This window comes from Corythoichthys intestinalis, chromosome 21 (assembly GCF_030265065.1).
Source record: "Corythoichthys intestinalis isolate RoL2023-P3 chromosome 21, ASM3026506v1, whole genome shotgun sequence".
NCBI lineage: Eukaryota > Metazoa > Chordata > Actinopteri > Syngnathiformes > Syngnathidae > Corythoichthys > Corythoichthys intestinalis.
The window spans coordinates 19,301,398-19,537,570 of NC_080415.1; the positions used below are offsets into that span (position 1 = coordinate 19,301,398).

At 39.2% G+C, this 236,173-nt stretch overlaps 11 protein-coding genes and 1 non-coding gene across 20 annotated transcripts; 6 read left to right on the forward strand and 6 right to left on the reverse strand.

Annotated features, from left to right (window-relative positions):
• Window positions 1-10,780: 10,780 nt before the first annotated feature.
• On the reverse strand, window positions 10,781-29,013 carry LOC130909705 (5-hydroxytryptamine receptor 3A-like). 2 transcript variants are annotated; one of them, XM_057826471.1, is made up of 10 exons: window positions 28,608-29,013; window positions 27,620-27,786; window positions 27,513-27,557; window positions 27,340-27,449; window positions 23,169-23,338; window positions 21,505-21,665; window positions 21,235-21,445; window positions 14,752-14,901; window positions 14,602-14,681; window positions 10,781-11,741 (listed from the first exon to the last, which is right to left on the reverse strand). In XM_057826471.1, exons 1-10 carry the CDS (start codon window positions 28,639-28,641, stop codon window positions 11,523-11,525), a joined length of 1,347 nt encoding a protein of 448 aa, XP_057682454.1. In that variant the 5' UTR covers window positions 28,642-29,013; the 3' UTR covers window positions 10,781-11,522. The 2 variants fall into 2 exon arrangements, with proteins under 2 accessions (XP_057682454.1, XP_057682455.1); XM_057826472.1 differs by having other exon boundaries at window positions 11,541-11,741; window positions 14,602-14,677; window positions 28,608-29,012.
• Window positions 29,014-30,959: 1,946 nt separating this feature from the next.
• rnf157 (ring finger protein 157) lies at window positions 30,960-62,660 on the reverse strand. 4 transcript variants are annotated; one of them, XM_057826468.1, is made up of 20 exons: window positions 62,122-62,659; window positions 59,906-60,024; window positions 53,698-53,786; window positions 50,435-50,584; window positions 50,222-50,339; window positions 50,063-50,129; window positions 49,935-49,978; window positions 47,495-47,542; window positions 47,320-47,391; window positions 47,094-47,253; window positions 46,904-47,016; window positions 45,720-45,949; window positions 45,517-45,619; window positions 45,334-45,442; window positions 42,593-42,810; window positions 42,453-42,503; window positions 42,330-42,378; window positions 36,656-36,766; window positions 35,087-35,121; window positions 32,566-32,709 (listed from the first exon to the last, which is right to left on the reverse strand). In XM_057826468.1, the coding sequence occupies exons 1-19, from the start codon at window positions 62,207-62,209 to the stop codon at window positions 35,087-35,089; spliced, it is 1,974 nt and encodes a 657-aa protein (XP_057682451.1). In that variant the 5' UTR covers window positions 62,210-62,659; the 3' UTR covers window positions 32,566-32,709. The 4 variants fall into 4 exon arrangements, with proteins under 4 accessions (XP_057682453.1, XP_057682452.1, XP_057682450.1 ...); XM_057826469.1 differs by lacking the exon at window positions 35,087-35,121 and having other exon boundaries at window positions 30,962-32,709; window positions 42,593-42,711; XM_057826467.1 differs by lacking the exon at window positions 35,087-35,121 and having other exon boundaries at window positions 30,965-32,709; window positions 62,122-62,658.
• A 2,777-nt stretch (window positions 62,661-65,437) lies between these two features.
• On the forward strand, window positions 65,438-68,869 carry srsf2a (serine and arginine rich splicing factor 2a). Its single transcript, XM_057826835.1, has 3 exons — window positions 65,438-65,966; window positions 66,726-67,041; window positions 67,893-68,869. The coding sequence occupies exons 1-2, from the start codon at window positions 65,641-65,643 to the stop codon at window positions 67,015-67,017; spliced, it is 618 nt and encodes a 205-aa protein (XP_057682818.1). The 5' UTR covers window positions 65,438-65,640; the 3' UTR covers window positions 67,018-67,041; window positions 67,893-68,869.
• Window positions 68,870-69,739: 870 nt separating this feature from the next.
• On the forward strand, window positions 69,740-80,680 carry LOC130909894 (matrix-remodeling-associated protein 7-like). Its single transcript, XM_057826834.1, has 4 exons — window positions 69,740-70,312; window positions 74,141-74,411; window positions 75,192-75,300; window positions 80,534-80,680. The coding sequence occupies exons 1-4, from the start codon at window positions 70,034-70,036 to the stop codon at window positions 80,646-80,648; spliced, it is 774 nt and encodes a 257-aa protein (XP_057682817.1). The 5' UTR covers window positions 69,740-70,033; the 3' UTR covers window positions 80,649-80,680.
• Window positions 80,673-90,259, forward strand: LOC130909893 (alpha-N-acetylgalactosaminide alpha-2,6-sialyltransferase 2-like). Of its 2 annotated transcripts, XM_057826832.1 has the most exons (10): window positions 80,673-80,818; window positions 80,959-81,093; window positions 86,441-86,699; window positions 86,801-86,963; window positions 87,095-87,257; window positions 87,326-87,464; window positions 89,129-89,232; window positions 89,433-89,516; window positions 89,628-89,727; window positions 90,025-90,259. In XM_057826832.1, the coding sequence occupies exons 2-10, from the start codon at window positions 80,993-80,995 to the stop codon at window positions 90,247-90,249; spliced, it is 1,338 nt and encodes a 445-aa protein (XP_057682815.1). In that variant the 5' UTR covers window positions 80,673-80,818; window positions 80,959-80,992; the 3' UTR covers window positions 90,250-90,259. The 2 variants fall into 2 exon arrangements, with proteins under 2 accessions (XP_057682815.1, XP_057682816.1); XM_057826833.1 differs by lacking the exon at window positions 89,433-89,516.
• Window positions 90,260-92,447: 2,188 nt separating this feature from the next.
• LOC130910069 (U5 spliceosomal RNA) lies at window positions 92,448-92,561 on the forward strand. The gene has a single exon (XR_009061821.1). It is a non-coding gene; the product is annotated as a U5 spliceosomal RNA (small nuclear RNA).
• An 8,583-nt stretch (window positions 92,562-101,144) lies between these two features.
• Window positions 101,145-124,658, forward strand: trim8b (tripartite motif containing 8b). Its single transcript, XM_057826057.1, has 5 exons — window positions 101,145-103,361; window positions 112,997-113,092; window positions 114,052-114,317; window positions 114,408-114,523; window positions 118,015-124,658. Exons 1-5 carry the CDS (start codon window positions 102,753-102,755, stop codon window positions 118,650-118,652), a joined length of 1,725 nt encoding a protein of 574 aa, XP_057682040.1. The 5' UTR covers window positions 101,145-102,752; the 3' UTR covers window positions 118,653-124,658.
• Window positions 124,659-128,877: 4,219 nt separating this feature from the next.
• Window positions 128,878-137,740, reverse strand: LOC130909976 (ADP-ribosylation factor-like protein 3). 2 transcript variants are annotated; one of them, XM_057826954.1, is made up of 6 exons: window positions 137,330-137,516; window positions 136,830-136,973; window positions 136,649-136,765; window positions 136,518-136,568; window positions 129,730-129,915; window positions 128,878-129,648 (listed from the first exon to the last, which is right to left on the reverse strand). In XM_057826954.1, exons 3-6 carry the CDS (start codon window positions 136,652-136,654, stop codon window positions 129,601-129,603), a joined length of 291 nt encoding a protein of 96 aa, XP_057682937.1. In that variant the 5' UTR covers window positions 136,655-136,765; window positions 136,830-136,973; window positions 137,330-137,516; the 3' UTR covers window positions 128,878-129,600. The 2 variants fall into 2 exon arrangements, with proteins under 2 accessions (XP_057682937.1, XP_057682936.1); XM_057826953.1 differs by lacking the exon at window positions 137,330-137,516 and adding an exon at window positions 137,572-137,740 and having other exon boundaries at window positions 128,880-129,648.
• Window positions 137,741-141,305: 3,565 nt separating this feature from the next.
• sfxn2 (sideroflexin 2) lies at window positions 141,306-158,403 on the forward strand. Its single transcript, XM_057825188.1, has 12 exons — window positions 141,306-141,639; window positions 146,513-146,736; window positions 148,569-148,739; window positions 150,912-151,010; window positions 151,080-151,155; window positions 151,221-151,306; window positions 153,569-153,629; window positions 153,691-153,757; window positions 153,838-153,887; window positions 153,956-154,005; window positions 154,085-154,132; window positions 157,705-158,403. The coding sequence occupies exons 2-12, from the start codon at window positions 146,579-146,581 to the stop codon at window positions 157,802-157,804; spliced, it is 966 nt and encodes a 321-aa protein (XP_057681171.1). The 5' UTR covers window positions 141,306-141,639; window positions 146,513-146,578; the 3' UTR covers window positions 157,805-158,403.
• A 1,422-nt stretch (window positions 158,404-159,825) lies between these two features.
• LOC130909156 (7-methylguanosine phosphate-specific 5'-nucleotidase-like) lies at window positions 159,826-167,396 on the reverse strand. The gene is made up of 9 exons (XM_057825299.1): window positions 167,240-167,396; window positions 167,053-167,127; window positions 165,245-165,346; window positions 165,082-165,151; window positions 164,897-164,943; window positions 163,750-163,835; window positions 163,517-163,615; window positions 163,292-163,454; window positions 159,826-163,230 (listed from the first exon to the last, which is right to left on the reverse strand). The coding sequence occupies exons 1-9, from the start codon at window positions 167,300-167,302 to the stop codon at window positions 162,901-162,903; spliced, it is 1,035 nt and encodes a 344-aa protein (XP_057681282.1). The 5' UTR covers window positions 167,303-167,396; the 3' UTR covers window positions 159,826-162,900.
• Window positions 167,397-170,264: 2,868 nt separating this feature from the next.
• On the reverse strand, window positions 170,265-206,660 carry LOC130909624 (ATP-citrate synthase). 3 transcript variants are annotated; one of them, XM_057826315.1, is made up of 30 exons: window positions 206,499-206,660; window positions 203,746-203,921; window positions 197,580-197,702; window positions 197,100-197,162; window positions 193,718-193,908; window positions 193,533-193,612; window positions 192,756-192,886; window positions 192,459-192,577; window positions 192,247-192,383; window positions 192,080-192,141; window positions 189,641-189,758; window positions 189,383-189,537; window positions 189,200-189,293; window positions 188,995-189,048; window positions 185,592-185,621; window positions 183,242-183,383; window positions 182,993-183,161; window positions 182,820-182,924; window positions 178,282-178,478; window positions 178,128-178,209; window positions 177,927-178,037; window positions 177,730-177,857; window positions 177,560-177,653; window positions 177,340-177,494; window positions 174,848-174,998; window positions 174,634-174,777; window positions 173,186-173,299; window positions 173,017-173,099; window positions 172,861-172,937; window positions 170,265-171,377 (listed from the first exon to the last, which is right to left on the reverse strand). In XM_057826315.1, the coding sequence occupies exons 2-30, from the start codon at window positions 203,902-203,904 to the stop codon at window positions 171,283-171,285; spliced, it is 3,363 nt and encodes a 1,120-aa protein (XP_057682298.1). In that variant the 5' UTR covers window positions 203,905-203,921; window positions 206,499-206,660; the 3' UTR covers window positions 170,265-171,282. The 3 variants fall into 3 exon arrangements, with proteins under 3 accessions (XP_057682298.1, XP_057682299.1, XP_057682300.1); XM_057826316.1 differs by lacking the exon at window positions 188,995-189,048; XM_057826317.1 differs by lacking the exons at window positions 185,592-185,621; window positions 188,995-189,048.
• A 761-nt stretch (window positions 206,661-207,421) lies between these two features.
• Window positions 207,422-230,175, reverse strand: LOC130910000 (dnaJ homolog subfamily C member 7-like). The gene is made up of 14 exons (XM_057827001.1): window positions 230,049-230,175; window positions 226,912-227,000; window positions 226,706-226,830; window positions 224,206-224,319; window positions 224,060-224,134; window positions 222,531-222,649; window positions 222,301-222,454; window positions 222,064-222,228; window positions 220,772-220,863; window positions 214,423-214,496; window positions 214,208-214,354; window positions 213,984-214,139; window positions 213,766-213,840; window positions 207,422-208,209 (listed from the first exon to the last, which is right to left on the reverse strand). Exons 1-14 carry the CDS (start codon window positions 230,117-230,119, stop codon window positions 208,172-208,174), a joined length of 1,494 nt encoding a protein of 497 aa, XP_057682984.1. The 5' UTR covers window positions 230,120-230,175; the 3' UTR covers window positions 207,422-208,171.
• Between the last annotated feature and the right edge of the window lie 5,998 nt (window positions 230,176-236,173).

The window sequence follows — 236,173 nt, forward strand, 5'->3', positions numbered from 1 at the left end:
ATCATTCTTTTTGTAAATTCTGCATTCATGTAGCCCGAGAACACAATATTCTGTGGCAAAAGATGGGGATAGTGAATGAGTTTTAATGTCTATCACATTCAATGAATGTACTGAAACAGGCATCAATATGTAGCCCACTTTTTCTCAGTTCAGAGTGCAAAATTCTAAAGTGAGTGACAATGCTGCCACTTAGGCAGACAATTGCAGGAGTCACGATGATTTGAGTCACAAGTCAGTCCTAAGTCTTACCTGTTGTGGGCAAGTCAAGTCAGGAGTATGAGCCCAGTATGAGAAAGCTGGGTCTCCCTCAGAGGTCATGGATCTTACAGCAGGACAATGACCCAAAACAGACTTCAAAAAGCACTAGAAAATAGTTTGAGAGAAAGCACTGGTGACTTCTAAAGTGGCCAGCATTGAGTCCAGACCTGAATTCCATAGAACACCCATGAAGAGAGCAGTTGGCCAAAGAAGAATGGTCTAAAATTCCAGCAGAGCATTGTAAGAAACTCAATGATGGATACCAGAAACGGTTGTTCGCATTTATTTTGTCTAAAGGTTGCGCTACCAACATAGGCGGAGCTACTTTTCAGGCGAAGTAGGCGATCGCCTTAGGCCCCAACCAGTAGGGGGCCCCCAACCAGCTGCCCTTGCCCCAACGAGCAAGAGCTTGGGCCACCGGAGCCAGCAGCACCCCCAACTATTCGACATATATAATTATCTCAGCATACCAAACAGACAAATAACAAAACAAAAAAGAAAGCTATTTGAATGCTGCATTTATATTATCTCTCCCCACACACGTGCACTACAATGGAATGTTTCACGACGACGGACTGAGTACCAGTCGCTTAGTTTCATTTAGCACCGTTTAGCTTCACTTAGCTCCGTTTAGCATTGCTTAGCTCCGCTTAGCTGTTCGTTAGCTTCACTTAGCTCTCCCGCGTTTTTCACGCCATTAAGCTCGCTATTTTTACAGCTCACTTGCTACTTTGCACGTCGGCTATCGTTTATTTCGAACATATGAGCGAACGTGCTCTGCATGAGAGCCAAAGTGCAGTGAGTGCCTCGTTTAACTTTCTTCTTCTTCACACCGAACATAAAATACACGACAGCACACCCTGTGGCGAAACAATGCAGTACAGTTCCAATCAGTCATACAATAACACTTAACAGCTGGTTAACAGCATTTGCTAACGAAAAAAATGTAAATCTATTAGTGAAACCACCAGCAATGACGAAGAATGTTTTTTTACGGAGTGTTTTTAGCGAACGTACCTCTGGTGAACATTCAAAATAAAAGCACGTCATGTTCATCATATAAATAAGGATTTCTGGAGTTAATCCCACATACTTCAGAATTAATATTATAATATGTTGAGTAAATACTACAGAATACAGATTTTACACTAAGAATAGCTTTCAAATGACACTCTTTATGACAAATATGATTGGCAATGAATATTATAATTATTATACTACTATTATATATAGTAGCATACGATAACAATAATGCTAGAATTTTTTAAAATAATTGTTTTGAATAATGTTGGAAAGGCACAGTCAGTGTTCTGAATCTGTTTCCATTATCTTGCACTAATAAATGGTATGAGCATTTAACCTCATTGTTTATTGTGATTAATTATTGTTATTTACATGATTATTTGTACTTTAATAAAGAATGTAAGTGTTCCAAAATGGTTTTGTGAATTAATAAGCATCAACAAAAAAATTCATTGCTAAATTAGTATAAAAAAGAAAATTATTAGATTAGTCGACTAATTGTAAAACTAGTCGGCTGACTAATCAGGAGAAAATTTGTTGTTTCGGACAGCCCTAGTGTACCGGAACATATTTCCTCCACACCCTTCTCACCTTTTTAGCCCCTGACCCATGAAGAGGGCCCCTGGATATGTTCGCCTTAGGCCTCAAAATTGCCAAGTCCGCCACTGGCTACCAAGTATTAGGCTGAGGGTGCCAATACTTTTGTCCGGCCCATTTCTAGAGTTTTGTGTAAAATGATAATGATTTAATTTTTTTTCATTCTCTTTTGTGTTTTGTTTTTCAATGCAATCAAAATAAATGAAGATATTACTACCAATGAATTTGTAATTGTGTTGGGTGTAAAACACCTTCTTCAATTTAGCTGTTGACCCAGAGTGAAGTGACAAAGGCAGAACACAAGGAGGCAGGAGACAGAGAGTACACTTTTACCAAACTGCAGTTTTGGGGAGAGTCGGAGAGCGCAACGTGCCAAATCGGAATCTCACCGAGGTCTCTCTCCGGACTCCCCGCGCTGCTGACTTTTATTGAGGGCTTGTTGCTGGGCGGAATATAGTTACAACACTGTTGTCCAACGTGGCAGTTTCGATCGGACAAGTTCCTTATTCTAGTCATTGATTTAACAGTCACACTCTTGATTGAATTAATAGTCACACTCTTGATTAAATTAACAGTCACACTCTTGAGCGGGCAAGATAACTTTGTTTTGAATACACATTTGCACTCAAAGTACTGTAGCTTGGTGGAAAAGTACTGAGACGTTGTGTGATGAATCAACATATGTGTGTGTATCTACAGTGCCTTGCAAAAGTATTCGGCCCCCTTGAATCTTGCAACCTTTCGCCACATTTCAGGCTTCAAACATAAAGATATGAAATTTAATTTTTTTGTCAAGAATCAACAACAAGTGGGACATAATCGTGAAGTGGAACAACATTTATTGGATAATTTAAACTTTTTTAACAAATAAAAATTGAAAAGTGGGGCGTGCAATATTATTTGGCCCCTTTATTTTCAGTGCAGCAAACTCACTCCAGAAGTTCAGTGAGGATCTCTGAATGATCCAATGTTGTCCTAAATGACCGATGATGATAAATAGAATCCACCTGTGTGTAATCAAGTCTCCGTATAAATGCACCTGCTCTGTGATAGTCTCAGGGTTCTGTTTAAAGTGCAGAGAGCATTATGAAAACCGAGGAACACACCAGGCAGGTCCGAGATACTGTTGTGGAGAAGTTTAAAGCCGGATTTGGATACAAAAAGATTTCCCAAGCTTTAAACATCTCAAGGAGCACTGTGCAAGCCATCATATTGAAATGGAAGGAGCATCAGACCACTGCAAATCTACCAAGACCCGGCCGTCCTTCCAAACTTTCTTCTCAAACAAGGAGAAAACTGATCAGAGATGCAGCCAAGAGGCCCATGATCACTCTGGATTAACTGCAGAGATCTACAGCTGAGGTGGGAGAGTCTGTCCATAGGACAACAATCAGTCGTACACTGCACAAATCTGGCCTTTATGGAAGAGTTGCAAAAAGAAAGCCATTTCTCAAAGATATCCATAAAAAGTCTCGTTTAAAGTTTGCCACAAGCCACCTGGGAGACACACCAAACATGTGGAAGAAGGTGCTCTGGTCAGATGAAACCAAAATTGAACTTTTTGGCCACAATGCAAAACGATATGTTTGGCGTAAAAGCAACACAGCTCATCACCCTGAACACACCATCCCCACTGTCAAACATGGTGGTGGCAGCATCATGGTTTGGGCCTGCTTTTCCTCAGCAGGGACAGGGAAGATGGTTAAAATTGACGGGAAGATGGATGCAGCCAAATACAGGAACATTCTGGAAGAAAACCTGTTGGTATCTGCACAAGACCTGAGACTGGGACGGAGATTTATCTTCCAACAGGACAATGATCCAAAACATAAAGCCAAATCTACAATGGAATGGTTCAAAAATAAATGTATCCAGGTGTTAGAATGGCCAAGTCAAAGTCCAGACCTGAATCCAATCGAGAATCTGTGGAAAGAGCTGAAGACTGCTGTTCACAAACACTCTCCATCCAATCTCACTAAGCTCGAGCTGTTTTGCAAGGAAGAATGGGCAAGAATGTCAGTCTCTCGATGTGCAAAACTGATAGAAACATACCCCAAGCGACTTGCAGCTGTAATTGGAGCAAAAGGTGGCGCTACAAAGTGTTAACGCAAGGGGGCCGAATAATATTGCACGCCCCACTTTTCAGTTTTTTATTTGTTAAAAAAGTTTAAATTATCCAATAAATTTTGTTCCACTTCACCATTGTGTCCCACTTGTTGTTGATTCTTGACAAAAAATTAAAATTTTATATCTTTATGTTTGAAGCCTGAAATGTGGCGAAAGGTTGCAAGGTTCAAGGGGGCCGAATACTTTTGCAAGGCATTGTATTTATCAGCAGAATGTGAGCAATTGCCGTTAATAAAAATGTAAGCATATGATTATGGGCTAAAACTGTATTCTTCATAATAGCTTGGGAGTGTGCGTAAAATAGCTGTGGGAGAGCAATCTTGTATGACCCGCAGAGTATAATGGTCATAAAATTAAGCATATCTTACAAATTGCAATCATTTTCTGGGAGAAATTGAGCATTATCTGACAGAATTGCAGGGGTGTCAATACTTTTGACCAGCAGTGTATGGTAAAAGTTTTTTACAAGGAGAGATGCTAACTCAGAACTGGACAAAATTCATTGAATAGCGGTCAAAAGGAAGTAAAGTCTATTTCCTTTCGCAGAGTCACTGCTGTAAGGCAATAAGCAAAAGGTTCAGTATCTTTTGTTGGGATTTACGCTAGAATGTAAAGAAGAACTGAACATAATGTGATGAACTTTTAACAGGGAACCAGTGATACCTACTCCAATACGAGCACACGTTTCACTCTAAGTGAGTAAAAATATAATTATAAAATGTGTCTGTCTTTGTTTGCTTGATTCCTATTCAATACACGACCTTATTTTGTTAATGTAGTCTCCAGAAAGGATTTTTTGCCCGTGGCGTGCCCTGGGATTTTTTGAATGAAAAAAGTGGAACCCTCCCTGCTCAAGTGAGTCAAGTCCGAGTCTGCATTTTTTTTCTTCAAGTTCCAGTCGAGTTGCGAGTCATCAAATTTGCGACTCGAATCGACTCGATTTCGAGTCCCTGCGACTTGAGTCCAATTGTCTGTTCTTAGGTGAAGAACATTTTAACCAGCCTGACAATTCTGCAAAATTTCCATCAGAAACGAACTGTCACAGACCTCCAAACTCAAAGTTTGGCATTTTGTAACAATACATTGCATGAGTGTTGCAATCTGTGTTGCAGTTATCCAGTAAAGAGAAATGAAAGCAGTAAGCGACAATCAAAAAAGGCTTACCAGAGAAGATTAGGAGGGCGACGAGGGCTGCTAACATGATGAAGCACTGTCATAAGTGCTCCTTTTCCCTGCTGCTTTTTATGCAGGAGAAGGGAGGGCTGGGGTTCTTCTATGGAAAGATTTCCTCTTCTCATCATTGGTGATTATGATGTTTTTTTCCCTATAGACATTACACTTATTGAGTTAAATAGAAACACAGATATACACAAGCAACCATTGTCTACATATTTTCTTTATGGTCAATTTTAGTAGCCCTTTTTAACCTTCTTGCACTATTTCACTCCTTTTACCACATATGTGTTCACACACCATTCTTTTAAAACTGCATTCCACAGGTTTTTTTTTGCCACCCCTGCACACACAAACGCATGAAACGCTACTAATAACTAGAAAATCAAATTTCCAGAGAAATGACGTGATAATGATTTGCTCCCATAAGTCACTTCCTGTGGATTTTCGGTCATTTCCAATAAATTTGGTGGCATTGACCAGGCTAGACGTCCAATCCTTTTTAAATGAATGAATATTATATGAGTGGAGTTTCGCTTTGCAAAGCATCCCCACAATTGTGATGGGGTGTATACGTTAAAAGCTTTTTAGGATGATGATGATGATTAACGCATTAAGATGCATTAGACATCAATATAAACGCACCATCCCATTAGTTCTTTTGAATCTCAATTTGAATCAACTTGTAAATTAAAGGCCCCAAGCAGCTAAATAATAAATTAATTATCTTTTTTTTTTTTTTTTTTTTTTTTAATAATAATAAACAAAATCATTAGTGTTTATCACAAAGAACAGAAAAACAGTGTTTAAATTGTTTTTAATCATCATAATACATTAAAATGATCCATTAACATATTATGAGTAGGGCTGTCAAACGATTAAAAATTTTAATCGAGTTAATTACAGCTTAAAAATTAATTAATCGTAGTTAATCGCAATTAATCGCAATTCAAACCATCTATAAAATATGCCATATATTTCTGTAAATTATTTTTGGAATGGTAAGATAAGACACAAGATGGATATATACATTCAACATACGGTACATAAGGACTGTATTTGTTTATTATAACAAAAAATCAACAAGATGGCATTAACAAGCGATCCATGGATAGAAAGGCTTGTAGTTCTTAAAAGATAAATTTTAGTACAAGTTATAGAAATTTTATATTAAAACCCCTCTTAATGTTTTCGTTTTAATAAAATTTGTTAAATTTTCAATCAAAAAATAAACTACTAGCCCGCCATTGTTGATGTCAATAATTACTTACACTATGCTCATGGGTGCTGAAGCCTATAAAATCAGTCGCACCCAAGCGCCAGCAGAGGGCGGCAAAACTCCATAAAACACAATTAACAAGTAGGCATTTCACTGTACTGTCATTTAAATCTGTCTGAGCGGGGCATGTGCGTTAATTGCGTCAAATATTTTAATGTGATTAATTTAAAAAATTAATTACCGCCCGATAATGGGATAATTTTGACAGCCCTAATTATGAGTTAAGTTTAGAATGAAAAGGTACATTTAAGAACAGTTATTAGTATTATTATATAGTTTTTTTTTTTTTGGGGGGGGGGGGGGGGGGTTGTAACCTGTCCTGTTCAGCTGCTTAGACAAACAGAACGTGAATCTGAGTGTCCTTATAGGCTGAGCAGTTTTAATGTGCCACGTGGGAGTTCAGTGTACTCCCATTATTGTTGTTGCTGTTTATAATAAAATTGTTTTAAGATCCTAATACATTAAAATGGGCTAGTAAATCTTTGCTTGGAATTTAAATCCATCATTAATATTTTCATATACTACTCTAAACTTTTTTTTTTTTAATCAAAAAATGCTTTAATTCTTGTGGATCAAAACAAAATCTTGATCAGATATATACAACCCCAAGCAACAATTACGGAATCACCAGTCTTGGACGAGCACTCCCTCTGACATTTTATTATGTAGCACAAACACAGATAAAAAGCTTGAAAAAAATAATCAATTAGTTCAAAAGTGCAACTCCTTGGCATTCAGAAACACTAAAAGAAATGAATAAAAAACATTGTAGTGGTGAGTAAATGTTACTTTTATAGAGCAAATGCAGGAAAATAAATATAGACTCACTCCATTCTGAAGAAAATACAGACACACCCGGTCAATTTCCTTTCCTTAATTGGGCCCCTACCTCAGATTAGATCTGCTCGTTAGTCAGCAGTTAAAAACAGTGCAGTTATCACACCTTGGAGGGCTGCTGGACCAAGTGGATTCACAAGAATCATGGCTTCAACAAGAGCGATGTCTCTTGAGACCAAGGAGAGGATTATCAAACTTCTTGAAGAAGGTAACGCTACACGTATGGTTGCCAAAGACGTGGGCTGTTCACAGTCAGCTGTATCAAAAATCTGGACCTAGTACAAACAGCATGGCAAGGTTGTTAAAGTTAAGCATACTGGTAGAACGAGGAAGACATCCAAACATCATAGAGTTAATTTATTTTCCCCTCAAAATAACTCAAAATATAGCCATTAATATCTAAACCCCTGGCAACAAAAGCGAGTACACTGCATGGGAACTACGTACATCCCTAAATGTCCAAATTGAGTACTGCTTGTCATTTTCCCTCCAATATGCCATGTGACTCGTTGCAGGAGTGCTGTCAGCATTACTGCAGAGATTGAAGAGGTGGGGGGGGGGGGGTCATTCCCACCACCATGCTTGACTTTAGGCATGACACACTTATCTTTGTACTCCTCACCTGGTTGCCGCCACACATGCTTGAGCCCATCGGAACCAAACAAATTAATCTTCGTCTCATTAGACCATAGGACATGGTTCCAGTAATCCATGTGCTTTATTAACATATCTTTAGCAAACTGTTTGCGGGCTTTCTTGTGTACCGTCTTCAGAAGAGGCTTCCTCCTGGGGTGACAGCCATGCACACCAATTTGATGTGGAGTACGGCGTATGGTCTGAGCACTAACAGGCTGACCCCCACCTCTTCGATCTCTGCAGCAATGCTGCCAGCACTCCTGTAACGAGTCACATGACATTTTGGAGGGAAAATGAAAGCAGTACTCAATTTGGACATTTAGAGATGAACGTATTTACTAAGGGGTGTACTCACTTTTGTTGCCAGGGGCTTAGATATTAATGGCTATATTTTGAGTTATTTTGAGGGGAAAATAAATTAACTCTATTATATAAGATGCACACAGACTACTTTTCATTATGTCAAAGTATCATTTTGTCAGTGTTGTCCCGTGAAAAGATACATAAATATCTGCAGAAATGCGAGGGGTGTACTCACTTTTGTGGTACACTGTAAATGCTACCTGCACGGATTTTTTGCTTTTAACCAAGAATCGAGACTCTTTTACATCCATATTTATAAAAAATTCAGGTATTTAAGCATTTATCCACAAGAATTTTCAACGGAAAAAGCTCTTTGTTTACATATAGCGGCCACTAATTTCCTTAGTGACTAGCCTCATAGTTCGCAATATTTACGTAAAATAAATTCTACCTGCACGTTTTTTTGCTCTTAACCAAGAATCGAGACTATTTTACATCCATATCTATAAAGAATTCAGAGATTTAAGCGTTTATTCACAAGAATTTTCAACTGAAAAAGTTATTTGTTTACATATGACGGCCGCTAATTTCCTTACTGACTAGCCTCATAATTCGCAACATTTACGTAAAATAAATGCTACCTGCACGATTTTTTTTGCTTTAAACCAAGAATCGAAACGCTTTTACGTCCATATCTATAAAGAATTCAGGGATTTAAGCATTTATTCACAATAATTTTCAACAGAAAAAGCTCTTTGTTTCCACTCGGTCAGCTTTGACCGAGATAGGCCCCCTATGACCTATGAATCGCCCCCACGCCCTGTGTCCCGTCAATACATTATGAAGTCTATGAAAACGCATAAATGTTCTTATGATCATAATGAACCAAGATAATTTAGTTTATTTGCTTATTATCTTTTTTTGTAAGCAAAATATAAATAAATTATAGAGCAGAATGTCCTAAAATAAGGACAATATTCAGAATATAACACAGAGCATGTTGCCCAAACTTTATTAGCACATGCATATTACAGATAAAATCAAATATAGAGTATAAGTACAGTGTACTGAAATAATTATATTTCAATTTATCAACCGGCCGGCCGCAACACACGTCCTCGGTAGCCCTGCAAGGGCCCCGCAAGAAGATGTGCCCCGAACCTCCAACAGCATACAGTTTATATTAGTCTATTTCTCCAGCCGTAGCCTAGTGCCAACTCATTTGATAAAAAAAAAAAAAAAAAAAAGTGGAAAGCCTTGTCAGACTAACCTAGCGAGAGGAGAACTCTCTGCTCACGTCCTTGAGCAAGAGTTCTTGTTCTGATTACCAGACGTTCAGATAAACACACAGTTATGAGAACAAAATAATGATTATGTGCATCCACGATGTGAAATGAACAGATATACAGTGCTGGCCAAAAGTATTGGCACCCCTGCAATTCTGTCAGAAAATGCTCAATTTTCTGGTTGCAATTACAAATGCTTTTGGTGGTAATATCTTCATTTATTTTGATTGCAATGAATAAACACAAAAGAGAATGAAAAATAAATTAAATCATTATCATTTTACACAAATCTCCAAAATGGGCCGGACAAAAGTATTGGCACCCCTTAGCCTAATACTTCGTAACACAAACTTTAGACAAAATAACTGCGAACAACCGCTTCCGGTATCCATCAATGAGTTTCTTACAATGCTCTGCTGGAATTTTAGACCATTCTTCTTTGGCCAACTGCTCCAGGTCTCTAAAATTTGAAGGGTGCCTTCTCCAAACTGCCATTTTCAGATCTCTCAACAGGTGTTTTATGGGATTCAGGTCTGGACTCATTGCTGGCCACTTTAGAAATCTCCAATGCTTTCTCTCAAACCATTTTTTAGTGCTTTTTGAAGTGTGTTTAGGGTCATTGTCCGGCTGGAAGACCCATGACCTCTGAGGGAGACCCAACCCAGATTTCTCACACAGGGCCCTACATTATGCTGCAAAATTTGTTGGTAGTCTTCAGACTTCATAATGGACATGCACACTGTCAAGCAGTCCAGTGCCAGAGGAAGCAAAGCAACCCCAAAACATCAGGGATCCTCTGCCATGTGGACTGTGGGGACCATGTTGCTTCTCAAGTCCTCAGACACATCTTTGGTCTTCTTTCTTTTCTCTATGCTCAATGTGGTACACACACGGACACAGGACAGAGGTTGAGTCAACTTTAATCCATTACACCTGGCTGTAAGTGTGTTTTAGTTATTGCCACCACCTCTTATGTGCCACAGGTAAGTAACAAGTGCAGTTAATTACACAAATCAGAGAAACATCACATAATTTTTCAAAGGGTGCCAATACTTTTGTCCGGCCCATTTTTTTGAGTTATGTGTAAAATGATAATGATTTTTTTTCGCCATTCTCTTTTGTGTTTTTCATTGCAAGCAAAATAAATGAAGATATTACAACCAAAGCATTTGTAATTGCAATCATTTTCTGGGAGAAAGTGAGCATTATCTGACAGAATTGCAGGGGTGCCAATACTTTCGGCCACCACTGTATGTTTACGTAAACAAAAGGAAATATATATATCTGCAAGGTACCACTGTATATATATATCATATTAGCCCGAATATAAGATGGCCCTGATTATAAGACGACCACCTCTTTTTCAAGACTCGTTTGAAAAAAAGACTTTTTGAACACCAAATTATTTTTTATACAGAAAATAATTACAGCACATCTGAAACAAATGATTATTACAATATATTTGAGAGAAAAAGCATGTTATTTTGCCTCATTCAAATCTTAACATGTGAACATTTAAATATGTAAATTAAAGTGCAATCAGATTCGTAAATGAATGGCTTCTGGTTTTTCAAATGTAAATAAACCAATCTATTGTGACAACAAAATTGCAATAACTGCATTAACCATGAAAGTGAGGTCTAACTGTAACTGTAGTCTTGAAACAAATCTGAATAAGGAAAAACACTGCAATATAATAACGCAAACTGGTTAAACTTGAGAGTAGCTGAGATCTATCATGACAGAACATTACTCCTCAAACTCAGCATTCGGCTTAATTGATATCTGGCGCCATCTAGCGTCGTGAATGGGTATAATGTCTAGACCCCCGAATATAAGACACTTTTTCAGTCTTATTTCAATGCAAAAAATACCGCCTTATATTCGGGCCAATACGGTATAAAAAGTTATCTATGAGGTAATTTGAGAAAAAAAATGGTAGTTCTTGACATACACTATGTTTATACCCTTCTAATTGCTACATTTATTTAAAATGGAGACATCTATGTGGACCAGGCCAGAAAGAGAATTGACAGAAAGAGGGTGGCGGTGGAGAGGTAGAACCAGAAAAAAATGTTGTTGATTTTCCTGCCCAAGTGTGAACATTTGCTGCCGTCTTTCTTGCTGCTCAGGTGCACATTTAGCGTCCGCTGCAACTGCTTTAGTTCGTCCACAATCAACAGCAGCAGTCGAGATTCCGTCCCCAGCGCGCTGTTGTTGATCTGCGCACATGAAGCAAAAACTCATGTGACACATGGATAAATCTTTATGAGCTCAAAGATTTCACGGATCTCCCAAAACTCAAGTCTTTCAATTTAAAAAAAGCCTCGATCATTTCCAGTGGGACATTCATTCAACCTCAAATGTACAGTGGGGCAAATAAGTATTTAGTCCAGCGGTCTCAAACCGACTCCACAAAGGGCCGCAGTGGGTCCTGGTTTTTGTTCCAACAGATCCAGCACAAACAGTTCAACCAATGAGGTTTCTACTAACATAAGCAGCACCTGATTGCAATCAACTGATTACACTTGTAAGAAACCAGATTGGTGAAAAGGTATTTGTCTCGTTTGGTTGGAATGAAATCCAGTACCCCCTGCGGCCCTTTGAGGACCGGTTTGAGACCACTGATTTAGTCGACCACTAATTGTGCAAGTTCTCCCACTTGAACATATTAGAGAGGCCTGTAATTGTCAACATGGGTAAACCTCAACCATGAGAGACAGAAAGTGGGGGAAAAAAAAAGAAAAGAAAATCACAGTGTTTGATTTTTAAAGAACTTATTTGCAAAACATGGTGAAAAATAAGTATTTGGTCAATACCAAAACTTCATCTCAATACTTTGTTATGTACCCCTTGTTGACAATAACGGAGGCCAAACATTTTCTGTAATTCTTCACAAGCTTTTCACACACTGTTGCTGGTATTTTGGCCCATTCCTCCATGCAGATATCCTCTAGAGCAGGGATGTTTTGGGCCTGTCGTTGGGCAACACGGACTTTCAACTCCCTCCACAGATTTTCTATGGGCTTGAGATTTGGAGACTGGCTAGGCCACTCCAGGACATTGAAATGCTTCTTACGAAGCTACTCCTTTGTTGCCCTGGCTGTGTGTTTGGGATCATTGTCATACTGAAAGACCCAGCCACGTCTCATCTTCAATGCCCTTGCTAACGGAAGGAGATTTTAACTAAAAATCCCTCGATACATGGTCCCATTCATTCTTTCCTTTACACAGATCAGTCGTCCTGGTACCTTTGCAGAAAAACAGCCCCAAAGCATGATGTTTCCACCCCCATGCTTCAAAGTGGGTATGCTGTTCTTCGGATGCAATTCAGTATTCTTTCTCCTCCAAACACGAGAATCTGTGTTTCTACCAAAAAGTTCTATTTTGGTGTCATCTGACCATAACACATTCTCCCAGTCCTCTTCTGGATCATCCAAATGCTCTCTAGTGAACCGTAGACGGGCCTGGACGTGTACTGGCTTCAGCAGGGGGACACGTCTGGCAGTGCAGGATTTGAGTCCCTGGCGGCGCATTGTGTTACTGATAGTAGCCTTTGTTACTGTGGTCCCAGCTCTCTGTAGGTCATTCACTAGGTCCCCCCGTGTGGTTCTGGGATTTTTGCTCACTGTTCTTGTTATCATTTTGACACCACGGGGTGAGATCTTGCATGGAGCCCCAGATCGAGGGAGATTATCAGTGGTCTTGTATGTGTGTATGTGTTCCATTTTCTAATAATTGCTCCCACAGTTGATTTCTTTACACCTAGCGTTTTATCTATTGCAGATTCAGTCAAGTTCATTATTTGCCCCACTGTATATTGTTCATTCAATTCTTTTTGTCAGCAATTAACCATTCGCTCCTACTGACTTTCAACTCAGACCCACAACAATTCTCTAGTGGTTGTCACTATTCTTTCCCAAAAATATTAACAAGTACTGTAATTTTCGGACTATAAGCTGCTACTTTTTTTTCTTCAGTTTGAATCCTGCGGCTTATAGTCCATTTGTTGATTTGTGTTAATAAGTAACACTTTGACAGCGGAATCATAAGGCTGTCATAATTATGACATGAAACAATGATGGGTATACTGAATGCTTATGACAGATGTCATGAAGTGTCATCCAGCAAATTATGTCACTAACTCCATTTATGTCCAGCTCTGATCTTTTACATCCATTCAAAAGTGAGATACTTTGCCAGATAACACTAAATGACATCTGTTATAAGCATTCATTAATGCTCATGACAGTGTCATCTAATAATTATAATTGTCTAATGACAGTTTTATGGTGCCACTGTCAAATAAAGTGTTACCAAATACCATAACTAGCAATTAATGAAACAACCGGAACAGTAACTGAAGACATAATTAGCACAGAACATGAATTGTGATTCATATTTACATCTGTAGCGCTGCAATGCATACTAGGAGGCATGTTGGACAACAACAGTGTTGACAGAAGGCAGGAGCAGAGGTTGACTGTCTCCCCCAAGGGAGAAATGATGACCAAATGAAGCTTCTTGAAGCAATGAAACGTTGCAGCAAATTGGTTCAAAGCTTCATTGTGGTTCATTTGGTTTTATGACAGTCGTATGATGCCGCTGTTAAATGAAGTGTTACCGGTTAATATCTTTTGGTGTAAATATCCCTTAATACAGTGAGGACAGCTGCGGCTTATAGTACAGTGCAGTTTATGTATGAACAAATGCCATTTTCATGTCAAATTTGGTGGGTGGCGTCTTATGTGGCAAAAATTACGGTAGTGACAAGGAAATGTCACAAAATTAACAGGAAGTGACAAGGAATTGCCGCAAATACAACTGGAAGTGACCCGTAATAATCCAAAATCAACAGGATGTAAAACAGAAATGGCCCAAAATCAGGAAATGACCCCAAATCAACAGGAAGTGATCTGAATTGCCTCAAAATCAACAAGGAATAACTGAAAATCCACAGGAGTTCATCGGACACCATGAAAGCATTCCAATGCAATTTCTACAGAAATGGTGTTTTCTAGTTATGTCATCGCGATGTGTCCCGATACTTCAGTCCACACATTTCAAAGAATGCTACTTTACCTCCTCCACTTCAGGCAGAAGCTCATCTCGTTTCTCTCCACCCGACACGAATGTACATGAAGATCCCACTTGTCGGCTTTCTATTGAACACTTGCAGGAGTTAAAGTGACACATCAACAGTAGTTTCATCAAATTCCGACTGAGACATACCCATGTCGGATTTATCTGTTGACCCGTTCTCTTCGCTCCTGAGGCACCTCATCGGCTTATCCGGCGAGTCTCCATCCATCAGGTAGGCCACAAAAATGGTCTCCAGCAAGCTGAGCAGCATCAAGGCGAAGATGACGATGCAGTAGGTGGCTGTTAAAGTGTCAAAGTCCCTGTATTTATAGAGCTGACAGTAATCAGAACAAATTTGCTGCCTTTTTGCATGTATCGTGCGCAAAGGCATAGGTTTGCATAGGGACGGTAGGGACATAACACTACCAACTTTTTCAGGATGCTCAAACTGTCCTCATTAACTTTTAAGCAAGCTTATATTTATTATATATTGGGTTCAGTTATATAAGTAATTTAGATTATCTTCCCATATGTTGTAAGGGTAGAATTGACGTAACATTATTACGTGAATTATTTGCCTTATGTTCGGACCTACATTTACCCATTTTCCCTTGCTTAATGCGCCGGTCCATTTTTTTCCCCTCAAACGCCCGTTTGCTTGGCTGATGACTTGACCCAGGGGCGGACTGGTAGGTAATCTGTGGGTTCTGGAGGATCACAGAACGGCCGGTGGCCGCCATTCATTATACATCACTGTTTTTATCCCCCCTAGCCTCGGATTATCTACAGTTCGCATCCAATCCGACAGGTGGCAGCAATGCGCCAGCTGTTCATCGCCAGTCTGATAGAAGAACGAAGAAAGCACAAAGTAGCCTTCATTGGTTCTTTGTGGAAGCAAACTAGCGACGTGCGTCAATGCACAATATGGATGGCGGTGGCAAAAAAAGAAAAGAAGAAAGAAGGGTGGCGCGGAGAAGGTTAGGGAGAAAAAAAATAAAGAAACTGGAGAGTGAAGCATTAAAATGTCATAAGTTGACAAATATTTTCGCAAGCAGCAGTCCATACAACGGCCACGTTGGGTAACAGCAGCTCAGCCCCTGGCGATTAGTGTTGTATCAGTCACGAACAATTCGTTCAAAAAGAACGAATTGTTTGGGTGAACGAGACCGAACTAATCACCATCTGCACTGATTCGTTCTAGGAAGTTAGTGCTTATTCGCTGCGTGGGAGGGCGCTGAGCAAGCGGCAGCGTCGTCTGACATCGCACACGACCAATCAGACGCCAGCCTCATCGCGGGCAGGGGAGGGAGCGGAAACAGAATCAGGGCGTCTGTCACTCACTTCCACGTGTGGCCAGGGGCGGACTGGTAATCTGTGGGTTCTGGAGGATCACAGAACGGCCGGTGCCCTGGACGGCCGGCGGCCGCCATTCATTATACATCACTGTTTTTATCCTCCCTATCCTCTGATTAACTACAGTTCGCATCCAATCCGACAGGTGGCAGCAATGCGCCTGGCACTGCCAATCTGATAGAAGAACGAAGAAAGCACAGAGTAGCCTTCATTGGATCCTTGTGGAAGCAAAATAGCAACATGCGTCAATACGAATGGTGGTGGCAAAAAAAGAAAAGAGAAGGGTGGCGCTGAGAAGGTTAGGGAGAAAAAATTAAAGAAACTGGAGAGCGAAGCATTAAAATGTCATAAATTGACAAATATTTTCGCAAGCTGCAACGGCCACGTCGGGTAACAAGTCAACAGCCCAGCCCCCGGCGATGCTGAGTGTGGGAGCGGCAGCCGCTCTGACGTGCAACCGGTGCAGGGAGAGAGAAAAGAAGAGGGAGGGGGGTAACGATATGGAACTTCCCCAGACAAACGCAGGGAAAGTAAGTAGTGATGAAGAGGGTTACTTGCTCGGTATACTGGCAGTTATCCACCAGGTAGCTACATTTTAAATGAAATAAATGACAATTAAAGGGTTAGTGCCAGCTAGCCCATGTACCCGTTTGCAATCGTGTCAAGTTACAGTATGCTAGTCCTACTAGCACTCTCCTAAGAAAAATATTTTAGCTGTAAAACAACGTATGCACACGCAGCAGCAATATTAATTCAGAAGAAATATAACAAAATATTAATAAACTTTACTTTAAAGTTTAGGTAGTTAAATTGATGTTATATATATTAATCATTTATATATCGTTTTGTTTTAAGGTTAATACTTTCCAATGAAGGTTATGTATACAGGATTTGTCTTGAAATGTTTATTGTATTTTCATTGAAATGTATTATTTGTATGGCAAGATTAATTATGGCAAGGCAAATTTATTTATATAGCACAATTCAACACAAGGCAATTCAAAGTGCTTTACATCACATGAAGACCATAAAAATCACATTTAAATCAACACAACAGGGGTCTCTAAACCGGTCCTCAAGGGACGCTGTGGGGCCTGGTTTTTGTTTCAACCGATCGAGTACCGACAGTTTAACCAAACAAGTTTCTGCTAAAACAAGCAGCACCTGACTGCAATCAACTGATTACACTTGTAAGACACCAGATTGGTGGATACGTGTTGTCTTGTTTTGTTGGAAAGAAATCCAGCACCCGCTGCGGCCCTATGTGTAATAGTTTGGAGACCACTGAATTATGGCATAAACAATGAAGTCATTTTATAGACAGAGATATATAGAGATATATTATAATCAATTGGATACATAAAACTTGCTTTGAAAAATAAATTCTTTCATTTGTTTATTCAGGTTGATCATAGAGCTAGTACAGAAAATGAATCAAACTCCAGTTCAGCCTTGCAGTACTTTGAGCGCCTCAAGTCAGACAGTCACAGTCTAGACACATTTTCTTCATTTTTTCTCAAAGTGCACGAAATTGATGCATTTTACAATAAAATGTGTAAAAAAAAAATTTTTTTTTTTAATCCCCGGGGGGGCATGCCCCCGAACCCCCTAGGGGGTCGGTGTTTCCCTTCTTATAGCAATTCTTGTGGGCTGGGCTGAGTCAAAGTCCAGGGCTGCTTTTTAGTCCCAGTCCGCCCCTGCGTGTGGCCAATAAGCAGCCAGCGTGCAGGCAGGGGGGAAAGACTGAGTTTTGTCACTTCCCGTTCAGTGATTCGGTCCTCCGGTTCCTGACCTAGCTTGCTGCTAACTTGACTTTCCAGTAATGACTATGCGGTGAACGAGTCATAAAATGAAAGGAAATGACTTTGTCACATATTTGTTAAGTGGAGCCTATCAAATGCTGCTCAAACAGACAAAAACACCACACAAATCTAGCGAGCATGGTTTAGTGTACTACTTTTCTCAACAGACTCGGGACTACCCATGACGACATACTATCAAATTCACAGTAATTTAAAACACGGGTAGCTACGAAGCAAGCAAAAGCTGAGCTGCGGTCGCGTGACGGCAGTGAAGGGGGCAGAAAACTCACTATATGGAGGCTTCATGGCAGCGATAATGACCTCATATGTGCACAGAAAAAAAAGAATATTTAGTATGATCACCATAATACTGATTTGCAATGAAACTGTAAATACATGCCAATTTTTTCCGAGTGTTTTATTTTTTTTTCGTGTCAGAGCGTGTCGGGGGTTGGTTGGTTTGACAAATTATGTCAATCCGTCCATCATGTGCTACTCAAGCGCCCAAAAACAATGCACGCGGACACGGGAGATGTCGCAATATGTCTACATTTTTCTTAACAGACTAATGAGAGTAGAAAGGCAACATCGTAAAGAGCAAACAATTATTTCTCGTCAGCATTTGACGATCTGAGATGCGGGGACGACAGGGGAGCTGACCGGATTATTTTATTTATTAATACCAGTGCAAAAATTCAATATGATCATCTTAATACTGATTTGCAATTAAACTGGCAAATATCAAAATGTAGTATTGTTTTTATTTCAGAGCAGCATATTTGACAACTAGCTATTTACACTTTAGTTTTAACAATAGTGACCAAAAATAATAGTAATGAGCATAAAAACAAAAATACAACAGAGCGAGAGGTAAATATGATGTGTTGGTCGTTCCATATTTAGAAATTAAACTTTTGATTTATTTTTATTTTCGTGACAGCAAGCATGCTGCGTTGGCTGGTAGCAGCAGCATTGTATATGTGATCAAGAACATGCTAAAGAAAGTCCATGCGCCCCCGACCCCAAACCCCCACTACTCCCACAAAAGGAAAATGTTTAACCGTGTCCTAAATCGAAATGCAAGCACAAGCCATGACTTTGAGCCCATAGAACTAGGACAGACGACGCGGAAGTTCTCTCTCGCTTTTGCAGCAGTGGGAGGGAGACGAGGCTGTCTGTGAAAGCAGAATGATATCGCCTGTCACTCATTTCCGAAACTACGCGGTCAATGAGGAGCCTGTGTGCAATCGAGGGAGGGACCAACCAATGTCAATTCCCGTTCAGTTATACTGCGAAGCGGGCTTTGGTGATTCGTTCGGCAACGTCACTTCCCGTTCACTTACCGAACGATTCATTTGGGCGGGGAGGGAGATGAGGGGGGCGAACGATTCGTTGAACGATTTGTTTGAACGAATCTTTTTACTGAACGAACCGGAATGGATTCGTTTACTCAAGTGAACGACAGATCCCGTCACTACTGGCGATGGTGAGAGGGGGAGCGGGTGCCGCTCTGACGTGCAGCCGGTGCAGGGAGAGAGAAAAGAAGAGGGAGGGTGTAATGATAAGCTGGTGGAAGTTCCCCAGACAAGCGCAGGGCAAGTAAAAAGGGATGAAGAGGGTCACTTGCTCGGTATACTGGCAATTGTTATCCACCAGGTAGCTACATTTTAAATGAAATAAATGACAAAGGGTTAGTGCCAGCTAGTCCGTTTGCAATCGTGTCAAGTTACAGTATGCTAGTCCTACTATCACTCTCCTAAGGAAAAATATTTTAGCTGTAAAACAACGTATGCACACGCAGCCGCAATATTAATTCAAAAGAAATATAACAATATTAATAAAATGAATGGTTTTACTTTAAAGTTTAGTTAGTTAAATTGATATGATATATATTTTTAATCATGCATGTATCGTTTTGTTTTCTGGTTAATATTTTCCAATGAAGGTTATGTATCCAGGATTTGTCTTGAAATGTTTATTGCATGTTCATTGAAATTTATTATTTGTATGGCAAAATTAATTATGGCAGGGGTCTCCAAACCGGTCCTCAAGGGCCGCTGTGGGGCCTGGTATTTTTTTCAACCGATCGAGTACCGACAGTTTAACCAATGAAGTTTCTGCTAAAACAAGCGGCACCTGACTGCAATCAACTGATTACACTTGTAAGACACCAGATTGGTGCATAGGTGTTGTCTTGTTTTGTTGGAATGAAATCCTGCGCCCGATGCGGCCCTATGTGGAATGGTTTGGAGACCACTGAATTATGGCATAAACAATGAAATCATTTTATAGACAGAGATATATAGAGATATATTATAATCAATTGGATACATAAAACTTGCTTTGAAAAATAAATTCTTTCATTTGTTTTTTTAGGTTGATCATAGAGCTAGTACAGAAAATGAACCCAACTCCAGTTCAGCCTTGCAATACTTTGAGCGCCCCAAGTCAGACAGTCACAGTCTAGACACATTTTCTTCATTTTCTCTCGAAGTGCACGAAATTGATGCATTTTACAATAAAATGTAAAAAAAAAAAAAAAATTGCCAACAAAGGGTACATAACAAAGTATTGAGATGAACTTTTGGTATTGACCAAATACTTATTTTCCACCATGATTTGCAAATAAATTCTTGAAAAATCAAACAATGTGATTTTCTGTTTTTTTTTTTTCACATTCTGTCTCTCATGGTTGAGGTTTACCTATGTTGACAATTACAGGCCTCTCTAATATTTTCAAGTGGGAGAACTTGCACAATTAGTGGTTGACTAAATACTTATTTGCCCCACTGTACATTTTGACAACATGCCGCCTCCTCCGCCCCCTTCAAAGAGGCTATTAGAAGTTTTTTTGCCAGCAGCAGCCACAGGAAGTAATATAAAAAGACGTCAATGTTATGGACGAGGGAAACACACCACTAATTTTGCTACTGAAAGTACAACCTGCATCAGAGTTAACATAACATTAAACTGTGTGAATTTGCTAACCTGCAAAATTTGTGTAGGAGGCTGCTTAGAGAGAAGTGTCCTTCTTTTTGTGTTTTCTATTGTAACATTAATAAACTGTGAGAAATGTAGTGAACTCTGCCGGAAACTATAGAACCAGAAAAACAGAGAGAGAGGTCCTATTCTGTGTTTCACAGGAAGGTGTTGACAGTCAAAAAACACACATTCTGCTGGTTTTTTTCTGTTTTTTGTTGTTGTTTTTTTTAATGCTGCAAGCTACCCACACTAGTGTTGTGATCGACGTAATGAGCACCCCTGATTTAGCCTATCAATTAATTAGATTCATATTTGTGAGAAATGTAGCCCTGACCCATGTTCACCCAATCTGTTTGGTCTTATTAATGTCCCGTCCCGAGCAAAAAGTGAACATGTGGGTTATGCTGTTATATCGTCCCAGCTAATGTTGAGACCAGACCTACGCCCTTGATGGAGTTTTAAATGAGCAATAAATAGGTGAAATTATGTACTGTACCAATAAGCGGTGTCTTGTTGGACATGGAAGGTAAGATGTCGTTGAGGATGAGCAACAACACAGAAATGGCGAGCATCACGGTGACTTTGAACCCCAGCTTCTCGCCGTGGTGGTCTGGAATAAAGAAGGAGGCCAGGTCCAGTACCAGGAAGAAGAGGATGGGCAGCAGGAAGTTGATGACGTGCAACAAGGGTCGCCTTCTGATGACAAACTACAAGCGCGGGAGTTAGTTTGGAGCACTTTTATTGGAATTTTGGAAAACTGCAGTACCGTGTACACCAACTGCGCCCAGTCTTTTTCATCCATGGTGATGTTGCTGCTGCTTACGGACAAATGGAGGAACTCCCACTCTCCCTGAGAATGCATCCAAGCTTTGCTGAACTCGGTAGCCCGCGATGAGTTCGCCACCGGGATGACTTGCAGGTCTTTATCTGCGTGGCCGAAAAATACAGGTGAAAATAGGTGCATTTAAGCAGAAAGAATTGTGTTTAATACAATGAAAATATATTTTTCCCCGATGAGTTCAGGGGAGAAAAACATAAATAAAAGCCAAAATTTCCCACAAGTAGTTAAAATAACCGTCATCAGACAATTTTAAATGCCAGTACTATTTTAGCCAATCAACTGCGAGGGTCTCACATTGTTCTGCCTACTCTTCATTTGTCAGTAATAGATGTCCAATTTGAAGTGGGAGTGTGACAGGTACAGTGGTATGAAAAAGTATCTGAACCTTTTGGAATTTCTCATATTTCTGCATAAAATCAGCATCAAATGTGATCTGATCTTTGTCAAAATCACACAGATGTAAAACCAATGTCTGCTTTAACTAAAACCACCCAAACATTTATAGGTTTTCATATTTTAATGAGGATAGCATGCAAACAAAGACAGAAAGGGGAAAATAAGTAAGTGAACCCTCTGCCTAAGGAGACCTAAAGAGCAATTGAAACCAATATTTACCGAACAATTTGAGTGAGGTATGTGCCAAATCATTGATGAGTGAGCTGCCCTGCCCATTATAAAACACACACCTGGTAAGAATTGTCTAGATGAGAAGCATTGTCTGATGTGCATGATGGCTCGGTCAAAAGAGCTGTCTGAAGACCTGTGATCAAGGATTGTTGATTTGTATAAAGCTGGGAAAGGACACAAAACCACCTCTAAAAGTCTTGATGTTCATCAATCAACAGTCAGGGGGGGCACAAAATAATAAATGTAATGGTTCACTTACTTATTTTCCCCCTTCTGTCATTCTTTGCATACTATCCTCATTAAAATATAAAAACCTATAAATGTTTGGGTGGTTTTAGTTAAAGCAGCCATTTTTTTCATCTGTGTGATTTTGACAAAGATCAGATCACATTTGATGGAGATTTTTGGCAGAAATGTGAGAAACTCGTTATGATACTTTTTCATAACACTGTAATTAATTTTCGTTCATTCGCCGCTGGCCCTCCATCTTCAAATGGATTGGACGTCTAGCAGCGTCAGTGGCAGACAAAGAATTCATAAACATACGTTAAGCATTGCAGAACTACATAAGTGAGTAAAAAAATAGTAATGATGATAAAAAATTTTAAAAAACTAAATAGAGGAAATATTACTGAAAAATTAAGAAGATTATAATTAAAGTTAATAATTAAAAATCTGAAAATCCTAAAGTAAAGCGAAATCAAAGAGATAAAAAAAAGAAAAGTAAATTTTGAAAATTAATTAAATAATGAAATGGATACGTTTAATAAATAATGGAAAATAAAAGTACGAATTTATTCAGGAATTCGTACTCCTACCAGTTTTTCCTTATGTATTCTATATTTTATTCTATATAATTAAAAGCAATTAAATGGTAATTCTGAAGTATTATTAGCTCCCTCTTTATAATAAAATATGATTGGGGGAAAAATATGAATATTTTTCTGAATTAAGTTGCTTACACTCTGAAGCGGCAGAAGTCAGCGATATGTTGCAGCGCTGCGTGTCAAAGGGGAACTTGTGCACGTCCATCATGCACATGCTCACCGCTCGTACGTCCTGATCCATCCAGATGGTCCCGTCGTGCTTCACTTGCATGTAAAAGTTTGGCTGCGAGTTGTCTTTCTCCACCCTGACATAACAGACACGATAAAGGGATGGTTGCTGTACGCTTCGTGGTCTTTTCAACCAGTGTTTACTTACTCATAATGGAGGCATCATTATTATTATTACTGTCAATTACTTTCAAAAACACAATAACCGGTCAGCAAACAGCATGTTATTATTAACGACCATCCTTTTGCTGTGAATTTAAATGAGTTTATCACTAGTAGACATCCAATCCACTTCAACAGGGATGGTGGCAGCGAATGAACGCTCATTCATGAACGTAATGGGGAACGCTCATTCATTCGCTGCCACCCCTCCCACTTCAAATGAATTGGATGTCTGTCACTGTCAATGGCAGCGAATGAGTTAAAAGAAATAAACTTTCACTAGTCGAACTATTCTATTTATTGTTTGTTTGCTACTTAGCTAGCATGCTACATCCTGGTTAGTGGAGGAAGACTCAATAGGGTCAATGGTCAATCGACTCAAAAAGTAAATTACGTTTTACTGTGTATAATATATGATGTATGCTTCATAACCAAATCGGTTGAGATTTAATTTTTTAAATGTACAGTATTACTCGGACTCTAGGTTGCACCTGAGTATAAATCACAACAACGAAGGACTGCACTAGTGATGGGCGATACCAATGATTTTGGATTCGATCCGATACCAAGTAATACTAAGGCCAAATATTGCGATCCCGATCCGATATCGATACCGGAAGTTCATATATATATACGTATATATACATATATACATACAGTGCCTTGCAAAAGTATTCGGCCCCCTTGAATCTTGCAACCTTTCGCCACATTTCAGGCTTCAAACATAAAGATATGAAATTTAATTTTTTTGTCAAGAATCAACAACAAGTGGGACACAATCGTGAAGTGGAACAACATTTATTGGATAATTTAAATTTTTTTAACAAATAAAAAACTGTAAAGTGGGGCGTGCAATATTATTCGGCCCCTTTACTTTCAGTGCAGCAAACTCACTCCAGAAGTTCAGTGAGGATCTCTGAATGATCCAATGTTGTCCTAAATGACCGATGATGATAAATAGAATCCACCTGTGTGTAATCAAGTCTCCGTATAAATGCACCTGCTCTGTGATAGTCTCAGGGTTCTGTTTAAAGTGCAGAGAGCATTATGAAAACCAAGGAACACACCAGGCAGGTCCGAGATACTGTTGTGGAGAAGTTTAAAGCCGGATTTGGATACAAAAAGATTTCCCAAGCTTTAAACATCTCAAGGAGCACTGTGCAAGCCATCATATTGAAATGGAAGGAGCATCAGACCACTGCAAATCTACCAAGACCCGGCCGTCCTTCCAAACTTTCTTCTCAAACAAGGAGAAAACTGATCAGAGATGCAGCCAAGAGGCCCATGATCACTCTGGATGAACTGCAGAGATCTACAGCTGAGGTGGGAGAGTCTGTCCATAGGACAACAATCAGTCGTACACTGCACAAATCTGGCCTTTATGGAAGAGTGGCAAGAAGAAAGCCATTTCTCAAAGATATCCATAAAAAGTCTCGTTTAAAGTTTGCCACAAGCCACCTGGGAGACACACCAAACATGTGGAAGAAGGTGCTCTGGTCAGATGAAACCAAAATTGAACTTTTTGGCCACAATGCAAAACGATATGTTTGGCGTAAAAGCAACACAGCTCATCACCCTGAACACACCATCCCCACTGTCAAACATGGTGGAGGCAGCATCATGGTTTGGGCCTGTTTTTCTTCAGCAGGGACAGGGAAGATGGTTAAGATTGACGGGAAGATGGATGCAGCCAAATACAGGAACATTCTGGAAGAAAACCTGTTGGTATCTGCACAAGACCTGAGACTGGGACGGAGATTTATCTTCCAACAGGACAATGATCCAAAACATAAAGCCAAATCTACAATGGATAGGTTCAAAAATAAACGTATCCAGGTGTTAGAATGGCCAAGTCAAAGTCCAGACCTGAATCCACTCGAGAATCTGTGGAAAGAGCTGAAGACTGCTGTTCACAAACACTCTCCATCCAACCTCACTGAGCTGGAGCTGTTTTGCAAGGACGAATGGGCAAGAATGTCAGTCTCTTGATGTGCAAAACTGATAGAAACATACCCCAAGCGACTTGCAGCTGTAATTGGAGCAAAAGGTGGCGCTACAAAGTATTAACGCAAGGGGGCCGAATAATATTGCACGCCCCACTTTTCAGTTTTTTATTTGTTAAAAAAGTTTAAATTATCCAATAAATTTTGTTCCACTTCACGATTGTGTCCCACTTGTTGTTGATTCTTGACAAAAAATTAAAATTTTATATCTTTATGTTTGAAGCCTGAAATGTGGCGAAAGGTTGCAAGGTTCAAGGGGGCCGAATACTTTTGCAAGGCACTGTATATATATATATATATATATATATATATATATATATATATATTATACACACACACAACCCTGCAGAGTTCTCAGCCATTCTGATATCTAAGGTACAACAACAGCAATCACTCAAAAACTAATAAAAGTCTCTTTGTGTCAAATATACATTGCAATGGAAAAACTGCTGCTTTTAATAACTAGCAAAGCAGTTTCCCTACAAACTCACAAATTAGTCAGTCTCACTCTTTAAACATGACCCTTGAATTCATATGCACAGAACATTTCCCTGCTACACGTTGTATTTGATCAAATTTTAATCTACCTAAGTTAAATATTTTGAATCTAATTAAAGAAGGAATTAATACTAGCATGTTACCACCTGTAATGATAGATCATTAAAAACAAATCCAATAAACAATAGTCACTTGCAATTTAAAAAAAAAAAAAAAGGAATAATAGCTAATGTTAGGAATACAGTAAGGGGAGATGTGTGTATTTAAAATGTTAAGTAATAATTCATAATTTTTTTATACACAACTTGCTTGCTAGTAGTTCACTTGACTATCCTTTGGAATGTGATGTGGGCTGATTTGTCCTCATTGTATCAAAAATTAATAAAATGGAGACTCACATTTAGGTTACAGGAATACTTCACTATTCAATATGTCACTATGGTCATTTTACTTTTCTTATATAATGCGGTATGAACTTTGCTTTTCACAAACAAGATGTAGCTATAACTTTTCATTACAATGCATATTCAATAGTGCTGCAAAGTTCTTTTTATGTGAGATGACAAAAACGCCATATTTATCGTTTCATATTGCACATCAGCCACTAATGCTTATATCGTCTCTGATTATCTATTAGCACCTACGTTACCTGGATAAGTCCTGCCTTTCGCAATCGGCCCTTCTAAAGTACTTTGCTTTGCTTCGGCGGCGTGCTCTTGTCTTTTCTCGTGTCCTCCTCGGCTTGAGCGGCATGTTTTTCATTTAATTCGTCGTGTGCTTCGGGATGCACGTTTCTTAAGTGTTTCGTGAGGCTTTTGGTATAACCAGAATATCTGACAGTTTCGGCACAAACTGTGCAATTAGCCTCGTTGCTATTTATTAGAAAGAAAAATGTCCAAACCAGAATTCTTTTACGATCCGTCGTCGATGCCGCAGCCATGCTACCACTAGCTTCCAAATGTTTGTTTGTTGTGACTGTGTTGGTGCCTCGTGAGAGGTGCGGAGGAAAAGCATGCTGATCAACATATGATAGGGGCGTAAATGGGGGCGTGAGCAGACACCGGTGCTCTGCTTATGTGCGTGCACTGCTTACGTGCATGTAGAACGCGAAAGGCAAAAGTCGTACAAAAAGTGCACAAAAATATCGACACTTTTGCTTGGGGATCGATACCTAAAACTTAATGCACTGGATCGAAATATCGATATTTTGGTATCGATCCTTAGAATGCACAACGAAGAGGAATAAAGCGTGTATAAGTTGCACTGGAGAATAAATCTCATTTTTTTAACCCTCCCACTTCAAATAGACTGGACATCTACCGCTGTCAATGATAGCCAATAAGTTAACTGATTGTGGTTCTCATTCTGTTGTTTTTTTATTCAACATGGGCATTGTCCATGTACCATCGACTCACATCTCGAGGATCATAATGTCAGGCTTCCAGAGCATCTCGACTGGAAGGGATAGTTCCGTGATGCCACAAAACTTGTCCGGATCCCAAAAGATGCGCTCGTCTGTCCAACACTGTGGATTTCACACCAATTACCAGCTGAAAATCAATCTTCGACAACGTCAACTACTACTCACCATTGTCAACCAGAGGAACGGAATGAAGGTTTGTGTTTTCTCGATCTGCGAGAACACAGATGAAATCATCAGCGTTTAGCGTAAACTCCGCAACTTTAACAACGTACCACGCCCAGGATGGCATAGAGGATAATGTTGAGCTCCACAACGGTGGGATGCGTGTGGTCCAGGACGGGCCGCGTCAACTGATAGGCCCTGTTGTTAGAGGTCAGGTTCAAATGGTCTACAACTTCCTGAAAGCTACATACCTTGCCTTGGGAGGCAACTCCCAAACCTAAAGACACAGTTATACTCATTAATTAGCTGCCACTTATGGAGATGGGCATCCAATATTGAAGATCTACCCATGAGTTAATAAAGATTTAACATCAAACTACATTTGAAGAACTTTCACATAAGAATTAATATTTTAAAGCAGAGAACCCATAATGGAATTGACAAAAAAATATCATTTCACTTCTGAATCAACAAGCAAAACTGGCGAACTGACTTCTGGGCCAACAACGCCGTCTATTTCTCTTTTAACGCATTAAACCTTCTACACGCCCAGCACTTCTTCCAATTGCAATAGCTCAGTAGTTAGCGCGTTTGACTGCCTGACTAGAGAGATGGACTGTGAGTCAAGGTGCGACATGACACCACCATAAAGACTACTTGCATATCAGTTACAGTATAAAATGTAACTATTAAATTTTACCACCATGATATGCAGCCATAAGAAAAATCTAGCGTAAAATTTACAGTCATAATTTTTACGTGTATTTTGCAGCACAAATGAAGTCATTATTAAATCATCTACATTGACATAACAGGCTGAAAAATGTTCGATATATATACGTAACCTTTTCAAGACATGCTTAAGTAAATTTGTCGGATATTGACGGAATATTTATCTACCAATAACTACATACAAATAATCAAAGTTCCTTAAGTTAGGGTTCATGTAACATATAACAAAACAATTTACATGATCTACATTTTTGGAAAATATTTTTAGTACAATTTTCCATCAACAAAACTAAAAATTACTAAAATTATAATAAGCTGGTAATGTATGTACGATGGTTGTTAAAATAGACAACTTTATGCTCGTACCTGAAAGGATGAGGACAGTAACCAGCACTTTCATCGTCGCTGTGATGTGGCCCTCAGTAAGATAAGAGCCTTTTCAAAGATGCGAATCCCCTCCCACTGGCTTTGTGAAAACATTGCATACTATTGGGTACATAATTCAGGCTAGGCGTGGCTGTTGGAAATAGGATGCGATGGGCTGCTTTAATGCATTGCAGCGAGATGAGGTTTTGAGGTGGGACTGCCGTAATGGGGGAGGTTTTTAGAAGTGATCAGAAGAAATGGGAGACGGCAAAACTTAGTATGCACAAAAGTCAATTACAGTGACACACGATCACGAAATGGCATTGTAATAAAATTACTCACAAAACCACAGATTTTGAGTTCCGTCTTGCTAATCACTGTTATTTGATGAGAGTGTTACAACAGGAAGTTTAACACTTCAAATCACAAAGAAAACGGCATTTTTCAAGGCTTTTATGGCTCAATTAGAGTATGTACAATAAAAGCATGCATTCAGTAGATTTTCAGTCATTGCACAGTACTTATAGGGGAAATTAAACGATTCACATTTTTCCAAGAGCTTTCTAATTTTACCAGTTCATCTTGTCTTGTCACACCACACACATCTACTATCTACAGTGGTATGAAAAAATATCTGAACATTTTGGAGTTTCTCACATTTCTGTATAAAATCACCATCAAATGTGATCTTTGTCAAAATCACACAGATGAAAAAACTGCTTTAACTAAAATCACCCAAACATCTATAGGTTTTCATATATTAATGAGGATAGCATACAAACAATGAAAGCAGGGGGAAAAATAAGTAAGTGAACCCTCTGCCTAAGGAGACTTAAAGAGCAATTGAAACCCATTTTTACCAAACAATTTAAGTCAGGTGTGTGCCCAAGTGGTTTAAAGCTGCCCTGCCCACTATAAAGCACACACCTGGTAAGAATTGTCTTGATGAGAAGCATTGTCTGATGTGCATGATGGCTCGATCAGAAGAGCTGTCTGAAGACCTGCATCAAGGATCGATGATTTGTATAAAGCAGGGAAAGGATACAAAACCATCTCTAAATGTCTGGATGTTCATCAATCGACAGTCAGAGAAGTTGTCTACAAATGGAAAGAGTTTGGCGCTGTTGCTTCTCTCCCAAGGAGTGGCCGTCCACCAAAGATGACGCCAAGAGTTCAGCGCAGAATACTCAGAGAGGTAAAATAGAACCTTAAAGTGTCCGCTAAAGACTTATAGAAATCACTGGCTCATTCCAATATCTCCGTGCACACATCAACTATATGTAAAACTATGGCCAAGAATGGTGTTCATGGGAGGACTGCATGGAGGAAGCCACTGCTGTCTAAAAAAAAAAAAAAACATTGTTGCTCTTTTAATGTTCACAAAAATGCACTTAGACACTCCACAGAAGTTTTGGCAAAATATTTTGTGGACTGATGAAACCAAAGTAGAATTGTTTGGGCGTTACACTCAATGTCATGTGTGGACGAAAAATGGAACAGCTCACCAACATCAACAGCTCCTCCCCACCTTGAAGCATGGTGGAGAGAGCATCATGATTTGGGTCCGTTTTGCTCCCTCAGGGCCTGGACAACTTGCAATCATTAATGGAAGAATGAATTCAAAGGTTATCAGGATGTTTTGCAGGAAAACCTGAAGCCGTCTGTCAGACTGTTGATGCTAAAATGAGGATGGATGCTGCAACAAGACAATGATCCAAAACACAGAACTAAATCAACTTCAGAATGGTTTCAGAAGAACAAAATAGACGTTTTGGAGTGGCCAAGTCAAGTCCAGACTTGAACCCCATTGAGATCCTGTGGCATGACCTAAAGACAGTGATTCATGCCAGACTTCCCAGGAATCTGATTGAACTACAACAGTTTTGTAGAGAAGAATGGGCCAAGATTTGTCCTGATCAATGTGCCAGACGATCTGCAGTTACAGGAAGTGACTGCATACTATCCTCATTAAAATATGAAAAGCTGCAAATGTTTGGGTGGTTTTAGTTAAAGCAGACATTTTTTTTCATCTGTGTGATTTTGACAAAGATCAGATCGTATTTGATGGTGATTTTATGCAAAAATGTGAGAAAGTCCAAAAGGTTCAGATACTTTTTTATACCACTGTAGTTAACCTTTGTTCTCAATACCCAAAATGTAATCATCTCATTTCCTTCATATTACAAACATATCCTGCAAGTTTGATAATAATCCCTTTATTAGTTCTTGACTTATTACAAATTGCCTTCATGACCTCTAATCTTTGACCTCATGACCCCAAAATGTAATGACCTCTTCTGTTTCATTATAACGTACAAACATATCCTGTTTCATTATAACGTACAAACATATCCTGCAAATTTGATAAGTATCCCTTTATTCGTTCTTGGTTTATCCTGAACACAAGCATACAGACAAACAAACGGACAGACATACAGGTAGGTTCGAGTGGATGTAATAATACTTCCGTACTCAAGTGTAGTTGCAAATAAACAAAACTTTATTGTCCGTCTCACTTTCACGCCTACAATCCTACAAAAGTGGGTTGATCTTACAGATTCTGATTCACCACCTACGACACATTCAGACTGTGATCATGTGACTGTGATCATGTGACAGCCCGGTATAAGGAGGGTCACCCGACAGGACACATACTAAAAAGACGCAGAGCTCTTCCACCCGGACTTATCATGCTTCGTCTTCAGCCTCATGCACCGCAAAATGATGTCGCCTCGGAAACGGCTAATAGTGCATCAATGTCCCTTTATGATCAGCTACAGTACGGTGTTAAGTGTTTGTGTGTATGTAAAATTTTACAAATGTTTCACAAAGTTTCATCCACATTCTAATCAACAACACAGTGCTTTGCAATGGATAAAAACACAAAACAACATCAAATTTAACAAAAAAACAGATCCTTAGAATGTGAATGTCTCTTACTAAAAGTCCCTTTACAATAGCAAAAACAAAAAAGTGTCTAAAAGTAGCCGACCAGTGCAAACTGAGGAGAAAATAACGCCATTTTTATTGCTGGGTGGTGGATTCAAGAGTTGCACTGCAACAATACTGACATGCTAACATGGCTAGGTGGTCAAGGGGTCCATTTCAGTTCAAAGAGCGGATTTAGTGTACCCAGGCATAGACATATAAATTACTGATTATTGATCATCTATATTCCAAATGGAAAATATTTGATAAATGATAAAGAGGACTTTTCAAATACCAGTTGACTCACTTATTAACTTGTCTATTTATGAATTTGTAGAGTGTCAGCAAAAAGCACTGAAACATCTAAAAGTTGGATATTGGAACAAAATTTCAGAGAACGTCAAACCAACTTCACCAGTATTGGTTATATCGCATTTTAGGTTGATACCAATATCCCTTAGCTTTTGGCAGCAGTCTTTTAATGACTCGGTTAATTGAGTGCATATTTTCTATGTAATTCAGGAAAACAAGTCATATGCCCATCCTACCTTGAACTGGTGCCTCCATCCGGGAGGTCTTCTTCTACATTCGTTACATGTTCAGGACTGAGTCTGCTTTCATTTCACATTCAGTCGCAGCCATCCAGAGAGGAGCTGGATTTTTTTTATTTTTTTTAAGTATTTAGCAGGCTAAGGTAGCCCACCTGACATGGTGATTGCAGATCACAGTAGCCCCTGACTGATTTGCTGGTCACGTCGATGATGAAAAGGAGGAGCAGCAGCATTTTCTAACCATAAAGTCACAACATGAAACTGTCACAAGTTAGAACTACGGGTAATAAATAAAATCAGACCAAGAAATAAAATAGATATATAAAAGTGCTCGGATAACACCTCACTGGAGAAGAAGGATGTGGTGATGTTGGATGTGGTGGTGAGGGTTCCCTGTTCAGCCATTATCCAGCAACGAAGCACTGAGTAGGAAGTGCTAGTAGTAGTAGTAGTAGTAGTAGTAGAGTAGTAATGTTTAACTATGTGTGTGTCAGTGCGCTACACAATGAGGGGTCCACGGTGGGGGTGTTTGGGATTTTGACCCTCCCGGTTCTCTAATCCCTGCTCCTCCCGGTTGCTGGTGGAGTCTAAAACGGGCCTGTAGTCGCCGAGGTACATCAGATCTGAACAAGAGATGGAAACAGAAAAAATGTTGGTGTTTAATTTGTTTAAAAAAAAAAAAAAAAAAAAGACATACAGAAGTGATTTTGTCAATGAATGTTACTGGGGGGGATTATTGGAGATCAATGACAATAGAAGGATTAAAGCACAGCAGGGTATCAAACTCATTTTTCTTAACAGGCCATATTATACCGATAGTTTCCCCTCGAACGACCGTAATGACTGAGAACCGATATATGTACTGTATGATGGCCTCATGATGTTGAACATGTATGACAAATGAAATACCTGTTTTTTTAACTAAGAAGCAAATAAAAGGGAGACATAGTAAAATGCTTGTAATATCTCAATGTTTTTACTGTTTTTTCTCAATTGCTTTAGTACATTTCTCTGCGCAGACTTGCAATTCTCAAAACTACTTGTTCAATCCTCACAACATTGCATCACTAGTGCACATCAAAAAATCAGTTTCTCATTGCTTTGAACAAGTTGCAGATGTTTTCGTTCAACTTTGCAAATGATTTGTACAATCCTCTGCTGTTTCCTACATTATCAGCTGCATCTGTCGTGATGGTCGAAATGGATTATCATGGGTCGCTATTGAATAGTCTCGCCACCCACAACATTTAGTCATTAGTTCATTGCATAAGTCTTTACTTGAAAAATGTGTTAACATGTTGTAAGAATATGTCAACATGTACACACATTTTTTCTAAGCATTTTCGTTACTTATTTTACATAACTAATTTTAACCTGCCAAAATTTGTAACAGTTTGGGACAATGTGAGTTTCCACCACGCCAACATAATCAGGGAGTGGTTTGCAACCCACAACAGAAATAAAATGAAGTTCCTACCACCATATTCCCCATTCCTCAATCCCATAGAAGAATTTTTCTTCACATGGGAATGACAATTGTTTGATCGCCAGCCTCACACTGAGATGACTCTCCTGGATGCTATGAATGCAGCATGCAGTGACATCACGGTAGATGCCTGCAGAGGCTGGGTCAGGCATTCAAGATTCTCTCCACGCTGTATAGCAAGAGAGGACATCCGTTGAGACGTGAATGAAAATTTGTGGCTCAACAGACAGGAACGTCAAGATGTGCCAAAAGAATAGGGAAAAAAGTTATGCCGATTGTCTTATGTCCACATTTCTAATTTTGCTTTTATGTTTTTTTCTATGTGATACTAAGCGCTGTCTTTTGCTCTTTGTATCGAAACGACATGGTCTGTCAAGACATTGTAAAAACAGTAGAAGTGTCACATGAATCTTGTCCAGTCCACACACAAAGGTGTAACTTACAAACAATTTTCATCAAAACTTACGTAACCATCTTCAGCATCAGAGCCTTCCACCAGAGTAACTGTTAAACTGAGAGCATGACAAAGCAATTTAACTGTCTTGTCTGCACACAATGAAAGAAGGACTTGTCATTCTAACAGCACTGACATGTTAACTGACACAGAAATTTAATTTTGAGCGAAAGACTAAGAATTTTGCACACAAAAAAATGTTCTTTTGCAGGTAATCCATGCTGTTTGCTACTTGTGTGACATGTTTTGAGAAATGCACAAACTGTTGAGAGAATTTGAACTTTGATCTGAGAAACATACGAAAGCAATTGAGAAAAACTTTAAGAGTGACAACCAGCAATTTTGGCATTTATGCAAGAAATATGAAATCAACAACACGCATCATCTGATTTTGCTGGCCACACAAAATAATATGGCAGGCTAAATCTGGCCCCAAGGCCTTCAATTTGACATTTTTGAATCCTAGGGAAAAATGGGTTCATTGATGATGAAAACATGATTTGAGCGCGTTTAAGGTATGGGTGTTACGTTACATTGGTTTGGCGCGATACATCGATTGAAGACCCTTATATTGTATGGAATAGTAGCAGACTGTGATATCAGCAAATATTGTATTGTCGAAAGAATTGATATCGTATCGTATCATTATGAAATTGGTGATTTACACCATATTTTAAAACCAGGGGTAGCATCAAACATCTATCTGGATCAATACATGTATCGATAAAAGAACAACCCAATCAAACAGATTGAAACGCAGAAAATCGATCAATATCATCATCTTTTAGAAATATTAGGTTTTGTTTTAAAGGAATGGTTTTCAATATTTCAACTACAAAATTCTAGGTAAAATGTAAATATTTCTGCCAAATGTGTACATAAAACCGTATCGAGTCCATTGAATCGAATTGAAACCAAATATTGGTGGAATTTGTCATATGGCAAGTATCGCAACGATGTGCAAAGAATCGATATTGTATTGTATCCCTATAGAAGGAAGTATAAGTGTTTAAGTAATAACTCTTCAGTCACAGCTCGCGTCTCAGCCAACATTGCATACCTAGTCATCAATATGTACCGGGCACGATTCCTCATCTTTCCATCCAAAAGGAGGCAAGGAAGGGGAAAAAAGGGGGGGAGGAAGGGGAGAATACGGGATGGGAGGATTTCACAGGAAGAAAGGAGAGATAATAGAACACATTTTACGACACACACACAGAGAAAAAGACGCCACGTTGGTGCTATAAACGCAACATGTAGAGAAGGGAACAACCTGGATGGTTTCAAGGCCATTAAGTCACAGTTGGGTAAATAAACATTGATAGATGTCTAATCCATTTGAATTGGATATGTGTTGCGTTAGTTTGACTGGGAGAAGCCATCACACCCAGTCAAAATGGATTGGACTTCTATCACCATGGCAGAGAATGAGTTAGAATGTTCATACAAATGACATAAACACATTTAGTTGTGTAAAGGAATATTTTTTACTCAAAATAGGCCATTCAAGTTGTGCTGAAGCCAATTTGAAAACTAAATTTCATAAAATTGAAATATTAGGGCTTTCAAAATTATCGCGATAACGGGCGGTAATTAATTTTTTAAATTAATCACGTTAAACTATTTGACGCATTTAACGCACATGCCCCGCGCAAACAGATTAAAATGACAGCACAGTGTAATGTCCACTTGTTACTTTTGTTTTTCGGTGTTTTGTCGCCCTCTGCTGGCGCTTGGGTGCGACCGATTTTATGGGTGTCAGTACCACATGAGCATTGTGTAATTATTGACATCAACAATGGCAAGCTACTAGTTTATTTTTTGATTGAAAATTTTACAAATTTTATTAAAATGAAAACATTAAGAGAGGTTTTAATATAAAATTTCTATAACTTGTACTAACATTTATCTTTTAAGAACTACAAGTCTTTCTATCCATGGATCGCTTTAACACAATGTTAATAATGTTAATGCCATCTTGTTAATTTATTGTTATAATAAACAAATACAGTACTTATGTACCGTATGTTAAATGTATATATCTGTCTTGTGTCTTATCTTTCCCTTCCAACAATAATTTACAGAAAAATATGGCATATTTTATAGATGGTTTGAATTGTGATTAATTACAATTAATTAACTTTGAAGCTGTAATTAACGCGATTTAAAAAATAATGTCGTTTGACAGCCCTATGAAATATGTATTTAAAAATGAAAAATATGCACATTAGAAATTACAGTAAATGAATACCCATTTCATGAATTTGTAACCACTAATGCCACCCTGGACAATAGAAAATGACCAAATGGCCTACTGTGAGTTGGCCCTGTGCTTGGTGAGAAGGAGAGGAAAGGATCATGTAGGACTGTGAGACTTGTCTGACAGAGAACATGCACTTATGAAACACACAGAAGGATATGAACACACACACATCGGGGGGAAGAGCACAACAGTGTACTAACAAGCAATGAAGCAGCAAAGGGGACAAATGAAAGAGAGGAGCTGCTGGGAAGTCCAAGTTAGCTTCTGACGCCATTGGTTCTTCCTTGTGTTAGCCTAGTGAGCTAACATCAGATGCCTCATGCCCCACTCCCTCCCTTTCTTCACTTCTAGTCGGCGTCCACTCACCGGCGAATCGGCCGTCGGGAGCCTGTTCATTGTCCAAGCCCAAAGAGGGCGTGTCACACAGGGCCACGCCCTGATTGTTATTGGCCAACTCGGGACACCTGCTCCGCCCACCTGCAAGCGAGGGCATAGGTCAAACAAGAGCAGCCAGGCGCAGCAGGATTATGGGTGACAGGCAGGAAAGGAGGTGCTCAGCCATGCTAGAATGAAGCGTTACTTCGGGATGTTTGTTTTTGGTTGGCAGTTGACAATCACGCTGCAATACACAATACCACCACCTAAAGCACAGGAGTGGAACAGCGCCAAATTTACCTTGACGAATACAAGTTGATTTTGCCAAAACTAATTTTTTTCCTGTTACAACTTATTTTTTTCTCAATTAAACGGATTAGTGTAAAAACTGATAAGTACAGTGTATCACAAAAGTGAGTACACCCCTCGCATTTCTGCAGATATTTAAGTATATCTTCATGGGACAACAATGACAAAATGACGCTTTGACACAATGAATAGTCTTTGTGCAGCTTATATAATAGGATTAATTTATTTTCCCCTCAAAATAACTCAAAATATAGCCATTAATATCTAAACCCCTGGCAACAAAAGCGAGTACACCCTTTGAAAAAACGTACATCCCTAAATGTCCAAATTGAGTACTGCTTGTCATTTTCCCTCCAAAATGTCATGTGACTCGTTACAGGAGTGCTGGCAGCATTGCTGCAGAGATTGAAGGGATGGGGGGGGGGAGGTCAGCCTGTTATTGCTCAGACCATACGCCGCACTCTACATCAAATTGGTGTGCATGGCTGTCACCCCAGGAGGAAGCCTCTTCTGAAGACGGAACACAAGAAAGCCCGCCCGTCTCATCAGACCATAGGACATGGTTCCAGTAATCCATGTGCTTTGTTGTCTTCAGCAAACTTTTTGCGGGCTTTCTTGTGTACCGTCTTCAGAAGAGGCTTCCTCCTGAGGTGACAGCCATGCACACCAATTTCCTGTAGAGTGCGGCGTATGGTCTGAGCACTAACAGGCTGACCCCCACCGCTTCAATCTCTGCAGCAATGCTGACAGCACTCCTGTAACAAGTCACATGACATTTTGGAGGGAAAATGACAAGCAGTACTCAATTTGGACATTTAGGGATGTACATTTTTTCAAAGGGGTGTACTCACTTTTGTTGCCAGGGGTGTAGATATTAATGCCTATATTTTGAGTTATTTTGAGGCAGCACACGGACTACTTTTCATTGTGTCAAAGTGTCATTTCGTCAGGGTTGTCCCATGAAAAGATATACTTAAATATCTGCAGAAATGCGAGGCGTGTACTCACTGTTTGTGTTTGCTGCTATTTATCAAGAAATAAAACATACAAACTTACGCATTCTGACAAGCGTAATGCGTGACAGGTGTGTGCACATGTTGGCACTAATGAGGACAAAAAAGGCAAGGATGGCTACATGATTGGCAGCGCAACACAACAACAGACACACACACACAAGCCATCTGGCGGTGGTAGAGTAGTGAAATGCGGCCACACACACGCGAATCCTGGAGTGTACATGAGCATTCTCAGCCTGTCAGGCAGAACTATCTCCCGAAAGAACAGAATGATTATTCAGGGAATTCACAAGTGTCACGCACACACAAATGCACTGATCCACTCATACTAATTACATGTCACAGACTGGCTAATGAAAAGTGACCTTGTTGTTGTTTGCGTCAAGCCCGCGGCTGTGTGTGCGTAGGCTAACCGTATACATTGTACAAGTCCATAATGGAGCAAATCATCTTGCACTCTATTTAATATGTATGGCATGAAGGCATAGTATGTTACATGCAAAACGCAAGCTTGGACAGCTAGCCATACAACCTCACGATGCGCAAATCCATTGAAATGTGACCGACCAGTCCAGATATTATATGTATATGCCAGTGCACTGCGGAACATTAATACAGTGGTATGAAAAAGTATCTGAACCTTTTGGAATTTCTCACATTTCTGCATAAAATTAGATTCAGATTCAGATTATTTATTGTCATTGTTACAAAAAGCACAACGAAACTTTGTTTGGAGCAGCCATACAGCTAAGTTGGTAAAGTGCGAAAGATCACAGAGATGAAAAAACAGTTTCTGCTTTGTCTAAAACCACCCAAACATTTATAGGGTTTCATTTTTTAATGAGGATAGTATGCAAACAATGACGGGGTTGGAGGGTAAGTAAGTGGACCATCACATTTCATATTTTGTGCCCCCTCCCCCTTTGGCAGCAATACCTTCAACCAGGCGCTTCCTTTAGAACTCCTTCTGCTAATACCCATCATCAGTCCTGGTGCATCTATAGCCTGTCCGTCCTGGGAGTGGATCTCTCCTGACTGTGGTTCTCCCCAAGGTTTCTTTTCCCACTGGGTTTTTGGAGTTTTTCCTTGCCGCCATGGAGGGTGTAATGATGGGGGAGGCCCAGGACATTAACTTAAATCATTCATCTACTGTATCTGACCGTGTATAAAACTGACTCTGTAAAGCCCTCTGAGACAACCTTGTTGTGATATAGGTTTATTGAATTGTAGCTGCAGAGATCAGTCTGGCAAATCGCTCAGGACTAATCTTGGCCCATTCTTCTCGAGAAAACTGCTGTAGTTCAGTCAGATTCGTGGAATGTCTGACATGAATCGCTGTCTTTAGGTCATGCCACAGCATCTCAATGGGGTTCAAGTATGGACTTTTACTTTGACAGAATGAGTATTTCTTTCTTCTGAAACCATTCTGAAGTTGATTTACTTCTGTGTTTTGGATTATTGTCTTGTTTCGCAGCATCCATCCTCTTTTTATTTTTAACTTTCTGACAGACTGCCTCAGGTTTTCTTACAAAACATCCTGGTAAACTTTTGAATTCATTCTTCCATTATGATTGCCAGTTCTCCAGGCCCTGAGGGAGCAAAACAGCCCCAAATCATGATGCTCCCTCCACGATGCTTCAAGGTACGGATGAGGTGTTGATGTTGGTGAGCTGTTCAATTTTTCCTCCACACATGACGTTTTGTGTTACTCCCTAACAATTCAACTTTGGTTTCATCTGTCCACAAAATATTTTGCCAAAACTTGTGTGGAGTGTCCAAGTCACTTTTTGCAAACATTAAATGAGAAACTTTTTTTTTCTCTAGACAGCAGTAGCTTCCTCCATGGAGTCCTCCCATGAACATGCTTGGCCATAGTTTTATATCTAGTTCATGTGTGCACCAGGGGTCGCGTTAACCGGATATTTTCCGTCGTTGACTGGTTTTTTAAAACGGTGACGGAAAAAACTGAAATCCGTCCGTCATTTTGACAGGTTGCAATTCACACCCCAGACCACAGGGTGGCGAGTCAGCATATTAGCTATTGTCTCTCTTAATGCATGACGTCGTTGGCTCTTCTGTCAGAATATTGTAGCGTCACCGGGGTCTGGCGGCGGCACCGTGATTGACACATCAACGCGAGGTTCTTATTGGTGCACCCGGTGTGCCAGCGCATCATCCAATCACCCAATCACATGACGTCACAACTCCGCCCCCCTGACCGGAGCCGCCATATTGTGTGTCAGCTCGTCATATTTACACATTACCGCTACGTACATGCCTCCTATTACGGCGTGTTTTTCTGCTCGTTAATATTAATAATCAAAATGGTGAAGATGAGAGCGAGATGGACTGCTGTAATTCGACAAGAAGTCGTTGCCTCTTTTTCTTTGGGGGCGGAGTTGTTGGCGGTAAGCAGAGTAAAAAGGGAGAAAAATACCACGACTTCCGTGTCTAATTTTTCGCCGCCAAGCAAGTGTTACAATATTAATTAAAAATGAATGAAAACTAAATACTATTGAATATGTCATCATTATCATTTTAAAAAATTAAGTGACGGGTAAAAATAGACTATGACCGGATTTTTATGACCCTGTCAGTCAAAATGACAGACAACGAAAATGTCTAGCGCAACCTCTGGTGTGCACATAGATATTGGACTGTGCCAGTGATTTCTGTAAGTATTTACCAGACACTCTAGGTTTTTTTTTTTATCTCTCGGAGTATTCTGCGCTGAACTCTTGGCGTCATCTTGGGTGGACGGCCACTCCTTGGGAGAGAAGCAACAGCGCCAAACTCTCACCGTTTGTAGACAACTTCTCTGACTGTCAATTGATGAACATCCAGACATTTAGAGCTGGTTAGGTATCCTTTCCCAGCTTTATACAAATCAACAATCCTTGATCGAAGGTCTTCAGACAGCTCTTTTGACTGAGCCATGATGCACATCAGACAATGCTTCTCATCAAGACAATTCTTAACAGGTGTAATGGACAGTGCAGCTTGAAAGCAATTGGGCACACACCTGACTTAAACTGTTTGTTAAAAATGGTTTCAATTGCTCTTTAAGTCTCCTTAGGCAGTGGGTTCACTTACTTATTTTCCCCTCTTCTGTCATTGTTTGCATGCTATGCTCATTAAAATATCAAAACCTATCAATGTTTGGGTGGTTTTAGTTAAGGCAGACACAGTTTTTTCACCTGTGTGATTCTGACAAAGATGATGGCGATTTTATGCAAAAATGTGAAAAATTCCAAAAGGTTCAGATACTTTTTCATATCACTGTATGTACATAAGAAATAATCAGCTGTTTAGCTGGAAATGATTGAAATTCACAAAATTGGTCCACAAACTATTATTTTTTTCATGCCAATGCATCTTTAAAAAAAAAAAAAAAAAAAAATTATGTACCTGTCCTAGTGAGGTACTGTTTTGTGACTACCAGAATAAATATATGCTTTTCCACTAGATGGCAGAAGGTTTATGAGACTGGGGAGAACAGTACTTATTAACATACTGTATGTGCTTGTTTTATTAAAAAATAATATTATTGACATACAAATGAATTATGAAAGAAACAACAATAACTACAATTATTTTATATATATATTATATTTTCAAAAATTGTATCTCTACTGTAATTATAATTGTGAGCAAGTAGTAACTACAAAGAACGCAGGCATGTTGTGAAGGAGAAAAAAAAAAACTGACTGGACATTTGGAATGGCATGCAAATTTTAGTACCGTATTTTTCGGACTATCAGTCGCACCTGAGTATAAGTCGCACCAGCCGTAAAATGTCCAACGAAGAGGGAAAAAAACATATATAAGTCGCAACGCAGTATAAGTCGCATTTTTGGGGGAAATTTACTTAATCCAACACATAGAACAGAAATGTCATACAATAGAGAACAACATGCTGGATAAGTGTACAGTATGATAAAGTTACATGATGCATGAACAACGAAATGTGAACGTGGCCGGTATGTTAACGTAACATAGCTGTTAAGAGTTATTCAGACAACTATAGCTTAAAGAACATGCTAAAGGTTTACCAAACTATCAGTGTCACTCCAAAACACCAAAATAGCATGTGAAATGATATAATAATGTGTTAATAATTTCACACATAAGTCGCTCCAAAGTATAAGTCGCACCACCAGCCAAACTATGAAAAAAACTGCAACTTATAGGCCGAAAAATACAGTATTTATCAACAGAAAAATCTAACTCAACTGATTTTTTTTTTCTCAAATTGTTCCCTAGTATTATTATAACTGTGGCATCAGTTCACGCACAAAACGTATCAATAATACAAGTGAGAGGTGATCACTTTTAGTTACCTTTGCCATTCGATGGCGAGGAGCGGTCTTCTTCTGTGACATCGTTCCCCTACAAAAAAAAGATAGGAGCTCAAATAAAGATTATACATTGAGTTTTAATGAGAGTCATCATATGTGAGTCACCTCTGAGTCCTGCTCCTCGACAGCAACAGAGTAGTTTAGTTCTATTGACTCCTTGAGAAAGAATGACAAATCCATCAAAAATCAATCAATTACAAACCCTCTGAAAATGAATTTGATCACACACCACCACTAATATTTACCCCTTCAATCTGGCTAGGTCCTCGACTCTCCATGGGGGCGTCCCGGGTCTCCTCTCCCTGCGCGTCAACCCCATCTTGGCCCCCCCCGGGCTCGCCGTCCGCCCCAGCCAGGTAGGACCCTGACATGGAGGACATGGTGTCAGTGCTGATGTGGGAGTGCTGCGAGTGGGACGAGGCCATGGACATCACTGACTGGGCCAGGCTGCTGCTCACTGGGTCTGACAGACACACGGAGACACACATCAAGGTCCGACGCCATTTTGAAAGAGTCGCGAGATTGATACGGGGCCAGTTTTTCTTCCCAGCAGTCTTCCTCCACTGCCAGTTTAATGCCAAAAATCCACCCACTAGAGCAACCGAATGCTGAGATGGCACCAGCTAATAATTTATTCATGTTAAAACGCTCCATAAATAAAAACGCTGCACTGAGGGTTTTGCTTTCCACATTTCGTCTAGATTTCAGAATCACTGTATGCAAGTTGCCCTCTAGATGGACGGTATTTATAGATATCTCAAATGTAATTAGTCAATACTACTTATAATGTAAATGGAAACCACAGTATGTTCGACCCTGGAATCTTCCCGACAGCTTCTGCTTTCAGTATGCGGTAAATACTGGTAGGTTTTTCTTCGGCATACATTGAAATAACAGTATTTCAGTGATACTCCATGACATTTAACTCATTGGCTGCAATTGACGGCAATAGACGTCCAATCGGTTTTGACTGGTTAGTCAAAAAAGCCTTATTCACAGTAATGTCACTCAACTTCTAGATTGCATCCACATTAGCGATAGAGTATCTCCTCATTGGTGTTTGTGTGCACTGCTCTAGAATCCAACAAAAGTTATTTCAAATTCGAAAGGTACCAGTTAGCATTAATATTTTTTTTCATTTGTCATGACAGTGTTATCTTCTTTTTTGGTTTACCATTCGGAAATTCTCCTATATTCACCTGGGAATTTATAAGATAAACCAATACTAGTGATGTTGTTGTCTGCCCGTGTGGATCACACCCTTTTTTGGTTTTTATTATTATTATTTTAGAATAATGATAGTAGAATAGTGATAGAATCACCCAATGTAAACGTAACAAAGCATTTTTTGTGTTATAATTTTAGCTTAAATGTGTGACTGCACGTCATGCTGTATACATTTCTGTCCGTGGCATTGAACCTTGTTCTTATTAAGACCCATTATTTATCTGACATTTGATTAGATGCATGGTGATTAATCATACTTTGATATTAAAAAGAAATATATAACTAAATGAGGCCTTCATACAGGTAGGTTGCTAGCATTATTAGCGTTACTTAGCTTCCATTCCCGCCTAATCCAGAAATGTTCATTATAGTTATATTCGAAATACGTATACTATAGCGGCTGTTATTGTCTGTTCCACCCGCAATGGTTGATGGATAGTTGTTGCAACCATGACTGGCAGTGGTGGTTGCCGTTGATATGTTCTGTGTGATAAAGTGCGTTGGTTCCTGGGGCCTTGCACCGTATGGGGCACAAGAGCAGCAAGTGTGAAATATAAGAACTGTGTCGAACATTTTACCTTGTTATAAATATTGTTAATCTTCATAACACCTTTTAAAAATGAATGTTATTCCATTGTATGTCCTGGTATTCCATATAAACTCAATGGAGTTTAACAGAAGGATACGCTCCAATCGGCAAACCCGGAAGAGGGTATAGCCCTTTTCACAGACATATCCAGGGAAATTCCCGCGTAAGGTGACGCCGGATTGACTTGAGTCATTGCTTTCACGCATGTAGAGATGTCCCGAGAATGACGCGGGTTGGACACTTTCACACACTTGTTCCGTGTTTCCCACTGGCGTGCTCTGTGCAGGAGGGCTCCTGGCGCGATTTTACAAACCGGACATTACGTCATTTTTGGTCGGCATCAGCTGTCACAATGTTGGTCAAATTGTGCTTTGTTCCAGAGTGAGCGTTCCCGACGTCGTAACTGCAGCCAATTCAAGCTCATCAAGATATTTATGTATTTAAGCCCAGTTGATCCAAGAGAAGGGTGTCGAGATATCCCGGACCCATTGTTGTTTTTCCCTCTTTTCCGCGATCTTGTGTATTTTTGTTTGTATTTAATAAACCCTTGAACGCGTTCCTTCGTTGTTTTCTGTTTTGAAGTACAACCTTGTTTCCGCAGCGGCGCATCCGAACATCGGCAACAAAATAAACCCCACATTTCCAAAGATAGATGATGGACTCTCATGCTTGGCTCTATTGTCATGGACCCATTGTGTTATTCCCCCTTTTCCGCGATTGGGTGTATTTTTTTTTGTACCTAATAAACCCTTGAAAGCATCCCTCCGTTGTTTTCTGCTTTTGATAATTGCGATGTTTGTTGACCACTTTTCGTCTTACTGTGAAGAGAGAGGAAGTGACGATCGGCCCGCCATAATATTTTTAGGTCATCAGCCATCGTGCTGTGACCTGGTAATTTAACACCTGGTTTCACGCACACCGCTTCCCGGGAAAGTCCTGGACATTATACTAAGACGCGACCCGTGAAATGTCCGCATAATCTCCGTGTCAGTCGACCCGGGAAATTGTTTTCACATACAACTGCTGCACGGTTAAATCCCACGATATTCCTGGTTTTTCTGAGTGTTTTAAAGGGTCTTAAGACATTATGTGAATAAGGTCTGTTGGATTTGACGTCTATTGCTGTCAATGGCAGTGAATGAGTTAATCAATTGCAATGTTTAGCATTACCTTCAGGGGAAGTTATAGTGGAAGAGAGTGGCGTTCCAGTGCACGGCGACTGGTCGATAGCCCCGGAAGAGGAGAGAGTTAGGTTTTCACTATCTGGCGTGACTCCACACTGCAAAAACAAAGAGGAACAGCGTCATGAGCGGAGTTCACAAACTGACAAAATATCTTTAAAAATAGACACACCTCCTGCGGCTCCACCGCGAGTTTGTGGCGACGGGCCTCTAATTCACTGCAAGACTTCTCATCTTCCTCCTCGGGAAGCACTGAGGAATTCTGGGAAAGAGACCTAAAATATGCAGACGTGTGGTTTGAAATGGCTTTGGAGAAGTTTTAAAACAATCAAAAGCAGAAAAGATTATAAATACACCATGAGCAAATTCACTTACTTTGAACCACTTTTCTTGAGTTTAAGCCCCTGACTTGAGTTGGAATGATCGAGTGGGGAGAGGGAGCGAGCCGCCGCCGGGTGGGCTTCACTTCCATATGGCGGCAGAGCACCAGTTACGTGACTGGGACCGGAGTGGAGAGGAGGTGTTACGGAGGATGTGGCCAGGGGGCCGTTGAGTGCTTCAAGTAGGGACACAGCCTCGTAACCTGGGGGGATGTGTTCGGACGCCTGAAAAAAAAAAAATCACACCAGGTGTTATTCAAGGATATAAGAGTTATGGTTAAAGTTATGTTATATTTCATTACAGTTTAGTTTCATTTAGTTTTGTCCTATAACTCAGTTCGTTTTATTAGTTTTTTTTTAAGGATTTTCCTGTTTGCATCGCATATTTGTTAGTGTTAGTTTTAGTTTTTCATTTGCATGCATATTTGCCAGGTGCAGGATTAAAAAAATAATAAAATAAAACTTTAAAGATAACCTTTAAAAAACTGCATTTAGTCATTTTTATTTGTTTCATTTCAAAATGTGTGAATATTGCTTTTGGGGATAAAATGCGAAAATTCCAACTCAGTGGCCTTAATTTCCATTTAAAAAAATTTTGGGGGGGTTTTGCGAACACCACACCGTTTCAGTTAGTGATGTTTTTTCTTTTATTTTATTTATTTCAATTGATAAAAACTTCTTTCACTTCTAGTCTTATTCTCGTCTTTATCATTTTGTTAGTTTTTGTCGCCGCTATTGAACATGAAGTGCCAAAACCAGCACAGAGGCATCATTCCCTGCCAAACCCCTCCTATTTGGAATAAATTGGACATCTATCACCGTCAATGGGAGCTAATAAGTTAATACATTCCGCTCATTGAGCCTGTCTGTACTTCGTCAACAATAACATGTCAAACTTCTACTGAGCAAACCTGTTTCTCCTTCCATTTGGCAGAAGACAAGATGCATCTAACAAATGCGCCGCTATTAAAGAACTGTAAAGATGGCTGCTTGTTGGTGAGGCAGAATCGGTGGTGTTCACCAAAATGACCAAGACAAGGCCTAAAATTGTCATTAACATGACGCAGAGTTGTGTTGGTCTAAATTTAGATAGCGTACAATATTTTATTTATTTCTTTTGGCTTCAGATTGAAGAAATATGACAAATTTAGCGTGAACTCTTTATTTCCACAACAGTACCGAGTGTTCCTCCGAGTCCGACGTCTGCGAAGTGATTACAGGGTTAAAGCTGGTTGGCGTCAAAGGACTGAGTTTCTTCCTCATAGCACGGATCTGCAGCAGAGCTCTAAAAGCTAAAACAAAGGAGGAGAAACAATTTTTAAATGTTTGGCAAAAAAGCACCTCCTCGCATTTGTGTGCTTGGACTCACGCAGTCTGCAGATGGGGCAGCAGTTGGCTTGATAGCGTAGCGTGTCGGCACAGGCGTTGCACAGACACAGGTGTCTGCACGGCAGGATAAGTGTGTCGCGCACGTCCGAAAGACACACCACGCACTCGGCGCTATTGTCACTGATTTCGTCATCGGCAACCTGTAGATCAAAGATGCGCGTGCTTGAAAGGAGAAGATAGGAAGAGCTTCTTGCTGGCGTGTTTACCTTTGATTCTTGGCTGTTATACTTGTTCTCTATTCCGTAGATCTCTTGCAGTAGATAACTTACTCCATCCACCTGGGAAATGAAAGATGAAAAGGTGTCACATCTCCATGAGACATTAAAGCTTTGTTTCACAAAGCAATGTGGGAAAAAAATGATAAAAGGAACGCGTACTCACCACTTGTTTCTGCTTCAGAGGCTTCACACAGTAACTGCCGTCCATGTGCTGCCAAGGGAAAAGGAAGCATTAGAAATCTGACATCTTATGCATAGATTGTGCATTAATAACTCATTGCCAATGACAGAGGTTGGATGTCAAATCCATTTGAACTGGGATGCTAAACAGTGAATGATCATGTTTCAGTGCCAGTGACAGCAATAGGTGTCCAATCCATTTTGACTGGGAGAGGCTGGCAGTTTCCAGTCAAAGTGTATTGGACGTCTATTGCTATCATCTGAAGCCAGTGATTTAAATATTTTTTTCCAATAGTACTAGGGAAAATAGCTTTTTATTTAAGGACGTCTGAGAGCTGTTTTCAACAAATTATTGGATGTGGAATCTAAAGCTGGTCTCAATTTTCCTTTAAAAAAAATAAAAAGAAAGAAAACTATTGTACTTAAGTCGTTCGCCACCATTGATGGCATCAGCATCAAATCCACTTTAACTGAACTTTCATTTTTTAGTTTCAAATAATTTTTTAAAGAAATTATGGGCTTTTTCCATTTTTTTAATAATTAAATTCAATGTAACAAAAATGTATGGTTTTATTTTTAAGTTTAAAAAATGTGGGGGAAAATGAACAAATCAGTAAATGACAGGGGTGAAAATGGGCCTGAACGGGCCAGAACTCTGTTCTGGCTAGAAGTTCGGCACCGGAACGGAGTGAAACGGTGCTTTGATCACGAAAATATAACGGCAACTGTCAAAACCCCATGCTATTAACAACCTGCCTGGCTGCCACACAGGCATCTCCAAGAGGAAAACAATTTACTAACGTCAGGTTTACATACACAAGTGTTAACAACAAGCATAATAAAGTGCTAATGTAGCGTCATCCGTTTCCACCGAAATGTATTATTTATTTATTCGAAAGACAGCATGGAGTTCTCCCAGCGTGTGTCTGATGTGTCATGTCGATGTCTGCATGCGCTCAGCTAACCACCCTCCCTGGCTGGGACTCAAGTTGTCGGTTCAATTGTCTGACATACTGACATGTGATCAGCATGGATAGTTAGCTCTGATTGGTTCAAATGCATATGTTTTCTGTGACAAAAAGAACAAGCTTGTTGAATTAATGTGATTTTAAAAAAAAGGGCAATGCGATGAAAAATTGATAACGAAGAGAAAAGAAAGTTGAAGAGGCTTGTTTTTTTTTTTATTTTCTATGATGGGGAGATTCAGAACATCATGTTAACCCTATAATGTCTGACCCCAGAAATACTGAAAAGAAAATTAAGATTTTTGCAAATTGAAAGCTTTATGTGGTCCTTAAACGTAATTTAAAAAATTGAAAAAAATTCTATTTGTGTATATGTTCTCTAATGTGTATTATAAATGATACATTAAGCATTACATGCAGTTCTCGTGGCAAAACAAATATAACTAAAGTGAGATCGAACACAATAAGGTTTTATTTTTAATTTTTTAACCTGTCCTGTTCAGCTGTTTGACACGGAGAATTGAAGTCTAAGTCTGAACAGTTTTAATGTTTCACGTTGAGAGTATGGCATACTCCTATTGTGATCATTCAACATACTTAGTTTATTATGACAAAGCAGCAAAGCGGAAGGGGCGATGCGGGAACAGAAGAAAAGAAAAGAAACACAAGTAAAGAAAGAAAAGAAACACAAACAACAACAAGAAATACATTGAACGCCTACACTAACTATGAATATGTTGGTGCTATCGTCAGCTAGATGTATTTCCGGTTGACACCATGTGGGGGGCCTGTTGACCAGGGAAAGAAGGGGAGGGGGGTGTGGGAGTCTATAGGATAAATGATAGGCAGGGGTGGAGTGTACACAAATCAGCTCTGTGATCTAGAAACCAGTAATCGTGTGAATCTCTTGTGAGTGTAGGCTCGTCGGCAACCGACCCTACGCCGCCCCATCGCCAATACCGGCACCGGAGCCCCCCACCCGAGGGCGCCCAATCACATACAGCCGCGCGCAAGCCCCACCAAACACACAACAGCCACGCAGACAGGCGGAGACGCCGCGGGGGCGCCACTCCAAGGCCACGCCCCCCACCCAGCCAGCCTGGGGGGCAGCACGGCCCATCCCTCCTCCCACAGCCCCGCAAAGGAGCCATCGTCACCTCCCCTTGATCCCGGGGGGGGTGACAATATAATATAATAATATAAATAACTTGGTCTATGTATTTGTTATCTTCAAAATATATTCCATTTCACTATGCATAATGTAAGTCATTTGTAATTATTTTGTTCATGTATGTTACTTTAAAATACCATTTTGAATGAAAATCAGTTTGTCATGCATGCCTTGATAAGTGTAATGCAATAGCCTAATGCATGAGTAAAACCTAGTCTAGATCTAGTTTGTCCATCACCATCATTTCCATCCAATAAGTTAAAATACATTTTAGCAATCAAATTTACCTTTTCAAACGTGGCTAGCAGTATGTGAGAGTGGCCCAGATGTTCTGTAGATTAAAAACAGAATAAAATAATATTATTTTAAGCTCAAAATACCACACCACTGCCTCGGCTGACAAAGCGAAACTCACCGTCACCTTCGTCGACCACGGCCTGCACAACCATTGGGAAGATCTCCCTGTCCGCGTCAAATAGCAGCTAGGATGCATAAACAGCAGGTGATTTTGTGCAATACAAAAATTGCCGACATAAGTCATCGCTCCCACAAAAATATGTTCAGAAGTACTTACCTCCTCATCCGCCCACTCGCTAAGGTTGACAGTGTGCGATGGCAAACAGAACTGTTGGCTCACTCCTCTCTTGAAGTGCACCGTCTCTGACTGCAGAGAGCTGTCCTGGGGCAGGTAGCTACATGAAAACAACGCGTTAATGTCAACCAATGTGCTCACATAAATGCAGGAAAGCTATCTATAGTTACTGTTGTATCGCTTTATAGAACCTACACTGGCACGCCGTTGTGAAACTCCTCAATAGCCTGGTAGTAAATGGTGATGGCAACCGGCGTGTCGGCGTCGAAGGTGAACTCAACATTGTAGCAGGCCCGCTGCTTGCCCGCCTCGTCATCGCCTGGCAACTTTAGGTCCTCGCTACACCTGCATGAAATTGTTTTGTCATTTTCATCCATCTGTTGTGAATTTAAATGATTTATCGCTAGTTCAACCCTAGTAGACGTCCAATCCATTTAAACGGCGAGCGTGGCAGCGAATGAACGTTCGTTTATCCCTCCCCGTTCAATGGATTGGACGTCTATTGCTGTCATTGGCTGCCAATGTGTTCAAGACATAGTTTCACTAGTCGAACTATTCTTATTCATTCTCCGTTTGCTAGTTAGCTAGCATGCTACATCCTGGTTAGTGGAGGATGAAGGTGCAAATACAGTGCCTTGCAAAAGTATTCGGCCCCCTTGAACCTTGCAACCTTTCGCCACATTTCAGGCTTCAAACATAAAGATGTAAAATTTTAATTTTTTTGTCAAGAATCAACAACAAGTGGGACACAATCGTGAAGTGGAACAAAATTTATTGGATAATTTAAACTTTTTTAACAAATAAAAAACTGAAAAGTGGGGCGTGCAATATTATTCGGCCCCCTTGCGTTAATACTTTGTAGCACCACCTTTTGCTCCAATTACAGCTGCAAGTCGCTTGGGGTATTTTTCTATCAGTTTTGCACATCGAGAGACTGACATTCTTGCCCATTCTTCCTTGCAAAACAGCTCGAGCTCAGGGAGGTTGGATGTCGAGTGTTTGTGAACAGCAGTCTTCAGCTCTTTCCACAGATTCTCGATTGGATTCAGGTCTGGACTTTGACTTGGCCATTCTAACACCTGGATACGTTTATTTTTGAACCATTCCATTGTAGATTTGGCTTTATGTTTTGGATCATTGTCCTGTTGGAAGATAAATCTCCGTCCCAGTCTCAGGTCTTGTGCAGATACCAACAGGTTTTCTTCCAGAATGTTCCTGTATTTGGCTGCATCCATCTTCCCGTCAATTTTAACCATCTTCCCTGTCCCTGCTGAAGAAAAGCAGGCCCAAACCATGATGCTGCCACCACCATGTTTGACAGTGGGGATGGTGTGTTCAGGGTGATGAGCTGTGTTGCTTTTACGCCAAACATATCGTTTTGCATTGTGGCCAAAAAGTTCAATTTTGGTTTCATCTGACCAGAGCACCTTCTTCCACATGTTTGGTGTGTCTCCCAGGTGGCTTGTGGCAAACTTTAAACGAGCCTTTTTATGGATATCTTTGAGAAATGGCTTTCTTCTTGCCACTCTTCCATAAAGGCCAGATTTGTGCAGTGTACGACTGATTGTTGTCCTATGGACAGACTCTCCCACCTCAGCTGTAGATCTCTGCAGTTCATCCAGAGTGATCATGGGCCTCTTGGCTGCATCCCTGATCAGTTTTCTCCTTGTTTGAGAAGAAAGTTTGGAAGGACGGCCGGGTCTTGGTAGATTTGCAGTGGTCTGATGCTCCTTCCATTTCAATATGATGGCTTGCACAGTGCTCCTTGAGATGTTTAAAGCTTGGGAAATCTTTTTGTATCCAAATCCGGCTTTAAACTTCTCCACAATAGTATCTCGGACCTGCCTGGTGTTTCTTGGTTTTCATAATGCTCTCTGCACTTTAAACAGAACCCTGAGACTATCACAGAGCAAGTGCATTTATACGGAGACTTGATTACACACAGGTGGATTCTATTTATCATCATCGGTCATTTAGGACAACATTGGATCATTCAGAGATCCTCACTGAACTTCTGGAGTGAGTTTGCTGCACTGAAAGTAAAGGGGCCGAATAATATTGCATGCCCCACTTTTCAGTTTTTTATTTGTTAAAAAAGTTTAAATTATCCAATAAATGTTGTTCCACTTCACGATTGTGTCCCACTTGTTGTTGATTCTTGATAAAAAAATTAAATTTCATATCTTTATGTTTGAAGCCTGAAATGTGGCGAAAGGTTGCAAGATTCAAGGGGGCCAAATACTTTTGCAAGGCACTGTATTTGTGAAGGGATCATAAACAATATTAACAGTTGGCGTACTTATTATACAAGAGTCTAAGATTGGCTGATAACCTACATGCTGATTAACAGAAACACTATAAATCACACTGACGAACAAACCGAAATCCAGAGGTGGGTAATAACGCATTACATGTACTTTTGAGAAAAATGTACTTCTAAGAGTAGTTTTACTAAGCCATACTTTTTACTTTTACTTGAGTAGATTTGTAAAGAAAAAAAACGCTACTCTTACTCCGCTACTTTGGGCTACACAAGAGTCGTTACATTTTTGCTCTTTATTTTACATATTAGATTTATTTTTTGTTTTTTGCTAGCGATGCTATTGCCAAGAGTAGCGCTACTAATTTCACCAATGAGACGTCACAACAATAATCACATGACTCCATTACACCAATCAGACGCAAGCTTGCCGTTTTATGATCACGCAAACACGCGTCTTTAAAGTATCGTAACAGATGAAGTATTTGACATAGACCGCTGCCCTCAACATGAATCGAAATCACGGATTTAAAACTCTCTCAGTGTGCTGTTGGCACCGATTGGCCGCAGAAAACCTGGAGATATGATCATTTTAATTTCATAATAGCAATAATAACTATGAAGGAACTACAGTACAGTATTCACTACTCAAACTAGGACCTATTTTCTCCACTAGAGAGCAGGGCATTCATGCTCTTTGGACGAATAATGCTTCATTACTTTTTTTTTCTCTTTAATGTAATGATTTTTCAAAATTATTACTTTGGCTTAATGTAGTTATGTAATGGGTTATTGTCCAGTATCATTATAACAACAGCTCAAATAGATAAGTTTGTGTTGAGAGAAAAAAAATACCATTGTTTAAAAAAAAAAAAAAAAAAACTAAACTAAGATAAGCAGTTACTCAAAATGTTACTCATTACTTGAGTATTCTTTTCACGGAATACTTTTTTTTTTTTTTTTTTACATTTTTGGATGACTACTTTTACTCTTACTTAAGTAATATTATTTTGAAGTAACGCTACTCTTACTTGAGTAAAATTTTTGGCTACTCTACAAACCTCTGCCGAAATGCAACATTTTAGAAATTTCACATCAGACAACAGCTGAGTCTTTGCAACTGAATTCCAAAACCTTGAATTGGTGGCCGCTGCTCGAAGTCAGCACTTTAGCGAGGAGGAATTGTATTACAGCGTACCGTACAAGCCGCAGTGTGTCCTTGCGGATGTTTATAAGGCTGCGTAGCGTCTTCACCGGTTCCTGAGGTGGGGGGGCTGCGTATGGGAACTGAAAGCAAGAAAAATAACATTCCTTTCAGTAAGGTAAATAACACTGAATGTAAAAACTCGCCATGACACCATAAGGAGTGGCCGCATCATTCCTTTCGTACCCACCGTGGCTGCTCCTGATTTAACTTTAACATTAAAGGAATGCAGAAATGAAAGAAATTTATCTTGCTTTCCATACCGACACTTAGCAGCCAGTGATTAATATCTGCTTTTTCGGCTTTCAGTCAAACATACCTCGGCTAGACACTTTCTCTTTTGACAAAATGGTTGTTGGTTATTTTGCTAATCCATTCTTTTTTGTTTGTTTGTTTGGATTAATTTTGCCAGTCCTAGTTTGCAGAAATAAAGGCCCTCTGAATTAGTTTGACACCACTGCCTCAATCAAAGACACTATACAAGCTGCTGACAGTGCAAAAAAGGTCCAATTTGGGTGTGAGAAACATGCAGGATGTGGTGGGATGACTCCACATACTCCGTGTGTTTACACGGCTGTGAATGGCAAGTAGCATTGCACATCTGGGGCTCAGCAGGAGTTGTTCCTTTAAAACACACAGACGCTGATGCTGAAAACAGCCTTTCATTAGACAACAGTGGAGGTCTTATTTGAAATGTCACAGTGGCCATTCACGTTTGTGTATATTAAACACCAGATGAAAACATTCAATTCCTTATGGGATTGCAAGTGGCGGGGGTTGGGGGTAGCAAACTCTAAAAATAGCCTGTACGTGATCATATTTGTAGAGAGCCAGAGCGCAATAACTCAAGCTGGGTTTATGAATTTACTGCACCATCTGCTCACAAGCCACCGAGCATTATATAATGCCGCTTTGAGCATCTAATTCAAAGCAAAATGAAAAGTGGGAATTTTTTTTTCTAAATTCTCAGCCGGCGGGAGGATTTAAACAGCAATATAATCTGGGAGGGAAAAGGCTACTGCTAAATTTAGCCTTGGTCTAGACATAAACGGCAGCAAGACCACACGCTTTACTTCAAAATTCACTGCTCGCGAGCTTAACATTCTGGTTACATGATTGAAGGCCCGCAGGAAAACGACCTATCGCTTGGCAGCATCTCCCCTTTCATTTTTAATCACTCTGACAGGATGACACATTTATGTAAATTGCAATCGGGCAAAATGTGGAAGTGCTGCTAAACGCTGCAGCAGGATGCCGTCAGCTGCGGATGAACGAGATTGTGTACGGCACGTCAACACAAAACAAAGGCCAGATGACGGAGCTGTCTGTCAAGTATAAGAGGAATTGACAAAAGTGTGGAAATCACAAAAGAAAGTCAGTAAATGTTTTTAATCACTATTTTAGATACTTAATTGTAATCTTTGTAATCTATTGAAATCCTATTATTTAGGTTTTTTTAATTGATCTTATCAATTTAACTCTTTGGCTTCCATTGCCATTTCCATCAATAAGTTTAAATTCTAAAATATACTAACTACCACAATGCATAATATATGAGTATCTATATCTATACTTATATATAAATGGAAATGTGTGTGTGTTGGATGGCGTGTGCGTGTGTGTGTTCATTCCCTTTGGACTCTGAAACGACTGGGTGGATTTTAACGAAATTTTACACAGTTGTACTTTATGTTTCTGGGGGTGTTCTTGAATGGGTTTGACCTCTGTATGCCTCAATTTAGTGCAGAAAATTAATTCGAAACTCCAAAATATTACCATAGAAAATACTGTGGGGCAAATAAGAATTTAGTCAACCACTAATTGTGCAAGTTCTCCAACTTGAAAAGATTAGAGAGGCCTGTAATTGTCAACATGGGAAAACGTCAACCATGAGAGACAGAATGAAAAAAAAAACAGAAAATCACACTGTTTGATATTTAAATAATTTATTTCCAAACTAGAGTGGAAAATAAGTATTTGGTCACCTTCAAACAAGCAAGATTTCTGGCTGTCAAAGAGGTCTAACTTCTTCTAACGAGGTCTAACAAGGCTCCACTCGTTACCTGTATTAATGGCACCTGTTTTAACTCATTATCGGTATAAAAGACACCTGTCCACAACCTCAGTCAGTCACACTCCAAACTACACTATGGCCAAGACCAAAGAGCTGTCAAAGGAAACGAGAGACAAAATTGTAGACCTGCACCAGGCTGAGAAGAGTGAATCTGAAATAGGTAAAACGCTTGGTGTAAAGAAATCAACTGTGGGAGCAATTATTAGAAAATGGAAGACATACAAGACCACTGATAATCTCCCTCGATCTGGGGCTCCATGCAAGATCCCACCCTGTGGCGTCAAAATGATAACAAGAATGGTGAGCAAAAATCCCAGAATCACAAGCGGGGACCAAGTGAATGACTTACAGAGAGCTGGGACCACAGTAACAATGGCTACTATCAGTAACACAATGCGCCGCCAGGGACTCAAATCTTGCACTACCAGACGTGTCCCCCTGCTGAAGCCAGTACACGTCCAGGCCCGTCTGTGGTTCGCTAGAGAGCATTTGGATGATCCAGAAGAGGACTGGGAGAATGTGTTATGGTCAGATGAAACCAAAATAGAACTTTTTAGTAGAAACACAGGTTCTCGTGTTTGGAGGAGAAAGAATACTGAATTGCATCCGAAGAACACCATACCCACTGTGACGCATGGGGGTGGAAAACATCATGCTTTGGGGCTATTTTTCTGCAAAGGGACCAGAGATTTTGAGTGAAAATCTCCTTCCATTAGCAAGGGCATTGAAGATGAGACGTGGCTGGGTCTTTCAGCATGACAATGATCCCAAACACACAGCCAGGGCAACAAAGGAGTGGCTTCGTAAGAAGCATTTCAAGGTCCTGGAGTGGCCTAGACAGTCTCCAGATCTCAACCCCATAGAAAATGTGTGGAGGGAGTTGAAAGTCCGAGTTGCCCAATGACAGCCCCAAAACATCACTGCTCTAGAAGAGATCTGCATGGAGGAATGGGCCAAAATACCAGCAACAGTGTGTGGAAAAGCTTGTGAAAAGTTACGGAAAACATTTGGCCTCCGTTATTGCCAACAAAGGGTACATAACAAAGTATTGAGATGAACTTTTGGTATTGACCAAATACTTGTTTTCCACCATGATTTGCAAATAAATTCTTTAAAAATCAAATAATGTGATTTTCTGGGGGGGTTTTCCTCACATTCTGTCTCTCATGGTTGAGGTTTACCCATGTTGACAATTACAGGCCTCTCTAATATTTTCAAGTGGGAGAACTTGTACAATTAGTGGTTGACTAAGTACTTATTTGCCCCACCGTATCTGATTGTGGAGGGTACAGACGGGTCTCTTGGGATTGCAATATCACAGTTGGCTTTCAAACTTTACGGTTTCATGTCCAAATTTAAATGTGCTGTGATGATACGTTGTGGCTTTGAGTACTCCACAACAAGACGCTGAAAAAAAATGTACAATTTCCCAAAATATTACTAAGGGAATCATTTCAGGATATTCATACAGAGTGACTGTTATTTATTGTGTGTTACGCCCGCAATGGTTCTTGGGTAGTTGTGGCATCCGTGCCCGAGAGTGGTGGTTGCCATTGATATGTTCTGGTGTTTTCTGTTCAATAATTGTGCTGTCTCTTGGAGTCATGCGGCGTATGGGTACAAGAGCTGCAAGTGTGAAATATAAAAACAGTCTCTCTCATTTTTCTCCACGTCGCCCACCACAAAACTGTACACAATGATGGAAAAGCGATAGCGCATTAACCCCTTTATGCTTTCCTTTTACTATTACTACATTACAGCTGCATCTTGCAAAGAAATTATGTTTTATCTGCCATTCGGTTGTATTGTGTTCATGTTAAACAAACCCGAGCAACACCTGGCTATACTGCTAGTGATACATATCCATGGGCTGGCAGTGAATTAGTACATTTTACTAGAAAATTCAATCTAATGTTAAAAACAAAATGTAAATCACAGTAGTAATGACAAAAAATATATACAGGCATGAAAATGGGTCAGGGGTTAAAAAGGTGAGAAGGGTGAGGAGAAAATATGTTCGTCACATTGTACAACTAGGCAGGGCCGGCCCAGCCTATACGCAGACTATGCAGCTGCTTAGGGCCCCTGACCACTAGGGGGGCCCCCAATCTGGCAATTGTTTAATTTATATTCTATTTTGTTTACTGCAGTTTGCTTTATTTGACTTTTGTGAGTTTTGATACTTGATTAGAAGCTTAAAAAAAAATAAAAGTTCTTCCTTAACTTCTTTCTTTCCTCTTTTAGAAAAAGGTTTGGCGCTATCTACTGTAAGTACTGACAATCATTTGGGGTGAGAAGTTTGAAGTATGCAGTGCAACAAAATCTGATTAATATACAAAATATGGACGTATGGGTTGGATTGCATGTATGGGTTTCACAGTACACTGTGACGAAATGGTGGGCCAAAAATATGGGCCCTTTTGCATTTTTTTTTGCTTAGGGCCCCCAAATGGCCTGGGCCGGCCCTGCAACTAGGGCTGTCCCAAGCAACTAATTTTCTCTCGATTAGTCAGCCGACTATTTTTACGATTAGTCGAATAATCTAATGAAAAAAAAATCCCCCCCCCCTTTTTTTTTTTTTTTTTAACTAATTTAGCAATGGAATTTTTGATGACGCTTATTACTTCACAAAAACATTTTGGAACACTTAAATTCTTTATTAAAGTACAAATAAACACATAAATTACAACAATAAATCACAAATTAACAATGAGGTCAAACGCTGATAGCATTAACTAGTGCAAAAGAATGGAATGTAAACAGATTCGGAACATGTCGGATTGACTCCAGAAATCGTTACTTATATGACGAATATGGCGTGCTTTTATTTTGAAATGTTCACCAGAAGTACGTTCGCTAAACCGCTGACTGTAAGCTTTACACTCCGCAAAAAAAACTCTTTATTTCAATGCATATGGTATCAGTGATCAAAAAAATTTTCGTTGTTTTTCGTTTGCAAATGCTGTGAAAAAGCGATTTTTTATTTTTGAAGTGTCACCTTTTAACAGCAAGTTTGTGTTTTGAAGAAGACTGCCAATGTTTTATAGCAGGCTAAAGTAGGTTGTCTTTTTCCCCATTAGCCTCAATGTAGCAATGCTAACGTTTACACTGTTTAATATACTGTAGATGTGTTCCCTTATTTTGTATGTCTGAACTTTAATTCTACGGCGTGTTGATGACCAACAAACATCTATGAAAAGAACTGTTGTCTCATATGCCATCAGCACGCACGCACAAATGTATGGCAGCGATACAACGCAGCCGTGAAAATTACTGCACTAATTTTTATTTACCGTACGATAAATGGACTCATTGCATATCGCGACAGGCTTGGTTAGCAAATTCAATAAAACATGTCGTTAGTTAGTTAGATGGACTTACGATCTGCCAGCTTGTAATTGTCTCCTGTCGTCTTCTAAAATTACACCTCGGTGACGGCGCTTTAGGTGTTCTTTCACGGTCGACGTGCAGCCAAGCTTGGCATTGAAGAGACAGGACACAACAGTGTACCCTCCTTTGTTTTGTTGAAATAAGTCAATGTTTTGGCCACTCTGGTGTACTTTTTTGGCTTTGTGCCACTTTCCCCACTTGCATACCAAGCGTCCGACATTAAAAGAAATCTCCCGATCCACCCCCTTGAAAATTTTCTACCCGGAGCTACACAATTCACATAGGTCAACTTTTTTGACATCAAAACGGCAAATTTTGCTGAAAGATGAGTTTTTCATGCCTGCATATATCTAATATCAACTTATTTCATTTAGTGTTATTCATCTAATTAATACGTTTTATAATTTATTAATTTTATCATTTTTATTAATATTTTTAACTATTTTATAAACTTGTATTTGTCAGTGAATCTTATCAGTGGGATATTTTGATGATTTAGGGTTATAAATAAATTTTACTTGACTTGATGGATGGACTAACCTTTTAGAAAAAAAAATTAAGAACGAAAACATTTGAGTTTAAACTTCAATTTTTCATTACACAATACATTACTTTATGCAATATCAAGCTATACCTGGCGGTGTTGCAGAAATTTGTGTTCTTCTGTATTCAGCGAAAATTTTACTGTAATATAAATTTGGTAGAATGCATGTGTGCAATTACATAGAGAATACTTACCGCTACTGGTCTGGTCCCAAGGAAGTTAAGGTCAGTATTTTCTCCGAACAGGTAACCTTCTGGGTGAGTTGAGTCAAACTTCTCTCCACCCATGATGAAGTGGCTGGCGAAGTAACTTCCTGCAGACCGAAAGAATAGATCGCTAAATCAATTAAAATTGCAGCATAGACCTCAAAATTTGGGATTTCAATATACCGCATTGGCCGGAATATAAGCCGGTGTTTTTTGCATTGAAATAAGACTGAAAAAGCGGGGGTCGTCTTATATTCGCGGTCTAGACATTATACCCATTCACGACGCTAGATGGCGCCAGATATCATTGGCGATGATCTGTCATGACAGATCTCAACTACTCTCCAGTTTAACCAGTTTGCATTACTTTATTCAGTTTATTGCAATGTTTTTCCTTATTCAGATTTGTTTCAAGACTACAGTTACAGTTAGACTTCACTTTGATGGTTAATGCGGTGATTGCAATTTTGTTGTTTTATCACAATCGATTGGTTTATTTACATTTCAAAAACCAGAAGCCATTCATTTACGAATGTGATTGCACTTTAGTTTACATATTTAAATGTTCAGATATTAAGATTTGAATGAAGCAAAATAACAAGATGTATTGTAATTATTTTCTGTATAAAAATTAATTCGGTGTTCAAAAAGTCTTTTGAGGGCCGTCTTATATTCGGGCCAATACGGTATGTTTTCAGTGATTTCTCCTTGTCTTCATCCCTCTAGAATTTTTTTTAATTGTTTTCTATTGCAGCAGATTGATAGGCTTACAAGGGTCAACTGTCATTTGCTCACCATTGTCAAGTTCTGACTAATTCAACCACATCGCTTGGTGCGCGGTTGACTTTAATCACCTCTTGTGCCTTTTAATCACAGGGATGGATGACACGACTGCGTAATAGTAGGCCTTCAGGATACATACTTGACAGGATGTGGGAGGTGTGGATCGAGTCTGGCAACTTCAAGACTTGTTTCACACGCCTGCATACTAAAAGAAGACCCAACGACAGCTCTTGAAGCAGGTTGGCGGCTTTTGTCACCAGATCCCACTGACAAACTGGGGCTGACAGATCAGTTTCATCTGCAACCTTGCTTGTTCCCTTAACCCTGACAGGATTTTGGGAAGCAATCATATTCAAATGCCATAAAAATATGTTCAATATTTTTGGGTGTGTGTGTCTGTGTTATGGTTTTTTTTTGCACAGGACGCCATACATGCCAGGACCGCCACTGATCGCATTTAACAGCAGGGGAGATACCAAAATAGCAGACCAACATTGAATAATTGTTGATTTTCCATCAAAATCATCATCAGTATGGTTGACATAGAAAATTTTGACATCAAATGACGTTGAAACAACGTTGTTCTATGGTATGTCAGGCGATGGTTTGGTTACCATTGTTTTATAGTTGATGAACTAATGTTGACAAATAGTTGATTTATGATTGACCGGGAAATATTATTGAAAAGTAATTGAATTCTGGATGAGGGGGCATTTTGGTCGAAAACATAACATTGATTCAGCGTTGTTTCAATAATATTAATAACAGAAATGACGTTTAGGTTTTAAAATGATTTCGACGTTGAAACATTAATTGAGGGTGCAAAAGTGACGTTGATTCAATGATATAATATCGACACCGGAATGTTGATCCAACATCTTTTCAACGTCAGTCTGCTATCTGGGTAGTTGTTTTTACAGTAATATTTCAACTTGAAATGGAACTATGTGGCATTTTGGTATCTGTGCTTTTTGAATACTTCTACAGACACACAAGATATTTAAAATATTGGTAACGGGTCCCAAAGTCATGCAGTGCATTGAGCAATCCTCAATCATATGTTGTTGCTAAATAAATCAAAACTGGCAAATTTGTAAAATAAGGATTTTTTTTTTGTAATCAGCATTTGTAGCATTGGTACGCACTGTATGAATAAAATATACCGAATCATCAATTCAGTCGCATAGAGTAGTGCACTGTCATATTGCATTATGATCACTATAAAACTATATAATGTAGTCCTGGGGACCTTTCTGCCATAATAAATCCGTCCTGTCAGCAGCCTCTGGGATCATGTGGCCACTACTTTTTCACGATTTCACCTGCAATACGCTCTGCAGCGTGAAACCATTCCACACGCACACTCGCATACATACATTCACATACACATCCATTCAGTTGACCTGTTGTTAGCGACTTACCGGATTTCGGTGGGTAACGGTACACCGAATTGGACGGAATATCCACTTCTTCCACGCCTATGTTTTGTCTGCTCGCAAAAGCCCCCATCTCCAGTCAAATGAAAATAATAAAGACCAAATGGACATTCAGCTTCGCTTTGTTAACCCCCCTCGATGGTGATTACTTCGATTCATTTAATCCACTTGGTGGTCGCCCCAGTCCATTTCTCGTAAAAGGGGACAGAGTCTCCCCTTCCACACCGTGGATGCGACCGTCCCGGGGATTAGTGACTGGTCCGTTTGTTGTTTGTCCTCGCCGGTCAGCGGTGGAGCTCTCTTGGCTGGTAGGTTGAGTAGGAAGAAGGGGGTGGGAAGCAGCAGTCGTGGGGATTCCCTTTAAAAACAAACAGGGCTAAATTGGACTTTTAAAGCACCGAATAGCAACGATGTGCCACCAAGTGACGACAGGACGCTGGTTTAAAGTCAACTCCTCATCTCGGTCCTGTCAAGGAGGTCTGTAGATCCCTGTGACGTCACAAATCCGGACCTTGGTTTTGGTGCAGTGTCTCTCTCTCTCTCTCTCTCTCTCTCTCTCTCTCTCTCTCTCTCTCTCTCTCCCTCTCTCCCCACCCCCCAGTTAGCAGCTAAGTTAGCCACCTCCTATGTAGCATGACCCCCCTAGCGAAGACTGCAATGCAGGGACGACTACTAGCACGTAGCAGTAATACACTGTCAAGGCTAATTTAAAGAGCTAACCATAAAAAACATGGCAGTTTATGTACGGCCGTGGGGGGCGTAGTGAGCTGTAAATGAACAAGAATCAGCCAAGCATCTCAGAGACCATCCATGTACTTGTGAATGAAGGAAATAGTACCTTTTCTCGTAGGCACAGTAACTGTTTGCATTTTTCTAATATAGTTAATGTAATTTATCAGGGAATAGTATCTTTTCTCGTATTTACCGATTGACTATTTGTATTACTCTAACACACTTAATTAATAAATCAGGGAATAGTATTGTTTCTCGTCTTTACCGTTTGACTGTTTGTATTACTCTAACACACCCAATATAAAATAAATAGCACTTATACCATAGTTTAAGGAAAACAAACAGAATATAGGGCATAAGAGATACATGACGCCTTCTTATCACAGAAGCCCAACGTGTGCGTCATGCAACTGACTGAGCAAGATTGACACTGACAAGCCCACGTCTGCACCACCAACTCTCGAAATCAATTCTGCCGGACAGTCCAGAACAAATGGCGGGACGCCCTGTCCCAACACAAGGAACACCGGAGAGAGCCCGATATCCAACTGTTAACACAACTGATAAGACTCCAAGAGCCCCTTTGACGCTGAAGTGGTAAAATCCGCAACCTTCGTTGCCCTGACAACAATAACTCCCAAAACCTCCTGTCCAATCCACAAACAGACAATAATCCTAAACAACCCCCAAACACACCGTTCTTCTGCCCACAGCCCACCCCATGAGAGCCTTCAAAAAAACTGAATGTTAAACTAATCGTTGTCATTTTTTCTCAGGAGCATTTTTTTGACTTGTGATATGGTAACCTTGGATCCTCGCCTGGGTCCCTCTGTGCTGTATGATTGCTGTCGACTCAGAATAAATTGTCAACTTGTATTCCGAAGCCTTTTTCCAGCTTTCAAAATGGAGTCAGTACAAGGGGTTAAGACTAAGGTGAATGCGCAGTTTGGCCTTTTGGCCGGGTTGGAGCTGCGCCAGCGTGGGTCCGGCGGTTCGGCTGGTGTGATTCCGGCAGTCTGGCTAAAAGGTCAGATTCTTTCATGAGGTAGCTGGTGAAACAATTGAGATAGACTAAACAGAACAAAGGTGGAGTAATTGGCCAGTGTTCCAAGTTCATTATCACGGGATGATGCTAAAAATGTTTTTAGGGGGAGGTTTCTTCTAAAGCCGGGGTTATCTGCTGCCATATGACGTGGTCGTCGGAGATTATGTCATTGCATTAATTGGGTAGAGCAGGGTTACAGTGTTGTTAATCTTACTTTAAGAAAAATAATTGATTACAGTTACAAATTACTTCTCCCAAAAAGTAATTCAGTTAGTAACTCAGTTACCTAAACGTAAGAGTAATTTGTTACTCGGCAAAGTAACTGAAGTTACTTTTCATGTTCTACACGTTATAGACAAGTTTCCCAGGTACTTCCGCTTTACTTCCGCATGTCTGCTAGCAACTTCCGTTTTACAATTTCTACATCCAAAACAACAGTGGAGCTGGAGTAACATTACTCACAAAAATCCCTTACAAAGACGATTTTGAAATACCGTATCCATCTGCCATCATCACGACAGGAGAGGACAATATCTTCATGAAGGCAAATGTGGAACCAAGCTCGTGCCACCACAAAGACCGGGTGTTTTTGTAGCCATGTTGCCGCTGTGTTATGGAAGGTATGTTCTTCCCATCCCTGCATTTTCATGTGTCCAGTGCTCAAAAAATACTAAAGCTTAAATGTTGCGAATGAAACGACTTGTTGCCTTTGATATTACGATGATGATTTTAATTATGATGATCTTTGATATTATTTACTATAACTACTGTACTTATATAACATGTTAAAGTGTGAACTATTCATTTAAAACCTGAAATGTATCATGTTATAATGTGACAATGTATACAAACACAAGAGCGCCAGTCTTTTCGGGTACAGAGTCCGCAGTTCATTTGCATCTAAATAAGAAGGTAGAAAATTGTTGGCTTGGAGTTAAAAGAGGGAAATGTCTATGTTTTAGGAAGTCATTTATGTACACTTCAAAAGTTGATTGATAAATGCTTAAAACAAGGTGAAAAAGTAATGAATTGATACTTAAGGATTGGGTTGTGAAAGGAGTAGAAAGATTTAGAAAGTCATTTCGAAGGAAACATTTGCTTTTATAATTTGAATAAACATTCAAAAGGTAAACGTTGGTATAATGCCAAATTGTGCTCATAAAGAGGGATAAAATAATGATTTGAGGCACAACCTTCTTGTTTAAAGACTTAATTTAAACCATAGACTACCAAAAATAAATAAAAAACCTTTAGGTAAACGTATGAAACTAATTGTTTTAAAAGAAAATTTGTATGCCGTAGCGTTTGAGTCGCTTTCGAATGGCTCGAAAATTTGTTGATAGGTATCTTTTTAACTTTCTGGGAGAGTCTGAAATTTCTGGATAGTTGCTAAATTTAGTCAAAGTGCTAATTTGAACTATCGGTTCAACTTTGACAGCCATAATATCTCCCAATCGACAGGGGGCAATGTAGCCCAGCTATGACGGACAAAGCGCGCGAGCCTTCAACCAATCAGAGAAGGCTACCGCCTGTGGAGAGGAAAAAAGGAAGCTTCGTTGCCGCCATTTCGTGTAGGAGAAGCTCGTTAAATACACGTAAGTGAGTGTTTCAGAACTGATTTGATTTGTTTCGAGTTGCTGGGGTTTCAGGCCCAGCGTTTTGTTGTTTAACGAACAGGAAGAGCTAATATTATTTTGTAAGTGGCTAACGCTCAGTTAGGTGGAAAAATGAGTTACGGTAGGCCGCCGCCAGACGTGGAGGGGATGACCTCCCTCAAAGTGGACAACCTAACTTACCGGACCTCGCCGGAGACGCTACGCCGCGTGTTCGAGAAGTACGGCCGCGTGGGCGATGTGTATATCCCGCGGGACAGGTACACCAAGGAAAGCCGCGGCTTCGCATTTGTACGCTTCCTCGACAAGCGCGACGCCGAGGACGCGATGGACGCCATGGACGGAGCGTTGCTCGACGGCCGTGAGCTCCGCGTGCAGATGGCCCGCTACGGACGGCCGCCTGATTCCATGTACAGCCGGAGAGGACCTCCACCTCGAAGGTACAAATAGTGGATAAAGGAATAATAAACACGTGCTCACATGTTCAGCTTCCAATCCCCAATTTCCGTTACTGCTTTTGCTTTGAAGGATTTCTCTAACGTTTAATAACGTGAAGTACAGCCATTTCAGAACATGTGACGAAACGAACTATAACTAAAAAATTTTTTTGCTTCCTCCGTTTTTGTGTAGGTAATGCATTTATTTTTTGTCTTTGTTTTCTGAATCCACATTGGGTTGGTTTATTAAGGCAATTTTGGTAAAAGAGAGTGTGCGGTTATCCCGAAATATGAATGAACTGACCAGTGGTTAATGTTTAAACTTAACCAAATAAATAGTTAATCAGTATCCATTGAAAGCAAGGGCTGTACTTCCCATCAGTTGTGAAAATGATCTACTAATTGGTTACTGATTAATACTAGTGTTACACAGTTTGCAAATTACTGTGATTTTTATAGTTACCCCCCCCCCCCCCCCCAAACTATAATAAACGAGTTTGTCCGAAATATGTGGTCATATTAAAGGAATCATTGTACAACAGAAGAATCGTTTGCACACAAACATTCAAAAATGAACTTTACCCTGTTGTTTAGTTACACTTGGTAGGTTTTCAGGCGCATCAGGCAGAGATGAATTGAGAAATCATGTCACAATTAAATGAGGAAAAAAGACAATTTTGAATTTTATTTTGGTCTTTGCATGGGTTCCCCTAAAAACTTGCAATGTCCGGTTAAAATAAACAATATAATTTGCTTTCACAGCAGACGTTCGGCGAGCCCTCGCCGACGCAGACGGAGCCGTTCCAGGAGCAGGAGCCGCTCCCGATCCAGGAGTCGCCGTCGTTACTCCCGCTCCAGGTCCCGCTCCGACTCCCGGTCCAGGTCCCGGTCCAAGTCTAAATCCAGGACCCCGAGGCGGAGCAAATCCAAGTCCCCTTCTCGGTCCAGGTCGAGAAGCCGGACCCCCGCCTCCAACCATGGCTCCAGATCCAGGTCTAAGTCCAAGAGCAAGAGCCGACCCAAGTCTCCAGAGGACAACGGAACAGAGCCTTAATTCAAAGTTGGACGCAACATGACGGTATTTAATGGGAGGGGGGGTATTGTCTTTAAGGCATATGTGATCACATGTTTAACTCATTTATTGCCAGGTCAAGTATAGGTATAGTTATCAGAGTTTGTGTAATTGACTAAAAACAAAATTTAAATTGGAACCTATTGGCTTTCATTGACGTCTCTTGTCAATGGCTGCCAATGAAGTAATATTCTGCTGTCTTGAGGTTGCTTTTTAAATCTCACACAAGCAACCAAGTCTGCAGAATCCTAACTATTTTAGGACTATAATAGCCAAGATTTGGTTCTAAATTAGGCGCGCAAAAGGGTTTCAATTGGCCTGATGTGAATATTTTCGGGTGTGCTTCACTCCAAACCTTCACCTAAATGTGGAATTCTTTCCTCCAAGCTGCTGAGTCCTGTTTGCAAAGAGAGGAGGAGTTGGAGGAGATGGGGGTGTGGCAGTTTGAGAGCAGTTAGTGTGTGATCCGCCCATGTGACCTGCCTGTTGCCGGGGGGGCGATGGCAGTTGCTCGGGAGCAGGTCGCCCAGGCAACGCTTGTTTGCGCAGGAGCGGGTCATCATGACGGCAGTTGCGGGGCTGTCACTTGGTGTTTGAAGTGGTGTGGCGAGGTACGTTCACGGGGATCATGGGCGGATGCGCCCGCTCGAGGGGCTTCCCCACCGCCAGTGCTTTGCCCTCCAAAGGTTTGTTTTATAATCGCGCCCAAGTGCCAGGAGTGTCGTGCATTTGTGCGGAAGGTGGTGAAACGTGAACAAGAAGTGTCCTCGCACAAGATATATTTACCATTCGGGTTAGAAGTTAAACTGACGTGTTTTTCAATGTGCTCTTCCTGACTCTGTTTTCTTTTCTTGCAGATCTGTCAGATGATTGCTTCTTCCTGAGGACATCAGGATCACCATGTTCAAGGGGACTCCACTATTGCCACAGAAAGCAGACTGAAAGGTTATTTGGAACTTGGTCTAAACATTCTCTAAATAGTTCATTTATACATTGCTACCTAAGCAGACGTCATGTTGGATGTTCAGAGTTGGGCGTCATTAACATAAATTTGTTTTGTTTTTTGTTTTCCCTTTTAAATTCCCAGTTGGATTTGTGCTTTTCAATAAAACCAAGTTATTTTCTTTTAAAAGAATAACTTGTTATACTTTTTCTTGAGCAGGAGGGTGTACATTTTGAATATTGGTTTGTAGCACCACTCAAGTGGGGGGAAAAATATGGCTCTATATTAGCCAGTCTTGTCAATGTGGCTTCATTTGTCTTGATGACAAAGTAGGGTTTTTTTTTTTTTTTTGTTTGTTTGTTTTCCTTCCCCTTTTTCTGTCAACTCTTTCTGTCCGGTTAAAGTTGCTTCCTATGACTCTAACCCTCTTTCTTGTGTATCTTTTGTGCACTAGGCGCAGTTGTGTAGCAGTTGAGTAATGCTGGTTAGCTGTTAAGATGCAGTGCTGTGGTGACATGGTGTGGCGTGTTGCGGTGCTGAGTGCCCGGTCACTGTTCCGGGGCGCTCGACCCTCCGCTGCTGTTTACCGGTTTGTAAGCTCACAGGTGTTGCAGATCATCCATCCCCCTCCCCTTCCTCCGTGCCCTTTTTTGATTCCCCTCCTGTATGCTATACAGCTCTCTCTCCTCTTTTCTTTCCTCGTCCGGTTCATCACTCGCTTTTTGGGTAAGTGGGCCCAGTCTGGCTCACAGTCGAAGGGTTGACATTTAAAGAAAAAAATGCAGTTCAAGCTGCTTCATCACTCCTTTTTTGTGCAACACATTCCCCGTTGACCTCTATTCTCGCATTTTATTCAGGTGAATGCTAATAAACTTCTTTGTTGAAAATGGATTGATGTGATGTGTACTTATTTCGATACGACGCTGTAAATGTCTTGATGTTACTGTGTTTCATATCAATTAACCAGAATAGTATAAAACCACAACAACTATGACCCTTAGAAAATCTCAGTTCGCTGAAACTTGAGGGGTGGGGTGACTGCAAATGATGAAACTGATGAGAACCAAATAATGGATGACGTCCAATCCCTTAGCCTGGGAGTCCAATTGGATTGGATGTCTATAACTCTCAATGGCAGTGAAACGTGATACTCAACGCAAGCCTTCTCAGATGAATTTAATGTCAGGAACCGTTAATGGCAGTGAAGGAGTTAAGGTAGATGGAAATTATTCAAAAAATTGCCCAGCAAAAATCACAAATATAGCTCAATTTGACACTGGGTAGTTGTATATTTTTAAATAAGTTTGTCAAAATTACACTGATTTGATCCTTGAGGTAATGAAGAGGTACTGATTAAGGGACTAGCTCCATCTAGAGTTGAAGCTGAGAAGTGCAACAGAACGTAGGACGCACTCCAGCTTCTTGTGCGAACCACATTCAATGATAAATTATCATTTGCTTGGGGCCATTAAAAACAACTGGTCAGCAGGATGTAGTTTGAACACTAAATCCACATTAGAAACCACATCTTGCAGCAGCTAAATTTTTGTATCTTACAAAGAAAAATGCCGATAAAATGTCATGCATATTATTCATCTTCTGAGCCACTTATCCTTATAAATGACTACGTAATTCAATTTAAGTCCCTTGTATTGCAGGCCAATTTGTTACATTTTGATGTCTATTGTTCTTCTGAGTGTCGTCATGGAAACGTGTCGCACCTCCCTCGGGTCAGGGAGAGCGTCTTCCGCTGACCTATGTTCGACTTATTTTTTCAAAGTCACCCTGCGCCTACACGGGTGCTGTCACAAGCTATCCATCCACCGTACATCTGGACACTTGGCCGCTGATGCGATTAACACCGGGATGACGGGCCGAGCACGTTGCCGGCGCGCCTGATCGCTAACGGAGGATGTGACGTCATACTCCGACAGCCTCCTTCCTGATCTAGTAAACACCGCTCGTTAAGGTCGCTCGTCTGGGGGAGATTATCCTTAAAGCGTCGCTATGGCTGACGGTCGATCCACGCGGGCAAATTAAAAACTAATATAAAGTATGGATTGGACTTTTATTTTGCCAGCCATCATTTTCACGCTGCTCGCACTAGTGGTCGCGACGTCGCTGCTGGACGGCTCCACCTGGACGTCTTGGACAGAACGTCATCCGGCGGGTCCCAGCGCGGACACCGGCAAAGGAGACGAGTCGGCGGTCAAGCAGAACGGCCACATACCGGACACCAAGCAAGGGGAAAAGGCGGCATCGGCGGGGGACGACTGGTGCCAGCTGAGCGGCAGCTCCCACGACCACTGGGACGTGGTCAAATCTGTGCAATCAGTGAGTGTCCTACACATACTTTGTTGTGTTAAAGCTCTGACAGATTGTCACTTTCTTAAGATGCTTACCTGACAGGAGACTCAATAGACATTAATTCATTTGTTGTGTCACACATAACAAACATGGGAGCAAATAGAAATCACTTTTATTTTTTTCTAACCTGTGCCAAAAGAAAGAAAACATTGGTGTATATTAGAAATAACTGTATGCCAAAAAAAGTTAGTCACATTAGAAATCCTCCGACACGCACACACACACACACCTGTACGTCCATTTCTTGTAGATAGAATAAAATTTCATTTGTACTGCAAAGTGATTTTTTTTTTTTTTCATAACAGCGTTATGGTCACAAAATAAAATCAAAGATTTATTGTACATTAGAGAGCAATTTTTTTTTACCTTAGTATACAAGCTGATTACACTGGTCAACAGAAGATTTGTTGCATTAATATATAATAACCCTACCCTAATTTTACGTAATTGTAAGATGCTGAATCTGAATGTCTTTTTTGCAAATCAATTTTGATGTGCAATGCAAAATTATTGCAAATTAATATTTTTAGCAAAGTGGATATATTGATGGCACTATATAAATGACCCAAAAAGTAACATTATGTAGCAAAATAAACCTGTTATGCAATGTTTTAGACAACCGTAAACTAGGCATGTGCCGGTATAATATTCTGACGGTATGATAACCTTAGCCAAAATATCACGGTTTTATGATATTGCAATTACGCCTCTAAAATGTGTTACTTTTTCTAGGTTTAAAAACCAAAAACAAACAACAATTCTTTTTTTCCCATTGAACAGGATTTTTATTTTTCAAAACATATTAGCAAATGTGAAAACAAGTAGTATACTGTTAAGTTAAAACAAATTTTAAAAAATAAGAAAATATTCCAATTAAAATAAATGTCCTTTAAGTGAACTAAACCCACACCTCAACATTATTACCATCAAAACAAAAATAATTGAATTATTTTCCTCAACGTGAAGGTCGCCGCGGAGCCAGAATGTTTTTTTATTTTTTCATTTTTTGTGTGTGTGTGTGGGGGGGGGGCGGTCAAAACTAATGAGATGCAAAGAAAGCTGTTTTGGTCAGTTAGTTATTTCTATAACACATACAAAATCTGATTTTCATTCAAAATTGCATTTTTACAATGATTTGCAAAATAAAAGTTAACAAAAACAGCTATAACCACAACTTCCATTTCCTATTTTTTTATCTTCCCTCATGTCTTCACATACTAAATGCCAAATCTCAATTTTAACTACTTAAAAACAAAGGAGGTATATTAAAATTTTGCAGAGTGAAATGGAATATATTTTGAAGATTGCGCAAACATTGACTTTTTTAAATGATAAGGAAATGAATAAGTAGCCTAACATAAATGAACAAATATAAGTCCAAAGTGCACATTGACAGCTAAGATGCTCTGAACCTCTCCATCAGAGCAAATAAAACTAAATGTGATAAGTAAGCCACCATAACTCTTTCCTTGCTCTTAAAGATTTGATCTATTTTCTGTTGCAATGCACTTTTTTTTTTTTTTTTTGCTGTTTCAGAACTCATGCACATTTGAACCAATCAGAGCTAACTATTTCTGGTGATCACATGTTAGTGTTTCAGCCAATTGAACGGATAAATGAGTCCAGGCGTTTTGCTTTGGTGCGTGCATTCGCACATTGACGTGACTCGTCATCGTCAGACTCAGATAACTGCAGCAGCTGGGGAAAGCTCCATGCCGTCCGTGGAATAAAATAAATAATATGTGGAAACGGATTACGCTACACAAGCACTTTATTATGCTTGTTGTTAACACTTGAGTATGTAGATCTGATGTTCGTAGATTGTTTTCTTTTTGGAGATGAAATGCATGTGTGGCAGCTTTGTATTCTTTTTTTTTTATTTTATTTTTTTTTTTACATAGCGTTTTGACAGTTGCAGTCATATTTTCGGAATCAAAGCACAGCATACCGGAACAGCGTTCCGGGGCTGAATCTTATCCCGGAACTGCGTTCCGGCCCTGAACTTTATACCGGAACAGCGTTCCCGCGCACTTTCACCCGTGTTTACATTATACACACTCTCTCCTTCTCAACACAGACAGTTGCCAGAGAGACAAAAAAACACGTTTTACCACCGCTAGACAGACTAAACACACTGGACTTAACTCTCGTAGCTGGTGGGAAACGTTCATGACAGATGACAGTGTTTACTAACCTTTAATTTTGTATAAATGCGAAATCATATTGGAGGTATTGCCTTCTCGGTAGCCACCCTCCGCGAACATGTTTTACATGTTGGTTGGCCCTCCTCTACGCCGCGGCAGTCGGTAACTTTTCTGTAACCGAAGTATTCCCATACCAGCGATTTCGTTTTCTTTGATGGGAAAAAAAAGTTCAGGAGTTACACCTCCTCCAGCTCTGGTGTAGCACAGCTGACTCACTGACACTGAGCAACAACCGGTGGGGGAGAGTTGAGCCTTACAGCTGCAAGCGAGGGATTTATCCATGCATTTTTGGGACATAAAAAAATAGCTAATACATTTAAGTATGTAAAGGACTAAAACGTTAAACTGCTTTTGGGTGAAATTGTATGAACAATTGGTATAAACCTTCAATATTGCATATTAGAAACTAAAGCATATAGACATAAAAACCGATGGCAGATTTGAAATCAGTAACCAAAACCTGTACAGAATCAGTTTGTTGGCCAGTTTTATCAATGGAAAAAAAGGTTTACTGCTCATTAGAAATCACATTTTTTCTTTGTCTCGATTTCCTGTACATAACAAATGTGGCTGTAGTGTCAATAGAAAAAAATCCACATTAGAAATTACTTCAGGTGGCAAATACCCGATGATGCCCGTTATAAATTACTAGGGCTGTCAAACGATTAAAATTTTTAATCGAGTTAATCGCAGCTTAAAAATTAATTATCCGTAATTAATCGCAATTCAAACCATCTATAAAATATGCCATATTTTTTTGTAAATTATTGTTGGAATGGAAAGACTGATATATACATTCAACATACTGTACATAAGTACTGTATTTGTTTATTATAACAATAAATCAACGAGATGGCATTAACATTATTAACATTCTGTTAAAGCGATCCATGGATAGAAAGATAACTGTTAGTACAAGTTATAGAAATTTTATATTAAAACCCCTCTTAATGTTTTCGTTTTATTAAAATCTGTAAAATTTTCAATCAAAAAATAAACTAGTAGCACGCCATTGTTGATATCAATAATTACACAATGCTCATGGTGCTGAAACCCATAAAATCAGTCGCACCCACGCGCCAGCAGAAGGCGACAAAACACCAAAAAACACAAATAACAAGTGGACATGACACTGTGCTGTCATTTTAATCTGTTTGGATGGGGCATTTGCGTTAAATGCGGCAAATATTTTACGTGATTAATTTAAAAAATGAATTACCGCCCGTTAACGCGATAATTTTTACAGCCCTATAAATTACAGTACTTTCTTACCATAAATTAATTTGTCGTACTTAACTCATTGGTTGCCACTGACGGCAATAGACATCCAATGCATTTGGAAGTGTATATTTTTCAAGTTTTTTGAGCCGAATGTTTATGTGTACCAAGAAGAAATTAAATGCACTGCAAATTCGCAAAGTTAAGTTCCAGAGTCAAATGTACCTGCAAAAAACAAAGGCCCAAAGCAATTATCACTCTACACAATTATTAAGGAGTGAGCTGTATATCATCCCCAGAGGGATGCCGAGTGACCACATCAGCATCCGTCCGTGGTGACACCTTTGTCTTGCCGCCTTATTCTCCCACACAGGAGGAAGCGCAACCCCATCCCGCCAATGAGGAGCCGGACCCCGAGTCCGTGGCCATCGTGGCGGCCCCGGCCGAGCGCTCCTCCTCTTCGTCCACGTCCAGCCTGTCGGTACCGCGGCCCGACTCCAGGCACACTAGTTTCGACTCGTCATCCGAGGCGTCATCGGGCCGCGGGCGGCGCTCCTTCATCGGGCTCTCTGATCAGGAGCTCCTAAAGTGTGCTTTCTCTTACCCCCAGACCGACGGAGACACAGAGAGCCCGGAGGTCAACGGTGAGGACCAAATAAGACTTCAAATGACAGTTTATTAGGTAGTACAAAGGAGTCGACTGTCTTTGTCAAGGCCCTCCATGTCTCCACCTCTGCTGCCTCGATTATACCACTAAGAGAAAAGGACTCGATTGCTATTTTAAATCATTTAACAACATTGGTGACCTAAAAAAAAAAGAATGGGCGAGTTAACTCAGAGTTAATTTATTAATTATCAGTGAATTTATATAAATACATTTATCTTAGCATTAACTCGGTCTCAATGTGAGTTAATATAGATTTATATTTCATTAATATGACTGTACATTTGAAATAAAAGTTGCTAAATGCTATTTTTGAATTCATTATCATACAGAATGCAATTATTCGCAATTAAGATGAGTTAATTATTTTAACTGCACATTAACTCATTGTCTTCCATTCAATGATCGCTTTTTTTGTCACTAGTAGACGTCCAATCCATTTAAAGTTGAATGGTTTGGACGTCCATCCGTGTCAATGGCAGCCAAAGATTAAATCTTGAATAAGATTACATTAATATGGCAGTACATTTAAAATAAAAGTGTGCTAATTACTACTTTTGAATTCATTACTATACAATGCGATTAATCCCAATTAATCTCATACGATTAATCACGATTAAAATTAGTAGCCATTGCCTGGCCCTATTATTAACATATTTTTCTTAATCCATCAAATTAAATGTAATTGAATGACACATCTTCCTGGGAGTATTCATTTAACGTGTATGTCTCTTTCTTGTTTTTTTCCCATTTTTCCCAGACAAATCAGAATTCCTCGCAAATGATTCCCTGAAGTACCTCCCCGGAAAGTCGCGCTCCCATCACATGGAGATGATGATGTCCAAAGAGGAGCTAGAGGAAGAGCAAAGGTCAGTTCAAAACGTGCCGTGACACTCTAGTCCTGTGCTGGCCGCCTTTCACTTACAGCTTTCCACTGTTAAGCTGCCGTGCCATGCGGGCTAGACTGACTTAAGGCCAGATTGAGTCTCTGCCAGCCCAGAGCACGTTTGACCCGAGGACATGACAGAGACAATATAGCCGGCAAAGGAAGAGCCTGCTGCATGGCACTTGAGACCGTGTTCGTCAGTGCTTTTGATAAATTAACTCTTTCGCTGCCATCAATGGCAGTGAATGCGTTAATTAGCTCGTGTGGTTGTTTGTCAAAGTATAACACCAATTATATCAATGTTAACGCTAGAAAAGACATGCTGCACAAAAAATACCACTAGAGGGTGCTAGAGAAGCTTTTTTTTTTTTATTTTTTTTTTATTTTTGAACCATTTCAAAGATTTGCCTCTTTTTATGGAAGTAATTCTGTGCCACTGAATTTGAATGTATGGGCTGTTTACATGGTGATGCTGCAGCTGCGACACAAAGACGAAACGATTGTGTTGCGGGACGGCGAAAATAGAAAACGAAGACGCGAACTTTTGATTCCTGTCTCCAAAGCGGAAAGATTCCGTTGCGGGGCTTGCTCCGCAACCATATAAATTGAAAGTTCTCGCTCCGATGACGTCTTCACTCACACATATCACTTTAGGCATCCGCAACGCTGCTAGTAAACATTCAAAACAGCAAACATGGTGGAATGTTGGCTTCAATTTACTGTTTTTATAATCTTTTGAATTGAAATATATTTAAAGAGCATATGACATGAGAAAAAAAGTCTTAAATGGCATTATTATGTGAATTTGAATCATATTTTGAGACGATTCGACTATATACAACAATTTAGAAAAGCACAGATGACGAGAAATTAGTCTTTTAATCTGCCGGTTAGCCACGCCTACCATTATAGGGCTTTAGCGTCCCCAACAGGTGGATGACGTCAGCGGTAGACTGGGCTCATCGGTTTTACTATTCAGCCCATTGAGGGGGAATTATTCAGAACGAGGAAAACGCGACGAAGAGAGCCGCAAAATGTCATTGTTTCAGTCTCTCTACTCCAATATTTTTACAGGATAAGGATATTCTTTTTATCCAAGTATTTTTCCCCAATAGCTAAATAAATGGCTTGAGAAGGACCAGTCAGCCCGTCGAGGGGGAACTATTCACAACGAGGAAAACGCGACGAAGAGAGCGGCAAAATGTCATTGTTTCTGTCTCTTCAATATTTTTACAGGATATTCTTTTTATCCAAGTATTTTCCCCAATAGCTATATAAATGGCTTGAGAAGGACCAGTCAGCCCGTCGAGGGGGAACTATTCACAACGAGGAAAACACGACGAAGAGAGCGGCAAAATGTCATTGTTTCTGTCTCTTTACTTCAATATTTTTACAGGATATTCTTTTTATCCAAGTATTTTCCCCAATTGCTAAATAAATGGCATGTTCATGACAAATAACAGTATTGTGCTGAATGGAATATGAAATAATAAAAATGCATTTATTCAGGACGACATGGCAAAATTACTCCATAATGGTAAAAAATGTCGACTTCACCTTTACTGTCGCACCTCCCGAACGATATTTTATGACACCTAAATCGGACATATGTCATTTCCCTTCCCCGGCTTCGGAGAATGTAAACAAACCAGAAGCCGTGACAGCTAGCCGACATGCTAACCCAAACCGAGTGATGTTTCAAAGTCTTCGAAGTGGAAAATCACACATAACTATCCTGGATTATTTGACAAGACGACCCGGTTGTCAATGGTCTTAGTGGATCGGCAAACCGCCCGTCGGAGAGCAATTTACAGTTCGTTCCCCGGAGGAGGGTGGCTGGATTTGTTGTGCAGCTAACGTGGTGCTGCTAATGACCATTAGGAGAGCTTTTTACATGCCTATCAATGATCAAACGTAAGTAGTCCTTCATTTAAAGGAAGTTTGTAGTGTTTACTTTGTAATCGCTGTATTCGTTTTTGACATAATACAAAACAAGATGTTTACTCACTTCCTCATAAGTCCAATGGTCCCACAGTAAATATCCACGGTGAATGGGAACCTTTTGAAACTCCAAAAAGGCGCATACGCCTCTCCCTCATACAGAATGATTTTTCTGCAGCCGTTTGGCTGGCGTGATGCGAAAAATAAACGTATTAATCCGCAAAATCAGCTGAATCCTTCGTCCTCATACACAACAGTACACTGTAGCGTGAAGAGGACGTCTTCTACCGTACACGTCACAGCGCCCTCCTCCTCAATGCAAGACCGAAGCCGGAAGTCACTCATTTTCATGGCGCGGGATTCAAAAAACTAAATAAAAATAGCAATCGCTTCCACACACATCCAAGCGGCCCATATCATTCAGGGGCATAAAATACCGCGTGTATTATGAAATAAACATGCTTTTTCGTGTCACAGGCACTTTAATGTTCGCATTTTTGTACCTTTTGGAGCAACCCCCCCCAAAAAAAAAAAACAAGGACTCAACTGCTTGGAGTTGGTGGGTATGTTGTCTTCCGGGCTGAGGAGGTTGTTGTCAAAGAAGTGCATCATTGGCTGTTGCCTTGTAAAACTGCACTGCCCCCCAGGGCCTGGGATGATTACTACATCGTTTTCACGCGGAATTGGAACATCGTTCAAATAGGGATAGAACCAAGACGGAACCATATCAATGCAAACGTGAAATTTGTCTTATTCTTGGAGCATCAACATGTACACGGACCCTAAAATACAAAATTCCGCTGCAAAAAAATATGTCACAACATCCGGGTAACCAGTGAGAAGCAATCGATCCTCATCTTAACATGCTGTGACCAACTTTTAATGTACTGTAGTTTGTCATCCTCACTGCTTCCTCTCCTTAATGGATTCCATGTTACTTGTGCTCTGTGGGACGACATTACACCAGTTACCTTGAATCTGTGTCACATGACCAAGTGGCGCGAGCATAACCCAATATATTGCCTGGGCATCAGATAAAATGAGATGGGGATCAATTTTCTATCCTGGGTTACTCGGAGTTGCAAAAAAAAAAAAAATTTTTTTTTTTAATAAGTTATGGTTTGCAACGGAATTTTCCGTGTCGGAATTATTGCCTATGAATTTTTTGCAACTGTGCTTTTGCGACTGAATTTTTGCCACTATTTTTTTCTCACTGAATTTTTGCGACCGATTTCTTTGCAACTGAATTTTATGTGACTGCATTGTGATGCAGAAAAAATATCACTGTTAGAAATTCCGGTTCCAGTGGGACAGATTTACTTCCGTACTTTATATATACACAGTGGTACCTCGACATACAGTATGATCGCTTTGACACACGATCTTCTCGACATCCGATGTAAAATTTGACTTGCCATTTGTTTCTACATCCAACAACATGCTCGAAATGCGATGATTTATGACAGCTCTGCGGTTTCTTTGTTTTGTCGGAAGACAGATGCACGGCGGATTATTTTGTTAGAGAAAACACAGGTTCCAACTTCCAAGGTTAATGCAGGTGGTGAAAAGGCAAAAAGGTGACGCTTACCATTGAAATGAAGATGGAAATGATAGAAAAATATGAGCGTGGTGTGCGCATCCGTGAACTGGCTTGGCAAGACGGCCGTAGAATGTCTACGATCTCGACGGTCCTCCTCCGACCTCCGTTCACCAGTCTTTATAAGCTAAGGTGACAATTATTGTAGTTGTAACATCGCCAAAGGAATCGCCAGCTTAGTCAGGTTTCTAATCATTTATTCCATCAACTACTATTAATATTATTCCGATTTTTATTTGTAATTTATTTTCTTTGCTATGTGTAATTGCCATTTATAATAGTACCAGCAGTATTTATTAAGGATTTAGAGTAGGTTTTTGGGCTGTGGAACAAATTAATGGAATTATAATGTATTCTTATGGGAAAATCCTGCTCGACATACGACCATTTCAACTTACAAACAAGGTCCTGGAACGAATATACTTCTTATGTAAAGGTACCACTGTACTGCATACTAGTATATAATGTCTTATCAAATTGTGGGTTGACTGGTGTGGCTTTTTAAATCAACTTCTTAAATGAAGAGAAACAAAGAAGTGATTGATAAAGAGAGATGGTTTCAAGATAGAAAATCTAATTGAGTCTGAATAAAAACGAAATGAAAGGGGGAAAACGATGTATGAAAAAAAGCTTGGATGGTTGAAATATTGGAATACAAGGTGTATTGGATAAAAGTCGATGGAAGAAAGCGATGGAGGACCAAAAGTGCAAAAATTAAATACATGAACACACAAATAAATAATTAAATGTGTCGTTAAAATGCTTCTATTTCAATATTTATTTATTTCAACATTTATTTATTTCAATATTTATTTCAATTTATATTCATTTATATAAATTTGTATTTATATTTTTCTCTTTTTATTTATTCATTCCAATTTAAATGTATTTATTTCAATTTATATTATTTATTTATTTCATTATTTCAACATTTACAGTATTTATTTCACTTTTTATTCATTTCATTCTTGCAAGATTGTTCCCAATGTGTAGCTAGACATGTTCAACTCAAACCCCGGCTAGTTCATGCCTGCGAAATAAATAAATAAATGTTAAAATAAATAATGAAATAAATAAAAATTGAAATAAATATATTTTGAAATAAATAAAAATGGAAATAAGTAAATAATAATTGAAATAAAAATGAAAAATATAAATAAAAATTGAAATAAATACTAAAATAAATGATGAAATAAATATTGAAATGAACAAATATTGAAATAGAAGCAGTTTAATAACACTTTTAATTATTTGATTGTGTATTTATTTTTTGCAGTCCTGGTCCTCCATAGAAAGCAAGGCTCTTCTAGAAGTAATCAAATGAGAGTGGAAGGAAGTTAGGAACACACCCACACTTGGACTTTACCCCTAATTACAAATTAACCCTTGACACTTTAAACTTATCTTAGAACCTTAACCTATTCACTGCCATCGACAGCAATAGACATTAAATCAATTGAATGATCATGCTTTAGTGCCATTGACGAGGATAGACGCCCAATCCATTTGGACTGGAGGTGGGGGGGCTGTTACTTCCCAATCTAAATGGATTGGACGTTTTTTGCCGTCAGTGGTAGCCAATGAGTTAACCATAAACTCTTGTCTATTCAACTAAGATATTCTGTATTTTCCAACTGTATGCTTGGTTTTGCCTGAAAAGCAGCTTTTTTTGTCCTAGAGTGCAGCGGGAACAACTGGCCGCAATCTTCCAACTGCTGAAGGACAACACGGAGACGTTCGGCGACGTCTCTGAGGGCGACATGGAGGAGCAGCTGCGTCTCTACTCCATCTGAGAACTCCACCACTTCACATGCGCTGCCTTACCTCGCCGACCAAACTCATTTTTGCAGTGTGACAGTATTCCGACTATCGTTATTTCCTGACCCAAACAAACAAAGCGGTCCGTTTTGTGTTGTTTTGGCTGTTGTTCCTTGGCTGGACTGACGCGATATAAAGCGACCAAGTGAGCAACTCCCAATATATATTTGTCCCCCGTGTAACATTCGGTTATTGTGTTATGAATAAATAAACACGCAGGTGGAGTTTGCGTGCTGGTGACCGTGTAGTTTTGTTTTGTTTTTTTTCTCCCCCGTGACCGTGTAGTAGTGCTTTAGCCGGGCAGGTGCAAGGTAACGTGATGGTCCTCCACACCTCCAGGATTTTTGCTTGGCTGCTCGTCGTGTCTGTCGGCACTGTCTTTTACGTTCTATTACAGGGAAATTTGTCATTAAGCGTCAGGTAAGTTACTCCCTTTCACTTTTTTGTGTTCTACTATATTGCCGTTGAGGTAATTGGAACATTCGGGTACTTTCAACGCAGCCGTCGTAAATTGAATGACCGCCATGTTGCTTCGAGTCAACCGAGGACTCAGTTGTTAAAACTTTTGTCGTCTTACAAAACACTGGCAAAAAGCAAAATAGTTGAGCAAGTGTTGAGAAGAAGAAAATTAAATTCCAGATGGAAACGTGTGAGGGATAAAATTTGAGTTTTAACCTGCATCCAGAATAACTGGGAGACATTCAGCTTGAGAGCAGGGGCGCCGCGGTTCTTTTAGTTGTTTTTCCCATCCAAAAACAGCCGTATTGGTCCACATTCGTCATCATGCTTGCGCGGTTTTTTCATACATAATGGTAGTACACACCCCAGATAGCAGTCCGACATTGAATAAACGTTGATTCCCCCCCCCCATCAAAATCATCAGTATAGTTGACATCCACATTTTCGACAAGTGACGTTGAAACAACGTTTTTCTATGGTACTGTATGTCAGGCGATGGTTAGGTTAACATTGTTTTATAGTTGAACTAATGTTAACAAATAGTTGATTTATGATTGACCGGGAAATATGATTGAAAAGTTATAGAATTATGGATGAGAGGACGTTTTGGTCAAAAACATAACATTGAATCAGCTTTGTACCATTATTATTAATAATCGAAATGAAGTTTAGGTTTTGTAAGGATTTCAACGTTGAAACAACATTAATTGAGGTGCAAAAGTGACGTTGATTCAACGATATAAGATCGACAGCGGAATGTTGACCCAACATCTTTTCAATGCCTGTCCGCTATCTGGGACGCTTGCTGGATCGTTTACGTACTACTACTAGGCTACTATAAAGACAGTGTTCTATTTCACCTTCAGCACAGGTGTCAAACCGATTCCAGAAAGGGCCTAGTGGTTTGCTTTCCAACCAACGAAGAGGACACCTTTTCACCAGTTAGATCTTTTACATGTGTAATCAGTTAAACTTTGTCAGGTGCTGCTTGTTTCAGCAGGAAGTTCATTGGTTAAACTCTCTGCGCGTTATCGGTTGGAACAAAAACAAGCACCCACTAGGCCCTTTCTGGAATCGGTCTGACACCTGTGACCTACAGTGTCCGTTGGCGTTTTTGTATTGGAAATAAAAGTGCCCGTGTATAATAATGCAAATCATGCAGCTAGACGGAGCAATGACACACAAACACATGAAAACTAAAATGTCCAAAAAGCGTTGATTTAACACCTCCTTTTCACCACACTAAAATAAATTGCACACTAATATCAAACAGCGCTCTGCACAGCAGCCGGTCAACAGCAACAACGAATAATAATATGGCTACAACTTTTCCTTGCTGGGCACTATTATAGAACTCATCGTAATCGTCTTCATTTTTGACTTCGAATTGAATTTTAGAAAATTTAGCTTATTTTGTAAAGAAAAAATCGTTAATTCATTTTTGCACCATGTTAACGCCTCCTCTGTCAACAGTTAACTTTTCCGTTCCAATAGCGCCTTATTCAACGTGACCCAGTAGCCAGCAAGTTGTCAGGTGGTGACCATGTTTATTAACAACAACAAAAAACTTTTTCAACATGTATAATCCCCAAAGTTAAATACGCTCTTGTTACAATATGTTTTATTTATTTTTAACAACAAGAACAATAAAAAGTCGACCATAACATCCCAACACCAGGGGGTGCTGCAGCACCCAACTTCCGGCACCACCGAGTGTTAGTAGGAAGTCATTATTTTAATGTCAGTTTTCAGCTATGTTTGTCAATATGTTTGCCAACACTGAATCATTTAGAGCAGGAGTGCCCAAGTCCGGTCCTCGAGAGCCTCTATCCAGCTTGTTTTCCATGTCTCTTTCCATATCAAATAATCAGTATCGTTTCCTGATGACCTTGCTGATGAGCTGATCATTTAATTCACGTGTGTTTAATGAGAGATACATGGAAAACAAGCTGGATAGGGGATCTCGAGGACCGGACGTGCATGGGCACCCCTGATTCAGAGACCTTAAAATTGTCAAAATACTGTTTTGACCCAATAATGGCAAATATTTTACTATTTTTAATTTATTTTTTAATTATTTTTAAATTTAAAAAAATTTGTGCGGTGGGTGTTGTAAATATTTTCTGTTTTGATTATTTTTCTAAATTTTTTCATATAGAAAAAGGAATAAACACCAAATAGTCTTAATCTTATATTTTTAAATGATTTTTTTTTTTTAAGGGGAAAAATAATTTTTAAAAATCATTTATCATCTCATTTTTCAATTTTTAATGAAATTTTATTTTGGCGAGAAACATGAAGTCAACGCATATGATTTACGGGCCACACAAAATGATTTGTCAGGCTGGATCTGACCCCCAGGCGTGTGATTTTTAGTTATTCGAAACATTTTTGTGAAAAATTTGGTGACCGACACTCACCCACACTGTATCTAAAGCGCCCCCGGGATGAATTGAGTTTGAGACCCCTGATCTAAATGTTTTTATTTTTATGTTCACGTTGCTATCATCTCCCACATAATTGAACCTGGAGAGACCTCTTGTGGAATTTAGTGGTATTAATTTTTTAAAAACGTCTGGTTTTGCTCAATACAAACACACTGAGCTTTGTGATGTTAAACCGATTGTTAAACCGATATACTTTGTGCGTATAGATATATATATATCTATATATATAGATATATATCTATACACACACACAATATATGGCTGAAAACACAGACGAGGCTGAAAAAGCAGTTTTTGCTCTTGCACCCCTCTTTAAAATAAACTGCTGTATTTAAGCCAGAAGAACTGTTGTGTTCGGTAGAACAAAATATGTATATCCTGCCATAGCATTAAGCCCCTAAACTATTTTTAATTTGTCCGTTTTACCCTGGAGACACCCGTTTACAGACACCGCGCAACCGCTTTTTTTTTTTTTTTTTCAACCCAGCCATAAAATGAAGGTAAGTAATTATATGTTTCATTCGAGATGTCTATTAGCTTAGGATCATTAATTGATGTCTAATATTTAGTCAAAAAGAAAAAACGACTTTCTAAAATCATTCACTCGCATATTTTAAACTTTTAAACAAATTATGTCACAATGAAAAAATTGTGTCTGTAAATAAGTCACAGATTTTTACCGAATAACTATCGCTTAATTGTATTTTTTTGTTACTGTCGCATTTTCCCCAACATTTTACATGATAAATTATCGATCCAAACAAAGAAAAATTGGAAAAAAAAACACGTTTGAAAGGGTAAATATTTGAAAAACAAAATCTTGACCACTCCTTGATGTCTGCGATTTCTGCATCGCGACCCTTATTATATTACCGTGTTTCACCCATACAATCCCCCCAAAAATCCAGCTGTGGCCATTCACGCTGTGGCTACACGAAGTTTTTGGATCAAAACAAGGCAAGTACACAATAATATCTCGTTAAAATTAAAGATGCACCGATACCGATACTAGTATCGGCAGGGGGCGCCGATCCGGCCCAAAATGGTGGTATCGGTATCGGCGAGAACCAACAAAGACGGCGCCGATACCATTTACCGGTCCATTATTATAACATTTGACCGCCTTTTTGTTTTTTCCTCCTGGCGCTCACTACACTTTGTCTCTGTGTTGTGTGATGACACGTGAACACCAAACAGCTATCGCTATTGGCCTGCTCCAGACCAATGAGAACGGGCCAATAGCCACTTCTGACCAATGACATGGCCGACATGGCGGCATGGCGGCGGTCGGGAAATATTTCAAAATAGAAATCCCGTCAATTAAAATCAATGGCTGCATGCAAGATTTGCGGCCTGAAAGTTTCGAGATGTGGAGTTAAATCGGCCAGTTTCAATACCTCGAACCTGATAAAACATGTGAAGACGAAACGTGAACAAACGCAACGAGTTCAGGACTGCTATCCAGAGGAAGGGCGCTGGACAGGTGCAGCAATCTTTGGTCAGTTCACAACGTCTACTTTACTTTTATTGTCTTTTACTGAAAGAAATGCTGCAGTAATTTGGGAACTGTTTCCAAAGTAGGGTTGCCACCTTTCAGAAATAGAAATAAGGGACCCACCCCCTCCCGAAAAAACGAGGCTAAATAGAGAGACGGGATGCTGTGGTCAATTATTATTACTTATAATTGTGAGCGTCCGCAAATGCGGAAACAAGGTTGGACCTCGAAGCGGACAACAAGCGGGGGATAAGTACAAGGGTTTAATGATTGCAAACAAAAAATAACACGCGATCGCGGGATAGTAGAAATAACAAAAGGAGTCCGTGACAGCAGGTCGACGGAGCTCAATACTACAAACTCGAAGATTAAGTAAGGTAGCGAGCCAAAAAGCCCAAATAAAAACACTCAAATACCTGCACAGGGTAGAGGTTACAAACGAGTGCAGCACACTAACAGAAAAAACCCAATGCAGGGGCGTAACAAGCAAATGTAGCGAGACTATAGTGCGAGATGTGAAATGGCGATCAGCAAAGCAAATATCTCGGCAGCCTTCTCTGAGCTCACCCGTGCTTAAATGCTGCGTTGATGAGGCCGCATTGGATTCAGGTGTGACGTCAGGAACGCCCCCACTAACGGCCCAGCAACAAAACACAATCTAACCAGCAGCAGAATGTGACAATAATTTCATGAAAGTTGCACTGTTTGGCCTTTGAGAGATTTAAAAAAAGTTTACTCAGTTCATTCAGAGTTTATTATTATGAACTTATTTTTACTTTCTTACTGTTGGGCTAGTATTATACTTTGTACTAGTCTTTTTCCTATTTTGCAAAGGTAAGCAACAGCCTGACAAAGCCTTGATAGCAATGATTTCACATCCAATTATGTAGCTCTTTTGGGGGGGGGAAAAAAAAAAAAATATATATATATATATATATGTAATCGGTATGGTATCAGTATCGGCCGATACTGCACAGCCAGGTATCGGTATCGGGGCCAAAAAATGGTATCGGCGCAACACTAGTTAAAATCAAGGTGTCTTTAATTATGCTCTCTCATGCTGAGTTAACGCTGAGTTATGCTTCCGCATCAGACCTGCGCTGTCAAGGAAGACCCGATTAGGGTTTAGGGGTTTAAATTTTTTTGTTTTTTAAAATGCCCTCCTGCTCAAAATTTTTCTTCCCCAAGAAAATTGAGATTTTCCAATGAGGTATCACACATGCATGCGGGACAATTTTGAAATTTGGCCAAATTGGGGGTCTCAGAGCGGAACTGCAAGTCACCTGAGTGTTTTCCGCTAAATATGTTAATTAATAACCTGAGTTTTCTTTTGTGTGAGGATTAGTTTAATTCTACCCTTATTCAGCTGGACTACTTTGGTGAAGACAACGATCTCAGACTGGAATCATGAGGGAAATGCCACCACCGCTGTCATCAACAAAACGCACTCCGAGTTGGTGACCTCTAAGCATGTCAAGGAGTCTGCAAGTAAGATAACATATGTGTCCACACGTGCTGTGGCCTCAGAGACCCCCATGCCCATCCTCTTGAAAACAAATTTCTCCAAACTTCCCTCGTGGGATTTTGAGGACGTGTATAACCAGGATGCTGCACCCCAAAACACAGTAAGGAATAGAAATTTGGTCAAGTGGATTGCAAGGTATTTCTGACAATTGGCTGTTTTGCGCAAGTGACCCCTTAATTTGTGTTCCTTCCATCTACCCAGACTTGCCGACAATCGTTGAGGAATTCCAAGGACGAGAACTTCAAAAAGGCTTTCCTTCCCAACATACGTTTATTTCTACACAAGGATAACCTCAACATGAGTGAATGGAACAGACTCTCCCATTTTAACAATCCTTTTGGCTTTATGGGCTTCACTTATAATGGTAAAAACACAAGCATCAGTCCATCAAGTTTCATTTTCTGTACCACTTCTGAGCTATTCTTCATGATAAATCAGAACACTAAAGTGCTTCCATGTGTGCACAATATCATGTTTTTATTGTTGTCCTTCCAGATGTAATATCCTCAGTCAAGTTAATTCCCAAGCCAAAGGAGCCTCTTCTTTCTCCAAAGCTAGACGGCGACGGTTGCATCCGTTGTGCAGTGGTGGCCAACGGCGGCATCCTCAATAACTCCAAAATGGGAAAGGAAATTGACACGCACGATTACGTTTTTCGGTAAAGTTTTGTTCGTTTTTCGTCGTTACGATGGACCCGCCTTTAAGGGGATTTTGGTGCTTTCACAGGATGAACGGTGCAGTCACTGAACATTACGAGGAGGATGTGGGGAAAAAAACATCCGTATTCATCCACACTGCTCACTCCATCACCGCGTCTTTGAGTTTATTTAAGAAATACGGCTACAAGTCGGTCCCACACGATGAGGTGATCTGCTTCTCTTTCAGCCACACCAACAGTGGTATGAAAAAGTATCTGAACCTTTTGGAATTTCTCACATTTCTGCATTAAATCACTATCAAATGTGATCTGATCTTTGTCAAATCACACAAATGAAAAGCAGTGCTTAAACTAAAACCACCCAAACATTTATAGGTTTTCTTTTATAATGAGTATAGTATGCAAACAATGACCGAAGGGGAAAAATAAATAAGTGAACCATCACATTTAATATTTTGTGGCCCCCCATTTGGCAGCAATAACTTCAACCAGATGCTTCCTGTAGCTGCAGATCAGTCTGGCACATCGATCAGGACTAACATTGGCCCATTCTTCTCTACAAAACTGCTGTAATTCGGTCAGATTCCTGGGCTGTCTGGCATGAATTGCTGTCTTTAGGTCATGTCACAGCATCTCAATGGGGTTCAAGTCTGGACTTTGACTTGGACACTCCAGAATGTGTATTTTCTTCTTCTGAAACCATTCTGAAGTTGATTTACTTTTGTGTCTTGTTGCAGCATCCATCCTCTTTTTAGCTTCAACTGTCTGACAGACGGCCTCAGGTTTTCCTGCGAAACATCCTGATAAACTTTTGAATTCATTTTTCCATTATATGATTGCAAGTTGTCCAGGCCCTGAGGTAGCAAAACAGCCCCAAATCATGATACTCCCTCCACCATACTTCACTGTGTTGGTGTGCTGTGTTAATGTTGGTGAGCTGTTCCATTTTTCCTCCACACATGACGTTGTGTGTTACTCCCAAACAGTTCTACTTTGGTTTCGTCAGTCCACAAAAATATTTTGCCAAAACTTCTGTGCAATATCCAAGTGCCTTTCTGCCAACATTAAACGAGCAACAATGTTTTTTTAGACAGCCGTGGCTTCCTCCATGGAGTCCTCACATGAACACCATTCTTGGCCATAGTTTTACAAAAAGTTGATGTACACACAGAGATATTGGACTCTGCCAGTGATTTCTGTAAGCCTTTAGCAGACACTCGAGGGTCCTTTTTTTTTTACCTCTCTGAGTATTCTGTGCTGAACTCTTGGTGTCATCTTTGGTGGACGGCCACTCCTTGGGAGAGAAGCAACAGTGCCAAACGCTCTCCATTTGTAGACAACTTCTCTGACTGTCAATTGATGAACATCCAGACTTTTAGAGATGGTTTTGTATCCTTTCCCAGCTTTATACAAATCAACAATCCTTGATCGCAGGTCTTCAGACAGCTCTTTTGACCGAGCCATGATGCACATCAGACAAAGCTTCTCATCAAGACAATTCTTACCTGATGTGTGTTTTATAGTGGGCAGAGCAGCTTTAAACCACTCATCAGTGATTGGGTACACACCGGACTTAAAATGTTTGGTAAAAATTGGTTTTAATTGCTCTTGAAGTCAGAGGGTTCACTTACTTATGCTATCCTCATTAAAATATGAAAACCGATAAATGTTTGGCTGGTTTTAGTTAAAGCAGACACTGTATTTTCATCTGTGTGATTTTGACAAAGATCAGCTACGATGTTGATTTTATGCAGAAATGTGAGAAATTCCAAAAGGTTTGGACACTTTTTCATACCACTGTATGTACATAACGTATATTATTAAGTTTATTATATTATATTAAGTATTATTCGTGTATCTCATATTGTCAGGGTATCAAGTATGTGATGATTCCGGAGGGCATGAGGGACTTTCAGTGGCTCGGGGGACTCCTCAGAGGAGAAAGGGTGCCGCTTGGCCCATACCAAAAGAAATGGTGACAAAGATCAAAATCATTTTTTGGTTAAATTATTGAGCTAAAATACTTTGTACTTTTTGTTAATGTGAAGCAACACTATTGTTAGTCAATTATAATAACTGCATTTCCACATGAGTTACCAAAATGGGTTCCTTGCCCAATAAAGGAAACAGTAGAATATCATTTACGTTATGTTTATTTAATTTTCCATCATGTAGGCCCCGGACATATTACATGGGGCAGTACAACGAGAGCAGGTTTTACGTCCTCCATCAGGACTTCCTGCGATATGTGCGCAACAGGTTGTCCTTAAATCATCTATTATGAGGAAGAAAATAAAGACTCAGAATTTGTAGAGATCCACTTTAACCAATTTAAGCATTATTTGGAACCTATTTTGTTATTGCCAACAGGTTCCTAAAGTCTGCACACCTGAATAAACGTTTCTGGGGAATACTCCGACCAACCAATGGTGCCTTTACACTCTTTCTCGCTCTTCACACGTGTGACACAGTGAGTTAATCACACAATATTATACCAGTTGGGCCAAAAGTAGGTGCAATATATATACTTAAAGCATTTTGTTTTAAGTTATTTGTATCTATGTATTGTACTTTCAAAGTTATTTTTTCAATATTCTTGCATCTTTTTATGCTTCCTAACACTGAAATTGCTCTTTCCTTACACTTCTGGCCTCCTTCCTGACCTCTTGCCTTCCTTTCTTTAGTCCTTATGTCACTCCTTTTTATGTGCATCCTTCCTTTGTAAAAAGCTGCTTTTACATAAAACCCACTTCTCCGTTCCTCCAAGGTGGACGCGTATGGCTTTATAACGAGAGACTACTCCAAGTACTCCAATTATTATTTCCAGAGGGATGTAAAAAGTCGTGTGACTTTCTTCGCCAATCACGACTACAAGCTGGAAATGAGATGCTGGGAAAAACTGCACAACAGTGAAATCATCCGTCTGTATCAAAGAAGCAAAAAGGAGCCTCCTCTTCCCCTGAATGATAAAAAAATGCTCAATAAAAACTGACACAAGTGTTTTGGAGGTATAACAAAGAATGATGTTCATGACTGGCCATTTTATTGAGGCAGCAGGTCAATGCAGCACTATTCAAGGCTCCCTCACGATTTCGCACTTCAAACTTTGCACCCTCAGTCAATCACCGATGTTTTTTTTTTTCAATTAAAAAAAAAACTATTTAAAAATGTTAAGATATATACACAAGAGCGTAGGTTTGGTCTCAACATTGATAGGGATGATATAACAGCATAACCTGAATGTACACTTTTTGCTGGGGACGGGACATTAACTATAAGACCAAACAGATTGGATGAACGGGGCAAAGGGACGCTTTTCTCATGAATATGAACCTAATTAATTGATAGGCTAAATGATCAATGATAAATTCGTATCGACTGAAATTAAGTTTTACGTGCATTGGTTCGGTTGATACACCGTTCGATTCAAAACTTTGTTTTCAAAAACTTTTTATTAGCAAACATAAACATCATGAAAATAATTAACCAAATAATGGTAGGGTCAATTCTATCCTAAGAATATATGGGAAGACAATCTAAATTTCCTATATAACTGAACTCATTATATAATGCAAATTAGCTTGCTTAAAAGTTTGTGGGGACAATTTTAGGATCCTGAAAAGTTGGTAGTGTTATGTCCCTACGTCCTAAGCAATCCTACGCCCTTGTATATGCAAGTATACATGTAGAAATCAGTTTTCCTTTTATATTGATATATCTTTAAATTATTATATTTCCATTCCTTAAAAAACAATTATTAAAATATACATATACGTTTTTTTTGTTTTTTTTTTATTCTAATGGAGCTGGGATAATATGTCTTACATGTATCTTTCTTTCAAATGATGTTAAATCGGAATACATTAAAAACGTGCGCTTTAAAAAAAAAAAAAAAAAAAAGTAAATAAGCCCCGTCTCTACTTTGCGGACTTTCAATTTTCGCGGGGAGGGGCCGGTGCCCATTAAACGTGAAAAACGAGGGATCACTGTATGATAAAAGATTATTTCATACTCCGTAAACTATGATTGTGGTTGTTTTATTTTGAAGCCAGATTTAATGAGAAACAAGGTCTTATGTGTTGTTCTATTAACAAATTCATATTATGGCGACAACTTTTAATTTCGTTTATTAAGAACACAAAAGCTACGCCGTTTTTCTTTCTGTGACGTCGCTTTCCTGCCTTCAAATTATGTTATTTAAACTTTTAATGGTTAAATTAAATCGGTCATGGGGCTATAGATATTAGTTTAATTAGGCGCCTCTGTAGGTAATTACGCGTTACTTTCATAGGAGCATCTGTGCATAGATATCATGTATAAGGCTAGATATATCATGCACTCAGCGAGCAACTGTGGGCGGTCGTCAGTTGTCGAACTCGAGACCCCTGGATCGAAATACCTCCCAAGGTGGTGGAAATGTCAGGCTAGGATCCTGTTGGGCACCATTGACTCGAGCTACGAACTGCACAGAATTAGTTGAAATCAACTCAACCGACTTATTAAACCCCCGCTAACCTCCTTATGTCAGAAACTGAACTTTCACATTCACGTAAAGGGAAGTCAAATACATGCAATGACATTTTTTGTCCACCGGGGAGGGCACAGCCCCCCTTCTCCAATCTCCGCAAATGCTTGTCGTCTTTCTTGGCAACAACAACTTGCCTATGTAAAAAACCAAACCGTTTGTAAATCTGTTAAGAATTCAGAGCAACTCCTTTGTCGCAAGACAGCCAGTTACAGCGCCGCATCCACCACAGGACATCTAAACTTGTATAAGATATTTGAGAACATGAAATGCACTTTCCTCCCAGAATGCATTGCGTCGTTTACCGTTGATTTAAAGTGGTCACTGGCCTTATAAATTATTTTTTAAATTATTTTTATTAACTTCGAGTAACAGGAATTAACTACTTTAGAATAATAATAATGATAAACTCCCTAGCATCAAACACCACGAATGAAATCGAGTTCGCCTATCTCCCAGCATGCCTTGCGGAATAGACTATAATTTTACAATCACTAAATGGCTATATATGTATCGTATTCTTACTGAATTCAAATATAGTATATAAATCAATGCAGTCACTAGAATGAATTTTGAGAGAAGGATGAAATAATACTTGTGCACTCCATATGTTAAGTTAGTAGCGTGTGCAATGACTTCACTGTGTTGTTCGATGGGAATCTAATACACTCTTGTTTCTCTTCAGATCGTATAAATCTTTCGCCTTTTACTAAAGATTTCCGTGGGGAGGAACAACAAGAGTCTTATCCAATTTTTTGATGCCTTGCGAAAGTAAGGCTACCTGTGCGGTCAATATATAATTACATATATACAGGAGTTAATCTGAATCTTAGTTATGTTCAAAAGATCAACACCATAATTTTGTTTCAAAAAAGTACCTTCGCATGGTACAACTTGTTGAATCCACTGTCAGCATTCAAATATTAAATTTAATGAAGTATATGTGCAACGCAGGGAATTTATATGAATGACCCCCCCCCCTAAATTTCCGTTCAGGGTTGTTTTTTTTCAATATGTATCAGGTTTAACCATTTTTGACCAAATCGCATCATCTAACATAAAAAATTCCAGGACGGTAAGGGGCATAAAGGTTGTTTACAGAATTTGCCAAAAACTTAGTTTTCCCATAATTTGCTAAAAATTGTACCATTCATTTGTAATGGGGTGCCATTGACAGCCATTTACGTCCAAATTTCCGATTTATTTTCAACAACAGGAAAACATAGTTCTGGTGATTTTTCACCATTTACCATGACAGCCCATTAACATTCAACTGGCGCCCAAGTAATTCGATGACATTGACAGCCATGCACGTCCATGCCATTGACGGCCATGTACGTCCAAATTTCCCATTCATTTTCAATGGCAACAACAAAACCTGTGTGCTCAAATCAACAGTTAAATGACCTGAAATCAAAAGGACGTGTCTCCCAAATGTCCTCAAATCAACAGGAAGTCACATGATATCAATGGGACGTGTCCCCCAAATGTCCTCAAATCAGCAGGAAGTGTCCCTGAAATGTCCGAAAATCAACTTGGGCGGATCTAAGATCTGAATCTCACACAGCAAAGCCCCATAGTAATTTCTCCAGAAATTGCAGTTTCTAGTATGGAAATGCCATAGACTTTATGATGATATTGACGGGACACATTCACCAGACACTGCCACGCCTTCAAGTACGGGGCCGTCCCACACTCTGTTCCAGTCCGTCAAAGTCGGTCACAGTTATTCTCAAACACATGAAGCAATCCAGTACCGGATTTGGGTTGAAAAAGTACAAAAGCTGTACCGCATACAAACAGGAAGGATTGTCTCAGGAATTATTTGTCCGAGGATTCAAGGTAATTATTATGATTTTCGTACCATGCATGCATTTTGAAACATTGTAAAAAAAAATCAATGGGAGAAATTAACTGCTACGGGATTGGCGTCATAATTTACAATATTTACGTTAAAAAAATTCTAACTGCCTGTTTTTTTGCTTTTAACCAAGAATCGAGACTGTTTTACGTCCATATCTATAAAGAATTCAGGGATTGACGCATTTATTCACAAGAATTTTCAACGTAAACAGCCATTTGTGGTGATAAGGCGGCGCCACAGTGGCTTAAAGACTAGCAGCACATTTGATACTTATGTAAAATAAATGCTAACTGCCTGTTTTTTTTTTTTTTTTTTTTTTTTTGCTTTTAACCAAGAATCAAGACTGTTTTACGTCCATATCTATAAAGAATTCATGGATTTGCGCATTTATGCACAAGAATTTTCAACGTAAAAAGCTCTTTGTGGTAAGGCTGCGCCACAGTGGCTTAAAGACTAGCAGCACATTCAAAATATTTACGTAAAATAAATGCTAACTGCCCATTTTTTTTGCTTTTAACCAAGAATTGAGACTGTCAATTCCCATTGGCAGTGTATCAAATACTTGTTCTCCCCACTGTACATTCAACATACGGTACGTACGGAATGTAGTGGGCATTTCACTCTACTGTCATTTAAATCTGTCTATGCTGTCCACACTCCGAAGCGTCTACTTTTTCCAAAGCTAGACAGCTAGTGAACGACGCCTTAATAATCAGACTTCTTCCTTTTTCATCTGATTTATTAATAAAATAGCCTCAAACCATTGTCCTCTTTAGACCGTCATAAAACTACAAAAAAAAAGTACACAAGCATTGCATTAGCAACAACGTTAGCTTAGCACGCTATACAGGTTCACTAAACATAAACAAAAAGCGTCTCATACAAAAAATAGAACATTTCGCTTACTAACATAATATGTACATTCTTTACAACAACCATACTTACGGACAAATCTTGTTCAAGGATCATATAAGCACAACATTACAACATAGGCGTCAGCCCGAGACGTCATGCAGCCATATTGAGCTGGCAAGAAAAAAATAAACCATGTTGCAAAGCGACCACAAGAGTTCGCTGTTACAGCACAAAAAGCCTTGCTGTAAAACTTAGCAAAAGGCAGAATACTGTCTGAGCGGGACATGTGCGTTAATTGTGTCAAATATTTTAACGTGATTAATTTAAAAAATGAATTACCGCGCGTTTTCATATATATATATATATATATATATATATATATATATATATATAATATGTATATGTGTATGTATATATATATATATATATATATATATATATATATTAGGGCTGTCAAAATTATTATTGTCAAATTATATATTAATTTATATTAATAATAATAATAATTATTAATATTATTATTAATTATTATAATCAACTACAAAATTGCTTCTCTTCACATCATATCTTCATTACTAAAGATATCCGTGGGGAGAAACAAAGGGGTTTCGTTCAGTATTTTTCAATGCCCCACTTAGACGGTTACTTGCATTAGATTTATCAATTCACAAATAATTCCACGGGCAAGGAAAAGTTGACAAGCTTTCATCCACATACAATACATTTTTGCGCGCACGGAACACGTACTTTTGCACTTCAAACACACTACGCACGCGGTATTTCGCATTATGCACCTGGAATTGTGGCATAAATCAAACGCCATATGGACAGAGCGGTCCTTTCTGGTAAAGGTAACGTTGGTAACAATCGGTAGATTTATGTCGCCCCTGAAGGCTGAATTTAGTAACGCCCGCAAAGCGTACAAACCCATACTACATAGGTATTTCGATTGCTTTTAATCAATTGAATACAAAGTTACATGTGCTTTGCGTGGAGGGTTCTTTTTAGATACATCATCTTGAGTCTCCGCATACAGGATGCAAAGATTAAAACAGTCTTTCAATGTCATACAATTAACTAAGTGAGGCCTCAAAGTCCATCCGGATGTAGGATGAAAGCCCGAGAGGAAGGAAGTGACGCCTTCGTGCTGGTGTTTGGTCGTCTTCTCTTGTACTCTTCTAAGGGTGGAAAACAAGTAAGCACCCAAGGTAAAATAACCCTCCAAAACATTTTGTGTTGTTCCCAATTCACTATAATGCTTGTGTCTGTGTAATGTGCTTATTTTGCTCTGGAATGTCAGCTGTTCCAGCTGCCATGACATTGGTGGAAGAATGTCAGTTAGCCTCACTGGTAACAATAAGTAGGGAATCTCAAAAACAAGTCAGAAGAATTATCAAAGATGTACATAATAAATTTGAACATTAGCAGCGACTCAACTTTATCATGTTTATCCCAAGATGAAGAAGTTTACGTTATAAATTACAAAAACACATACATTCATTCTATGTTTGAGTGACCATCGTAACTAGGGGCAGCCATTTTAGCAACGATGGTACTATTTTAGCCAATCAAGTGAGAGTTTCCCAGATTACCCGCCCATTATCGAGATGTCATTAATACCCACGATCATGTCCCCTTGTGCTTGAGTCTTTTAGTGCAGGGGTCCCCAACCTTTTTTGCACCACGGACCGGTGTGATTTTGTTCTTTTTTTCACGGACCGGTGTTCTGTCAAATTTTGCAGCCTTATAAAATTTTGCTCCCAAAGCTTTTGTGGCGGTGAAAAAAGCCCTGTTTTATATTCAGTTGGACTCTCAATGTTATCCAACAGTGCTAAAAAAAACTATTTACATCATAAACATACATGTGCAACACGAAAATGGCGTAAATTAATGCTTAACGACACGGCGAAGTCGTTAAGGGAGAGAGCTGCGTGCAGTTGTTGTGTGCAGCTAACATGGCAAATGTAAGTTAATCTTCCTTTCTTTAAAGAAAACTAGTAGTCTGTACTTTGGATTCACTACATTCACGGTCATTTTTAACGTTACGCGCATGCCAAGTTTGTCAGAACACCGGCAATGTGCGGCAGAAAAATACAGCAAATATAAAATAACATTTGTTTTTAGCCCCGCTGAATCAGTGGGAGGCCTGAGCTTGTTTCGTTTGTTTCAATGCTCTCCTAGCGATGTCAGAATATTCCGAAATGACTATAATCCAGAAACTCGGTAGAGTCGTTGTCTCAAATGTACGTTTAAGGTCGCCGTGATTTGCGATCTCTACAAGCTGATATTTCTGTTGCACAGATATGCTCGAATCACTCGGTTTATTCACATATGGGTCACGAATCCACTCCTTTGCAGTTCGTGGGTCTTTAGTGATTGGGAAGTAGCATAGATTTTGTTTTCTCCGAGGTTGTAGGCTCATCTTCTGGCTTGTGAGGTTCCCTTTTTCCCGTAAAAAATCTGTCCAAAGACATCATTCTAGTGTGGGACTTGGGGGCTAATTATTTCCGGGAACAAATGTGATGGGCGACGACCTACGTCATACGTTATTGTCGAGGCCAAGCGCACATAGATATACAAAACAAGATGTACTGCTAACAGTCCAATCAATGCATTTCTATGACGACCTCCCATTCTGTAGTTGTATATCTAGAATGGGCAGGGATATTGGTGTGTTAAGCGGCACAGGCCAAAGTCAATCGGCCAGAACGCAGTCGTTAATAAATTATTTATTATTTCTGCGCGGCCCGGTCGTTGGGGACCCCTGTTTTAGTGTGTATGTGCATGGGTACAATTGATTCCACAAAATTAGTGGTTGATGAAGGACTCACTTTTTTACTTAAAGCAACACTTGGTAGCTTTTCAGTTTTGGTCGATTTTAGCGACGCTGGTGGACAAAAGCTAGCCTGGTACACCAGACTCAACGCTGTTCCAGCTATTGAGTCTGGCCACCATTCCCACGGAAACAATTTCCAGGGCGGAGCAAGCCACAGCAAACAGACAGCGGAGTGGACCAATCAGCGACGGGCAGACGTGACGTTAGTAAAATGGCGACCGCAGGACGATGGACTTGCGCACGGAAGTAAACATACGAAGAGAGCGGAGTTTATTCGACATGGCTAGCGCGAGACAGACTGTTGTCAATGACTCGTGTCGATGTGTTTTTGGTCATTTAAAACTGATTTTACCGTGGATTGGAACATATTCTCGGCTCTGCCGTTCACCATCTGTGCTGCTGAAGAGACGACTTTCGACGCGCAAGAGTGACGTTGCTCGTGAAGAACACGTCACGCAAATAAACGAATCTGATTTGTCGATTGATTTTGTACCTGCTCGAAAAGGCCGTTAATGGGATGGTTTCCAGACTATACTATCAGTGTTTGAAAAATACAGGGAGAATAGTCTGGCAGAGCCAGGCTAGACAAAAGCTATGTGTTTTGCCGTGAAGTGCCTGTGACACGAAAAAGCATGTTTATTTCAATATACACGCGGTATTTTATGCTTCTGAATGAAATGGACCACTTGGATGTGTGAAGAAGCGATCGATATATTTATTCAATTTTTTTAATCCCGCGCTACGAAAATGACAGACTTCAGTCTTGCATTGAGGAAGAGGGCGTTTTGACGTGTACGGGAGAAGGAGTCCTCTTCACTATACAGCCGTACAGTTGTATGAGAAGGACTCAGGATTAGGCATGTGCCGGTATGAGATTTTGACGGTACGATAACCGTGAGCAAAAATACCGCGGTTTCACGGTATCACGGTATTGCAATTATAGCTCCAAAATGTGTTATTTTGAACAGGATTTTTTTTTAGAACATAGTTGCAAATTGGAATATGAATGTATTGTTAAAATATATAAATTATCAATAAAAAAAAAACAAATTTTAAATGAAATTAAAATATAACGTAGACTATACCCACAGCCACAGCTCAAGTTGCTCAAGTTTAGAGCAAGAACAAAATAATTTCTATAAAAAAAAGTAAAAACTCTTTTGAATAAAATTTTTAAAAATTTATACTGCATAATTTTTTTTGAGGATTGAAAAGCTCAAGTGAAGTTTTTAGCAAGCCCTTCTGTGTGTCACATTTGCTTTATTTTTATTTTTTTCAAATTCATAATTTCAACAATCTCGCCTTTGTGGCGTCCTCTTTTGACATTCGGGCTCTTGCGAAATACTGCTGCTGTGAAATTAAACTAGCCTCAAGTTGCTATAATTTCTCGCTGCGTATCTTCCCTGTAATGTTGTCGTACATGTCAGCGTGTCTTGTTCGATAATATAATTATCGCGTCACATTGAACTCTTTGAAAACAGCGACTGTCTCTTTGCAAATGAGGCAGACACAGTTGTTGCGTGTTTTATTGAAGAAATAGTCCAATATCCACCTATCCTTGAAGTGTCGGCCATCGCAGTCAACTTTTTTTTTTTTTTATACAGTGCCTTGCAAAAGTATTCGGCCCCCTTGAATCTTGCAACCTTTCGCCACATTTCAGGCTTCAAACATAAAGATATGAAATTTAATTTTTTTGTCAAGAATCAACAACAAGTGGGACACAATCGTGAAGTGGAACAACATTTATTGGATAATTTAAACTTTTATAACAAATAAAAAACTGAAAAGTGGGGCGTGCAATATTATTCGGCCCCTTTACTTTCAGTGCAGCAAAATCACTCCAGAAGTTCAGTGAGGATCTCTGAATGATCCAATGTTGTCCTAAATGACCGATGATGATAAATAGAATCCACCTGTGTGTAATCAAGTCTCCGTATAAATGCACCTGCTCTGTGATAGTCTCAGGGTTCTGTTTAAAGTGCAGAGAGCATTATGAAAACCAAGGAACACACCAGGCAGGTCCGAGATACCCGGCCGTCCTTCCAAACTTTCTTCTCAAACAAGGAGAAAACTGATCAGAGATGCAGCCAAGAGGCCCATGATCACTCTGGATGAACTGCAGAGATCTACAGCTGAGGTGGGAGAGTCTGTCCATAGGACAACAATCAGTCGTACACTGCACAAATCTGGCCTTTATGGAAGAGTGGCAAGAAGAAAGCCATTTCTCAAAGATATCCATAAAAAGTCTCGTTTAAAGTTTGCCACAAGCCACCTGGGAGACACACCAAACATGTGGAAGAAGGTGCTCTGGTCAGATGAAACCAAAATTGAACTTTTTGGCCACAATGCAAAACAATATGTTTGGCGTAAAAGCAACACACCTCATCACCCTGAACACACCATCCCCACTGTCAACCATGGTGGTGGCAGCATCATGGTTTGGGCCTGCTTTTCTTCAGCAGGGACAGGGAAGATGGTTAAAATTGACGGGAAGATGGATGCAGCCAAATACAGGAACATTCTGGAAGAAAACCTGTTGGTATCTGCACAAGACCTGAGACTGGGACGGAGATTTATCTTCCAACAGGACAATGATCCAAAACATAAAGCCAAATCTACAATGGAATGGTTCAAAAATAAACGTATCCAGGTGTTAGAATGGCCAAGTCAAAGTCCAGACCTGAATCCAATCGAGAAACTGTGGAAAGAGCTGAAGACTGCTGTTCACAAACACTCTCCATCCAACCTCACTGAGCTCGAGCTGTTTTGCAAGGAAGAATGGGCAAGAATGTCAGTCTCTCGATGTGCAAAACTGATAGAAACATACCCCAAGCGACTTGCAGCTGTTATTGGAGCAAAAGGTGGCACTACAAAGTATTAACGCAAGGGGGCCGAATAATATTGCACGCCCCACTTTTCAGTTTTTTATTTGTTAAAAAAGTTTAAATTATCCAATAAATTTTGTTCCACTTCACGATTGTGTCCCACTTGTTGTTGATTCTTGACAAAAAATTAAAATTTTATATCTTTCTGTTTGAAGCCTGAAATGTGGCGAAAGGTTGCAAGGTTCAAGGGGGCCGAATACTTTTGCAAGGCACTGTAGATTGTCGCCATTTTAGAAAATTGGAAGTAAAGGGTCACACGGGGTAATGTTGCTTAGAGTGCTGCTCTTAAAGTTTTTCAAACTTTTGTGAGAATAGGCTGATTTTGTGTGGACAAGATAGTTGTAGATATCAGGGTAGCAGATGTCAGGCAGAGAGGGCGAAGACAGCGGGTCGAAAAATATCGATTTAGGCATCAAATATGGATCTGGCGAATGGATCGACTGAAGCTTTTCCACATAACGCCTTTTATGCAACGCATCCAATGAGTTTACAGCGTCTGAAAGCACCGGGGCTTTCATGAATTGCAGTATAAATTGCACGACAAATTGAAACCTTTGAGAATACGGATAAACAATGACGGACAATATGGTGGCCGGATACAGCGACACGTCATTGTGTGACGTTGGTGAGTGGGGTCTATATGAATGGGATACCATACGCGTTGACAAGACTGCCGTTAGTACTACATCCAGTTTTCTTTGGGTGGGCAAAGCGAGTCCGTGGGTGGGCACTGCCCACCTCTGCCCCCCCCCCGATAACGCCCCTGTAAATATACCCTACGCCCTTGCTGTCATCCATACTTGGTAACAGTAAAGAAAATTAGGATTTGCTTTATTTTGTAAAATGATCCTAGTTTTGATATTATTTTGAAAATCCGGAAGTAGAGTTCCGCCGCTCGCCTGCGTTGACTCTAACCGAAGGAAGCGTCCAGCTCACCCGCATTCCTCCTCTGTCGACAGCCTGGCTGAAGCGGAGTGAGGCACAGGAAGAAAAGGAGGCCATTAAAGAAGTATGAGAAGACCTCAAATTATCTTTTTTGTCTTCCCAAAGGCACCAGTGCTGGACGGATTTTTATAAATCAGGAATAGTGGACTTTTCCAACGGACCTGGTTACCTTATATGGGCCGTGAATAAATAACAAGCACGTCAGGACTGTGGACTTTTGTACTCAAAGAGAAGAGTGACGTTCAACCACAGCGAAAATTGCCTTTTGGCTTCCGTTTCGTCTTTAATGTCGATTTAAAAGACGGGAAACGTCGGCGATACGACCTCCAACCTTTTCCACCGTGGATATCCTGTGTTTTTTTAATAACAAGATGGCTGATGACAGCAGCTAACACGTCTAACAAGGACAGCGAAGAGACGTCCCTTTTTAATACCTTCATATTTTTATATTCTAAGCGTGAAATAGTTAATAATATATCATAAAGAAAAGAATGTCTTTGTTGTACGCAATCAAGGGCCGCGTTTGTGACGATTGTGCGCTTTATAATGTGTACCTGTGCTACAAAATGGTGAGGTGAGTCGCTTCGCCTTTTTTCTCCCCCACGATTTTTGTCGAGATAAGTCGATTAAATATGTTGTTGGTCGACGGCGGGGGCGAGAGCAGGCGAATAAGCAGCACGTCGACGCAAGATTGAAATAGAATCATAATTGTAATTTTCTTATGGGTGGGGGGTTTATTCGATCGATGAGTGTCGAAGTGAGCAACATTCCTGCGGATCCTTAAGCTAAATAAAAGCTCTTTTGTTCAGCAGCTTCGATCGGAGCCTTTAAAAAGCGATAACTATGCAGTAAAACCGCATCCAAAGCGACGGCCCGGCTATGATTTTATGATTTTTTCCCCCCATCTAATACGATTAACAGGCCCTTTTGTTTTCGAGTGGAAAGTGCCACAGAGCCGCGGCCTTGTATGTGTGCTAGTGTGGATTATTATTCATCTCATGGAAATGGCGTTTTCACGTCAAAACGAAACGGAGGCGTTATTAATCCGAGCCGGTTGTGGATCCGTGTTGCGTTCACGGCCTCTGTGAGTTTAACCGAACAGAGACGAACCAATCGTGTTGATCCGTTTTAGCTTTTTTTTTTTTTTTTTTTTTTTTTTTTTTTTTTTGAGACATTGACTGGGAAAAGGTCCAGAGTCAGGTTTTTAATAAGAAAAAGAAGCGTTGTTAATCAGGGTTTGGGAGCAGGTTAATGAATCAACCCCCAGGCAGCTGTCAGTGCACGTGCAGGAGGTCCTGTGCCCATTTGCATATTGGGCTGCCCCTGGCTGAGTTATCTGTGCCTTGTTTGGATTCCAAGGTTTTACCTGCAGGCTCTTACTTCCTGTAGGCCACACACAAACAAGTCCTCTGTGTGTGTGTCACCGTTTACAGTAATCTTGTAACGTCACTGTGTGAGTGTGTGTTCTCTGGTCAGTTTTCCGGAAGTTCCTGCAGCAATAACTATCAAGTCAGGGTGTCACTGTCAGGTTTTTTTTCTGGTAGGGAGGGTCGACTTTCAGACTGATACCAGGAGGCGTTGTTGTATGCCTGCCCGTGCCCCTATCATGGCTTCCGACATGGCTGAGACGTGGAAGAATTGCTTCGAGGAGGAGCTCATCTGCCCCATCTGCCTTCACGTCTTCTCCGAGCCCATCCAGCTGCCCTGCAAGCACAACTTTTGCCGAGTGTGCATAAGCGAGGCCTGGGCCAAGGACTCCACGCTGGCCCGCTGCCCCGAGTGCAACCACGCGTACAGCCCCAAGCCCAGCCTGGAGAAGAACCACAAGTTGTCCAACATCGTGGAGAAGTACAACGCCCTCAGTGTGGAGAAGTCTCCTGTTCCACCGCCCCAGTGCATCTTGTGCCGGCGCGGCCCCCCATTGCCCGCTGTCAAGGTGTGCCTGCGTTGTAACGCGCCCTGCTGCCAGTCTCACGTGCAGACGCACCTGCAGCAGCCTTGCTCAGCACTCGGGCACCTCTTGGTGGAGGCCGAGGCGGTCAAGGCGTGGACGTGCCCGCAGCACGATGAATACCGGCTTTACCACTGCGAGGCAGAGCAGACCGCCGTGTGCCAGTACTGCTGCTTTGCCCGCTGCCACCCTAGCCACGGGCACGCCGTCGCCGATGTGGAGCTGCGACGCAATGACATCAGAGTAAGACACGCACATGCTGACTGCAGTGTTTTCTAAAGGTTTTGTGGTGAATGATCATGTTTCAATACCATTGACGGCAATAGACATCCAATCCATTTGAACTGGTTGGGAGAGTGGCATCGATTAGGTTGAACTGGAGGTCTATCACCATCAATGATATTCAAATGAATAAATTTAAATCACTGCACTCGACCAATCAGTGGATGGGAAAAAAAGGCATTCTAATAGGAGTGTAAATCACCAATAAATAATTATATAATTTGATATAGATTCTTTAGGACAAAGATCGCATATTTGCCGATATTACAAAGTCTGATTACGATTCGATTCTCGATTGCAATTTCGTTCTAGGGACTTAATGATGTGTGATGTACACATTAGTGCTGCAATAATTTTTCGATTACCTCGAGTAATTCGATTAGGAAAAAGATACAAATTTGCTGCTTTGAGTATTCGTTTAATTAAAGTGGCGATGTAATGGTTTGTTTTGTAAGTGTTTGCATTTAGTTTTACTGATTTGGGTGGATACACTGGCTTCTAGTGGTAACAATGAACATGATAACTCGTTTCACATGGCTGAATCAAGCTGCTCCCTGTTAGACCAACATAAGCAAAGTTTTTGTTTGAGCTAATTTTTTTTTTAATGCATTCGCCATTTAGTTTATAGGTATATTAAGCCATTTTTTGTGGGAATATGTGTTTGAACCATTTGTTCAGAGCATTAAAGAAAAAAATGCATTTTATAGCATTTAAGTTAGCAGACTTTTGCTATGTAAGTTATTGTTCTTTTGTTGTACTTCGATCCTCATTTATTTTTTTATAGCGTTTGAGGGTCATCTCAGGTATTTTAATTTTTTACGTTCCTTTTTCGATTACTCGATTATTTGATCTAACTAGTTAATCGACTACCAAAATTATCGTTAGTACATAGTACCTAGTACATATTTAGAACAGTTTCATTTCAACTGAAGCAGTAAGGTAGAGGTGCAACAATTAATCGATTAATCGACAACTAATCGATTAGCAAATTAACCGACAACTATTTTAATAACCGATTAATCGTTTAGGACCTTGTTCAACTTAAACTTGTCTAAAGTCTTGAAATTATAGCAGATTTCTTCATTATATTTCTGTTAAGTCGAAGTACGACATGAACAAAAATCTGCTCTTACTTTGGAAAACAATTCACATTTATGCCAATTTTCGGACATCTTGCGGTCTAAATTAGCTTCTTAATAAAGCTGCAACAACTAATCGATTAATAGATTAGTTGCTAACGAATTTGATAATGGATACAGTTGAAGGAAATAGTTATCTATTTTGTCTTCATTGCTATTTACAACATTCCGAAAAGAACATCATGGGAAATTGTGAAGGTAATTGAAAGACGTGACATTTATCCGATTAAACGTTTGTTTAATCGATTATGAAAATAATTGTTAGTTGCAGCCATTAAAGAAAGCAATTTTAACATTTTTGACAAGTTTGCTAGTGACATTTCAGACTTTCATATTATAATTTTGATTTTTTTTTTTTGACAAAACGGCATATCTAAAAGCTACGATATTATCCATGTTTTGCTTATCGATCAATTTGATTGGGTCATTGCGTAACCAATTGATGTATTGTTACACCCATCCAAACCCTAACAAACTCATTTCAACCAGCACCTTGAAATGGTCACATTTTAGTTGCTCAAAGGCGTAAATATGCATCCAGCACGCCTCTGCAGTCGTCCTTCTCATCTGTCGGAATGCCCCACAATGCAGCGACAGAGAGGGGAGCTGCGGGTGGAGGGGACAATGAGAGACCCTCACTATGGAGGAGGAGGAGGGGTGGTCTTATCTCCCCGGCACAGGTGCATCCTCGCTCAGGGATCGCCAGCCAGGGATTACGGTGATTCGTCATTCGATTGTGTGGATTTATTTTTTTTATTTTTATTTTTAAATGAGAAGACGGTTTCCTGCCGTTTTGAGTCCCCCTTTCACGCAACTACATTTTTCTAAGGGGTGTGTTAGTACCAAACGTGGGTGGATTAGTCAGAGGGGGAAACGTGACTCATGACACCGGCTTTAGGTGTCAATACCGTCATGACGCCTCATACTTCCTGTCGCTATGACTCAGCGGGAGGTGAGCACGGGTGTCGGAGAGGGGGGACGGTCAGGGGTGTGGTTGCCCATTTGAACTCTGGGGGGGAAAAAATCCTTTGCCATCTTTTCCCTACATTATTAATGGTCTGGATGCTGGCTAATTAGAATCTGCTGAATTATTTAAGACTGAATATTTACACTGCATTCATTTAGATAGTCATGGGGTCTGCTTAACATATATTTACATATTCAGTATGCAATTTATATTAAGCAGTGAGGGCTTGCAGAGAATTGAATGTTTCAGTGCCATTGACGGCAGTAGATTATTCGCTTGCAGCCTTCCCAGTTCAAATGGATTAGACCTCTACCGCCGTCAATGGCGTCCAGTAGATTAAAGGGAAAGACAACATAGAGTATGAATGACCTTTTCAGGAAAGACTGTTGCTCAAAGTATTTAAATATGCAAATGACGCATTTCCTAGACCTTTGATAATGGAGAAAGCAATGTTCAAACACAAAATATGACACCACTTACAAGCGCAGCAAATTTGTGACATAAATGGTGATGGTTTCCTTTAGAGGGCCATTATGTCTGCCAACTAGGTTGGCGTGATTAATTGACCACTAATACCGTTTTAAATAGTGGAATTGTTTTGATACTTTTATCCTACACAGCATACATTATTTTTCAAATTTATATACATTTTTATTGTTTTTCCATATTTGCTTTTTTAAATACAAATAGCTTTTCTTGCTAAAAAGGAATTTTATTTGTAGATATTAATTTGCATTTCTTTTTAAAAACTAACAAAACTACAGTAACTACAGGTAGTGCTCAGGTTATGACGTACTCGACTTACACGATTTTGACTTCAAGACGTCGGAGTCATGTCCACAATATTTTTACCAGTCATTTTTTTTAGTCTTATAAACAGTACCTTATTGTACCTCACAGTATCTTATATTTTTACTTTGTTAATGTAACGTGTTTGTCCTCACTAAAACGTGAAGTTGTTCAGCTTTACAGACTGCAAACAAGGCAGTTGTGCTTTTTGAAGCTTTTTACTTTTGACCATTTTTAAAGCTGTTAAATATGTACAATTAAGTTCAAAAAGACGCATTTTAACAATAAAACACTGTACACAAAACAACTGTTCATCTACTCTGATCAATATATAAATTTAGTAGATTAGCCTATTTTGCCTAGCAAAAGTTCGTTAGCCTAAATGCTTCAAATGCTAACGTATTTACAATTCTCATAGCAAATCGCTCACACATAACTCCACAAACTGTAGCTTTAAACCTAATTACAAATTCCAATCCAAACGTTTATTAGCTGAAACAACTTACAGCCTGATGTGGGCCAAACCAGAGCGCAGCTATCCTTTATCCACGTCAGACATCTGTCTGCTCCTCAAGTCATACAAGGTGACAGTCCAGCCAGACCCCGCGCTGCCACCAGAGGGCAGTGTATCCTCCATCATTAAACGAAATACAGTACCTCGACAAACGATCACTTCGACACACGATCTTTTCGACATCCAACGAAAAATTGGATTTGCCATTCGTTCCTACATCCGACAACATGCTCACAATACGACGACATGACAGCACTGCAGACGGACGGCGGATTTTCTTGTGAGAGAAATCAACACAGGTTTCAAAAAGGTTGATACAGGTGGTGAAACAAGGAAAAGGTGATGCCTACCATTGAAATGAAGATGCAAATGATAGAAAAATATGAGCGTGGGGTGCGCATCCGTGAACTGACTTTGACAATACAGCTGTAGAATGTCTACGATCTACATGGTCCTCCTCCGACCACCGTTCGCCAGTCATTATAAGTTAGTGACAATTATTATTGTGGTAACATCGCCAAGGAAATGCCCGACTTTGTCAGGTTTTTAATCACTTATTTCAAAACTTGTGCAACACAACACACCTACTGTCCGCCGAAGTTAACGCCAACAACAAAACATTAAGAGAAAGTAAAATCTCAACTGCACCTTTTCCACTCTGTCACATCAGCCATGCGGTGCGTTCAGGTGAAGCACTAAAACACGTCCGCCACATTAGAACACGTTTCGTTACGTTATTACAGGAATTATTATTTATATTCCGATTTTTATTAATATATATATTTTTTGGGTATACAGAGGGGAGAACAAGTATTTGATACACTGCCATTGGGTTTTCCCATTGACTGTATCAAATACTTGTTCTCCCCACTGTATGTAATTGCCATTTGTAATAGTACCAGTGTTATGGATTTAGTGTAGGTTTTCAGGCTGTGGAACAAATTAATGGAATTACAATGTATTCTTATGACAAATTCCTGCTCAACATAGGACTATTTCGACTTACAAACAAGGTCCTGGGACGAATTCACTTCGTATGTAGAGGCACTGAACTTTTGGACTTTTTGGATGGTTATTTTGAGCTTTAGAGGTACTTAAAGGGTTAATTCCTATTTATATTGAAACTCTGGTTGCGTCGCCAGCTTGGAAACTGAACCCGTTCGTAACCCGAGGACTACCTAGTATTCAGATTTTTGTAGTCCTTGAGCTTTCATTGAAGACTGCGGAAATTTCATTTTAACGGGAACATGGTATCGATGCAAATGCTTCTTTCATTGGCCATGCAAAATGATGTAGCTGGCCGGATCTGGCCCCCGGGCCTTGGGTTTCACATCTGTGAGTTACACCCATATACACTTGCTTTTGATTGATGAAATGGTATTGACATTGATAAAATGTCTGCCCTCATGTTAGGCAGCCACTTCCTGGAACTACTGACTGTTTGTTGTCCCACTGTTAAACATCTGAAATATTTAGTGTTTTGTGAATTGATTAAATAATATTCTTTCCACTGAGATTCACATGATAAAGGCGTTGTCTCTCCCTTTAATATGATTTCAAGTCCTCGCAACCCCCCCCCCCCCCCACCCCCCTTGTAATTCCATTCCATTAGCCCACGCAACCATTTCACCTCCCCGCATCTCGAGGCGTGGTGAGACCTTCCCCGTGGCCTCCTGCTCATGATGGAAAAGACACTATGGTGAAATGACAGCTAAAGAGGGGCCCTCCCAACCCCCCCTTGACCCCCACCACTCACCCTTCCCCTGCCCTATGTATCCATAGCTGCAACCTCGCTCCGCAAAGCTTCTTCTCCTTCAACCCCGCTGTTTTTTTTCTGCTCGCAGCCCGACTCAATCAATCAGCACAACCAGGTCACAGTCCTTCATGTAACATGGCAACCGTTCATGTGTGTGTGTGCAAAATCTAGGCCAGTGGTTTCCAGCCAGAGAAGCGATGATAAAATCAGCTGTTTGCTCAGAGCGAGCGGCCAATGTTTACCGGGGTGCTTTTTTAGCTACGGTGGACTCGCCACGCTCTGAAATGGATTGTTGTTAGCATGCTAGCTTGCTACAGGTAGCGAAAATATAAAGATGGTGTCAGTCAACACAGAGCCAGGTTTGTGTGCTGATGTGACCATTTAGCTGAAAGCGCATTGTGGCTGTAGGGGGGATTGTTTGCTCAAATCTAGATCAAGTGGAAATGGCCACAAGATTTTGTCCTTTTCTGTTGAACCGCTATGTGTTTGATTTCATTCCACATTTTAATGATGAGTTCTGTTTACAAATAGTGTGGGATGTTTGCAAGCCTGACCGATTAATTGGGGTGTCGAGCACATCACTGGCCGTGTTTACGTGCAGCCAATAACCCTTTCGAAATTGGGTAATCCGGGTATGCAATTGCAAGGCCATGAACATACAAAGGTTCTAAATCACCAATTTAAGGATGATACGATGTTGAGTCTTTGGACAATGATCCAATATTACAAGTCTTGCACGTTTCGATTCAAGGGCTTTGGATGAAATTAATATACAGTGTATCACAAAAGTGAGTACACCCCTTGCATTTCTGCAGATATTTAAGTATATCTTTTCATGGGACAACACTGACAAAATGACACTTTGACACAATGAAAAGTAGCCTGTGTGCAGCTTATATAATAGTTAATTTATTTTCCCCTCAAAATAACTCAAAATATAGCCATTAATATCTAGAGACCTGGCAACAAAAGTGAGTACACCCCTTAGGCTAGGTTCATACTACAGGTCTTAATGCACAAATCCAATTTTTTTGTCCTATCTATTTTTTTGGCGTGCCCGTTCAGACTGCCTTTGTCCATTGAGACCATTCAAGTATTACGCATGCGCACTAATTCGCAGACCGACACGCGCTGAGCAAGAAGACCCGCAGGAGCATCAAAACAAATGGCAAGACATGCTGGGCCTGGCTGTCATCCGTCATTCCAGGGATATCATATTTTGCTTTTCAAAAAGAGGACACAAATAACTGACATAAATAATCCCCGTTTAGGCTTATATTCAAAGTTTGTCGATCAATACCATGCACGCTCTGTCCGTGCATGTCACACACACATACGGGCAGTTTGCTCCGACTCTCGGCCGTGTAAGCCATGTTGAAATATTGCTCATATAGAGCAGAGAGAAAACCGATCATTCTCAGGCTTATCCTCAACCCATTTTAATTTTTTTATGACCTTTGTCAAGCCCGGCCCTTCCCCAGAAGCCGGGTTCAATGCAAGCTAGGTGCTAATAACGTACAGCTGCGCTGCTACCGTAGCGTCTTTCTCACTCTTTGATAACGTAATTGCCGCATGAATTCATATTTGGGAGACTTGACAGTACAGACCGCCCAGATCGGATTTGACTACCTACAAAAGTGACCCAGAACGGATTTGAAATGGTCCAGTTTTATGCGACTTGTCACGTTCAGACCGTCAAGTTAGTGCCTCACTCGAGTCGGAAAAACACAAAAAAATCAGATTCGTGCATTAAGACCTTTAGTACGAACCTGGCCTTAGAAACTACGTACATCCCTAAATGTTCAAATTGAGTACTGCTGGTCATTTTCCCTCCAAAATGTCATGTGACTCGTTACAGGAGTGCTGTCAGTATTGCTGCAGAGATTGAAGAGGTGGGGGGTCAGCCTGTTAGTGCTCAGATCATATGCTGCACTCTACTTCAAATTGGTGTGCATGGCTGTCACCCCAGGAGGAAGCCTCTTCTGAAGACGGTACACAAGAAAGCCCGCCCGTCTCATCAGACCATAGGACATGGTTCCAGTAATCCATGTGCTTTGTTGACATGTCTTCAGCAAACTGTGTGCGTTTTTTTTTTGTGTACAGTCTTCAGAAGAGGCTTCCTCCTGGGGTGACAGCGAAAAGTTACTAGTTTGCGGCAGTGTTTTCTTCAACGATGACTAAAATATTTTGCCAACAATTCATGACGACAATCTAAAAACATGTCTTGGGAGACTACTGACGAGACGAGAATGAGATGAAAATTTGCCACAGTTTCTGTCAAAAGTTCTCAATGTGACATTTTCTCATCGTATGGAGTTAGCACATATCGTTGCACACACGCTTACTCAATGGCGGGTGAGTAAGTGTGTGTCCACTCCTGACTCCTTTTGTGAAACACGTGTCAGGTGCTGCTTGGTAAGTTTTATCTTGGCTAGATATTACATGTTGCTTTAGCCTTTAAACGTCTGTACTGAGTGGTCATCACACACTAACTGTAACTTGTAGCGTTAGCATAGCATTAGCGTTTAGCATGGTGAGTGTTGTCTTAAATTCTTGGAAAACTTTTCACATACAGTTCATTGTGTCCAGTTGAGTTTCATTAATTGAAATAATGTACTGTTTTCCTGCTGAGTGTGGATTATCACAAAGATGGTGATGTACTTGTAGACTCTACAATTGTGTGCTCGTCTGTCAATGTTCGTTCGAAATTGTTGGAATCCTTTTATACAGATGAAAACATTTTGATTGTCGACTAAAACTAGATGAAGACGAACGCATTTTGAAAAGACTAAAAAAAAAAGACATTATAATAAGTACTGTATAGGTCCAAAACACTTAAGACTGAGACGAAAATTAAAAGGGCTACCAAAAAACAACACTGGTTTGCGGGCTTCAGCGGAATGCGGAAAGGATGCCAATTTGCCCTTTACGTACTCTGTATGCGATGATGTCGTGTGAATAGGCATATGTCAATTAGGGCTGCAGCTATCGACTATTTTAGTCATCGAGTATTCGACTGAAAATTCGAGTAATCGGATAAAACATTTTTTTTAGTTAAAAAGGGGCAATTATAAATATACACGAGGAAACAAGACATTTCCTCGAATATTGAACCGTTTTCAGTCAATCAATGTCTTTATTTTCTATGTACATTGTTGAAAACAGCCAACAATTTCATCTCTGAAGTGACTAGAAAACTTTTTTACTGTTTTCACTCAAAAACTTCTCGATCTTATAAAAAAAGAAATCTTATTTCTGACCTAAAAATGTCATTACGCTTGATAACACACTAGGGCTGCAGCTATTGATTATTTTAGTAGTCGATTAATCAATGAACGAGTTTGAATAATCGAGTAATCGGATAAATATGAAAAAATTAAAATACCTGAGCTGGGCCTCAAACTTCGTTTAAAAAAAAAAAAAACTACATATGTACAACAAAAGAACAATCGGCTAACTTGCATAGCAAAATAAAATAAAATACTAACCTTTTTTATATACAAAGCTCTTAACAAATGGTTCCAACTCATATTCCCACAAAAAGTAGCTAATTATTCCTTAAAACTAAATTACGAATGCATTAAAAAACATTAACTCTAACAAAAACCTAGCTTATGTTGATCTTAACAGGGAGCAGTTGGACTTGGCCATGTAAAATTAGGCCGACTAGAGGCCAGTGTATCCACCCAAATCAATAAAACTAAATGCAAACACCATCAAAAACAAACCATTACAACGCCACCTTAATTAGACGAATACTCGAGGCAGCAAAATTTAATTCGAATCTTTTTTTATCGAATATTTGAGCTAATCGATTAATCGTTGCAGCACTAATGTCAGTTGATTTAAGACACTTTACGACTAGTGCTTGTAAGCTGATAATTCTGAATGTCTAGGAAAAAAAGGATATTTGCCTTAACTGGAATACTGCCAGTCCTGACAAATCTACCTATGGGTCAGTTGCTAATAGATGTATTAACATGCACAATAGAAATGGACAGAACGTTCACGTCATGCTTGGTCATATTTGCGCCTGCGATGCAAGTGTCTGTGATTAACACAATCGCTATGAAGCAGTTGTCGATGATGGCCGCCACCCTACACAGCGAGCAGTAATGAAAAGCATTCCATCATCCTCGCTTCGCATTATGACTTTCATTGTTAAAACACGGCCATGTTTTCAGCTGGCCGCTAATGCGGAGGAGAGCTTTTCCTGCCTGCTTATGTTGCTTCATTTATCAACTCAAACCCCCAACACACACTCCTTATGCAAACACAAAATAGCTGCTGGTTGCCATGACAGCACGGCCCTCCCCGCCTGCGGGGGATTGTGTTTGTCGGATGGGGACCAACTAAGCTTGCATGGAGGAAGGGGCAATGTTGCAGCGGTTAAAGACCTTCTTTCTTCTGTCGTCTTCTCTCATCTCGCAGCAAAGCCTACTGAGACAGGAGGAGCGCGTGGAGGAGCGCGTGCAGGAAATTGAGGAGCAGCTATGCAAGCTGGACTCGGATAAGTGCGTGGTGGAGGTATGCGAGTATAAAATGCTTCATACTGAACACATTTGAGTCGGTTACAGCCTTGTTCCCAAATGGGTTCAATTCATTCATTCCCTTAAAATCTGTTCGTTCAAAATATAGAACAAAATCGGGAAGGAAACACTTTATATTCAAGTGTTCACTAACCTTAGCAGTGAACTAGAGCTCAGGCACATGTCATTTCATTTATTCGGAGCTGTTGTCTGTAAGGTCACACCCTTCACTGCCAACTGTTATGACAGCTTTTCGCATACCTTTTATTTAGCCAAAGTGCATATTTTAAAGTAGCTTTCGCCCTTTTTTAATTTTTTTTCTTTTATACTGTATTTTTGCGTCTATATAAATGCTATGTTTAATCAAGAACTAAGATGTTCATTTTTTGTCACTTTACCCTACTGGCACAAGTAAATGTATATTAATCCTAGTCAAGTTTATTTACAAGATCTATATTACTAAGGGCATTATAGACATACAATAGAATTCAAATAACAGCAAATGAGTAATCATAATTAAAAATGTACATCAACAATTAAAAGTAATGATGAAATTCCCTAATTTAAACCCCATAACTGGCAAGAAAATTGATTTGTGACTGCAAATGCGAAAAAAATTGAGAATAATTCACAATGTGGAATGCATTGAGGAAATAAAAACACAACTTTTCAAACCCTCAAAATTTCTGCCTGCCCCCAGAATGTATTATTTTTAGTTAAAAATATTCACCCATGAATAAGGGAGTCTCTGTGTCCCAAACCATGGATATGCTTGAGGCCACCATAAATAAATGTTAATTTTCTGACCAATTAAGTGAAACTAGTTGACATGAATTTGTCTGTTTTGTAACAATAAAACAAAAATGTGTCATTGTTAATGCTTTCTGACTGAACTGCGATTTGGCCTCCATATTGCGTCAACATTCACACGTTGAATCCCTCCTCCTCTGTCGCAAGGACCGTGTGCTGGAGCTGAAAGAGGACGTGCGCCTGCAGTATCAGCACATGCACCAGCTCTTGGAGGAGGACCTGGGCCGCACGCTGGAGGCGCTGGAGCGGGCCCAGGCGCGTTTCTGCCAGGAGAACGCCGCCCAAGTCCTGGCGCTGGGCGAGCACCGGCACGAGGCGGGCAAGCTGCTGAGTTCCATCAACAGGGCGTTTGGCAAGACCGAGGAGCTCGGATTCATGAAGAACACCAAGCATGTCAAGATCCTTATCGATAGGTACGTGGCGGTCCTAAACCCTTCTACTGCTAGTCTTTTTTTTTTTTTTTTTTTTTTGTCCTCGGGGTCTCATCCTGGAATGTCTCTTAGGTCTCAGGCTTGTATGGGCAACACTCTGCCCCCCTACAAGGTCGGCAGTCTAAACGCCAAGCTTTTCCTCTCAGAGATTTCCAAGCGGGAGAAGAGTTTGAAGAGAATGCTGGAAGGTACAAACTCATCGGTTTGATCGGTAGACACAGAGCGATATTTAGGCTAACTACAAATTGACAGATAATGAGCAGTCCCTCAAAACGAGTCCAACATTTATTGTTTTCATCTTGTTTATTACACCCCAGTTAGGAAAAATTGTAAAACTAAAGACACATAGGAAAATTATACTGTGCATTAAACTACAAAATTCTAGAGGAGATTCGACATGTGACGATTCGATTACGATTCATAAAGGTTAAAAAACGATGATTTTCCCACATAACTTTATGACAGCCGCTCGTAGCGAAATGAAATTCAAGACACGTCTGCCGGCCGGACACCTTTAACGGATGCACGCACACCGTCTGTAACTGAGTGATAGATTTACTCCTTTTCAAAAGACTGCGACCGCACAGTTATTTTTTAGAGCGAGAGGGGAAGAGAGATAGATAGTTGCTCAAAGTCTTTCAGATGTCCAGCTGTAATTTCAAGTCATTTCAATTGAAAAATGTCCTGAGTGTGTTGCTAAGACCCGTGTGCGTCTATAAGAGGTGAGTACACGAACCCTCTTGTACTGTTTAGCCTTCATTGTTGTTGTTTTTGAGGTGTTAATAGTTAGCGCCGAGTGCTAAGCTAATTCGCTAACATGTATTTCATGTGCAGAACGTTTAAAACCATGATTAAGTACAGCGGTAACACTACAAACATGCAAAATAGTACAGAAATCTGCGAAAACAAGGTATATTGGTGAAAAGAAGTCCTATTTCTAAATTCACTTTGTTTCCAGAAAATGTGCAGTTCAGTCCACCTGTGTGAATTTGATTGTTTTGTTGAGAGAAACAAGTACTTCCTTTAAAATGGCTAATGTTTTTGCACTTTCTTGTAAAAATAAATAAATAAAAAAGCAGCTTAAGGGCAGCTTTTTGTTGTATGGGCATGTTTCCATCCTTCCTGTTGAATCATTAGGATATTTTAAATATATAATGGACAAAAAATTGTTTGTCTACTTTATTAATTAGTAATGTATGATGCATCGATAATCGTGATAACCATGATCATCGTCAATACCGTGATCATCGTTCATGTGCCTAAGATGGCACACCCCTAGTATATTGTAGGGGTGTGCCATCTTAGGCACCCCACGATTCGATTCGATTACGATTCAGGGGGCTACGATTCGATTATTGAACGATGATCACGGCATTGGCGATTATCAACGATCATCGATGCATCGTACATTTGTAAATAATAAAGAAGCCAAACAAATTTATGTGCATTATTTATTTAAAATATCCTAATGATTCAACAGGAACGATGGAAACATGCCCATACAACAAAAAGCTGCCTTTTAAACTGTTTTTTTTTTTTTTTTTTTTTTTTTTTTTTTTTTTTTTTTTACACAAAGTGCAAAATCATTAACCATTTTAAAGACACTACTTATTTCTCAACATGCCTATACAAAACAAGATGCTCTTTTTCACAAGAAGGTGCAAAAACATTAGCTGTTTCTAACAGCAGTACTTATTTCTCTCAACCATACAATAAAATTTTCCACTGGTGGAATGAATTCCACATTTATTTTTTCAAAACAAAATGTCCTTAGAAATAAGACGTCTTTTAACCAATATACTTTGTTTTCACAGATTTCTGTACTATTTCGCATGTTTGTAGTGTTACCGCTGTACTTAATTCTGGTTTTGCACATTCTGCATCTGGAATAACTTTTGTACACCACCAAACAACGAACAACTTGACATGGAAATACAAGTCGCTAATTAGCATAGCGCTCGGCGCTAACTAGTGACATCTCAAAAACAACAACAATAAAGGCTAAACAGTACAAGACGGTTCTTGCACTCACCTCTGATAGACGGCCACAGGACTTAGCAAAACACTAGGGACTTTTTCCAATTAACACGACTTGAACCTACGGCTGGACAACTGAAAGACAAGGCGCAACTAACTTTCTCCCCCTTTTTTTGTTTTTTTTTCAAAGAAATATTATAGGCATGAGCCGTTACGAGATTCTGACGGTATGATAACCTTAAGCAAAAATATCACGGTATTGCAATTACAGCTCTAAAATGTGTTACTTTGAGTTATCTGGGTATTAAAAAAATACAAATAAACTTTTCCATTGAACAGGATTTTTATTTTTTAAAACATTAACAAATTGGAACATAAGTATAAAGTTAAAATAAAAAGAAAAATAAAAAATATTCAAAATAAAATAAATGCAGTCCTTTAGGTGAGGGTAAACCCACAGTTTAACATTAATATCATCAGAACAGAAAGAATTGAATTATTTTCCATAAAAAGCACGTGTGTATGACTCGTATCATGTTTACATTATACACACTCTTTCTCAACACAGTTGCCAGAGAGAAGAAACACACGTTTTATCACCGCTAGAGACACTAAACACACAGTAGTTAACTAATTAACGGTTACTAATGATAGTGTTTACTCACCTTTACTTTTATATAGATGCGAAATCATTTTTGAAGATATTGTTTCCTCAGCAGCCACCCTCCGCAAACATGTTTTACATGTTGGTTGGCCCGCCTCCTCTAAGCCGCGGCTGTCTTTAACTTTTATGTAGCCGAAGTATTCCTATACCAGCGGTTTCGTTTTCTTCTATGGGGGGAAAAAGTTGAGGAGTTTCACCTCCTCCAGCCATCGTGTAGCTCAGCTGACTCACTGACACTTAGCAACAACCAGTGGGGGCAGCTGCAAGCGAGGGATTTCTCCCTGCATTTATGGTACCTAAAAAATAGCTAATTCCTTAGGGACGGTATGACGGAAATTTGTTGCGGTTTTCATACCACGGTATACCATGGCGGTAAAAAAAATGAATGGTGCATATTCAAATGGACAATAATGGTAGTCCTCGGGTTACCCACGAGTTCTGTTCCTACGTTGGCAACATAACCCGAATTTCCATGAAAGGCAGAATTAACCCTTTAAGTACCCCTAACGCTCAAAATAACCATCCAAAAACATGTATTATACGTTATTCTACTGTTCTCGCCATAACGTTGGAGCTAAGTCCTAGCTAGACAGCGAACTAAACTGTAGTCTTTCCCCCTCTCACACTTGGCTACGCAACTTCTTAGTGGGAGCAAATGCTCTCTTTCTCGTGGGTGCGTGTGCGTAAGTACGTTATTGTGCATGTGTACATGCGCTCCTTGCGTGCGGAAGTGCTTCCTGTGTCAAAATAAAAGCTTGCATCACTAAACAAAAATTAAACATTATAATCAAATACACGTTTCGCCAAAGGGCAGAATGTTCATATTACCGGTATTAAAGTAAAAAATAATGTACTGTTTCCGTGACTAAAAAAAAACCGACTGGAGACAAAATGGGCGTCGTAAATTCAAAAGCACGCAAGTAAGGTACGTCATAACCCGTGGCCTACCTGTGTTTAAAATTTTTATTTTTTTTTTATATAAAATTGTTTTTGTGAGATTACCCAACCCTAGTTAAAAGTGTTCTTGTCTCCCTTCAGCGCCGCTCACGCCTCCCGCCATCTTCCTGCAGTCAGTCCCAGCCTTCCCGTGCGGCCAGAGCTCGGGAGCGGAGAAGCGCAAACATTCCGCCGCTTTTCCGGAAGGAAACTCCGGAAAGAGTGGCGCGGTGAGTTTCAAAGACGCCCCCACATCTTCCTCTTCCTCCTCGAGCAAGCAGCCCTACCTGGGCTCCTCCTCATCCTCCGGGGAGGGTCAATCCACCAATCAGCCGTGCGGCCCGCCTCACATCGCCGACGGCGCCAACCACCACTTCGGGTCCTCGCACTTCCCCCCAGGCGGAGGCGGCGCTACCGGGGGCTCCTCGCACTCCTCCCAGCAGGCCGTGCTGCCGCCGTACGGCGGGCGCAAGATCCTGGTGTGCACCATGGATAACTGCTACTGCTCCGGGGTGCCCTCCGTGTCGGGCCACCGCGGCCACCCGCCGTACCCGCGCTCGGGCTCCTTCCCGTGGGTGAGCGCGCAGGACTACCCCCCGCCGCCCGGCCTGGCCTCCGGGGGGCCGTCCATGCAGGGCTTAGCGATGCGCGACTGGATCGACGCCTCGCAGTCGCACAGACACACCGACTTCTACGGGCTGTACGGGCAGACCTCTGCAAAGCACTACGTCACCAGTTAACGCACACACACAGCCAAACAAAATCCCCTGCTATTCGCAAACTTGGCAGTGAAAGATAATAATCCAATGCCACTGACGGCTATAAACGTCCAGTCCATTTTGACTGTGAGAGATGGCAGCAAACAGCCGGTCAAAATGAATTGAACATCTATCACTGTCAATGAATTTGAAATACATCACTTAACCCCTCAAATAAGATTACAAATTTGATTCGGGGGGGCGACATAGTTTCCGTGATAAAATCCAAGAAACGTGTGTTTTTCTGTTAAGAAGACAGACAACAACTAGTGACCATTTGAAAGACGGTTGCATTCAATATTCAAGTATGAAAATTGAAAATAATGTTTAGCCCTTTATAGGGCAAGTGACTATCTTTGGGAATTAAAAAAAAAAACACGATAAGGCGTCTACATACATACGTGGCGCAGTGATCGAGTAGTCGTACCCAACCCAGAGGTTGAGGGTTGAATTCCTCGCCCTGGTGACCTTATCGAAGTATCCTTGAGCAAGATACCGCGTCATCAGTAGGTAAATGAGGATGTAGTGTCAAAGCGCTTTGAGTGCCTTGAAGGTGCAAAAGCGCTATAAAGTCAATTTTCATATGTAGACATCACATTTTGGGGTCCTGTAGCCCAAATATTCATGTCCACGTATGTAGACGGAAGGCATAATTTTTGTAATAATTAGCCAGCCACTTCCTGGAAATCTTGGCTTTAATCCCATTTTTCTTACTGTAAAATATCACAAAAACTGTCCCTTCAGTTTTAATATTCTACTCTGACTTAAAGCAACACTAGGTAACTTTTCAACCTTTATAGAATTTTTTTTTTTAACATTTGTGATATGTCGACTGACAACTAGTTGAATTATCTTTTATGTCATGAGAGGATCTGTATCACTTTCACTGGCACTAATCAACTTTGCCACACAAGAAAAACTACAAATGTGCTGACTGCTTTACAGCAGTGGTCACCAACCTTTTTTGCACCACGACCAGTGTAATGTGGGCTTTTTTTTCACGGGCCGGCAATGTGTGGCCATAGACTTCATAATGATATTGACGGGGCGCTGGGCCGATTAAGAGAGGGCCTGCGTTGTTGGCGTGGCCGTCAAAGCTGATGAGTGGAATCACAAAGTTTTTTTTTCGTTGAAAATGCTTGTGAATAAATGCTTAAATCCCTGAATTCTTTATAGAAATAGATGTAAAACAATCTGGATTCTTGGCTAAAAGCAAAAAAAAAAAGTGCATTAAGCATTTATTTTACGCAAATATGTCAGTACAATGCTAGTCTGTGGCGGCTGCCATCTGTAAACAGGTTTTCCAGTGAAAATTCTTGTGAATAAATGCCTAAATCCCTGAATTCTTTATAGATATGGACGTAAAACAGTCGATTCTTGGTTAAAAGCACAAAAAAAAAATGCAATTTGCATTTATTTTACGTAAATATGTCGAAGTATGATGCTAGTCTGTCAGTCAATGAGGCGGCCGCCATATGTAAACAGACCTTTTCCGGTGGAAATTCTTTTGAATAAATGCTTAATTGCCTGAATTATTTATAGATATGGATGTAAAACAGTCTCGATTCTTTGTTAAAAGCAACAACAACAAAAAAACGTTTAACGATGCTACTGTTGGTCAATGTGGCGGCCGCCATATGTACACAGAGCTTTTCCGGTGAAAATTCTTGTGAATAAATGCTTAAATCCCCGAACTTTCTATAGATATGAACGTAAAACCGTCTCGATTATTTGTTAAAAGAGCAAAAAAACAGGCAGCATTTATTTTACGTCAATATGTCGAAGAATGATGCTAGTCTGTTAGCCGTTGTGGCAGCCCCCTTATCACAACAGAGCTTTTCCGGTGAAAATTCTTGTGAATAAATGGTTAAATCCCCAAATTTTTTTATAGATCTGAACGTAAAACAGTCTCAATTCTTTGTTAAAAGAGCAAACGGGCAGTTCGCCATATTTATGTAAAATAAATGCTAAGAATGACGCCAATGCCATAGCGGTTAATTTCTCACGTTGATTTTTTTCACAACTTGTGGCATTTTTGTGGCAAAATCCATTTTGCCACATGGCAAAAAAAAAACCACATGGCAAAATCTATTTTGCCAAATACCAAAAAAAGTCACCTGTCAAAATTCATTTTGCCACGAAAATGCGACATGACAAAATTCCTTTTGCCACAAAAAAGCCACATGGCAAAAAAAAATGCCACATGGCAAAAAAAAAAAAAAACACCATATGAAAAAAAAAATCCCACGTGGCAAAATCCATTTTGCCACATACCAAAAATATGTCACTTGTCAAAATTCATTTTGCCACATACCAAAAAAAATGTTACTTGTCAAAATTCATTTTGCCACGAAAATGCGACATTTGCCACATAAATGCCACGTGGCAAAATCAATTTTGCCACATGGCAAAAAAAAACGCCATATGGCAAAAAAAAAAAATGCCACATGGCAAAATCCATTTTGCATTGATTTTTTTCCACAACGTTTCAAAATGCATGCATGGTACGAAAAATATAATTACCTTGAATCCTTGAACAAATCCCTCCTGAGACAATCCTTCCTGTTTGTATGCAGTACAGCTTTTGTACTTTTATTCTAAATCCGGCGTTAAATCGCTGCATTTGTTGCTGCAACCCACTGCGAATAACTGAAGTGGACTGTAGGACAGCCCTCTTCTTGAAGGCATTGCGCAGTGGCTGACTGAAATGAATCGTCAATACAATTATGAAGTCTATGGTGTGGCAGAAAATGACAGTAAATATAACACCGCAAGGCTAAAAATGAATATTAAGTGCAGGGAAAATTTCACTTACCATACACTGAATAACCTTTTTATAACAGCGGCTGCTCCTAAAACTTGTCGGCAAATATCTGTGGTCGCAAACATAATGAGTTCTTCTCCAATCGTGAAAGGTTTCTTCGCTTTAGCAATACAGTTCGCCATGAGATGATTCTCTCAGTGCATTTGCTTTTGTTGCCTCGTTTGCTAGCTTTTAGCCACATATTATACAGAATGGATTTGGTTTCTAGGCTCCTCTTCTGGCTCAGCAGGTGGCCTTTTTCCCCGTAAAAAAAGCTGTCCAAAGATGTCGCCGCCCGCAGTCAACAGCAGCTAAAGTTACTGTTTACATTAACTGGTGCTAAGCTGCGGCCAACCACTAGATGGCAACCTATACAAATATTTACTCGGATCAGTCTATAGAGTAGACAGGGATATTAACGTGTCTACAGCCACAGGCCAGATTGAAGTCAATTTTTTTGTTACTCTGTGGCCCGGTATCAAATGCGCAGTGCCCGGTGGTTGGGGACCACTGCTTCAAAGCATATGTCACTTCCCCCTTTCCCCGTTCATTATAAAGCCTAAGTCTGTGCTAACGCTTTTGCGCAAACTCTGCAAAGATGGCAGAGCAACAGAGACAAAGTTTCAGCAGAACCGAGAACCAAAAGTGGTAATTGCCATGTGGCAAAATGGATTTTGCCATGTGGCATTTTTTTGGGGGGCATGCGGCAAGATGGATTTTGACATGTGGCATTTTTGTTGCCATGGGGAAAATGGACTTTGGTTTGTTGCATATTTTTGAGGGGGTATACGGCAGTTTTGAAGGCCATGCCCGTCCAAATTTTCCATTTTAAATGGCAGAAAAACGTGTGGCTGATTTTTGACCATACACTTAGCATTACAGCGCATTGACATTAAACTGGCACCCAAGTCAGGCTATGCCATTGACGGCTATGCAAGTCCATATTTTCCAAAATTCATTTTGCCACATACAAAAAAAAAATGTCACTTGTCAAAATTCATTTTGCCACAAAAATGGCATGTGGCAAAATCAATTTTGCCACATGGCAAAAAAAAAAAAAAAATGCCCCATGGCAAAGAAAAAATGACACATGACGGGAAAAAAAAAATGCCGTATGGCAAAATCCGTTTTGCCACATGGCAAAATCCGCTTTGCCACATACCAAAAAAAGTCACCTGTCAAAATTCATTTTGCCACGAAAATGTGACATGACAAAATTCATTTTGCCACAAAAAAGCCACGTGGCAAAATCAATTTTGCCACATGGCAAAAAAAAAAAAACACCATATGGCAAAAAAAATGCCACATTGCAAAATCCATTTTGCCACATGGCAAAATCCACGTGGCAAAATCCATTTTGCCACATGGCAAAATCCACGTGGCAAAATCCATTTTGCCACATACCAAAAAAAATGTCACATGTCAAAATTCATTTTGCCACAAAAATGCGACATTTGCCACAAAAAGGCCACGTGGCAGAATCAATGTTGCCACATGGCAAAAAAATGCCCCATGGCAAAAAAAAAAATGCCACATGGCAATAAAAACGCCATATGGCAAAAAAAAATGCCACATGGCAAAATCAGTTTTGCCACATACCAAAAAAATGTCACTTGTCAAAATTCATTTTGCCACAAAAATGCAACATTTGCCACAAAAATGCAACATTTGCCACAAAAATGCCATGTGGCAAAATCAATTTTGCCACATGGCAAAAAAAACGCCATATGGCAACAAAAAAAAATGCCACATGGCAAAATCCATTTTGCCACATGGCAAATACCACTTTTGGTTCTCGCCTTCTCTCCAAAGTTGTCTAAGGAGATGAAAGGGCAGCTACCAGGATGTACAAAATAAACATTAGCCCAGCTCTTGCTGGCGCGACGCCCCCAACCGAACCACGGGGGTTAGCCTCAACTTATTACTTTTCATCCTTAACACAGTCGCTGGAAACAGAAATGTTGTTTAATTTGTCTGCAAGCGACCATGATTTTACGACACTACGCGGGTGTGCTCTGATCCTCATGGGAAACGCAGTCTTCCTTAAGGCAAAACAGTACCGCTTTTGTCCACCGGCATCGCTAAAATCGACCAACTGAAAAGTTACCAATTGTTTCTTTAAGTCACACCTGAGTATAAGTCGCAGCCAAAATATGAAAATACGATAGTTGTTCGAAACGCTCTCTTGTCGGCAAACTTACTTGATTCTAATGTACTACTTTCCCATAAATTAATAAAAAAGACCCAAATACAAACTTGACTGAGAAGCACGAATACGCAGGGGATGACTCCAGACTGCTTTAAAGCCGTTATAGCCTACACACACATTCAAACCACACCTCTAAAATACAATGTATACACATTCGGGGGCAGGGTCGATCTCTTTATTTTGACTTTTCTTTTCAGTGTCGTAAAATGTACGTTTGACAAAAAGGAAAAAAGACTTTTAAAAAAAAAAAAATCGGAGTGGCCATTTTGAAAGACTCAAAAGGCGGGAAGAGAAGGAGAAGGGATGATGTATTTTTTATTTATAGAGCGAGAGATGGAATTGAACTTTTAAGAAGCGGGGAAATTCCCACAAGTGTACCCGGTTGGCGTCTACCGATGTCAGTTGCCTTACGTTGTCACGGATTTTTTCCCCTCCCTGTGTCTTGGCACTTGTTACTGCTTCCTACGCTCTTCCACCGGACTCCCATAATGCACTTGGACGCTTTTTGTTTTTTTGTTTACCAACTTCACGGGAAAGTTCCATTTTGAACGAGAGACTTGGTGCGCGCCGGGACAGGCCGAACCAATCAAGCGGCGCTGAATAACCCACTTCCTTTCAGGGCGACGATGTCACTTCCTCCCAATAAGCACACTCACTCACACATAGGCGTGCGCGCTTGCTCTTTGCTTCCTGTTTGCAGTGTGCAAAGGAAGTTTATTTTTATTTTTTTTAAGCACTCAGAAGAAGAGACAATGTATGCAGTTAAAAAAGTGTGTATGATGATTGACATCCATTTTTTCTAAAAGAACGAAAACAGACTGGTCATCCTTCTTTGAATAGAAGCATTTAACGACGCTCGACTTAAAAGCGAAAGGACAAAAATAACAACTTGAAAGTATCTTTTTGTAAATATTTTGAGAAATGGAAAAGTGACATGATGTGGTTTGGAGGAAAATTCCAAATAAAGAAATTAAAAGCTTTACTGTCTGGTTGATTAACCAAGAAATTCTCGGACGGGCACTCATTCAGACATTTTATCATGTAGAACAAACGCAGATAAAAAGCTTGAAATAATTACCCGTATTGGCCTTAATATAAGACAGTGTTTTTTGCATTGAAATAAGACTGAAAAAGTGGGGGTCGTCTTATATTCGCGGTCTAGACATTTATACCCACTCACGACGCTAGATGGCGCCAGATATCATTGAAGCGATGTTCTGTCATGACAAATCTCAGCTACTCTCAAGTTTAACCCGTTTGCATTATTTTATTGCAATGTTTTTTATTATTCAGATTTGTTTCAAGACTCCAGTTAAAAGTTAGACTTCACTTTGATGGTTAATGCAGTTATTGCAATTTTGTTGTTTTATCACAATAAATTGGTTTATTTACATTTAAAAAACCAGAAGCCATTCATTTACAAATGTGACAGCACTTTACATATTTACAGTTGTGGTCAAAAGTTTACATACACTTGTGAAGAACATAATGTCATGGCTCTCTTGAGTTTCCAGTTATTTCTCCAACTCTGATTTTTCTCTGATAGCGTGATTGGAACAGATACTTCTTTGTCACAAAAAACATGAAGTTTGGTTCTTTTATGACTTTATTATGGGTGAACAGAAAAAAGTGATCAAATCTTCTGGGTCAAAAATATACATACAGAGCGCTAATATTTGGTAACATGTCCCTTGGCCATTTTCACTTCAATTAGGCGCTTTTGGTAGCCATCCACGAGCTTCTGGCAAGCTTCTGGTTGAATCTTTGACCACTCCTCTTGACAGAATTGGTGCAGTTCAGTTAAATTTGATGGCTTTCTGACATGGACTTGTTTCTTCAGCATTGTCCATAAGTTCTCAATGGGGTTTAAGTCAGGACTTTGGGAAGGCCTTTCGAAAACCTTAATTCTAGCCTGATTTAGCCATTCCATTACCATTTTTGATGTGTGTTTGGGGTCATTGTCCTGTTGGAACACCCAACTGCTCCCAAGACCCAATCTTCGGGCTGATGACGTATCTTGAAGAATTTGAAGGTAATCCTCCTCCTTCATGATCCCATTTACTCTCTGTAAAGCACCAGTTCCATTGGCAGCAAAACAGCCCCACAGCATAATACTACCACCACCGTGCTTGACTGTAGGCATGGTGTACTTGGGGTTAAAGGCCTCACCTTTTCTCCTCCAAACATTGCTGGGCATTGTGGCCAAACAGCTCGATTTTTGTTTCGTCTGACCACAGAACTTTCCTCCAGAAGGTCTTATCTTTGTCCATGTGATCAGCAGCAAACTTCAGTCGAGCCTTAAGGTGCCGCTTTTGGAGCAAGGGCTTCCTTCTTGCACGGCAGCCTCTCAGTCCATGGAGATGCAAAACACGCTTGACTGTGGACACTGACACCTGTGTTCCAGCAGCTTCTAATTCTTGGCACATCTGCTTTTTGGTGATTCTCGGTTGAATCTTCACCCTCCTGACCAATTTTCTCTCAGCAGCAGGTGATAGCTTGCGTTTTCTTCCTGATCGTGGCGGTGACAAAACAGTGCCATGCACTTTATACTTACAAACAATTGTTTGCACTGTTGCTCTTGGGACCTGCAGCTGCTTTGAAATGGCTCCAAGAGACTTTCCTGACTTATTCAAGTCAATGATTCACTTTTTCAGATCCATGTATGTATATTTTTGACCCAGCAGATTTGATCCCTTTTTCTGTTAACCCATAATAAAGTCATAAAAGAACCAAACTTCATGAATGTTTTTTGTGACAAAGAAGTATCTGTTCCAATCACTCTATCAGAGAAAAATCAGAGTTGTAGAAATAACTGGAAACTCAAGAGAGCCATGACATTATGTTCTTCACAAGTGTATGTAAACTTTTGACCACAACTGTAAATGTTCAGATATTAAGATTTGAATGAGGCAAAATAACATGCTTTTTCTCTCAAATATATTGTTATAATCATTTGTTTCAGACTTATTTTCTGTATATTAATTTGTTGTTCAAAAAGTCTTTTTTTCAAACTTGAGTCTTGAAAAAGAGCGGGTCGTCTTATAATCAGGGCCGTCTTATATTCGGGCCAATACGGTAGTCCAACTCTTTAGCATTCAGAAACACTAAAATAATAGAAAAGACTAACACCTTGTCAAGAGTCAAGAATCTGCATTGGACAAGGTGATGATCCTGGAACCTTTGTTTGGTGCTGTTCCATTGAGATTTACAAAGAACATCAAAATTTCCTCAGCCTAATGATATGGAGCTGCATGTCAGGCTAAGGCACTGGGGAGAGGGCTGTGGTTATATCCAATAAATGCACAGGTTTACATTGAAATTTTAGCTTTCATACCCCTTCAATTGAAAATGTCATTTTCCACGATGACAATGCATCATGCCAGAGCTAAAACTGTTAAAGCATTCCTTGGAGGAAGACTCATCCAGTCATCATGGCCTGCAAATAGCCCAGATCTTAACCTTATTGATAACCTGTGGTGGAAATTGGACAAAAAATGTCCACAGCAAGGCTCCGACCAGCAAGGATGATCTGGAAACTGCAATCCAAATGAATTGGCACCAAATTAATGAAGAATACTCATCAAGTCCATGCCTCAGAGACTTCAAGCTGTCATAAAAGCCAGAGGTGGTGCTGCGAAATCCTAGAGATGTGTTTTGATAGGTATTTCTTTGTTTCTCTTGATTCCATATTTTTTTTCCCTCTGAATGGAGTGATTCCATATATTTTTCCCTGCACTTGCACTATAAAAGTAACATTTACTGACAACCACAATGTTTTTTATTCATTTCTTTTAGTGTTTCTTAATGCTAAAGAGTAGCACTAACTAATTCATTGTTTTTTTCAAGCTTTTTAAATATAAGTTGGTGGGAACGTAAGAAATTAGAGAAAAAATATTAGTATGTATTAGAATTATTACATTTGAAGTGCTTAAAACCCATTAATGTATGGCGGAAAACAGACAAGGCTGAAAAAGCAGTTTCTGCTCTAGCACCCCTCTTTAAACTGCTGTATTTTAAGCCTAAAGAACTGTTGTGTTTGATAGAACAATATGTCTATACGCTGCCATAGAAGTTTCATGGCACATTAAGCCCCCAAACTATTTTCAATTTATCAGTTTTACCCTGGAGACCCCAGTTTACACACACCGCGCAACCGCTTTTGTTTCAACCCAGCCATTAAAGGAGGTAATATTTAAAAATGTATCATTTCATCATCATCATGCAGAAATCGCAGACATCAAGAATTGGTCCAGATGTTCTTTTTCATATATTTACCCTTTCAAACATTTTTTTTTTCAATTTTTCTTTGTTTTGCCCGATTATTTATCATCTAACATATCTGGTAAAATGCGACAGTAACAAAAAAAAAATACAATCAAGCGATAGTTATGAGGTAGATATCCGTAGCTTATTTACAGACTATTTTTTAAAATTGTGACGTAACTTGTTTAAAATATGCAAGTCTTTTTTTTTAAAAAACGAAATATTAGACATCAATGAAATATTCTGACATTTCTTGACATAAAATGAATGACATTTTAAATAATAAATATAATTACTTACCATCTTTTTATGGCTGGGTTGAAACAAAAGCGATTGCGCGATGTCTGTAAACGGGGGTTTCCAGGGTAAAACGGACAAAATAAAAACAGGTCAGGGGCTTATTGCGCCATGAATCTGCTATGGCAGCATATAGACACATTGTTCTGTCAAACACAACAGTTCTTTTGGCTTAAAATACAGATTATTTTTAAGAGGGGTGCAAGAGCAGAAACTGCTTTTTCAGCCTTGTGTTTTTCGCCATATTCAAAATTATTTTTAAAAAATAAGTGTTTACGTTACATAGTAATACATTAATTACAAAAAAAAAAGTTATTATCCTATTAAACTTTTTTTTTTTTAATAGATGAATGTAAAATCCATTTTAAGAAAATAATTTGTTTTTAGTGATTAATTTTACGTACTAATTTTTTTAGACCATAACTGATTTAAGGAGAACATCTTGTATTTCACTAATCATTTAATTTCATTCAGAATTTTACAAACTCTGAAAGAATCCACGCAAACCAACCAACCGTGACTGTTATATTGTTGGCGAATGAAACATTTTACCCTCCCCGCTGCCAGCGACAGCTGCTGACCACACCTGCTCTACTTGAGCCTCCTCAAGTTCACGCGAGGCAAGTAAAGACCCACTTCAACTCATTCAGATTTTATTCACATACAGTACCTTTACTTCTGCACAGATCACATTCGAGAATATCAAAAGGACTCTAAACCGTAAAACTGGCGGAAGCGTGACAAAAAAAAAAAAAAAAAAAATCTTGTCGATACAAGAACTACAAAATCGAAGAGTAATGCGCACAAAACACAAACACGGTCTTACGCTATTTACAGTAGTTTTTAAAAGCATTTCTTGTTCATATATATATAACATGTACAGTATTGGTTTTTTTTTTTGTTCAGTTTGAAAGCACACTACTCCATTTAGGCATAAATAAAAGGAAAAATTAGAATGATATTGAGTCAGGAAATTCAATATTCCTTTGGAAAGACTGGTTCAATGGGAATGCTAGTGTGGTTTACTCATTCACGGCCATTGACAGCGACAGATGTCAAATATATTCAAACTGGGCTGGCTAGCATTGAATGAACATGTTTCAGTGCCTTTAGCGGTGAAGGACGTCCAATCCATTTGGACGTCTATTGCCGTCAATAGCAGTCAGTGAGTACATGTCTAAAAACATTAAAGCTGAATGAACAGTAAGAAGGTTGTTGATATAGGAATGCAGCAGTTAGGTTTAAAAACTCCATGTTGGATTAGTTGTGTGGGTGTACATTCAAAAGTTTCCCGGCATGTTTAAGGCTCAGGAGGCTTTTTGTTGTCCTCCTGAGGAGAAGACGATGGAAAAGCCAAGCTACTTTTTCTTGGAGTTGACGCTCTTGCACACCCAGTTCATTCCTTCCTGCAGGTTGGGAAGCAAACAATGTGAGTTTCAAAACTGAAAGTGAAAAAAAAAAAAACAATGAAAAAAATTATAATTTGCCTGGATTCCCTCGCCGGTGAGGGCGGAACACGACTGGATTTGCCAGATGCGGTCGCGGATGGTGTGCAAGTTGAGGCCCTCGGCGATCTCGGAGGCCGGCGCCGCCGTCAGCAGGTCCTGCTTGTTGGCGAAGATGAGCACGGGGACGCCGCTCAGTTTCTCTTCGTCCAGTAGCTCGGCCAGCTCCTGAAAATCAACACAAAAAGGGTACATTTGAGTCTGGTGACGTTACAGGGTTTCTCAAAATGGCTACCGAGTTGACTGTTGTAATCAACAGGCACATTCAATGGATTGTTTTCTTTTAGGATTAAATTACAGCATACTCACTTTTATGAAAAACAATTGCTATCATGGCTTATCAATTTAGTACATTAGTTAAGCTAATGTGTTATGTGAAGGAATTCGGCCTCCCGGCCAAGCCACACGGAAACGGTGCTCCGCTGAGACCGCTCCGCGAGTCAACCGGGAGGATCCAAAATTCCGCGCGTTCCCCTCCTGTGTTAACCCTTTGTACTGACTCCATGTTCCAAAAGTCTGAAGAAGGCTCACCGTAGAGATGTCCGATCACGTCATTTTCAAAGTATCGGAATCGGCAAAAAAATATTGGACATGCCTTTTTTAAAATATATATATATATTTTTTAATTAAATTGTTTTCTAATGACAATATTTAACAAAATTAACGCATGCGCTGCACAACCCACTCACGCATTGTCACATTCAATCTATAATGGCGCCGTTTTCCCATACAACATATAGAGCTAAAAGGCAGCGTATAATGAGTAGGGTGAATTTTGGCAACCTTTGGAACCTTTTTTTTTTTAAATGGCTAAAGCCTTACAATCTCTCTCCCAACGATTAGAATAATCGTGGGAAGCAATGTGGGGAAGAAAGGTAGTAGTTGATCTTTTTCTTAACACCCCATGTTATTTCCCAACGCAGAGAAGATATATCAATTGGTACCACGACGCACAGTCCTGGTTGCACTTCCCATCATGCATTTGGGCAGAAGTTAAATGGCTACAGTATCATTTACTGAAAGCTCAACAAATACACTAGATGGCAATATTTAGTCATAATATACAAAGTCACATTTATCCTTTAAGAATTACAAGTCTTTCTATCCGTGGATCCCTCTCACAGAAAGAATGTTAATAATGTAAATGCCATCTTGAGGATTTATTGTCATAATAAACAAATACAGTACTTATGTACTGTATGTTGAATGTATATATTCGTCCGAGTTTTATTCATTTTTTTCTTAATGCATTGCCAAAATGTATATGATCGGGAAAAATTATCGGGAATGATTGGAATTGAATCGGGAACAACAACAACAAAAAAAGCAATCGGATCGGGAAATATCGGGATCGGCAGATACTCAAACTAAAATGATCGGGAGCTAAAAAACATGATCGGAACAACACCTAGCTCACCGAAAACAGGTTGACAATTTATTCGACAAAACAAGGCAAAACAGACGACGGAGGGACCCTGCTGGATCCAAAACAAGGCTACATAAAAATGTTTCCGAGCAGCGACAGTTTGTTATCTCAGTGTCCAGTCTTTTTGAAAGCTGCGGTGGAGTGGGCCGGGCCGAAGGTGTGGCTGGGTGTTGTCTTGGGATCATCCCTCTGTGGCCGGTCTTGACGTCCCAAGCGCCCGCTATCAACTTGTTATCCTGGCTGGGCGAGATGCTACTTGTTTTAGGACAGAGCGCCCTGCTCTTTGTCCTTGGAGTGGCCGGGAGAACTGATTGCGAGAGTTGGTGCGTCAATCTCGCTAGTGACGCACACGTTGGGCTTCTATGATATGATGGTGTTGTGTATCTATTCTGCTTCTTTTCATTAAACTATGCAGAAAGTGCTATTTATTTTATATCAGATGTGTTAGAGTACTAAAAGCAGTCCTACACTGCATATGAGAATCAATACTATTCCCTGATTGATTATATTAAGTGTGTTAGAGTAATGCAAACAGTTATATGGTGTGTGCGAGAAAGGTAACTATTCCCTTCATATGCTAGCAGAGGACTAGCCGGCTAGCTTATGGTTATTAGCTAACATCATTTTACAGTGATACGAAAAAGTATCAACCTTTTGGAATGTCTCGCATATCTGCATAAAATCACCATCAACTGTGATCTGATCTTTGTCAAAATCACACAGATGAAAAAAACTAACTAATCCTATAAATGTTTGGGTGGTATTTCATATTTTAATGAGGATAGTATGCAAACAATAACAGAAGGGGGAAAACATACACTTCATAATGATATTGACGAGACACAGTCCCCAGACACTGTGCCACGCCTTCAAGTAGGGGGTCGTCCCATAGCCTGGAACTCCAGACTCACCGCTGTTCCAGCTATAGAGTGTTGGGACCCAGCTCCTTATTGGCCTCTCGATCCAAAATGAAATCGTTCGTACAGTCAGATTTGTTTATTTGCGTGACATGTTCTTAATGAGCAACGTCACTTTCGCGCGTCGGAAGTCGTCTACACAACAACACAGATAGCGAATGGGAGAGCCGAGAATATGTTCCTAGTCGCGGTAAGTTCAGTTTTAACTCATTTGCTCCCAAAAACGTATAAACACGTTCTATTTTTAATTGTTTCAGTGTCCCAACAACGTATTTATACGTCTTTTACGTTTTGTTTTTTTTTGACAAGAGACATCTCTAGGTTCTGTTGCACCTAAACTGCAATGCACAATGCTCAAAACTCATTTTAAAGCAATAAAACTGGCCACTGGAGGGCAGTAGCGCATTTTGTAAGAACTCATCTTGGGCCAAGAAAGGAAGTGAAGAAAAATAGTCAGGAACGATCGAAAAAAAAAAAAAAGGCGAACAACACTGCAGGAGTGTTTTGAAAAAAAAAAAAACGAAACCATCGTCAAAGAAGGATTAAAAAAAATCTATCTTGATGAGACAGACGGTGACGGCCACAACAGTGTCAGGTTCCACACGTGTTCTGCGGAGCTCACGTTGCGTTACTCCTGAGCCCGAAGTTGAAACCAACAATGAAGATGATGAAAAAGTGAGACAGATCTTGATCCGGACTCATCAGATTACTGGGAGCCACCTCATTCAACCGGGAGCAGCCGAGAGCCTTGTTATGTGCTCAAATAGTTCAACATTTAAATAGTTTAGTTATGTGTAAATAAATTGTTACTTTGCGATCAAAAGCTCTATTTCTCTTGTTGTTTATGTTATTTTGTAGAACAAAAACATTATTCAGATGTTTGGGATGTCACAAAAGCGAAAAATAGCTGTGTTAAAGTCAAAGTAATGTTTGAAATGTATGCTTTTACAAAAAGCTCAATTTCTCTGTTTTTTCATCAGAAATTGGAAAATTGCCCAAACTAAGCTATTTTCTAATGCTGATTTCTAAAGAATGGAAAGGGATATGAACTAACTTTTTTTTCTGCTGAAAGAAGAGAGTCTAATCTTTCTTTTGGTGGGTTCCATGTTTATATAGCAATAGAACAAGATTTTATGTGGGCCTTGCAAAATCAGTCAAAATCCAGTAAAACGGCCAGGAGGAAAAGGGCCTTGCTCCGATGAAAATGGCTGGGAGTGAATGAGTTAAATGACCAAAAACACATTGAGTCACTAAAACCAACAGTCTGTCTCGCGCTAGCCATGTTGAATAAACTTCTCTGTTCTCCGCTCTCCTCGTATGTTTACGTCCTCGCGCTACAGTTTGTTGTCGCTTTACCAACGTCACGTCCGCCCGTTGCCGATTGGTCCACTCCGCTGTGGTTTGCTCCGCCCTGGGAATTTGATCCGCTGAACAGTCGCCAGACTCTATAGCTGGAACAGCAGTGAGTCTGGAGTTCCAGGCTAGCCGTCCCACACTCCGCTTCAGTCAGTCGCAGTTATTCTCAAACACATGCAGCGATCCAACGCCGGATTTAGGTTGAAAAAGTACGAAAGCTGTACCGCATACAAACAGGAAGGATTGTCTCAGGAGTGATTTGTTCGAGGATTCAAGGTAATTATAATATTTTTTTTGTTCAATGCATGCATTTTAAAAGGTTGTGAAAAAAATTAATGGGAGAAATTAACCGCTACGGCATTGGAGTCATAATTCGATATATTTACGTAAAATAAATGCTAACTCCTCGTTCGTTTGTTTTTTTGCTTTTTACCAAGAATCGAGACTGTTTTACGTCCATATCTATAAAGAATTCAGAGATTTAAGCATTTATTCACAAGAATTTTCAACATAAAAAGCTCTGTCTGAGTTTCCACTCGGTCAGCTATGACGGAGATAGGCCCCCTATCAATCGGCCCCGCAACCCCTTATCCCGTCAATATATTATAAAGTCTATGGGGAAAAATAAGTAAGTGAACCATCACATTTAATGTTTTGTGCCCCCTCCTCTTTGGCAGCAATAACTTCAACCAGACGCTTTCTGTAGCTGCAAACCAGTCTGGCACATCGATCAGGACTAATCTTGGCCCATTCTTCTCTACAAAACTGCTGTAGTTCAGTCAGATCTCTGGGATGTCTGCCATGAATCGCTGTCTTTAGGTTATGCCAGAGCATCTCAATGGGGTTCAAGTCTGGACTTTGACTTGGCCACTCCAAAATGTGTATTTTGTTCTTCTGAAACCATTCTGAAGTTGATTTACTCCTGTGTTTTGGACCACTGTCTTGTTGCAGCATCCATCCTCTTTTTAGCTTCAACTGTCAGACAGACGACCTCAGATTTTCCTGAAAAACATCTTGATAAACTTTTGAATTCAATTCTTCCATTGATTGCAAGTTGTCCAAGCCCTGAGGCAGCAAAACAGCCCCAAATCTTGATGCTCCCTCCACCATGCTTCATGGTGGGGATGAGGTGTTAATGTTAGTGAGCTGTTCCATTTTTCCTCCTCACATGACGTTATGCGTTACTCCCAAACAGTACAACTTTGGTTTCATCAGTCCACAAAATATTTTGCCAAAACTTCTGTGGAGTGTCCAAGTGACTTTTTGCGAACATTAAACGAGCAACAATGTTTTTTTTAGACAGCAGTGGCTTCCTCCATGGAGTCCTCCATGAACAGCATTCTTGGCCATAGTTTTACATATAGTTGATGTGTGCACAAAGATATTCGACTGTGCCAGTGATTTCTGTAAGTCTTTAGCAGACACTCTAGGGTTCTTTTTTTACCTTTCTAAGTATTCTGCGCTGAACTCTTGGCGTCATCTTCGGTAGACGGCCATTCCTTGGGAGAGAAGCAACAGTGCCAAATTGTCTCCATTTGTAGACAACTTCTCTGACTGTCGATAGATGAACATCCAGACTTTTAGAGATGGTTTTGAATCCTTTCCCAGCTATACAAATCAACAATCCTTGATTGCAGGTCTTCAGACAGCTCTTTTGACCGAGCCATGATGCACATCAGACAATGTTTCTCATCAAGACATTTCTTACCAGGTGTGTGTTTTATAGTGGGCAGAGCAGCTTTAAACCACTAATCAGTGATTGGGCACACACCTGACTTAAAATGTTTAGTAAAAATTTGTTTCAATTGCTCTTTAAGTCTCCTTAGGTAGGGCGTTCACTTACTTATTTTTTCCCCCTTCTGTCATTGTTTGCATGCTATCCTCATTAAAATATGAAAACCTATAAATGTTTGGGTGGTTTTAGGTAAAGCAGACACTGTATTTTCATCTGTGTGATTTTGACAAAAATAAGATCACATTTGATGGTGATTTTATGCAGAAATGTGAGAAATTCCAAAAGGTTCAGATACTTTTTCTTACCACCCTAGGTACTCATGTTAATGTTCATAAAACTTCAAATCCTTATTGTTAGTACCATTTGACACGTATATTTCTCCATTATTTATGTATAGGTACATTCATCAAAAACAATTTTCCCCCCGGTAACTTAATTAAATAAAAAAAAAAGTTTTTACAGAAAGTAGCATTTTTCTAATCAGAGCAATTTAATTAATTTTTTTTTTTTTTTTTTTACTAATTCGCTGCAATTGACAGCGCTAGACATCCAATCCGCTTGGACTGGGAGGCCCTCCCAGTTCAAATGAATTGGATGTAAACAAGTGACAAACTAATTTAAATTCACAGTAAAACGATGAAAAGATACACATGAAAGAGTTCATTAAATATTTTTTGGGAGGTGGGGGCGATGTGAAAGCATCAACAATTTACTTTCCTATAACAGGGTCTCAACAGGCCATAATTAAGACTTTTTAAGACCATATTGAATGGAATAAAAAGACCCATTTCACATCAATACCGGCAAACAAAACATTGAAAAAAATAAAAGGACGGAAGAAAAGCATGCAACACAGGTAGTTCCGCTTTGTAGTTAGATTTTGGCGTCCTCAAAAATTAAAACCTTTAAAATTGAAGCTGAAGTTTATGCATGGTCTAAATAGAAGTAACGTCAACAGATTTCTAACACCTTTCAAAATGGTACTTAAGACCTTTGGTGAGATTTTAGGAGATTTTTTGAGACATTTTAAAGCCTCAAATTCAAATTATTGGATTTAAGACATTTTTAGACTTCTTAAGACACTGCGGATACCCTGTAAAAAGCAGGAACCAGCATTTTATTTTTAAAAATTATGATTAAATTTTTCACATTTTTGTTTATATTGATGCTGGAGCTCAAACCATCATCTTTGAACACCTGCCAACCAGTTCTAAAATAAGTCTCACTCATTTCTTTCTTGTCAGACCACCCAGCTCGTCAATTTGAACTTCTTTTTAATATAAAGTCAATGTTAGCTTGACCTAATACCGCAAATAACCCGAAATTGGGGCCTCACCTGACCCGTCTCCTCAAATCTCTTCCTGTCAGCGCTGTCGATGACATAAATCTGCAAACAAGTGAAAGCGCAAGTTCAAACACGAAACGTGGCGCCGTTTCAGGACATATCGATTCAAATTACGAGCTTACGAGCATGTCGGTGTTTTCAAAGTAGTTCCTCCAGTAAGGCCTGATCTTCCTCTGGCCGCCGATGTCCCAAACGTTGAGCTTGAAACCTTGCGACTGGACGCTCTTGATGTTGAAGCCCTGCAGGAGGAGATTTATTTTATAGTAATGCGTCATTGCGCAGAGGTTGAAAATCACTGCTTACTTGAGTGGGAGTGATGTGGCTGATGTCCTCGGACGCCAACTGCTTAAGCAAAGTGGTTTTTCCACCGTTGTCCAACCCCAACAGCAGTATTCGGACCTCCTGGTCAGGTGTGCTCTTCAGCTTGCGCAGGATTGAGAGCAATCCCTGTAAACACAATTTATAATTACTTCACACATTTTACATTCATGAATGACAATTTCATCCACAATGAACCTAACGTGCACGTTTAGGTTTAAATTTAAACTCTAAAATGTGAGGCAAACATGCAGTTTTATCCATAGCACATTTTTATAAAATACAGATTTTGCAGTAAATTTTATTTCGGTATAAATTATGAGAGGAAAATTTTTATCTTAGTCAATTATTTCAATTTCAATGCGCCACATAGAAAGTGTCCAGCCAAGATTCGAACTTCGCACCTTAAAATTACGAGGCATACGTGCAAACTACTACTTCATAATGAGCCAAACATAACTCCGATCACAAGCTGGGACCTTTACCAGTATTTAAAGTGATGTACTACTGTTTTTTCACCGGCTGGATTTGGGCCCGGTGGGCACGGAAGATGCTAAATGCGGCTAATTTGCTAAGCTAATTTGCGCTGCACATGCCAACCGAAGATAACGCAACAAGGCTGCTCTCTCGGTTGAAATGAATTTGGCTATCGCGTCTATTTATTAGCTCATTTCGTAACATTTTCTCTCAGTTGCCGTGTAATTGCGAGCCATTTAGGGCCACTCACCATCTTGTTGTCTTGTGTCGTGGAGACGCCGCCGCCACTGAGGGTTACTAAGGAGGGTGACGTCACACGTACAGCCTCGCACGCGATTGGGTTACTTAAGCCGCTAAAGTGCTTAATCGACACTTTAATTTTCATCACCACGATGTTGATATTCCTAGAAAAATTAATAAAATAAAAAAATTATCGTATCGTAACGGAATGGAAAAATATAATTCATTCTTGTGCATTCAAACAGAAACATTTGATATTTTTTATGTTAGAAATGTGTGTTTGTGGCGAGAAAATGTTTACAAAACCGATAGCTAGCTTTAACAATGGGTAACCTATAATTTTGCTAGCTTCAGGATCCAAGCGATTCAATGATTGCTGCCATACCTCTCCACGCCAGAGACGGCGACAATGAAACGCTTGCCAGTTTGTTGAACCCACCAAAAAAGAAAATGCACGCGTCTGTTTGTCTCAAGGTGTCTTGTTTTAACATAAATGAATAATTATATCTCATAATAATACTTACAAATATTCGAGGGGTCATTTTCAATCTTAACCACCAGAAACAACACGTACTTTCCTCACTCGGAAACTTGTTCCATACCTATAGAAATCATATATAAAAGGCTAGATGAAAAAGTTGGACTAGATGGCGTAAGTAATTGGCGGCCATCTTTTAATACTTTCTGCGAAGGTTTGTATGACTGGTTATTTCCTAAATTGTCCAATCTCTCTAGTTTTACAAAAGAAAATTTTTTATATGGAATATCTGTCTTACATTGATTAAACGACGTAGCCATCAATAGAATTATAATTCTTGGTAAATTTTTCATACATAAGAATAAATATTTCAAAATTTTTCCATTTGTTTTTTTTTTATTGTTTATTGTTTATCCTTCTGTTTAGAATGTTAAAAAACAACATAATTGTTGATGGATTTACAAACTGATTTTGAACAAACCTCATTAACTTGTCTACAATTCAGGCTGGATTTAGGGAAACAAGTTATAAATAATCCTAAGTATGCAGTACTATACAGGCATGAAAATCTCTCACCTTTCGGCACAATTCACCGTTTTGAAGTCAAAAAGGGCGACCTACGTGAATTGTGTAGATTTGATGAGAAAATTTTTAAGGGGGGCGGTCAGGAGGTTTTTATTAATGTCGGACGCTTGGTATGCAAGCGGGGAAAGCAGTACAGAGCCCAAAAAAGCGCATCAGAGTGGCCAAAACATTGACTTATTTCAACGAAACAAAGGAGGGTACACTGTTGTGTCCTGTCTCTTCAATGCCAAGCTTGGCTGCACGTCGGCTGTGAATGAACACCTAAAGTGCCGTCAGCCAGTTGTAATTTTGGAAGACGACAAGAGACAATTACAAGCTGGCAGATCGTAAGTCCATCTAACTAACTCAGGCCATGTTTTATTGAAGTTGCTAAGCCTGTCGCAATATGCAATGAGTCCATTTATCGCACTGTAAATAAAAGTGAGGGAGGTAATTTTCATGGCTGCTTTTTATCGCCGTGCGTGCGTGTATACATTTGTGCGTGCGTGCTGATGGCATATGAGACAACAGTTCTTTTCACAGATGTTTATTGCTCATCATCATGCCGTAGAATTAAAATTCAGACATACAAAATAAGGAAACACATCTATATTAAACACTGTAAACATTAGCATTGCTACATTGAGGCTAATTGGAAAAATGACAACCTACTTTAGCCTGCTATAAAACATTGGCAGTCTTCTCCAAAACGCAAACTTGCGGTTAAAAGGTGACACTTCAAAAATGAAAAATCAATGGTTAACATCATTTGCAATCGAAAAAATTGAAAGAATAAAATGATTACTGACACCACATGCAACGACAAAAAGAGCTTTTTTTGCGGAGTTTAAAGCCTACGGTTAGCGGTTTAGCAAACGTACTTTTGGTGAACATTTCAAGATAAAAACACGTCATGTTTGTCTTGTAAATAACGATATCTGGAGTTAATCCCACATACTTCAGGATTCAGATTCTACACTAAGAATAGCTATAAAATGACACCCCTTACGAAAAATTTGATCGGCAATGAATAATTATTATACTACTGTAATCGGGTCCAAATTGGGCACCCAAACTTTCCACCTTGTTACACTACTATTATATATAGTAGCAGGCTATATTATAATATTAATGCTATTTTTTTAAGAATTGTTTTGAATCATGTTGGAAAGGCGAAGTCAGTGTTCTGAATCTGTTCACATTCCATTCTTTTGCACTAGTGAATGCTGTCAGCATTTCACCTCATTGTTTATTTCTGATGTATTGTTGTTATTTATGTGTTTATTTGTACAGTGATACCTCGGCTCACGAACGCTTAAGCTCACGAACTTTTCGCCTCAAGAACATTAAATTCGCGAGCATATAGTCTCTGCTGGCGAACTAGTTTTCGGCGGACGAACCAAGCCACGCGGTCGGACAGCGCCACGAGAAGCTGACGCACGCTCACGGCGTCCCAGTTCGTCCCCTCCCTTTCGTTGAGTGCGGACGTGGTTTGTGTTTGATAGACATTTTGGACCATATTGAGTGTACTTTTGCTATTATGGGACCGAAAAAGAGTTACATACAGTCCTTATGGAAGGTGACTCGTGTTACCAATTCGCCCTCGACTGGTAATTGGCGGTGCTTTCAGCTTCCCACCGTCGTGAGAAGTGGACCGGCGAGTCACGTTGGCTCGTTGTCGTCGGTTGTCTTCGGTTCGCCCGATTTCCTCTCCAGAAAGGAGGCGGCGTGCATACAAACACCCAGAGGCGTCGGATGGCTTTTTGTGGGCACTTTTATTAACAACCAAAAGCATGTGGGGGGCACAGCAGTGGAGTCTACGCTAACTGCGCACTTTGCCGGTAACACTCTCCTTCCAAACAGTAACTCCCTCCCTCCTCCTCCGACTCCTCCCACTCCCATACCATCGCAAAGGTAAATAAAACAACTTTATTATACAGTACAGTTTATTTCTTTAATTATAATACAATAGCACACTTATTATACATAAAATAAGGTATATTTTTGTGTAGTTTTAAGGCTTATTTAGTAGAAAATTATGTTTTATGGGGACCTGGGAACGGATTATTCTCATTTTAATGGTTTCTTATGGGAAATAAATGTTCGGAAGACGAACTTTTCGCCTCACGCACACTTTCTGGGAACCAATTATGTTCGTGAGCTGAGGTATCACTGTACTTTAATAAAGAATTTAAGTGTACCAAAATTTTTTTGTGAATTATTGAGCGTCATCAAAAATTTCATTGCTAAATTAGTAATAAATTTAAAAAGAGGGGTTGGGAGTAATTAGATTAGTCGACTAATCGTAAAAATAGCTGGCTGACTAATCGGAAGGAAATTAGTCATTTGGGACAGCCCTAGTTGTAGAGTGTACCAGAACATATTTCTCAACACCCTTCTCACCCTTTTGTCCCCTGACCCATTTTCATGCCTGAATATAACTATTTGAAATTCGGTTGAAAATTGAGCAATTTATAGCTATTTTAACGTACACGCTTACTTGACTATTATTGTAGTTCTCGAACGCTCCCGACGAAAAATGGCGGACAATCGACAACGCTTGTACTCTTTTGCTCACCGCACACATCAGACATCCAGTCATGTAAATATTATGTCCACATCCACAACTGCCCATTTCCGGGTTTTCCACCAATCACAACCCTTTCTCGCACTCAGTCTCGCGAAATGTTACTTTACAGACATCCGAAATTTTGGGGACGTCATTCATTTTCTCGACCAGCTGGCCCAGTCCAGACTTAATTATTCATATTTACTTTTGCTGTGATACATTTTGAATTCTTTGTGAATGTTATGTATATTCTATGTGGACACAACGGTACTTACTAGCGTGTTTGTAGTGGAATCAAGGCAATACAAGACTGATGTTTACCATTTCGGCATTAGGACCTGGCCAATAACGCTTGTAGGGGAGCTGCCCCGACACGCCATTGGCGGAGGTCTTGCCACGTGCAAGATTTCTTGACTTTTCTCTTCTCTATCTGACAGCGTTTTACTCAGAGGCGGCGGAACACAAAGGTGAGTACACTATTACGTCTTTGTGTACAATCTAAAACATCAAAACTGTTTGTTTTCTTGACTCGTTGCCGCTGGTTGGCTCGCCGGTAACACGAGACACGAGTTGCATCAGTACACTGACATATTTTCTTTCCAATTGGACACATCATCCCGGCCCAACCCTGTTCCACACATAAATGCAAATTAAAATGTACCTTTTTTGTTTTTTTTAAAATGCATTTTAAACGCGTGGAGCGTTTGATGACACCGTGGATTTATCTACATGCCTCCTAGCTTGTAGATCCAGTTTGTCAAGCTTCAGTTGCACACTGAGGTGCTTCATTTATGATCAAAAGTCAAAACTGTACAATAGAAGAAAAAGCTTTCTGAAGTTACTCAGGTTGATTAATCTGATAATGCATGCTTTTATAACTATTTTTAAGGTATGCAAGTGACCAAATATCCAAAAGCTTGAACGTTCAAGCTCAAATAAGCTGTTTTCCCATGTCTTTTTCAAGTAATTGGCCTATTTTGTGCAAGTTTAGTAGGGACCTATCAGACTTGTTGTTAAAACTCAGTAAAAGTGCCATGCACAATATTGACTTTTGAGTTTTGCAGGGCCACATTTGAAAGTAAACAGATCCAGAACCATCCAGAGCTGACCAGATTGGGGTTGCACAAAGTCTCTTAAAAACAACAATTGCAACATCTGTGAATAACTAACTCCTCATGTGAATAATTGGTAAGATATGTTATTGTTTTTCTTCGGTTGGGAAGCTGGATTTGGTGGATTCTGTTGGAAAACTGCTGCAACTAGACAACCTGAGGAACCATTCACCAGGAGCCTGTCAATTATTTATAGCAAGGGGTTGATTAGGGATTTGTTGAAGAGGTGGCAAAGGGCAAGTTTAGATTGTGGGAATTATGTACGATTTGTCATTTCTTGTCACAAAAATTGTACTGATACCATTTTTGAGAGGTCTTTATGAAAAGCTGTAACATAGCCTGCACTTCATCAGTAGTAATAGCATCTAATAATGCAACTCTTTGCAGAAATGTAATTGCTAGGGATGTCCCGATCCGATCACATGATCAGAAATCGAGTCAATCGCACCATTTGTCAGAGGAATCAAGTGAAAAGGATTGGGTTTTTAATTAAAAAGATATGTTTGCTTTTATGCTCGTACAGCCTTTCGCTCTCCCTCCTGCTGCTTTTCTTGGTCAGCAGTAGAGGCTTGCGAAATTTCTGATTCTCAGATTATTCGCGATTCGGCCGTGGAAGATTCGCGAATGATTCACAAAAATCCAAATCCCGATGACTGAATCATACCAGGTAAAGCGGAACTAAAACACATTCAGCGCGGTCTTCGGGACACAATGAGGAATGGACCGAGAGTAAATATCATGTTTAACTCATGCCGCTACATGAAAAAAACAATACCTGACTGTGGCCGACAGCCGCTACAAACAACGCACAGTTGTTAGATGCTACAAACATACGGCCACATATGGCTACGGTAGATATCACATATATGTAGAACTGGATGCGAAATGACAGATTTGCCGGCATTAGTAAACAGCCGCCATCTCAAAGCAGTAGACTTCTCAAGAAGGCTCTGTTGTAGTGAACCTAATTAACTTTTTATCTAAAATACTCATAAATCAGCAAAATGTTGACTTGAATCTATCTTTAAATGATGAACGAGTTTAAAAACTTTGACATGTTGAAAGTAGACAGAAGGGAAATTATGGAATAACGGAAGCAACGGTTGATTCACAAAATTAATTGAATTTACTTTAAAGCTGCTGATACAGAATGGGAGGATTTTATTTTTAACTGATAACTTGATACTGAAATAGTAGTTTGGTTTTGCCTGAGAGGATTTTTGAACAATTTTGGAACTAATGTAGAAATCATAAAAATCGGGTTGGAGCACATCAATAATCAATTTATAATCGAATCGGAGCCTCGTAATCATAATCAAATCATTAGGCACCCAAAGATTCCCACCTCTAGTCAGCAGTGTCCTGGAGTTAGCTATTTAAAGGTTACGATGATTGACAGGAAGATCTGATCTTGCCAGAGAAGCTTGGTAGCTCTTCCATCAAAGTGGCCGAATGTATCAATAAAGCCTCTTTCACAAACATATCCCTGTAAATTCTAGTTTAAAGTGAGGCGGGATTTACTCTTTCACCGACTTTTCCCTTGTTGCCCACTGGTGCTCTCTGTGCATTGAGGGCTGCTGGCGCGATTTTATATATACATTATATATACATTACATCATTTTTGGTCGACATCGGCTTTCACAATGTTGGTGAAATCGTATTTTGTTACAGAACCGGTTGTGGGAGCGTTCCCGACGTTGTAACTGCAGCCAATTCAATCTCATCAAAACTGTATCTAAGCCCAGGCGATCCAAGAGAAGGGTGCCGAGATATTAACTTGCTGGGCGCCATTCGACATCTCTGCTGCCCTTGTTTTGAAATCCCCTACGTTGTGCTGGTATTTGAGTGTATTTGTTTTGTTGTATTATTGGCTCTCTGCCTTCCGCTTAGGTTAGTATTATTGATCCCCGTCGATCTGATGTCACGGACTCATTGTGTTATTCCCCCTTTTTTGCGATCGTGTGTATTTTTGTTTGTATTTGATAAACCCTTGTACGCATCCCTCAGTTGTTTTTTGATGTGAGGTACAACCTTGTTTGCGCGGTTGCGGGCCCGAACATCAGAAACAAAACAAAAAAAACCACACATTTCCGAAGATGGACGATGGACTCTCTTCCTCGGCTCTCGTTATGTTTTCAGTTTAATTTAGCTATCTCCAGCTTGCTATGGTGATAATTGCGATGTTTGTTTACCGCTTTTCGTCTGACTGCGGAGAAAGAGGAAGTGACGATCGGCCAGTCATGATATTTACGTCTGCAGCCATTGTGCTGTGACTCGGGAATTTAACTCCTGCTTTCACATATGCCTCATCCCGGGACTTTCCCAAACATTATACATATACCCCTTTCCCACTGGCCAAAAAACCCATGTCAACCCACTAACAATCGGCTTTTGGTGGCAGTGGGAAAGGCTCAGCGACCCAGCCTCGACCCGTGTCAATCAATCCGCCAAGCGACCCGCGTTAAAACCACCTCGGCTCTGATCGTCATGCAGTGTGAAAGCAAAACCCCGGGTCAACAGTCAACACCCTAATCTACGTGGTGACGTAGGCTCTTACGTGATGCGTCATAACAACGTGCCAGTCGCCTCCCATTTAACACGCCCCACAACCGTAGTTACGTCGATGCTCACAACAAAGCTAGTCGAAGAAGAAGGAGCCAGTAGCGCACCACATTGAACAACATGTCCCAGCATTGGAAAGATGATGAGACCTGCCAGCTCCTTTCCATCCGTGGAGAAAGGAGGCTTCCATGTTGCTCTGCATTGTTTACTTCCTTGAACTGAACGAATTCGGTCGCACTTGTCGATGCGCATCTTAGCGTGGTGACGTCATGTAACCTTACGCACGGCTGAGGAGGGGTGGGGGGTTGGACGGGTGGAAAAAAAAAAAAAAGACAAGGCTTTTTTTTGTCAATGGGAAAGGTGCCAAATGCCAATTGCTAGTGGGTTGCATCAGCTTGGAAAAAATGCACGTTGACCCATTAGTTTCAGTGGAAAGGGGCATAAGACGCGACCAGTGAAATGTCCGCGTAATGTCCGTGTCAGTCGACCCGGGAAATTGCTTTCACATACAAGGGCTGCCCGTTAAAACCCGGGATTTTCACTGTGTTGGCGTATGTGAAAGGGGTTTAATTGTGTCAGAATGTGTCAGTCATCGTTTAGCTTGTTAAACACTGGCGGTAGTGTGCTGTGGCCGCTCATTGTGTAAGTGAGAGGCTGTTCTCAGTAGGCCTGTCGCGATAGGAGGCTATATATTGTCTCATTATTGCCGATATGAGATATTATTGCCATTTTTTTAAAACCAATTCAACCACTAATGTAGTGACAATATATCCTAATAAATCACCCATTCAAATGCAATAAATTGCTATTCTTAAATAAAACGTATTCTATATCAAAAATAATGCCGGTAGATATAAAAAAACAAACACACAATGCTTAACAAGTCATTTGAAAGCTAGCTAAGTGCAGAATATGAAATAGATGAAAAACCCAATGCCATTTTTGTTGTCTGCCAATTAGTCCATCAAAAGTGTTTACACAGTATTTGATCCAAAATGACTGTCATCTTGTTCTGCAAAGTGCTTGTTAGCAAATTTGAAGTCAAATTATTCATTGCCAATCAGATTTTTTTTTTATAAAGGCCATCATTTTAAAGCTATTCTTAGTGTAGAATCTGAAGTATGTGAGATTAACGCCAGAAATCGTTATTTATATGTTGAACATGACATGCTTTGATTTTGAAATGTTCACCAGAAGTACGTTTGCTAAGCCGCTAATCGTAAACTTTACACTGTAAAAAAAGTGCACGTCTCTTTTTGTCATGCATGTAGTGTCAGTTATAGATTTTTTCCCCATTTTTTCATTTGCAAATGCTGTTAACCAGCGATTTTTCATGTTTGAAGTGTCACCTTTTAACCGCAACTTTTTATTTAACGTGCAATAAATGGACTTATTGCATATCGCGACAGGCTTAGTTATCAGCAGCATGAGTGTATTTGAGTGGACTCACTCAATGATGCATTTAATAAAGACAATCATTTTTCTACATAATTCTTGTTTAAAAATAATTCACATCTGTGGCATGGTGGGACAGTAACATGTATTTTTTTTTCTCAAAAAAAAAAAGAAAAAAAAAAAAGATTTGATTCTCAAAATCAGGTGACTCAGACTGTAGTGCAAAAATATGTGATCGGGACATCCCGAGTAATTGCACTCATTTCTTCAGGTTTTCATCCCAACCTTTTCGGAGGTCAAGCGTCAGCCCTCCCCCGCGACTCGCGATACCTCCGCCATGGCGCTGAGCCCAACGTTCGACATCGACGCCCCGCGATGGGACCAGACCACCTTCATGGGGAGGCTCAAGCACTTCTTCAACATCACTGACTGGCGGACGGCGCTGCTGCCTGACTCGCGCTTGGATGAGGCCAAAGCGTTGGTGGAAAGCTGCAGGTAGAGAAGGATTATTGCATGAAAAACAAAAAAAATCAAAGATTTGGAATCTTTTTCAATAAAATCCAATATTGAGTTTGAAAATACAAATCATTTGAATGAAAATTTGCTTTTGTATACCAAAGACCTTTTTTTTTTTTTTTTTTTTTTTAACAGCATTAAAGGGGAAGTTCAGGATTTTTGACATCAGGTTTAATCTTCGAGTTAGCAAGGGTTTAATTAGTCGGTGGAGTTGATTTCAACAAATTCTGTGTAGTTTGTTAGTTACAGGGCTCCGGAGTGGCTAAACGAGTGCGAGGCAATTGGGCCATCATAGCACGCCAATAACAAACAACATGCGCACATGAAAATCATCGATGACCCATGCAATCAATAGTGTTGGCTATGTTTTCAGGATAAAGTTATTAAAACTTACCATTGCATGTCAAAAATTGCTGCATGAACAGCAGCATTTGTTATCCAGAAGCTCTGTGGAGGAGCGGAGTGATATCACGTCGTTTTGTTTTTTTTCACTGCTGATTTTTTTATGTCGTAGCCAGCAGCAAGTAATCAGTTTATATTTTTACTCATTCTTCATAGGGAATTTGTGGAAACCTTCCTTTGCCCATCTCTTCTGTCTGTTTCCACAATCTCTAAATGCGTATTTCACCATTTTGTCGGCAGTCAGTTAACTCAGCAGATTGATGCTGCATTCGAGGAAGGTGAGAAGTCAGAGTTTCCAACCTCAGATCTGAAAAATTGCAACGCCTCCACTATTTGATCGCTTACGGGAAAGCAGGTTTCTGGAGGTCAAAATGTCTTTTGATGGCCAAAATAAAACACACCAGCCGTCTTTGCTGTTTACATTTGCTTGGACCGCTTTGAGGTCGCAACTGGTACCCTCCGAGCGGGATAAGTCCGACTTCCCACTTCCCTCAAATGCAGCGTGAGCACGAGTGGCTGAAGCACGCCTCACTATTTTGGTCGTATTATGCATCTAAAAAATAGTCCTGCAGAATGAAATACATTTCGGCAGTTTGATGTATTGGAACAATGATCTGTGGTTTGAATTTATTTGACTAGGTTGGATCTGTTCGTAGATCTGTATCGTTTTTAAAAAAAAATTTTTATTGGCATGCTAAGCCGGACCCCTAAAACTAACAAAGAACTTGCAAACTGCACGGAATTTGTTGAAATCAACATCCCCACTAACTTGAACATTAAGCCTAAAGTCAAAAATTCTGAACTACCACTTTAACTTGTATCAACTTCCACAGAAGTAACCTAAAATAAAAAATCTTTACAAAAGTTTTTAGAAAATGTCATGGTAGGCAAACCATTTATGTAAACACTTGATAAATTAACTTTTAAAAAGTCCAAGATTTTAACATAAGAGTTTTACAGATGAGGCAAGGCTGCCTTGTCCAAATATTTGCGGCTTGAAAGAATACATACCTTGGGTCAAAAGTTTTTTTATTGTGTCGACAAATTTGTGGTTTTGCAAAGCAAACACCTGTGTTACATCATCTTCTGCAACTATTTTTTGGTATTTATTTTTTTAATAGCCAATAGCAATTCAATAGCACAACAATAAGTTTAATAAAGTCATTCATTTAGGCCAGGGAATTAGAAATGAATTGGTACTTCCCATTGGCATACAATCAAAGCACCACCACTTACCAAAGAAGTAGTAGGTGGCGTTGTCCCTATCTTGGATTGTCTAGAATCTATTTAAATTGATTAAAATGTTGAAAACTAACAGACAAAATGAAAAAAAGCTCCATGCATGCATCATTATTAAAAACATGGGTACGTTCAAGTTACTCAAGATTTCTGCATGTTTTGTTTTCCAGGGCAGGTTCCGTTCCACCGGGTACCACCGAGGAGCAACTACACTATGCCAAGAAACTTTACGACTCAGCTTTCCACCCAGACTCGGGCGACCGTATGAACATCATCGGCCGCATGTCTTTCCAGGTCCCCGGCGGCATGGCCATCACCGGCTGCATGCTTCAGTTCTACAGGTAAATTAGCGCAAACGTCACCCCAGTTTTTCCTAATTGATTGAACGTCTATCCATTGTTGTTTTCGTCAACGATGAAAACGAAAATATTAGATCGTCGAACTTTTTTTTTTTTAACCTGTCCTGTTCAGCTGCTTGACACGGCGAATGGAAATCTTTTTTTAATGCGTCACACGGGATTATCACATACTCCCATTGTGGTCATTCACCGCGCCTTGTTTATTCGGAGAAAGCAGCGAACAGGAAGGGGATATTGGGGAACAGAAGAAAAGGAGAGAGAGACAGAAGAAGCACAAGGAATAACAAGAAATACTAGTCCTTCTAAAAAAATTAGCATATTGTGATAAAGTTCATTATTTTCTGTAATGTACTGATAAACATTAGCCTTTCATATATTTTAGATTCATTACACACAACTGAAGTAGTTCAAGCCTTTTATTGTTTTAATATTGATGATTTTGGCAAAAAAGTCAAGAAAAACCAAAAAACCCTATCTCATATTTCATTCAACCAATACAAAAAGTGTTTTTCGATACAAAAAAAATTAAACCTTCAATTAATTATATCAGCTATGCACTCAATACTTAGTTGGGAATCCTTTTGCAGAAATGACTGCTTCAATGCGGCGTGGCGTGGAGGCAATAAACCTGTGGCACTGCTGAGGTGAAGATTTGAAATAAATTCAAATATTTTCAAAACCAAAACCGCAAGGGTCCCAAAAACTAAAACAGGCCCCTCCCTTTGGCATATATGAGTCTCCATGAGCAGCGACATAAAAAATTTCAAAGTTGTTCCCAAATAAAATCCCCATTAATTAATTTTATACAAGTATAACAAAACTTAAAATGGCTCTAAAATTCTCCAATTTTACCCTAGCTGCACAAAAATCACCAAATGCAGAGATAATCACCTATATTTTCAGGATCAAAATAGCAGTATTTAACATATAAGTTTTTGGCCAAAATAGTAACTTAAGTTTTTTTTATTTAGTGCAAGTTTTCAACACCTACAGTAATAAATCACTAATTTTTTACATTAGAATAATTGAGGAAAACATGCAGATTAAACTTAATTTCTCAACAAAAGCAAAATTTGCATTGCCTCAGCACGGAGGCACATCATGCCGGCTGTCTGGCCCTCGTCGTTTTTAGATTGTAATGTTACATAAAACTCGTAAAAGGCAATGTTTTTTTGTGTGTATGGACGCCAAAATGTATAAATTACTACTTTTTTTTTTTTGCCAAAAATGGGTAGATGGCTGAAAATTACCTGATCATTTAAATGTAAAGATACACTACTGTGTATGGATACAACATGGCAGCCATAACAAAACAAAGAGCTTTTTAAGTTGAACATTCTTGTATATAAATGCGTACATCCCGGAATTTCTATAAATATGAACGCAGAACAGTCTAGAATAATTCTTGGTTAAAAGCAAAAACCTGGGCAGTTATCATTCATTTTACGTACTGTAAATATTTCGAGATAAAATTACGCTATTGTGTAAATCCAACATGGCAGCCATCACAAAACAAAGAGCTTTTTAAGTTGAAAAGTCTTGTACATAAATGCGTACATCCCGGAATTTCTATAGTTATGAACACGGAACAGTTCAATCAGTTCAGAACGGATTCTTGGTTAAAAGCAAAAAAGCAGGAAGTTATCATTCATTTTGCGTAAATATTTAGAGCTAATGTTACGCAAATTTTTTCCATGCATTTTTTTCCACAACGTTCAAAGCGCATGCATTGAGCTATTTTATATAATAATTACCTTGAATCCTCGACCAAATCACTCTTAAGACACTCCTCCCTGCTTGTATGGAGTGAAACTTTTGTCCTTTTTTCACTTAAATCCGGCCTTTGAACGCAGCGTGTTTGAGTTTATCACATTGAAAGTCAAACGCTCTGCCTGGGTCGGCCCTCAACGGTAAGGTGTGGCGCAGTGTTTGTGGAAGCTGATAGTGACATCTATGCGTGAGTGTTCGTTGACTAAAACTAGATTTTTTAGAATTTTGAAATTACTAAAATACGACTAAGACTAATAAGTATTTTATAAGTATTTTCGTCCAAAAGACTAAGACGAAAATTAAAAGGGCTGCCGAAAACAGCACAGTGTCTATCGCTGTCACCGGCACTGAAAACCTAGCGTAATATGGGTTATGTCATTCCAGGACGGTGCCTGCTGTCGTGTTCTGGCAGTGGGTCAATCAGTCCTTCAACGCTTTGGTCAACTACACCAACCGTAACGCCGCCTCACCCATCACTCCCAAGTAAGAGCCGAGTCGTCCTTCAGCATCACCATGGCACAGAGTAAATGACATCATCATCATGCGCCTCAGGCAGATCGGCGTCGCCTACGTGACGGCTACTAGCACGGCCTTAGCCACAGCGGTGGGACTCAATCTCTACACGAAGGTACTTGACACTTGTCTACCCTAGTGGTTCAACTGTAGGTGACGCTCTGACACCCTTTACTGTAGAGAGCACCCCCGCTGGTGGCGAGATGGGTGCCTTTTGCAGCTGTGGCGGCGGCCAATTGTGTCAACATTCCCATGATGAGGCAACAGTGAGTCTTGGACTTTTAAGATCAATTTTCAAGCTATTTCACTTGTTTACAGCCATCATACTTATACAGGGGTGGCTGGAGTAGTCAAAAATTTTACTCAAGTAAAAGTAGTCTTCCAAAAATTTACTCAAGTATAGGCAAAAAAAGTATTCGTCGGAAAAAATATGTACTCAAGGAGTAACATTGTGAGTAACTGCTTACAATATCTGATTTCTTAAAATAATGGTATGTTTTTCTTCATCTATATGAACTGTTATTATTATACTGTACAACAGGCTGAGCCTATTACATGACTGAATTATGCCAAAAAGATGGAACAAAAATCATCAAATTTCAGAAACTATGATCCATTACCCATCCAAAGAGCATGAGTGCCATCTAGTGGGGGGAAAAAAAACATTGTTATCTCTGAATGATATAATGCAGTCGTGTGTTTATTGTTGCGTAATATCATTGGTAAAACTGGTAGAGCTACTGTCGTCGTCTCCGGCAAAAAAAAGTCAATCTATAGAATAAAGAGGAAAAATTAAACGACTCTCACGTAGCCCAAAGTAGCGGAGTAAGAGTAGTGTTTCCTCTTCACAAATCTCCTTAAGTAAAAAGTATTGGGTGGTAAAACTACTCTAAGAATACATTTTTCCTCAAAAAGTTATTCAAGTAAATGTAATCGTTAACGATGATTGACTATGGTTGAGGTTTGATCTTGCAACAGACGCTTGGAAGCCGAAACTTCAAAGTGCCGCATGCGTCAATCATCATTTAACTTGTAAAACAGTTGCTGTAGCAACTCAGTGTGTGTAAGTGAGCCGCTTCAGCGGATTTGAGTGGACTCACTCAATGAAGTATTTAATAAAGACAAGCATTTTTCTACCTTATTCTTGTTTAAAAATAATTCGGTGGGACAGTAACATGTTTAAAACTTATCATAATGATTACATTTGAAGTGCTTAAAAACCATTCATTAAAATATTTATATACATGAAAGTTTTTTTTAACTATACTTTGGTTAAAAAAAAAAAAAAAAGTGAAGTATCTCTTTCCAATGCTAAATGTGAATAAATACATGTAACACAAAAAAATTCTAATTTTTTGGGGGTGGGGTTTCGCTAATTTGCAGTTTTTCACTTATCACGGCGGGTTCTGGTCCCCATTAACCGTGAAAAACGAGGGATCACTGTATATTGATTCTTGGCAGGAGCATATCGAAAACCTTTTGGGATACAAAGTATCGTGATACATCACCATTTTGATATATTTTCACACCCCTAATTATATTACACACGCAATATCTTAAATTGCCGACCGTAATTTTCTCACTATAAGGCGCACCTGACTATAAGCCGCCACCCACCAAATTTGACATGAAAATGGCATTTGTTCATAAATAAGCTGCACTGGACTATAAGCCGCAGCTGTCCTCGCTGTATTATGGGATATTTACACCAAAAAATAACACTTTATTTGACAGCGGCATCATAAGACTGTCATAAGACCAAATGAACCACCATGAAGCGTTGAACCAATTTTCCCCTAGCATGCATTGCAGCGCTACAGATGTAAAAAAAAAAAAAAAAACAATGAAAATTCATGATCTGTGCTAATTATTTCTTCAGTTACTGTTCTAGTTGTTTCATTAATTGCTAGTTATGGAATTTGGTAACACTTATTTGACAGTGGCACCATAAGACTGTCATAATACCATTATAACTGTGACATGACACTGTCATTAGCATTAATGAATGCTTATAACATATGTCATTTAGTGTCAAATTATCTCACTTTTGAATGGATGTAAACGATCTGAACGGAACATAAATGGAGTTGGTAACAAAATTTGCCTGATGACACTTAATGACATCTGTCATAAGCATTCATTAACGCTCATGACAGTGTTATGTCATAATTATAACGGTCTTATGGCGGTTTTATGACGCCACTGTTCAATAAAGTGTTACCTATTAACCCAAATACATCAAAAAATAAGATGCACTGGATTATAAGACGCAGGTTTTAAAATGGAGGGGGGGAATGTTGTGGTTTATTGTCCGAAAATTACGGTACATTTTAACTTGCGCTGCATCATGGAAAATGTGTCTGAGTAACAACCAATGCATTTGTAGTGATCGTTTTTGTCATTGAAATTGGCATTAAATTCTGTACTGAGTGGTCTTTACTTTAACCTTTACTTCCAAATATCAAACATTTTACACAGAAGCCATTAAAAGTCCATTTTCCATTAACCTGGCCAAAATGTTTCTTCAGGGAAATATTGAACGGCATCGCCGTCACTGATGAGAATGGCAACAAGCTGGGCCACTCGCAGGTGAGATATTTTCTAAATATTGACACAAAAACAAGTCTTCTAACTTACTTGGCCTGTGCAGAAAGCAGCGGTGAAAGGCATCACGCAGGTTGTCATCTCGAGGATCACCATGGCTGCACCGGGAATGAGTACGTGACTTTAAAAAAAAAACAGCTCAGTCATAAAAAGTGCTCTTTACCTCCTCTTCACAATCTCTGGTCTTCCGCAGTTATCCTCCCTATCATCATGCAGCGACTGGAAAAATATAAATTTATGCAGGTTAGTATTTTATTCATCAAATTTCTTCCCCTCTTTGCAAAGTAAGACTTTTTTCTCGTCCTTGGCAGAGAATCACATACCTCCACGGACCCATTCAAGTGATGATGGTGGGCGTATTGTAAGTACATCTGGCGGAATGAGAGAGTTTTGACTATGTCAAAGTGCCATCAACTTTTTTCCCCTGTGTCTTTTAACAGTTTGATCTTCATGGTACCAGCAGCGTGCTCCATCTTCCCACAGAGATGGTAACTCACATCAATATTTTGCATACTTACCATTATTAGTAATTCACACATAACTCCATAAACCGTAGCTCTAAACTTAATTACAACTGCATACAAAAATATACTAGCTGAAACAACTTACAGCTTGATGTGGGCCAAACCAGAGCGCAGCTATCTATTATTTTAGCAGTCGATTAATGTATCAACTAGTATTTTTGAATAATCAAGGAATCGGATTAGGAATATTTAATGCGTTGCAGAATACATTTGAGGAGATGTAAACCAAAGGCTTGCTAAGATTGCAATTTCAAAAGAGCATTAAATGCGAATATGAAATAAAATTCCCGAGTGTTTCTTTAACTATGCAGGATTGCAGTTTCATAAAAAAAATAAAAAAATAAAAAAATACCTGAGCTTAGCCTAAAACGGTAAAAAAAAAAAGAGCTAAGTACAACAAAAGAACAATTGGCTAATTTGCATAGCACAGGTCTGCGAGCCTAAATGCTATAAAATGCTACTTTTTATTATGCTATTATAACAAATCGTTCACTCATATTCCAATAAAAAAAATAGCTAAATATACCAATAAACTAAATAACAAATGCTTTAAAAAAAAAAAAATTAGCTCAAACAAAAACTTAGCTTATGTTGGTCTTAACAGGGAGCAGCTGGATTTAGCCATGTTAAATGTTATGAGTTATGTCATATTCACTGTTGCCACTAGAGGGCAGTCTATCCACCCAAATCAATAAAACGAAAGGCAAACACTTTCAAAACCATTACAACGCGACTCTGATTAAACGAATACTCGAAGCAGCAAAATTTGATTTGAAGCTTTTTTCTAATTAAATTACTTGATCGATTAACCGTTGCAGCACTACAGCTATCCTTTATCATTGTCAGACGTCTGAGTCTGCTCCTCAGTCATACAAGGCGACAGTCCAGCCAGACCCAACGCTCCCACCAGAGGGAAGTTTGTCCTCCATCATTGGACTTTTTGGATAGTTATTTTGAGATTTAGGAGTCCTTAAAGGATTAATTCCGATTTGCGCAGAAATTTGGGTTACGTCGCCAGCGTAGGAGCGGAACTCGTTCATAACCCGGGGACTACCTGTACCAGAAAATAATAGTAATAAAAACAGTGTAAACACAGATACAACTACGTAAATATTGAGGGGGAAAAAATGTGAAAATTTAGAAAATTAAAAATAAAACATTTTAAATAATTAAAAGGAAAAAATTAGGATTCATTGATACATTTTTTATTTAAAATGTATTTTTCTACTGAGTAAATTTTCTATATTATCTTTTTATAGATGTTATAAAATTTAGTACCTCATTTTTAGCTGTATTTTTCAATGTAATTTTCTCATAGACTTCATAATGATAGTGACGGGACACAGGGCGTGGGCCCGATTAATAGGGGGCCAGCATTGTTGGCGTGGCCGTCAAAGGTGACTGAGTGGAATCGCAAAGAGCTTTTTTTGTTGAAAACTTTTGTCAATAAATGCTTAAATCCCTGAATTCTTTATAAATATGGACGTAAAACAGTCTCGATTCTTGGTTAAAAGCAAAAAAAAAGTGCAGTTAGCATTTATTTTATATAAATATTGAATAAAACTATGACGCTAGTCATTAAGGAAATTAGCGGCCGTCATATGTAAACAAAGACCTTTTTTCATTGAAAATTATTGTGAATAAATCCTTAAATCCCTAAATTCTTTATAGATATGGACATAAAACAGTCTATTAGTTGAAAGCAAAAAAAAAAAAAAAAAAAACAGTTAGCAGTGATTTAGCAGTATAATGCCAATGCTGTAGCGGCTAATTTCTCCCATTGATTTTTTTTTCTCACAAGATTTCAAAATGCATGTATGGTACAAAAAATATAATAATTACCTTGAATCCTCGAACAAATCACTCCTGAGACAATCCTTCCTGTTTGTATGCGGTACAGGTTTCGTACTTTTTCAACTTAAATTCGGGGTTGGATCCCTGCATGTGACTAACTGCGACAGACTGCGAATAACTGAAGCGGACTGCAGGACCGCCCCCTAGATATTGACGTAAAATAGTCTGCCCGATTAATAGGGGGCCTGCATTGTTGGCGTGGCCGTCAAAGCTGACAGAGTGGAATCGCAGACAAAGAGCTTTTTTTGTTGAAAATTCTTGTCAATAAATGCTTAAATCCCTGAATTCTTTATATTTATGTAAAACAGTCTCGATCCTTGGTTAAAAGCAAAAAACCGTGCAGGTAGCATTTATTTTACGTAAATATTGCGAACTATGACGCTAGTCAGTAAGGAAATTAGCGGCCGCCATATGTAAACAGAGCTTTTTCCGTTCAAAAATTCTTGTGAATAAATGCTTAAATCACGGAATTCTTTATAGATATGGACGTAAAACAGTCTCTATTCTTAGTTGAAAGCAAAAAAAAACGTGCAGTGAGCAGTTATTTTACGTAAATATTGCAAAGTATAATGCCGATGCTGTAGCGGCCAATTTCTCCCATTGATTTTTTTCACAACATTTCAAAATGCATGCATGGTGCGAAAAATATAATAATTACCTTGAATCCCCGAACAAATCACTCCTGAGACAATCCTTCCTGTTTGTATGCGGTACAGCTTTCGTACTTTTTCAGCCTTAAATCCGGGGTTGGATCCCTGCATGTGACTAACTGCGACCAACTGCGAATAACTGCAGCGGACTGCATGACCGCCCCCTACTTGAAGGCGTTGCACGGTGGCTGACGGTTGTGACCCGTCAATACAATTATGGAGTCTATGAATTTTATATATATATATATATATATATATATATATATATATATATATATATATATATATATATATATATATATATATATATATATATTTGTTCTTTTAACAATAGTGATCCCTCGCTACTTCGCGACCTCAGTCCATTGCATTTTTTTTTTCAATAAAAAACATTTTTAAATACAGTATTTTATTTTAAAACGTTAAGATATATGCATGTATACATGTACATTTATATATATATATATATATATATTACATTTGCAGTGCTTAAAAACCATTTATAAAAAGCTGTACATACATACACGTTTTTTTTTTGTTTTTGTTTGTTTGCTTTTGTTTTAATTTTACTTTGGCGGGAAAAAACAAGTCTTATATGTATCTCTTCCCAATGCTCTTAGATCTGAATACACACATCGAACACACCAAAAAAAGTTTTTTTGCCGGGGTGCCCATGATCCGTGAAAAACAAGGGATCACTGCACCATGTTTATTTAATATACTTCTATATTCCTCCAATGCTTTATGTTCAGTATATTTGTTAACTCTTTTGCTGCCATTGATAGCGATAGACGTCTGATCCATTGGAAGGGTGGAAGATTCGCTGCCACCCTCCCGCTTCAAATGGAATGGACATCTACTAGCGACAAAGTCATTTCAATTCACGGGCTGAAATGACACTGAAAGAGTTAATTGGGGAAAAAAATGTAAAGCCAGGACATTTTTGATTAGAAATCAAAATTGTGTGTATTGCAATCATTTTACATCACACCACTTTTACTGAAAGACATCATTCTGTTTTTCGTGTTGCAGCTCCATTGCAGTATCAAAACTGGAGCCCGAACTCCGCGACTCCATTACATCCAAATACGGCGATGGCGTGCAGCGCGTCTACTTCAATAAAGGCCTCTGAGAACTCCATCTGCAAGACCTAACGTAACACTTACTCCTTCTTTCCACTGTACAAAGAGGTGCTTATTACGTTGAATTTATAGCTTATACAGCTTTCAATTTTTGCTGTGATTATTCCTACTTTTCTCTAGTACAAACCAAATAAGCTTTTCTCAGGACCTTTCTTTTGGAGACTTTTACTAGCTGCAATCTGAACCAAACAGGTTCTGGTACTTTTTCATTTTGTTTCTTGAAACGTTTACGTGCCTTGGACAATCTCACAACTTCCACAAGGCTCCCTTGGATGTTCTCAAAACACAAACGGACTTCTACGCACAGTTGAAGCAGTGTTAACGACACGGCTCGTTTCAAAAATATGGGAGTGACGTGACAAAGGTGTGCAGAAACAGTGGACACGCCCGACTTTGGTTTGCGTGATTCAACTGAAGCTGTATTTTAAAAAAAAAAATGATACTGCTCATCCTCATAATATGTTGGAATAAAATATATACTACAGTATTGTCCTTTATCGTGCTGTTACATTATGATTTAGAAAAAATAATAAATAAATAAATGTCCAGAACTTTGGTGCAACAGTGGAGATGAAATGTAGAACTCACTTGAAATTTTCAGAAATGGTTTTTTTGTACATAAGTTAGCGGGGGGGAATAATACATGGTTGTGTTTTTGAGAGGGGAGGGGAAAAAGCCTTACATGGCTGTTTTTGAAGGGGTGGGGGACCTTACTATACATGTTTGTTTTTGGAGCGCAAAAAAAGCTCATTATACTTGGTCGTGTTTTGGAAGAAAAAACACCTTATGATATATAATTGTGTTTTTGAGAGTAAAAAAGCCGTACTATACATGGTAGTTTTTGAGGGGGGAAAAGCCTCATTATACATGGTTGTTTTTTTAAAGAGAAAAAGTCTTACTATTCATGGTTATTTTGAGAAAAAAATACTCTTTACATGATCGTGTTTTTGAGAGTGGGAAAAAATCTTTACTATACATGGCCGGGGGCCTGGGGGTCTCATTATGCAAGGTGGGGCAGAGCAACTTGCTTATTTAAATTTTACGCCTTGAGGCAAAGGTTGCTCTGAGGATGTTGGGGATGTATTTGAGAGGGTGGGGCTTAAAATTTGGTTCTTAATGTGCGTTATTCATTTTGTGCTTATTTTTCAGGAACCCCGTGAGTATCATGTAGTGGACGAAGTTGGAACGTGCTTTTGCTGTTGAGGCATTTTTTAATCAAGCGGTCGCTCAATCGTCGCAACACAACGTGCATTCCGTAGAAATTTCAATATTGCCCCCCATGGTCGTGTTCCTGGCTGGCAGTCGATTGTTTCGCCCCAAAACCATGACACTGTAAGACAATCTGTTTTGAGATCTCCCAGATGGTCTGCCCGCAAACACGCTTCTGCCCTTGGGTTGTCTGCTCGTTCTGTGAGAAGAATCCCCCGTGAAGAATTGAAATTTTATCCCTACAAATTAGCTATGTTGCAGGAAGTTAATCCACGCGATTTTATTGCTCGTGAAAATGCATGTGAGGCACTTTTAGGCTTGCCTAATGACTTTCTTCGGTGATGAGACTCACTTCCATCTTTCGGGATCTGTAAATAAGCCAAACATGCGCAACTGGAGTCCTGAAAACCCTAGAGAACTTCATCAACGTCTCCTACACGCACTACGTGTAACTGTTCGGTGTGCACTATCGCGAGTTGGTGTAATTGGTCTGTGTTTTTTTTTAAGAAAACGAACAGGCAGTATCAGTGACGTCTGACCGTTATGTCAACATGATCAATGACAAGAGTGTTTCCTGCCAACACTGAACCAGATCATTTGCCAGCCAGGAACACGACCGCGGCGGGCAATATTGAAATGTCAACGGAATGCACGTTGTATTGTGATGATTGAGCGACTGCTTGAAAGAAATGCCTCAACAGCAAAAGTGTGTTCCAACTTTGTCCAATCCATTAAGCTCAGTGGGGTTCCTGAAAAATAAATGCAAAATAACGCACGTTAAGAACTAAACTTTAAGCCCCACCCTCTCAAATAAGTCCATTCGTACCATCCTCAGAGCAATTATCACTTCAGGGCGTCAAATTTAAATAAGCAAGCTGCTCAGCCCCACCCTGTACATGGTCGAGTTTTCGATGGGGGAAAAAATCCTTACTACCCATGGCCATTTTTAGGGGGGAAAAAGTCATGTACATATACATTTTTGATGAAGGGGCGGGCTTAATATAAATGGTAGTTTTTGAAGGAAAACAAGCCTTATTAATATACATGGTTGAGTTTTTCAGAGGAAAAAAATATACAAGGTTGTTTTTGGAGTGCAAAAAAGGCTCATTATACATGGTTGTGTTTTGGAGGGAAAAGAGCAACTTACTATATATGGGGGTGTCTTTCAGAGGAAAAAAAGCCTTACTACTATACATGGAAGTTTTTTGGGGGGGGCTTATACATAATCATGCTTTTTTGGGGCGGCATTATACGTATATACGTATGTCTTTTAAAGAAAAAGTTACTATTCATGGTTATTTTGAGAAAAAATTGGCTTTACATGACTGTGTTTTTGAGAGTGGGGAAAAAATCCTTACTATACATGGCAGTTTTTTTTGGGGGGGGGGGGGGGGGGGTCATTATACTTAGGCTTTTTTCCCCACCCATCAAAATGTATAACTGCAATTGGTTGTTTTTAAAGAGTGGGGGAAAAACCTTACTATACGTGGTTGTATTATGAGTAAAAACGCATTACTATACATGGTTGTGTTTTTCAGTGGGGAGGGGGAAAAAGCCTTTTTATATATATGGCAGTTTTTGAGGGAAAACAAGCCTTATTATACATGGTTGTGGTTTTGAGAGAAAGACGTATTATACATGGTCGTTTTTGGAGAGAAAAGCCTTACTATACATGGTTGTTTTAAGGGGGGGAAATGCCTTATTTTACATAGTGGTGTTTTTGAGAGGGGAAAAATCCTGACTACCCATGGTTGTTATTGAAGGGGGAACAAAGGTCTTATATGTATATGGCGGAAAACACAGACAAGACTGAAAAAGTTTCTGCTCTTGCACTCCTCTTTAAAAGAAACTGCTGTATTTTAAGCCAAAACAACTGTTGTGTTTGATAGAACAATATGTCTATATGCTGCCATAGCAGATTCATGGCGCATTAAGCCCCTGAACTATTTTTAATTTGCCTGTTTTCCCCTGGAAACCCCGGTTTACAGACGTCGCGCAACCGTTTTTGTTTCAACCCAGCCATAAAACAAAGGTAATTAATTATATTATTCAAAATGTCTGTCGTTTTTAGCTTAGAATAATTAATTGATGTCTCATATTTCGTTTAAAAAAAAAAGATTCACTCACATATTTTAAACTTTTAAACAAATTATGTCACAATGAAAAAATGGCGTCTGTAAAAAAGTCAGACATCTACCTCATAACTATCGCTTAATTGTATTTTTTTGTTACTGTCGTATTTTCTCCGATATGTTAGATGATAAATAACTGATCCAGACAAAGAAAAATTGAAAAAAAAGTTTATAAGGGTAAATATATGAAAAAGAAAATCTCAACCAATCCTTGAAGTCTGCGATTTCTGCATCGCCGCCCTTGTTATATTACCATGTTTCACCCATAAAATCCCCCCAAAATCCAGCTGTGGCCATTCACAGCTGTGGCTTCACACTCAGTGATACATGCGACATGGAGTTTTTGGATCGAAACAACATAAGTACGCAAAATATCTCCTTAAAGTCATGGCGTCTGTAATTCTGCTCTCGCGTGCTCTCACCTCCAGATAGGGTTTTGCTGTTAAAAATTTTTTTTTTTTAATAAATAAAAAAAAAAAAATAATGCCCTCCTGTCCAAAATTTTTCTTTCCCCAGAAAATTGAGATTTTAAGCTTTCCAATGATGTATCTCACATGCAAATGGACAATTTTGAAATTTGGCTGGGAGGGGGGGCTTACTACATTTATACATGGTCGAGTTTTTGAGGGCTGAAAAAAAAAAACCTTACAGTCTACATGGTTGTTTTTGAAGCGCAAAAAATTATACATGGTCGGGCTTTGGAGGAAAAAGAACACCTTACTATACAATGGTACCTCTACATATGAAGTTAATTCGTTCCAGGACCTGGTTTGTAAGTAGAAATGGTCGTATGTCGAGCAGGATTTTCCCATAAAAATACATTATACAGTGGTACCTCCACATACAATCGCTTCGACACACGATCATTTCGACATCCGACATAAAATTTGACTAGCGATTTGTTTCTACATCCGACGACATGCTCGAAATACGACGATTCATGACAGCGTCGCAGTTTCTTTTTCCCGAAAGACGGACGCACAGAAAAAAAGCCTTACATTGCAGTTTTTGAGGGAAAAAAAATGCCTTATTATATACATTGTCGTTTTTGGTTGGGAAAAAAAACATGACTATAGATGGTTGTTTTAAGGGGGAAAAGTAATACTATATAAATATTATATAGTAAAATATTAAAATACTATGCATGGCCGTTTTTGAGGGGGAATAAAGTCATATGTACATATACATTTTTGATGGGGAGAAAAAAAGCCTTACTATATACATGGTTGTTTTTAGCAAAAAAAAAAAAAAAAAAAAAACGCCTTACTATACATGTGTTTTTGTGAGGGGGGGGCCTTCCAATATACTGTGCATGGTTGTTTTGGGAGAGCAAAAAAGAAAAAGGCTCATTATAGATGTGTTTAGGAGGGGAAAAAAGGCCTTAATTATGGTTGTTTTTGAGAGGAAAAAAAACTTTACATGGCAGTTTTTGAGTGGGAAAAATGGTTTGTACATACTATACATTTTTGAGGGGTGGGGAGGGTCTTTCTATATGTGGTTATTTTTGGAGGGCAAAAAAAGCCTCATTATACATGGCCGTGTATTAGAATAAAAAATGCCGTACTATACATGGTCATTTTTTGAGGGGGGAAAAGCCTTATTATACATGTTTGTGTTTTAGAGGTGGGGGGAAAAAAGCCTCAGTGTACCAGGGGTGTTTGACAATAATTCGCCGGGTGAATTATAGTCTATTTGGTATCACTTTTTGGTTTGAGGGGAATAAATAAATAAAAATACATCTCCCATCAGTTTCTATTGTCATCTCCCGATGACATCACAAATTTAAGGACAGCGTTTGGGACGTCCATGGTGTCATCTTGCGCCAGAACTACTATGTCAAAGGCCTCGACGTACGACTCCCTCCTGGCCTCCACCTGGTCGTTGAGGAAGCCTACGGTGAGGAGACGGCGAGGCTCGGGCACGCCGGCCGCCACGTTGAGGTCGCCCAGATTATCGCCCAGCAGCAGCAGACTGCGTCGCTCCTGAAGTTCGGGAAAGCGCGCCACATGTGCCAGGGCGCTCTCTCGCTTATTGAACGTGTGGATCAGTTCCCCCTTGAAGGCTCTCAGGACACCCTGGAGGAGGTCTTTAATTAACACTGAGTCGTTCGCACGCCTTTTGAGAACTCCAACTCACAGCGTGGTCAAAGTCCATGTAGTTGGCGATGACGTGAACATTGGGGTGGAAGACGCCGTGTTGTCGGATCACTTCCTCCAGCACGTCTCCAACGCCGCCGGAGAAGATGAGGATAGGGACGTTGCGATGGGCCAGATGAGAAAAGAACTCCTTGTAGCCGAACCTAGAGATGTGTAATGTCATAGTTGGGGATAAAAAAGGAATAGATGGTCTTTCAAATCATACCTGAGCATGGAGGTGATAGAGGTAAACTCCTTAACGGCAGGAGCCAGAAGGTCCTTTTGGATCTTCTGCTCCACCAGGAGATGGTGAACTTTAGTCCACCTGCACATAGATATTGTTACAGTACCACTGATGGCGATACACGTCCAATCCATTTGAACACAGTTCGAATAGATTAGACATCCTTCCCCATCAATGGCAGCCATTACGTCAGTCATGTTTGATCTATTTCCTACCATTCCACCATGAAGGGAAGCTTCTGCTGGACAGTCAGGCTGGGGTCGATCTCAATGGGGTAGTAAGTATAAAACAGCGCTCTCATCTGGAAGCAAAGGATCGTACACTCGTCTACTGTTTTTCCTTGTTTAAAGCAACACTAGGTGACTTTTCAACCTTTGTATTCATAACATTTGCGATGACATGTCGACTGACAATTAGTTGAATGACACCTCTGTTTTATACTGGAGAGCCCCGTTTAGACACCGCGCAACCGCTTTTGTTTCAATCCAGCCATAAAAAGTTATATATATTATTCGAAATGTCTCTCATTTTTAGCTTAGAATCATTAATTGATGTCTAATATTTAGTTTAAAAAAAAAAAAACGACTTTAAAAAACTATTCACTCGCATATTTTAAACTAATACTTTAAACAAATTACGTCACAATGAAAAAAAGTGTAAATAAGTCATGGATATCTCCCTCATTACTGACGCTTAATTAATTGTTATGTTTTTTTTGCTATGTTTTTTGTTACTGTCGCATTTTCCCTGATATTTTAGAATATAAATTGATCCAAACAAAGAAAAATTGAAAAAACAAAAAAAAGTTTAAAAGGGTAAATATTTGAAAAAGAAAATCTTGACCACTCCTTGATGTCTGCGATTTCTGCATCGCCACCCTTGTTATATTACCATGTTTCACCCATAAAATCCTCCAGATATCCGGCTGTCACCATTCAAAGCTGTATCTTGACACTCGCCGATACATGGAGTTTTTGGATCGAAACAAGGTAAGTACGCGATAATATCTCGTTAAAATCATGGTGTCTCTAATTATGCTCTCATGCTCTCACCTCTAGTTAGGGTTTCGCTGTTTTTTTATTTTATTTATTTATTTTAAATTCCCTCCTGTTCAAATTTGTTCTTCCCCCAGAAAATTGAGATTTTAAGCTTTCCAATGATGTATCACACATGCCTATATGACAATTTTAAAATGTGGGGGTCTCAAAGCGGAACTTCACCCACATTTGCAGATGCATTATAAAAGTAGCGACTATTTTTAATATCAACAATGTTAATAAATTATAATGAAACATTTGCCATCATTAATTTTACAACTAGATTCCTTTTTTTGAAGAACTACTACCATATCTAGTTTGATACCTTTTTGCCACATTCTTCATCAACCAAAAGCCTGCTGTCCAGAATATCTACAAGTTTAAGAAAAGGCAACAAAAGTGTGAAAAAAGCAAACCACAAAAAACAGTACTCTATTACAATTTACGACACAATAGGTCAATAATATTTCTTTACAATTTACGACACAATAGGTCAATAATATTTCTTACTGTGAGTTGTAGGAACTCTTTTGCCATTGTGAGCGAATCTAGTCAGGGTCATATCAAAGTCAGAAATAACCTGAAATCAATCACATGAATCTACATCACATATTAATACGCTACTACTACTACAGAGACTTCATTACGCTGCCCTAATGCCTGATTTACTCACATGTAGCCTGGCGGCGCCCGCTTCTCGCATAGCTTCCAATGTTTCCTCCACTTTGTCACGCCGCCTCATCAGCACTGAGCTCTTACTCAGCTCTGACATCACCTGAATAAACATATGCAAAAGTGCTGTGTGGTATCAGCCGATGCTGATATTGTAGCGGTGCCACATTTTTTGGGGGGGATTTCCCCCCCTTCTAATGCTAAATTACTGCATACTAGGCCTGAACGATATTAGACAAAACTATCATTGCGGTTTTAGGGGAGGTGCGATATAAAAACTAGAAGAATTTTCACCAGATAACTTAGCTCTGAAGAATAGCTCTGTTTGGGATAGGCCTGAATCATATTAGAAAAAAATCAACATTGCGATATATTTTATTTTTTAAGGGGAGGGGGGGGATTTTTTTTTAATGTAGGACGCTTGGTATGCAAGCGAGGAGAGCAGCACAAGGCCAAAAAAATGCACCAGAGTGGCCAAAACACTAACTTATTTCAACGAAACGAAGGAGGGTACAGTGTTTTGTCCTGTCTTTTCAATGGCAAGCTTGGCTGTACGTCGGCCGTGAATGAACACTCAAAGGGCCGTCACCCACGTGTAATTTCGGAAGACGACAGGAAACAATTACAAGCTGGCAGATCGTAAGTCCATCTAACTAACTAACGACATGTTTTATTGTAAGTTGCTAAGCCTGTCATGATATGCAATAAGTCCATTTATCGCACGGTAAATAAAAATGACGACGGTCATTTTCATGGCTGCGTTTTATCGTCGCGCGCATACATTTGATTTTTCTCAAGAAAATACGCCGTGCGTCCGTCTTGCGGGGGAAAACTGCGGCGCTGTCATAAATAGTCACATTTCGACCATGTCGTCGGATGGAGAAACAAATGAGTCAAATTTTACGTCGGATGTCGAAAAAAATGTGTGTCGAAGCGATCATATGTCGAGGTATTACTGTACATTTTAAAAATTAAAATCCCGTTCCTTTTCACCCGATTTCGATCCTCTTAAAAATGGCCCGATTTCCCATCACGTGATCGGATCTGGGACATCCCTAAGGCTTGCTGTACATAAAGTAAATGGGAACCAGGATCTGTACACCTCCTTTTATGAAGTGAAACAAAAGTTAACGTTAAAAAGAAAAAACAATTACACGTCCTGCGATGTGACTGCTGCGCATGCCCACATTGCGATGGCAATTTTCAAATCATATCTTGCGCAGCCCTACTGCATACTCGTTTGAAAGTAAATTGCTAACCTGGCTTTGTCAGACATTGGTTAACTCAGTCTGCCATTGACGGCGCTAGACGTCCAATCCATTTGAAGTGGGAGAGTGGCCACCCCTTCTACTTTAAACAGATTGGACGTTTACTAAAGTAATTAGAGGGAGGGTGGATCTCGACCAGAGTAAGAACAAATTCTATTTTTTTTTTTTTTTTTTACCTCAACGGCTGGAATTTTAGTGCTGTATCGGCATCGATGCAACACAAGCGAAAAGTAGCTGATTTAGTTAAATGTGTGCATATAATCACATTAAATTGATTGACACTAATAAAAATACTTCAACCACTGCAACAAGTGGACGCAAATCGGAATACAAGTAGAAAACAGAGCAAATCAGCATTCACAAAATAAAAAAAAAAAAAAAACTTCATTTCTACCTCAAAATTCATTCTTTAATTAGGTGTAAATATTGATATAATTATATACACAAGGTTATGTGTATATAATTTTCATTTTTAAAACTATACACTTAAATATGCCTTATTAAAACAACACGAACACACGATTTAAATCCAAATCCTCACCTCATGTTTCGTGAGCTGTGGCCAGATATCCACTAGAGTTCGCAACGGTGTGCACATCCAAGGAATTGCATGCACCTGAAATGCAACATTTAAGGACATTTTCTATTCAGTTAAGTAACTGTATCATGTATTTAAATCTTTTGTACCATATAAAACGTAAGAAAACAAAAACTAGCATAGACGTTACCTGTTTTAATAGCCGAACTGTGCTTTCAGCGGCGTGTTTACTGCTTTTTAGTCCTAGCATCATGTCAAAATTATGACTAATACATGAACTTTGCGTACGTAAACATGTCACTTTAAAATAAAAAAAGTTTGTTAAACGAAAACCGGTTTGTTTACGTTTTCCGAGTGTAGCAGTCAAAATATTCCGACTGCTTTTAGTACGGTACTAAAGTTCCGGATGACATTCGTTCCGGTGTTCTGCCAAAATCTGCTACATCGGCGAAACGTCTACATTAGTCGAATTCGACACCCAAAGCACTACCGTGCGCTGTAAACTTGTTTTGCTTAGAAAAGATACATACAGGAATAACGTACTAAAAAAATGCCTGCAGAAAACACTTAAATGTAGTTATATCAAATAAGGACGGTTTAAATACGCTACGTGACTAATGTGGTCAACTGCTTCAAAGCTAACACAAAAAACACAATGGTTAAAAGTATGAGAGGGTAATACATGGAAAAAGTATCTTTGAGGCAGTAAAAAGGTTCTAAATAACCAGGGGTGAAAATGGGCCAGAACGGTCAGGAACGCAGTTCCGGTATAAGATTAGGCTCGAGCGTATGACGTGGCACTCGCGAGGATTCCGCCGCTATAGCCATTTTGGAAGCGAGAGACATAAACAGTGAGGCATTTCAACACAGGTCGCTCTTTAAAAATGGTTGGAAATTATTGTGCGGTAAAGAATTGCAACAACCGATCGAATAGAAAGGAGAATGTACAGCTCGACGGAACACCATTGAGTTTCTTCCGGATCCCTACATGGAGAAAAGGCGAGGGAAAGGTCATATCTGAACTTATCAAACGTCGAAGAATGGCATGGGTGGCCTCGATCAGAAGTAAGGGTATAACGTTTGATTCTCCAGTTACACACAGTTTGCTCTGTGCACTTCCACTCCGGTAAGTTAATTTCGTTTGTTTACGCACATTTCAGTAACTTTATGCCCTAAGTCGGCCTGTTGTTAGCTATAGCTACAGCTAAACAACTAGCATGCAGACATGTGCATCTTCATAAGACATAATTCCTGTCGTTGCTAAATGAAAAAGCTGTAATATTTTGACGTGAGAGAGTGGCAAAGAATTTGTACACAGGCTACATTTTCTGCAACAAAAAATTTGTACATCTGTGGTCACAGACTAATGTAAACACACATTGCCTACCTTTGCTAGAAAGATGGTGTTGCCGTTTGCTATGGTCATAATGTGCAGATCCTGCACCCAATCGCAGCAAAACTGTTCGAAGCTTTGTAGCGATTTGTAGTTTCGGAATTGCTGATGAGTGTAGTAACATACACCAAACACTAAATACAGCATGATGTCCATTTCGCGTAGTGGTGGAAGCTTGTCGACATCTTTATTCCATTTGTGTTCGGCTTGCTCGTGAGGGTCAACATTGTTCACATCCTAAAAATTGCTCATATCTGTCCTTCGCCGTGGTAACAAGTTTGTCTCTGTATCGAACTGGCAAGTTTTCCCTACATTTTTCCATCTTTGGCACTCGTAGGTCAATTGTATTTGCCGTTAAGTTTAAATGTCCCGTGATGCAGACGTGCTTCCGAAATGGCTCCGTTGTCGCAAATCTTGCAGGATCCCGTGCTGCTGTGACGTAAACGCTCGAGCCTAATTCAGGGTCGGAACGCTCTTCCGGTATACGGTGCTTTGATACCAAAAATGACGGCAACTGTCAAAACGCTATGTAAAAAAAAAAATTAAAATACAAAGCTGCCACACATGCATTTCATCTCCAAGATGAAAACAATCTACCAACAACATATTTACATACACAAGTGTTAAAAACAAGCATAATAGTGCTTGTGTAACGTAATTCGTTTCCACCTATATTTATTATTTATTTTATTCCACGGACGGCATGGAGGTTTCCCCAGCTGCTGCAGTTATCAGAGTCTGACGATGACGAGTCACGTCAATGTTCGAATGCATGCAGCAAAGCAAAACGCCTGGACTCATTTATCCATTCAATTGGCTGATATTTTTACATGTTATCAACAGAGATAGTTAGCTCTGATTGGTTCAAATGTGCATGTTTTCTGAAACAGGAAAAAAAAAAAAAAAAAAAAAAAAAAAAAAAAAAAGGCAATGCAACAGAAGATGGATCCAATTTTAAGAGCAAGGAAAGAGTTGAGGAGGCTTATTTATCATATTTAGTTTTATTTGCTCTGATGGGGAGGTTCAGAACATCTTAGCTGTCAATGTGCACTTTGGACTTATATTTGTTCATTTATGTTAGGCTACTTATTCATTTCCTTATGATTTAAAAAAGTCAATGTTTGCGCGATCTTTAAAATATATTCCATTTCACTGCATTATATAAGTCATTCGTACTTATTTTTCTGAATGTATGTTACTTATATCTTTATTATAAAAAAAAAAAAAAAAAAACACACCAAAAAGTAAATGTTTACATTATCTTCGATTTTAATATACATCCTATGTTCTTAAGTAGTTAAATATGAGGTTTGGCATTTAGTATGTGAGGAAATGAGGGAAAATAAAAATTAGAGATGGAGGTTGGGGTTATGGCTGTTTTTGCTAACTTTTATTTTGCAAATCATTGAAAAAATACAATTTGGAACGAAAATCAGTTTTTGTATGTGTTACAAAAATAACAGACCAAAACTGTTTTCTTTGGATTTCAGTCGTTTTGACCCATACCCCCCTCCCTCCACCTCCCCCCCCAAAAAATTTCTGGCTCCGCGGCGACCTTGACGTCGGGGAGTTCCGGCAAGAAATTCTAACCACTTTCACCCCAGTAAATAACTAAATAAAAACTAAACTACAAATAGTGAGTAGTCGCCGCTTCTAACCCATGTGCGCATGCGTGTGGATGCATGCGCAAGCGCACTGAGCAGTGTGTAGACGTTTCGCCGCGTAGTAAAGAATGGCCGAACACCGGCTCACGTGATCTGAAACCTAACTTTTGATTGGTTGAATACGTTGTAACAACAGTAAATATCCACAGTAGCTCAAATGAAAAGTAAAACAAGGTCTTTATTAAACTATTATGACAGCATATTACAAAAAAAGCATATTTTCACAGTTAAATAAAAGTAAGAAGGCTTAAACAAAGCAGGTGATGAGTAATGAAATCATAGCATCTTGAAGGTATGGCAAAGTTTTAAAGTAAAACCAAACAGTTTAAAAATTCCCCATCCCTGAACTTCATGGTTTTTTTTTTCTTCATTTTTAGCATTTACAGTAGAGGTGTCTGTCTTCGCTTTTCATCAACTAAACTAAGCATGGCATAAAACTCGGAAGGCAGTTTGAAGAAATGTTGTATGAACTCCACCAGTCGATGTCAAACCTGTTACCAGTACCACCTTAAAAAGAATACTGAGCGCGCCAAGTATCACCATGACTATCATTAAAATACAGTAGCATCTAGGTCTGTGTTCATGAAAATAATAGTGCCAGTCACTGTAACTTTATGCAAAGTGTACACATGACCTAAAAAGAAATATTGTACTAAAAAGTTAATTCATTTGTTCAGTGATTCAGAATGACAACAGAGTACCCTAGTACAAGTAGTAATTAGTGTTACACCGATACTATTTTGGGCTCTCGATACCGTTGACATCATTTTAGAGCCTTATCGGCGCACCACAAATAGTAATGGTACCACACTGTGTGAATCACTGGAACAGATCATGAATTAAAGGTAGTAAACACACCAAGACGCAACAATCCAAAAAAAGGCCTAAACCACGATTATAATAAATAAGGATTGGTGATACAAACTAGCCAAAGTAACCTGATTCCATTCGGTCCAAATTCAGAAGCAATCCACGTCCGGTTTCACTCTGCTCTGGGCACAAGTTAACACATTTGTCAAAAAGTAAATTGGAAAAAATACACGTCCCAGTTCATCCGATAAAAACTAGACTGAATGCTTCAACTCTGATCCGTCAATCAGGATGTGCTTTTTCTACTGACGTTTTCCGAGGCAGAGCGCGAGAGAGAGAGAGTAAACGTTAGGCTGGTGAGACGAGTTACATGGACATGTGTTCGGGAAGCACGTAGGAGATGTCGTCCCAGGGGTGCCGGTACAAGCCCTGCTTGAGCCTTTTCTGGTCCAAGTAGTGGCCTGCAAAAATGTGATAAGAATATAGAAATATAACTACAGTGATCCCTCGTTTTTCGCGGTTAATGGGGACCATTAAAAGAAATTATGCGTGTTATTTATTATGTGTTCAGATTTAGCACAGGAAAGAGATGCATATAAGACATGTTTTTCCCGCATTTTTCCCAAAGCATAGTTAAAAAAAACATATTTTGAATCCTGCACCTTATAGTCTAGTGCGGCTTATTTGTTGATTTATTTGGGTTAACACTTTCTTTGACAGCGGTGTCCTTAGACTGTTGTAAATATGACATGACAACATCATGGGCATCACTGAATGCTTATGACAGATGTCATTAAGTGTCATCTGGCAAACTATGTCACTAACTCCATTTATGTCCAGCTCGGATCTTCTGCTTCCATTCAAAAGTGAGATAATTTGCCAGATAACACTAAATGACATCTGTTATAAGCATTCATTAATGCTCATGACAGTGTCATGCCATAATTATGATTGTCTAATGATAGTCTTATGGCGCCACTGTCAAATAAAGTGTTACCAAATACCATAACTAGCAATTAATGAAACAACTGGAACAGTAACAAAAAAAATTATTAACACAGTTCATAAATTTTGATTGTTATTTACATCTGCAGCGCTGCAATGCATGCTAGGAGGCATGTTGGACAAAAACAGTGTTGACAGCAGGTGGCATAAAAGTTGACTGTCTACCCCACGGGAGCTGTGATAGCCAAATTAAGCTTCTTGAGGGTATGAAGCATTGCAGCCAATTCAAAGCTTCATGGTGGTTCATTTGGTCTTATGACAGTCGTATGATGCCACTGTCGAATAAAGTGTTACCGCTTAATATCTTTCGGTGTAAATATCCCATAATACAGTGAGGACAGCTCCGGCTTATAGTCCAGTGCAGCTTATCTATGAACAAATGTCGTTTTCGTGTCAAAATGGTGCGTGGCTTACAGTGCGAAAATTACGGTATATCAATAAATTCAAGCATTTCAAATGTAAAAATGATAAAAAAGTTTGAAACATGTTCTTGTCCCACCGAATTATTTTTAAACAGGAAAAAAGTAGAAAAATGCTTGCCATTATTAAATGCTTCACTGTGTGAGTGCATTAAAATCTGCTCAAGCTGCTAACTTACACACAATAAATTGCCACAGCAACTGTTTAACAAGTTAAACAATGATTGACGCATGTGGCGCTTTGAAGCTTCGGCTTCCAGGCGTCTGTGGTAAGATCACACACTAAACATTTGTTAATCATCGTTAACTTTAATAAGCAATTCCAGTGCACTGGGTGACAAACAAAGAGTAGCTGGAGGGAGCTTGAGTTTATGTGTTCGGCTCGGGACAGCTCATCTGTATTATTTTTTAATCGGGAAAAAAAAATCCGCGATGGACTGAGGGCGCGAAGTTTGAAGCACGAAGTCGCGAGGGATCACTGTATTTAAATACGGCCTTACGCTTGTGTATTAGTACTCACCGATGAAGCCCATACTCCGTCCAAGGACAAAGATGCCATTTAGTGCGCCGATCTCCACAAACTCATCAGCCTCGTCGCTGGAATTCACATGTCAAACAATACTTGACATTAAGCACACAATGCGCCCATTGGGATGTTAATCTAATCTGCTTTTACCGCGTGAAGCCGCCACACGTCCTGAGCAGGTCTACGAAGGCGACGCCGATAAAACCGTCCACGTTGAGGATCAGATTAGGTTTCTGAAGTAAATAGGAAAGCACAAGGATTAGTGAATTTTTTGCTTATTACCCGCCAACTTTCTTTCAAATAAAGGACTCGTTATTACCTTGGAGGTGGTGATCTTCTCCACATCTAAAGCGTAGTCAAGTAGCTGAGTGGAAGGGAAATGTTGCTTCACAAAGTCCTTCAAAATTTGGACTCTCATGTCTGGGTTGTTGATCTGCAATGACAGGCAGAGGTTGAGGAATTCCATTTTTCATTTACCACCTAATTTTTCAGTCACATGTTAGCTTTATGCTAACATACATGGTAGATGCTATTGTATAAAAACAACAACATGAAAGCAAAGCACGGAGTTCATGTTGTTGTAGTTGGTATTAAAGGGAAATTGATATGGAAAACACCTAGTGACAGTAATAGATGTCCAATCCAGCTTAACTGGGAGGAGCTGGCTTTCGATCTCTTCCAGAGTTAAGCAATAAAACTCCCACAGCAAAATACACACTGGCCACACTCATTTGAATTTGTCCTATTCAAATAATTATACAATATTATATAAATAGTTATTAATTTATCTTTATAACCCCCATTTCATTACAATTTTAGGGCTGCAGCTATTGATTATTTAAGTAGTCGATTACTATCAACTAATTAGTTCAAATAATCGAGTAACTGGATTACGAATATTTAATGCGTTGCAGAATACATTTTAGGAGATGTAAAACAAAGGCTTGCTAAGATTGTACTTTCAAAAGAGCTTTAAATGCGAATAAAAAATAAAATTCCTCGAGTGTTTCTTCAAACTATGCAGAATTGCACTTTCATTTATAAATAAATTAAAATACATCATCTTAACTTCAAATGGCTTACAAAAAATAAATGAGGATCTAAGTACAACAAAAGAACAATTGGCTAACTTGCATAGCAAAGGTGCGCTAGCTTAAATGCTATAAAATGCTAGGGTTGTTTTAAATTTCTCTTAACAAATCTTTCAAACACATTCCTACAAAAAAAAAAAAAAAAAACAGTTAAATATACCCAGAAACTAAATTACGAAGGCATAAAAAAAAAAAAAAAAAAAAACTTACCTAATGTTGGTCTTAACAGGGAACAGCTGGATTCAGCCATGTTAAATAAGTTATGTCATTTTCATTCATATATATATATATATATATATATATATATTTATATGCTGCCACTTGAGGGCAGTGGGCCAAATCAATAAAACTAAATGCAAACACTTTCAAAACAAACCATTACAACGCCACTCTAATTAAAGCAATACTCAAAGCAGCAAAATTTGATTTGAAGCTTTTTTGTAATCGAATTACTGAGTTAATCGATTAATTGTTGCGGCACAATTTATTATATTTTTTTTAGGGTGGCTGCAAATTATCGTTCTGCAGACCACAATTGGCCCCTGGGCCCCAAGTTTGAGGCCACCGTCTTTTTATTAATGTAATAAAAACATTTAAGGAAAAAAATAAAATAATCAAAATCCGTGCATTAAGAAGAAAATTTTTTTGAAACTTTCTTTGCATCTACGATACTTACCGATTTGACACGGTGTCCAATTCCCATAATGAGCTTTCCGTCCTTCTTCATCTTGTTGACAAACTCCATGGGCAGCATACCGCTGTCAAAGGCTTTACTGAACTGTTTGGCAGCTGCGTCGAGGGCGCCGCCAAAACGGTCACCCTGGAAGACACAAAAATAGTCTTCAAAACGAAGAGTTCATAGAAAAATGAGTCTTATGATGGGTACTGACGATGGTGAGAAGGCCGGATGTCAGGCTTGAAATGAGGTCTTTGCCGGCTCGAGCGCAGACGATGGTGTTGTGCGCGCCAGAGACGGCGGGCCCGTGGTCGGCCGTCACCATCAGGCACATCTCGATAAACTGGCAGGCGTAGCGAGGCAACCTGCAGCCATCAAAGTAAAAAATATGACAATAAATTACATGATGGATAAAAGACAGTGAATCTGTTCATTTATACACCAAATATACCATATACATATTTTTTTTAAAGTCGTACCAGCCAAAGAATGCACAATGAAGAGGAAAAAAACAAGCCAAACTGGATTACATGTCAAATTTTTGGCGGGCAATTTTTAAATGGATCAAAAACCAAGAACAAACATTAAAGTAACAAAAGCAAAATGGAGAACAACGGGCTAAATAGACATTTGTTCATGTAATTGTTTTTCAGATAACAATAGCCTAAAAATGCAACTTTACAGGCTGTCAGGAGTCAAGAGTGAAAATAAAACATGCGTCGCACTTCAGTATAAGTCGCAGGCACGGCCAAACTATGAAAAAATTGCGACTTTTAGTCCGGAAAATACGATGCATCATTCGTCTTGCATTGTTATCCTGTTTGGAGGTGAAACGATTACTTGAATGATACTCGATTTTAAAAATTAATCGAGGAATTTTTTCTCCGCCTCAAGGAATCGTTGAATTTTACCAGCTCTAAGCATGATGTTTTGCTCCGACTACTTTCAATGCGGCACAACGCGCCCACGTGCGTACAGGAAGAAGACAGTGGTGGTGGATATATTTGATTTCAACCATGCATTAAGACAGAGGTAACGACGAAGACGATAACGAAAGCGGAGAGAAAGGCACCAAGACAAAGCGGAAAATGTCAAAAGTGTGGGAGCATTTCAAGCTGGAGACCAAGGCGAACACTGTTTCATGGATTAACTGTGAGACAGGGCTTGAATAACTCTACTGCAAGTCTTCAATGCTGCAGCTCCACCGAAAGCACCACATTTAGTCAGAGTGGAGGAGCGGTACTCAGGACAAGGTAAAATTAAGTTACCGTAGCGCTAATAAATAAGATTAACGTTACTGTACCTTGCTAATGTAACGTTAGCTCTGCGGAGGGCTAGGTTTGTACAAATTATGACTACTGTTGATGTGTGGCTAACTAGTCTTTCATACAGGCTTTATTTAATCCCTAAAAACAGCGCTGTAGAGTAATGAGGGTGTAAAAAAACATAATAAAGCTGAATGTCAATTTTACCCAAGTAGTCATTGATGGATAAAACACAAAGTAGCACTGGTGCCTATGCCTAATGTGCTCCAATACAACAAGTATCATACATTTATTTTGAACACTGCAAAAACTCAAAATCCTATCGCGACTTATAATTTAAACTTAAAACTTAACTAGAATTTAAAAAAAGCTTGACACAAATGGAAATTCAATTGAAACGTGGAGAAAAACACCTTACCTTTAAGGGCTGTGTGTTATCAAGCGTAATGACATTTTCAGGTAACAAAAGATTTTTTGGGAAAGTTTTTTTGAGTGAAAACAATGAATTTGTTGTGTTTTTCTCTGGTCACATCTGAGATGCAATTGTTGGCTGTTTTCAACAATGTACATCTAAAATAAAGACATTGATTTTCTAAAAATGTTTTAATATTAGATTAAATGTCTTGTTTTCTCATGTATATTTTAGGGCTGTCAAATTTGTCGCGTTAACGGGGGTAATTAATTTCTTTTAATTAATCACGTCAAACTATTTGATGCAATTAATGCATGCACGTTCATGTGTTGCCTCAAACAGCTTACAATGACGCCGTTTTAGCACATAGAGAGCAAAAAGGCAGAGAAATGCGAATGGACACAGGTGTTTATTGGACTGTGCCTTTTATTGGCTTAAGCTTTGGCAGACACTACTACTAACAGCAATGGTTGCCCAACTTCCCATCATGCATTTGGGCAGAGCAAGAGACTATCTTTTCCATATAACGCTTAATTGAACACAACGCATCACATATTTTATACCGATTGCAGCCACTACTGACAGTCATGGTTGCCCAACTTCCCATCATGCATTTGGGCGGAGCAGGAGACGATCTTATTCCTAACACGCCTAATTGAACACAACGCAGAACATATGTATACCATTGGCAGCATCCACTGACAGTCATGGTTGCACAACTTCCCATTATGCATTTGGGCGGAACAGTTACGTCGCTACAGTATCATTTAGAAAGAAAAATACGGCATATTTTAGAGATGGTTTGAATTGCGATTAATTACGATTAATTGATTTTTAAGCTTTGATTAACTCGATTAAAAATTTTAATCGTTTGACAGCTCTAGTATATTTATAATTGCTCTTTACCTAAAATATGTTTTATCCGATTACTTGATTAATCGATGGAATTTTCAGTAGAATACTCGATTACTAAAATATTCAATAGCTGCAGCCCTAATCCTGTTCATGCTTTTCAAAATGTTGACAAACCTGCGTTGGAACCAAAGAAGTCCAAGCACTCCTCCTAAGCCCATCTCCTCTTTGAAGACCTCAGTGATGGGCATGCCAGCATAGATGAGCTCCTGACCTCGCTCGTCACAAATGCTGGTCATAAAGGAGGCGGGTTTACGGATAAGGCCCAATTCCTAGTGAAAACAACCATTATTAGGTGCTCTAAAGCATAAACCAAGATAGAATTTGAGATTCTTACCCTGGCCCATGAGTAGTCCATTGGTACCGTTGGGGGTGGCACCTCTTGAGCAGGAACAATGGTCCCACTTGCCACTAGTTCATCGTAAACTGTCCTGTTCCAAAGGAACAATAAGCAAATAAATGAGATTCAAACTCTACAATAAGTGCTTGGGAATTAATGCATTTTACCTGATAACATCACCCAGCTCGTCAAAGCTCTTGGGTACGTACGCTCCAGCGTCTCTTAAGGCTTGGTTCTTGGCCACCGCAGTTTCCGATGCTTGATTAGCACACGCCCCAGCATGGCCAAACTGGACCTGATAAAGCAGGAAAAAATGTAATTGAAATGAGTCAGTTTTATTTTTTTACAAATGCAGCCAACAGACCTCTGATGCAAACATGGTAGCGCACGTTCCGATACACCAACACACGACCGGTTTGGTAATCCTGCCCTCCTTAATCCCTTGACAAATGTTGTACTCGTCTGTTCCGCCAATCTATACGAAGACAGGAAAAACTTTAAACACTTTATTCAATAAAGTAATGATGCTAATCATGATAAGAGAAAATCCGAAATGTCATCCTACCTCTCCCAGTACCACAATCATCTTAACGCCTGGAGTGTCCTGGTAGCGAAGGACGTGGTCCATAAAGGTTGAGCCAGGGTATCTAAACATATATATTTGGTCAGGTAACAGTAACAGAGACAATAAACGTTTGAGAACAACGAGCACATCTTACCTGTCTCCGCCGATGGCCACTCCCTCAAAGACACCGTCGGTTGTGCGAGAGATGATGTTGTTGAGCTCGTTGGACATGCCCCCTGAACGCGAAACGTACGCCACGCTACCGGGGCGATACAGCTTGGATGCTAGGATGTTGTCAAGCATGCCACCCGTGTTGCCAATCTTGAAACAGCCCGGCTTGATTCCACCAACCTAATCAATCACATTTTTTTGTTCAGAAAATATTATTTCCAATATTACAATATTTTCCCAGATTATATGATGCATTTTTTCACTATCTGTTTGAACTCTGCAGCTTTAAAATTGGTTGGCGAATTTGCATCATCCAGTTTTGATGAAAGGCTAACATTTCTTACAAATTATTTTGCTTAGGGGTAATGGTAATGTTGCCCCGTTGAGTGTATTCAAAGTCTCTTCCTACTAACTTGAGTTCCTTGATTCAACAGAACAGTTTCCGAGTGTTGAACATGCACTTAACTTTATTCCTAGCAATAGCATTCCCAAGGCTACGTTTGTGCGAAATTTCATTGCCAAAGGAGGCTAAATTTTATTGCTTGGCTCCACTAAAAACAATTTAAGGCTAACAAAGCATGCTCATCCAGCACACTATTATTTGAGAAGTACAGGTAGTCCCTGCCAGGGATAGGAATTGATAGGATTTTTACGATTCCGATTCCATTATCGATATTGCTTAACGATTCTTTATTGATTTTCTTATCGATTCTAATTTGGGGGAAAAGAACAAACATTTTGATTGGCATCGAGTTTGTTTAGTCTGAAGTCACAACCTTACAAACTCACGAGGTAGAAAAGAGGCCCAAAGCCTCAATGTTAACTGTGGCAATAAGTGGCAAATACACAAGAATGTGTAACATTTTACTGAAACTTTTTTCTAATAGAAATAAAAAATATTGGTTTATATTGGCATATAGGTCGTTGTTCTGCCTTTGGCAATATGTGTTAAACGCAAGGGTCCCCAGACTTTTTCCTGTGACGGCCACATAACTTTTCCCTTCTCTGATGAGGGGCCGGGGTCAGTTTGTAAGAGAAAAGTGTGACATTGCAGGAGTGCCTAAATGTAAAAATTTATTTTTCAGAAAGCCACAATCAAATAACCCTTTCTGGATTCTTCACGGAACAAAAGTAAATAAAATAGAAATAATAATATAAAATAATAATAATAAAAACACTATTAATTAAATAGATAATAACCAAATAACCCTCTCTGAGTTCTTCACAGAAAAGGCCAGGAAATAAATAACACGAGTAAAAAAAAAAAAAAAAAATATTCGGGGGGCTGGACCAAATGTGGAGGCGGGCCGTATTCGGCCCGCGGGCCGTAGTTTGGGGACCACTGGCAAAGCGTATTATTTACCATTAATGCATGCCTTTTAGTTTTTATGGTGCTTTCACGCTCAAGTGGGGGCGCTCTTGTGCTTCCTCATGCGAAGAAGAATGCGCTCACGTGAAGAAGAGCGCGCTTACACGCGAAGAAGAAATGCCGCATCCAAGCGAGTGAGCGAGTTAGTGAGAGAGGGAAACGCTGCTACGAGCCTAGGTTCTTTGTTAATGTTTTTAAAATATCTACAGAGGCAACGCCTGTATTTATCATATTTTGTGTTGTTGTTGTTGTGTGTTTCCACTCGCGATCGGACACTTAAATCCAGTTGTGTAGTGGTTTGAACGATGTGCAAATGCTAGCGAACGAATGCTAACCATATTGTATTAGCAGCTAGTCATCGCTGATTTACGTTGATGCAAACCTGTTTGTTACTGGGGACGAAATTGATTTGTTTCATTTCTATTTTTAGTTTCAGTCTTCAAGTGATGGTTGAATAAAGTCAGCAAATTATACCAACGTCTTCTGCATCGTCATTTGGGAGTTTAGCTAGCTGTATAGCCAGGACTGAGCCTGAGCGTCTCTGTGCAGTCGTATTCATTCCCTCCTGATGCAGTTCCCTCCCGATGCAGTTATCTCCACCTTGCAATGACTGCAAGTCGCTTTGTTGTAATGTTTCCTCGTGAAGTGAAGACACACTTTCGAGTGTTTGAACCTGCGTGCTGTCATTGTTATGTTTAGGCTGCAATACTCGTGCTAAACCATCGTAACCTTTCATATTCACCCTCTTTCCTGGTTAAGCATAGCCAAACTTTGGAGCGAGTGGTTCTTGGCGCCATGCTAGTTTGATGAGTCTAGACAACAAGACACGTCACGACGCAATATGCGTCTTTAGGAATCGTTAAAGGGATCGTTAAGGCTTTTTCATTGTGATGCCGAGGCCTCGAAACAATAGGAACCGGTTCGGAATTGAAATCGGATTTCTATTCCCATCCCTAGTCCGAGGGTTACGACGTACTCAAATTTCCCGATTTCGACTCTACAACGCCAGAGTCTCGTCCGCCATTTTGTCTCCAGTGTTTTTTTTTTTCTTATTAGTCGCACAAACAGTATGTTATTGTACCTCACAGTATTTTATTTTTTACTTTACTTTATTACCATGACTAGAGCTGAAACGAATACTCCAGTAACTCGAGCAACTCGAGTTTAAAAATTGATCCGAATAATTTTATTCGCCTCGAGGAATAGTTTAATTTTGCCAGCTCTAAGCATCACATTTTGCCTGGACTAGTTTTAATGCGGGACAACGCGCTGATGTCACGTATGTACAGGAAGAAAACAGCGGCGGCGGATATATTTGATTTCAACCATGCATGTATATAGAGATAACGACGAAGAAGCCGACGAAAGCCAAGAGAAATGCACCAAGAAAAGGCAGACATTGTCAAAAGTGAACAATGTTTCATGTATTCACTGTAATAAAGTGCTTGCATAAGAGTATCCCCGCCTGGCCTGGCTATCCATGGCCCTAACAACACTTCCGCACCCCTGGCTGGACCCCCGGGATGACCGCCCCCGAAACCCAGATCGAGCCCCACCGTGCGACCCGCCCATCTAACCCCCGCGGGACAAGGTCAAATGAAGTTAACGTAGCCCTATTAAATCAGATTAATGTTACTGTACCTTGCTAATGTAATGTTAGCCCTGTGGAGGGCTAGGTTTCTATTAATAATGACAACTGTCGATGCATGGCTAATGTTCCTTTCATACAAGATTGATTAAATCTGTGAAAAAAAAGCGCTGTAGAGTGATGAGGGTGTAAAATAAAACATAAGATAACAGATGTTGTCAATTTGAGCTCAGTAGTCATTGATGGATAAAACAAGTAGCACTCGTGCCTAATGCGTAGATATACAACAGGTATCATAAATTTATTTTGAACACTGCAAAAACTTAAAATCCTACCAGGACTTAAAATTTAGACTTAAAACTTAACTAGAACTTAAATAGCTTGACACAAATGGAAATTCAATTGAAGCGAGGGGAAAAACACCCAACGCTTACGTGGTGCGTGTTATTAGGCGTAATGACATTTTAGGTTAGAAATAAAGATTTTTTTTTTTCTTTAAGATCTAGAAGTTTTTTGAGTGAAAGCTGTGATTTTTTTTATTTTTTATTTCTAGTCACATCTGAGATGCAATTGTTGGCCGGTTTCAACAATGTACATCGAAAATAAAGGCGATTGTCTGAAAATGGTTCAATATTAAGTGAAATGTTTTCTCATATCTATAATTGCTCTTTACGTATTTTTTTTTTTTATCTGATTACTCCATTAATTGATTCCCCCCCCCCCCAATTACTAAAGTATTCGATAGCTGCAGCCCCACACGTGACTTGTTCTGTACTCATTAAACGTTAAGTTGTTCAGCTTGACAGACAGCAAAGCAACTGTACCTTTTAAAGTTCTACTTCACTTTTGACTATTTGTGGTCCAAACGACACCAATTTTAACAATAAAACACTCAACACAAAATGATTGATGTTCAAACGTCCATCTAGTCTGATCAATATATAAATTAAGTTGCTTCACAAAAATCAGCTAGGTTAAATACTACGAATGCTAACCCCTAACCCTAAACCCAATCCTCATAGCAAAACGCTCATAGGTAACTCCGCAAACTGTAGCTCTAAACTTAATTACAAATGCATACACAAACATATGTTAGTTGAAGCAACTTACTGCCTTATGTGGGCCAAACCAGAGCGCAGCTATCCTTTATCCATGTCAGACATCGGAGTGCTCCTGTATGGAAGCCTTATTAAATGACAGTCCAGCCAGACCCAACGCTGCCACCAGAGGGCAGTGTATCCTCCACCATTAAACAAAATACAATACTTCTGGACTTTTTGGATAGTAATTTTGAATTTTTAAAGGGCGAATTTAGACTTACGTGGAAATTCGGGTTACGTTAGTACTACCTGTACTGCATTAAACACACCAAAGAGTGCTATTTGAATTCCTGCGAAACCACACATAGGATACACTGTCCTTGTGACTGGGTGGCACACTACAGCACAATGCTTCACTTCTACGCAGAGCTTTAAATGCTCATCGACGCCGTACCTACGCCGCCAGCCCGACAAACAATCATAAACCACACATTAATCATTACTGTACAACTTTACGTGATTACCGTAGCAGGCCCAATGATGGTGACGCCTTTCTCATCTGCCATTTTAATGAGTTTCCTGGTCAGAGCTTCGGGGATGCCCTCTGCGATGATGGCGATGGTGTGAATCTAATTCAACAGGGGAACAGATGGATGCATATCGCTTGACACAACGTGATCGCCAAACAAACTACTACCTGCGGGTGCTGCATGGTTTCCACCGTGCTGTCGAAGGCGGAGCGGAGTGACGCAAAACTTATTAGTACATCCACCTCGGGGTGTTTCTTCATAGCGTCGGCCATGCTTTTGTAGACCGGCACCAGAATCTCCTTGTGTCCCCAGTAGAACTTCTGCTTGTGATCCCCACTATTCAGTCATTAAACATGCATTTAGGAAGATATAAGGCATTGGGTAATTGTAAATGTAAATTACTCTATGTGACCTACGTAAAGGGGTAAACCATTGCGGCCACGGAGGGTTCATCCCGGGAGCACACGTAGTCGAAGTCCAGCATCCCTTGCACGGCTCGCGTCTGCATGCCCCATACCACGGCCTTGGTCCGCTTGCTGAACAGTGTGGTGGCTTTGGCTGAGGAGCATATGAAGGTTTACTTTGAAATTATGGACAGTAATAGAACAAGTTTAATGAGAGGTAAGCTAGTTAGGAGGCACAAAACGGCACAAAGGAAAGTCACTCTGCAGACAAGAGGAGGCTTATTATACATATTAGGTGAATATTATCTGCAAAACAACACATTTACCTTGATGGCTACAACTGACGGCGATAGACGTCCAATCCGTTTTGACCGGTTAAAATGGATTGGACGTCTATCGCTGTCAACGGCAGTGAAACAGTTAAGGGTTGCAATTATATTTTTACTCCATCCTAAATGGTTCGTCTGTAACTTGCAAAACAAGTATGTAGTGATCTGCAGTGTGCACACATTTATAAATGTATAAATCCACATCTCTAATGAGCATGATATATTTTGAGAACCTTTGGTAACATGATTTAAGTAGCAAAGTGTGTAGTTATACAGTCATGTGAAAAAATTGGGACACCCTATGGAAGCCTGTGTGTTTTCTAACATATTTGGTCATATGGATATTTAATATCAATTTTAACAAACTTGAGAGATTCAAGTAATAGAACTAAAAAATTAAAACTGAAAAATAGATTTTTTTATAACTTTCTGTAAAATGTAATTTTAAATAAAAGCAATTTCTGTTGAGGTATAAATTAGAACACCCCCACATTCTATCCCATCTAAAATGGCTAAAATCCAACACAGTCATAGTTTGGTGTGCCCCTGACTGTTGGAGTGAAAGAAAACAACATGGTGAGATCAAAGGAGCCATCGGAGGCCTTCAGAAAGAAGATTGTAGACGCTTATGAGTCTGGTAAGGGATTTCAAAAGATCTCAAAAGAATTTAAAATCAGCCATTCCGCTGTCCGGAAAATAGTGTACAGCTGTACGAAATTCAAAACAACTGTCAACATGCCCATGTCTGGCCGTCCAAGCAAGTCCACCCAGAGAGCAGACCGCAGGATGCTAAAAGAAGTCTCCAAAAACCCTAAAATATCTTCACGGGACCTACAGCAGGCTCTTGCTACTGTTGCTGTGAAAGTGCATCCCATTACAATCAGAAAGAGAGTTCACAAGTTTAACTTTCATGGGTGGTGTGTGAGGTAGAAACCTTTGCTCTCCAAAAAGAACATGAAGGCCGTAGTGAACACCAGGACTTCTGGAATAATGTTCTTTGGACAGATGAATCTAAAATTGAATAATTATTATTCTTATATTATTGGACACCAGAACAGATGACATTTTTGGCGCAAACCCAATAAAGCATTCCAGGGAAAGAACCTCATACCAGCTGTGAAGCATGGAGGTGGAAGTCTCATGGTTTGGGGATGCTTTGCTACAGCAGGACCTGGCCAGCTCACCATCATAGAATCCACCATGAATTCTATCATGTATCAGAGGGTGCTTAATGAACATGTTAGATCTGCGAAGAAATTAAAGCCGAAGCGAAAAGTGACTCTGCAATATGACAATGACCCATAAATCCACCAAGGACTGGCTGAAAAGGAAGAAATGGAGAGTTCTGGAATGGCCGTTTCAAAGTCTAGATCTTAATCCCATTGAGATGCTGTCGGGTGACTTGAAATGGGCTGTACATGCAAGAAACCCTTCAAACATCTCACAGCTGAAAGTATCCTGCGTTGAGGAGTGGGGTAAACTTTCTTCAGACCGATGTCGAAGACTGGTAGATGGCTACAAAAAGCATCTCACTGAAGTTATTTCAGCCAAAGGGGGTAACACTAGCTGTTAGGCAGTAGGGTGTCCTAAATTTTTCCTCAGTTAGAATATGCATTTTTGTTTGGTTTAATGAGTAAAACAATGTAAATTTTTGTTGTTTACCTGAAGTTAAATCACTTTCTTTTCAACAGAAACAACAAGATAAGACATTCACATGCGAACATTTCTTAATAAAGGACTGAATATTTAATGGGGTGTCCTAATTTTTTTACATGACTGTATTTTGATTATTAATGGTTCCTACAACTGCAAGATAATTGGCGGTATTGCTGTTAAGAGGTTGATTAAGTTCCCACTGAAGGCCCAGGAACCAAATGCATGGCCCAACACTGCCCATAAGGAACGCCAATCCACCAAGCCAGTAAAACACACAGTCTAAAGCCACAATAAATATGACTGAACACAAAAAAAGACCAGGCAGACAAGGATAAAGTGGAAAGCACATGAACAGGATTGTCACACCCTTTTCATACCTCCGTTGCAGCTTAATGAGGCCTGCACTTCTGCGAGCCCACAGGACCCGATGATAAAAACGAGCACAAAACAAGAGAAAACAATGAGTGCAACCTCAAACTTGCCAGAATACAAGTACTGTAGTGTACTTCATACAAACCCCAGTGTGGCTGAACTGAGTGTAACCTTTCATATCCCTTATCCCATATACCTTTCACCTTCCAAGAAAAGCAGTTTTGGCAAATAGAGCTGGGGTGTCAAACTCATTTTTGTCACGGGACGGGCCACATAATATTTATGGTTTCCCTCGGAGGGGCACTATAGAGCTGCCAGGATTAATGGACTAATCAACAACTAATCGATTATTATGTGACTCGTCAACTATTGTTTATGTACGTTGTGACCTAAAATGGTCAAAGTCCTCTTTTTTAAACTTCTCAATAGCAATTATTTTTCTTATTGCTATTAATAAATTTACATGTTTTCATTTGAAAAAGGGGGGAAATATTATTTTTGTAAATTAAAATAAAAGGTAAAAATTGCCATTTTTTTCTAAAAAAGGAAAAAAGAAATTCTCCACTTTTGTAGTCCTCGATCTTTGGGGACTACAGAATTTAACTCTTTATGGGGCAAATGATTATTTTTGGTAACCACAATATTGACAATTAGGGTCATAAGACAGTCATAATTATGACATGACACTGTCATAAATGCTTATGAGAGACGTCATTAAGTGTCATCCGGCAAATTATGTGACTAACTCCCTTTATGTCCAGTCTGCATCTTTCACATCCATTCAAAAGTGCCATAATTTGCCAGATGACACTTAACTCATTTGCTCCCAAAAACGTATAAATACGTTCTATTTTTAATTGTTTCAGTGTCCCAAAATACGTCTTTTACATTTTTTTTTTCTTTTCAAAAAAGACATCTTTGGTTCGTGATTCAATTTAGCTCCAAAGCACAAAGCTGAAAATCCATTTTAAAGCAATAAAACTGGCCACTGGAAGGCAGCAGTGCATTCTGTAAGACCCGCAACCCGATTCAACGGCAACGAACGGCCAAGCGACGACCGAATGGATGCTAGGCGGCGGACGACCGAGAAAAACAACCGGTAGGACGCCTGGGATGCCAGGCGCTGGACGACCGAGCAGAACGACCGGGACCACTAGTGCAGCGGACGATGCCTTTGAGTCTGTGTTGCTCGCGAGCAGAGCCCGCAGAGACAAAAAAATAAAACAAAACAAAAAAATCATCTATATGAGACAAACGGCGATAAGGGAAAAGTTTAACCAACTGTCGCAGCCAGAACAGCGTCATCTTTCTGTTAGTTATGTGTAAATAAATTATTATTTGCTATCAAAAGCTCTATTTGTCTTGTTGTTTATCTTATTTTGTAAAAGAAAACATTATTCAGATGTTTGGGACGTAACTAAAGCAAAAAATAGCTGTGTATAAGTCAAAGTTATGTTTGAAAATGTATGCTTTCACAAATCAGAAATTGGAAAATTGCTCAAACTAAGCTATTTTCCAATTCTGATTTCTAAAGAATGAAAAAAGATATGAATTAAATTTTTATTTCTGCTGAAAGAAGAAAGTAATCTTTCTTTTGGTGAGTTCCACGTTTATATAGCAATAGAACAGAATTTTCTGTGAGCCTTGCAAAATCAGTCAAAATCCAGTAAAACGGCCGGGAGAAAAGGGCCTTGCTCCGGAGAAAATGGCTGGGAGTGAATGAGTTAATGACATCTATCATAAAGATTCATTAATGCTCATGACAGTGTCATAATTAAATTAAGACTGTCTTTTGACAGTCTTATGAACCCATTGTCAGATAAAGTGTTACTACAGTTAGTACAAAATTGTGGCGTACATGACGCAAAATGTGATGTCCACATAGGTAGAGGCCAGGTCTCAAATATAATTATTTTCATGACCAATCATTATTTTTCTAAATGAAGCATAAATTAATAAAATGTTAATAAAACAAAATGAATAAAAACTAAAGTATTCTGGTTATGCCCTCCAAATAACATTACATTAGAATTTTATAGTACAGTGGTACCTCTACATACAAAGTTTATTCGTTCCTGGAACTTGTTTGTAAGTCGAAATGGTGGTATGTCGAGCAGGATTTTCCCATAAGAATACATTATAATTCCATTAATTCGTTCCACCGCCCAAAAACCTATACTAAATCCTTAATAAAAGCTGCTGATACTACTGCAAATAGCAATTACACAGAGCAAAACAAATCAATTAGGAATAAAAATTGGAATAACAATATAACAATAATAATAATAATAATACCTGTAATAACGTAACGAATCGGGTTCTCATGTGGCGGATGTGTTTTGCGTGGTGTACCTGAATACACCGCGTGGCTGACTTGACAGAGTGAGAGAGGACTTTTTACTTTCACTTTTCACGTTCAGCTGCGGCAGACTGTCGTCACGTTGTGTATCACAAGTTCTGAAATAAATTATTATAAAACCTGACAAAGCTGGCAATTTTTCTATCATTTCCATCTTAATCTCAATGGTAAACCTCACTTTTTTCCTTTTTTCACCACCTACAGTGGCTAGAACAAGTATTTGATACACTGCCAATGGGTTTTCCCATTGACAGTGTATCAAATACTTGTTCTCCCCAATGTACGTTAACATTCTTGGAACCCATGTTGGTTGATTTCTCACAAGAAAATTCGCCGTGCGTCCATCTTCCGGGAAAAGAAACTACGGCGTTGTCATAAATAGTCGTATTTCAATTCAATTCAATTCAATTCAATTTGTATAGCCCTCAATCACAACAGAGGTCTCAAAGGGCTTTACAGAGGCAATATGATACACAATTAGAAATGAAGCAACAAAGATGAATAGATACAGTATTTCGAGCATGTTGTCGGATGTAGAAACAAAAGGTGAGTAAAATTTTACGACTGATGTCGAAAAGATCGTGTGTCGAAGCGATTGTATGTCGAGGTACCAGTGTATTTAAATCATTGCCTGTCATTGTCAATGACTGACAGACAATTCACTCAAAACTGGGAGGACTGGCTGTGAATGCTCACAATTCAGTTCCATGGACGATGCTAGACCTCCAATCTATTTTGTCAGCCTCTCCCAGTCAAAGTAGATTGGACGTTTAGCCATCAATATCAGCCAATGAGTTAAATGAGTTCCAATTTTAGTGAGAAACATGAAGTCAATCCACATGATGTACTTGAGCAGGCCGGATCTGGCCCCCAGGCTCAGAGTTTGACACCAGTGTAGCAGCGCCTTAATAATCAAGTGAGCTATTCAATTTTTGAGACTGTGGTGATGCAAACACACCCTCTTTTGTAGCGCAGAATGCTGTGTAATGCGGAGCGTGTATGCAGAGGAGCGTAGGGCAGGGGACAAGCGGGGCACAACCAGAACTTACCTTTCCAATATGTGACCACATTCTTCAGAGGCCACAGTAAAGAATGAAGAGGGTCTTAGAGACATAAGCACGGAAAAAAGATGAGCGAGTGGACAGTTCGGGGTGGGAAGAAAGGAAAAGTGGGAGAAATGTATCAGGGGAGGAACAAAGAAGGTAAGCAGACGTGAAAGCTGAGCGAGATGCGAGAAGACGTGTGGTAAAATACCTGCCGGTGAACCCGCTTTGGACTTTTTGGCAGGAGTGACGTCATTAGACGGCCTGGCTTCGGAGAAGGAGGCGGTCCTGGTGGTGGCTGGAGTCTAGCAGACAAAAGTGAAGACATATTGCAGCTTGTACTGCAAATAACTGAAGTTGACCCCTCGACTTCCCCTCTTGGTGTTAAAAATACCATCACATTGTTGCTTGAATTTAACAGGAAGTTAGCAGTGTGAGCGTCCATTGGTGGCTGGTTGGGGATAGGTTTGTGTCCTAATGCCATGCCCACAATGGCAGTCATGTGGGTTTCTGTGCCAAATACGTGGATTGGAATACCAGTGGTCTTTCCTGAATAAAGAAAATTAATGAGTGGTCGTGATTATGTCCTAAGCACAGTTGACGACAGTACACGTTCAATGCGAGCGAAAGTGTTGCGTGCGTTTTAACTTACCAACTTCCCCCATTACCCTGAGCCCCTCCTGGTAGTTGGGCCCACCCCGTCGAACAAAGATGGTAACCTCGTTCTCCTTCAGAGGACCCTGGTAATCTTTGATAGCCCGGACAATGCCCTGAGAATGGAAATCAATCTCAGACAGGCGTATGTGTGATAAGGTTAGAAACTAAAATTATTAAGTTATGTACTGAGATGCTAATACTGCTCGGCAATATGGGAAACAAAATATTACACTATAGTATCCATTGTATATCACATAAACAACAAGCCACAATAAATTCATTTGATCAAAAATTATAGTACATTTATTATTTGTTCAAAAATTACATCAGCTTTCCACCTACTCACTTTATTTTGAATTGGCAAAAAAGATCACAAATATGGAACATATGCAGTGCTAACGTAACTAAACATAATAACCAAATTACTTTCATTTATTTATTTTTATTTTTTTTTATTACTTTTTATTGCAAAGTTGACATCGTTTCAAACATCCTTAGGTTAGGGTTTAGGAAATTTGTTAGGTTCAGGACACTTAATGACATGTCATATGCATTTATTCATGTTCATGACAGGTGTCATGTCATGTTTATCTTAGGACACTGTCATAGGAAGCATTCAAATAACATATTACAAAAATTATATTTATGCACCGCGTGTTTTGTGTAGTGTATTATGACAGACCCAGGGTTTTTTTGTATTCAGAGGCATCGCATGCATGTTCCTCAATGTAGTGAACAGTGAGCATATGTAGCCTACTCCAAATAAATGACAATAGTGACGATAGAAGAAAATTATGTTGTGATATACAGTGGTATCTTTACTCACGAACGTCTCTACATACAAAATTTTCAGGTTAAGACATGCCTCACGGAAAAAATATAGCCTCGTTACGTAAGATTTCAGGATACGAAAGGCAAAAATACAGTATGGCTGGTACTCACAGGTCCCAGAGTTTACTGAACATACTTATAATAGCTGCTCTGCCATTGGCTATTGCTTAGCATTCCTGGCATCCAATTAACTACGAGGGACCTTTATTGTATGTGTATGTGTGTATACCAGCATCATCTTCACTCGCCCCTAATGTTCCGACAGCTTTACATGAGTGTATTAACTTTTATTCTTTACTCCATTTTGTTTTTTTACATTATGCACAACTCAAATTTTATGTTTATTGTGCAATAATCTAAATTTAATATGTATTTGATACATGTTTTGATGCATTTTTATGCGTTATAAAAGATTTGTGTCTGAATTTTGGGTGGTTTGGATCAGATTAGGGCATTTACATGGAAAACGCGCCTCGAAAGAAAATTTCAAGGTTACGAAACTACTTCCAGAACCAAACAATTTCGTAAGTAGAGCGTATATCACAAAAACAGATGAAAATTCTATTGTGGTTTGAATTGAAATTGAATTATCAAAAAATACATTTACTATTTGTTCAAAACTTATATCAGCTTTCCACCAACTCACTTTATTTTCAATTGACAAAAAAGACCAGTCACAAATGTGGAACACAGAAGTAGTGCTAAAGTAATTAAACATAAGTAAATTAATTTTGTTGCAAAGTTAAATGTGTTTGGGTCAGGGTTTAGGAAATTTGTCAGGGTTCATACACTTAATGACATCTGTCATAAGCATTAATTTATTTTCATGACACTGACATAGGAAGCATTCAAATAGCATGTTACCAAAGTTTTATCTATGCACCATGTGTTTGTCTGGTGAAAGCCTTATGACAGACCCGTTTTTTTTCCTCTCTCAAAGTTGAGCTGCAGCTATGAATTATTTTAGCAGTCGATTAATCAATGAACTAGTTAATTCGGACAATTGAGTAATTGGATAAGGAACATTAAAATACCTGAGCCTCAAATGCGATAAAAGAATAAAAAAATAAGGATCTAAGTACAACAAAAGAATAATTGCAATAAAATGCCAACTTTTTTTTTTTTTTTAACAATGCCCCTAATAAATGGTTCAAACACATATTCCCACAAAAAAACGGCTAAACATACCTATAAACTAAATAACTAATGCATTAAAAAACTACCTCAAACAAAAACTTAGCTTATGTTGGTCTTAACAGAGAGCAGCTGGATTCAGCCATGTCAAATGAGTTATGTCATTATCACTGTTACCACTAGAGGGCAGTGTATTCACCCAAATCAATAAAACTAAACCATTGCAATGCCACTTTATTTAAACGAATACTCGAAGCAGCAAAATTTAATTTCAATCTTTTTTCTAATCGAACTACTCAAGTTAATCGATTAATCTTTGCAGCACTAATTGTGTAATGTAGTGAACAGTGAGCATACATTGCCTACTCCCAATAAACAATAGTGACGATAGAAGGAAACTACGTTGTGATGTACATCATTACACTCAGCACTTGTTCCTAATGTTGTGCTCAGTGTATCAGTGATTCACCTTGAATGTGGCTGCTACATTAGTGAAGTTAGCGATACTTCCTCCAATGATCAGCACTTTCCCTGTAGGACAACACAAAATGGATGTGGTGACTTGAAATACAACACCAAAGTCAAATACTTGGGTAATGACCATGAGTGACTCTATTACTGGTGTCATACACACACCATCAGGGTGCTTTTCGCGGGTCATGAGTGAGAGGATAGTTTTGGCGTAGTCGTACGTTTGCTGCTCGCTGGGCGCGCCAGAGTACTCGCCATAGTTTGCTAGCTCATCGACTCCGCCCAGGTCGCAAATTGTGTCACTGTATGGACAGACGGAGGATGTTAGGCTAATTACTTTCCCCTCACAGAATAAGCATTTGTTTTTGTAAGTGTACCTGTATACAACAGAAGCACCTCCACCTGCCACCATTGTCCAAATCCTGCCACGAGGATTCAATAACGTCAACTTCAGACTGGCACCGCTCTTAGCATCCAGGTCAGCTATGTAGGCCTCCTGCATGAAAGATCGTATACTCTATTCAAAACCAAACTTTACAGATTGCTTCATTTAGTACAACGATGCTACCACGCACAGAAATAGTTAAAATAGACCAAGGAATTCTTTTCAACATTGCTCGCAGGCAGACACCCTTCGACAGTCAAATTATTATTACAGTCCTTCACATTCTCACCTCCGGATAAGCTTCCCTGCCAAAAGGTGGCGGGAATTCCACATCGCCCCACTTGGCCTTGCAGATGTAATCGGCTGTGGCGTCGATTTTGGCCGCCATGTCCAGGATGTAAACGCCATCTTGGGTGACGACTTATGCGGAAGAAAATTCATTAAATCGTGATTCATATATGTTTGAAGTCTGTTTAAACAGGCTATAGTTTTAAACTCTTTTACGCACGAACAATTTTTTTTTTGTACCTGCGGCACAAGGAGCAATTGCGGCGCACAGTAGCTTATTTTGCGGCCCTTATTTGACATCCAACTTTAGTATTAGTGTTGCCCGCGTGTATTTTGTGATGGGCAAAAAAATATAAATGATTTAAAATAAAATAACTTAAAGAGCGATTTTTTGGAAAAAAAAAAGTTGTAAAAAAATTAAAACAGCCTAAATTTAAAAAAGCCATGAGTAATACAAAATTAGTAAATTACATATACAAAGAATGCAAAATAAAAAATAAGACTTAAGGAGTAAGTGAAAACAAATTGTAATAAATTTAAATTTAAAAAAAGGAATAAAGACAAATTCAAATAAAACGATAGCTACCAGCTCTTTCCAGTTGAAATTGATTGGACATCCATTGCCGTCAATAGGTGTTTCATTATCAATTTACCTATTTTAACAACTACCACATCACACACTATTTGATCTGGGCTGGCAGTGAATGAGTTAAGCTAATGATAACTTCAGAATAGATGACCATTGAAGTGACCGCTGTCCCTGAAACGGTGAATTTACCTAAAGGGTTGATCTCCAGGTATGTGAAATATAGATCCTCATAGAGGTTGAAGAGCCCCACAATAAAGCTGGCTAGAATGCTGCAAGGGGAACATCAATCTGATTAGCAATCAACAGAGTTGCATGCCGATAAGTGAATCATGGAGCTCGGAATGCTCCTTGTCAAAACGGAGGTCAATGCGCACTCTTTCTTCTCATTGGGAATTTGTGTGAGCAGCTGCTTAGTCACTTGATCCTCGCTGAGCTTGTCGTCCACGGCGACCGTCAACCGCTGGGCTTTCGAGTCCACGTCGCCCACCTCCACGCCACCCTCGTGGTGGAAGAGCACGTGGTCACCCTCGCGAGTGGCGTAAATGCACACATAAAACTCCTCTTCCTGCCGAAACAAAGCGCTTAAGTCATTGTTCTTCAGTTTTTTCCTATGGCTGGGCAGCGAGTGAATTTTTTAAGCACAATTAGTTGCAGGACAATAAGTTCAGAAGTAGTGCATAGCACACTTCTAATTTAAATATACTAACACATTGACACAGGTAGGTAGAGTAGCAAAATATTTTATTATATAAGAGTAGCATTACTTCAAAATAATATTACTCAAGTAAAACTAAAAGTAGTCATCCAAAAAATGTACTCAAGTACATGTAAAAAAAAAAAAAAAAAAAGTATTTGGTGAAAAGAATACTCAACTAATGAGTAACATTGTGAGTAACTGCTTGCGATGTTTGATTATTATTATTTTTTTTTAAACAATGGTATTTAATTTTCTCAGCACAATCTTTATGAGCATTTATTATTATACTGTACAATAACCCATTACATAACCGCATTAGTCTAAATATATATATATATTTTAAAAAATCACTGAAATCCCACAAGAGAAAATAAAATTACAGAAATGAAGCATCATTCATCCAAAGAGCACGAGTGCCCTCTAGTGGAGAAATACTTCCTAGTTTGAAAAGTTGAATAGTGAATACTTGTAATTCTTGTTGTAGTTCCTATTTTGAAATTAAAAGGATCAAATTGCCGCTTTTCTGTGATCAATCGGTGCTAAACTGTGAGAGAGATGTTACAATCCGCGCTTTCAAGTCATGTTGAAGGCAGCGCTCTATGTCAAATACTTGATGCTTGAATGACGCCACGTGTTGAACAGGCCGGCGTGATCATAGAATGGCAAGCTTGAATCTGATTGGTATAAAGGAGTCATGTATTATTGTTGCAACGTCTCTTTGGTGAAATGTAACTAGTGTAGCCCAAAGTAGCATAGTAACTGTAGCGTTTCTTGTTCAAAAATCGACTCAAGTAAAAAGTATGGCTTAGTAAGAGTACTCTAAAAAGTACATTTTTCTCAAAAAGTTACTCAAGTAAATGTAACAGAGAAAATGTAATGCGTTTCTACCCATCTCTGCATATTGATGAGCATAACTACATGTTTGGACCACCACTTTGGTCCTCCTCTCTAATGAATTACTCTCTTAATTAAATCTGTTCAGATTCCGACTCAGAGGAATCAGACAAAAGGCTTAAGTGTCTTTGGTGCCTCTGATGTTATTGAGCAATTAAAATAATTATGTAAATTAACTTGTAGATTAACAATCTTACCTTAATATTATACTCACTAACAGTTAAACAAGGTGCCCAACATTTAACAATTGAATGAAAGTTATTGAACTAATTTAGCTGCTTCAGTTCAAATGGACTGGACATCTTTTACCGTCAATGGCAGCCAGTGAATTCCAGAGATATCACCAATACAGGGTTTCTACAGATATCAGCAAATCTCATTTAATGCTTTTTAACAACACTTTAAACTAAATTAATGCCCATTCCCAACTGCAGATAGTTTTACACACACAAATTTTAAGTAGAGTTGTGCGATAATAACTTTTTAACCGTTAACATTACATTCTCCAACTCCAAAAATCCGATACCGATATATGCGGTCATGGACTGAATATTTTATGGTTAATTTTACTGTGATTCCCTACTGGATACTTTAATAATGATAAATGCAACAACTTCAAGGTTTTTTAATAAGCATTCAGTGAAGAATTAGGGAACTTCAACTAACGTTATGGGGAAAATATAGGCCTATATTTATTTTGGAAATCAATAGTGCAAAGAGTGACTTTTTTCAGATCAAGTGCCAATAAGGCACTTACATATCACATATGGCTCACACAGGGCTTCTGGCTCAAAATACAAAACAAAGGCACACAGCTTCAGTACAGAAAATGAGGTATTATTCGATATCATTTTAAAATGCATTTATTGGCCAATATTATCGGGTAACCGATATCATCGGCTCTCTTATCCTGATAATGATCTTCTCTTCTCTTATTGCAGCTACCCGATAATATCAGACAACTCTAATAAGTAATGTACAAAACGTTTTTTCAACCGCCAAGTTTACATAAATTTTAATACCTCAAACATTTAGTTTAATGTTTTTAAGTCCTGAATTTTGACAAAATCCATTTAATGACTTTTAATGCTTTTTAATGACCTGCATAAACCCTGCTACATCATGTACCGGTACATCCCAGCAGAAAGAATCTTGTTTAATAATTTGACAAAACACGGAATTTGGAAGCAGACATTTTATCAATCAAGCCAATCGGAAACGAGCATTCCAGATTGCCCGCTCTTCCTGGGGACATCATTAATACTCGAGAATTAAAGCGTAAGTCTACCGGTGAGTATTTGCGTGTCTGTATAACTGTCGCAAAATGGCTGCGCGGTCATTTTTTTCACATTCGCCTATTCCATACTTAAATTCCGATAGTAACTGTCTTTCAAACGAAGATCATTAATACTAGGGCTGCAGCTATCGAATATTTTAGTAATCAAGTAATCGACTGAAAATTGTATCGATTAATCGAGTAATCGGATAAAACACCTCATCACTCCACAACGCTATGTTATGTTAAAGCCTGTATGTAAGACACGTTAGCCACGCATCGACAGTGGTCATAATTAACAGAAACCTAGCCATCCGCAGGGCTAACGTTACGTGGGCTAGTGACAGTAACGTTAATCTTATTTATTAGCGCTTAGCGCTCCTTATTAGCGCTTAGCGCTCTACTGTTTTAAGATGGCGGCTGTTTACCAACGCTGCCCAGACGCGGCCGAGTCTGTCGTTTCACATCTTGTTTGACAAACATGTGATCTCTATGAGACTCATCAGACGCTACCTGCTATCAACGTAGCATCATGCGGGCTAGTATTTAGCAACGTTGGCGTCGTTTGTAGTGGCTGTCAGCTGATGTTTTTTTTTTTTTTTTTTTTTTTTTTGCTTCTTCCTCTACGCACGAGACATCAGCGCGTTGTCCCGCATTAAAAGTAGTCCGAGCAAAACGTGATGCTTAGAGCTGTCAAAATAAACGATTACTCGAGGTGAATAAAATTACTCGGATCAGTTTTTAAACTCGAGTTACTCGAGTATTCGTTTCAGCTCTAATTAATACTAATGTCGTTTGTCCCTTTAACTAAAACACTGCATGTACAGCTTTTAGATTTCATAATAGTAATAATTTTACACTAAAAAGGGCTCCACGAGAGTCAATTTACCTGTTTGTGAGGGACAAAGGGCTCAATGAGGAATTTCTTCAGCACTCCCTTCGCCTTGCCCACCTATTAAAAACAAACACCTCATATCACAAACCTGCATGTTAGTCTTGCTGTGTGACCAAACAACACCACACCCTCCCATGCCAACGTGTCAAGGACAGAGATGCTTGCCCCCTTGTGCTTTTGTAATGCAGCCTAGCATGTTTGCATGTATAGTATACCAGAATAGATCACGCTGAAACACTCACATTACATAACATGCAACTTCGTATATGCACACTCATGCCTGGGGTGGAAAATGAGTGCTCCGCTGCACGGACAAGAGGCTACAACTAAACCCGCGCTACGATTTTATGCATCTTTCTGCTTTACTTCCCACAGGTAAATATTGTTTCAGGACATGGAGGCGAAACAAGTTTACTCAATTGAGATAGTGCAACAATGTAATACGACTTCAGCAAATACAAGCAGTTTACTCACTGTGGTTTCTCTCATGAGGCGGCTTTTGAGCCAGTCCTGAACACCCGACAGGTCCAAATTGATGCCCACCAGTCCCAGTTTCCCGCGTCGCTTGATAAGCTGATCCGGTTTCACCACCAGTCTCTGTAAGGAGATGGAAGACGCATAAAAACATTAGAACAGTTCAAACAGTATAAAGGATATTAGTCTGTTTACTTAGTTTGGGTGTTGTAAGCGGTGAAATGCTAAAGCTACAGTGTGGTTAATTAGGAGTGGGAACCTCTTGGTACCTCACGATACGATACGATTTGCGATACAAAGCTCACGATAACGATCTGACGATACAACGATTATCGATACATTGGTCAGGAAATCATTCTAGGAAATTCTACAAAGAACCAATAAACAGAAGCACAAGCTTCTGCTGTGAATTGGAATGAGTTTATCACTAGAAGACGTCCAATCCGTTTAAAGTGGGAGGGATGGCAGCGAATGAACGTCTATTGACGTCAGAGGCAGCCAATGCCAGGCAATGAGGTAATTTTGGGCCATGTAAGGTCATTTACCTGTTGATTTTCAGTAACTTCCTGTTGATTTTGGGGTATTTTATGAGTCACTTCCTGTTTATTTTGAGTTACAGAACAGGAAGTGACCTGGGAATCACCCAAATGAATAGGCAGTGACTCAAACTCAACAGCAGGGGTCCCCAAACTTTTTCCTGTGAGGGCCACATAACTTTTCCCTTCTCTGATGAGGGGCCGGGTCAGTTTGTAACAGAAAAAGTGTGACGATTGCAGGAGTACCTAAATGTAAAAATTTATTGTTTTTCAGAAAGCCACAATCAAATAACCTTTTCTGGATTCTTCACGGAACAAAAGTAAATAATATAATATAATATAATATAAGATAATAACCAAATAACCCTCTCTGGGTTCTTCACAGAATAAAGCTAGGAAATAAATAACACTATTGGGGGAAAAAAAAAAAAAAAAATGTTCAGGGAGCCGGACCAAATGTGGAGGCGGGCTGTGTCTGGCCCGCGGGCCGTAGCCCTGCTTTAGAGTGTTATCAGGGGTTGTAGCCAGTGTGTATTTTTGTTTTTATTAATATTAATTTACTAATTTATAAACATTTTAAAAACAATATAAAAATCCTTATGAATAAAAAAAATAACTGGTAATAAAAAGTTTTTTTTTTAAATGACCAAAAAAATTGTCACTTGTCCTATAAAAGGATGCAAATTTGAGTAACATAGGCTAACTCATTATGGTGAAATTCCGTTTCTGACCTCTGTGACCTTTGACCTTGTTACCTCAAAATTTATTCACTTCTTCCGTAGATTGGGGACCCCCGCTCAACAGGAAATGACCTTTAAACGCCCTAAAATGAACAGCAAGTGACCTGTTAATGCCCCGAAAATCGGACCGAATGACTGAATGCTCTGGTTTTGAATGAACGAACGTTCCCAGTTTGGGCGTCGAGCACAGTCACCGGCAGCCTTAGAGATAACTGAGACACTATTATGGTAGAAGATTTTGGTAGCAAATTGATTTTTTTTTCTTCTTTTTTTTTTTTTAAAACACAGACACCTTTAAAAAACGATATCTCGAGTCTTGAAAGGAGCATATCGACAACGTTTGGGATACAAAGTATCACGATATATCACCATTTTGATATTTTGCCACACCCCTATGGTTAATGTACAAACAGCTCAGAGGTAATGATGACAAAACATTACCTTCATTTGTTAATATCACCAACAGTGTAACGTGTCACTGTAATCTGATTACTTTCTTACAGTAACGAGTAATCTGACGCATTCATTTTTCTACACCACTAATCTGATTAGTTTCCTTAGTGTCTCTGCGTTACTATTTTGTCATTGCCTCATAATATATGTAGAATGAAGAATATTGTAGTCAAGTACGAAGAGTATTTTGAATAGAAAATGCTAAAATAAAAGGTTCCTGGTACGTGTTTCCATGACAACCGCTCAGCTACTTCCTGTTTTGGTCTCGCGTCACATGTGTTGTGGTACTGAGAAAGCCGTTGGCAGGCAGGTGGACATTCGAGCAGAGTGTTGAGACGTTGCGAGGGAATGTTGATCCGTGGATATTAGTGGTGTCAACAATAATCGATGCGGCGATGCATCCCGATGCGGGGCATGGACGATTCAATGCGGGCAACAAGCCGAATCGATTCATGGCATTTCAAAATATAGAAGTACGTTCAAAAATCTTCCCTGCGCAATTCCGGTGATGCAACGGATTTGGTTTCCCCATTTGTATTATTATTCTCATGTTTCATTTTTTACACACTGCATAACTCTGGTCAAGTTTCCCACCAACCTCATAGAAGCCCAAATGTCTCCAGATGTCTGCTTTCAATGTCTTAGGTGTATCAATAATCTTTCTCGCTCCCTCTTTCTCCGCTTCAGCCATTGTTATGTCCTATCTCTTAGAGGTTAGATCTTGTGCTCAAACCCGAAGGGTCGGGCCGAAAATGTTAAGCATTCACGTTCGGGTCGGGCCGCCGCGCCGGACAAATAAATTATTTTTAAAAAATGGAATAAAACCGAGAGCAGCCTCTCTGTATTGTGCATTTGCTTGTGCACGCACATGAAGCAGTGGCGCCGGCCGCTTTTTCTTCTTCTCCTCCGCTGTGGCGCTTGCGATTCGTTACGAAAGACACTTTTATTTATGCACACAAAGGCAACACAAATGTGATCCTTTTGAATCTTCTCCTCTGAGTGTCTGCAAAATCGCATGTTTTTTTTTTTATATTAAACTTTCCCAGCATTATTTCGTTGTGTAAATGCTTTTATAATGATCATGAAAATATGTAGACTATTTAAACATTAAGAAAACTCTAAGAAATAAAAATAAATTGCTGCTGCTGCGTTTTTTTTTCGCGTCACTCCAAGCCGGGTCGGGCTTCAATACCAGCGGGCCGTATCGGTTCGGGCTGGATTTTTTAGGCCCGATCTAACCTCTACCATCTCCCTGCTCTCTCGATTGCAAAAAACTGATATTTCCTCACGTTGAAACAGATTGTTATGGCTGCTAAAATTCTGCAGCACTTCATTTTAATTCATTATTTTTTATTGTTATGTGGTAGTTACTGATTGCATTTCTAAGTTGATTGCACATATATAGTGGGCTAGGCCTACATTTTACTTTTGTTCTACATTGCAATTTAGTTGTTTTCTTTGCAACTGAACTGATCCCTGTATTGATATTGCGATAAAGATGCTGCTGCACTACAATATTTTCTTTGTCGTTTTCTTTAATATTTACTTGAATATTTTTATTGATGGGTCGTTGTGACTAAAATACAGTGACTCTTATAACTGATTTTGCACAGGAGTTCAGATGTTGCACTGTGTGAAAGGCTGCTACTGTGTGTAAAAAAGAAAGAGAAAGCCCTGGTCTCATTCAAAGCACCAATTAAATGCTGTGATCTGTTTTTCTTTTTTTTAATATATATATCTGAAGGTATTTTCATTTGACTTCAACCAGGAATGACACAAGAGCCAATAAAAAGTTGTTTAATGTCTGACCGCTTGTGTTGCTTCATGATTCACGAAAAATATGCTTTGCTTTAGAATTTTAATGCATCCCAGGCTTTAAGGCATCGCGATGCATTGCCGAATCGAACCGAATCGAATCGTGACCCTTTGAATCGAATCGAATCGTGGCCCTCCGAATCGTAATCAAATCGAATCGTGAGGGCAGTGCCGATGCACACCTCTAGTGGATATCCATGAATGAAGGTGAGTATTTTTCCTTCATTCTTAAGGGTATCAGCAAAAGGTTGGACCCCCTACATGCGGGGCCGTTTCGTAGCTTTGCCGTTGCAACGACGGGCAGTCATCGCTCCAAGATGGCAAGCTTTGTTTACATCATATGCGTGTTGCACATTTATGCCGTGAGGTGATGTGTTTGTTTAGCATCTTTGGGATGTGTTGTAAGTCCAACTGAGTGTAAAGTGCTTTGTTGCTGCCACGCTTTGTGGCCAAATTGACCACATGTGTGTTGAGAGGAGTGCTTTCGGGTTGTGCACGCGCATCCGCGCCCGCCACCACCTTTGTGTTCATTGCACTGTACTAGAGCTGAAACGAGTACTCGAGCAACTCGAGTAACTCGAGTTTAAAAACTGATCCGAGTAATTTTATTCACCTCAAGTAATCGTTTATTTTGACAGCTCTAAGCATCACGTTTTGCTTGGACTACTTTTAATGCGGGACAACGTGCGGAGAGGAAGAAGGAAAAAAAAAAAAACTTACTGCAGCTGACAGCCGCCACAAACGACGCCGCCGTTGCCAAATACTAGCCCGCACGATGCTACGTTGGTAACAGCTAGCGTCTGATGCGTCTCATAAAGATCACATGTATGTTGAACTAGATGCGCATTGACAGACTCGGCCGCGTCTGGGCAGCGTTATTAAACAGCCGCCATCTTAAAGCAGTACAGCGCTAAGCGCTAGTAAAGAGCGCTAAGCGCTAATAAATAAGATTAACGTTACTGTCGCTACTAGCTCACGTAAAGTTAGCCCTGCGGAGGGCTAGGTTTCAATTAATTATGACCACTGTCGATGCGTGGCTAACGTGTCTTACATACAGGCTTTAACATAACATAGCATTGTGGAGTGATGAGGGTGTAAAATAAAAACTTTATCATGCTAACTATCAATTTTAGCTCAGTAGTCATTGCTGGATAAAACACCAAGTAGCACTGGTCCCTAATGTGCTCCAGAACAGCCTGTATCATACATTTATTTTGAACACTGCAAAAACTCAAAATTCTATCAGGACTTACAGTTTAGACTAACTTAAAACTTAACTAGAAATTAAAAATGGCTTGACACAAAGAGAAATTCAATTGAAACACGTGGGAAAAAATTCTAACTTTTAAGTGATGTGTGTTATCAAGCGTAACGGCATTTTTAGGTAATATATATATATATATAATTTAAAAAAAAAATAAGATCTAAAAGTTTTTTGAGTGAAAGCAGTGTTTTTTTTTTTTTTTTTTAAATTCTAGCTACATCTGAGATGCAATTGTTGGCTGTTTTCAACAATATACATCGAAAATAAAGACATTGATTGACTGAAAATGGTTCAAGATTAGATGAGATGTCTTGTTTTCTCATGTATATTTATAATTGCTCTTCACCTAAAAATATATTTGTTTTATCCGATTACTTGATTAATCGATAGAATTTTCAGTCGATTACTCGATTACTAAAATATTCGATAGCTGCAGCCCTACACTGTACAATCCACTTGTGTGTTGTTGATTATTGCGCAGTCAGTTTGCATTGTTTTACATTGGCACCGATATGCTGTTAACTATAACCCGAAATTCAGAAGTTTTGACATTAGGCTTCAAGGTTGTTATTATTTTTTTTCGAACCATGCATGCATTTTGAAACGTGAAAAAAAAATCAATGGGAGAAATTAGCCGCTACAGTATTGGCATTATACTTCCCAATATTTACGTAAAATAACTGGTAACTGCCCAGTTTTTGCTTTTAACCAAGAATCAAGACTGTCTTACGTCCATATCTATAAAGAATTCAGGGATTTGAGCATTATTCACAATAATTTAACGGCAAAAGCTCTTTGTTTACATATGGCGGCCGCTAATTTGCTTACTGACAAGCATCATAGTTCACAATATTTACATACAATAAGTGCTAACTGCCCGTTTTTTGCGTTTAACCAAGAATCGACTGTTTTACGTCCATATCTATAAAGAATTCAGGGATTTAAGCATTTATTCACAAGAATCTTTTACGGAAAAAGCTCTTTGTTTACATATGGCGGCCACTAATTTGCTTACTGACTAGCATCATAGTTCACAATATTTACATAAAATAAATGCTAACTGCATGTTTTTTGTTTTTTTTTTGCTTTTAACCAAGTATCGATCACTGTTTTACGTCCATATCTATAAAGAATTCAGGGATTTCATTTATTCTCAAGAATTTTCTACTGAAAACGCTCTTTGTCTGTTTCCACTCGGTCATCTTGACGGAGATAGGCCCTTTATGAATCGGCCCCGCGCCCCATCAATACATTATGAAGTCTATGTTCCACCCCTAGTGGTCCCATGCAAAAATGTAAAAACGGCTCATTTTTAACACACCTCTGGTTCATCTATTAATTTAGTGGTGACACAGTACCTCTGTTAGCAGCCAAGGGTGCTCCTGCGTCAGGCGAGACCAGTCGGTCTCGGCGGTAACGCTGGCATAACGGAAGCGGTTCTGAACAGCTGCCGAGGTGCAGATGTACTTGAACAGGAACTCCTTGCCCGTCTGTTCTGAGATGGCCTTCGCCGACATGGCAGTACTGGAGTGACCTTAATGGAGATGACAGTTTGTCCTTCAAATGACGCTCTGTTCCACCTCTAATTTCATAACAATCTTGCCGATAGGAAATGATTTGAAGAGATTTGCGATTAAATTTGCAAAAATATTAATCTATAAGACAACCCACAACTGTGCTCAGAAGAGATCAAAATTGACCGTGCAACCACAAACCAACCAACGATTAATTACACCATGTGCTGAGTTTTGCAATTTAGGCTTGCTCTGCTTATTTAACCAACCACTGTTGCAAAAGCCTGCATTCAAACACAGCCACATCTCTACACAAATTAACTACTGCTCGGAAATACTCGCCAGCAGAGATGATCTCGTTTAGATTTTACTATAACTACTTTTAAAACGACTACAGGTATGACTTTCCAGTCTTCAAGACCTCACCCGCATGCAGTCAGACCTGCTTTTTCTCTGGCCAACTTCCTCAAGCGTTTGAACTCTCGTTGAAAAGGAAGTGGAACAAGATGACGGCCGGAGAAACTCGTCTGCGACTAGCCCCGACTTTTACAAGCGTGATAGATAAAAACTAGTCAGATAAGACTAATCTCAATATTTGACAATAGATAGAACTACAGCTACTGAATGCAGTCAATTCAGAGAGCAGCTAAAATACTGACCCCAAAAGTGGGTCAAGTTTTTTGATAAAAAGAAAAGTAGAAATTGTAACTGACGACCAAATAATTGACTTTATTTGCTATGGTCGATTCAGAGTTTCAATTTTACTTTGTCAGCTAAAGTTGACTTTAAAGGCAGATGTCCCATGACGTGACCAGTTGAGTCCATTGTTCAGAATTATTAAGGCGTAAAATGTGCGTTGCTGCGGATGATGTAACTTAATCAAAAGAGAGAATAAAGAGGGGCTTGGCAGCATTAAAATTGATTTAATATTGTGCATTACCACTATCAGCGCACCAACTAAAGACTAGATAAATAAGGAACTACTTCCTGTACAGAGGAAAACAGTAGGTAACATTGGCCGTAAGCTAATAGTTGGTCTGATAGAAAAAAAAAAAACCTATGTGCTGAAAGATTCAAATAAAAAAGCCCTTCGGGATAGAAAAATGTCCGTTATTCTATTGGCCAATGGACCGGTAAATTTTTGCAAAATCAAGAAAACCTTTGAGATAGAAGCCTGCTCCAGATAGGCTCCAATATCGGTAAAACATCTCACGATTTCCACCCAATTTTAGAAAAATGTTGTTACGTTTCACAAATCTAAATCGTGAAATTTAACATGGCTGAATCCAACTGCTCCCTGTTAAGACCAACATAAGGTAAGTTTTTGTTTAAGCTAATTTGTTTTTAATGCATTCTTTTGTTTTAGGTATATTTAGCCGTTTTTTTGTGGGAATATGTGTTCAAAAGATTTGTTAAGAGAATTGTAAAAAAAAACTTGTTTTTAATGCATTCTTTTGTTTTAGGTATATTTAGCCGTTTTTTTGTGGGAATATGTGTTCAAAAGATTTGTTAAGAGAATTGTAAAAAAAAAACTTTAGCATTTTATAGCATTTAAGCTAGCAGATGTTTGCTAGGGGAAATTAGCGAACTGTTCTTTTGTTGCTCATTGAGCATCATTTATTATTTGTTTTATATACCATTTGAGGATAAGCGCAGATATTTTAATTTATTCTTTAAATAAAAGTGCAATTCTGCATATTTAGAAAAAAGAAAACAGAAAAAAACTAGGGAATTTTATTTTTTATTCGCATTTAATGCTCTTTTGAAAGCGCAAGCTGTCCTACAACACATTAAATGTTACTAATTATTCAAACTAACTAGTTAACAGATTAATCGACTACTAAAATAATTGATAGCTGTAGCTCTAGTTTAAATAACTATTCCAAACAATTTTAGGTGATAATGTTAATTTGTTGCAGTTTTGCTATTCTCGTCAACGGGAATCTTGTAGTTTTATAGTTATTAGGTTCTAGCTAAGTCCTCCTAAAAAATATCACTTTTCTATCAGCTATAAAAAAGGGCATTAAAGCACTTTGATTTTATAATACATAAAAAATAGAAGCGTTTATCTACATTGGCGTATGCCAGTGATTTTAAACGCAAGAATTGCTTAGTTTTCCAGGATTTCAATCACATTCAAATGTGAAAATTTCCACCTTAAATCATGATTATTCTAATTTTGCAAACTTAAAATACAACAGTTTTCCTAGTGTTTCAGCAATACTCTCCCATAAAATAATACACGTGCCTTATGATACTGTGACCTTGACCCAATCAAATTCAATTCCGTAACTATTTTTGCCCTCACCCTTCAGATTGGGAACCTCATGCCTGACGTACAGAAGTCTATTAGAAAATGCAACTTAATGATGTACAAGTAGGAGAGGAAATGTGGTTTATTACAAACAAGCTACAAAACTAAGATCGTGATAAGAAATTTGTAGTTACAGTAAAATTAATCATAAAGAGCATCCTTCACGTCACGCGCACGCCCGCTAACCTCGAGCTGTCACTAAAGCTAACTAACTAGCTAACATTAAGCGGCCACGCTGACCAATTGCGGGCGTCGTCAAAGCACCGGGCACGCACGCACTCACCTCGACAACAAAGTCAGCGGCTTTCCCGAGTTAAGAAAAAGCGCCCCGTTTAGAAAAAGACGCGGCTATTATAAGGTGACTTCTCGTGCTCGTTGCCAGCCAGCCAACCAGCCGCCAAACTCGCCCGTCGTCGCACCATAATCTGGCGAGTTGAGTGAGGCGTCAACGCGACCTTCTGATTGGCTCGGCTGAGGTCACGTGGTCGCAGCGGTCACGCCCACAGCCAGTCACCGGACGTGCTGAAAGAACTGAAAGAATGACGTCAGACAAGACAATGTCGTCATGTACATTGATTGCTTCTGTATATTAAATTACATAAATTATACATTAAATACTAAATGAGCCAACATCTTAGGCCAGGGATTTGAAGCTGCATTCCAATTTAGGAAAAAATACGATAATTGAAGACTCTAAACAATTATTTGCTAACGTATGTTATCAGTATTATTTTTGGTAACCCTTGGTCCCTTTACAGAGCATTCAGCTAAATACTATGAATTAAAAAAAAAAAAAAAACATTTGTGTTATTGATGGTCAAAACGAGTTTCTCATGAAAATCAACAGGAAGTGAATTAACTGACCAGAAAAGCATTCATTCATGCAATTTGAGACATTGCATTTTGTTTTTATTCATTTTTTTCCTAAATAAAATGTAATAAAAATATAATTATGTAATGTAATATTTCTTTAAATAGCCAAAAAATAATCCGTCCTGTAAAGTGTTAAAAAAAAAAACATTTTAATTACCCGCCATTTACTCAGCCACCTGATTAGGCCTGTCAGAATTCTTATTTTCCGCCAAAATTGCAATAAATTAAGTGCTGTTAACTGTTCTAGATTTTCATTGATGGCGAGAGAGCACATGGATTTACAATATGAAGATCCATAATAATGTCACTAATAAACAATTTACAAGTAAAGCATACCAATTAAAGTCTTTATTTATAAGAAACACAAAGACTCGTGGGCCGATTCTTTAAAAAAAAAAAAAAATACAAAACAGCAATTAAGATATGGGTTTCCTATTTAGTTTTCATAGGCCTTAAACATGTTAAAGAATGTCAGTGATCAAATGTACTTCTCCATTTTACATGGCATGCAATCAATTTATGTTTGATTCTCAGTTTCGAGTATGATTTATACTGTCTTCTTAGTTGTAAATGAGCCTCAGTGAACACGTTTGTCCCTGGAAATGTCACTATTGCTTTGAGATGCAAACTAAAGTATTTTACCATAAATACTTAGAATACTCAGATGAATATTGAAAAGTTATAAATATAAATACAACATTTAAGGACTTTACATTCATGTGAAATATACATTGAATAATGACAGAAGGAGAAGTCCTTTGTTAGGATGTCCTGAGGTTTGTTATTGACAGCTCATCCCACGAGGAAAAAACAACAAAAATGACCACTTAGTTAGCTAATTTTATCTAATACGATGGTTCCATTTGCACCTTAACAAGAGCACGACATAGGAATCAGTTGTTTACATTTGAGCATTAGCAGCAAGATTCGATGGTGCTCATTTCAGGACTTAAGTGGCATTGCATTCTTTTTAGTATCAGTTTTGGATTAAATCCAAAAGTCTGGAGAACATTTCAGGTGTGGCTCCAAGTTGATGTGGTACACTGAAGAGCTGCACTTTAGATCTGAAGCTCCTTTGCCACTTTAACCAAACTTGAAGAACAAATTTCCAGGTCCAGAATCTGAGTGACAGAAAAAAAGATTTAGTGACGACAGCGCGCTTGAAAGTTGAAAGAATTGATACTTTACTCATGCTTATATACTGCTGGGCAAAGGTATTGGCACACCAGCAATTCTGTCAGACAATGCTCAATTTTTCCCAGAAAATGATTGCAATTACAAATGCTTTGGTAGTAATATCTTCATTTATTTTGCTTGCAATGAAAAAACACAAACGAGAATGATAATGATTTAATTTTTTTGCAAAAATGGGCCGGACCAAAGTATCGGCACCCGTTGAAAAATCATGTGATGCTTCCCTATTCGTGTAATTAACAGCACTTGTTACTTTCCTGTGTCACATAACATGCGGTGGCAATAACTAAATCACACTTGCAGCCAGTTAAAATGGATTAAAGTTGACTCAAATTCTGTCCTGTGTCCTTGTCTGTACCACATTGAGCATGGAGAAAAGAAAGAAGACCAAAGAACTGTCTGAGGACTTGAGAAGCAAAATTGTGAGGAAGCAAACTAGAGATGATGCCCTTCGAGTTTTATAGTTTTAAATAAACATTAAAATGCTGCATGGACTCTGTGTTTATGTCCATATTCTTGTCCTTTTTTAATCGGAAAGCACCGTGGAGAACTACAGGGTCTCTGCAGGTTTTAACAAGCCAAATTTAAGACTTTTTAAAGACCACAATAAATATATCTCAAGACCTATTTCACATCAATACTGAGAAAAAAAAAAAAAAACTACAAAAGACTTGAAGGAAAACTGGAGGCCCGGAATTACTTGAAAAGTACATGCTTTTATTAGTCTTTATTTCTCTAATTGTCTGTTGTGAATCAAGACATGTACACTCTACAGCCATAGGCCTTTGGTTATTTACCCATGGGTGCAAGTACCGTAATTTTCGCACTATAGGGCGCACCTGACTATAAGCCAACACCCACCAAATTTGGCACGAAAACGGCATTTGTTCATAAATAAGCTGAACTGGACTATAAGCCACAGCTGTCCTCACTGTATTATGGGATATTTACATCAAAAAATATCAACTCATTCACTCCCAGCCATTTTCACCGGAGCAAGGCGCTTCGCTCCCAACCGTTTCACTGGATTTTGACTGATTTTGCAAGGCCCACGGAAAATTCTGTTCTATTGCTATATAAACATGGAACCCACCAAAAGAAAAATTAGACTCTCTTCTTTCAGCAGAAAAAAAGTTCATATCTCTTTCCATTCTTTAGAAATCGGCATGAGAAAACAGCTTAGTTTGAGCATTTTTCCAATTTCTGATGAAAAAAACGGAGAAAATGAGCTTTTTGTAAACGCATACATTTCAAGCATAACTTTGACTTTAACACAGCTATTTTTTGCTTTAGTTACATCCCAAACATCTGAATAATGTTTTCCTTTTACAAAATAACATGAACAACTAGACAAATAGAGCTTTTGATAGCAAAATAACAATTTATTCACACATAACTAACTGAGCGATGACGCTTGTTGGCCGCGACAGCGGGTTAAATTTTTCCCTCATTGCCGGTTGTCTCGTAAAGATGGATTTTTTAAAGTCTTTCTTTTGTGGTGACCACTGCCTCGTTCGCCTGGGGAACTTGCGTTCCTGGGGGGGAACTGGTTTGGCCGTGCGCGTTTCCTTGCGGGACGCTGGAGGGCGCAGGGGACGCGAGCGGTGAACCTGCGGAGCGGGCTCTGCTCGGCAAGCAGCACGGTTACAACTACGGTGTACTGGTTGAATCGGGTTGGGGGGGGGGGGGGGGGGGTATTACCAAATGCGCTACTGCTCTCCAGTGGCCAGTTTTATTGCTTTAAAATGGGTTTTGAGCTTTGTGCATTCTATCTAAGATACATGGGAACCTGTAGATGCCGATTGTGAAAAAAAAAAAACGCAAAAGACGTATACATAAGTTTTTGGGACACTAAAGCAATTAAAAATAGAATGTATTTATACGTTTTTGGGAGCAAATGAGTTAACCAGTAACACTTTATTTTACAGCGGCATCATACGACTGTCCTAAAACCAAATGAACCACCATGAAACTTTGAACCAATTAGCTGCAAAGCTTCATTGCTTCAAGAGGCGTCATTTGGCCATCACTGCCATCTCCTTGGGGGAGACAGTCAACCTCTGCTGCCACCTGCTACTAACACTGTTGTCATCCAACATGCCTCCTAGCATGCGTTGGAGCACTACAGATGTAAATGACAATCAAAATTCATGTTCTGTGCTAATTGTGTCTATCAGTTACTGTTCCAGTTGTTTCATCAATTGCTAGTTATGGTATTTGTTAACACTTGATTTGATAGCGGCACTATAAGACTGTCATTAGACAATCATAATTTTTACATGAATCTTTTATGGGCATTAATGAATGCTTATAACAGATGTCATTTAGTGTTATCCATCAAATTAGCTTACTTTTGGATGTATGTAAAAGATCTGAGCTGGACATAAATGGAGTTAGTGACATAATTTGCCGGATGACACTTAATGACATCTGTCATAAGCATTCCGTAATGCCCATAATTGTCTCATTTCATAATTATGACGGTCTTATGACGCTGCTGTCAAATAAAGTGTTACCTATTAACCCAAATTAAAAAAAAAAAAAAAAAGGCCGCACTTGACTGTAAGCCGCAGGATTAAAAATGAAGGAAAAAAGTAGCGGCTTATAGTCCAAAAATTACTGTAAAGTAATTCGGTCCTTTTTAACGTTTTTCTCCGCTAACTAAGCACACCTGTGTGTAAACATGCTGCAAATTTATAACGTCTTAATCAGATTATTTTTCTTAAAATCTAGTCAATTCATTTTCCCCATCTTTTTTTGAGTGGTAAAGACTAGTTAAGAGACTCGTGTGTCAGCTTATTCCACTTTAAGTAAATCTTACTATTTGTTCTTATTAGGCCCTTCTTTTTTTTTTTATTTAAATCGAAGAAAAATTTGCTTTCAAAGAATGTTTTGAACAATATCTGTTGTTGAATTAAGAACATTTATGACATTTCAAAGCTTTTTTATTTAAAGGTTAAATATAGTAATAAGTCTTTTTCAGCTAGCCATTTTTATTTATTTATTTTTTTTTAGAAATCTGAGTAAAATTTACTTGAAACACTGGCAGATAATTTTAAATATTTTGAGTAGATTTACACAGACAACAAGGGAATTTAACTAGTTTTAAGGAGATGTGTGTTTTTGGCTTGATGGCTCAGATGTGTCATTTTTTTTGGATGAGTCGGAGAGTGATGTTCATATGTGTACATTACTGATGAGGTGATAGGTGCAACAACAACCCTCACCACAAGATGTCCTCCACGTTTTGTGTTAGATGGTATATTTTTGTATTAAACAGTATTTTGTACAGTTATGTTTTGAATATAGTGTGTATTAGGGGTGTGACAAAATATCGAAATGGTGATATATCGTGATACTTTGTATCCTAAAAGGATATCGATATGCTCCTGCCAAGAATCGAGGTATTGTTTTAAAAAGGTTTCAAAAAGGTTTCACTGTTTAACAAAAAAATACATAAAAAAAAAAAAAAAAAAAAAAAAAAAAGGAACCAACTAGAGGTGCAACAATTAATCGATTAATCAACAACTAATCGATGAGCAAATTAATCGACAACTATTTTGATAACCGATTAATCATTTAGGACCTTTTTCACCTTGAACTTGTCTAGGGTTGCAGCTATCGATTATTTTAGTAGTCGATTAATCGATAAATTAGTTCGATTAGTCGAGTAATCGGATAAGGAACATTAGAAATTAATATACCTGATCTGAGCCTCAAACGGTATAAAAAAAAAAAAAGAAATAGATGAGGCTCTAAGTACAACAAAAGAACAAATGGCTAACTTACATAGCAAAAGTCCGCTAGCTTAAATGCTATAAAATGCTATTTTTTTTCACACAAAGCTCTTAAAAAATGGTTCAAACACACATTCCCACAAAAAATGGCTAAATATACCTATAAACCAAATTAGGAATGCATTAAAAACATGAACTCAAACAAAAACTTAGCTTATGTTGGTCTTATCAGGGAGCAGCCTGATTCAGCTAGGTCATATTCACTGTTGCCACTAGAGGGAAGTGTATCCACTCAAATCAATAAAACTAAATGCAAACACTTTCAAAACAAACTATTACAACGTCACTTTAATTAAACGAATACTCGAAGCGGCAAAATTTAATTCCAATCTTTTTTCTAATCGAATTACTTGAATTAATCAATTAATCGTTGCAGCACTAAACTTGTCTAAATAATTGAAATTATAACCTCAGTTGTAAGGATTATCAGAATTCTTCATTATAGTTTTTTTTACGTCAAAGTAGGACATGAACAAATGTCCTAAATTAATATTACTGACCCAAGTAATTATAACAGTTGTATTGCAATTTCGTAAGATAATGGTTATCGTGAGCTTTGTATCGCAAACCGTATCGTAAAGTACTCAGAGGTTCCCACCTCTAGTATGCATAGCAGCCAAACGCGCCTATGATTATACCTGCGGTTCATGTTGAATTATTTATTTTATGGCTGTCGAAATTATCGCGTTAACGGGCGGTAATTAATTTTTTAAATTAATCACGTTAAAATATTTGACGCAATTAACGTACATGGCCCACTCAGACAAATTTAAATGACAGTAAAGTGAAATGCCCACATGTTAATTGTGTTTTATGGAGTTTTGCCGCCCTCTGCTGGCGCTTAGGTGCGACTGATTTTATAGGCTTCAGCACCCATGAGCATTGTGTAAGTAATTATTGACATCAACAATGGCGGGCTACTAGTTTATTTTTTGATTGAAACTTTTACAAATTTGATTAAAACGAAAACATTAAGAGGGGTTTTAATATAAAATTTCTATAACTTGTACTAACATTTATCTTTTAAAAACCACAAGTCTTTCTATCCATGGATCTCTTTAACAGAATGTTGATGTTAATGCCATCTTGTTGATTTATTTTGATAATAAACAAATACAGTCCCTATGTACCGTATGTTGAATGTATATATCCATCTTGTGTCTTATCTTTCCATTCCAACAATAATTTACAGAAAAATACGGCATATTTTATAGATGGTTTGAATTGCGATTAATTACGATTAATTAATTTTTAAGCTGTAATTAACTCGATTAAAAATTTTAATCGTTTGACAGCCCTAATTTATTTATTTCTTTATTTAACTATTCAATCCAATTGTTCTCTGTCTAAATTTCATCCTAATAAGTTGAATCAATATTATCAAGCTTCAAAACAGTTCTTTGCGCATGTTTTGGTTGTCAATAAGACTTCAAAATTACAAATTTTGACAACCGAATTTAGGATTTTTTTTGCCCTTATGCGCCCAAAATGTTATTCTAACTGGTCAGAATGAAGAAAACAACGGTTTACACATGAAAGTTACGTTGTCCTGAAAAAAAAGGGACCCAACCAGACCATTGCGAAGCAACATCAAGCATGCAAAATCGGAAAAAACTGGCCCAGACCATAAAGGGTTAAACTTAAAAAAAATTAATGATTTCATTCGATAAAAACTAACCGCCATACCTGCATTGGTTTCAAAAGTAAATCCGCCACCAGGGCCACCGAAGAAAGCCCTGAAGATGTTGTTTGCATCGACATCTAGGTAGAAAAAAAAAAGAAGATATGTAATCATTTCTTCAACCTATATAATGAAAGATTTTGCTTCTATTAAAATATTGGTACAATCCTGGAGGCGTAATAACAACGTATGGCGCCAACTCCTGGCTAAATGGAGCACATACCTCCCCCATCAAAGGTGCCGTCGTCACCGAGGTCGTGCCCGTTATCGTATCGGGTTTTCTTTTTAGGGTCTGACAGAACAGTGAAGGCCTCCCCCACTTCCTTAAATTTCTTCTCCTCTTCCTTTTGAACTTCGGGAGTGGCTGCGCTGTGGCGGTCTGCCATTGACAAAAAAAGTTGCATGAGTTTCCAAAGCCACCAGATAACACAATTTGAAGAACCATACCTGGGTGGTGCATTAGGGCGCGTTTACGGTAGGCCTTTTTAATCTCGTCGTCCGTGGCGTTCTTCCCGACTCCTAGCACTTTGTAGTAATCTTTCCTTTTGCTCTTTTTCAGCTCCAACTTTGCTGTCTTCAGCAGGTGCTTGTGGTCTGGACACGGATGAACACTTTAAGTATCTTGCCCTGCCGGTCAATTGGATGGCGAGACAAAGGAGTACCTGATGTTTTTTCAGTCTGGTACACTTTCTCGTAGTCGCGTACAGCTTCTTCATACTGCTCTGTGTCCATGAAACTGGAGCAGGACAAAGATGTCAGACAACAATCAACATTAGAGCTGTCCCGACTAGTCGACGTTGTCGACATCATCGATGACATAAATGCGTTGACGGGCAAAGCATACCGTCGACGGGTAATGAAAAAAATTACAGGCGAATGAAGTTTAGAATGGTGGGCGCTCGCGATGCAAGCGGTTGTTACTGGCACCCCCAAGGGGGCCGCTGTTATTTCAATGTGACCGGCATTGTCAAATTGAGCAAAAAGGAAGAAAGTGGGCGAGCGAGAGAGGGAGCGAGATCGGTGAGTTGGAAAAGTTTGCGGGTCACGCGGAGTAGAGTGGCTGCATCCCCCACGTTTTTGTAAGTAAAAGTATCTATAAAGAGCCGTCCGACGCCTCTCGGTGTTTTTATGCACGCTGCCGCCTTCCTGAGGAGGAAATCGGACGAAACGACGACAATGAGCCAAGTGAATCGCTGGTTCACTCCTCACTACGGCGAGGAGTTGAAAACACCGCCAATTACCAAAAAGGGCAGAATTGGTAACACGTGAAAGCGGCATAAAGCCAAAAAAGTGGACCAGAATAGCCAGAGCCTGGAATTATTTCAAGGAAAATATGGAGGGTGCCACCGTGTGTACTCTTTGCTAAGCTGATCTCGCATACCACGTTAGTACGTCGGCTATGAACGAACACTTGAAGCGCCGTCACCCAAGTGTAATTTTAAGAAACAACAAGCCAGCGGATTGTAAATCCATACAACTTTCTAACGATTTTTTAAATGGAAGTTGCCTTTATGTGCATATCAACGTGCATTTTTATTTAATAAAATAGTTAATATATATATAATTGCATAATATTTTTAAAAATTATTATTAAATTTATTAGGATCATGGAAGCTCCCACTTGGGGAAAATATATACATATATCCTGTATACATAATATAATAAAAATATATATGGAAACAGCACTGGCCTGCTTTCTGTAATCCATGACTGCACTAATGTTAGTTACTTTATATTATAAAGGATTATTGGGTATATACATATAGTCGTATACTATAAAATTAATTCTATACCGTATATTTAATTTTTGTTACTGTGCGTATGTGTGCCTTTCATTCAAAATAATTGTGGTAATATTTCAATGTGCCCTCTACTTTATCTATTTTCAGGTTAAAACAAACAAAAGTTGAACAGTTTTTCCCCTCCCTTAAAAATGCTGAATGCACACCAGAAAAAGCGTCTGAACTCACACAAAGTATTGTGAAAAGGGTTTTCCGGGACATTGCATATCATTTTAACATTTAGAACAATATAGACAATGACATACCACAAAAAGAGTAAGAATTGTTTTGACTCCTATTAAAGAGGTGAAGTCACAGTAGCCACGTTTACATGCTGACTTTTATTCATACCGATTCAAATCATTCCGAATGGAAATTTCACATCAGCTGTTTACATGTCACTTTATCTATTCCGATCCAGCGTTTACATGTGTCTGCCTTTATTCCGAAAGGACGTTTGACAACTGCCGTCTGACATGCGCAGATTAATCAAAACAAAGCGTCACGTTGCAAAACATGGAGATCGATCGTCAGATCAGCTGCTGTTTTAACTTTTCGAGTGGAAACAAAACTTCAGAATGACACGCCGTTCATTTAAAAAGTTGTGTGGGTGCGCTGTGCGTGTGCTTGGAAGCCATGTTGCAAGTGACGTTACTTACGTCACCAAGTGACGTCACCACGTCAGTATGGAGCATGTGCAGAAAGAACGCAACCAGACACCATTCCGCTTCCCTGTTTACATGATATAATTTTACTTCTAATCGGTTTGGGAAAAAGAATATTCCACCCCTGTGAATCGGAATGAAATTCCACTCGGTTTGGGCCTGTTCATTCCGAATGAGGTGTTTATATGGAACACATTTATTCGGTTTGAACAAATATTCCGATTGTAATTGGAATATTTGGCTCCATGTAAACGTGGCAAGTGTTTCCGTTTACATTTTTTTTGCACTAGTTTATGCCAGCAGCATTTGACCTCATTGTTTGTGTTTTATTATTGATATCTTTGTTATGTATTTATACATTAATAAAGAATGTAGGTGTTCCAAAATGTTTTTTGTGGATTAATAAGCTTCAACAAAAAATTCATTAATAAAGTAGTTAAAAAAAAATTATTAGATTAGTCGACTAATCGTAAAAATAGTCGGCTGACTAATCTGGAGGAAATTAGTTGTTTGGGACAGCCCTAATCAACATGAACCCTTTCGTTGACGAATTATTTTGTATTTATTTTTAACCCTTAAAGTGCACTCATTTAACTCATCACACAACATTACAGGGCTAAACATCCAATCCATTTTGAATGGGAGGGCCCATTCGCTTTTGTTTAGTTTAATTGATTGATTGCCTTTAGTAGTCATTGACACACAGTACAAGATGGAAACATACAAGATGGCAATGAAATGTTGTGTGTGTGTGGGGGGGGGGGGGGGGGGGGTGAACACTGATGGGTGAAGGATAGGAGGAAGGGAGGGGTGCGTGTGTGTGTGCCCGAGTGTATGAGTACGTATGCGCATATGTAGTCAAAATAAGAGTCACAGGGACGGCCTTGGGAAGAGATATGAGGGCTAACCGATAAGTCCAACTGTGCGGCTCTTCCAGGAGAAGGGAGGGGGAGGGAGGTGGGGTTCGGAAAAAGAAAAAAGTTGTGATCTAATTAAGCTGAAATCAATCATTTAAAGTGACCAAATACAGTTGGTTCTCAGTCAGACACCATGCCTGTCAAGGCAAAGGCGAGACCTCAACTCCTCCAAGTCCTTGACAATAGCAGCAGTCTGCTTCAGCAGTTCCTCCACTTGGCGCAAGATGACGTCCAGCTTTTCCCAATGTTCCGCCTGGTCCTCCAAAGCCTTGAAGAGCACGTTTTGATCCGTGGTCAATCTGTCAATTCCCATGAGAGCTGTCATCTTGGAAACTTCCCGGTACACCAGAGCAAATTCCAAGCCAATCAGAAGGAAGCCCACAACCATAAGGCCAAGCAGCCAAATATCCTCAATGTCTTCCACGGATAGAACTGTGAGACAGACGGGCCTCCAGTGGTCCCTTGAGTCGTTCAAGTAACCAGCCACAAAGGTCCCGTCCGGGCAGGGCGGCTCTCCTGGGGCGTTGTGTCTTGTCGAAAAAATCTTGTCAATCGCGCTGGGGAACCAACTAATCGAAACCATGTTTTTTATCGTGCGAGAATCCGGCAAGCAGCTGGTTCACACAAAAAAGCAGGCAAATTGGCCCGACAAAGATAGCAGAGGCAATAAGAAAAGCAGGGGGATGGATGAAACTCGTACGCCCCTGTCGAAGGCAGGAAAACGTCCAATCCATTTTGATTGGGAGGGGCTAATGCCCAGAGAAAATGGATAGGACGTCTAGCGAAGTCAGAGGCATGTGATGAGTTTAATAGTACTATGCAAAAAATAAAAACTTTAGAACAGGGGTCCCCAAACTTTTTCCTGTGAGGGCCACATAACTTTTCCCTGACGAGGAGCCGGGGTCAGTTTGTAACAGAAAAAGTGTGACGATTGCAGGAGTGCCTAAATGCAAAAATTTATTGTTTTTCAGAAAGCCACAATCAAATAAGCCTTTCTGGATTCTTCACAGAACTAAAGTAGATAAAATAATAATAAATAATAACAACACTATTAATTAAATAGATAATAACCAAATAACCCTCTCTGGTTTCTTCACAGAAAAAAGCCAGGAAATAACACTATTGAAGAGAGAGAGAGAAAAAAAAATTGTTCAGGGGGCTGGACCAAATGTGGAGGCGGGCCGTATCTGGCCCGAGGGCGGTAGCCCTGCTTTAGAGTTTTATCAGGGGTTGTAGCCAGTGTGTATTTTTGTTTTTATTCATTTTAATTTACTAATTTATAAACATTTTAAAAATAATATAAAAAATCATTTTGAATTAAAAAAAAAAAACAAAAAACGACGTAATAAAAAGTTTTTTTTTTAAATGACAAAAAAAATAGTCACTTGTCCTATAAAGGCATGCAAATTTGAGTAACATAGGCTAATTCGTTATCAAGTTATGGTGAAATTCAGTTTCTGACCTCTGTGACCTTTGACCTTGTTTCCTCAAAATTTAATCACTTCTTTCGCTTCATATTACAAATACAGCTAGTCCCCGGGTTACGAATGGGTTACCTACGCTCGCGACGTAACCCGAATTTCCGCGTTAGTTGGAATTAACCCTTTAAGTACCCCTACATACCCCCTAAATTAAAAAATAACTATCCAAAAACATGTACTGTATGTCATATTCATAAAATAAAGAAAAAAATAAGGTACTGTACTTATCATCAATGCTAACCCTTTCAGACTTAGCGTAATCTTCGGAATTTAAGCCGTTACTCTTTATCTTCATTTCGAATCCTGCGACTTACAGTCCAGTGCGGCTTATTTGTTGATTTATTTGGGTTAACCGGTAACACTTTATTTGACAGCGGCATCATAAAACAGTCATAATTATGACGTGACACTATCATGGGCATTACTGAATGCTTATGACAGATGTCATTATGTGTCACCCAGCAAATTATGTCACTAATTCCATTTATGTCCAGTTCGTATGTTTTACATCCATTCAAAAGTGAGATAATTTGCCGGATATTACTTAATGACATCTGTTAAAAGCATTTATTAATGCTCATATCATGTCATAATTATGATTGTCTAATGACAGTCCTATAGCGTCACTGTCAAATGAAGTGTTACAAATAATATAACTAGCAAATAATGAAATAACTCGAACAATAACTGAAGCAATAATTAGCACAGAACATGAATTTTGATTTTTGTAGCGCTACAATGCATGCTAGGAGGCATGTTGGACAACAATTGTGTTGACACCAGGTGGCAGCAGAGGTTGACTGTCTCCCCCTAGGGAGCAGTGATGGCCAAAGATTTGCAGCCATTTGAGCCATTATGAGAGTTGTATGATGCCGCTGTCAAATTAAGTGTTACCGGTTAATATCTTTTGGTGTAAATATCCCATAATACAGTGAGAAAAGCTACAGCTAATAGTCAAGTGCGTCTTATCAATGAACAAATGCTGTTTTCGTGTCAAATTCATTGGGTGGCAGCTTGTAGACAGGTGTGCCTTTACAGAATATCATGCTGAATACAAAAATGATGCGGCATTTACCCGTGTCATGGCTTTCAGGCATGGGGAGATGTACTGGGAAAAAGATCCAGCAGCAATTAGTTAGTTAGCAAGGTAACAATGATTGACAGGCTTGTATATAAATCTGGTGGGTGAAGGCTGTATAGCTCTACACTCAAAGGCACAAATGTGTTAATCATCATTTTGTTTGTTCTGCAGCATAAGTAAATTTGAGTGGACTCACACATATGAATTATAAGAATGTTATGGAGAGGTATTAAGAGTATGGCTTTAAAGGAGATGCAATAAAAAACGGTCCGTTGCACCAGTGCAACGAATGCAAAAGTAAGTGTAGAGCTTTGGCAATCATTATCGCAATATTTATTTTTTTCCAATATCATTTAGGCCTAATTCATATAAATTTCTTTTACTTTTTAAGGGCCAAAAAGTAACAAAATCATCCAGAAATACAATGGCATTGCCCGAAGTTACAAAAATATTTAGTAATATTAATAATAGTTTTATACTCTGCAACACTCCTGGAAAAAGCAGAAGAGGAAGTACTGTAAAAAGTACAATATTGTAACATGTTTGGAACTTTTTTTTAATTTTCGGAATCGGATCGGGACTCTGTATCAGCAGATTCTCAAAATCAGGTGACTCGGACCTGGGTGCAAAAATACGTGTTCGGGACATCCCTAGTCATCAGTCTGGGCACTGTGACCCAGGAATTAAATGGCTTTTTTGTACTGGTTAAGACCCGGACATGATAATAGGGCGCCACCCACTTGTCAGTGTCATCTACGTGTCAGTCGACCAGGCTAAAATGGCGGACGAGACTTATTTCTTGAAGTGTAAATTTGTATGCAATTCTCACCCGCAATACCTTTCACTTAAATGTACAGTTGTTTTTTTCATTGAGTGATGTAAAATGATTGTTAAATGTGCACAAAAATGTTTTTTATATTGTTGAAGACCCTTGAATCGAATAGCCCTAAGATTGAGCAGCCGTCGGTCTTCGTTGCCTTTCCAGTTTGCAAACAAAAACGATCCAGTATTGTAACTAAGTAAAGTGAACAGACAAGATTCTGTCTTGAAAACAGCCACATTACGCACTTCAGGGCATACACATACCATTGTGCTCTTCTCAAGTAAGCTTTGATGTAAGTGTCGTCGAGCTTGATGGCACTGGTGCAGTCTTCGATTGCTTGACAATGTTTATTCATCTACGGGAAAGCAGGAAGAATTAAAAAATACAGCATTATCTTGGCGTAAAGGTTTTATCTGTTCCATGATATTTTTTATATATTTGATATTTTTTATAGGGCTGCCAAACGATTAAAATTTTTAATCGAGTGGATCACAGCTTAAAAATTAATTAATTGTAATTAATCGTAATTAATCGCAATTGAAACCATCTCTAACATATGCCATATTTTTCTGTAAATTATTGTTGGAATGGAAAGATAAGACACAAGATGGATATATACATACAACATACTGTACATAAGTACTGTATTTGTTTATTATAACGATAAATCCACAAATGGCATTATTAACATTCTTTCTGTTAAAGTGATCCACGGATAGAAAGACTTGTAGTTCTTAAAAGATAAATGTTATAGTTACAAGTTATAGTAATTTTATATTAAAACCCCTCTTCATCTTTTTGTTTTAATAAAATTTGTAAAATTTTCAATCAAAAGTAGAGTTAATATAATAATAAAAAGAATAAAAATAACAATAATAAGAGTAGCGTGACCAAAGTCTGAGTAAGTTGCCAGTTCATGCCAGTTCACTTTGCATTGTTGTTTAACTGTGTGAGAATAGGGCCTCATTACTACAAACTGAAGTGCTTTTCTTTTTGTGAATATTTTTTTTTTTGAGAGATAGAAATATTATTTTTGTTGTGCTTTCACAAAATGATACTTATGTTTGTTGTGAAGGAGTTTCCGAAGCTTATGCCAATAAACGGCACGGTCCAAAGAATGCCTGTGTCCACTCGCCTTTATAACATATATATCTTTGTACATATCTTACCCAAAATACAACAAGAGACACATAATTGCCACGAAAAGAAAGAAAACTTACAGAAATATGCGTGGAGCACAAATAGTACAATGTAACAGCATAAACGTCTCACAACTACCAATTCTCCCACTAGTAGAAGGAATAACATTAGTATGGAACGGCGCTGCCCCCAAGCGGCCGGTGGCATTCTCTTCACTCTTAATGTCCATAAACAGCGTCATTGTAATCTGTTTGAGGCAATGCGTGAGCGGGTCATTCAGTGCATGCGTTAATTGCGTCAAATATTTTAACGTGATTAATTTAAAAAATTAATTAACGCCCGTTAACGCGATAATTTTCACAGCCCTAATTTTTTATATTTTGTTTAACCTTGGATATAGCTTATCTTTCTTTACCTTGGCTCCTGCTGCGGCTCTGTTGCAGTAGAGTTTGGCGTTGGTTTTGATGTTGTTCGGGTCTATCCTGAGGGCTTCGCTATATAGCTGATAGGCGGCTTCATAGCTGTTGTTCTTAAATGTCAGGTTTCCTTCCTCCTTCTTGGCTTTTAATGCTTTGGCATTCTAAAACACAAATTGGTTTTGAATCTAAAATGTTAAATGTTTACCTCAAAAAAACAACAAAACACAACCTACCCTGCAGGCAAGCCGGGCCTTTTCATGGTCCGGCGCCATGCGCAGAGCCTGCACAAAAAACTGCACGGCCTTGTCAATGCAGTCTTCGTAGTAAAGACACAAGCCTCGGACGTAAAGTGCGTCTGCGTTGGTGGAGTCCATTCTTAAGATATCACTAGTGAAGAGTTCAAGGAGAGTTGTATGACTGAATCAAATGTACAAAATCAACCAGTGGCGAATGTTTTGTCTACCTGGCGACAGACTGAGCTTCAGGATAACGTCCGAGGAGCGCCAGACACTCAGCCTTGAGGATTTTGAAGCGGTGGCAGGCAGATGCCAGAGCCAAGGCCCGGTCCATACAATAAACCACCTGGTTCGGGAAGAAAATAATAATAAAATAAGGGTATACAGTGAAGTTTTAACCATTAAGGTAAGGTGCAAATCTTTCCTGTACTTTGTTAATATCACAAAAACCAAGCGTGACCATGAATGCCATGACACGCCGAAATTATTTTGTCATCATTTCAGCCAAATGAGCTGGGACCACACCACTATCATAAGTAATTTTATGAAATAACAGTTATTATTACAGTAGAAAGTGGTTGAGATGATTCCTGTATGGTTAGGTCAGTGCTTCTCAATCCCACAAAAACCCCCCCCCCGACAAAATAACTAAATTGCGAATGCAGTAAAAAAAACATTAGCTCAAACTTAGCTTATGTTGGTCTTAACAGGGAGCAGCTGGATTCAGCCATGTGACGGCAATGTGTATCCACTCAAATCAATAAAACTAAATGCAAACACTTAAAAAAAAAAAAAACATGACGATGCCACTTGAATTAAACGAATACTCGAAGAAGCAAAATTTAATTCGAATCTTTTTTATAATCGAACTACTCGAGTTAATCGATTAATTGTTGTAGCATTACTTAGAATAAATTATAACTTTATTAGCATTGTTTTTTTGTTACAGAAAAGACAAAGCTTATAAATTTGCCTGAAAAAAAAGGTCACATCCAAACTGTAAAAATACACTCAAGGTGCATTTTTTTTACCATTTGATACTGAAACATTTAATTCAAACTTAATAAAATCAATCAATCAATAATAATAAATTCAAATTGATTAGCAACATTACTTTCGAAGACAATATGCAAAACAATTTGACCGAAAAAACAAAAATAGAATAAAAACGACAGTGTCATTGTACAGAGGGACAGTTTTTATTTTTGCTGCTGGTAGTATCGGCTCCTTTGCTATGTTGTGGGGTTATTTTGCACTCAGCCTGCTAACAGTGCTCGGTGGTTTACTGATGTTACACTGACAAGAAGGGAAGATTGTTGGCAATATTCGGCACGTTTTCGCTGAAAAACAATCAAGCTGCGTATCAATGTGATCCAGGTCTAATGTCTTTACAGGATGTCATAATTGATTTGGCTCCCTGCTGTCCGCTGACACAGTAAACAAACCGGTCTTTCCTCATTTCAAACTGTATTTTTTCTGTGTGCTCTTGTTTGGTTCAAAAATACTGTGCACACTCAAAAATGAGAGCACCACTGCCACCTACTGATTGGGTGTGCAAGTACACTTTATTCCAGTACGGAAAAAAAGTATGTTTCACCGAGGTCGGCTCTACGCCCCACTATTTGAGAAGTACTGAGTTAGGGTAATATAACAAAAATTCTGGTTTGTCGGTCACTGTCAATAGCAGCCAATGGGTGAAGTTCAAATTTACTTGGACCAAAATTATTTGCGGTGACTTTGCAGTTACGTGTTTGACCTTTCTGAAGTCTCGCTTCTCAAAGCCAAAATCTGCCAGTCGCTCAAATTCCAGCAGAGTTTCTGCATTCTTGTTCTGGAATTAGAATGGAAACGCCTATGAGCTTCGTCAGACAAAAAAAAAAAAAGGGGAAGATGCACTCCAACCTCTTGCTGCGCTTCTCTGTTGCTGGGCTCCAGATCCAGAACCTTCTGGAAGCAGCGAGCGGCAGCCATGGCGTTTCCCAGAGACAGGTGACACTTGCCCTCACGTAAATGACCCTTGATAGATGATAGCAGGGGAGACCACCTCGTAAAATGACTCAGAGTCGGGAATCGTTAAAGGATGAAACCTAGACTTCATAACCTATTGACCTGACACTTCGTCATTCTTTGCGTCACGCCTTACCATAGGGGGCCGAGCTTGAAGCTTCATTTGGTAATAGTCAGCCGAACACGGCACACGGTCATGTCAAAGCTTTATGTTTATGTCATGTTTAAGCTTGGATTTTTGAAGAACTATGAAAGCTGTACCGCATACAAACAGGGAAGATTGTCTCAGGAGTGATTTGTTTGAGGATTAAAGGTAAATATTATATTTTTCGTACCATGCATGCATTTTGAAATGTTGTGAAAAAAAATCAATGGGAGAATGGGGACCGTACGGCATTGGTGTCATTCTTTGACATACATACGTGAAGTAGATGCGTAACTACCCGGTTTTTAGCACTTTTAACCATGAATCGAGACTGTTTTACGTCCATATCTATGAAGAATTCGGGGATTTAAGCATTTATTCAAAACAATTTTCACCAGAAAAACTCTGTTTACGTCAGGTGGCCATTAGCCTCATTCGCTAACTGATTAGCATTGTACATAGATCTATTTATACGGTTGTTCCGATCATGTTTTTTTTGCTCCCGATCCGATCCCGATCGTTTTAGTTTGAGTATCTGCCGATCCCGATATTTCCCGATCCAATTGCTTTTTTTTGCTCCCGATTCAATTCCAATAATTCCCGATAATTTTTCCCGATCATATACATTTTGGCAATGCATTAAGAAAAAAATGAATAAAACTCGGACGAATATATACATTCAACATACAGTACAATACCGTACTGTATTTGTTTATTATGACAATAAATCCTCATGATGGCATTTACATTATTAACATTTTTTCTGTGAGGGGGATCCACCGATAGAAAGACTTGTAATTCTTAAAGGATAAATGTGACTGTATATTGTGACTAAATATTGCCATCTAGTGTATTTGTTGAGCTTTCAGTAAATGATACTGTAGCCATTTAACTGTTCTGCCCAAATGCATGATGGGAAGTGTAACCATGACTGTGCGTAATGGTACCAATTGATATATCTTCTATGCGTTGGGAAATACCATAGGGCGTTAAGAAAAAGATCAACTACTAACTTTCTTACCCACATTGCTTACCCATGATATTTCTAATCGTAGGGAGAGGGATTGTAAGGCTTTAGCCAATTAAAAAAAGGCTCCAAAGACTGCCGAAATTCACTCTGCTCATTTTACGCTGCCTTTTAGCTCTATATATAGGTAAAACAGCCCCATTACAGATTGAACGTGGCAATGCGTGAGTGGGTTGTGCAGCGCATGCGTTAATTGCGTTAAATATTTTAACGTGATAATTTTTTTTTTTTTAATTAATTACCGGCGTTAACGGGATAAATTTGATAACCCTACCTTAAGCCTAAACTAAAGACTCTGGATGAGTGTAACATATTATGTCTGTAACGTTAAACACAATTAGAAGACGATTTAATTAAAAAATATATATATATTTAAAAAAGGCATGTCCGATATTTTTTTGCCGATTCCGATACTTTGAAAATGACGTGATCGGACCCGATCAATCGGCATCGATCGGGACATCTCTATCTATTTACGTAAAATAAACGCTAAATGCACGTTTTTTCTGCTTTTAACCAAGAATCGAGACTGTTTTACGTCCATATCTATGAAGAATTTGGGGATTTAAGCATTTAATCACAATAGTTTTCGCCAGAAAAGCTCTGTTTACGTCAGGAGGCCGCTAACCTCATTCACTACAACTATATAACTAACTATACAACTGTATAATGACAATAAAAGGCTATTCCATTCTATAATAAATTATGATTGCAGATAGAATTTATTAATTATCTATCTAAAAAATATTTATAATTGATTCTGCATGTTTTCCTCAAGTATTAAGTTTCTGATGTGAAAATTGAGTAATTTATTAGCTGTTGAAAAAAATGTAGGTATCTATTTGGGGCAAAAACTTAGATATAATACATTAAATATTACTATTGATCCTGAAAATATAGGTGATTATCTCTGCGTTTGGTGATTTTTGTGTATCTAGTGTAAAATTGGAGAATTTTATAGCCATTTTTAGTTTTGTTATACTTATATAAAAAATAATTAATAGGGATTTTATAAGGGAACATATAAGGGAATTTTTTGGTGCCGCTGCTCATTGAGACTCATATATGGCCAAGGTAGGTGCCTGTTTTGGTTTTAGGTCGGCAGCAGCTTTGGTTTTGAAAATATTTGAATTTGAAGTTTTTGAAAATAGGCCCCCTACAGACCGGCCCCGTTTCCCGTGTCATGTCAATAGGTTATGAAGTCCACGGATGAAAGCTCCTACCTTCATGAAACAGTCATCCAGCCGCACTGCCTGCTGGGAATCTTCCAGGGCTTCTCTAAAGCGGCAGAGCATCATTAAGGTGGCTGCCCTGTTGCCATAATAGCTGGCATTTTTGGGACACGTATCTTGATGGGAGACCAAATCAGAAACATCATCAGATTCAAGAAGTCTGGAGAAATTCTCATAATAAAGTTAAGTTTTCTTACCAATTGCCTTCGTGTAATAATTAAAGGCTTCAGAGTAGTCTTTCTTGCTGTAGAACGCATTACCCTGTTCTTTGAAGCCTTCTGCTTGACTGAAGAGGTAAAACCACAAGTCAACAAACACTTAAATAACAATAAGACTATTGATCAAATATTTAAGAGCGGTCAGTGACTGCTCTCTAAATTTAGAGACTGAAACCCGCTTCCTGTAATTCTGTCATGACAAAGTGTTAAGTGGCAACTATGTGGACTGACACCATGCAGGAACTACCTGCTATGCAGCTCCCTAAAATATCTCATTGCAGTCAACCTTTGCTCATACGTGCGGTGACCTACTCATGAACTGGAAATTATTTGAACGCTTAAACTGGCATTCTAGTCTTTAGAGACTTTTCCTCCCTCAGTACAGTGCATAGCATAGAAGTATTACCGTAATTTTCAGACATTAAGCCTCTACTTTTTTTCCCTCATTTTGAATCCAGCAGTTTATAGTCCAGTGCGGCTTATTTGTTGATTTATTTGGGTTAATAGGTAACACCTTGACCGCGGTGTCATAAGACTGCCATAATTATGACATGACACTATCATGAGCATCACTGAATGCTTATGACGGATGTCATTAAGTGTCATCCAGCATATTATGTCACCAACTCCATTTATGTCCAGCTCGGATCATTTACATCCATTCAAAAGTGAGATAATTTGCCGGATGACACAAAATGACATCTATCATAACTCATAAATAAGTATTCATTAATGCTCATGGCAGTGTCATGTCATAATTATGATGGTCTTATGACAGTCTTACAGCGCCAGTGTCAAATAAAGTGTTACCAAATACCATAACTAGCAATTAATGAAACAGTAACTGAAGAAATAATTAGCACAGAACATGAATTTTGACTGTTATTTACATCTTTAGCGCTGCAATGCATGTTAGGAGGCATGTTGGACGAAACCAGTGTTGACAGCAGGTGGCAGCAAAGGTTGACAGTCTCCACAAGGGAGCAGTAATGGCCAAATGAAGCTTCTCGTTACAATGAATGGTTCATTTTGGTCTATGAGGCCCCTGTCAAATAAAGTGTTACCGGTTAATATCTTTTGGTGTAAATATCCCATAATACAGTGAGGACAGCTGCGATTTATAGTCCGGAACGGCTTTTCCATGAACAAATGCATTTTTCGTGTCAAATTTGGTGGGTGGCGGCTTACAGTCAGATGCGCCTTATAGTCCGAAAAATACGGAACTCTTCAACTGCTTCGCAATATCGAAGACACGCATATTTTTCTCGTGTATTTTCGTGATTTCACGCATCTTCTCAGTGGAAATTATATACTTCTCAGCACTCACTTTTATCGGACTCCAGTTTGAAAAACGACATTTGCCAAAAATGAACAACTAAACACAAATACAAGTGCTGAACCCCACAACGATATTTTGTATGTTTAATTCAATGATCTGACTGTGATGCCTTGTCTGAAGCTCAGTAGCGAGTCAAAATAATGAAATAGTTTAGTGAGCGCTACAAATGAGTGTTATTTAGCTTGCTGCAGCCCTACTTTACACTAGGGCTGTAGCTTTCCATTATTTTAGTAGTTGATTAATCAATTAACTAGTTCGTTCGAATAAACGAGTAATCGGATAAGGAACATAAAAAAATTTAAATACCTGAGCTGACCCTCAAACGGTATAAAAGAAATGAGGATCTATGTCCAGCAACAGAACAATTGGCTAATTTACATAGCAAAAGTCTGCCAGCTTCATTGCTATAAAATACAAACTTTTTTTTTTAATTTTTTTTTTTACAATGCTCTTAACAAATGGTTCAGACACATATTCCCACAAAAACGGCTAAATATGCCTATAAACTAAATTATGAATGCATAAAAAACATTAGCTCAAACAAAAACTTAGCTTACGTTGGTCTTATCAGGGAGCAGTTGGATTCAGCCATGTGAAATGAGGCAGACCAGTGAGCAGTGTATCCACCGTAATCAATAAAACTAAATGCAAACACTTTCAAAATAAACCATTACAACGCCACTTTAATTAAACGAATACTCAGTCTCAACCAGTATAAAAAATAAATAAATAAATGAGGATCTATTTACAACAAAAGAACAATTGGAATTGGCTAACTTACATAGCAAAAGTCAGCTAGCTTAAATGCAATAAAATGCTAACGTCCTTTATTTATTTTTACAATGCTCTTAACAAATGGTTCAGACACATATCCCCACAAAAAAACATTAAATATTCCTATAAACTAAATTACGAAAAAACATTAGTTCAAACAAAAACTTAGCTTATGTTGGTCTTAACAGGGAGCAGCTGGGTTCAGCCATGTGAAATAAGGCAGACAAGAGGGCAGTGTATCCACCCAAATCAATAAAACTAAATGCAAACACTTTCAAAACAAACCATTACAACACCACTTTACACGACTACTCGAAGCAGCAAAATTTAATTTGAATCGTTTTTCTAATCGAATACTCAGGTTAATCGATTAATCGTTGCAGCACACGAGAACTGACTGTGAATGCTCATCTTTCAGTGCCGTCAATGGGAGTCAATAAATTTGCGGGGTGAAAAAAAATCATTCAAAGATTAACTAATGAGATAAATAAGAAGTTTAGAGATTTGGGGAACTGAATTGATGAGTTTTCGCAGGTTATCCAGCAGCCGTTGAACTCTTATAATTGCTGTTACGGATACGTACGCATTTCCAGGCAATGCCGCTTCCATATAATTAATTTTAATTCCCTAATGCTGTTTTTCTCGTTTTACTTATATTTGCCTAACGTTTGTTTCATTCTGAACCGCTGATTGTGAAGGTCCTGAAGGTGAACACGTGATTAAAAAAACACTTTCGCAAAACCTTATCTATTGACATTTATCGTATCCTTTAACGCCAATGTTTCGAAAATATAGTTACAGTCTTAGATCTACAAAAACAAAAAATATTCCCATCGTTATTTTAGTTTTAGGTGCATGCTTGCTGTTAGGTTAGCATCAAACATAGCAATGTTGAATCGGAAACTCGTCCAAATCGCACATCTTTCTCACTTGAAATTTTCTTCACACAATTTATCATTATAATTATTAGACACAGTTTAAGGCAGACAATTTACCCTCTTACCGTTCCAGGTCGCCCGCATTGTGAAGTTGAGGCTCGGCATCAACCGGCACGTCGATGTCAACAGCTGCCATTTTTTTTCTAGAAAGGACTACGAAGATGACATGACGTCATATCCGCATGACTCCAGTTTTTTTAGGTCATGAAAATGTGGGCTGCCCTAGATTGGTCACGGTTGGCGTCACGCGTTTATTATTAATAAAACTAATAGAAAATAGTGGTATTGGTCATAGCTTTCTTTGGTAACTTTGTAAAATTGAATAAAACATTTTATTACTATTTGTTTTTATTATTATTTGTTTAATATTTTGCTTGTCCTGTTTTGTTTTGGACCTTTAGTCTGTTGATAAAATATCCAGTGTTGGGCACGTTACTTTAAAAAAGTAATTAGTTACATTACTCACTACTTCTTCCAAAAAGTAACTGAGTTAGTAACTGAATTACTCTATAGTAAAAGTAACTAGTTACCAGGGAAAGTAACTATTTCCGTTACTTTAAAAAAACTTGTTGTATGTCAAAGAATTTGAAATTTTCTGAGCAGTATTCGAGCCAGTGGGATAGAGAAGAACTGACAGGTAGTTAACTTGTTAGGTGCTTCAGCAGATTTGAATTGCTTACCACAGATGTCGACAAAAGCTTTGCTCCGGGACATGAATTACACATTACATGCAGGTTCTTTCCTTTAATTTTGACAAACTTGAAATAGTGTCTATATCTCCACCTCTTAAACGACTTTTCTTCTTTCTTTTTCTTCTGAATCCGCTGCCATCCCGACCCTGTGCATCTGTTTTGCGTGTGTGTTTGCCGCACGCGCTGTTCCGGTTTGCTTGTAAAATCACCGGCTCTGATTGGGTTACCACGACACGACTTTAACCCACAGCCAATCACAATCACTTCCATCGCATCTCTCGAGGGGCTGCATTTAGGTAGGCTAGTTTCCCGACAATTCACGTCACCTTCAAAGCGTCTGCCATCCTCAAGATGGAAGCAGAATTATTGCTGGCTGACAGTGGGAGATGGGAACGAGGCTAGCATCAGGTGTAGCAAACACAGAAACGTTACCAAACTTTGGAAAGCATTGTCTAATTGAATGAACAGGGACAAACAGCTTGGAGTCAGAAGTACGTGCGCTATTCTCGAACCTGAACGCACCCCAAGTCTTGGATGACAAATCAACAGAGCAGAGAGTCGACTCGACACGGCACTCATGCAATCTGTCAGATAATGCTCAATTTCTCCCCAAAAATGATTGCATTTACAAATGCTTTGGTAGTAGTATCTTCATTTATTTTGCTTGTAATGAAAAACAACAAGAGAGAATGGGGGGAAAAAAAAAATCGTTCCCCCCCCCCTGTAAACTCGATGTTGATGCCTTTTCCCAACTTTTGTTTCATCTGACCAGAGAACATTCTTCCAAAACATTTTTGTCTTTCTCAGGTAAGTTTTGGCAACTCCAGGCTGGCTTTTTTATGTCTCTGGGTCAGAAGTGGGGTCTTCCTGGGTATCCTACCAACGGATAGTACGGGTTGACACTGTTATACCCTTGGACTGCAGGACAGCGTGAACTTGTTTGAATGTTAGTCAAGGTTCTTTATCCACCATCCGCACAATCATTTGTTGAAATCTCTTGTCAATTTTTCTTTTCCATCCACATCTAGGGAGGTTAGCCACAGTGCCATAGGCTGTACACTTATTGATGACACTGCGCACGGTAGACACCAGAACGTGGGAATCATTGGGCACCTTACGATTCGATCACAATTACGATTCAGGCGCTACGATTCGATTATAAATCGATTATTGATGAACCCCCCCCCCCCCCCCGCTATTAGCTGCTTTTAATAATTTGTACATTAGTTACAAAAACTGTATATACAATATACTCAAATCCCCATTCTGTATCAGCAGCTTTAAACTACATTCAATTAATTCAATGTTGTGAATCAACCGTTAAAGTTGTTAAAATTGCTCCCGTTATTCCATAATTTCCCTTTTGTCTACTTTCGACATGTGAAAGTTTTAAAACTATTTTAAAGATAGAGTCAAGTCAATATTTTACCGATTTAGGAGTATTTTAGATAAAAAGTTAATTAGGTTCGCTTGGAAGGTTCGCTATAAAAACTTTGCAGGGAAGTCTACTGCTTTAAGGTGGCTGCCGTTTACTAACGCCCGCATCTGGCTTTCTGTACATGTGCTGCTAACGCCACCGAGTTTATTTTGCATCTAGTCCTATAGAAATATGATATCTACCGTATCATTATGTGGACTTACTTTGTAGCAGCTGTTGGCAGCAGTCAGGTATGTTGTTGTTTTTTTATCTCACGGCATGAGTTGAGCTAGAGCTGTGAATTGAGCATTGGCACTACCCGAGGGGCCGGGTAATGACAAGCATGATGTTTAGCTACTCTCGCTCCGTTCCTCATTGCGTCCTGAAGACCGCGCGGCGCACTGAGTGTGTTTTACTTCCGCTTTACTTGACATATTTCAATAATCGGAATTTGGATGTTTGTGAATCGTTCTCGAATCTTCCACGGCCGAATCGCGAATAATCTAAGAATCGGAAATTTCGCACACCTCTAGTAGACACAGGAACATTCAGGTCTTTGGAGATGGACTTGTAGCCTTGAGATTGCCTATGCTTCCTCACAATTTTGCTTCTCAAGTCCTCAGACAGTTTTGTGGTCTTTTCTTTTCTCCATGCTCAATGTGGTATGCAAGAGGACACAGGACAGAGGTTGAGTCAACTTTCATCCATTTTAACTGGCTGCAAGTGTGATTTAGTTATTGCCACCACCTGTAATGTGCCACAGGTAAGTAACAGGTGCTGTTAATTACAAAAAATTAGAGAAGCATCACATGATTTTTCAAAGGGTGCCAAATGCCAATAGTTTTGTCCAGCCCATTTTTGGAGTTTTGCGTAAAATGATAACGATTTTGTTTTTCATTGCAAGCAAAATAAATGAAGATATTAATACCAAAGCATTTGTAATTGCAATTATTTTCTGGGAGAAATTGAGCATTATCTGACAATACCTTTTGACCAGCACTGTATCTATGTTGTGTTTTGACACACTATCAATACACCTGAAAACTAAAAAATATTTATTTCTAAAACGCTTGTGAATACATTACTTTGGCCTAACATGCTAGCTTTTATGCTAACTAGACTAGCACAAAGGACCATTTCAGTATTTAGAAAACTGATATGAGCTAGTCCTTTTGTGGTTATATGATTGGCAGGGTTGCCGTGGTGTGTGTGACAATTTTAGCTTCAGCTAAAAATAAAAAGAATGCAAAAGTGGGACTTACCTTTGATCGATGTTGGAGTAACTAACTTCATGTCATTTCTGAGTCATTTAGTTTCTGTATTTTGGGAATACGTTATTTGAAATGTCCCTAATGAGAGGTAGCGAGTCTTTCTCCCAAATGAAGAAGTTTAGAAAATGTAGTCACGAAACAAAACCCCAAGACTACAAAAACGTTGCTTTCTGATTCATGGAGTATTTGCTTTGCAAAAAAAAAAAAAAAAAATTAAAATGAACAACGACCACCTGGCTCGCTTCCAAAATGTCTTACCAGCCTACAAACATGATAAGCACACGAAAAGAGCGTGCATGTCTCCCTATTGGCTAATTCGAAACCTACAGGCAACAATAAGTCAACAGTTAATTCATCGATTTAATCAGTTCTGAGACAGAAAAAAACAACTCCTGGTGGTCTTAAAAAAAAAAAAAAGATACATTATAGTATCACTTCTTTAATATTAATCTATTAATAACCCCTTTACATACTTGATCCCTATCAGAGGTGTGGTAGAAAGCTCACTCCAATTTTTGGATTAAATGTTTTATTCAACAGTTTCTCTGAGTTTTTAGAATTACATGGCTGACCGGATCAAACCTTTTCCAAAATACAGTACTCACATGTGCCCACCGCTATATTCTTACAGTGCATGATGAGATTTAGTGATTGTTTCAATGCAGGAGAAATAAATACAACCACAACTGTGTAAAAACCGTACTACATACAAATGAATGCATTATACATTACAGATACTTGAACACATATTTTGCACATTGTAGCCTATATTATTGCACTTAATGAACAGTTATACAAGTTTTAGTTAACCAGGTTTCCAAACGTAAACTGGATGAGAGGAACAAACGCTGTAAAAATATTTTAACTAAAGGTGTAATGACTCGTGAAATTGGATTCTTCTCAGCTTGCTTCTTCATATTGCACAAAAAGCATCCCAAAGTACATAACAGTAAAGTATTTGAAGTATTTAGAAAAGGTTCCCCATCTCTGCTTTATTGGCTCATGTCAAGTACACTACTTTCCACGGATATTAAATGAAATTAAAAATCATTCACCATGAAGCGTGAATGTTCTTGGCTTTGTAATATGGCCCAGCTCAGAGAGAGACAGATAAACAAAATGAGCAATGTTCGTTATGTATTGATGACCGCGAGCATACAACGCAAAGCGACTGTTGTTTTTTTGCTTTGTGCTCAGCATAAGACGAGTGATTTATAGTATATGGAAACTAATCCAGGAATGATAACGTTTCCCGAGAGTACAACTAGAAACAAAGCTGTCAAATTTGGCCACAACATGTTAACATTGACACACTCTTGTGTAATGGCAGATTATTCTTATACAGTGGTATGAAAAAGTATTCGAACCTTTTGGAATTTCTCACATTTCTGCATAAAATCACCATCAAATGTGAGCTGATCTTTGTCAAAATCACACGGATGAAAAAACTGTCTGCTTTAACTAAAACCATCCAAACATTCATAGGTTTTCATATTTTAATGAGGATAGCATGCAAACAATGACAGCAGGGGGAAAAATAAGTACCGTAAGTGAACCCTCTGCCTAAGGAGACTTAAAGAGCAATTGAAACCAATTTTTACCAAACATTTTAAGTCACGTGTGTGCCCAATCACCGATGAATGGTTTAAAGCTGCCCCCCACTGTAAAACACACACCTGGTAAGAAATGTCTTGATGAGAAGCATTATCTTGATGTGCATCATGGCTCGGTCAAAAGAGCTGTCTGAGGACCTGCGATCAAGGATTGTTGATTTGTATAAAGCTGGGAAAGGATATAAAACCATCTCTAAAAGTCTGGATGTCCATCAATCAAGGGCGTAGGTTTGTATAGGGACAGTAGGGACACAACACCACCAACTTTTAAGGATGCTGAATTTGTCCCCACCAACTTTTAAGCAACCTTATTTGCATTATATAATGAGTTCAGTTATTTGGGTATTTTAGATTGACTTCCCATAAGTTGTAAGGATAGAATTGACCATACATTATGTTCAGACTTACATTTACCCCTTTCACGTGCTGAATTGTGCTGGTCTATTTTTTCCCCTTCAAACCCACGTTTGATTGGCTGATGACTAGAACCCCCACATTCACACAATTCCGACAGAAATACATGTCGAAGTGCCGCCTCCTCCGCCCATTTGAAGAGGAGGGATATTAGTTTTTTTTCCGGCCAGAAGCAGCCACTTTATGTGATGTAAAAAGACGTCAATGTTGCGAAGATGGGGAACACACCACTAATTTTGTAACGGAAAGTCTGACCTGCATCAGAGTTAGCATAACATTAAATTGTGTTAACTTGCTAACCTGTAAAACTCGAATGGGAAAAAGCTATGTATTTTCTACATCATTAAAAAAATATGTTTTTATTTGCCGCCGATGCACATTTTTTTAACCCCCCTCCTTTTAACGAAGGAACCAGCTATTTTTGAGAAATGTACCCAGTCTGTTTGGTCTTATTAATGTCCCATCCCCAGCAAAAAGTGTACATGCAGGTTATGCTGTTATAGCGTCCCTACCAATGTTGAGACCAAACCTACGCCCTTGACATCAATCGACCGTCAGAGAAGTTGTCTACAAATGGAGAGTTTGGCATAGTTGCTTCTCTCCCAAGGAGTGGACAGCCACCAAAGATGACGCAAAGAGTTCAGCGCAGAATACTAAGAGAGGTAAAAAAGAACCCTAGAGTGTCTGCTAAAGACTTACAGAAATTACTGGCATAGTCCAATATTTCTGTGCACACATCAACTATATGTAAAATTATGGCAGAGAATGGTATTCATGGGAGGG

Bases quoted from the DNA above. Each gene is read 5' to 3' on its own strand.
- rnf157 (XM_057826467.1), bottom strand. From the start codon at position 62,209: ATGGGGGCTTTTGCGAGCAGACAAAACATAGGCGTGGAAGAAGTGGAT. The intron at 53,787-59,905 runs GTAAGTATTCTC...TCTTGCTTTCAG, and splicing joins TTGGGACCAGACCAGTAGCG to TTCCCATACGCAGCCCCCCC. The intron at 50,340-50,434 runs GTAGGTTCTATA...GTTTTCATGTAG, and splicing joins TTTCACAACGGCGTGCCAGT to CTACCTGCCCCAGGACAGCT.
- srsf2a (XM_057826835.1), top strand. From the start codon at position 65,641: ATGAGTTACGGTAGGCCGCCGCCAGACGTGGAGGGGATGACCTCCCTC. The intron at 65,967-66,725 runs GTACAAATAGTG...TTGCTTTCACAG, and splicing joins AGAGGACCTCCACCTCGAAG to CAGACGTTCGGCGAGCCCTC.
- LOC130909624 (XM_057826315.1), bottom strand. From the start codon at position 203,904: ATGTCGGCGAAGGCCATCTCAGAACAGACGGGCAAGGAGTTCCTGTTC. The intron at 177,858-177,926 runs GTCTGTTGGCTG...CTGCTTTATCAG, and splicing joins CTACCATGTTTGCATCAGAG to GTCCAGTTTGGCCATGCTGG. The intron at 173,100-173,185 runs GTAATAACGAGT...TATTTACTTCAG, and splicing joins AGAAGATCACCACCTCCAAG to AAACCTAATCTGATCCTCAA.
- LOC130909705 (XM_057826471.1), bottom strand. From the start codon at position 28,641: ATGAAAGTGCTGGTTACTGTCCTCATCCTTTCAG. The intron at 21,666-23,168 runs GTAAGCAACTTA...TCGGCCACGCAG, and splicing joins GACTTCTGCCGCTTCAGAGT to ATAAAGACCTGCAAGTCATC. The intron at 11,742-14,601 runs GTAAAGTAGCAT...TCATGTGCGCAG, and splicing joins TTCTGCCTGAAGTGGAGGAG to ATCAACAACAGCGCGCTGGG.
- LOC130909894 (XM_057826834.1), top strand. From the start codon at position 70,034: ATGGATTGGACTTTTATTTTGCCAGCCATCATTTTCACGCTGCTCGCA. The intron at 74,412-75,191 runs GTGAGGACCAAA...CATTTTTCCCAG, and splicing joins AGAGAGCCCGGAGGTCAACG to ACAAATCAGAATTCCTCGCA. The intron at 75,301-80,533 runs GTCAGTTCAAAA...TTTTTGTCCTAG, and splicing joins GAGCTAGAGGAAGAGCAAAG to AGTGCAGCGGGAACAACTGG.
- LOC130909156 (XM_057825299.1), bottom strand. From the start codon at position 167,302: ATGATGCTAGGACTAAAAAGCAGTAAACACGCCGCTGAAAGCACAGTT. The intron at 167,128-167,239 runs GTAACGTCTATG...GTTGCATTTCAG, and splicing joins CAGTTCGGCTATTAAAACAG to GTGCATGCAATTCCTTGGAT. The intron at 163,231-163,291 runs GTGAGTTGGAGT...GACCTCCTCCAG, and splicing joins ACATGGACTTTGACCACGCT to GGTGTCCTGAGAGCCTTCAA.
- trim8b (XM_057826057.1), top strand. From the start codon at position 102,753: ATGCCTGCCCGTGCCCCTATCATGGCTTCCGACATGGCTGAGACGTGG. The intron at 114,318-114,407 runs GTACGTGGCGGT...AATGTCTCTTAG, and splicing joins GTCAAGATCCTTATCGATAG to GTCTCAGGCTTGTATGGGCA. The intron at 114,524-118,014 runs GTACAAACTCAT...GTCTCCCTTCAG, and splicing joins TTTGAAGAGAATGCTGGAAG to CGCCGCTCACGCCTCCCGCC.
- LOC130909976 (XM_057826953.1), bottom strand. From the start codon at position 137,706: ATGAAAATTAAAGTGTCGATTAAGCACTTTAGCGGCTTAAGTAACCCA. The intron at 136,974-137,571 runs GTGAGTGGCCCT...TTGTGTTTACAG, and splicing joins CGACACAAGACAACAAGATG to GGATTGCTCTCAATCCTGCG. The intron at 136,766-136,829 runs GTAAGCAGTGAT...CTCCTCCTGCAG, and splicing joins GCCACATCACTCCCACTCAA to GGCTTCAACATCAAGAGCGT.
- LOC130910000 (XM_057827001.1), bottom strand. From the start codon at position 230,119: ATGGCAGCTGTTGACATCGACGTGCCGGTTGATGCCGAGCCTCAACTT. The intron at 214,497-220,771 runs GTATGTGTATGC...GTCCTGCTCCAG, and splicing joins TACTTGAGAAGAGCACAATG to TTTCATGGACACAGAGCAGT. The intron at 214,355-214,422 runs GTACTCCTTTGT...ATCCGTGTCCAG, and splicing joins CCAGACTGAAAAAACATCAG to ACCACAAGCACCTGCTGAAG.
- sfxn2 (XM_057825188.1), top strand. From the start codon at position 146,579: ATGGCGCTGAGCCCAACGTTCGACATCGACGCCCCGCGATGGGACCAG. The intron at 153,758-153,837 runs GTACGTGACTTT...GGTCTTCCGCAG, and splicing joins CATGGCTGCACCGGGAATGA to TTATCCTCCCTATCATCATG. The intron at 153,888-153,955 runs GTTAGTATTTTA...CGTCCTTGGCAG, and splicing joins AAAAATATAAATTTATGCAG to AGAATCACATACCTCCACGG.
- LOC130909893 (XM_057826832.1), top strand. From the start codon at position 80,993: ATGGTCCTCCACACCTCCAGGATTTTTGCTTGGCTGCTCGTCGTGTCT. The intron at 81,094-86,440 runs GTAAGTTACTCC...ACCCTTATTCAG, and splicing joins AATTTGTCATTAAGCGTCAG to CTGGACTACTTTGGTGAAGA. The intron at 86,964-87,094 runs GTAAAAACACAA...TTGTCCTTCCAG, and splicing joins TATGGGCTTCACTTATAATG to ATGTAATATCCTCAGTCAAG.